The sequence below is a fragment of the Mercenaria mercenaria genome, chromosome 18, assembly GCF_021730395.1.
Source record: "Mercenaria mercenaria strain notata chromosome 18, MADL_Memer_1, whole genome shotgun sequence".
NCBI classification, from domain to species: Eukaryota; Metazoa; Mollusca; class Bivalvia; order Venerida; family Veneridae; genus Mercenaria; species Mercenaria mercenaria.
Window position 1 is genome coordinate 35,531,857 of NC_069378.1, and position 249,610 is coordinate 35,781,466.

Consider the following 249,610-nt stretch of genomic DNA (forward strand, 5'->3'; position numbering starts at 1 on the left):
CACGTGCTAATTACGACTGAGTACGAAGGACGAACAGACCGTATTGACACTTTATTGATTATCTAGCGTGTTTCGAACCATAATTTGCTTGCAGGTTGATAGGTATTTAGATTCAGACGAATTTAACTTTTTCGCCATTTTTACAGGACCGATTTTTCTTTTTTCTTTCACTTCACGAATCGATCGAAAGTAAAAATCGTCCAAAACGACAACCGGCAAATTCCGGAGCCCTGCAACCATTGACTCTGGGCCTGGGCAGAGCATATTTGAACCAGGGGATAAATTGAACAAACTGGAAAAGGACCAAAAAGAATTTGCTAACTACAAATATCAAACCCTAGCCCTGTGGTTTTGAGGTACAAGAGATTTTCAAAGTTTTTACCTATATAAGTTTTATAAAGCATGTGACCCCAGGCAGGCCATATTTAACCTAGGGGGATAATTTGAATTAATCTAGTAAGGACCCTAAGATGTTGTTACATACAAAATCAAAGGCTAAGCCCTGTGTTTGATTTACTATAGAGATTTTCAAAGTTTTTCCTAAATCTATGTAAACCATATGAACCACCAGGGGGCCGATATTTGGCCATAGGGATTATCTTGGAGTGACATAAGGTTTTCATTTAGATCTGATAGTTTTCGCACATACAATATCAAAGCCCTAGTACTGTGTTTTGGACAAAAGATTTCAATTTCTTAGGCAATTTTGAAAGGGGGCACCACAAGGAAATATTGTGAAGCTTAGGTAATCGCCCAGTGGTTTTGAAGAGACATTGATACACAAAGCCTATAGGAAATTTGCAGGCGCCACTTTACTGGTGCACATGTTTTTACATCGAAATCAGAATGGCTTTATGTAATTTTGGTAGAAGTTCACCTGAGTTCATCTCTAAAAATATTTTAGAAATCCAGCACAGTTTTCACGTAAAATTTCAAAGCAGCGTATTTACGTTACCGTTGCCTGGCAACCAGTTCTGATGAATTCATTAATTTGATTTATTTCAAAGCTTATTCCAACCAAGTTCTGCATGGCATTAAATCATAGGCAATTTTGGAACGGGGCCACCAAAGGATTTATTCCTGATGAAGTTTGGTGTAAATCTGCCCAGTGGTTCTGAAGAAGATGTTTTTACAAATTGTTGACACACGACATGACGCACGATGGACATCAAGCGGTCACAAAAGCTCACCTTGAGCCTTTGGCTCTGGTGAGCTAAAAATACATGTTTAAAGAGAACAGGTATACTGACTAGGCTTAGTATGCCGACCATTAATCTACCTGATTTCTTATTATACAACAAAACAACCTCATAACAAAAGGCTCAAATGCACTTAAGTCACTAACCTGAAGACCTTACCTTGCAACTGATAAAATTTTGTTTCAACACATATCAAGCAGTTGATAAGACGCTGTTGTTTCAAGATTTTCTTACTTTAAACTCTAAGCTGAACCATTTGAACAAACATGAGACAGGTTCACACAAGGTGCTACAAACCATTTTATGTAATTCTTCTTCAAAACTGCATTTCACCATTTTAGATTAGTCAGCCAGTATCATAACAAAATTTGGAATTTGGCAGGGGAGTTTATAAAAATTGCCATTTATTCAAAATAATTAAGATATATCAAATATAATATATATGCTAAGAGATTGCTTAAAAATAAATAATTGTAAAACATCTAAATTTGGCCCATTCTTAATTTAAAACTATAATGCTTTAAAATCTTTACTTGTTTTTGTGGTCTTGAAGTATGCTAAAATATAATTCTCAGTGTGATAACAGGGGTGTGTTAAGTGGACCTGGAAAAACAACCAGAGGTATGTTTTGTGGAGCTGGAAGGACCGTTACCAGGGTGTGTTTTGTGGACCTGGGAAGACTATCAGGGGTGTCTTTTGTGGACCTGGAAAGACTACCAGGTGTGTGTTTTGTGGAGCTGGAAGGACCGGTACAGGGTGTGTTTTGTGGAGCTGGAAGGACTGTTACCTCGGGTGTGTTTTGTGGACCTGGGAGGACTACCAGGGGTGTGTTTTGTGGATCTGGAAGAACCGGTACCAGGGTGTGTTTTGTGGACCTTGAAAGACTAACAGGGGTGTGTTTTGTAGACCTGGAAAAACAAACTGGGGTGTGTTTTGTGGAGCTGGAAGGATTGTTACCAGGGGTGTGTTTTGTGAACTTGGAAGGACTGTTGTTTTCTGCAGACCTGGAAGGACCGGTACTAGGGGTGTGTTTTGTGTACCTGGAAGGACCATTACCAGGGTGTGTTTTCTGGACCTGGAAAGACTATCAGAAGTGTGTTTTGTGGACCTGGAAAGACTAAAAGGGGTGAAAGGACCATTACCAGGGGTGTGTTTTGTGAACTTGGAAGGACTGTTACCAGGGGTGTTTTTGTGAACTTGGATGGACTGTTACCAGGGGTGTTTTTGTGAACTTGAAAGGACCATTACCAGGGGTGTGTTTTGTGAACTTTAAAGGACCATTACCACAGGTGTGTTTTGTGAACTTGGAAAGGACCTCGAAGGACTACCAGGGTGTGTTTTGTGTACATGGAAGGACCATTACAAGGGTCTGTTTTGTGGACCTGGAAAGACTATCAGAGGTGTGTTTTGTGGACCTGGAAAGACTAACAGGGGTGAAAGGACCATTACCAGGGGTGTGTTTTGTGAACTTGGAAGGACTGTTACCAGGGGTGTGTTTTGTGGACTTGGAAGGACTGTTACCAGGGGTGTTTTTGTGAACTTGAAAGGACCATTACCAGGGGTGTGTTTTGTGAGCTTGAAAGGACCATTACCAGGGGTGTGTTTTCGTGTCTGTTGTTAGATATCTATCTCTATCCTAACGAATGCAAAAATAAATTGACTAATATTCTACAAAGTATGTGTAAAATTCATTTTCTCACTTTGCCTGAAAACAGTTTTATGTCATTTCAGTATGTAACCATCATCATCTTTTGTTTAAAAACTGATAATGGGCCTCAGTAGTATTCACAGTAATTATGTAGTTAGTTTTCACCACAACTACTATATCCATAACAAACCTATTTAAGACAAATACTTCAACACATTGTAACCCTGAAGGAACATGGTATAAGACATGAATCAAGGAAAAAGACCATTGACATTTTAAACAGCAGATATAGCACAGTGTAAACAAAAACAGTAAATGCATAACAATATACATGAAATCAATACATTGTACACTAAATATTTTACACAAAGTTGCATTGTTTTCTGTGTCAGTGTGTATTATATTCCTTAATTCTCCTTCCAGCATTGCAACATAAATATTGCAACACTTTCATCTCTATCTTTATACTGTAAGTAATATTTCGAAGTCAAAATAGGTAATAGATCAATGTTTCTTTAATCTAAGTTAACTTTATAACTGTAGTCAGAACTATTCTAGCATATAACTTCTGTCATTTTCAAGGGGTGTATCAATAGGAGAGTAAAAATGCATTAACATCAAGATCACATGCTGTTAACTCTTATTTTTATATGTAAAGGTACAAAGGCTCCATAAAATGAAATAAATAGAAGTCTTAAAGGAAATGGATGTATGCTTTCGATTTAGCTTTCTTGTTAGGTTAGTATAAAATCTACAGACTCACTTCAGCTGGTGCACCAACCAATCTTTTAGAATTCTGCAAATGTTATCATTTGAAAAAAACATGTGTTATCTTGCCAATAAACCCCATCTTGTGCCTCAATTAAATCTTGAGATGTGTGGACAGACAGACAGTAAAATAGAAAGACAGACACTTATGGCATCACCTTAATAATTTAGTAAGAAAAAATAGATAACAGAATACTATACTATTTTGAACACAAATAATATCATGGAATGACACATTCTAGGAGTATTACACAGCAAAACAAGATTCACTTCATTCCTGAACACCCAGTCTATGCTCTAAACAACCTCACATGTTACTGTTGACACAGAAATATTCAATTTAGTTTCATTCAAATTCACAGAGCTGCATTCAAAAACATTAAATATTAAGAAGCAGTGTATCCAAAGGTAAAAGCACAAATTCTTGTAGTCGGTTAAAAAGCTCAGTCAGAGCTTATTTTGTATTGTTATATGTCTTGCTGACTTAAAATAAAACTTATCTTATCTTATCTTAAAATGCACAAAATTTATTAATATGGCTTTGGACTTCCAAATGTGAAATAAATGTGATGCCAAAATTACTCGAGCCAAAGTACCTCTAAAAACTGATTTATCATACTACCTGCAAAAACAATTCTTGCTTTGCTCAAGACTTATTATTTGCTTAACAAGAGCTATCCTTCCAAGAGATTAATAGTACATGCAGGGTTCCCACAATTTTCTGCTGGTAAAATTCCAGACTTTTTCCCGACCTTTTCCAGGTTTTCTAGCAAAATTCCAGGTATTTCAGTCGAGGAAAACCAGACATTTTTCAAACCTTTTCCAGGCTATTCAAGGCTTAACACTGCAGGTTTTACAGTATTTGTATACTATTGATTTCATACCCATCTTTGGGATAATATATATACATGATGCATGTTTGTAAAATTGCATTCTGGTAGTAAAAGGCATACTGAAACACTGGTTTGTATTTCTGGCTTCCAAGGTTTAACGCTCCTTTTCAAAAATATTCAGTCATAAACAACTGGGTTGCTTACCTAACCATCGTTCCTGGGTGTAAGCCAGTACTAGACATCAACCTCCTTCAGAAAGGATCAAACTTTGTGCTGTATAATTCTAGACACAAACAGTTTATCTGTATGCCCTTTTCTCGTTATTCCGAGCCCCTTAACCGGTATTTCAGTGCTGGTCAGTAACAGTTTTAAGTTTCAAAAGTGTTTTTGCTATAGTTTGATATTCCAACATCTAAACTTAAAAAATCCCCATGAAGAAAAATTCTAAAGATTGTTGTAAATGAATAATCCAGGCTTTCACATGATGACCCTAACCCTCTGAAACAGCCAGATTCTTTCTCGTTGAACCGAGACTTACGATCATTTGTACTAGCTATGAAAACATAAGGCTTTTTTTTTAAAAAGTTCTTTTTTAAAATTATGAACAGATATATTATTGTGTTGGCGGACAAAAAAGTTTTACAATAAGTGGTTCCTGTTTTCTGTAAGAAAGTTATATATTACCCCTGCGATTTTAAATAAGCAAATTTTTTGCCAAAATTTTCTGTATATTTCTATTTTAATGCAAGTAATACTATTTTCTTCATATTTTTGTTTAACTGTCATATGATTTGCCACAACATACATAAAATTTAGAAACAGGAAATAGCTGCAAGTGCAAATTTTCCAAAGGCTCGGATCAATGAGAAGGCTCTGAATTACGAGAAAGAGGAATTCTATATATTTTAGGTGACGGTAATTTTGACACACTGCTACAACTTTTTGGCTATGATTAACTTTTATTGACCAACACATTATATCAGAACCTTCGTAAGTAGATATAAAAAAGATAAAAACCCTTACTAGGCAGTGCCTTAATTCATATTATCAACGAACTGACGCCAAATGCCGCGCAATAGTGCAGACATCGTGACTATACATGATCAAGTAAACGCTTGCAAAACAGTCCGTTTTATTAACACGTTATGATAACTAGTTTCGTACTCAAACTGGTTCGTACTTTTCCCGAGTTTTTCCCGATTTTTAACAGATATCGTAAAAATCCCGGCATTTTCACGACCGGGAAAAGATTTTTCGAAATTCCCGACTTTTTCCCGTTTTCCCGGTAGCGTGGGAACCCTGTACATGAAGCCGCTTTGGTAAAACTAAAGTAAAATATTGTGATCAGAACTTTTGACCTTCAATTGTGACCTTAACCTTGAACCTAATGACCTGGGCAGTGCACTCTGCATATTGTCTTGATACGGTTAACAATCGATGCTAGTTTTATGGAGATCCTTCCAGTGGTTAAGAAGATATGTAGCAGACAAAAATTTGAGCTATTTGACCTTTGACCTCTAAGTATGATATCAACCTTGGACCTAATGACTTGGGTTGTTTACTTGTAGTCTTGATGAGGTTTACAACAGATGCTAGTCTTATGAAAATCTTTCCAGTGGTTATGAAGATGTAGAGAGGACACAAATTTAAGTTGATTTCTGACAAGTGAGCCCTTAACTTTGACCTAGTGACCAGGGTTGTGCCCTCTGCACCACACCTCGATAAGATAAATACCTGACATTAATTTTATGAGAATCTTCCAGGCATTAAGAAGGTTCTGAGTAGACAGGAAGTTAGGCTATCTAACCTTTGACCTCAAAGTGTGAACTCAACCTTGGAAAAAGTGACCTGGGTTGTGCACTCTACTTCTCATCTTGATGCGGTATATTTTGGTGCTAGTTTTATAAAAAAATTTCTAAGCGGTTAAGAAGATATTGTGCGGACATGAAGTTAGAATTTTTAACCTTTATCCTCCAATTGAGACCTTGACCTTGCTTCTAGGGAGCTCGGTTTTGCATTCTCTGCATCGCCTTGGTGAGGTAAACAACCGATGCCAGTTTTATAAAACTTTCTTTCTCATTTTCCACATAATTTTGACAATATGGAGCAGACATGAATTTAAGCTATTTCACCTTTAACCTCAAAGTATAACCTTGACCTTGGAGCTAGTGACCTGCGTTGTGCAATCTCTGCATCGTCTTTATGAGGTTTGTGACTAACGGAAGTTCTATGAACATTTTCCCAGTAGTTAAGAAGATTCTAGGCAGATACAGATACAGATGGACGAACATACATGCATGACTCCAATACAGCCCTCATATACTTTGTTTCTGGAAAGATACTTTTAATTAAAATGTTGGCATTAATAATAAAACACATTCAAAATGGGTCAGAGATATCATGTTTGGTAGAGATAATAATCCAGACTTAGTACATGCTACCAAGTTTCATTCATTTAACAAATGGACACAGAAACAAGAATGTAGAGGAATGATGTGAATCTTGTATACAATCACTATAGGCCTCCAGCACAGTCAAACAAAGATCTTGGAAGATCTTTCACATGCAGTAACATAGCATAAGATTGCTCTACTTGCATTAATTATAGGGGCTCCCCTCCAGATTACATTCATTTTTAAACCCTTTTATTTCTTACTTATTAGAAACAAAAAAGTAAAACCAGCAAGATTCAGCGAGTTTGTATATCATTGGCCAAACAAAAATACTGTCATAAGTCCTTTGTTATTCAATGTGCTACAACAGTATTACAAGAGCTAAATGCAATACTTTCATAAGTCCTTTGTTATTCAATGTGTTACAACAGTATTACAAGAGCTAAATGCAATACTTTCATAAGTCCTTTGTTATTCAATGTGTTACAACAGTATTACAAGAGCTAAATGCAATACTTTCATAAGTCCTTTGTTATTCAATGTGTTACAACAGTATTACAAGAGCTAAACGCAATACTTTCATAAGTCCTTTGTTATTCAATGTGTTACAATAGTGTTACAAGAGCTAAATGCAATACTTTCATAAGTCCTTCCTTATTCAATGTGTTACAACAGTATTACAAGAGCTGATACAATACTGTCATAAAACATTATGCCCCCACCCCCCAAAGATGGCCTGTGGGAGAAAACTTGGTGTGTAATTTTCAGTTTAAAGTATGCTGTAATCTTGTATTACCTTGGGTCATCAACTGCCCAAAGACAATTGTTTGATTACCATAACTGGAAGATGGCATAAAGACTTTGATACTGTTATATGCATCTGGAGTTGTGCCCCTTTAATGTTTATTATAAAATGACTATGCAGTAACAATTCAATGAAACAACCCTGTGAGCAAACAATTTCAGTACCCTAACTAATGTTGCATTTCCCCTGCTGCTGTGTGAAGTCTTAAGAACTAGACACTATACACATGGCTTGTCTCTAAGATCAGCTGTCAGGTATAGTTTGACTAGGCTTCATTGTATTTGTTAATTCTTCCTTTATTTCTATATCTGAGAAAAACTGAAAATACAAAAAAGAAATATTTTATTATCACATAGCGATATAAAAGCTGTTTAAAACACATATGCCCCCATGATTGCCTGTTTGAAGTAATTTGGTGTGTAACATTCAATCTCAAATATGCCGTAATCTTGATTTTGACCTAATGACCCCCCATAAAAAATAAAATGGTCATCTAGTGACCATAGACAATCATGTAAGTTTGATGGCCAATATACTCGGGCATTTTCCAGCTGCAGATCCTTAACCATTCTAAGTCTCTTTTTGACTGTGACATTGACCTTTGATCCCTAAACAAACTGGAATTACTTACTTACTATCAATAATGATGTTCTATTATCAATGATTCTGAGTAGACATTTTCATCTTCCTATTTCCTTTTACATATTTACATCTCTATAACATGGTGAACATCTCTGTGAAATATAACATGGTGAACATCTCTGTGAGATATAACATGGTTGACATCTCTGTGAGATATAACATGGTTGACATCTCTGTGAGATATAACATGGTGGACATCTCTGTGAGATATACCATGGTGGACATCTCTGTGAGGTATAACATGGTGGACATCTCTGTGAGATATAACATGGTGGACATCTCTGTGAGATATACCATGGTGGACATCTCTGTGAGATATAACATTGTTAACATCTCTGTGAGATATAACATGGTGGACATCTCTGTGAGATATACCATGGTGGAGATCTCTGTGAGATATAACACGGTGGACATCTCTGTGAGATATAACACGGTGGACATCTCTGTGAGATATAACACGGTGAACTTCTCTGTGAGATATAACACGGTGGACATCTCTGTGAGATATAACACGGTGAACATCTCTGTGAGATATAACACGGTTAAGATCTCTGTGAGATATAACACGGTTAACATCTCTGTGAGATAGAACACGGTGAACATCTCTGTGAGATATAACATGGTTGACATCTTAGTAAAATATAACATTGTTAATATCTCTCTGTGAGATATAACATGGTGAACATCTCTGTGAGATATAACATGGTTAACATCTCTGTGAGATATAACATGGTTGACATCTTAGTAAAATATAAAATTGTTAATATCTCTCTGCGAGATATAACATGGTTGACATCTCAGTGAGATATAACATTGTTAACATCTCTGTGAGATATAACATGGTTGACATCTCAGTGAGATATAACATTGTTAACATCTCTGTGAGATATAACATGGTTAACATCTTAGTAAAATATAACATTGTTAATATCTCTCTGTGAGATATAACATGGGCTGACATCTCTGTGAGATATAACATGGTGAACATCTCTGTGAGATATAACATGGTTAACATCTCTGTGAGATATAACATGGTTGACATCTCTGTGAGATATAACATGGTTGACATCTCTGTGAGATATAACATTGTTAATATCTCTCTGTGAGATATAACATGGTTAACATCTTAGTAAAATATAACATTGTTGATATCTCTCTGTGAGATATAACACGGTAAACATCTTTGTGAGATATAACATGGTTAACATCTCTGTGAGATATAACATGGTTGACATCTCTGTGAGATATAACATGGTTAACATCTCTGTGAGATATAACATGGGCTGACATCTCTGTGAGATATAACAAGGTTGACATCTCTGTGAGATATAACATGGTGAACATCTCTGTGAGATATAACATGGTTAACATCTCTGTGAGATACAACATTGTTGACATCTCTGTGAGATATAACATGGTGAACATCTCTGTGAGATATAACATGGTTAACATCTTAGTAAAATATAACATTGTTAATATCTCTCTGTGAGATATAACATGGTTAACATCTCTGTGAGATATAACATGGTTAACATCTCTGTGAGATATAACATGGTTGACATCTCTGTGAGATATAACGCGGTTGACATCTCTGTGAGATATAACGCGGTTGACATCTCTGTGAGATATAACCGGTTGACATCTCTGTGAGATATAACACGGTTGACATCTCTGTGAGATATAACACGGTTGACATCTCTGTGAGATATAACACGGTTAACATCTCTGTGAGATATAACAGGGTTGACATCTCTGTGAGATAACATGGTTAACATCTCTGTGAGATACAACATGATTATCATCTCTGTAAGATATAACATGACTATCATCTCTGTGAGATATAACATGGTCGACATCTCTGTGAGATAACATGGTTATCATCTCTGTGAGATATACAGGTTAACATCTCGTAGATTAACATGATTTACTCTGTGAGATATAACAGTTGACATCCTCTGTGAGATATAACATGGTTGACAACTCTGTGAGATAACATGGTTATCATCTCTGTGAGATATAACATAGTTGACATCTCTGTGAGATAACATGGCTCTGTGAGATATAGCATGGTTGACATCTCTGTGAGATAACATGGTGAACATCTCTGTGAGATACAACATGATTATCATCTCTGTGAGATATAACATGACTATCATCTCTGTGAGATATAACATGGTTGACATCTCTGTGAGATAACATGGTTATCATCTCTGTGAGATATAACATGGTTACATCTTGAGATAAATTGATAACATTCATCTGTGAGATATAACATGATTATCATCTGTGAGATATAACATGTTAATCTAATCATTACATGTGAGATATAACATGGTACATCTATGTACATCTCTGTGAGATATACAGGTTGACATCTCTGTGAGATAACATGGTGAACATCTCTGTGAGATACAACATGATTATCATCTCTGTGAGATAACATGGTTACATCTCTGTGAGATACAAGATGGTTGACATCTCTGTGAGATACAACATGTTTGACATCTCTGTGAGATACAACATGGTTGACATCTCTGTGAGATATAACATGGTTAACATCTCTGTGAGATATAACAAGGTTAACATCTCTAAATATAACATGGTTTGCACCTCTATGAGATATAAGAAGGTTAACACCTCTATGAGATATTATAAGGTTATCACCGTTATGAGAGACAACATGGTTATCACTGTTATGAGATACAACAAGGTTAACACCTCTATGAGATATAACAAGGTTAACACCTCAATGAGATATAACAAGGTTAGCACCTCTATGAGATATAAGGAGGTTAACACCTCTATGAGATATAACATGGTTAACACCTATATAAGAGACAACAAGGTTAACACCTCTATTAGATATAACATGCTTAACACCTATATAAGAGACAAAAAGGTTATCACCTATATGAGATATAATAAGGTTAACACCTCTCTGAGATATAACATGGTTAACACCTCTATGAGATATAACAAGGTTATCACCTCTGTGAGATATAACATGGTTAACACGTATATAAGAGGCAACAAGGTTATCACCTATATGAGATATAACAAGGTTAACACCTCAATGAGATATAACATGGTTATCACCTATATGAGATATAACAAGGTTAACACCTCTATGAGATATAACATGGTTAACGCCTATATGAGATATAACAAGGTTAACACCTCTATGAGATATAACATGGTTAACACCTCTATGAGATATAACATGGTTAACACCTATATGAGAGACAACAAGGTTAACACCTCTATGAGATTTAACAAGGTTAACACCTCTATGAGATATAACAAGGTTAACACCTCTATGAGAGACAACAAGGTTAACACCTCTATGAGATATAACAAGGTTAACACCTCTATGAGATATAACAAGGTTATCACCTCTATGAGATATAACAAGGTTAACACCTCTATGAGATATAACAAGGTTAAAACCTCTATGAGAGACAACAAGGTTAACACCTCTATGAGAGACAAAAAGGTTAACACCTCTATGAGATATAACAAGGTTAACACCTCTATGAGAGACAACAAGGTTAACACCTCTATGAGATATAACATGGTTAACACCTCTATGAGATATAACAAGGTTAACACCTCTATGAGATATAACAAGGTTAACATCTCTTTGAGATATAACAAGGTTATCACCTATATGAGATATAACAAGGTTAACTCCTCTATGAGATATAACATGGTTAACACCTCTATGAGATATAACATGGTTAACACCTCTATGAGATATAACAAGGTTAACACCTCTATGAGATATAACAAGGTTATCACCTATATGCGATATAACAAGGTTAACACCTCTATGAGATATAACATGGTTAACACCTCTATGAGATATAACAAGGTTAACCCCTCTATGAGATATAACAACGTTAACACCTCTATGAGACATAACAAGGTTAACACCTCTATGAGATATAACATGGTTAACACCTCTATGAGAGACAACAAGGCTATCACCTATACGAGAGACAACAAGGCTATCACCTATACGAGAGACAACAAGGTAATCACCTCTATGAGATATAGCAAGGTTAACACCTCTATGAGAGACAACAAGGCTATCACCTATACGAGAGACAACAAGGTAATCACCTCTATGAGATACAACAAGGTAATCACCTCTATGAGATATAACAAGGTAATAACCTCTATGAGATATAACAAGGTTAACACCTATATGAGATATAACATGGTTAACACCTCTATGAGATATAACAAGGTTAACACCTCTATGAGATATAACAAGGTTAACACCTCTATGAGATAAAAGAAGGTTAACACCTCTATGAGATATAACAAGGTTAACACCTCTATGAGATATAACAAAGGTAACACCTCTATGAGATATAACAAGGTTATCACCTCTATGAGATATAACAAGATTAACACCTCTATGAGATATAACAAGGTTAACACCTCTATGAGATATAACAAGGTTAACACCTCTATGAGATATAACAAGGTTAACACCTCTATGAGATATAACAAGGTTAACACCTCTATGAGATATAACAAGGTTAACACCTCTATGAGAGACAACAAGGTTAACACCTCTATGAGATATAACAAGGTTAACACCTCTATGAGATATAACAAGGTTATCACCTCTATGAGATATAACAAGGTTAACACCTCTATGAGATATAACAAGGTTAAAACCTCTATGAGATATAACATGGTTAACACCTCTATGAGATATAACAAGGTTAACACCTCTATGAGATATAACAAGGTTAACACCTCTATGAGATAAAAGAAGGTTAACACCTCTATGAGATATAACAAGGTTAACACCTCTATGAGATATAACAAAGGTAACACCTCTATGAGATATAACAAAGGTAACACCTCTATGAGATATAACAAGGTAATCACCTCTATGAGATATAACAAGGTTAACACCTATATGAGATATAACATGGTTAACACCTCTATGAGATATAACAAGGTTAACACCTCTATGAGATATAACAAGGTTAACACCTCTATGAGATAAAAGAAGGTTAACACCTCTATGAGATATAACAAGGTTAACACCTCTATGAGATATAACAAAGGTAACACCTCTATGAGATATAACAAGGTTAACACCTCTATGAGATATAACAAGGTTAACACCTCTATGAGATATAACAAGGTTAACACCTCTATGAGATATAACAAGGTTAACACCTCTATGAGATATAACAAGGTTAACACCTCTATGAGATATAACAAGGTTAACACCTCTATGAGATATAACAAGGTTAACACCTCTATGAGATATAACAAGGTTAACACCTCTATGAGATATAACAAAGTTAACACCTCTATGAGATATAACAAGGTTAACACCTCTATGAGATATAACATGGTTAACACCTCTATGAGAGACAACAAGGCTATCACCTATACGAGAGACAACAAGGTAATCACCTCTATGAGATATAACAAGGTTAACACCTGTATGAGATATAACATGGTTAACACCTCTATGAAAGAGAACAAGGTAATCACCTCTATGAGATATAACAAGATTAACACCTCTATGAGAGACAACAAGGCTATCACCTATACGAGAGACAACAAGGTAATCACCTCTATGAGATATAACAAGGTTAACACCTCTATGAGAGACAACAAGGCTATCACCTATACGAGAGACAACAAGGTAATCACCTCTATGAGATATAACAAAGTTATCACCTATGAGAGACAACAAGGTTATCACCTCTATGAGATATAACAAGGTTAACACCTGTATGAGATATAACAAGGTTAACACGTCTATGAGATAAAACATGGTTAACACCTCTATGAGATATAACGGGGCTATCTTGTTATGAGAGACAACAAGGTTAACACCTATATAAGATATAACGGAGTTATCTTGTTATGAGAGACAACAAGGTTAACACCTCTATGAGATATAACGGAGTTATCTTGTTATGAGAGACAACATGGTTAACACCTATATGAGATATAACGGAGTTATCTTGTTATGAGAGACAACATGGTTAACACCTATATGAGTATAACGGAGTTATCTTGTTATGAGAGACAACAAGGTTAACACCTATTGAGATATAACGGAGTTATCTTGTTATGAGAGACAACATGGTTAACACCTATATGAGATATAACGGAGTTATCTTGTTATGAGAGACAACATGGTTAACACCTATATGAGATATAACGGAGTTATCTTGTTATGAGAGACAACATGGTTAACACCTATATGAGATATAACGGAGTTATCTTGTTATGAGAGACAACATGGTTAACACCTATATGAGATATAACGGAGTTATCTTGTTATGAGAGACAACAAGGTTAACACCTATATGAGATATAACGGAGTTATCTTGTTATGAGAGACAACATGGTTAACACCTATATGAGATATAACGGAGTTATCTTGTTATGAGAGACAACATGGTTAACACCTATATGAGATATAACGGAGTTATCTTGTTATGAGAGACAACATGGTTTACACCTCTATGAGATATAACGGAGTTATCTTGTTATGACAGACAACATGGTTAACACCTCTATGAGATATAATGGGGTTATCTTGTTATGAGAGACAACAAGGTTAACACCTCTATGAGAGAACACATGGATAAAACACACTGAAAAGCAATGCTGTAATTTGGTACCTACTTGCATTAAGTTATCTAATCCAAATAAGAAGCCATCTTCGTGGTTGCCAAGATGCCATGGTAATCTATGTGTTATTTCACATCCATCTTCAATGAGATTAGTCTTAGAAAAGTCTATGATCCACACTCCACATTTCTCAAACTTATCATGCATTACTAATATAGAACAGCCAATGAGCTGCAAAACAAAAACAGAGACATCAGACTTTGTTTGCCTAGTACTTCATTACATATACTGTATACATATTAAATGTGGTAGGTATGTTATTTGGCTGCTTATAGGCACTAATTAATTTTGGCCCTGAAAACCAAAATATGCCTAAATAAAACTGTTTAACACATCTGAGTGCCATGGAATAATAGTTGGCAAAGCAAACTGAAATGTTTAAGTCAGCATTTACATTAGCTGGCATTTAGCTGGAATTACTCTCTGTCATTGAATATATTTACTAGTTCAATCTGAACATTTAATGAAATGTTGTACATTTAAAAATATACTAGTATGCTTTGATTGTAGTATGTATAATATGTACATAATATAACAATATCAGTTTACTAAATCAAAATTCTTATAGCTCTCATATTTACTTGCACTATGGTGGTACAGATCGGGTATTCTAAAGATCTGTTTTATAACTCAACCAGTTCGCTTTAAAAACAGACATCATTTGAGAAAACCAAAAATAATAGAAATTATTTACCGTTTCATTCGTAATTCATGTACATAATTTTGGTGATTGATTTGATTTGACACTCTTCAAAACAAAACTGCCTATATAGCCAAAATAGAACTACTGCAAAAATTAATATGTATACAGAATAACGTATGTTGTAGGGCATTTAAATTTGGGATTAACCTAAATTTTGTAGTTTCATCTCGGGAATGAATAGCTTGAACTACTGATGGACTGGGATTGTTAGTGTCCCAATACTTGGCTACGATATAAAACAGCAGATATTCTCTGCAACTATCTCAATCTATTCAAACAGATGTATAGTTTGCCTAACAAACATTGTGTTCTGGTGCGTTTGAAATGTTCGTACAACATAAATGGAAATTTTCATATTCATGCCATCAACTAATGCAGTATTATTCTATTAGTAGGACTGAAACAAAAACAAATTTTATACCCAGGGGTTTATAGAACAATCGACTGCAGGTACCATAGATACCCGTGTATAATGCGCACCTGTGTATAATACGCACTCCCATTTTAGTCCAAAATCCAGGAGAAAAATCTTCTTTGGTCAATTTGAGGTAGATTGAAAACGAAAGTAGGATTTACATAGATATCGGTAATAAATTACTTCCACGTCTCAAATGGCCAATAATTATAGGCAATTAGCGTGACGCCTCATATCACTTTTGTTGTTCACTGTTTGATTTCGGTCAAAGATAAAAGCCAATCTTTTCTCTGTGTCATAAAATTACGATCTTTCATATTTCTTTCTTACGATTTTTCATAATTCTTTCTTCAAAATATTATTAAATTTCTATAAAATTAATTTTGTTTAACTATGGAATGTTTGCGTTTGACCGTATTCATATCTAACACTCCAATAAAACTTTCCACCGTTTTTATCTGTATGTGTATTTCTTTTTTTATCAAATTTGAATAACGTGAATATTATGCAAAACTTTAGAACCTGTGTCACTGCTCAGAGTCTGTTTTAAAAAAAGCACTATCAAAAGAAAACAAGAGTGCCAGAATGTCACAATATACGCCCGTCAAAGCAAATTTCTTTACTCTAGCACCTGTATTTGCAAATGGAATTTTAATTTTGTAGTTGTTTAGTAATCATTGTAAGTCTTTTGTTTTTCTAAGTCCACAAAAAAACTCCTTTCCAGGTAGAGATACCTTAAAATACACCTAAAATTTGAAAGTAACATCTATGTTGTACCACAGAAAAGTGGTCTTGGTTTTTCCCTATGGTCAATTATAAAAAAGTTACAATATAAGTTATTTATAGTAACAACTAAGGGAAGGTAGTCTTAAAAAAAAAAAAAAAAAAAAAAATCCAAACAAGAGCTGTCTCCATAGGATGACACATGCCCCCGATGGCACTTTAAATGAATAGTTATGGCCGATGTTTGAGTTTAGGACCTTTGACCTACGGAGCTTGGTCTTGCGCGCGACATGTCATCTTACTGTGTCACACATTTATGCGTAGTTATTCTAAAATCCATGCATGAATGACAAAGATATGGACCGGACACGCCCATCAATGCACTATCATGAAAAAAGACCTTTAACATCTAAGTGTGACCTTGACCTTTGAGCTATGGACCTGGGTCTTGCGCATGACACGTCGTCTTACTGTGGTACACATTCATGCCAAGTTATTTGAAAATCCATCCATCGATGACAAAGATATGGACCGGACACGCCCATCAATGCACTATCCCTTAATGTCTAAGTGTGACCTTGACCTTTGAGGTATGGACCTGGGTCTTGCATGCGACACGTCGTCTTACCATGGTACACATTCATGCCAAGTTATTTGAAAATCCATCCATCGATGACAAAGATATGGACCGGACACGCCCATCAATGCAATAACCTTTAATGTCTAAGTGTGACCTTGACCTTTGAGCTACAGACCTGGGTCTTGCGCGCGACATGTCGTCTTACTGTGGTACACATTCATGCCAAGTTATTTGAAAATCCATCCATTGATGACAAACATATGGCCGGACACGAAAAATGCGGACAGACCGACAGACCGACAGACTGACAGACCGACAGACAGACGGTTCAAAAACTATATGCCTCCCTTCGGGGGGCATAGAAAAATTGTAAGTCTGCACAAAAATCTTTACCAGGTAGAGATTGGTCAAAATACACCTCATAACTGGATGTAGCATGCATGTTGTACTACAGAAAAGTGGTCTCGATTTTTCCCTACGGCTAGTAATGAAAAAGTTACAATATAAGCTATTTATAGTAACAACAAAGGGAAGTAATTCTAAAAAGGGAACTGCGCATGACACTTCTTCTCATGATGGTGTATAATTGTGCCAAGTTACATCAAAATCACTCCATGCATGAAGAAGAAATGCTTTGGACAAAGTCATTCTTGTATCTGACCTTTGGCCTCTAAGTGTGACCTTGACCTTAGACCTAGGGACCTGGTTCTTGCGCATGACACTCCGTCTCGTGGTGGTGAACATTTGTGCCAAGTTATATCAAAATCCCTCTATGCATGAAGAAGAAATGCTCCGGACAAGGTTTTCATTCTTGTATCCTTTGACCTCTAAGTGTGACCTTGACCTTAGACCTAGGGACTTGGTTCTTGCGCATGACACTCCGCCTCGTGGTGGTGAACATTTGTGCCAAGTTATATCAAAATCCCTCCATGCATGAAGAAGATATGCTCTGGACAAAGTTTTCTTTCTTGTGTCCTTTGACCTCTAAGTGTGACCTTGACCTTAGACCTAGGGACCTGGTTCTTGCGCATGACACTCCGTCTCATGATGATGAACAACTGTGCCAACTTTCATCAAAATCCCTCCATGCATGAAGAAGATATGCTCCGGACAAAGTCATTCTTGAATTTGACCTTTGACCTCTAAGTGTGACCTTGACCTTAGACCTAGGGACCTTGTTCTTGCGCATGACACTCCATCTCATATTGGTGAACAACTGTGCCAAGTTTCATCAAAATCCCTCCATGCATGTAGAAGATGTGCTCCGGACAAAGTCTGTGGACGCCGCCCGCCCGCCATAACGCCCGCCCGCCCTCCAGGGGCGTTCCCATAATACGTCCCGTTTTTCAAACGGGCGTATAAAAAGGCAAAAAACGGAAGGCTAGTGATGACAATAAACTTTCGCGTTTAAACAATTACATGTTTACTTCATTTTCTTATTTTAATCATATTTGATTGTTCTTTGTTAAATATATAAAATAATACAAGCATATCGTTTTAACACGGAACAAAACAAAAACAAGAGGGCCATGATGGCCCTATATCGCTCACCTGTTATCATTGCACTTGAGGACAAGAAGGTCCTCAGAAAAAATATCTAATTCCAAAGGACAGGAACAACAAAGGGAAGAAATTAAACCAAAAAGAAAAAAAATTCTTACAAGGTACAGATATGCCAAATTTACACCTAAGAATTGGAGGTACCATCCAAGTTGTACCACAGAAAAGTGGTCTCGTTTTTCCCTACGCCAATAATAAAAAAAGTTACTAAACAAGCTATTTAAAGTAACGTAAAAGGGAAGTAATTAAAAAAAAATGATTGTAAGTTAACAAAGAAGGAAATCTGCCAAATAAATCTGTTGACTAATGAAATTTCAGATCAGTATCTTCATTATTTTACAGAGATATACCCATTTTAATTTGAAATAAAGGGAGGTAATTTGACATAAAATCAGTCCATAGTTATCTACCCTCATTGGCTCAGTCCAACTAATGACAATAATGAAATTTCAAATAAGTCCTATAAGGACTTACTGATATAAATCCATTTTGACTATAATCAGGGGAGGTAATCAGATATAAAATAACTCTGGAACCTACGATTGGATCTGATTTGTCATGGAATCCAAGATTTATTGTTGTTGAAGATATTTTGGAAGTTTGTATAAAAAAAACATAAAAGAAGTCTCTATATGGCTGCAAAAGCCAAAATAGCCAATTTTGGACCTTTCAGGGGCCATAACTCTGGAACCCATAATGGAATCTGGCCAGTTTAAGAAAGGAACCAAGATCTTGTGGTGATACAAGTTGTGTGCAAGTTTGGTTAAAATCAAATCATAAATGAAGTTGCTATTGTGCAGACAAGGTCAAAATAGCTAATTTTGGCCCTTTCAGGGGCCATAACTCTAGAACCCATTATGGGATCTAGCCGGTTCAACAATGGAACTGAGATCTTATGGCAACACAAGTTTTGTGCAAGTTTGATTAAATTCAAATCATAAATGAAGCTGCTATTGTGCAGACAAGGTCAAAATAGCTAATTCTGGCCCTTTCAGGGGCCATTACTCTGGAACCCATAAAGGAATCTAGCCAGTTCAAAAAAGGAACCAAGATCTTATAGTGATACAAGTTGTGTGCAAGTTTGGTTAAAATCAAATCATAAATGAAGCTGCTATTGTGCAGACAAGGTCAAAATTGCTAATTCTGGCCCTTTCAGGGGCCATTACTCTGGAACCCATAATGAGATCTGACCAGTTCAAGAAAGGAACTGAGATCTTATCGTGATACAAGTTGTGTGCCAGTTTGGTAAAAATCAAATCATAAATAAAGCTGCTATTGTGCAGACAAGGTCAAAAAAGCAGATTTTGGCCCTTTCAGGGGCCATAACTCTGGAACCCATAATGGGATCTGGCCAGTTCAAGAAAGGAACCGAGATCTTATGGTGATACAAGTTGTGTGCAAGTTTGGTTCAAATAAAATGTAAATGAAACCACTATCGTGCAGACAAGAAATTGTTGACGCACGCACGGACTGACGACGGATGAAGGGTGACCACAAAAGCTCACCTTGTCATTATGTGACAGGTGAGCTAAAAATCAAATGTAAGTAAGCATTCAAATCTTTTTCCAGTTGTATGAACATGTTTCAAATGTTAAAATGATGCTAAAATATTAAGAAAGTTGGTCACATTTGTGGTCCCTGGAAGTCAGTTTTAAGATCGGTGTGCAAAACTGTACATGTCATCCAAATTTCAAGACTGTATCTTAAAGTAGAAATGTGCCCCAACTACATGATATTAAAATGGCAATTTTTTCCTAGGTCAGGGGCCATAACTCCTACAATACTGAATGAATCTGGATGTGAAACCCCTGATGCACAACTGCACATGCTGACCAACATTCCTGTAAACTTTGGTGACTCTAGGTCAAGTACTTTTGGAGCTACCCACAGCACAACATTAAAATGACCAATTTTTAACTAATCAGGGGCCATAACTCCTACATGACTGAATGAATCCGGACGTGAAACCACAGGTGCACAACTGCACATGCTGACCAACATTCCTGTACACTTTGGTGACTCTAGGTCAAATACTTTTGGAGCTACGCGCGACAGAACATTAAAATGACCAATTTTTTACTAAGTCAGGGGCCATAACTCCTACATGACTGGATGAATCTGGATGCAAAATCCCAGGTACACAACTTCACATGCTGACCATCATTCCTGTAAACTTTGGTGACTCTAGGTCAAATACTTTTGGAGCTACGCGCGGCACAACATTAAAATGACCAATTTTTTACTAAGTCAGGGGCCATAACTCCTACATGACTGGATGAATCCGGACGCGAAACCCCAGGTGCACAACTACACATGCTGACCAACATTCCTGTAAACTTTGGTGACTCTACGTCAAATACTTTTGGAGCTAGGCGCGACACAACACTAAAATGACCAATTTTTACAAAGTCAGGGGCCAAAACTCCTACATGACTGAATGAATCAAGACGCTAAACCCCAGGTGCACAACTACACATGCTGACCAACATTCCTGTAAAGTTTTGTGACTCTACGTCAAATATTTTTGGAGCTAGGCACGACACAACATTCTCGGTAGGACGGACGTTCCTACATATGGATACTTATGTGGCTATTCTTTTGTTCTCTCTGTTGTTCTTTTAGCCACGTAAGAGAAAAATAGCCACATAAAAGCCTTACGGAATGAATGACATCAAAGAACAAGAGCTGTCGGATGACAGCGCGCTCGACTATTCGAAAAATTGATTGAAGAATGGGGTCAAAATATTTCCATAGATTTTCAGACAAAAGAAAAAAATGGATTAAACAAAAGACGTTCCTGTATTTGTGGATTTTGATTAGTCTTGCACTAAATGGCAATGTGTGACCATGATGGCAAATATGTTAAGTTATATGTTAGGCAAAATATGGACTTGTATGACAAATTTAACTAACTTCCAAGTCCAATAAGGGTCATAATTCAGTCAAAATAGTTGACAGAGTTATGTACACTTGCCTACAGATGGAAATCATGTTGATATACTAGTGTTAAAAGTTTCAAAGCCATATGTCAAATAGTCTTGACAAAACATGGACATATATGAAAACAGAACCAATTTCCACGTTCAAAAAGGGCCATAATTCAGCCAAAAAAATGACAGAGTTATGTACTCTTGCCTATTGATAGAGACTATAATACTGAACAAGATATAAAAGTTTCAAAGCCATATGTCAAGCACTTTACACAAAATATAAACTGGTACAAAAAACTTAACCAAGATTTCTAAGTCAAAAGGGGCCATAATTCAGTCAAAATGCTCGAAAGAGTTATGTACTCTTGCCTATAAATGGACATGGTGATAGTTAACAAGATTAGTGTTGAAAGTTTCAAAGCTTTATCTCAAAAGACTTTGTCAAAATGTGGACTGGTATGAAAAACTTAACCAGTGTGTGACGCCGACACCGACGCCATGGTGAGTAGGATAGCTCCACTTATTCTTCGAAAAAGTACAGTTACCTATTGTTCCTATAGCCACCTATGTATGCAAATCTGAGCTCGGACGGACGGACGGACGGAAGGACAAGGGCAAATCTATATGCTCCCCCCAAAGTGGGGGCATAAAAACAAGGAAGTAGGTCAGTAGGTTAAGGTCAGTTAGGTGATGCCTAAGACTGTGACTCAAGCAGACTTGGAGCGCCGGTATAAATTACAGACTCCAGTACATACCAGATTAACTAAATTTGAACGAAAATATCTTAAATGTATATATTTTGTAACCATGGTGATAGTAACCCTAACCTTTAGTCAGTATTTTATGCATATTGTACACTAAATGCATGCGGAATTTTTGCCGTGTGCTACAACTGATAATCACTTTCGGGCATGCGCAGAAGACCGCTCCAAGTCTGCAATGAATTACATCAGATGCCTAATCACTTGGGGTCATCAGATAATTATAATGAAACAGTCTAGGAAATATGATCTGATGAGTTTTGAAGTATTTTTTCCTAATTAATTCATATAAGTGACCCCTGGAGTGGGGCCCCTTTTCACCCCAGGGGCATAATTTGAACAATCTTGTTAGAGGTCCACTACACAATGCTACATACCAAATATCAAAGGCTTAGGCCTTGAACTTTCAGTCAAGAAGATTTTTCCTAAGTCTATGTAAAACTTGGGACCCACAGGGCAGGGCCTCTTTTCACCCCAGGGACATAATTTGAATAATTTCTGTAGAGGACAACTAGACAATGCTACATACCAAATATCAAAAGCCTATGCCTTGCAGTTTCAAGCAAGAAGATTTTTAAAGTTTCTTTCCTATATAAGTCTATGTAAACTTGTGACCAACTGGGTGGGGCCTCTTTTCAACTCAGAGGCACAATTTGAACAATCTTGTTAGAGGTCCACTACACAATGCTACATACTACATACCAAATATCAAATAACCTAGGCCTTGAACTTTCAGTCAAGAAGATTTTTCCTATATAAGTATATGTAAAACTTGGGACCCCCAGGGTAGGGCCTCTTTTCACCCCAGGGGCATAATTTGAACAAATCCTAGGCCTTGCAGTTTCAGACAGAGGATTTTTAAAGTTTTTTCCATTATAAGTCTATGTAAAACTTGGGAACCCCGGGGCGGGGCCTCTTTTCACCCCAGGGGCATAATTTGAGCATTCTTGGTAGAAGACCACAAGCCATGCTGCATACATAATATCAAAGGGGTGATGTTGAGGTTTCAGACAAGAAGATTTTTAAAGTTTTTTCCTTTATAAGTCTGTGTAAAACTTGGGACCCCCGGGTGGGGCCTCTTTTCACCCCAGGGGCATAATTTGAGCAATTTTCATAGAGGACCATAAGATGATGTCACAAGTCAAATATCAAGGCTCTACACCTTGCGGTTTTGGACAAGAAGATTTTTAAAGTTTTTCCTTTCAGTTGCCATGGCAACCAGAGTTCTTCGTGGATTTCAATTCTAAGGGCAATTTTGAAAGGGGACCACACAAGGGTCATTCCTGTGAAGTTTGGTGTAAATCTGCCCTTTGGTTTTCAAGAAGATTTTTTTAGAAATTGTTGAAACACGACGCATGACTGACGACGAACATCAAGCGGTCACAAAAGCTCACCTTGAGCCTTTGGCTCAGGTGAGGTAATAAAACTGAGGGAGAACCTAATATAGATGATAAAATCATTTATCTTGGACAATGGATGACAGACCCAACACCATCACACTAGCTCACCCTGAATTCGGTTTAGATGAGCTAATATCTGACAAAATAGTCATTACCTCATGTGTCATAAAAAATGCTGAGTCCTCTATATGTTGTCTTACTTCTTTTAACCGATGTACGAGTGATTGCTGAACAATTCTTCTGTTGTTTATAAACTTCGATAGTATGCCATGGATTTGCTCTTTAGATTTTACCCGTTTTAAATTGGATGATGGTGTTTCTCCCGACATCTGAAAGAAATCTTTTGTATATTATTATTGTTATTTTACACTGTTTGTTTGTTCCAATAAAAACAAAGCAGAGCCAGCTAATAACAGGGTAGGAAAAAGCTGTGTTGAGCCAGGACAGACCAACAGGATTTGCACATTTGTGTTTACATTTTTTTTTTGTGTTTTATTCCTATTCCAGCTAAACTGGCAGTCCACGATGGCCTAGTTTAATTACTGCTATATTAAACAACTCACAAAAGGAAGAAATCTCTGATATTATGTGGCAGGAACTAGAAACATTACAATATCATGCAGTATTGCAAATTTTCATAACGATAATTTCTTGATTTATTACAAATAAGTAGAAATTAATGCACATTAGTTTCTACATTTATGTATTTATATTTACAGTGATGCTGAGCTGGCACTGACCCTCAAATCCCTTTATCTTTTTGATATGATTATGTTTTTATGGCACACTAAAAGAGTCTAGGTTATATGGTGCCAAACAGGACTAAAAATGTATTTTAAAAGCATCAAATTCATTACAGCATAACAACTGATTTTAAATATGAAAATTTTCAGTAAAAGGGAAAGGATCTGTTAATATAGTATGGCTTTTGTGGTTTTTTTCTGGCAAATTCTCCCCCTCGTGACATAAAATGCTGTCGGCCTAATCTGCACATCTTAATCAAATAATCTTTATTACTTACATCACATATGATTTGTCAGCTAATTCTGCACACTAAGTATTGTCTATGTAGTATTTAACATTCTGATTATTTCTATGTGGCAAAACATGAAAGCGGCGAGCTGCTGAGATTGATTCTCAATATTTTCTTATTACTGCCTTAAATACAAGAGCTGTCACAGGAGACAGCATGCTCGACTACTTCGATGCTGGATAGTGAAACTGGGCACATTTAACGAAGCTGGAGCTGTCACTTGGGTGTTTAATGACTCCAACATGGATGAAATATTGGATAACAGCTTGAGTCTGTGTCAAAAGTACTAAGTAACTAGAGCTATCACTAAAGGTGATGAATGTACCCCCCGCATGCACTGACACAGTACATTGCAATCTGACGCACACAAGATTGCATAATTATGTGGACTTTATGTATATAGACTGTATGTATACAGTATAGTAACAAAAAACAAAGTCCCATAACTATGCAGAATATTTATCTAAAAGAATGTAACATGCACCATGCACAACTAGGGTTGGCACTGATCACTTGTGTGAAGTTTCATTAAGTTGTATGCAAGGGTTTGAAAGATTAGGCGTGCACAAGATTGCATATGCAGACTGTATGTACATAGTATGTTAACAAGAAACAAAGTCCCAAAACTCTGCAATTTTTGTTGTTGAAAGAACGTGACATGCCCGATGCACAACTAATATTGTTACTGATCACTTGTGTGAAGTTTCATTAAACTGTGTCAAGGGGATGAGGAGAGATGGTGCGCACAAAATTGTGTCTATGTATATAGTATAGTAACAAAAAAAACAAAGTCCTGTAACTCTGCAAAAAAAATTCTGAAAGAACCAAACATGCCCCATGCATAACTAATATTGTTACTGATCACTTGTGTGAAGTTTCATTAAATTGTGTCAAGGGGTTCAGGAGAGATGGTGTGCACAACATTGTGTCTATGTATATAGTATAGTAACAAAAAACAAAGTCCCATAACTCTGCAATTATTTTTTTTCGGAAAGAACCTAACATGCCCCATGCACAACTACTGTTGTTACTGATCACTTGTGTGAAGTTTTATTAAATTGTGTCAAGGGGATGAGGACAGATGGTGCGCACAAAATTTTGTCTACGGACAGACAGACAACCTGAAACCAGTATAACCCCCCTTACAACTTTGTTGTCGGGGGGTACAATAAGAGAGATAAGGATCAAGTGTATCAAAACATTAAATATTAAGTATAATTCTTAGCAAAAAGGGGGCATAATTCATGAAATATTGGTGCAACAGTGATGCACCTTGTGTCATGTTGAATCAAATCCATTTTGTAATAACTTGAGATATAGTGAAAATGCATCAAAATTAACTTTAACTCTTAGTAACAAGAGGACCATGATGGTCCTGAATCGCTCACCTCTTCCCACAAGACCCAGTTTTGAGTATGACGTCGTTTTTTCTATTATTTGACATAGTGACCTAGTTTTTGAGCTCATATGACCCAGTTTTGAAATTGACCTAGATATTATCAAGATAAAAATTCTGACCAATTTTCATGAAGATCCATTGAAAATATGGTCTCTAGAGAGGTCACAAGGTTTTCCTATTATTTGACCTATTAACCTAGTTTTCGAAGGTACGTGACCCTGTTTTGAACTTTACCTAGATATCATCAAGGTGAACATTCTCACTAATTTTCACGAAGATCTCATGAAAAATATGGCCTCTAGAGAGGTCACAAGGTTTTTCTATTTTTAGACCTACTGGCCTAGTTTTTGACCGCAGGTGACCCAGTTTCGAAACTGACCTAGATATCATCAAGGTGAACATTCAGATCAATTTTCATGAAGATCCATTGAAAAATATGGCCTCTAGAGAGGTCAAAAGATTTTAATAATTTTACACCTATGACCTAGTTTTTGACCGCAGTTGACCCAGTTTTAAACTTGACCTAGATATCATCAAGATGAACATTCAGACCAACTTTCATACAGATCCCATGAAAAGTATGGCCTCTAGAGAGGTCGCAAGGTTTTTTTATTATTTGACCTACTGACCTAGATTTTTAGGGCAAGTGACCCAGTTTCAAACTTGACCTAGATATCATCAAGATGAACATTCTGACCAATTTTTATGGAGATCCATTCACAAGTATGGCCTCTAGAAAGGTCACAAGGTTTTTCTATTTTTAGACCTACTGACCTAGTTTTTGACCGCACATGACCCTGTTTCAAACTTGATCTCTTCAAGATGAACATTCAGACCAATTTTCATACAGATCCCATGAAAAATATGGCCTTTAGAGAGGTCACAAAGTTTTTCTATTATTTGACATACTGACCTAGTTTTGAAGGCACGTGACCCAGTTTTGAACTTGACCTAGATATCATCAAGATGAACATTCAGACCAACTTTCATACAGATCCCATGAAAAACATGGCCTCTAGAGAGGTCACAAGGTTTTTCTATTATTTGACCTACTGACCTAGTTTTTGATGGCACGTGACCCGCTTTCGAACTTGACCTAGATATCATCAAGGTGAACATTCTGACCAATTTTCATGAAGATCTCATGAAATATATGGCCTCTAGAGAGGTCACAAGGTTTTTCTATTTTTAGACCTACTGACCTAGTTTTTGACCGCACATGACCTAGTTTCGAACTTGACTTAGACATCATCAAGATGAACATTCAGACCAACTTTCATACAGATCCCATGAAAAATACGGCCTTTAGAGAGGTCACAAGGTTTTTCTATTATTTGACCTACTGACCTAGTTTTAGATGGCACGTGACCCAGTTTCGAACTTGACCTAGATATCATCAAGGTGAACATTCTGACCAATTTTCATGAAGATCTTTTGAAATATATGGCCTCTAGAGAGGTCACAAGGTTTTTCTATTTTTAGGCCTACTGACCTAGTTTTTGAAGGCACGTGACCCAGTTTCGAACTTGACCTAGATATCATCAAGGTAAACATTCTGACCAATTTTCATGAAGATCTTTGAAATATATGGCCTCTAGAGAGGTCACAAGGTTTTTCTATTTTTAGACCTACTGACCTAGTTTTTGATGTAACGTGACCCAGTTTGGAACTCGACCTAGATATCATCACGATGAACATTCTGACCAATTTTCATGAAGATCTTGTGAAATATATGTCCTCTAGAGAGGTCACAAGGTTTTTCTATTTTTAGACCTACTGACCTAGTTTTTAAAGGCACGTGACCCAGTTTCAAACTTGACCTAGATATCATCAAGGTGAACATTCTGACCAGTTTTCATGAAGATCTTTTGAAATATATGGCCTCTAGAGAGGTCACAAGGTTTTTCTATTTTTAGATCTACTGACCTAGTTTTTGATGGCATGTGACCCAGTTTCGAACTTGACCTAGATATCATCAAGATGAACATTCAGACCAAATTTCATAAAGATCCCATGAAAAATGTGACCTCTAGAGTGGTCACAAGCAAAGTTTACGGACGCACACACACACGCACGCACGCACGGACTGACGGACGGACGACGGACACCGCGCGATCACAAAAGCTCACCTTGTCACTTTGTGACAGGTGAGCTAAAAAGGGCATAATTCATGAAAAATTGGTGCCAGAGTTAATGGACCTTGTGTCATATGATGTGGGTGATAAGGTGGAACAACTATTTTAAATCTGAATCAATTCCATTCAGTAATCTGAGTTAGAGTGAAAGTGCATCAAAACTTTAACATGAAATTGTAAGTAAAAAGGGGGATAATTCATGAAATAATGGTGCAAAAGTTATGACCCTTGTGTCATATGATGTGAGTGATGATGCTGAACAACTATTTTAAGTTTGAATCAAATCCATAATAATAACTGAGATAGAGTAAAATTGCACCAAAACTTTAACCTGAAATTCTAAGTAAAAAGGGGTATAATTCATTAAATATTGGTGCCAGAGTTATGACCCTTGTGCCATATGATGTGGGTGATGATGTTGAACAACTATTTCAAGTTTGAATCAAATCCATTTATTTATAACTGAGATAAAGTGAAAGTGCACCAAAACTTTAACCTGGAATTCTAAGTAAAAAGGGGGGATAATTCATGAAAAATTGATGCCAGAGTTATGACCTTTGTGCCATATGATGTGGGTGATGATGAGGAACAACTATTTTAAGTCTGAAGTAAATCCATCAAGTAATAACAAAGATAAAAAGAAAGTGCATCAAAACTTTAACCAAAGTGCAGACGCGGAAGGAAGCCGACGCCGAAGCCAGGTTGAGTAGGATAGCTCTCCATACTTCGTATAGTCGAGCTTAAAATATATTCATTATATCTGGACCACTCCTAGCATTTTGAAACCAAAGTACTGACAGAATAGCAAATATATTGCATTATTATGTCCCTCTCAACCTGTCCTTCTTCCATTTTCAGACCTTTAACAAACACAGATTTTTCGCTTAATGAAAACTGAGTCATGAAAGTTTTCAAACAGATATTACTTAGTCAGAAAGGTGGTGGTAATATTGGATTTTGAGGGTAAGTGCATTAATTATTTCCTGATAAACATCAATGAAATTTAGCTATGCTGGATCAGGCATTTAATTTCTTGGTTATCTAAAAATGATATGCATAGTTCTGACATAGCCTATTCTTATTTTATAGTAATTAATTACCATTAAGTCAGTCAAACTTGACGGAACTGGCTCAATTCTGAATGCAAGGTTTTTCAAAGAAAGGAAGAATTTTAATGCATAAATATTAATTACAGCTGAGTAAATATGCTCTCTACTCTGAATGGAAGGGTTAAGGTACTCAACAGTGACTTTTATAGTGTCTGATTGAAAATTTTGTGTACATGAACATGCAAAAAAAGGTGAACAGAATTACGCTATGCCCAGAATAAGCTTGAACGACTGTAATATCTGCTCTCTAATAAATGATCTTATTCAACCATAAGCCCCATGTGGTTCTGGGACAATCTGTGTATGAAAAGAATTGGAACCACTGCCTTATGCTTGCATGATCGTAAGAGGCGACTAATAGGGTCTTAACACTTGGTTTTGCTGTAACTCTGTGATTCCAGCAGGTATGCAAATTTTGATTCCATACCTCATGTTTTTATTTCAATGTAAATGAGATGTGAAACCAAAATTTGTAGTCCTGTTTGGCGCCATATAACCTATACTGTGTTGGTGCGCGGTAAAACCCAAATAAATAAATAAATAAATATTCAACCACAAATAACTATTCTGGATAAATCATTTCTTAATTATGAACTTCAGTAAACCTACCCTTAATGCTTCTATTCGAAACCCAAACTCAGCTGTAGAACTTTCTCTTTCTCTAAACTGAAATAAGAAAGTAACAGTATGAAAGACTTCAACAGTCAGTCTTCCAAAGGGGTATGATACGATTTCAAGTTTTGTTAAATTTACTTATTTCTAGTCATGCATTGATTTTGAAATTATATATTGTGTGTTGACAGGTAAAAACTTGACTGTAAAATCATATCATTTTGTTGGCATTCAAATTTTTCATTTTCAGCCGAAGTGGCATTTTGAAGATGACAGGAAATCATGGATTTCTAAAACTAAGGATTTATTTTTTGTAAGGATTCTACTCCATGGATTAACACAACAAGAAAATACTGAAAAAATAAATTCCCCCAAAAATAACAATGATGTTAAAAATAAACTAGAGCTGTCATAAGAGTGATGAATCATACCCCCGCATTACGGACCTTGACCTTTGACCTCAAAATCAATAGGGGTCATCTGCTGGGCATGACAAACCTTCCAATTAACTTCCATGAAACTAGGCCTAAGCGCTCTCAAGTTATCGTCCGGACACAAACCGGATAAACTGTTCCGGGTCACTGTGACCTTGACCTTTGACCTACTGACCTCAGAATCAATAGGGGTCATCTGCTGGTCATGACCAACCTTCCTATTCTTTCATGATCCTAGGACCAAGCGTTCTCAAGTTATCGTCTGGAAACCGTTTAACTGTTCTGGGTCCTTCTGACCTTGACCTTTGACCTACTGACCTCAAAGTGGAACATGACCTGTATTTTATGATGTTACAACTGTGTACCAAAAATTATGTTCCTAGGCTCAAGCATTCTCAAGTTATCATCTGGAAACCGTTTTAACTGTTTCGGGTCATTGTGACCTTGACCTTTGACCTACTGACCTCAAAGTCGCTCTTAACCTGTATTTTATGATGTTACATCTGTGTAACAAAATCTATGATCCTAGGTCCAAGTGTTCTCAAGTTATCATCCGGGAACCGCTTTACTGTTCTGGGTCATTGTGACCTTGACCTTTGACCTAAAAGTTGAATTTAACCTGTATTTTACGATGTTATACATGTGTACCAATATTTATGATCCTAGGTCCAAGTGTTCTCCAGTTATCATCCGGGAACTGCTTAACTGTTCTGGGTCATTGTGACCTTGACCTTTGACCTACTGACCTCAAAGGTGAACTTGACCTGTATTTTATGATGTTAAATCTGTGTTCCAAAAATTTTTTTTTAATCTGCCAAGCCTTTCAGAGTTATTTTCTGGAAACAATGAAAACCAACGGACCGACCAACAGACAAGCTCACTCCTATATACCTCCCAAACTTCGTTTTGTGGGGGTATAATTAGAACTATAAAAATCTATTGTAAGATTCACTATCCTTAACAATGGCTTGCCTTGATTTGTTTAATATAAGACAATACCATTAATAATATTCATCTGCTAAAGAACCCAAATAGCAGCTATGGGAAATTTTCAAAATACCTTGGTAAGTTTTGAATTAATCATAATAAACAATTTGGGTAGGATTAATTCATTTCATTTCAGTCATTTTGGACAAAAAAAGGTTTAATTTCAATTTTAGCTTTATTTTTGATGGGTTATTACTAAAATTTCGGGACATCTTAGCACGAAAGCAATAATTTTTTAAAAAAATCTTCCTGGGGTGGAATATTGCCATGGGAAATACATGTCTGCCAAAAACATCTTGAATATATATTATATATATGGAGAGAGAGCGTTATAGGACCTGTGCAATGCATGTCAGATTATCACAGTAGAAAAGTTTCAATCCATTCCCATTAGTGGGTTACCAGATAATATACCAAAACTTAAACAAAAAATGCTACGTTAAACTTGGCCTTGGAATCATCAAGATAATCATTCTGACCAAATTTCATGAAGATAGGGTCATAAATGTGGCCTCTACAGTGTTAACAAGTGAATGAAGTATTGCCATGCAATACAAAGTCCCCTACTGGAAGGCACCTAATTTTCTCTACTGCAGTATAACATAATGAACTGATATCTGTCAATGATGTATAAACAATATTGTACTATATATACAATATAATATAACAAAGCACTTGGATTAAAATTTGCATATATAAAAACGTACAGTTGTTTTCATTTGGATTTTTTTTTGGTCGATTATACAAAAAATTATCATAAAAGTTATTTAGAGTAACAACAAAGTGAAATAAACCCTAAAAAAAAAAAAAAAAAAAAATCTATAAAATTTAAGTCCACAAGAAACTCTTTACCAGGTAGAGATAGATCAAAATACACCTAAAATTTGGATGTACCGTGCATGTTGTACCACAGAAAAGTGGTCTCAATTTTTCCCTACGGCCAGTAATAAAAAAGTTACAATATAATCTATTTATAGTAACAACAAAGGGACATAATTCTAAAAAAAGTGTGCCTCATAGGGGTGAACATTTCTACCAAGTTACATCAAAATCCCTCCATGCATGAAGAAGAAATGCTCCAGACAAACTCATTCTTGAATTTGACCTTTAACCTCTAAGTATGACCTTGACCTTAGACCTAGGGACCTGGTTCTGTCGTGTGACAATTCGTCTCATGGTGGTGAACATTTGTGCCAAGTTACATTACAATCCCTCAATGCATAAAGAAGAAATGCTCCAGACAAAGTCATTCTTGAATTTGACCTTTGACCTCTAAGTGTGACCTTGACCTTAGACCTAGAGCCGGGGCTTTGCGCACAACATGTTGTCTCATCCAGGGAAATGTTTGTGCCAACTGATATTTAAATCCTGTTTTGCATGACAAAGTTATAGACCGGACAGGAAAAAAATCTTATTGACCTTTGATCTCGAAGTGTGACCTTGACCTTTAAGCTAGGGTTCTGGGTGTTGCGCATGACACATCGTCTCATAATGGGGAACATTTGTGCCAAGTAATATCAAAATCCCTTCATGGATGACAGAGTTATAGACCGGACAGGAAACAGACCCTGTTCATGCCATGTTAACATTTGACTGCTAAGTGTGACCTTGACCTTTGAGCTAGGGGTCTGAAAGTTGTGCACGACACATCGTCTTATTATGAGGTACAATTATGCCAACTGATATTAAAATCCCTTCATAGATGAGAGAGTTATGGACCGGACAGGAAAAAAGCCCTGTTGACCTTTGACCTCAAATTGTGACCTTGACCTTTGAGCTAGGGGTGCGGGTTTTCCGCACGACACATCGCCTTATCATGGGGAACATTTTTGCCAAGTAATATTAAAATCCCTTCATGGATGAAAGAGTTATGGACCGGACACGAAACAGACCCTGTTCATGCCATGTTAACATTTGACTGCTAAGTGTGACCTTGACCTTTGAGCTAGGGGTCTGAAAGTTGTGCATGACATATCATCTTATTATGAGGTACAATTGTGCCATGTGATATTAAAATCCCTTCGTGGATGGGAGAGTTATGGACCGGACAGGAAAAAAGCCCTGTTTACCTTTGACCTCCAATTGTGACCTTGACCTTCAAGCTAGGGGTCCGGGTTTTGCGCATGACACGTCGTCTCATCATGGGGAACATTTGTGCCAAGTAATATTAAAATCCCTTCATGGATAAAAGAGTTATGGACCGGACACGAAATTGCGGACGGACGGAATGACAGAATGACGGAATGACAGAATGACGGAATGACGGAAAAGCGCATTCCTATAGTCCCCGAAACTGGTTTTCAACCAGTAGGGGACTAACAAGCGTTTCCTTTTATTTGAGTGATGACCTAGTTTTTGACCCCACATGACCCAGTTTCGAATGTAGCCTAGGAATCATCAAGATAAACATTCTTATCAAGTTTCATGAAGATAGGGTCATAGATATGGCCTCTAGAGTTGTAACAAGCTTTTCCTTTGATTTAAGCAGGTGACCTAGTTTCTGATCCCAAATGACCCAGTTTCCAATTTGGCTTAGGAATCATCAAGATTATCATTCTGACCAAGTTTCATTAAGATATCGACATAAATGTGGCCTCTAGTGTGTTAGCAAGCTTTTCCTTTAATTTGACCTGGTGACCTAGTTTTAGACACCACATGACCCAGTTTTGAACTTGGCCTAGAGATCATTAAGATAAACATTCTGTGCAAGATTGTACCAAATCAAAGCATAAATGAAACCTCTATATGGCTGAAAGGGCCAAAACAGAAATTTTGCCACTTTCAGGGGCAGTAACTCTAGAACCCATGATGGAATCCAGCCGATTTTCTAAAGGGACCAAGAACTTATTGTGACTTAAGTTGTGTGTAAGTGTGGTTAAAATCGAATGTAAAAAGTCACTTTGTATCAATCAAACCATAAATGAAGTCTCTATATGGCTGCAAATGCCAAAATAGCAAATTTTGGCCCTTTAAGGGGCCATTACTCTGTAACCCACAAAGAGATCTGGCCAGTTTTCGAAAGGAACCGAGATATTACACCAATACAGTTAAGTTGTGAGCAAGTTTGATTAAAATTGACTGCAAAATGTGGTCTCTATCATGTTTAAAAGCCAAAATAGCAAATTTTGGCCTTTTAAGGGGCCATAACTCTGGAACCCATGATTGGATCTGGCCAGTTTTCGAAAGGAACCAAGATATTATGCCAATACAAGTTGTGTGCAAGTTTGATTAAAATTGATTGCAAAATGTGGTCTCTATCATGTTCACAAGATGGACGAAGGGCGATAACAAAAGCTCACCTTGTCACTAAGTGACAGGTGAGCTAAAAAGGGCATTAATTTGTAGAAATTAAAACAGAGTTATGGAACGCAAGCACAGTCCATCACAGTTAATAAGTGTGTGAAGTTTCAATCCATTCCCATTAATAAGTACAGAGATACCAGCTTACACACAAAAACTTAACCAAATCAGGACACCAACACAGATGCTGACCAATGGGCAAATCAAGTAGTTCTTCCTATTCAGAATAAACCAAACAGACATCTTGATTAAAAAATATCCTTCTTTATTACAAACGGAAGTGCAATCTGAGAATTCTTAGTTCTTAATGGCAACGTTAGTCCCAAAATGCATTATACTTTAATTGTATCCTAAATTGAGAATTTTAAGGACAAGTTATTGCGGCAATAAATTGTGAAAAACTGCCGAAGGTGTACCTAATATTTTGTCCCTATAAATGATTATATATTTTTTTTTTCCTGCAAATGCATTGTATTATCAAGAGTGAGCAGAAAAAAACAGAAAGTTATGATTTTGATCAATTCTGATTTAGAAGTAAAGTAAAGTATCTAACAAGAACTGTCCGTAAGACAGCGTGCTCCACTATTCGGTGATTTGACAGTAAAATGATATATGTCTCAATAAGAGACCTTTTCTTTAAAAGGAAGATACACCAAGGGGCATAATTCTGTCAAGAACACAAAGTAGAGTTATTGGGATTAATACCACACATACAGATAATGATGGTAAAGATATATTTTGAGTTTCAAGTCATTATCTTTTATAGTACCAAAAGTTATGTCCAGAAAACGAAGTTTGTTAAAAAATTTAAGTATGAAAGGGGCATAATTTGGTCAAAATGCAAATCAGAGTTATGGGAATTGTTACCACACATGTAGATAATGATGATAAAGATACATTTTAAGTTTCAAGTCCTTATCTTATATTGCATTAAAGTTATATCCAGAAAGCGAAGATTGCAAAAAACTTTAAGTACAAAAGGGGCATAATTCTGTAAAAAATCCCAATCGAGTTTTTGGGGTTTGTAACCATACTGCAGATGATGATTATAAAGAACATTTTTAATTTCAAGTCATTATCTTTTAAAGTACCAAAGATATGTCTATAAACGAAGCTTTCGAAAAAATTAACATGAAAGTAATTCCAAGTATAACAACTTTGTGACCTTGACCTTGGGTATAATGGGCCCAGCCCCTGCACATATTTTGTTTGTGTGCTGAACAATGTTTATGTGAACTTACAGTAAGATATAAGCAATGGTAACAAAGATATGACAGAAAAACAAAGGTTGCCAAAAAAGTTTAACCTCAAAAATAACCTAAGTATAACGTCTTGGTGACCTTGAACTTGGGTATAATGGGTCCAGCCTCTGTACACACTTTGTTTGTATTCTGGACAATGTTTATGTAAAGTTACAGTAAGATATAAGCAATAGTAACAAAGATATGACAGAAAAACAAAGATTGCCGAAAAATTTTTTAACCCCTTAAAATAACCTAAGTATAACACCTTGGTGACCTTGACCTTGGGTATAATGGGGCTCAGCCCCTAAACATTTTTTGTTTTGTATACTGGACAATGTTTTGTGAATTTATAGTAAGTTTAAAACCAATAGTAACAAAGATATGACAGAAAAACAAAGGTAGCCGAAAAACTTTAACCTTAAAAATAACCTAAGTATAACACCTTCGTGACCTTGACCTTGGGTATCATGGGCTCAGCCCCTACACATACTTTTTTTGTATACTGGACAATGTTTATGTGAAGTTACAGTAAGATATAAGCAATAGTAACAAAGATATGACAGAAAAAACAAAGGTAGCCGAAAAACTTTAACCTAGAAAGGTCACGCCTACGCCGGCACGAGTAGAATAGCCCCCCTATCCCCCGAATAGTGGAGCTAAAAATCTCTTATAATCTGGACACCCCTAATCATTCAACTGAAAGATGTGTTGACTATTTTCAAATGAAAGTAAACTTTCATAATGTCTTTTCTAGGAATAGTTACATTTTCTAAAGTTAAAAAAAAGCTTTTCTCCATACTGCAGTTAAAATCATGATGTATTTATTCATCAGTGATTTTACAACTGCAATTACTCTACAATTTTCACCAATTACATAAAACGTATTGTAAATAAAAGGGACTCTAACCCTTATTTATCCTTTTTAAAGCCCCTACAATTATAAATGACATGCACTTCTGTCCATAGTCAAATAACATTAAACAAATCCAAAAATATAACTTGTAAATGAAAATACAGCCTGATCTAAGAATACTGGACGATCGAAAAATACTAAAAAAAATTGCAGCCAAGATGCTGTTCAGTTTTGTTTGATTACACTGAAATGCGTTCTGATAGGAGAAAATGAAAATGTTATGCCGTCTTGGCCATTATCGCATATAAAACACTCCTAAATATTGAACATGTCACCTTTTACACTCATTTCAATTAAAGACATGTACCTGCATATACCGCAATTTTGTAATGCTCTGCCTTTGTTGTTCCTCTGCTGTTGGAGCTGTGGAATCTAGTGCCACCATTTTATCATATAAATCTTTACGTAATGTTGTGTTTGAAACTTCTGATTCAAGGAATGTTCTGAAACCAATACAAAGGTGTCCTAGTGAAAAAGAGGGCCTTAACTGTTCAGATAAGCAAGTTATTCTGCTAAGCCCTTTTTGCAAATATATAATACAGTTTTACAAAAACAACAAAATAAATCCAACAAATGATACATAACAAAAAGGCCATACAGGTTGTCATCTATGTTGATGCCCTCTATGTTGCTGTCCTCTATGTTGTTGTCATCTATGTTGATGCCCTCTATGATGCTATCCTCTATATTGTTGTCATCTATGTTGATGCCCTCTATGATGCTATCCTCTATATTGTTGTCATCTATATTGTTGTCATCTATGTTGTTGTCCTCTATGATGCTGTCCTCTATATTGCTGTCATCTATGTTGATGCCCTCTATGATGCCACCTCTATGTTATTGTCATCTATGTTGATGCCCTCTTTGTGGCTGTCCTCTATGTTGTTGTCCTCTATGTTGCTGTCCTCTATGTTGTTGTCATCTATGTTGATGCCCTCTATGATGCTGTCCTCTATGTTGTTGTCATCTATGTTGATGCCCTCTATGATGCTATCCTCTATATTGTTGTCCTCTATGATGCTGTCCTCTATGTTGTTGTCATCTATGTTGATGCACTCTATGATGCTATCCTCTATGTTGTTGTCATCTATGCTGATGCCCTCTATGATGCTATCCTCTATGTTGTTGTCATCTATGTTGATGCCCTCTATGTTGCTGTCCTCTATGTTGTTGTCATCTATGTTGATGCCCTCTATGATGCTATCCTCTATATTGTTGTCATCTATATTGTTGTCATCTATGTTGTTGTCCTCTATGATGCTGTCCTCTATACTGCTGTCATCTATGTTGATGCCCTATATGATGCTATCCTCTATGTTATTGTCATCTATGTTGATGCCCTCTATGTGGCTGTCCTCTATGTTGTTGTCATCTATATTGATGTCCTCTATGTTGCTGTCCTCTATGTTGTTGTCATCTATGTTGATGCCCTCTATGATGCTGTCCTCTATGTTGTTGTCATCTATGTTGATGCCCTCTATGATGCTATCCTCTATATTGTTGTCCTCTATGATGCTGTCCTCTATGTTGTTGTCATCTATGTTGATGCACTCTATGATGCTATCCTCTATGTTGTTGTCATCTATGTTGATGCCCTCTATGATGCTATCCTCTATGTCGTTGTCATCTATGTTGATGCCCTCTATGATGCTGTCCTCCTCTATGTTGATGCCCTCTATGATGCTGTCCTCTATGTCGTTGTCATCTATGTTAATGCCCTCTAGGTCAGAGACCACCAATTCAAAAAAGTACAGGGAACTTACTGGGAATGAGGTAAGTGTATACCTGGGAATAAGGTAACGTCTGTGCGTTCTGTTTGGTCAGTCATGAAAACAAACCCAGAAGGATTATTTTTTCAAATTGATATTTTTTCATGCATTTACAGCATTTTATTTTACTTTTTACCCAAATTGCTACATTTTTTTTGTGTATTGAAAAAAAGTTTTATCAAACGAATTTTCCTGCCATGTCAATGATGTAAACAGGGGGTCATCTCATTCACACGAAAATTACTTAAATAAAGTATCACTATTCATATGTTTTTCATCCGATATTTTGGTAGAACTAAGATAGTTCTTGAAAAACTTGCAATTAGATATACATGTTTCGATGTATGGAAGGCCGTACATGCCATAATGTTACAATGTAAGTCTATGGGAAAACAATTGGTGGTCTCTAACCTCTATGTTGATGCCCTCTATGTTGTTGTCATCTGTGTTGTCATCTATATTGCTGTTATCTATGTTGCTATCCTCTATGCTGTTGTCCTTTATGTTGCTTTCATTTGTGTTGTTGTCATCTATGTTGTTGACATCTATGTTGCTGTCATCTATATTGCTATCCTCTATGTTGCTGTCCTCTCTGTTGCTGTTGTCTGTGTTGTTCTCCTATATGATTTTATCAGATACAAGCCTTACAAATGGATACATTCAATGATCAAAAGAAACTTGATATTTTCAATACCATGTTAATGATGAGGATGTAACTTTACAGAGACAAAGAGATTTGAAATGTTATCTTTCTAAGCTTTACATCAGTGACAACCACACCTTCTTATATGACATCAGTTTTTTCACCTTTTTTGTCGATGATATATCTTATGTCCTAGCTTCAAGTGTCTGGGGCTAAAAATAAGAGAAAGTGACAGTTAAACTAAGTAAACACTGACCTTGTACCCATTTTCACATCCATTATACTGGGGTCTGTAAAGTGCTGCAACAAGTCCTCTATTTCTATAAAATCTGAAATATCTGTCAAGGTAGAAAAGTTCAATCTAATGTAATGTATGTATTTTAGGAACCTCAATAACGCTTTCACAAACATATCAAAAATATCTATACAGTCAAGACATGGTACCTAAAACTTGCTTGTCTCAAATTCCCCCCTACTATCAATATTCCTTCTAAAAGTATATAAGTTGTCTCAGTTAAATTAGTATTTCATATATCACTAAAGAATTTCACATTCCATCTCTTGAACTGCTTATGTAAGCATGTAAATACAAAATACCTATCTTTGATTGTATATTGCTTTCTTAATAAATAATAAAAAAAAATCTTATAACTTTGTTTAGAAAAGACGTCAAATCTTCATCATTCTCAAACATTGCAGAGTTGTACGTGAAAGCGGAAAAGCTGATTTGATTTTTTCAATGGTAAAGGATACATTCTGTATTGTATTCTACTTCCCTATAGAACATTGGCACGATATCACGTGCAGTATCTTCCATCAATGTCTCATATGCTTGGGTTTCATTGTTATCTTTTGTGTAGCGTTTCTTCCATATTGTGTTTGGTCCTGCTGGAGCAAAACCACCTGTAACCAACAATATAATTCACACATGACATGGAATCTACTTTCAGGGACAAGAGCCTATAAATATGTATACATATGTATAAATGTGTAAACTGTGTGTTCATTAGTTGATATACAAGAGCTGTCAGTGGACAGCCTGCTCAACTATTCTGTGCTTGATAGTATAATATAAGCAATGAGTAAAACTTTAACATTACTATAAGCATATTCTAAGTCGAAGGGGGCCATAATTCAGTCAAAATGCTTGATAGAGTTGCCTCCTCCTTTTAACAGACTGGGGTCATGATGGTAAACAAGTATGCAAAATATGAAAGCAATCTTTAATGGACTTTGAAAATATTTGGGGGGGTACGCAAATTTAACATTTATTCTAAGTCGAAAAGGGGCCATAATTCAGTCAAAAAGCTTGATAGAGTTGCCTTTCCCCCTTTTACAGACTGGGGTCATGATGGTAAACAAGTATGCAAAAATGAAAGCAATATCTCAATGGACTTTTAAAATTTTGGGTGGTACGCAACTTTAACATTTTTTCTAAGTCGAAAAAGGGGGCCATAATTCAGTCAAATGCTTTATAGGGGTTGCCTCCTCTTTTTACAGACTGGGGTCATGATGGGAAACAAGTACGCAAAATATGAATGCAAAAATCTCAATGGACTTTGAAAATATTTGGGGTGGTACGCAAACTTTAACATTTGTGTGACGTTCACGCTCACACTAACGCTCATGCCGGGGCGAGTAGGATAGCTCCCCTATTCTTCGAATAGTCGAGCTAAAAATGCTAAATCATTGCAACTACTTCTATCAAATAAAGAGAAAAACTGGTGTAAGTGTACAAAGGGCTGTCTCCATGTGTTCAATGGCCTTGGCATCCAGGACGCTGGATCCATTTGTTCAATGACCATACAACTTACCTGGATGTTCAGGAAGCTGGATCCCAGTGCTCAACAGCAAAACAGCCTACATAAACACCCTGATCTGTATCCACATGTTTTATATTCAACAACTTACTTTGAGATATCTAGCAAACTAGATCCATGCATTCAACAGTCTACATAAACACCCTGATCTGTATCCACGTGTTTTATATTAAACAACTTACTTTGAGATCTGGCAAACTAGATCCATGCATTCAACAGCCTACATAAACACCCTGATCTGTATCCACGTGTTTTATATTAAACAACTTACTTTGAGATCTGGCAAACTAGATCCATGCATTCAACAGCCTACATAAACACCCTGATCTGTATCCACGTGTTTTATATTAAACAACTTACCTTGAGATCTTTGTTTGTTTGTTTGTTTTGGGTTTAACGCCATTTTTCAACAGTATTTCAGTCATGTAATGGCGGGCAGTTAACCTAACCAGTGTTCCTGGATTCTGTACCAGTATAAACCTGTCCTCCGCAAGTAACTGCCAACTTCCCCACATGAATCAGAGGTGGAGGACTAACGATTTCAGACACAATGTCGTTTATCAAACAGTCATAGAGAACTAAATCTATGCATTCAACAGCCTACATAAACACCCTGTACCCACATATTTTATATTAAACAACTTACCTTGAGATCTGGCAAACTAGATCCATGCATTCAACAGCCTAAATAAACACCCTGATCTGTATCGAAGAGTTGAATAAACAACTTACCTTGAGATCTACCAAACTGGATCTATTGTGTTAAGCAACAAATAGTTTTCAAAAAGCATTGACTTGTACGAAAACTGAATCAATTTCCAAGTCCAAAAAAGTCCGTAATTCAGCCAAAATAGTTGACAGAGTTATGTACTCTTGCCTACAGATGGGGACATGTTCAAAGTTTCAAAACATCACAGAACTTAATAAATCAAGGGTCATAACTCCATTGAAAATCACCAAACCAGAATATGCCCAAAATATGCACTACTTTGCTTGGCATGATCTTCTGTGTGAAGTCTGGTGTATATTTGCATATGTTTAACAGATATAACTGTGTAACTTACATTGATGTCCTGCCAGCTGTATCCATATGTGTAACAGATATAACTGTGCAACGTACCTGGATGTCCTGCCAGCTGTGTCCATATGTTTAACAGATATAACTGTGTAACTTACATTGATGTCCTGCCAGCTGTATCCATATGTGTAACAGATATAACTGTGCAACTTACCTGGATGTCCTGCCAGCTGAATCCATATGTTAAACAGATACAACTGTGCAACTTACCTGGATGTCCTGCCAGCTGAATCCATATGTTTAACAGATACAACTGTGCAACTTACCTGGATGTCCTGCCAGCTGAATCCATATGTTTAACAGATACAACTGTGCAACTTACCTGGATGTCCTGCCAGCTGTATCCATATGTTTAACAGATACAACTGTGCAACTTACCTGGATGTCCTGCCAGCTGAATCCCTAGTTTAACAATACAACTGTGCAACTACCTGGATGTCCCGCCCCTGAATCCTATGTTTAACAGATACAATTGTGCAACTTACCTGGATTTTCCTGCAGCTGTATCCATATGTTAAACCGATACACTGTGCAACTTTCCTGGATGTCCTGCAGCTGTATCCTATGTTAAACAGATACAACTGTGCAACTTTCCTGGAAGTCCTGCCAGCTGTATCCATATGTTAAACAGATACAACTGTGCAACTTACCTGGATGTCCTGCTAGCTGTATCCATGTGTTTTTCCTGTTTTTCAGTATTGCATCACTTGCCGGAGCAGTGAGATCTAATGCAGTCTAAAATGAAAGTATCCATGTATATTTAACAATTCTGCTTTAATGGTGAAAAGAGGTGATGACCCTAGATAACTAAGCTCAGTTTCACAGCTTTGGCAGAGGTCCATGCAAAAAAATATATGTATGAAATTATTTTGAAGAAAGGGCCAGTTTTTCCTGACTGGAGAACTAGAAGATGCTTTTGTAGAAAAGTGCATGTCTCCCCCAATGCATAGTCTTATAAGCAGGAAGTCAATAGGGGGCAGGATGAAAGTCAAGAGACACTGATGGTTGGCTGCATTGGGATTCAATCATCCCACATGTTTAAATTCTGGTCAGTGGTTCTCAAGGTTTGATTGGAAAGATTTTTCTATGTTCACCCCCAAACCCCTTGACCTTAGCTAAATGACCTCAAAAAAAACAAACCCCGCCCTGCGGGAATCGACGCCATCTGATTTTTTTGTTAATAGAAAATTGTCTACCCCTTATTTTCTAAGTCTAAAAGGGCCATATTTTGCAAAAAGCAGGATAGGTTATGTTTCTTGATGTCAGTGTCCATTTAGATTGTAAAAAACTGTTGCAAGTTTTAAAGTAATGTTTTGGGTATTTATGAGAAAAGTTGCCTTAAACCTAATACTAACCAAGAAAAGTTTTTTTCTAAGCCCAAAAAGGGGCAATAATTATTGCAAAAACGGAGGAGTTATGTTGTTTTGCTGACAGGTCAGCTTATGATGGTGAAAATGTTGCAATTTTAAAAAAAGCAATGCTTTGATGTTTAGAGAAAAGTTGACCAAAAACATAAAACTTAAAAAAATTGATATTTTCAAAGCCCAAAGGGGCATAAATGAAAAAAACGGGATGGGTTTGTTTTTTTCTGTACAGGGTCAGCTTATGTGGTGAACAAGTGTTGCTTTTAAAAGCAAAGCTTTGTTTGTTTGGGTAAAAGCGCCTAAACAAAAAACTTAACCAAGAAAACTGATTTTCTAAGTCCAAAAGGGGTAATAATTCTTGAAAAAAGAAAGATGGGTTATGTTTCTTATGACGGGGTCTGTATAGGTAAACAAGTTTCCAATTTTAAAAGAAATGCTTTGATTTTTTAGGGAAAAGTTGACCTAAACTAAAACTTACCAAAAAATCTGAATTTTCAAAGTACAAAAGGGGCCATAAATCTTGCAAAAAGCAAGATGGATTTTTTCTGCTATACGGGGTCAGTTTATATGGTGAACAAGTTTTTCCAATTTCAAAGAAATAGCTTTGATAGTTTAGAAAAAACTGCCAAAACAAAAAACTTTAACCAGGAAACGCCGACGCAGACGCGACGCCGCGCGAAAAACCCCTCAAGTGATGACAATAATCATCTTTTTTAAAGGGGTAAAACCCTTTTTAAATCCCATCATCCATAATTTTAAAGGGTTCGGGGGCAAATGGTTCCAAGTTTATTGATAAAACCGTTTTCCATTTTGGGGGCCCTTGACCTTTGACTTTTAATCAAGGGCCCCAAAAAAGCAATATGGTTTTACCCTTTTTAAATCATATATGAATTTTTCAACATTCTGGGCCCAAGGGGTTTGAAGTTTTATCAGAAACATTTTCCCATGTTCCGGCCCCCTGAAAACCTTGACCTTTGATTAGAAACCAAAAATAATAGGGATCTCTTCTCCTTTATAGAGTACCCCGAAACAGGGGGGTCCTACTGTACTCTGAAAGCCCTTCACTCATGAAGTTTGAAGGTTCTGGTAAAAGGGTTTCTCAAGTTATTGATGGAAATGGACTTCCAGTTCGTCTTCTGCCCCCTTGCCCTTTTAAATGGTGCCCCAAAATCAATAGGGTCACTACTCTGCATGCCCAATACCTATAAAAGTTTAAACATTCTAGGGAAGTGGTTCGAAGTTACTGACCAAAAATGGTTTTGCATTCCGGCCCCCCTGTGACCTTCCCTTTAAAAAAGTGACCCCAAAATCAGTAGGTAACGTCTGCATGCCCATCTCCTAAAGTTTTAAAAATTTGGGATAAAGGGGTTTCTCAAGTTCTGATAAAATGGTTTTCCTTTTCAGGCCCCTTGCCCTTGCCCTTATAGATAGAGTGCCCCCAAAAATCAAAGGGGTTATCTACCTGCATGCCCAAATCATCCTATAAAGTTTAAACTCGGGGGTCAAATGGTTCTAATTTTGATTGGAAATGTTAGCATGTTTACCCCCTGTGATTTGACCTTTGTGTAGTGCCCCAAAAAACAATAGGGGTCGCGAAAACCACATGAAGTTTAAAGGTTCTGGGTAAAATGTTCCCTAGTTATTGAGGGAATTTTTTTTCCATGTTCACCCCCTTGCCTTTGACCTTTTTGGGTAGTGACCCCAAAACAATAGGGATCGCCCTACTCCATAACCCCTCCCATCACTTTAAGTTTAAAGTTTGGGTCAAATGGCCCATTATATGGAAATAATGTGACGGACGGACGGACGATGGGGGCAAAAAACAATATGTCCCCCCTAAAAATTATGCTGCCCAATTTTTTTGAAATCAGCCAGTTTAAGATAAGTTTTTCAAAATTTTGAAAATTAAAGCCAAAAGGGGAAAACTAGCCCCCCTCTCTAGAGTAGTTTTTTTTAATGAAACAATGTTTTTGAAAAAAATTTGGGCGATAAACCCAAAGGAACTTTGTGTGAAATTAGCAAATTGGCTATTTGAAATTTTTTTTAAATTTTTCCCTTTTTGGTTGAGGGTAACTTGATTCTGATGGATGCCTAGTTTTTAAAGAATCTGAAAGGGGATCACCCAAGGAACATTTCGGGAAATTTTGGTTTGAAATGTATTTAGTGTTTTAGCAGAGGTTTTTTTAAAAAAAAAATTGGGGGAACAGATGGGGAGGGAGGAGGGGAGGACAAAACAGACACTAAAGGGAAAAAAGAAACCTGGACTATGCTCATGTGGGCCCAAAAGAGTCAAAATGTCCTATGCCTGATTTTGACAGATGGGCTAGACAAAATAAATGATTTTACACAAGCATTTGATGATATAAAACAAGATTTAAATTTCAAATTTTTTCCCTTTTTATTTTAAAAAACTCACTATCTAAATAGATAGGGTTAAAAACTGTAAAACTGGAAAATGCAGTTTAATCCCCTTAAAATGATGATTCAAAAATAAATTTACTCAAATTTTCAAAAATTTTTGTTGGTTATTTTTAATAAATAAAGTAAATATTTAATTCTTTGTCTACTAATGTTAATTTTCATGGTGGTACATAATATTTAAGTAAACATGGTTTGGTAAATTTCCTTAAAGCTACTTGCTCATAAATGGGGTAAATTTTGTAGCATGTTCTTTTCCCCACACAAAAATTAGTGTTAAAATTTCTGTGTGTTCACCCCTTAAAACAAATGGAAGAGGAAGATGTATAGATGTGAAACACCCCACAAAAAAAAATAGTCATGACTACATGACCGTCCACACCCGACAACATGAAAATAGTGCAATTATACGGGGGGTTTTTTATCCCTTGACAGTATGAAATAGTTACAAACCCTACATGAAAAGTTTTAAATCTTAAAAAATTTAAATTTTACTAAGTTCTACTTTCTCCGTAAACCCCGTCATATACCTAGAAAATTAGAAATTGACAAAAGATTTTAAAAGACCTGTCGGCACCTTAGGTAAGTAAAGGTTTTCGCGGTTATTTTTAAACCTTTTAAATATAGATAGGGAGGCAAGCACAAAAAATCAGTGAATTTACCAACAAAATCTTTTTGTCACTCGTCTATAAAAAAAATACGATGTGTGTCCTATAAAAATAAAGAAAAAAACAAAAGATAAAGAAGGTATAGGTAAGTAATATTTCCCACAAAAAAAACATGCAAAATATTTTTAAAGGGAAAACTTCACCTGCTGAATTTCCTGTAAGGTTAAATAACCCCTTGTCAAATTTTTTTTTGAATAAAAAGGGACACACATTTTTATGCCCTTAATGAGTAAAGGGTCTAAATTGGTCTTTCAGAGGAAAACCCCGTCACAACTTTCACAGCGAAAATTTCCCATAAAAATTTCATACTGAATCAACATTTATTCAAGTATATGCAACACAAATTTTAGGCCTTTTATGCATATTTTTTACTATGACAAGGGTCATGACTCTGATCTGGCTACATGAAATCCTAACAAACATGGGAAAATAAAAATTATTTTGTTACACAAGAGTGAAGAATGTCACAATTAAAAACCCGTCACCCCAAATTTCTTTACTTAGCACCCGTATTTTCAAAAGGAATTTTAATTTTGTGGGTTTTTTAGTAAACATTGTTACATTTTTTTTTTCTAAGTCCCCAAAAAAAAACTCCCTTCCAGGTAGAGATACCCTTTAAAAAACACCCAAAATTTTAAAGTAAAAATCCCTGTTGTACCACAAAAAGTGGTCTTGTTTTTTCCCTACTCAAATTTTAAAAAAAATTACAATATAAGTTATTTATAGTAACAAAATAAGGGAAGTAAACCTTAAAAAAAAAAAAAAAAAAAAAAAAAAAAAAAAAAAAATCCCCAAAAAATTGTAAATCCAATAAGTGCCAGAATTCCAAAAATTAAACCCCTCACGCAAATTTTTTTACTCTACCCCCTGTATTTGAAAAGGAATTTTAATTTTTTGGTTTTTTAGTAATCATTTTAGCCTTTGTTTTTCTAAGTCCACAAAAAAACTCCCCACCAGGTGAGATACCTTAAAATCACCAAAATTAAAGTAACATCCATGTTGTACCCAGAAAAATGGTCTTGTTTTTTCCCTCGGGTCAATTATAAAAAAGTTACAATATAAATTATTTATGAAAACTAAGGGAAAATAATCTTTAAAAAAAAAAAAAAACAAAAAAAAAAAAAAAAATCCCCCAAAAAAATGTAAAATCCACACAAAAATCTTTACCCGGTAGAGATAAGTCAAAATACACCCATAATTGGAAAAGTAGCTTTTATTTGACTCAGAAAATGGCCCATTTTTCCTTACGATTAATGAAAAAGTTACAATATAAGTATTTAAGTAACACAAAAGGGGGAAACTAAAAAGGGAATTTCCCATACACTTTGTCTCATGTGGTGTATAATTTGCCCAAATAAAACAAAAACCCTCCATGCATGAAGAAGAAATCTTTGGACAAAAACTTTTGTATCTGACCCCTTTGGGCCCCTAAGTTGACCCTTGAACCTTTTACCAGGGGCCTGGTTCTTGCGCATGACACTCCGCCTCGTGGGGTGAACATTTTTTGGGAAAGTTAATCAAAAACCCCCTATGCATAAAAGAAAAACTCCCAATTTTTATTCTTTTTATCTTTTGACCTTAAGTGTGACCCTTTACCTTAGACCCCGTGACCTGGGTTTTCGTGCTGATAACTTTTGGCCAAATTTTCAAAACCCCCCAGCATGAAAAAATATGTCTGGACAAAGTTCTCTTTCTTGTTCCTTTGGCCTCTAAGTGTGACCTGACCTTATGATGATGAGCAAATTTTGAACTTTCATCAAAAAACCCCCATGCATGAAGAAGAAAGCCCGGACAAAATCATTCTTGAAATTTTACTTTTACCTTAAGTGTACCTTGATCTTTGACCTGGGACCTGGTTTTTTTCGCACGCCCCCTTCGTCCATGAGGTGACAATTGTGCCAAATTTTCTCAAAACCCTTCTGCATGAGAAATAGCTCCGGACAAAGTCGTGGACGGCCCCCCCCCGCCAGGGGGGTTCCCTAATCTCCGTTTTTTCAAAAGGGGATAAAAAAAGCAAAAAATAGGATGAAAAGTAAAACCAAAAATAAGGAAAAGAAAAGAATTAAGTTTTCTAATTTTCCAAGTAACCCCAGTACCCAACAATTTCCTTTTGTTTGCTAGCGGGAATACGAATTTCAAACAAAGGGGAAAAACTAAATACCAACACCCCAACCCGCTACCCCTGGACAAATGACGTCAAGCACGCGCAAGGGTTATTGCAGAAAACCCAGATAGATTTTTCTTAATGTATTAATTTTTTGCAGGTCGTGTTAGAATTAAGTATCTATGCATGGATGAAAAGGTTACAGACTTGACAAGGAAAATGACCAAAACTATTAGACCGCCAACAGTGATCTTAACCTTTCAACTAAGTGTGGGTGTGCACATATCAACTCATTATAAAGAAAATTTTTGCTAATTAAGTAATATCAAAATCCCTTGGTGGATTGCACCAGGTCTGTGAGTCACTAATAATACCTCACCCCTTTTTGGGAACATTGTCCAAGTAACTTAAAATCCCTTGATGGAGGCAGCTATCAAGCCAAAAACAAAACAAACAACCCCTTTTACCTCTAAGTGGACCCCCGACTTCTGAGTGAGGTTTTGGGATGACATGGGAAAAAACCAATTTTTTTTTATTACAAAGGAACAATTAAATAGCTTTGAAATATATGCAAATGTCCATATATTTCTCAAAAATATATCTATTTATAATATTTTAACCAAATGCGCATAGTTATGAGTATTTTAAAAAAAAATTTTGTGATCAAGGAAATGTAACTCTTTTTTTTGGACAAAAGAGCAAAACATAAAGGGACCATATATTGGTATTTTTTTGTTTAGGCATATTTTATTACTAGATTCAAACAAAGACCATTATATGTTTGCCCAAAAAAAATTTGAAACATCTTGAACAGTTTGATAGCCTTCAAATTAGCGTTACAAATCAATTAATTTAAAGGGCGACCGGACTCGAACTCGGGACCTTCCACCTAAAACAGACTCTCTACCCCCTTTTGCTATACAGAGGGCATGCTAGGGGTGTAAGCGAACCCTTATTCCTACCCCACTTCATTAGTGAACAGGAACAATTCTTAAATGACATGTTCGAGTACTCCCGGGTTATCATGTATTTACATTTGAATAATTTAAAGTGGCCAAATTTTTTATTGTTTTTTAGGTATGAACTTTTTAAATGGGAGTACCCTTGAAATATAAATTTCTTGAATTATTTTAAAATTTTTCTTTTAGCAGCTGGAGAAGGCTACAACAGCAACTTTTTCCCAAAAATCACAGCAATTTTCAAGTTTCGAAGGATTTCAAAACGAAAGGAAAATTTCAGTTTTTAAAGAAAAACCTCTCGCATCACATAAAGACTTTTCAGCTTGTCAATCAGTATTTCGGCTTAGTCGATTTTCATTCATTATCATCATTCATTCCAAAGATTCCCGACTTAATCCATTGGTTTCATTTTTCTCATACTGGACCGTATACATTTCCAAAACATTACAAAATAGAGCTATCACTAAAGGTGATGAAATGTCCCCCCCGATGCACTGACACGGGGCATCAATTTGAGCACACAAATTGCATAATTTTGTGCTGTATGTTAATAGACTGTTAAAGTAACAGTTGTAACAAAAAAAAAAGTCCCCTAACTATCAAATATTTATCTAAAAGAACGTAAAAGACCCGCACAACCCCCGGGGTTTGGTACTGACACTTGTGTGAAGTTTTATCAAAATTTTGGGGGAAGGGTTCGGAAGATTAGTGCCCAAGACTGCATATGCAGACTGTATGACATATTTTTGTTAAAAAGGAAACAAAGTCCCATAACCTGCAAATTTTTCGTTGAAAGAACCAAAAATTCCCCCTGCCAAAATTTCTGTTGTTATGACATTGTGGAATTTCAAAAATTGTGTCAAAGGGGAAGAGGAAGAGGGGGCCACAAAATTGGTCTATGTATTAATTTTTGTAACAAAAGCAAAGTCCCCTAACCTGCAATTTTTTTCTGAAAGAACCTAACTGTCCCATGCACAACTACTGTTTTACTGATCACTTGTGTGAAGTTTTATTAAATTGGTCAATGGGTGGGAGGAAAGGTGGTCAAATTGTTTTTGTAATAGTACGTACCCCAAAAAAAAATCCATAACTCTGCAATTTTTTTTTTGAAAAAACCCAACAGAACCAGCACACACTGTTTTTTACTGATCACTTGTGCGAAGTTTCATTAAATTGTGACAAGTGGATGAGGAGAGATGGTGCGCACAAAATTGTGTCTATGTATATAGTATAGTAACAAAAAACAAGTCCCATAACTCTGCAGGTTTTTTTTTTCTGAAAGAACCTAACATGCCCCATGCACAACTACTGTTGTTACTGATCACTTGTGTGAAGTTTCATTAAATTGTGTCAAGGGAATGAGGAGAGTTGGTGCGCACAAGATTGTGTCTACGGACCGACGGACAGACAGACAACCTGAAATCAGTATACCCCCCCCCCCCACAACAAATACCCCCCGTACAACTTTGTTGTCGCGGGGGGGGGGGGGGTACAAAGATCAAAGTACTTTAAGAACTCTTGTATGGTCTCTTTGTGATGTATTGTCCTTATATGGGGAACATTGTGCCAAGTAATATCAAACCCCATGGTGGGTGGTTGAGTTATGAGTGTGTGTTGGGGTTTAGCATCTTTTACAACAATTTTTGAGTCATGTAAATGACAGTATCTTCTTTTAGCAGTGAACACACTACTGGACTTCATAGTGCTGCCTTACTGTGAAATCATTAATATTCATGGGGGACTAATTTTCGTGGATTTCGTGGTTGAGTCAATCAACGAAATTTAATCCCAACGAAGAAGTAAAATTCCCATTCATTTTATGTTCAAAAGTTAAAATCCACAAATTCATATCCCCACAACATTGTCGTTTTGACCAAAACCACGAAATTTCATGCCCACAAAATTAAATAATTTTACAGTATTGGATTATCATACTCCACCCTGTCACATTATACTGACATAGAGCCGACCAGTTCTAGCACTATCCTCTTAATGCTGAGGCCAGAGTTTTTTTATCTTTCGTTTTACGGGAGATTTTTGAAAAATGAGCAGGGGGAGGAGGGAATAAAAATAAAAATAAAAAGCTTGAAAGTCAGCATCTCGGAAAAAAATAAAAATAAAATAGAATTTTTTAAGATTTTTTTTATTTTGATGAACTTTCGTTTCAAGTTTTGTTTACTTGTGTTTGTGTCCAGTATTTAATATTGTGATGTATTGTTATGTTTTAAGACTATAAAAGCCATTTATACAGAATGAACATTGAATAAAAGTTTCATGCATACTTGTGAATAAACTGCTTCAGGCACTGTAACTCACACTGGCAAGTCTTTAAAATTCAGAAAGCTTGTTTTACTTAATTTAAGTGGAAGACAAAAATTATTTTATCTGTTACAACAGCCACAGTAAATTTCAGTGACAGCAAGTAGAGACTAAACACGTCTGGTATAAAGTGGCTTAGTAGTATAGTAGTTTTGGTGGTTTGGTTTGCTTGCATCTTCTGCTGTGTAACCTCTGCTTTTTATACATAATATTTACTTATTGTATCTTTCACCAATATCATCTTTAACAAGCTAACTTTACAGTTTATGCCAGCTCATAATATACTGGATTTTATCAGCAAAATAAAGTATTTAATAACTTTGAATAAGAGTCACAGTGCAGAGGGCAAGATTTTTTTTTCAGTGATGAAAAACGAAAGATAATCTAGCAAAAAGTAATCTGAAAATTTACCTCATTGAACTCATTTGCACCTTTTTATAATACACTTAGTTCAAATACTGAAGTTGCTTCTGTAATTTGCACCTTTTTATACTACACTAAGTTCAAGTACTGAAGTTGCATCACTTTTTGTCAAAATATTGTCTCCAATAAAAAGTATTCTTTATTATTCTTTATACACTTATGAATTCTATTGAAGTTACAAAAGAAATGGACCATCTGTCTGAGATTTTGCCAACACTACCAGCTGCTTTATGCCAGACAGTCCCAAGCCTGTGTAAAGTGTGAGGGGTCACCATTGAAACAAAAATGTAAAAAAAAATCTGCTGTTACAAACATTTATTTGTTCTGCAAACAACTAATTAATGTTTTGAATAAAATTTAATGTCAAAGCACCTTTGATATTGTATTACCTTTCTATGGCAAACTTGTAAGTTGAATCTATTGAAAACAAAATGTGAGTAAGACAATCTTTAGACAATTTAATACTTTTAATATTGTCACTTTTATGAAATGAGTATTATGTACAATAGTCAGGCCCATGTGCAGGATTTGTTTGCTGGGGGGGCCCAACCTGGGGTGGGTTCGGGAGGGGTATCCCCTCCCGATTGCGAATTATTTTTAATATGGCACATGAATAGATGCATTTTCCTGCTACCTGAACACCTGAACACCTTTAAGGATGCATGAATGTATCTTATATTTAAGGAAAAGTCTACTTTTTAATCATTTCATCAAGCCTTTTTCAATGTATATATGATTGTACAGTCACAGTGTATGGACTTATTTTTCTGTATGATACCCAGTTGAAAAAAATGTTGAAGTTTTAAGATGATTATTAAGAAGACTAGCTCCTAGACTAGCTCCTATGATATGATTTTTTTTTTCATTTTTATGATTTCATGTAGTGAACTGAGCCAGTCTATATACTATGTCCATTATTACAATTTTAACATCAGTCCTCTTAGAAAATCTCAAGAATAGACTGGCTTTTGTCTCTATGAACATAAAAAAAATCATAGAAATATCGTAATTATCAGTCTAGTGGCTAGTCTAATTATTAAGGTATCCTATTTGCAAAATGGCCAAATGTTTTTAGATTTCCAACAAAACAAACCGTTATTATGACAATTACTATTTACATCATAGATTTCAAATGAGAATGAACTCTTAACTGTACCAAAGATCTATAAAAAAAAATAGATGTGTATTTTATACTTCTTTGACTGTACAAACTATAACATCACAGCACATATTAAATGATATTTTTATGTATAAAACCCCTCATAAGTAACGAGTTTTAGATGCGTTTTGTGAGATTTACTGAGTAAATGTTCTGATCATTTTATAACACTTCCAAAGAGTAAAAAACATAATAGTTTCTCCCCTACCCAATCAAGTACCGATCAATGAAGCATGCACAGATAAACTTTTACCTGTGACATGCCTGGGGCTAATTTCCACTACCTGACACGGTTTTATGGCTCTTTAGCCTGTGTATTGCTGTCAAATCAAGCCAGTTGCGCTGGTGTATAAATTTGTTAATTGAGGGGCCCATAGTAATAAAAATTGTAACTAGGCAGCCAGCTGGGGGCCCGGGCCCCTGGCCCCTCACCTGGACACGTGCCTGATAGTATTATTTCCCGAAAAATATATATTTTGAAAAGTGTCTAAAAAATTTTGGACACAATCATCGTCCATCCACCCGTGTAGAAAGAGAGAGAAAAAAACGTTAAAGATTAATCGGTAATTATTCAGTGATAAACTAAGTAATGTTGACCTTGTTTTCATGATCAATTTACATCCCCTCTAAAAGCTAAAAGAAGTGTGTCAGTATCTTGCCATCTGAAGCGGAGATCAAAGCGGTATTTTTACTCGAGATTGTCATGGCATTACGTCATGTTTTCGCGCCATGTGCATGTATCAATGTCTGATCGTACCACATCGGTTCTTAAAATTGCTGAGAAATAGAAATCAATAAAAAATTTCTTCTTTAATTTGTTATCAAAAGCGAATGTGCTATATCCCGTATAAAAGGTAAATGTCTCAAACGATAGTTACTATAGTGGATATCCTACCTCTGTGACCTATTTGCCCTCGAGGAATTTACATTATTGTTTGACAAGAAAAACTTTTAAATTGTTGGTCAAAAAATACATGTACAAAGATTCATTTAAAACTTATTAAAACCCGCAGTGACATCACATTGCTTTATTTCAAAATCGCATTTCTACTTACGTTCACGAGGTCACGTAACCTATTCTGCTCTGTTTGCCAAAAATCGTCTTACTCCATGTATTGTAATCGCAGCCGCTTTTTCATTATTTAAGATTTTTTTATTCTGTTTTTTGTACTTTCTGGTCAAAAGTCTGAATTTTAAGCCCATAGTATTCATCATTTATTTACCTATAGAAAGAAATAAGTAACTAAGATCGCGCTGTTTGAATTTTTACAAATGATTATATGAAAATTCGACCGTTTTTATAGAATTTTGCCTACATTTCTGTCGATATCTTATTAAAATCATTATAGAAATCAAAAAGTATTATTTCTCAAGGGGTGTTGAAAACTTGAAGCGAAAATATTAAATAATGAATGCACTACGCACGGTTTTTGTGTACGCGTCGATGTAAATTAGATGTTACGATACTAAGGTCACACGTGCTTGTGGAATGGAAAATTACCGGCATGACGTTTTGATATCTTTACGATTCGCGGGTAAATACCAGTCAATCCGGGTAGCGACTGAACCATCTCAAAGTTTGTTGACGTTTTGTAGATGTAATTTCTGAATTTTGGTAAAGTAAGGACGTAAAAAAACCACTCGCCCGATCGTCCGAGTACACAGCGAGGTCCACTCGTCCTACTCAGACTTAACTCGCCAATGCGAGCAGGCGAGTGGAATTTTACAACCTGTTAATGCCGATAAATGTGCGGCAAAACACGATATTTTGCACGCGTTAAACTCCTTTCCTGCGAAATTACGTCCAGGTGAATACACTAATTTTATTTTCTTTGGGGCTGTAAACAGCCGACCGGCGGAAAAAATAAAATAAAACTCGGGAAAATGAATTTTAATTTTATTCCACTTTTGCAATATTTAGGACCGGCGCTCCCGTAAAACGAAAAATAAAAAAACTCTGGCCTGAGCACCAAGTGAAAAGCTACTAGTACTATTTTTATGGCGGTTATTGAGTCATTAAGTACAAAGGGAAAAAACCTGTTGAACTCTGGTCTAAATTTGACCTTGAACTATTCAGTAGGGATCTGGATGTTGCGCGTGACATATTACCTCATTATTGAAAGTATTTGTGCCAAGAAATATAGTAATATAAAAATCCCTTAAAGAACGGCACAGTTATGGACTGGACAAGAAACAGACCAAGTCAATACCATGTTAACTTTTCAAATTAAACTGTGACCTTGACCTTTAAGCTAGAGGTCTGAGTGACATGTTATAATGGGTAACATTTGTGCCAAGTAATGTTTAAATACATTGATGGATGACATTTTTAGACTGTACAAAAGGTGTGGAGGGACAGAATTACAGATGGAATGATGAATGTAAAGTTGCAATCTCATAGACCTCAAAAATTGTTTTCAAGCAAGGGATGCGTTCACAGATTTACTATGAAACTGTATGAGATTTATGTGTAACTGGAGGAGGTTCATATGGAAGTGGAAGAGGTTCATGTGGAACTGGAAGAGAATCATGTGGAACTGGAAGAGATTCATGTTTAACTGGAGGAGATTAATGTGTAACTGAAGTAGATTCATGTGGAACTGGAGGAGGTTCATGTGGAACTAGAGGAGATTCATGTTTAACTGGAGGAGATTAATGTGTAACTGAAGTAGATTCATGTGGAACTGGAGGAGGTTCATGTGTGGAACTGGAGGAGGTTCTTGTGGGACTGGAGGAGGTTCATGTGGAACTGGAGGAGATTCATACTGAACTGGAGGAAGTTTATGTGGAACTGGAAGAGATTCATGTGGAACTGGAGGAGGTTCATGTGGAACTGGAGGAGGTTAATGTGGAACTGGAGGAGGTTCTTGTGGGACTGGAGGAGGTTCTTGTGGGACTAGAGGTTCATGTAAATGTGGAGGAGGAGGTTCTTGTGAAACTTGAGGAGGTTCATGTGGAACTGAAGGAGATTCTTGTGGGACTGGAGGAGGTTCATGTAAATGTGGTGGAGGAGGTTCTTGTGGAACTGGAGGAGGTTCATGTGGAACTGGATGAGGTTCTTGTGGGACTGGAGGAGGTTCATGTAAATGTGGAGGAGGAGGTTCATGTGGAACTGGAGGAGGTTTATTTAAATGTGGAGGAGGAGGTTCATGTGGAACTAGAGGATAATCATGTAGAACTAGAGGAGGTTATGTGGAACTGGAGGAGATTCAGACAAACTGGAATCAAACATTATTTAAGTGACTTTTTCCTATTTTGTATTTAAATGAATCACAAAAATATTGTGCTGTCTCATCGTTTATAAATATTACCTTCTTTCCTTTCCTTTTATGAATACCACGGAAACAATTCCACATTCCTATGCTGTGTCCATTTACACCCATATTGGTGTAAGTCAAACTACATCTCAAGCTAGTCCACTTAAGGCTGATATTTTTGTCTGTTTATATTCTCTGTTTTTAACATTCCCTTTAATAACGATGAAAGTCTATACCAAAGATTTCAAATTTTAATCATACTTAAGTACAAATATAAAAACAAGCTTTTATCAGCTGCACCAAACACTTAGAATGACGTCTGTTTGAATAAGAAAAAATCAGTTATCTATAAGTATTGAACATTATTTAACTTCCTGTAATGTAGAATCACAAATATATCTCTGCAATTTATTACACCTGATTTCCTAAAATGTAAAACTTTATATAGATACTTATGTCACTATAAATTCCATATGGAATACATATTCTCCCATATTCATGTGTTAGGTTTATATTGTCTGTCATTACAGCACAGTTGTACAGATTAACATCAGTAAAGTAACCACTCCTGTCACATAAATGTGGTATATAATTACACATCATTATCATTATCTTTATAGTACTTAACATAATTTATCTCATTATGGGTCATCATGATATCAAAACATTACTCAATTGTTTTATTGACATTATTACTATTATACAATTGTTCTTTCTCCTACCTTTTTATATAGAACTTAGATAAAGAACTTGAGAGATTAATTAATACTTCTCTATATTTACATGTATTTATTACCTGATATAACATTTTTTTTGCATAAAAAGATAGGAAGAAGGCAATGTTTTCTCTTATTACTCTTTTTTTAAAAAGTTAGATTGAATATTTTACATTTTTGAGGAAGGAATGCTAAGCCTTAAATATGGACTTCCAGTTTTGAAGAAATATTTTTTCCTTGTATTTTTGTTTCACAGGTAACCAGGACACATGTATTACAATTTCAAAATTTCCAGTTTCCTTTTTCCCCGAGGTCTCGAATTATATAAGGATATTCCAATGAAATAACAAGAGGCCAAGGGCCAAAGTCACTTGAAGGAGGACCTTGATCTTTTAATCTTCCCTCTGACCAAGTTTGGTGAACATCCACTAAGTAGCCCATAAATACTTTCTCCAAAGCTGTTTCTATTTTTTGCTGTAACGGCCTTAAATGTACAACCAAACTTTTTCCTAACACCCCTAAAAAAGCTAAAAATGTAACCATTTCTTCAAATTCATAGCAATCTATAAAATGTTGCTGCAGGCTAGTCCAAGATGAGTGAAAATCCACCGAGTGATTCATGAGAAAAGTCATTTAAAGGTTTTTCTAATTTTAGATCTACTGGCCCTTTAAAGGGGCTAAAATGAACCATCTGAACAAACAAGACAGAAGATTCTACAGGTCTCTGGGAAGAAATTGTTTAAAGGTTTTTCTAATTTTAGCTTCTGTGGGCCCTGTAAGGGCCAAGCAAAAACTTTGACATCCAAGAGAGGACCATCCAACTGTGTTACAGACAAAATTAGGTGAAGGTCCATCAAGTGGTTCATGGGAAGTAACTCCTTTTCTATTTTTAGCTAAGGCAGTCCTTCACAGGGGCCAAGCTGAACCATCTGAACAAACTTTCAGAGAAAACCATACAATGTTTATACAGACAAAGTTTGGAGAAGATACATCAAGTGGTTCATGAGAAGCTATTTAAAGGTTTTTCTATTTCAGCTCTGACAGACCCTAAAAGGGCCAAGCAGAACCATTTGAACAATACTGAGAGTGGATCATACAAGAATGCTACTGACAAAGTTTGGTGAAAATATATTAGCTTGTTTATGAGAAGGAATTATTTAAAGCTTTTTTCTATTTACTGCTCTGGTGGCTCCTTTAAAGACGCGCCGCAAAATAACTGTAATCTTTTGTATTTCCATGATGGTATTGTGCATTTTATTTGACCTGGCGGGGCAGAGTTAATCTTGGTAGTTTCAAACAAGAGGACCACTGGTCCTTGGTCGCTCACCTGAGAACAGCTTGATTAAATTTAATGAATATCCTGCTTAAAATGCAGCCCCTATTGCATATACAAGGTATTTCTTTGATTTGATCAGGTGACCTAGTTTTTGACCCAACATGACCCATATTTTAACTCTTGAAACCTAGCTTTCATCAAGACAAACATTCTATCAAATTTCATGAAGATCCACTGAAAAATGCAGCCCCTATTGCATACACAAGGTTATTCTTTGATTTGACCAGGTGACCTAATTTTTGACCCAACATGACCCATATTTGAACTTGACCTAGATTTCATCAAAGCAAACATTTTGATCAAATTTCATAAACATCCTGCCTAAAATGTAGCCCCTATTGCATTCACAAAGTTTTTGTTTGATTTTACTGGGTGACCTAGTTTTTGACCCCAGATGACCCCTTTTGTACTACAAGACAAATATTCTGATCAAATTTCATGAATTTCAAGTGTAAAATGTAGCCACTATTGCATACACAAGGTTTTTCTTTGTTTTGACCGGTGACCTTGTTTTTGATCCAAGATGACCCATAAATGAACTTGACCTAGATTTCATCCAGACAAACATTGTGATAAACTTTCATGAAGATCTGATGTAAAATGCAGTCCCTATTGCATACACAAGGTTTTTCTTTGATTTGATCGGGTGACCTAGTTTTTGAACCCAGATGACCCATATTCAAATATGACCTACATTTCATCCAGACAAACATTCTGATCAAATTTCATGAAGATCCAGAGTAAAATGCAGTCCCTATTGCATACAGAAGGTTTTTCATTGATTTGACCTAGTGACCTAGTTTTTGACCCGAGATGACAAATGACGTTATGACGTTATACCCAAAAACACGCGTAAATTGGATAAAATACTGCAAACCGAGTGAAATAAAGGCAAAACAAGAGCACCGCCTTGTGGGTGCTGACGCTCATCTGATTTTTTTGTACAATAGAAATATTGTCCTACCCATGATTTTCTAAGTCTAAAAAGGGCCATCATTCTTGCAAAAAGCAGGATAGAGTTATGTTTCTTGATGTAAAGCGTCCGCTTATGATGGTGAAAAACTGTTGCAAGTTTTAAAGCAATAGCTTTGATAGTTTATGAGAAAATTTGACTTAAACATAATACTCAACCAAGAAAATGATTTTCTAAGTCCAAAAGGGGCAATAATTATTGCAAAAAGCAGGATGGAGTTATGTTGCTTGCTGTACAGGGTCAGCTTATGATGGTGAACAAGTGTTGCAAGTTTCAAAGCAATAGCTTTGATAGTTTAAGAGAAAAAGTTGACCTAAACATAAAACTTAACAAAGAAATCTGATATTTTCTAAGTCCAAAAGGGGCCATAAATCTTGCAAAAAGCAGGATGGAGTTATGTTTCATGCTGTACAGGGTCAGCTTATGTTGGTGAACAAGTGTTGCAAGTTTTAAAGCAATAGCGTTGATAGTTTAGGAAAAAAGCTGATCTAAACATAAAACTTAAACAAGAAAACTGATTTTCTAAGTCCAAAAGGGGCAATAATTCTTGCAAAAAGCAGGATGGAGTTATGTTTCTTGATGTACAGGGTCAGCTTATGATGGTGAACAAGTGTTGCAAGTTTCAAAGCAATAGCTTTGATAGTTTACGAGAAAAGTTGACCTAAACATAAAACTTAACCAAGAAATTTGATATTTTCTAAGTACAAAAGGGGCCATAAATCTTGCAAAAAGCAGGATGGAGTTATGTTTCTTGCAATACAGGGTCAGCTTATGATGGTGAACAAGTGTTCCAAGTTTCAAAGCAATAGCTTTGATAGTTTAGGAGAAAAGCTGACTTAAACATAAAACTTAACCAGGCAACGCCGACGCAGACACCGCTCAAGTGATGACAAAAACTCATCTTTTTTTTTTTCAAAAAATCAGATGAGCTAAAAAGTATGATCAAATGTTGGTGTCAGGTAGAACATCTTATCATCAAAAATTGGTGTCAGTAAGAACTTTCCCTGGGAATCATGTGGTGTCAGACAGAACGTTTTTGGTCTACCCATCCGACTTTAACACCTCGTATTTTTGAAAGTAATCGAGATTTTGATGAGATATTTTGCAGACAAAGAGAGAGAATGTTGGACTTTTTATTGAGGGTAATGCCAAGCTTGTTGCCTCAAAAATGAGAAAAAATCCTCGGTTCAATATCCAAAACAATGAAAAACTGGCCATGGATTAGCCATCTGTATGCTTATTTGGTGGTCTTTTTAATTCAGAAAGCATTCCTTTAGATGCCTCTTTCTATCCTTGAAACATGGTAGGAATCTGGTTTTCATTGATTTACATTGTGTATAGAAACAAGAGCTGTCAGTGGACAGCGCGCTCGACTATTCTCAGTGCTTGATAGTATAATATAAACAATGAGTAAAACTTTAACATTACAACAAGCATATTCTAAGTCAAAAAGGGGCCATAATTCAGTCAAAATGCTTGATAGAGTTGCCTCTTCCTTTTTACAGACTGGGGTCATGATGGTAAACAAGTATGCAAAATATGAAAGCAATATCTCAATGGACTTTGAAAATATTTGGGGTGGTACGCAAACTTTAACATTTATTCTAAGTCGAGAAGGGGCCATAATTCAGTCAAAATGCTTGATAGAGTTACCTCCTCCTTTTTACAGAGTGGGGTCATGATGGTAAACAAGTATGCAAAATATGAAAGCAATATCTCAATGGACTTTGAAAATATTTGGGGTGGTACGCAAACTTTAACATTTATTCTAAGTCGAAAAGGGGCCATAATTCAGTCAAAATGCTTGACAGAGTTGCCTCCTCCTTTTCACAGACTGGGGTCATGATAGTAAACAAGTATGCAAAATATGAAAGCAATATCTCAATGGACTTTGAAAAATATTTGGGGTGGTATGCAAACTTTAACATTTATTCTAAGTCAAAAAGGGGCCATAATTCAGTCAAAATGCTTGATAGAGTTGCCTCTTCCTTTTTACAGACCGGGGTCATGATGGCAAACAATTATGCAAAATATAAAGCAATATCTCAATGGACTTTGAAAATATTTGGGGTGGTTCGCAAACTTCAACATTTGTGTGACGCTTACGCTAATGCTCACACCGACGCCAGGATAGTCGAGCTAAAAACTGAAAATACTTACTTCAAAACGACAACAATCTCCTTAGAGTGTCGCGTTGTCCGATCTGGTGTCATTATCTGGTGGTGTCGCGCTATCACGTAATAGAGTGTGTTACAATGTAAGGTAGATGGCCACTGAATAATAAATCAGGTTGCCGAATATACTACATATCCTGCACAATAATGCAATAGACCGTCGCGAAACCCCGCCCCGCAAAGTTGATTAAAACGCACAATAATTATACATGGTTTGCATTAAAAAACTGAGAAAGAACAAGTATCTAGTTACAAATCTACAGTGTCATAATTATATAAGGCTAAGACAATGTGTTTAATGTCTAAATGTATTATTACATTAATGTAGCAGTATGCACAGTAGTTGATGTATTAAGGTGAGTTAAGACCACAGGTAAGATATTAAATATTCTAAGTTTTTACAACTATACTGAAAAACTGAAGTTGTGAAAACATTAATTCAAGGAGGGCCTGAATTGTCAACTTGTCATCTTGTAGAATAGCTGTATTATACCAGTATTATTGGAATGATTTGCATGAAGTTCATGTGGGAGGAAAAAGTAGTTCATTAGGTCGTGGTGGGTCTTTAAGAGGCAAGCAAATTAACTTACAAACAAAACTGAGAGACAACCATCCAAGCATGCTAATGACCAAGTTTGTTGGAGATCCAGCAAGTGGTATATGAAGAAATAGTTTAAACATAAGGGTTATTTCTAGCTGTAATAGCCCTTAAAAGCACCATTCAAAAATATTTAAGAGTTGACTCGAGTTCATGAGCAGAATCTGTTTAAAAGTTCTATTATTAGTTCTGGTGGCCTGTAAAAGTGGTCCAGCAGAACTTGGAACAAACTTGAGAGAGGTCTATGCAAGGATGTTAGAGACAAAAAACACTGCCAATGAATGCACTTAAAACAAGACATGTTCTTTTAATTAAAACTTATGAAACATGTATGTGAGCACCTTAATGTTCCACCAACGAACTGCTGACAATATTCTTAGAGGAAAAACAAATACAATGAAAAAGTCTCATAGTGGGAAGCACAGAAAGGGTATGTCAAAATGACTGAGGATACATGGAAAAATAACACGACCAGACAACAATCAGTACAACATGAAAACTCACCATTGCCAACAAGTCAGCAAATGTATTAATGTCCACTTTTGAAACAGTTTTCTGCTTCTCCTCACCACTGCCTCTGTTTTTTCGACCTTTTCTCTTATGAACGGAACATTTACGACAAATCTCCCTATCCTCTACTTCAGGAATAACAGATACTGTTTTCAAAACGTCAGGTCCTGCTTCATTACATGAAACACACATTTTATATCCGACCATATTTGGAAACTTGGTATAACGCCTCCCTTCTGCAAAGGAGACAGTCCGAAAACTAGGATTTTTCTTGACCCCTGACCTTTGAAAATGATATGTCAAGGTGGAAGATTCATCGTCACTTGAAAGTGGATCAGCTATTACAGAAATTGATATTTTTAGATTCTGTCCTGCTGTTTTTTTACTGACTTGGCGTTTCAATGTTAAAGTTTCAACATATTCCTCAGAATTACTATTTCTACGTGCACTGTGAACACAACCCATTTTTTTTCCTTCACTTAACTTTTGTTCACTTTGTAAAGGTAATATCAATATTGAATACTGTCAACATCAGCACACGATTTTCACCTAACATTGTCACAATTGACATACACAGTCAAGGAATAAAACTAAAACAAAAGCTGTAGGAAGACAGCAACACCGCACTATCCAAAATCCTTTCCACAGGCACAGTTAAATGACATAAACAAGGACAACTTTAGAGTCATAGAACTTCCTCCTATTTTAATGCTTAATGAACAAGTGCCCGTCCTCTAGATACCAATTTACATACACATATTTTTCAAATAGTCAAGCTAAAATAAACAAGAATAACATCTTAGTAACAGTACAAGATAATACTTGTAACTATAGGAATATGTCCACAACAAAAGTCACCAAATAATATAACTCACTGGGGTAAAAACAGTTCATACTTCCAACAGATTATAGAAATACCAAAGCATGTTTAAATTTCATATGTTATATGACAAACCTCACTCTCATATACATTAAACCACAGTAAAATCTCCTGTAAAAGGAAATGCCAAGAATATTCCAGTTGCCATAGAAACCTGCATCAAATATTTCCCGCAAGACACCTGTGTTCTGGCAAAACAACAACAACACTGCTAAAAAGAGATTATAAATTGCTCACAATAATGTTGCTATGCAATGTTCCTAGTTATATATGGAAAATTGATTTTCCTTTAGAAATCAAAAGTGGAAAATATCAGCGGTAACAATACAAAACAACTCTTTTTTACAAATAAACTCTTATATTGTCGTGCACATGGAAAACACAAATGTCACTATTTTAATAATAATACTACTGAATGCTCTAACTTGCTTATAACAAACTAATGACTTAGAGATGTTACATCAACTGACAATCTGAACACACTGCAAGTCAGATCAACAAAGTGAACACGGGTGCGGTGGTTACATACTCGACCTACCTAAATGTTAGATCTTTCTGTACAATCGGATATCTAAAACTGCTACTTTCATTTCCACAGATCTATTTTTTTAGCTTGACTATTAGAAGAATAAGTAGAGCTTTCCCACTCACCATGGCGTTGGTGTCTGTGTCAGCGTCACACCTTGGTTAAGTTTTTTGTATGGCAGTCCACATTTTGACAAAAACTTTTGAGATAAAGCTTTGAAACTTCCAACACTTGTGTACCATCACCATGTCCGGTTTTCAGCAAGAGTTCATAACTCCATCAAGGATTTTGGCTGAATTATGGCCCCATTTAACTTAAAAATCGTTGTTAAGTTTTTCGTATTAGTTCATATTTTGTGTAAACTGTTTGACATAATGGCTTTGAAACTTTTATCACTTGTTTATTAAAACAGTCTTTATCTGTAGGCAAGAGCACATAACTCTGTCAAGTAAGGACCATAACCGTGGTAAAAATAGTCACAGCAAAAGCTTGTTCATCTGTGAAAAACTGAGGTAAATCAGGCTAATATTGTGGGAGAAGTTGGACACCCAAGATTTTTCTATATTTTCTATATAGCAAAACTATCAAAGAGCCATAACTGCGGTAAAAATAGGCACAGAAAAGTTTCCTTCCTTAATGGTCATCTGCACACTACGCTTTTTTATGTGTGAAAGTTTGAAGAAAATCAGGCTTATAGTGTGAGAGGAGTTGGACCCACAAGATTTCGAGACGTATGGACATACAGACAGCTGCAACACTATATGCCCCCAACATAAATGCATGAGAAGCAGTTGTTTAAAGGTTTTTCTAGTTTAAGCTCTGCAGACCCTTAAAAGGGGCCAAAATGAACCATTTGAACAAACCTGATAGAGGTCCATGCCAGGTTGCTACAGACCAAGTTTGTTGTAAATCTGACAATAGTTTCAGATGAGATGTTTAATAAATTTGTTGACAAAGGACAATGGATGCTGGACCATCCACCTATACTAATAGTTCACCCTGAACAAATTTAAGTGAGCTTAATTAAAGTGATTTCTTCCAAAAATCTTTTGTATTCATTTATCAACTCTATTGTTTGACCCAAAATGTGTAAGTTACAAAATTTAAAAGCTACATATCCTTACTACCTGCTAAAGCTAAACAAGTAATTAAATGCTGATATTAGATCAACTGTCCGTTATATGTAACTAAGTATGATAAACAGTACTGAATATAAAATTTTGCTTTCAAGTGAAACATTGCACTAAATTGCATTTAACATACTTCTGTCACAAATTACGTCTAAAACTTTATATCTGCAGGAAGAATGTCACTGTTAATGTCTCCCTGTTTTAGGCTAGGGTATTGAAAGGACATGTAAATAATGTTTTTACATAGCGTGTTTAGTGTTTAAAAGCGATATATGATCTATAAATAAAACAGCAACCAAAATGAACATAAGTCACTCACCTGAGAAGGAATATAACCTTTAAACCCTGCTTTCAATTTTTAGCTTTTGATGGCCCCATTTGAAATAAAAAAAAATGCTGGAAACCTTATAATGATGTTACAGACCTAGTTTGATGAAGATCCATCAAACAGTTCATGAAAAGAAGTAACTGTTGTTTAAAGGTATTTCTATCTTAGCTCTAATGGCCCCCAACAAAAGACCCCCAAGCCCTCATTTGAACAATACTGAGTGAAGCCCTTATAATGATGTTACAGTCCCTGTTTGATGAAGATCAATCAAGAGGTTCATGAGAATCAGCTGTAACCATGTTTTTCTACTTTTAGCTCTAATGGCCCCTTAAAGTGGTTGAGTGTCAACATTTGAACAATTTTGGGGAGAACTTTATACTGACGATACAGACCAAGTTTGATTAAGCTTGAATCAAATCCATTATGTAACACGACAGACAGTCTCAGTGAAAGTGTATCGAAATTCCAACCACATTTTTAACAACAAAGATGGGCATTTCATGAATTATTGATGCCAAGTTATGGCCCTTGTAACAGTTCAAAAAGTTCACGAAAAGAGGTGGTTTAAAGGTATTTCTATTTTTAGCCCCTTAAAGTGGCTGTCTGCCCTCATTTAACAAAATCTGGAGAGGAACCAGGTTTTTCTACTTTTAGCTCTAATGGCCCCTAAAAGTGGTCAAGTGTCCCCATCTGTTAAATTTGGGTGAGGACTTGATACTGATGCTACAGAGTACAGACCCAGTTTGATGAAGATCAATCTAGCGGTTCATAAGAAGAAGTTATTTTAATGTTGTTTTTTTTTTTATATTTCTAGCTCTGGTGACCTATAATTTAAGGGGCCAAGCAGAAACATTTGATAGAGATCTATGCCTACTGACCAAGTTTGGTGTAATTCTGACCAGTAATTTCAGAGGAAAGACGTTTAAATAAAACCTTTGTCATAGGATGCTGGACCATCCACCTGTACCAATAGCAATAGTTCATCCTGAACAAAGTTAAGGTGAGCTAAAAATCTGATGAAAATTTCACTATTTTGAAACAAGAGGACCATGATGGTCCTGAATCGCTCACCTATCTCCACATGACCCAGTGTTCAACTGAGTATGACATCGTTATTTCTATTATTTGACATAGTGACCTAGTTTTTGAGCACATGTGACCTAGATATCATCAAGATAAAAAATTCTGACCAATTTTCATGAAGATCCATTGAAAAATATGGCCTCTAGAGAGGTCACAAGGTTTTTCTATTATTTGACCTAATGACCTAGTTTTTGAAGGCACGTGACCCACTTTTAAACTTGACCTAGATATCATCAAGGTGAACATTCTCACCAATTTTCATGAAGATCTCGTGAAAAATATGGCCTCTAGAGAGGTCACAAGGTTTTTCTATTTTTCGACCTACTGACCTAGTTTTTGACTGCACATGACCAGTTAGGAACTGACCTAGATATCATCAAGCTGAACATTCTCACCAATTTTCATGAAGATCCATTAAGAAATATGGCCTCTAGAGAGGTCACAAGGTTTTTTCTATTTTTAGACCTCCTGACCTAGTTTTTGACCCCACGTGACCCAGTTTCGAATCTGACTTAGATATCATCAAGATGAACATTCTGACCAATATTCATGAAGATCTCATGAAAAATATGGCCTCTAGAGAGGTCACAAGGTTTTTCTATTTTTAGATCTACTGACCTAGTTTTTAACCCCACGTGACCCAGTTTCGAACTTGACCTAGATATCATCAAGGTGAACATTCTGACCAATTTTCATGAAGATCCATTGAGAAATATGGCCACTAGAGAGGTCACAAGGTTTTTCTATTTTTAGATCTACTGACCTAGTTTTTGACCCCACATGACCCAGTTTCGAACTTGACCTAGATATCATCAAGATGAACATTCTGACCAATATTCATGAATATCTCATGAAAAATATGGCCTCTAGAGAGGTCACAAGGTTTTTCTATTTTTAGATCTACTGACCTAGTTTTTAACCCCACGTGACCCAGTTTCGAACCTGACCTAGATATCATCAAGGTGAACATTCTGACCAATTTTCATGAAGATGCATTGAGAAATATGGCCTCTAGAGAGGTCATAAGGTTTTCTATTTTCTAGAGACCTAATGACCTAGTTTTTGACCCTACGTGACCCAGTTTCAAACTTGACCTAGATATCATCAAGATAAACATTCTGACCAATATTCATGAAGATCTCATGAAAAATATGGCCTCTAGAGAGGTCACAAGGTTTTTCTATTTTTAGACCTACTGACCTAGTTTTTGACCCCACGTGACCCAGTTTCGAATCTGACTTAGATATCATCAAGATGAACATTCTGACCAATATTCATGAAGATCTCATGAAAAATATGGCCTCTAGAGAGGTCACAAGGTTTTTCTATTTTTAGATCTACTGACCTAGTTTTTAACCCCACGTGACCCAGTTTCGAACTTGACCTAGATATCATCAAGGTGAACATTCTGACCAATTTTCATGAAGATCCATTGAGAAATATGGCCACTAGAGAGGTCACAAGGTTTTTCTATTTTTAGATCTACTGACCTAGTTTTTGACCCCACATGACCCAGTTTCGAACCTGACCTAGATATCATCAAGGTGAACATTCTGACCAATATTCATGAAGATCTCATGAAAAATATGGCCTCTAGAGAGGTCACAAGGTTTTTCTATTTTTAGATCTACTGACCTAGTTTTTAACCCCACGTGACCCAGTTTCGAACTTGACCTAGATATCATCAAGATGAACATTCTGACCAATTTTCATGAAGATGCATTGAGAAATATGGCCTCTAGAGAGGTCACAAGGTTTTTCTATTTTTAGACCTAATGACCTAGTTTTTGACCCTACGTGACCAGTTTCGAACTTGACCTAGATATCATCAAGATAAACATTCTGACCAATATTCATGAAGATCTCATGAAAAATATGGCCTCTAGAGAGGTCACAAGGTTTTTCTATTTTTAGACCTACTGACCTAGTTTTTGACCCCACGTGACCCAGTGTCGAACTTGACCTAGATATCATCAAGGTGAACATTCTGACCAATTTTCATGAAGATCTTGTGAAATATATGGCCTCTAGAGAGGTCACAAGGTTTTTCTATTTTTAGACCTACTGACCTAGTTTTTGACGGCACGTGACCCAGTTTCGAACTTGACCTAGATATCATCAAGATGAACATTCTGACCAACTTTCATAAAGATCCCATGAAAAATGTGACCTCTAGAGTGGTCACAAGCAAAAGTTTACGGACGCACGGACGCACGGACGGACGACGGACGACGGACACCGCGCGATCACAAAAGCTCACCTTGTCACTTTGTGACAGGTGAGCTAAAAATGATAAAACGAATATCAAAGTATGTGCAAAACATGTCTACATATTTACTGAAACAAAAATTAAACTGTAATAATTGCTTGCATTTGATATAATTTCATATAAGAAATTTGTTATTTTTTGCATATTTTTTGCATATTTTGAATCTGAAAAAGGAAATTGCAATGACATTCCGGCACATTTCTTCAACCCTTACCTATTTCTGACAGTCATAGAATATTTTTATTGAACAGCACCTCAAACCACAGAAATGTTGTCCTATGTATTATTTCACAACTTCATGGATTTTTTTGTAGGATCAACCAATAACAACTGTTTTATTTGGGTCAATATAGGACAGTTTTGCTATTATGTACTTTTCATGTATATAATGGACTAATGTCCCTTTACTAATTATTAATATACATTCAGCAGTTATCACCTTATTGACAGATTGCATGTGCAAAAAGTAATGAAATACAGGATATTATGGTCTTATAGGAAATGCAACGATACATATCTGCCTTAATTAAGGTTATGCGGAAATAGAACAGAGTAATAAATGCATTTTGTGTATATTTCATAAGACAAAAAAGGTTTGCTAAGCTCAGGGAGCGACTTTAAGCTAATATTTCTACTAGCCGGCAGGGCCGGTTGAAATGGTAAGTTACTGGCCCGACTTCTTTACCACTGGTCCAAACTTTTTAATGAGACAAGGCAACATGATCATAGGAATTCCATGGCTAACCATTTCTTTTGTCCAATCAAATTTTAGTTTACAGTTTCGTGTGCAGAAGACAATACTGCAGGGCCTTCCCTGGCTCTTCCACACTTGTAGACTTTAGCAAATTGCAAAAACTTGGAGCCATTTTATAGCCCAAAGTGCCAGAATTGGTAGCCATTTCTTTTTAAATCTTATTTGATACTTTAACCATGCAATTTGCTCTTGAACCAGTATTAGCTACATCCTAATATCACACTGAATCAAAAATAGTTTTTAATTTTCTCATTAGAATGTTTTAACCATTTTTCAAGAACATTTTCAAAGCAAAAGTAATTGCTCAATCTGTAGTCTATAAAATTACCCCTTTATATAGTTTGCCATTTTAGAATTATCTCCCTTTAATGGGCATTTTTCTCTACCTAGATGTTTTTAAAACATGAAAATTTAGCTCTTTAGTTTTTACCTTTGTATTTCAAAATTTATATAAGGTAATTCATCACAAAACAGAGTTGTTTTACTTTATTTTTTGACTGTTCAAAAGATTTTTAAAAAGCTTAAAGTTACGTCATATATACTTTTAAAAATATCAATTTCATTGCATACATATTAATGTATTGTGAAAATTATCTTGGGTCGAGCTTTAAAAAATTCATCCCATGTATCAATGCTATACATTGGGCACTTAGAATAACTGCTTTAGTTCATTTGTTTCTCAAAGATGCTTCTACTGAAATTTTACGAACTCGTAGATTTAATTAACATGGATATTTTACGATCGCGCATATTTATGTAATATCGATAGTGTTACCATCGCATATCATTTAATTCTTAGCGAGTGCTTTGACTTATCATTATTTCCAGCATTTTTTCAGTTCTTGTGATCGGCCGTTTCTTTGGCAAATCAGCTGGATGTTAAAAATAACTTGTAAATTTATCTCGCGTTTTCAGCATCAAGAAAACAAGTTGAGCTTAGGTGAAGCGCACAGCTAATATTTCATTACATTTGCTATCGTAGAAGTAGGCGGGGCGAAATTTGGCGAATCAGATTGACTAATAAAAATTCTTGCGTGAAGGAACACTCTTGTGACTCGGCGAAGTTTTAAATTATGCCCCGAGGTGTAGATCTAATTCGATATTGACATGTTGGTGTATTGTCTTCGTATATTGCTAAATATTGAATTACTGGGCACACTCGATTGTGAAATATGCTGTTTTGAAAGTTTTCTGACTGAACGGAGAGGTCAGAACGAAACAAAAACATAAATCTGCAAGCCGATATACTCTTCCATAATTTTCAGCAGACCCGACGAGCTACTTATTGGATGTACAGCTGGCCCGAGGCAAAATCAACTGGCCACGGGCTAGCAGGCCAGCGGTTAAATCGACCCCTGTAAGCTTGAATCAAATCCATTATGTAACAACACAGATATAGTGAAAGTGTATCAAAATTCCAATTGTAACTCAAAAAGGTGGGTATTTCATGAATTAATGATGCCAAGTTATTGCCCTTTTGACATATGATGTACATGTTTTTTAGATGATGATGAGAAACTACTGTTTTAAGTTTCAAGCAAATGCATCCAGTACTTACAGAGCACACATGTTGATGTTGATTTATGCAGGAGCCAATGCAACAGTATGGACACCTTTCTATATAGATTGTATAGCCAAGCCAAAATAGAGTATACTTTGCACTTGAGAATATATGACTTGTTATCAGCTGTAAAATCATGCACTGAAGCACTGGAGACTTCAGCTATACTCTGTTTGTGTTAAAACATAATCTGAGGAAGATGATTTTGGAGGGAAATCATAAGTACTTACATAATCTGAGGAAGATGATTTTGGAGGGAAATCTTCAATAAGTACTTACATAACCTGAGGAAGATGATTTTGGAGGGAAATCTTCAATAAGTACTTACATAATCTGAGGAAGATGATTCTGGAGGGAAATCTTTAAGAAGTACTTACATAATCTGAGGAAGATGATTTTGGAGGGAAATCTTCAATAAGTACTTACATAATCTGAGGAAGAGGATTTTGGAGGGAAATCGTAAGTACTTACATAATCTGAGGAAGATGATTTTGGAGGGAAATCTTCAATAAGTACTTACATAACTTGAGGAAGATGATTTTGGAGGGAAATCTTCAATAAGTACTTACATAATCTGAGGAAGATGATTCTGGAGGGAAATCTTCAAGAAGTACTTACATAATCTGAGGAAGATGATTTTGGAGGGAAATCTTCAATAAGTACTTATATAATCTGAGGAAGATGATTCTGGAGGGAAATCTTCAAGAAGTACTTACATAATCTGAGGAAGATGATTTTGGAGGGAAATCTTCAATAAGTACTTACATAATCTGAGGAAGATGATTCTGGAGGGAAATCTTCAAGAAGTACTTACATAATCTGAGGAAGATGATTCTGGAGGGAAATCTTTAAGAAGTACTTACATAATCTGAGGAAGATGATTTTGGAGGGAAATCTTCAATAAGTACTTACATAATCTGAGGAAGATGATTTTGGAGGGAGATCGTAAGTACTTACATAATCTGAGGAAGATGATTTTGGAGGGAAATCTTCAATAAGTACTTACATAACCTGAGGAAGATGATTTTGGAGGGAAATCTTCAATAAGTATTTACATAATCTGAGGAAGATGATTTTGGAGGGAAATCTTCAATAAGTACTTACATAATCTGAGGAAGATAATTCTGGAGGGAAATCTTCAATAAGTACTTACATAATCTGAGGAAGATGATTTTGGAGGGAAATCGTAAGTACTTACATAATCTGAGGAAGATGATTTTGGAGGGAAAACTTCAATAAGCACTTACATAATCTGAGGAAGATGATTTTGGAGGGAAATCTTCGATAAGTACTTACATAATCTGACGAAGATGATTTTGGAGGGAAATCATAAGTACCTACATAATCTGAGGAAGATGATTTTGGAGGGAAATCTTCAATAAGTACTTATGTAGTAGGGTAGAGTATAAGGGTTCACTTATACTTCCTTGCTATTGAGCTAGCTTTTATAGCGACGTGGTAGAGTGTATAGAGAAAGAGTTACCAGAATTGTATGTGGGCTGTGGATCCCATAGATCCGGTAAGTATTTGTATAAGTACTTGAAAGGGTGTAAGTAATTTTTACAAGTCTAAGTATTTGTGTTACTATTGACAAATGTATGCATTCCATACATGTATATCTTTGTATTTACATGTGTATTTATTGCACTTTTGATCTGTAAAGCTTTTGCTTGTTAATGGACCTACTGTACACTTATGATCAAGGATTGTACTGTTTTAAATGTAAAAGAACTGTCGAACCACACGTACGGAACTATTTTATATTTTATCATTTATATGAATGACGACATGTATATTATATATCTTTAGTTACTGCATACCAGCTGACAGGATCATATAGTAAAATGTGTGTAATTGTTAATTTCAGAGCGACGTTTGAGCGTTTCGATGTTAGATCTCTCCAAGTCATATAAAAGACTGGTTTTTACGAGAAGATTACATCTGAACAGAATAAATAACTATGATGAACCTATGACTTCATTTGTTACCCATTACCAAACAAACTATGGGAAGCCAGGGTTTCACTTGCATAATCTGAGGAAGATGATTTTGGAGGGAAATCATAAGTACTTACATAATCTGAGGAAGATGATTTTGGAGGGAAATCTTCAATAAGTACTTACATAATCTGAGGAAGATGATTTTGGAGGGAAATCTTCAATAAGTACTTTGCTCATTTTATCTTTCCAGCCATTACCATGTCTACAGTTACTGTCAGTTAGTCAGTTTATCTGAAAAGAAATGGAACAGTTTTTATATATAAGGCCTAAAAAAAAAAATTCTTTGTTTCCGGTAACATGCTAAAAAAAATTAGGGTAGGTAGGTCGGAAAAAAATTTTTTTTTGGAAATTTTTTTTTATTAAGGGAGACTTTTCGGAAATTATTTTTGTGTCAAAAAATGAATACAAATAAGGGGGTTATGCCTTTAGAGCATCAGTAAGTTGATTTCTAACATTACTGGCCATGTTTAAAGCATAAAAAGTGCAGTTTTGCAACTTTTTGTTAAAAAGTTGGAAAAAAAATTCTCCAAGGCCATAAAAACATTTAGGGTCGGGCCAAAAATTTAGGGTAGGTCGGGATACCGGAAATAAACATTTTTTTTTTTTACCCCTAAGCTTATAAAGACCTCAATCAAGTCTTTCAGTAAAACTGATATATAATGTACTATATAACTAGAGATGCTTGGTAAAGGAACCTTCATTTTTTACAAAGTGTGGTGACTGTACCAGTTATTTGCTGTTATATTTGCTGTTATAGAACAAATTCTGGAAAAGATTTAACCCACTGAAGATTTTGAATTAAATTATCTACCCTGCTCCAAACAATTGAGCATGCCATACTTTGCCTTGGTATGACAAAAAACTGAAGCTCCATAACAGAGTCAGATCCACTTATCATTACATCCATATTACATTAATTAAAGTAATAACATTTGAATGTGATGAATGAGTAAAAAATACGGAGATTTTTACTTGAGATTTTTGTTTCACCAGACAGCGTTCCTCAAATAGATTCTATTCTAAAATTTCTTGTTTATTTTCAAAATGTTTCGTATTTATTTCAAATTATCATTGATTTAATTAAACACAACTGTCATGTTATATGATATAACCTTAGGCTCTTTTGTTACATGTACATGCATTGTCGATTTTTAAGAGAGGGTAGGGTGTAGAAATGACGTGTAACTTAATTGTGTTCAACATGTTTTTTCAGATAAAACTACAGGCTGTTCTATTCTTTTTCTTCTTCTTCTTATTATTACTATTTTATGAAACTCCGGTAACATATTCAGATTATTAAGATATTCGGAATTAATTAAGGGATTTTTTAAAGATATATAATTTTATTATGTTTTGCATTTCATCTTCAAGCCGTAATGATAACATCAGCAGAATGTTTTAGATCTAATTCAGTTTGAAAATGATCCATTAAGTTTATATGCTGAAAGGAATGAACTACCATTAGTACGATATTAACAAGAGCTGTCGAAGGACAGCAACGCTCGACTATTCAACAGCCTTGTCAAAAGTCAAATAAGAGGACCATGATGGTCCTGAATCGCTCACCTCTTCCCACATGACCCAGTTTTGAGTACGATGTCGTTTTTTCTATTATTTGACATAGTGACCTAGTTTTTGAGCTCATGTGACCCAGTTTTGAACTTGACCTAGATATTATCAAGATAAAAACTCTGACTAATTTTTATGAAGATCCATTGAAAAATATGGTCTCTAGAGAGGTCACAAGGTTTTTCTATTACCTGACCTATTGACCTAGCTTTCGAAGGTATGTGACCCTGTTTTGAACTTTACCTAGATATCATCAAGGTGAACATTCTCACTAATTTTCATGAAGATCTCATGAAAAATATGGCCTCTAGAGAGTTCACAAGGTTTTTCTATTTTTATACCTACTGGCCTAGTTTTTGACAACACGTGACCCAGTTTCGAAACCGACCTAGATATCATCAAGGTGAACATTCAGATCAATTTTTAATGAAGATCCATTGAAAAATATGGCCTCTAGAGAGGTCAAAAGATTTTAATAATTTTAGACCTACTGACCTAGTTTTTGACCGCAGTTGACCCAGTTTCGAACTTGACCTAGATATCGTCAAGATGAACATTCAGACCAACTTTCATACAGATCCCATGAAAAGTATGGCCTCTAGAGAGGTCACAAGGTTTTTTTATTATTTGCCCTACTGACCTAGTTTTTTAAGGCACGTGACCCAGTTTCAAACTTGACCTAGATATCATCAAGGTGAACATCCTGACCAATTTTTATGGAGATCCATTCACAATTATGGCCTCTAGAGAGGTCACAAGGTTTTTTCTATTTTTAGACCTACTGACCTAGTTTTTGACCGCACAAGACCCTGTTTCGAACCTGACCTAGATATCATCAAGATGAACATTCAGACCAACTTTCATACAGATCCCATGAAAAATATGGCCTTTAGAGAGGTCACAAGGTTTTTCTATTATTTGACCTACTGACTTAGTTTTTGATGGCACGTGACCCACTTTCGAACTTGACCTAGATATCATCAAGATGAACATTCAGACCAACTTTCATACAGATCCCATGAAAAATATGGCCTCTAGAGAGGTCACAAGGTTTTTCTATTATTTGACCTACTGACCTAGATTTTGAAGGCACGTGACCCAGTTTCGAACTTGACCTAGATATCATCAAGGTGAACGTTCTGACCAATTTTCATGAAGATCTTGTGAAATATATGGCCTCTAGAGAGGTCACAAGGTTTATCTATTTTTAGACCTACTGACCTAGTTTTTGACCGCACGTGACCCAGTTTCGAACTTGATCTAGAAATCATCAAGATGAACATTCAGACCAACTTTCATATAGATCCCATGAAAAATATGGCCTTTAGAGAGGTCACAAGGTTTTTCTATTATTTGACCTACTGACCTAGATTTTGATGGCACGTGACCCACTTTCGAACTCGACCTAGATATCATCAAGGTGAACGTTCTGACCAATTTTCATGAAGATCTTGTGAAATATATGGCCTCTAGAGAGGTCACAAGGTTTTTCTATTTTTAGACCTACTGACCTAGTTTTTGACGGCACATGACCCAGTTTCAAACTTGACCTAGATATCATCAAGATGAACATTCTGACCAACTTTCATAAAGATCCCATGAAAAATGTGACCTCTAGAGTGGTCAAGAGCAAAAGTTTACGGACGGACGGATGCACGGACGGACGACGGACACCGCGCGATCACAAAAGCTCACCTTGTCACTTTGTGACAGGTGAGCTAAAAACAGGCATAATTTTGTAACAAGAGGACCATGATGGTCCTGAATCGCTCACCTATCCCCACATGACCCAGTGTTGAACTGAGTATGACGTCGTTATTTCTATTATTTGACATAGTGACCTAGTTTTTGAGCAAATGTGACCTAGATATCATCAAAATAAAAAATTCTGACCAATTTTCATGAAGAGCCATTGAAAAGTATGACCTCTAGAGAGGTCACAAGGTTTTTCTATTTTTAGACCTATTGACCTAGTTTATGAAGGCACATGACCCGCTTTTGAACTTGATCTAGATATCATCAAGGTGAACATTCTCACCAATTTTCATGAAGATCTCATGAAAAATATGACCTCTAGAGAGGTCACAAGGTTTTTCTATTTTTCAACCTACTGACCTAGTTTTTGACCGCACGTGAACCAGTTATGAACTTGACCTAGACATCATCAAGCTGAACACTCTCACCAATTTTCATGAAGATCAATTGAGAAATATGGCCTCTAGAGAGGTCACAAGGTTTTTTACTATTTTTAGATCTACTGACCTAGTTTTTGACGCACGTGACCCAGTTTCGAACTTGATCTAGATATCATCAAGATGAACATTCTGATCAATTTTTATGAAGATCTCTTGAAAAATATGGCCTCTAGAGGTCACAAGGTTTTCCTATTTTTAGATCTACTGACCTAGTTATTGACCGCACGTGATCCAGTTTCGAACTTGATCTAGATATCATCAAGGTGAACATTCTGACTAATTTTCATAAAGATCCAATGAAAAATATGGCCACTAGAGAGTTCACAAAGTTTTTCTATTTTCAGACCTACTGACCTAGTTTTTGATCGCACGTGACCCAGTTTCGAACTTGCCCTAGATATCATCAAGGTGAACATTCTGACCAATTTTCATGAAGATCCATTGAGAAATATGGCCTCTAGAGAGGTCACAAGGTTTTTCTATTTTTAGACCTACTGACCTAGTTTTTGACCGCACATGACCCAGTTTCTAACTTGACCTAGATATCATCAAGGTGAACATTCTGACCAATTTTCATGAAGATCCATTGAGAAATATGGCCTCTAGAGAGGTCACAAGGTTATTCTATTTTTAGACCTACTGACCTAGTTTTTGACCGCACATGACCCAGTTTCTAACTTGACCTAGATATCATGAAGGTGAACATTCTGACCAATTATCATGAAGATCTCATGAAAAATATGGCCTCTAGAGAGGTCACAAGGTTTTTCTATTTTTAGACCTACTGACCTAGTTTTTGACCGCACATGACCCAGTTTCAAACTTGACTTAGATATCATCAAGATGAACATTCTGACCAACGTCCATAAAGATCCCATGAAAAATGTGACCTCTAGAGTGGTCACAAGCAAAAGTTTACGCAAGGACGCACACACGGACGCTGCGTGATCACAAAAGCTCACCTTGTCACAAAGTGACAGGTGAGCTAAAAATGCAAAACAGGGTTATGGAACCTGCACAGTGCTTATCAGTTCATGGCAGTGGACAAGTGTGTGAAGTTTCAATCCATTCCCATTAGTGGGTACTGAGATACCAGCTTACATATAAGAATTTAACTAAAAACTGCTATTAAAGTTGAAAAAGGGACATAATTTTGTAAAACTGCAATGTAGAGTTATTGAACTTTTGCACTGCAAGTCATATCATAACAGTGAACAAGTGTGTTAAGTTTCAATCCTTTCCCATTAGTGGATACAGAGATACCAGCTTACATACAAAAACTTAACCAAAAACTGCTAAGCTGAAAAAGGGGCATAATTTTGGGGAAAAAAACAAAGCAGAGTTATGGGACCTGCTTAGTGCATGCTGGATCATGACAGTGAACAAGTGTGTGAAGTTTCAATCCATTCCCATCAGGGAGCACTGAGATACCAACTTACATACAAAACCTTAACCAAAAATTTCAAAGTCGAAAAAGGGGCATAATTTTGTAAAAAAGCAAAATAGAGTTATGGAACCTGTGCAACGTAAGTCAGTTTATCACAGTGAATAAGTGTGCGAAGTTTCAATCCATTCCCACAAGTGGTTACTGAGATACCAGCTTACATACAAATCAGGATGCGGATGCCAACGCTGACATAGATGCATCCAATAGCTCTACTATTCTTTGAATAGCCGAGCTAAAAATCACGTGAAAACTTGGAGACATGTTAATTCATAGCAGACATTCAACTAAAATTGTAATTTTATCGTTGGATGAAAAATGGACTTCATGTTTGTTTTCCCGCAGAATTTCATCCGTTTTACCGTGCATGCAGATACTTGAAATGAAACATAGACTAGAAAATGCTTTTGTAAAAAAGCGCATGTCTCCCCCAATGCAAAGTCCTATAGGCAAGAAGTCAATAGGGGTCAGGAGCGAAAGTCAAAGAGACACTGATGGTTGGCTGCAATAGGGATCATCTACTTGGCATGTCCAGTCATCCCGCTAAATTTCAACACTCTTGGCCTAGTGGTTCTCAAGTCACTGTTCAGGCTCCTGTGACCTTGACCTTTGATCAAGTGACCTCAAAATAAATAGGGGTCATCTATTCTGCATGTCCAATCATCCTATTAAGTTTCAACATTGTAGGTCAAGTGGTTCTCAAGTTATTTCCAAAAAATGATTTTACATGAACAGGCCACTGTGACCTTGACCTTTAATAGACTGACCCCAAAATCAATAGGGCTCATCTACTCTGCATGTTCAATCATCCTATGAAGTTTCAACATTCTGGGTCAAGTGGTTCTCAAGTTATTGATCAGAACTGGTTATCAATGTTCAGGCCCCTGTGACCTTGACCTTTAATGGAGTGACCCCAAAAACAATAAGGGTCATTTACTCTGCATTAACAATCATCCTATGAAGTTTCAACATTCTGGGTAAAGAGGTTCTCAAGTTATTGATTGGAAATGGTTTTCCATGTTCAGGCCCCTGTGGCCTTGACCTTTAACAGAGTGACCCTAAAATCGTTAGGGGTCATCTACTCTGCATGACCAATCATCCTATAAAGTTTCATCATTCTGGGTCAAGTGGTTCTCAAGTTACTGACCGGAAATGGTTTTCAATGTTCAGGCCCCTGTGACCTTGACCTTTCACAGAGTGACCCCAAAATCGTTAGGGGTCATCTGCTGTGCATGACCAATCATCCTATTAAGTTTCAACATTCTGGGTCAAGTGGTTCTCGAGTTACTGACCGGAAATGGTTTTCAATGTTCAGGCCCCTGTGACCTTGACCTTTAATGGAGTGACCCCAAAATCGAAAGGGGTCATCTACTTTGCATGTACAATCATCCTATAAGTTTCAACATTCTGGGTCAAGTGGTTCTCTACTTATTGATCAGAAATGGTTTTCAATGTTCAGGCCCCTGAGACCTTGACCTTTGACGGAGTGACCCCAAGATCAATAGGGGTCATCTACTCTTCATGACCAATCATCCTATGAAGTTTCAACATTCTGGGTCAAGTGGTTCTCTAGTTATTGATTGGAAATGGTTTTCAATGTTCAGGCCCCTGTGACCTTGACCTTTGACGGAGTGACCCCAAGATCAATAGGGGTCATCTACTCTTCATGACTAATCATCCTATGATGTTTCAACATTCTGGGTCAAGTGGTTCTCTAGTTATTGATCGGAAATGGTTTTCAATGTTCAGGCCCCTGTGACCTTGACCTTTGACGGAGCGACCCCAAAAACAATAGGGGCCATTTACTCCAGCAGCCCTACAAGCCTGTGAAGTTTGAAGGTTCTAGGTCAAATGGTTCTCCAGTTATTGCTCGGAAATGAAGTGTGACGTACGGACGGACGGACGGGGCAAAAACAATATGTCTCCTAGGGGAGACATAATAATCAATTATATTTCTTTACATTGTAGGACATTAAATTACGAATAGTGATCTTCATTTTATACATGTTACAAAATGTATATATACGACTAAGTATTAATACCATCTACTCGAAATTCGAACATGGGACGTTACGTCGATTTCTTTTCATCCTTTTTACCCATTGTCGCTCCTGAAATATGGCCCAATATAAAAAAAAAATCAAAAATTATAAGTGTATCAACGATGCGGGAAGACTAAGCAATGATATTGATTGTGTTATGGATTTCCAGCCTTAAAACGAATTTGCTTCTTTGTAAATAAAAAAAAAAATGTGAGGTGTTTTTGTGACTCAAGGTTGTACAATGAATAAAAGCATATAATGTCATAGAGAGATTGATTTTATTGAACATCTGAAATGTTATTACTGAGCACAATAATGTTCTGAACCTCAATCAAATTTCAGAAACTTGTGCACTTTTGTACATTAAACACTATTGGTAAATTATTGAGTGTTGTTCTAGAAGATTTATTAAGTGTATAACAAAAGTGTTCCAAAGAAAGGCGATGTATTTACGGCAATATTGGGCGGTTAAAACCAATTTTGCCAACATTGATTTACGTTTCTTCCCTTATTTGCAGCTTAGCAAGAAAAAGCCCAAATTCGTCATTCTCTCTGAAAAGGGTTGTAATGCGTGAAATGTCTGTAATCGCTTTTTGGAACGACTGGTACGTATTAGACCTTCCTGACCCTTTATAGCATGTTCTTGTTTAAAATGAAAAGTATGGAACGGAACTTGTAGAAGAGGCGATATAATTATTTTTTAGCTGATCTATAATTAATGTATTATTCTACAAAAAAAGCAACTTGTGTTAAACAAAATAGGTATTTATGCATTTGCTAAAAGGCTATTTTTTGCATCTATATAATCAAATCAATGCAAATAGTTCTCACTTTGATATGAAACTTATCTGTTGTAATAAGCTTATTATGTTTATTTATCTTTAATTATCCTTGTCTGGTCAAAGTTCGTGGATGCAAGGAACAACCATTCCATATTTGAATAAAATTAGCAAACAGCAACAAATGTAAATATTTAATCCATATCCTTTTAAAAAGCGTGAAAAATACCATAAACCTTCCAGAAATATGCAAAACAAAACATGCATGTCTGTTAGTTATCCTACTTTCACTTTCTTGTAAGTTTGTGGTTAACGTCATCAGTTTATGTGCTCACAATAATTGTCAAAACCAAAAGTTGAAAACCGAGGCTGTCAAGTTAAAATGTAAAGAAAGCAGATGAGTTGATATTTGGGAAATAAAATTGTCATTCTATTGCATTTAAGAGGATTATGAGTAAGGGGCCATTTGGGATTAGTAAATACAAGGTATTTCTGCATGCTTGGGATTTTATTGGTGTTCTTACTTGTTTAAACCTCATATTTTGACTTTTTTTGGTGGTTGTCAAAAGTTTGTGTTTACTTCCGGATTTTCTGATGGCAAATGTGCACGTATGCCAAAGCTGAAGTGTAACATCATATGTGATGGGGAATCCATGAACTTACACTATCTACAAACTTAGGCTAGACAACGATATATTTCACAACATTAACGGCATTATTTTGTCGAAAGTTATGATTAAAGAATAACCGCGAAATATATTTGTAAAAATAGACTACAGTTTCCGTACTTTTCCGCCATTCTCCGTACAAAACTGATTGTTCCCGAATATGGATGTACGGTATGGGGATTAGGAACAACCTCCCTGGGGAAGTCTCCACCTGATTTAGCACAAGTCAGCCCGAGGCAGAAAAAACTGGCATGCGATGTTTTCCTGAAATTCAACAAGCGTAATGAAATGTGAACAAGCAGGCAATGAAAAAAAAAGAAAATAAACATCTATATACTTCAAATATAATGCATTGGCGACTTCAGAACATCTGTTTAACAGGTCCAGACCACAGATGTAAACAAATATTTTGGTTGTCTCCCTTGGATTCGAAACGCGGCACATGTTGTAAAAATAACTTCTTTATTAAAAATCGATTGTTAATTTGATACTTATAGTTACGACATTATTGAAAATTCTTAGCAGTGTTCATATATGTGTTGATCTCAGTATATTGTTTTACTTGGTTTAATTACGACTATCGTATTTTGACAATTTGGCGCCATTTTTGATCTTTTCCTCAAAGAAAAATGCCGGAGAACAGAAACACCTACGATCCTGCAAGCTTGCCTGATCTGTTACCAATTTATTACAAAAAACTTTTCCCATATAGCCCATACTTTCGGTGGTTGAATTATGGTGGAGGTAAGTTTCTGTTGATCACGTTGTACGGTGTAAGGCCCTGTACAGTACGTCCAAGATGAAAAGTCAATTTTTCGCGCGACCTCCGTGACAAAAAACGATTGACTGTGTCATTTTGCGGTGTCCCGAACACGCTAGCACATCAAAACGGACACTGAGTCCGTTATCGGCTGCCTAGCGATCGGCAGAGGCGGTGCGTCGCGCTGTACAATTGCGGTGATTCTCCGTGTTGGACTTTCCTTTTGGCTATCCCTGTACCGTATACAATTCTGGCTATCGGTGGAAGGGTTCGGCTGTGTACCACTAAATTGAAATCTTCATACTATACTAAACTATGAGGCTTAGTTAATCCCCCGTTACGACAGGCTATGGCAGTATGGGGGAGGGAAAGCAATGTTCTCTGTCCATCTGTCCGTACAATGAGTATGGCTAAACACCGAACATCAGTCATGTCCGCGGACATGACTGGTAAATACCGAACATGAGCGATTATTATTTTATTAAAGCAGTGTATTATGTTTTTGTGATTTAAATTGATTATTTATGCTAAAAAACTAGTGCATACCAAAAATATTTGAAATTCAAGCATATTAATAATTTTAATTTATATGAAATAGATGACTGGCGATCTGATTCATGTCCGTGAACAGACTGGTAAATACCAAACATGAGTGATTATTATTCAGTTAAAGCAATATATTATATGTTTTTGGTTTAAAATGATTATAAATATTAAAATAATTGTACATACCAAAAATGTACTACATTCAAGCACATTAAAGATTGTTATTTTTACAGAATACAATACGGACAATCTGTTTTATGCCAGCGAACATGACTGTTAAATACCGAACATGAGCGATTACATTTTATTAAAGCAGTGACTATTATGTTTTTATGATTTAATTTGATTATTTATAATAATATACTAGTGTATACCAGAAGTATTTGAATTCAAAGTGTAATAATGCTTTTAATTAATGTAAAAATGAAAACTTGCGATCTGATTAATGTTCGTGAACAGACTGGTAAATACCAAACATGAGCGATTATTACTCTATTAAAGCAATATATTATGTGTTGGTGGAAAAAAAAAATGATTATAAATTCTAATATACATGTACTTACCAAAAATACATTATTTTAAAGGTTGTTATTTATATAAAATAGAAAACTTGCGATCTGTTTTGTGTTCACGAACTTGACTGTTAAGTACCGAGCGTGCCTGATTAATTATTTTATTAAAGTACACCTCCGCACTTTAAAAACGCACCACCCAGAAAATGGGTCATAAAATTTTATTTTGTATGACAATTCCATTATTTTTATGTGATTACATAAATTCATTATCTGGTGCACAAACAAGGAAAATTTAACAAAAATCAGTTGACAAAAACTGTTCATTTCGTCCTATTAAACAATACCACCCTCCAAGTCAAAATTCACAGACGACCAGTATGTCAGTATCTAGTTCACGAATTTATCAATTTTATATTATTTGACAACTCACATGTACAGTGCACATGCAAAACGTGCTAAATGTCTTACCTGTGCATAATAAGTTACGGATGAGTGGTTTTGAATAAATATAATTTTAATTAAGCGACAAGTGACTAGTGTATTGGAAAAAGACATTTGTTATCATTTAAATTAATATTGGAAGACTTTGTGCGTGAAATAAATAATAAAAAATATCAAATTTTGAAACTGAGGGGTACCAGATATAAACATCTTAAATAAGTAGTTTTTATTTATAGATCTTTTTCATTTTTTCACATCTTATGGAAGAGATATTGAGATTACTGTATAATACAAGAATGAATAAATTGGTCCACTCAGAAAGTGTAATTTGTGTATTTATTAAGTGGTGCGTTTTTAGAGTGCGGACGTGTGTTATTATATTTTTATGATTTAAATCATTACAAATATTAAAATACATTCAAGTATACATTAATATTGCATATTTTTACACTCGATCCGTTTCAGACAGCAACAAACACGACTGTATTGCCTGGGAGATTCGTGTTCGTGAACTAAAATGAAAACACCGAACATGAGTAAGTATGACATCTTTTACAAATTGAAATGAAGGAGTTCTTATTTCAAATATGTTATCGAATTGGGAATTATTATGCGAAGTAGAGATTTCTACCAAACGAAAATAGTACCGACTTAATATTTACATTAGATATTAGAATTTACAGCTTTTGCAACTTTTATATAAAATATTTTTTAAATTCGGTTATCCATTTTATTGTTAGTGCTAATTGGATTATAACGCCTTTTTTAATCAGGCACATGTCGTGCGTGTTTGGGGTCAAATTTGTTATCGGTAATTGAAAGCGCTAATTGGATTATAACATCATTTCTAATACAGTTGATTGAGAAACTAGTGCACTGATGGTTAACTTTGATTAAAAATAATGCCAAGCAGCTCATTTGATGTATGGAATTAAATCTATTAAGAAAAAACAAAAGAAAACAAAAAAAAAACAAAAAAAAACGAAATACATAAGTTTAGATGGACAGATACTTTAGTCACCTAAGGTATATGTAATGCAACATGCGGATATTCAATATGTGTTTTAACAATGTAATGTTTGTTGCGTAAACAGTCGACAGAATATAAAATATAAACCTAATAATTAAGAAGTATGCAATTAAGAAGTGTCAATGGGGAACTCATCGAATCGTACCTCATAATTCATATACATAGGTGCAAATTACTTAAAATCATTCTACGCAAGATTGGCCTGTCATATCTGTTTCATTAAAAAACATATTTGATTAGCCACAGATCTGGCCATCTTACAGAATTAAGGATTTCCTTAATTTTTTAAACCCATTTAAAATTTACATTGTCTTTGCGCAACATGTATTTGTATGATAACAAAGTGATCTCGTTTTCTTTTCCTAGTAATAATCTAAATATGACCTAAGATTGTGTTTGTGCGACGTTAAACCCAACAAAGTAAATAAAGTATATATCAAAGTATATTGAATTCAAGCGCATTAAAGCTTCTAATTTTTAAAATTTCAAAACATGTTCGTAATCAAATAATATAAGTGCATGCATTATACGATTTTTCCTATTAACCACATCTTGTCCAATGATTAATGTATTGAATTTATATTTAATTAATTACTTATTAATAAAGATTTCTGCTGAAAACACATTTTTTCTATAAATTCATTGCAGGTCGCTGTGTGAAGAAGGAGATTTGCGACATATAAATTTTAAAGCCGGACAGGATATATTATGAGGGCGTCCAGTTAAATTACATTTTACATTTATGTATTTCGTTTGTTTTAATAGATTTAATTCGAAACATCAAATGAGCCTCTTGATATTATTTTTAATCAAAGTTAACCGCCAGTACACTAATTTCTCAATCAACTGCGATTAGAAAAGGTGATATAATCCAATTAGCAAGATCAATTAATGATTATCGGTTACAATTTTTACTCCCAACACGCACGGCATATGCCTGATTAAGGAAGGTGTTATAATCCAATCAACACTAACAGTAAAATGGGTAATTGAATTAAACCAAACATTTTATATAAAAGATGAAAAAGCTGTAAATTCTAATATTTAATGTAGATATTAAGTCGGTACTATTTTCGTTTGGTAGAAATCTCTACTTCGCATTATAATTCCCAAACAATAACATATTTGAAATGAGAACTCCTTCATTTCAATTTGTAAAAGATGTCATACTTACTCATGTTCGGTGTTTTCATTTCAGTCCACGAACACGAATCTCCTAGGCAATACAGTCATGTTTGTTGCTGTCTGAAACGGATCGAGTGTAAAAATATGCAATATTAATGTACTTGAATGTATTTTAATATTTGTAATAATTTAAACCACAAAAATATAATAATACTTTAATAAAATAATTAATCAGGCACGCTCGGAATTTAACAATCATGTTCGTGAACATGAAACAGATTGCAAGTTTTGTATTTTATATAAATAACAAGCTTTAAAATAATATATTTTTGATAAATACATATATTTTAATATTTATAATCATTTTTAACCACCAACACTTAATAGAATACTTTAACAGAGTAATAATCGCTCATGTTTGGTATTTACCAGTCTGTTCACGAACATGAATCAGATCGCAAGTTTTCATTTTTACATTAATTAAAAGCATTATTACACTTTGAATTTTGGTATACACTAGAATTTTATGATAAATAATCAAATTAAATCACAAAAACATAATACACTGCTTTAATAAAATGATAATCGCTCATGTTCGGTATTTACCAGTCATGTTCGTTAGCATCAAACAGATTGCCCGTAATGTATTCTATATAAATAACAATCTTTAATGTGCTTGAATGTAGTACATTTTTAGTATGTACATTTATTGTAATATTTATAATTATTTTAAACCCAAAACACATAATATATTGCTTTAATAGAATAATAATCACTCATGTTTGGTATTTACCAGTCTGTTCACAGACATGAATCAGATCGCTAGTCATCTATTTCATATAAATTAAAAGCATTAATATGCTTGAATTTTAAATATTTTTGGAATGCACTAGTTTTTTAGCATAAATAATCAATTTAAATCACAAAAACATAATTTATTGCTTTAATAAAATAATAATCGCTCATGTTCGGTATTTAGACATTTTGTTATTTATTTGTCCGCGGACATGACTCATGTTCGGTGTTTAGACATACCGCCGTACAATCTGTAACACTTTGATACTGATGATATAAAACAAATTCATGTGGCATTTTACCGTTTCTATCCATGGCATGTAAAATATCAAACAAAGCCATATTGCGTTTTACTATGTCTATCTGTGGCCTGTAAATTACTTCGATATTGATGATATCCAAAAAATTCATATTCTATATATGGCCTGTAATATATTACAGATTACTCCCAGCGATTTTCCCGACCGAATATCGGACCCGTTCACAATTGCAGACGGTCTTTCACAATTTTCAATGGGTGTGAAAACCTTTAGAAATAGTAGAAAAATGTTAGAAGAGCGTTCAGTGGACCCGAGGTTCCGGTTTTGACCAGCGAAAATCGATAAAAACTCGTATCTGACCCGCACATAATATGCCGTGGGCGTCTGCTTGTCTCGCGGTAATACTCTTTGATGCGTAACGAGTTCGAAAGCTCTGCCCCTTGTCAATCAAAATCCCAGTGAACTTCATACTGTTTGTCGACACCAGCGTAAGTATGACAGTAGGCAGAGCGTCGTATGTTAATTAGCTACTGACAGATGTCAATCACGCCACGTGCCGACTGACACGTGGTTATCATCAGTATGTAATATAGATGATTGATAAACAATGCAGCGTCAGATTATCATGTTTGTACCTCTTGTTAATTATCCGTAACAGCTTATGCTGTATTGTGTAATATGTGTTGTTAATTTAAAGTAAATATTTTATGTGCTTGATTCGATTAAATAAGCCGGTCGGCTGTTACGCAAATTTATTATCTTTGCCGAGGTATTTTGCTAGAGCAAAATAAAATATATGAATGTTTTAAGTAATCAGATTGTATAAGTATGGAATAGTTCTGGTGAAAAGATGAAATTTAAAACGGGTATTTTATCAAGAATTTTTAATGTTTGCTTTCGTTTTTTCATATTTGTCACACGTTTTCGCGATCGTGATTTTCGGACTTTTTTATCCTTTCTTACAAGATTTTCTAGTACAATTGAAATGAAAAGCCAACAAAAGTATGCATTTAATAATAATATGATGACTCTTGCAAAAGCAACTCTTATTTTAAAGCATTTCTTTTGTGAATAAAAGCATGTGACCTTTAAATATTCAATGATTTGAGCATTTCAACTCTCCCCACCCACCTTGTTACAATGATAAGTGAACATTAGTGCAAGTCCGTCTATTGCTAAGTGACAGTGTGTATAGTTGCTAAAAGTTGCAAGAATATGATTGTAATAAAAATATAGTTTAAAGTGTTTATTATGCATAATTGTAAATTCCCCCCTGAGTGAAAAAATCCCCCAAAACTGCTCGTCGCGCGCTATTTTCTTCCCCCAATGACGGGCTGGGGCCTCTTCCCCCAGTCGTAAAAAAAACCCTGGTATTAAAATTAAATTTTTTTATTGTATTTAAACATGATATGTAAATATACAAAACATGTTTTAGACTTATCTGTCAATTGTTAAAAGGTGTATGTCCCTTTGAATATACATGCATGTCAGTTCGATTATTAATTGCCTTTACTATCTGATAAATAAATTTGAAAAAACGAACACTTCAACAGCTTTCTTCGATATTCATTCACTTTCATCAAAGAACATATCAATGTCCCTACATCTTAAAGATAAGAAAAAGTTATGCCATTTAAAATATAATACGAATCGATTGTAAAAAGCAGTCAAGAAAACGTAATTTCTTCCTAAATAAATTAATATTTATGATGAAAATCCTTGCGGTTTGAAGCAGTGAGAAATGTCATTTTTTGTCACATAGATGTGATATTTTGTTGTATTATACAGGGGTTTCATTTGACCCGGGACCCCGGGTCTGGACCCGGGAGATTTTCAAAAGACGCTCAAAGGACCCGGCATGATACTTGCCTGTGCGTCCTTCGGGACCCGGAGGCATTTTCCTTTGATAATCCTTTCTTTTATCATTCATTTCCTTCAGTAAAACTATTTCCACGATAGACACATGTATTCCAAAATAAACACTCGCGGTCATGCCCTCCTGCCTTTCATCTTCTGCTAAATCCCGCCCTTTCTCCTGTAGACATGCCTCGCTGATTTTTTTATCAGCAAGCTACGTCACGGTGAGTGCGCATAGGTAAGAAGAATCAGTGAAGTGTTGAAATTAATTGATAAAGAGTATTGATCCTGTGTACTGTCAAAAAAGGCGCCAATTATTAAATTATCGTAAGCAGCTGCGATTACCGAGCATGTGAAAAGTGCCCTGCAAGATTTTTTCATGCCAACTTTAAATTAGACCATTGTTTAGTGATCATACCGTAATTTCAACAAGAAACTTCACAAATTTTGATGAATTTTGAAAGCAAAAATAAGTTTAGAATGTCCGTTCACGAGTCTTATTACACCCGGTGTCATATGCATATTTCCAAAATTCCTTAAAAAAACTGACTTTCAATGCAGTTTTTGAGTCGGCTAAACGATGTAATCGTTTTGACGAGTCCTTGCTATCCAGCGATTCTCTAAGTCTAAATGGACCAAATAACACAGTGAAGCGATGTAGTTCCATTAGATTTCTCAAACTTCAAACAGTTCACTGCAAGAATGAAATTAAGTTGCGTGAATTCCCTTTGCTATGACCAATATACGATGTAATCTGTCATATTTATGACTTGTAATTGTGCAATACACGAATGTAACTCATTAAGCATAAATGTGCATTTTATGAATTGCGCAGGCTTACAAAGCTTGCGTAACATCCAGCGAAAGACAAAAAATAGTTCCACAGGGCTCCAGATAAGATGCGTATTAGCGTAAATTACGTATAGAAATAATGCAAATACGCATGTCTAATAATTTCTAAACGTATATAAAATTACAGAAATGCACACAATGCTTTTTTAAAAACAAAATCTGAATCATCTGGATGCGTTAGGTAACATAGCCGATCCCGATCAGCCTTAATTCTCCCACATTGAACGTATACACGCATCGTATGATTTCTATAAACTTTGCGTGGGTTTCTACACACACACACACATGAATTTTGCAGTCAGTAAACGGATAAATTATCGGAAGAAGAAGCTCTTACTGGTTTGTTTAGTTACTACAGATATTAAAAATGACTTTAATTCTTATTTTTCGAGAAATAAACAAATCGGCGAAACATTAAATTGTATTTTCTTGTAGTTTTTGAAATCGAAAGTAGATCGTCTATGTTTGGCGAAATGAAACAACTTTTTTATGAAAAGATTTAAATAAGAGGTAATTTAACCGTAAACTTCAATGTCAGATACTGCCAATTGCTGCTAAATGTCTTCGTATCATCACAATTTGTAAAATATATTGTTCAAACTGGAGAAAAGTGTAATCGTATCCGGATATAATATTTTGGGTAAATATCGAGCTGTGTTATGAAATTTTAAGAAAAAAAACTAAAAACAAACTGAAACTGGTAGACTATACTGTCAGTACATCAATCATTAGCCGACTCAGGCCATTCAGGCCTTTGATTAATGATAAGTAGCATCATTATTTGAGGAACTGTCTCTGATTTAGCTTAGTTGGCCAAGTAAACTGAGCAAAAACTACTTTCCGATGACATTCCAAAAGTGTACCAGTATCCGGATAGTACATTTTGGATACATTTTTATAAAGTGTTATAGCACTGTTCTGTTATTAAAAATTAAATGAAATATAGAAGAAAAACCTAATCAAAATAACATGAATTTTGATAAATATTAGTTTACAATATGAGACTATATGACCTGAAACTGACATTTTTATTATGCTGTAACATGATCTTGGGTTTATTGTTTTCTTAGGTAAAGATCTACGTATTACTAAATAAAAAAAATATAGTCAATTATATGGACGTGTTGGGACAGGACTCCTGTATTTTGGAAAAGGACCCTTCAAAATTTGGGCCCAAGGGTCCTGGGACCCTTGGGTTTTCAGGTCTAGTGGAACCCCTGATTATCCCTTGTGGTTTGCAACAGCGAAACCGTCATTCCTTACCCGATATATTAGCTTTTCACTTATTACATAAATGTCCCGAAGTTTGAGCCAGTGGAAACCATTAATTATGATAAAAAAATGCTTTTACTTTATACATTTCCTTGAAGTTTGAGCAAGTTGAACTAATGATTTTATTTCATATCAATGGGGAATTTTGTCGAATTCTACATTGGGCTTTCCGCCATTGAACTTGAATATTCATTTATATTATTCCTTGTGGTTTGCGCCAGAACCCGTCATTTACTATCAGATAGATTTGTTTTTGGTAATACATTTCCTTGAGGTTTGAGCCATGCATGTATTTAAATTGCTGCCGCTTTTTTAGCTCACCTGTCACAAAGTGACAAGGTGAGCTTTTGTGATCGCGCGGTGTCCGTCATCCGTCGTCCGTCCGTCCGTGCGTGCGTGCGTCCGTAAACTTTTGCTTTGTGACCACTCTAGAGGTCACATTTTTCATGGGATCTTTATGAAAGTTGGTCAGAATGTTCATCTTGATGATATCTAGGTCAAGTTCGAAACTGGGTCACGTGCCTTCAAAAACTAGGTCAGTAGGTCTAAAAATAGAAAAACTTTGTGACCTCTCTAGAGGCCATATATTTCACAAGATCTTCATGAAAATTGGTCAGAATGTTCACCTTGATGATATCTAGGTCAAGTTTGAAACTGGGTCACGTGCCATCAAAAACTAGGTCAGTAGGTCTAAAAATAGAAAAACCTTGTGACCTCTCTAGAGGCCATATATTTCACAAGATCTTCATGAAAATTGGTCAGAACGTTCATCTTGATGATATCTAGGTCAAGTTCGAAACTGGATCACGTGCCATCAAAAACTAGGTCAGTAGGTCAAACAATAGAAAAACCTTGTGACCTCTCTAAAGGCCACATTTTTCATGGGATCTGTATGAAAGTTGGTCTGAATGTTCATCTTGATGATATCTAGGTCAAGTTCGAAACTGGGTCACGTGCGGTCAAAAACTAGGTCAGTAGGTCTAAAAATAGAAAAACCTTGTGACCTCCCTAGAGGCCATATATTTCATGAGATCTTCATGAAAATTGGTCAGAATGTTCACCTTGATGATATCTAGGTCAAGTTCGAAAGTGGGTCACGTGCCATGAAAAACTAGGTCAGTAGGTCAAATAATAGAAAAACCTTGTGACCTCTCTAGAGGCCATATTTTTCATGGGATCTGTATGAAAGTTGGTCTGAATGTTCATCTTGATGATATCTAGGTCAGTTTCGAAAGTGGGTCACGTGCCTTCAAAAACTAGGTCAGTAGGTCAAATAATAGAAAAACCTTGTGACCTCTCTAAAGGCCATATTTTTCATGGGATCTGTATGAAAGTTGGTCTGAATGTTCATCTTGATGATATCTAGATCAAGTTCGAAACTGGGTCAAGTGCGGTCAAAAACTAGGTCAGTAGGTCTAAAAATAGAAAAACCTTGTGACCTCTCTAGAGGCCATACTTGTGAATGGATCTCCATTAAAATTGGTCAGAATGTTCACCTTGATAATATCTAGGTCAAGTTTGAAACTGGGTCACGTACCTTAAACAACTAGGTCAGTAGGTCAAATAATAAAAAAACCTTTTGACCTCTCTAGAGGCCATACTTTTCATGGGATCTGTATGAAAGTTGGTCTGAATGTTCATCTTGATAATATCTAGGTCAAGTTTGAAACTGGGTCAACTGCGGTCAAAAACTAGGCCAGTAGGTCTAAAATTATTAAAATCTTTTGACCTCTCTAGAGGCCATATTTTTCAATGGATCTTCATGAAAATTGATCTGAATGTTCACCTTGATGATATCTAGGTCAGGTTTCGAAACTGGGTCACATGCGGTCAAAAACTAGGCCAGTAGGTGTAAAAATAGAAAAACCTTGTGACCTCAAAACCTTGTGACCTCTCTAGAGGCCATATTTTTCATGAGATCTTCATGAAAATTAGTGAGAATGTTCACCTTGATGATATCTAGGTAAGATTCAAAACAGGGTCACGTACCTTCGAAAAACTAGGTCAATAGGTCAAATAATAGAAAACCTTGTGACCTCTCTAGAGACCATATTTTTCAATGGATCTTCTTAAAAATTGGTCAGAGTTTTTATCTTGATAATATCTAGGTCAAGTTCAAAACTGGGTCACATGAGCTCAAAAACTAGGTCACTATGTCAAATAATAGAAAGAACGACGTCATACACAAAACTTGGTCATGTTGGAAGAGGTGAGCGATTCAGGACCATCATGGTCCTCTTGTCATTATTTAAGAGTTTTTAATTGTGTTTTTTGTACATTCTGGTCAAGAGTCTGAATTTTATTACCATAGTATGTACCGTTTATTTACTTTAAGAAAGAAGTAAATAATCAAGATCGCGCTGTTAGAAATTTTACAAAACATTATATGAAAATTTGATCGTTTTTAAAGAATTTTGCCTACATTCCTGTGGATATCTTATTAAAATTGTTATAGAACTCAAACTATATTAGTTCTCAAGCGGTGTTGAAAATTTGAAGCGATTATATTAAAAAATGAATGCACTATGCGCGTTTTTTGTGTCAAAAGTAACCGCAATGTAAATTAGATATTACGATAGGGTGCACGTGCTTGTTGAATGGAAAATTACCAGCACGACGTTTTGATATTTTTACGATTCGCGGGTAAATTCCAGTCAATCCAGGTAATTTTGCCTGATGTAATTTCTCAATTTGGTAAAGTTACCACGAAAAAACCACTCGCCCGATCAGTGGAGTAGTCCATTCGTGCAAAGAGCTATAAAAATAATAATATACTTATTTGCAAAAATATGCGGCCCGATTTTACCGCTAAAAAAGTTTAGGGTCGGCGGTAAAAAAATAGGGTAGGTCGGGTCACCGGAAACAAACAACTTTTTTTTTTACACCTGAATTTGTTTTATATCATCAGTATCAAAGTGTTACAGAATGTAAGGACAGATAGACAGAGAACATTAATTTCCCTCCCCCATAGCCTATCGTAGCGGGAGATTAATTTAGTGGTACACAACCGAACCCGTTCACCGATAGCCAGAATTGTATACTGTACAGCGATAGCCAAAAGGCGTGTCCTCCGTGTTCAGATCGTCTCAATTAATCCCGTTTTTTGATTGTAGAAAGATAATTTTTGCTCCTATATTTTGTTTTAACAATATTGTTTTCTGTTTTCAGGTAAACACTAAGCTTACAAGATGTGTAATTATAAACTGTTTTGTTTCTTTTGTTTATGTTCACAGTTGTATGTAAAAAGGCAGTGGCTAGGTTCCGGCTACCTAGACCAAAGGTCTACGTAGCCGGTTCTATTATATATGTACATATCATATATGAACACAGAAGTCAAGGTAGCCGGCTTTAATAAACTTTGTTATAAAGGATCATTATATAAGTTAAATAAATTACAATTTTGTGACTTATTATTTACTAAAAATATGTGATTTACCTGTTTATTTCGCCGAATTTACGCACTCGTATGATATCGGCCGATATTATGTTATGTTATCATTAAATGATCAAAGTGTCGTTATCGTCGTCGGCGTGTTTAAATGGCATGTTTATTAATTAAAAGTAAACTTTTTAATAAATTTTTGTTGTTCGTTGTAAATTGAAAAAAATAGATACTAAAAATTGATAGATGATTATACCCCCACCAAACATGTTTGAGGGGGGTATATAGGAGTCAGTTTTGTCGCGTCCCGTCCCGTCCCGTCGCGTCCCGAAATCTATTATCTCAGTTATTACCAAATGGATTTGATTCAAACTTAAAATACATGTTCCACCTTATCACCCACATCATGTGACACAAGGTGCATAACTCTTGACACCAAGTTTTCATGAATTATGTCCCCTTTTACTTAGAATTTAAGGTTAATTTTGTTGTATTTTCACTATATCTCAGTTATTACTAAATGGATTTGATTCAAACTTAAAATAGATGTTCCACCTCATCACCCACATCATGTGCCCACATCATGTGACACAAGGTGCATAACTCTGACACCAAGTTTTCATGAATTATGTCCCCTTTTACTTAGAATTTAAGGTTAATTTTGTTGTATTTTCACTATATCTCAGTTATTACTAAATGGATTTGATTAAAACTTAAAATAGTTGTTCCACCTCATCACCCAGATTATGTGACGTAAGGTGCTTAACTCTGACATAAATTTTTTATGAATTATGTCCCCTTTTACTTTAAATTTTAGGTTGATTTTGATGTATTTTCACTATATCTCAATTATTACAAAATGGATTTGATTCAAACTTAAAATAGATGTTCCACCTCATCACCCACATCATGTGACACAAGGTGCATAACTCTGACACCAATTTTTCATGAATTATGCCCTTTTTACTTAGAATTTATGGTGTATTTTGATGTATTTTCACTATATCTCAGTTACTACTGAATGGATTTGATTCAGACTTAAAATAGATGTTCCACCTCATCACCCACATCATGTGACACAAGGTGCATAACTCTGACACTAATTTTTCTTGAATTGTGTCCCCTTTTACCTAGAATTTAAGGTTAAATTTGATGTATTTTCACTATATCTCATTCTGATTGGCTTAGAGTCAAAGGGAAGTAACCTTTTTTTAACTTCTGTACTGAGTTTCTTCCCCTTAAATTCCAGGAATAAGGCTATTTTTAGAAATTCTATTTTTAGATTTTCAATATTTTAGGTATTTTTCTAACTTTTTTATTATAAGTCCTATGTAAAAAGTAAAAACATTTTTCTGTGGTAACATGGGTCGGTAAGACACTTTTTTGTACTCACTTTTAGTGTATCTCTAATATTAGAGATTTAATATATTTACTAGTATTACTATACTAGTATTATACTAGTATTACTTATATGTGGAAGCCCAGGATGAAGTACTCCAAAGTATTTTTAGGATTTCTTATGGTTGCCATTCTTCTGTGACAAGACCGTATGGTGGGGGTATGAGTCACTCCTGTGACAGTTCTAGTTTCAATTGCCGGCGATCCTTTAGAATTTAGTCTTTTGATATGTACATGTAATTATACATTTCACATTTATCGCACTACCTTAGAATAAATGTTCAAACAAACAATTAGAACCAATCAAGATCATTGACTTATAGACAAATCGGCGAAGAAATTAATAAGTAATTAGTTAATTAATTAAAGACGCACATAGAAGTGTGAAAGAGATGATTACTTAAAATTTTCACTTAAAAAAGGCATAGGAAATGATCAAACGCCATTATGTTCAATAGAGCTGCATCATTTTATGTAAGATGATACTCTTTGTTTTATCTTTTCTTAACTGTTTGTTTTGTTTTCTTTAAAGATTGAATCATTGTATCTTGAATATGTATTGAGTACATTCTAACATAACAAAATTTACGCCGATATGATATAAGTGAGTAAATACGGCAAATTAACAGGTATTTAACACAAATAATAAACAATAAGTCACAAGAAATGTATTTTATTAAACTAATATAATGATCCTTATAATCCTTTATAGATACAGTTTATTAAAGCTGGCTACCTTTACTTACATGTTTCATATACGATATGTATATAGAGCCAGCTACGTAGACTAAAGGTAGCCGGAACCGGCTACCTCCCTTACAGAAGCAAGCCTCTGTGGCGTACATGCTGCGTATTTGCTGTGTATATGCCGTGAACACAGAAGTACGCCAGAGGAGTACATTTTACATACACCGCATGCCGCGTACATGCCGCGTACTATTTCGACGAGTACACAGCATGTACGCAGGAGGTCACTAGTACACTTCAAGTACGCAGCACAGACTCTGAAAATTTAAGGAGTACACTGCATGTACGCAGGAGGGACTTGTACAAGAAAATAGTACACTGCATGTACACCGCAGATACTTTGAAATTTGTGCAGTACACTTCATATACGCGGGAAAGACTTGTACAATTTCTTTTGGCATTTATACTTAGTTTTTTTTTTATAAGTTAAAGTCTGAAATAAACTTCATATATGCGGGAGGGACTTGGTCATTTTCTTTTGGTGTTTATACTTTGAATTTTTTTAGGTAAAAGTCTGAAGTACACTTCATGCAGGAGGGATTTGTACATTTTTTTTTTTTTTGGAAGCAAGAACTTGATTTCCGAGTAACTTTTATCTTAATAGCATAGAATAGTTCAGATTACCGGTATTCTGAACAATGAAAATTTGCCAAACTATTTGCAATGTTCATTTGTGAAGCTTACATCTTAGTGATTTCTGAGCTGCACCTTGCATGCAGTGTAAAAATATATTCTTTTTCATTTTGAATTAATCCTGGAGCTTTCTAACTTGGATAATTGAAAAGCCTTATTTGAACTTCGTTGCATTACATTTTGTAATACATGAAATAATTACCAAGATAATGCCTCAACAGCGCCTGAATGAGAAGAATTAATAGCTCTCACTGTTATTTGAATACTCTTAAGCAAAACACCATTCTATCATGTTTTATAAAGGCTTTAATGTGTACTCATTAAGGCCTCACCAAATTTAAAAGTTGTTCATCAGATTTGCCGCTCATATATTTTCAGAACGTTTTTGGTTAATTGCGCTCGCCCCATTGGAAAAAATCAATCCAAAATTTTTTGGTGCGCTACTTTCTACGGACGTAAAAGTGTATAAATGCTTATATAATTCCAGTCCTAGATTGTTCTCAGATGGATTTTAATCAAAATAAATACATACTACGCACACATCGTCTATAATAAATCATAACGGATGGATGGACGGATAGCTCAGTGGTTTGCACACTGGCCTTCCAATCCTGAGGTCAGGGGTTCGATCCCCGGCAGCTACTCGGGAATTTTCAGAAACGCTTTTCAGTGTTTCCCACCCAACTAGTGGTGTACTGGTCAGGAACCCAGGCAATCCTTGCGTGCATCAGTGCTATACACTGGGCACGTTAAAGAACCAGGTTGTCTATTCGAAACGAGCTAGGCTAAGTTAGCCGGACAAGCCTGTATCTGATTTCTGATCTCTCTGTCGTGGGGGCTTTGTCTCGCTCTGTCCCTCTGGTCAGATCGCTCTGTGTCTGTACTAGTAGAGGATGAATTGTGCGCCCTGTGTGGCTGCATTTGAACTATGTAAAGCGCCTTTGAATGTGAAATTGATCATGAAAAGGGCGCTATATAAATCTGGTATAATAATAATAACACTTATATTTAGTTGCATTAAAGTTGTTTCCCCTTGATGCAGTTACGCCATTTTCTTCAAATGTTTACCAAATTACATGCTACAAAAATTGATTTATTTCATTGAAAAGTGGATGAAGAAAAGCATACTCATTTATTTGATAACATCAATCTACATTATTTTGGTAAGGGTAAATACTTATTGATGCATGTCACTTATCTTTTTTCGTTTTTTTTTCTGTCCAAATGATCAGCGTTTGCATACGAAAGTTGGTTGGGTAAGGAATTTACATTATCACAGCAGTTTCGCCACAAGAGTACACAGCATGTATGCAGCAGGAGTACACAGCATGTACGCCGCAGGAGTACACAGAATAGTAACGCCGCAGCAGGGGTACTACAGCATGTAAGCACAGATACACACATGTACGCCGCAGGGGTATACACCGCAGGCTCATTTGCATGTGAAAAGTGTATGTGCCGCGTACATGCTGCGTACTATTTCCCGCATACTAAATTCCTCCAGCGTACATCCTGTGTACTATGTAGTCCACAGCATGTACGCAGCAAGTAGTACGCGGCAGAGCTCATTTGCATGTCAAAAGTGTACTACAAACGTACTATCGGTGTATGTGCAGTGTATATCCTGCGTACTATTTAAAGCCCTTGATTTCAGTACACATCATGTATGCATCATATACGCTGTATGTACACAGCAAGAGTATGCAGCAGGCTTTTTTCTTCTGTAAGGGCTAGCCACTGCCATGTAAAAAATGTTAAAACGTCCACTAACAATTACTACTAACATGTTGGAATAAATGTTTTACTCACCTCTGTTGCAATTAAACTGCCTAAGTCTTTCTTTCGTTTAGCATGTTTGCCAATTCTCACATGTTGCGAAATTATTTGGTAAGTTACTTATGATTAATAAGTTCATGTTGGTATAACAAGTGCTAATTAGGTAATTGTCGACATCAGTAAAGAGTATTTAAATATTATAGTTTTCGAGTAAAACTTCTTTCTATAAAATGCAGTTTCAAACAGTTAATTTTAACTTCAAGTCATGAAAATTGTTCGATGTTTAAATCAATATCATTTTCACTTGTACATGTAGTCTAGTTTATTTTCAATTTGCAATGATTTATTATCGTAAAATTTACAATGAAACAAGGGATAAATCAAAAGTTATGAAGCAATTGTTTTATTTTTCAGGTACACACCAACTACTAGTATATAAAAAATAGAAGAAGAAAAACAGAAGTGAAGTTTCGGAGCAAGACGCGGTTGTGGCTAGTAATACGGTCCCGCACAGTCCTAAAGCTAGTCATATGTGAGGCACGTTCAGCTAGACAGTCTTGCTTGGACTACAAGAGTAGTGATAATCACATACGACTAGATTTTTGTCGGTCGTGCGGGACTGTTCACTACAGGATGTTTTAAAGCCACTAATAAATATGTATCATTTCCATATGGTTTATAATAAATAATGAAAGCGTAAAGTAGTTGTTATCTATACTTACGGGTACTGTTAGAAACTTTCAACAAGAGTGAAAATTACAGCACAACACCAGAGGAGGGAAGAAGCAGAAAACGAAAATTGGGTTTCTATATCTTTTATTAATTCACTTTTTTTTCTATACGAAATTTTACGGAATATAATATTTATTAGGAAGCACAAACAATTCAAACAAATAAAGCCAAGAATGATTTACACTAGAAAGAAAAAAATATTTTGCTATGTTGCGTTCTCATATAACGCTTCCATTTGATTTTATTTCTTATTCATAACATGTACATAGATACAAAGATACCAACAATCGAAGATTATTTACACAAAATACAGACAGACAGACAGACATACATATTCTTTAAATCATCATGTAATAATCACACACATAACGTGACAAATACACGTGCAGTTGTTAAAACTAAACAGTATAATTCTATATCATATTTTGTTTCTGTTCCCTTTAGTCTATTACACAGACAAAATTTTATGAAAAAGATCATATACGTTATTACGAATATGCAAATATTACGAATATGAAAGTATCTTAATCTTGCCGAAAATAATACAGAATGGATAATAAACAATTTTTGTCAGTAGTGAATACATAATATGAATTATATAATAAACACAAAATAATTTCTGTAAGCATTACTGATACACAGGTTTTTGTTTTATATGAGGCTATAAACATAAAATATATGACATTTAATGCTATTAAAATTATGTTTACAAAAAAAAATTTAAAAAAATATTAAATTGTAAGTTGTTGCTTCCAAGGCTCTTACTCAGCACTATTTTTTGTAATCTTGCCCTGAAAAAAAAAAAAGCAGATAAAACATAATTTTTAACAGCTGTATACATGTTACACATTAATAGTTTCCTGAAATTTGAAATGTCATGTGATATAATTCGATTAATTTGTTGTTTCAGACATGTAGGTAAGCATCTAAATGTTTAAATGGATAATTACTTTGTTTACTTTAAGTGAATACCACTGTTTTCTTTCCCGAGCGAAAACTTTAATGCCGATATTCTATATTGTATTAAAATTAAATTTCAAATTTTTTTTTTGATATTTACAAAAGCAAATAAATTCGTTACAAATTAACAAGTTATCAAAAACTATTAATTTTAACTGGTAACTTACCTCTTAAATAATTATCTAACTCCATGCCAAACTGTGAACGAAGATTAATCGTTAGGGTTTTAAATAACGTAATCGTATTAAAGTAATTGTTAGTATAACAACAGAAGTTTGCAACAAACATACAAAACTGCAAAAGTGAACTCTAAATAAAACAACTGAATTTACAAGTTTTATTGTTTATTAAGCACTGTCTCGTCGTATACGCTTCGTGTCAAGTGCTGTACCTGCAAAATACGAGAAGTTTCCAAAATTACCTTGCAGACGAACATTGAAACTGAAAAATTACGATGATATTTTGTGTTAACATACACATCAATATATCTTTTAATTTTTGGTTAAAATAAAATGAAAAATAGCATATTTTAAAACAATATCATGAACACCGCAATCCGCCGCGATTTCACCGCGAAACATCGTGTTCAGCGAGCACTGTGTCCGGACACGCTGTTCACCGCGATTTGCGGTGAAATCACCCAGCTGGGTGGTCAAATTTCTTTGAACACGCTAGTCTGGTGTCACTTTTCATTTTGGACGAACTGTATCCACATACTTTAGTAAATGTGGGAACATGATAAAAAAAGTTGGGTACAAACCATACAAATTGAAAAAAAGTTCAAACAAACAAAATTATGAAGAAGTATGGGAAGTGACACTTTTATTCAGCCTGTGTTAATGACAGTGGTTTGTTTTACACATGCCCCACAGGAATACAGCTAGAAGTCACTTCTCCTTAAAGAAAAGTGGAGAGACTTCTAGGTGAAAAATAAGTGTTTCCTTCAAATTTATCATTTCTGACTCAATATAACCCCCACCCCCCAGCAAGCTTGTGAAGCAGTTTGAAAAGATGGCTATAATTTTCTTGTTTATGGATAAAAACTATTGATGTGACATCATTTTCCATGCCATGAGTTTTACTTCGTTCCATAATTCTGAAAAAAAAGCTGTTTTCAAAAATTCAAGCAGACACTGGTAAGTATTACCCGCAGAGTTTTTATAACATTTTTTGCTGCTATATCTTGCTGCAACATATAGCAACAACAAAAAAATGTTATAAAAGCTCAGCGGATAATACTTACTTAGCATGAACAGTATCGGACTCAAATGAAAATGTAAAGTAATTTGTAGAAAATTGCCCGATGAAAGTCTGCAACCGGTCATTTTGTAAATATTTATAACAAGCAGCTTTTGAGTCTTTCTTTTACAGTGGAGACCAAATAATTGTGTAGTAGATGCCAGCTGACCGCTTAATTATTCTACAACTTGTTGAAAAAACGTTGTTTTGCACTTGCACAGATTGACAATTATTGGAAAGTATCAAAGATGTAACCGCGATGTTGATTGGCTGAATACTGTTGCTTCTAGTTTAACATATAATTTGATTGGCTGTCACAGTTCTCGCGAAAATCCCACAAGTACCTGAAGTAGGCGGAGCCGGCATGTAAATTCTACTCGTCTTGACACGTAGCAAATTGTAGCCAATTGTCAACGGTGAAAATTGCGGTAATTTGCTTGTGCGGATCAAACATAAAGTCTTGTTGCTTGAATTTTGGCTCTTTATGGACAAACAATGTATTTTTGTCAGATTTTTTACGCATGCATTGTACCCGTGTAATTTTAAAACTTGCGTGAATGGAATACTGAATTGACCCAGAACAGTAGAACTTTTTTGCCAAATAAAGTAGAGAATGCTTTGGTCTAAGATCACATTTGATACATAGTTTACTTATGACTGATAAATGACCCATATTATTGATTTGAGGTCAGTATGTCAAATGTCCAGTGCACAGTGACCAAATAATTCCTGTTCCTTGTGCAATTACTGAATGCATCAAGCTCTTGTTTCACTAACAGTATCTTTCTTTTTCTCTTTCAGTACCAAAGACATACTTAAGTCAGAGGGAGTTTTCTTTTACTTTAAAGGATGATATATACATTCGTTACCTGTCATTTTCAAGTGAAAAAGAGCTGTCTGAAGAGATTCAGAAGAGATGTCCATACAAGATTGACATAGGAGCAGTGTTTTCTCATAGGGTAGGTTATTACTGCCTTCATAACTGATTGTCTTTGGTTTAAAGTTGAGCTTTACAACTGACTTGTAGAATTATCCTATTTATTTTCATGTTTAACAAAAGGAATGAAAACGCCATTATTGGGTAATGAAATCATTGTATGTTATAACAAAGCAGGTATTTTTGACTCACATAACATAATACGCTCTCTTCGGGCGTATGAAAATAGAAATACCATTAAATGAATTCTTCTTATAAAGAACTATTTAATGGATGTTCACCAATTCCATCTCTAGCATCTTTTATAAGTTCCTCACCAACATTTATTGAAAGAGGCAACATGGATCCTCTAGACATTTGATTTACACTTGATTAGACGAGTCGTGGGTTTGTTCAGAGACAGGTAAAAAGGGACGTGATGAAACACACTGCCACTCTCAGGGATTTATATGAACAAAGACTTTACTCCCCTTAAAACAGTGCTTGCTTCGGTATGACGCAAGGCTCGTGATCAAGTCATTAAAAGTTGGTCCTTCAAGGGAAAACTGTTTGCATGTTTCAAAGGGGAGACAACCAATGGTTCAAATGATTAAAATTACAAATAAAATACAAAGATTACATGCGCTGCTGGTTGAATCTTCCGTGGCCAGAAAGTAACACCAGAAAGTAACACCGATGTGAAACAAAGCTACAGTGACAAAGTAAAAGGCAATTAACAGGTGAAAAATCAGAATCTGAAAAAGTGACTATAAAACAGATAGAATGAACAAATATAGTGAATATGTTGGGAAAATACCTGTTTTTACTCACCTGAGCCAAAGGCTGAGGGTGAGCTATTGTGATCGCTCACTGCCCGGCCAGCTGGCTAGCGTCCAGCCATCCGTCCACACTTTCCTTCAAACAACAACATCTTAACCACCAGGCCAATTTTGATGAAACTTCACAGGGATGTTCCTTGGATGGTCTTCTTTAAAAATTGTTCAAAGAATTGAATTCCATACAGAACTCTGGTTACCATGGCAACTGAAAGGAAAAACTTTAAAAATATTCTTGTCCAAAACCACAGGTCATAGGGCTTTAATATTTGGCATGTAGCTTCATCTAGTGATCCTCTATCAAGATTGTTCAAATTATCCTCCTGTGGTCCCGCCCTGGGGGTCACATGGTTTACATTGACCTATCCGTGTGTCCGTCCGTCCGTCAGAAGTTCGTGACGCACCTAGCTCAAAAAGTATTTGATATAAATTGATGAAACCTTGCATGAGTCTTTATCATGATATGAACTTGCGCACCTCCTATTTTTCGTCTGGCTCCGCCCCCTATTTTCAGAGTTATGGCCCCTGAAATAGTCAAAAATGCACATTTTCACCTTGTGACGCGCCTAGCTCAAAAAGTATTTGATATAAATTGATGAAACCTTGCATGAGTCTTTATCATGATATGAACTTGCGCACCTCCTATTTTTCATCTGGCTCCGCCCTCTATTTTCTGAGTTATGGCCCCTGAAATAGTCAAAAATGCTCATTTTCACCTTGTGACACGCCTAGCTCAAAAAGTATTTGATATAGATTCATGAAACCTTGCCTGAGTCTTAATCGTGATATGAACTTGGGCAGTAGGTCTAAAAATAGAAAAACCTTGTGACCTCTCTAGAGGCCTGATTTTTCAATGGATCTTCATGAAAGTTGGTCAGAATGTTAACCTTGATGATATCTAGGTCAAGTTCGAAACTGGGTCATGTGCCTTCAAAAACTAGGTCAAATAATAAAAAAACCTTGTGACCTCTCTAGAGGCCATATTTTTCATAGGATCTGTATGAAAGTTGGTCTGAATGTTCATCTTGATGATATCTAGGTCAAGTTCGAAACTGGGTCAACTGCCTTCAAAAACTAGGTCAGTAGGTCTTTCGCCCAATAACTGGAGAACCACTGGACCCAGAACTTGCAGACTTGATAGCGTGATTGGGCTTATGAAGTAGATGCACTTACGTTTTTTGAGGTCAGTAGGACAAAGGTCAAGGTCGCAGCTCTGGGTGGGAACCTTCAAAACGTTTCCATGCAATAACATGATAATCACTTTACCCACTATCTTCAAACTTGATAGCATGATTGGCCTAAGAAGTTGATGAACCCTATTGGGAGGTTAGTAGGTCAAAGGTCATGGTCATAATGATCACGGGACTGAAAATGGAACAAGCCCGTCATGAGGTGCATATATTTTTTTACATACAGCTCTTATTTGTAACCAGGTTTTCAAAAAAACAAAAACAAAACGGTTACTAGTTTGTCGTTGGTCAGGCGTCAGTGAGGATGGGCATGCAGAATCAACTTGGTTTCTCCTCAGTTACTTTATTAGGAGTGACTGATTCAAATGAAACTTTGTTTATAGGTAGGTTGCATAGAGACAGAGTTTGGGATTGCGTATTAGGTCAGTAGGGTCAAGGTCACTGTTTCTAAGAAATAAAAAAAATGTTTTCTGCTCAATAACTTTAGTTTACATTGATGTATTGAAATTCAACTTTGGCATTAGTGCATTGTGATTTACAAGTTACAAGTGATGATTAAATATATAAACAGACAATTTTTAGCATTAAGCATATCAAACGATTTTTAGCATGTAGTAAGTGTTGACATGTTATTTGTAAGTGTATATGTATTGACATGTTATGTGTAAGTGCTGTGTGTATATGTATACTGATGTGTATTACAGCCAAAGGAACACAAGACTGTGAAGGCAGCAGCATTCCAAGCTCTGGAGAAGGAACTTGTGTTTGACATTGATATGACAGATTATGATGATGTTAGAAGTTGCTGCAGGTATATTTTTCCGTATTTAGCTTACCTGACTCAAAGGACCTCTGTGTGAAATATTATGCTCAGTCTTTGTATGTTGTATGTCATGTATGATAATGTTATCATTTTGTCTCGTGTAAACAGTTGCTGAAGAAACAGCCTCTCCATATTTAGCTAGACATATAGAGCTTTGTTTTTTACTAAAATTGGGAAAGTGCCTGTGCCTGTTCATTTTGGGAAAATTAAGCGCAACTTTTTTCAAAAACGGGGAATAAAAAGTGCGCTATTTCTGAAATTTGAGAAAATTGTAAGGAGTAATGCTAAAATTTGAAAACAAGGTTTGCAAATCTTAATGAAACAGCAAACAAACATCAAATACCTTTCAAAAGCTTTGATAGCTGTAACTTGCCAGCTTAGTTCTCTACAATGACATTTCTCTGACTTCTGCGTATTTTAACATTTCAGTGTCCAATATTCTCATGACTGCTGTTTGTGCATTCTGTCATCAGATTGAGTCTTGTTGGAGCATCAGGATAGCTCGTCCCAATGACTTTTAGCTTGACAATGGCTCTCATTTATGTATGCCCACTTACTTTGAAGAGGATGTTGTATTAGCTGGCAATATAGTTTGTGAAATATGTTCTTAGTTGTGGGATGTTGGTAATTATGTCTCCTACCACAAAGTGGTGTGGGAGACATACTGATTTACTCCTGTCTGTCTGTCACAAAGTTTGTCCACACTCTTAAGTCGAACATTTTTCATCTGATCTTCACCAAACTTGAACAAAATGTGTTTGACCATAAGTCCTTGGCCAAGTTTGATAACTAGCCAAATCAGCCCAGGCACTTTTGAATTATGGCCCTTGAATTACTGATTGGAATCATTCATCTAAACCATCCAGACCTCCCAGACATTACTGATTGATCAGAACCATTCACCCAAACCATTTTGAATCACTAAATGATTAGGCAGTTGTGGGAGACATGCGCTTTTCTCAAAAGCAGCTCTAGTTTATAACAATTTCTTGTTTATTAGTCCCCTACTGGTTGAAAACCAGTTTCGGGGACTATAGGAATGCGCTTTTCCGTCAGTCCATCCGTCTGTCCGTCTGTCTGCAATTTCATGTCCGGTCCATAACTCTGTCATCCATGAAGGGATTTTAATATTACGTGGCACTTAATGTTCCCCATGATAGACAACGTGTTGTGCGCAAAACCCGGACCCCTAGCTCAAAGGTCAAGGTCACTATTGGAGGTCAAAGGTCAACAGGGCTTTTTTCCTGTCCGGTCCATAACTCTCCCATCTATGAAGGGATTTTAATATTTCTTGGCACAAATGTACCTCATAATAAGACAATGTTTCATGCACAACTTTCAGACCCCTAGCTCAAAAGTTGAGGTCACACTTGGCAGTCATATGTTAACATGGCATGAACAGGGTCTGTTACATGTCGGGATTTTAATATCACTTGGTACAGGTGTTCCCCATGATTAGACAACGTGTCATGCGCAAATCCCGGACCCCTAGCTCAAAGGTCAAGGTCACAATTCGGGGTCAAAGGTCAACAGAGCTTTTTTCCTGTCCGGTCCCTAACTCTGCCATCCATGAAGGGATTTTAATATTACTTGGCACAAATGTTCCCCATGTTGAGACAACATGTCATATGCAAAACCCGGACCCTTAACTCAAAGGTCAAGGTCACAATTGGAGGTCAAAGGTCAGTAAGGTTTTTTTCCTGTCCGGTCCAGAACTCTTGTCATCCACCAAGGGATTACAATATTACTTGGCATAAATATTACCAATGATGAGACGACCTGTCATGCGCAACACCCAGAACCCTAGCTTAAAGGTCAAGGTCACACTTTGAGATCAAAGGTCAATAGGATTGTTTTCCTGTCCGGTCTATAACTTTGTCATGCAAAACAGGATTTAAATATCAGTTGGCACAAATATTCCCCTGGATGAGACAACATGTCATGCGCAAAACCCGGGCCCTAGGTCTAATGTCAAGGTCACACTTAAAGACCAAAGGTCAGATACAAGAATGACATTGTCTGGAGCATTTCTTCTTGCATGGAGGGATTTTGATGTAATTTGGCACAAATGTTCGACAACATGAGACGGGTTGTCGTGCACAAGAACCAGGTCTTAGGTCAAGGTCATATTTAGAGGTCAAAGGTCAAATTCAAGAATGACTTTGTCCGGAGCATTTCTTCTTCATGCATGGAGGGATTTTGATGTAACTTGGCACAAATGTTCACCACCATGAGGCACCCTTGTTTTTAGAATTACGTCCCTTTGTTCTTACTATAAATAGATTATATTGCAACTTTTTTATTACAGGCCGTAGAGAAAAATCGAGACCACTTTTCACCATGCATGTTACATCCAATTTTTAGGTGTATTTTGACCTATCTCTACCTGGTAAAGAGTTTCTTGTGGACTTACATAGAATTTTTTTTTTCTTTTTTAGGATTAATTTCCCTTTGTTGTTACTATAAATAACTTATATGATAACTTTTTTATAATCGACCAAAAATATTCAATATGAAAACAACTATGGGTTTTTGTATATGCAAATTTTAATACACGCGTTTTGCTATAACATATTGTATATATAGTACAATATTTTTTATACATCATTGACAGATATCAGTTCATTAATTATACTGCAGTAGAAAAAATTAGGTGCTTTCCAGTAAGGGACTTTGTATTGCATGGCAATACTTCATTCTCTTGTTATTCCTTGAAGTATTTCCATGGGGCATGTGTCGTACAATGTTGACATCATTTTTGTTCAATTTTACAATGTAATGATGCGGATGTTGTGTATTACAGTGGAGCAGATATATGTGATAGATGCTGGCCTTTAATGCAGATAGCCATAAAGATAATAGACCGAGCTCTAAGAGGTAACTATTATATTTTGCTTTTATACATATCAGTTGTTAGCTCATATGATTTTTGGAAAAAAATGATGAGTTATTGTCATCACTTGATTAGCGTTAGCGTTGGCATTTGCGTTGCCTGGTTAAGTTTTATGTATAGGTCAGCTTTTCTCCTAAACTACCAAAACTATTGCTTTAAAACTTGCAACACTTGTTCACCATCAATAGCTGACTGTACAGTAACACAAATAACTCCATCCTGCTTTTTGCAAGAATTATGGCCCCTTTTGGACTTAGAAAATATCAGATTTCTTGGTTAAGTTTTATGTTTAGGTCAACTTTTCTCCTAAACTATCAAAGCTATTGCTTTAAAACTTGCAACACTTGTTTACCATCTATAGCTGACTCTGTACAGCAAAAAACATAACTCCATCATGCTTTTTGCAAGAATTATGGGCCCTTTTGGACTTAGAAAATCAGATTTTTTTGTTAAGTTTTGTGTTTAGGTCGGCTTTTTTCCCTAAACATTCAAAGCTATTGCTTTAAAACTTGCAACACTTGTTCACCATCAAAAGCTGACTCTGTAGAGCAAGAAACATAACTACATCCTGCTTTTTGCAAGGATTATGGCCTCTTTAGGATTTAGAAAATCAGATTTCTTGGTTAAGCTTCGCGTTTAGGTCAATTTTTCTTTTTAACGGTCAAAGCTATTGCTTTAAAACTTGGAGCAGTTATTCGCCATTAAATGCTGACTCTGCACAGCAAGTACCGTAACTTTACATTGCTTTTTAGCTCACCTGAGCCAAAGGCTCATGGTGAGCTTTTGTGACCAGTCAATGTCCGTCGTTCGGTGTCAGTCGTCCGTCGTGTGTCCGTCAACATTTTCTAAAAAAATCTTCTTCTTGAAAACCACTTGGCAGAATTACACTAAACTTCACAGGAATGATCCTTGGGTGGTCCCCTTTCAAAATTGTTCAAAGAATTTCATTCCATGCTGAACTCTCATTGCCATGGCAACCAAAAGGAAAATCTTTAAAAATCTTCTTGTCCAAAACTGCAAGGCATAGAGCCTTGATATTTGGCATGTGACATCATCTAATGGTCCTCTATGAAGATTGTTCAAATTGTGCCCCTGGGATGAAAAGAGGCCCCGCCCTGGGGCCCCAAGTTTTACATAGAGTCATAAAGGAAAAAACTTTAAAAATCTTTTTGTCTGAAATTACAAGACCTAGGCCTTTGATAATTTTTATGTAGCATTGCCTTGTGCTCCTCTATGAAGATTGTTCAGTGCCCCAGGGGTGAAAAGAGGCCCCACCCCGGGGGTCCCAAGTTTTACATAGACTTATATTGGAGAAATTTTAAAAATCTTCTTGTCTGAAACTGAAAGGCCAAGGCTTTTGATATTTTGTATGTAGCATTGCCTAGTGGACCTCTAACAGAATTGTTCAAATTATGCCCCTGGGGTAAAAAGAGGCCCCACCCTGGGGGTCACTTGTTATATGAGTTATATAGGAAAAAATACTTCAAAAATTATCAGATTATATTTCCTAGACTGTTTAATTATATTTACCTGATGTACCCAAGTGATTACGGGTCACTTTACTGTGACCTTGACCTACTGACATATTCTACTGTTTTTTAAGATACAGCCTTGAAATTTGGATGACATGTACAGTTTTGCCACCGATCTTAAAACTGACTTTCAGTGACCATGAATTTGACCTACTGACCTACTTTCTAATATTTTAGCATCAGTTTGCCATTTGACCCTCTTGTTGCAAGAATTATGGCCACTTTTGGACTTAGAAAATCTTGGGTAAGACAATATTTCTATTATACAGAGACAAAAAAATCAGATGAGTGTCTGCACCCGTAAGGTGGTGCTCGTATGTAATCTTAACGCAACTCAATAAAATATAGGAAATGTGAATGGGGACATAGTCATCAAAACTGCTCTTTGGTTTATGTGCAAGCATATTAAGTGCTTGTGTCCGATTTTGTCTGGAAGATAACTTTGATATGCATAGAGGATTCTTTTTCTGCTAATTTAGAAGTTTTGTGTGTGTCAGCAGGTTGGTCCATAGACCATTTGGTTCTGATCAATAGAGAATAACAGGCTACTGTCTTTTGATATCAGTGTTACCAGGTTGAGATTGATATGGGCTGGAAGGGGTGAGGGAACTGAACCCCTTCAACCCATATCTGCATGGGTGAAAGTTTTCCGGCATACGCCGGAAATTACGGTTTTATGGAGTCCCCAGGGGTCAATTTCCCAGATCGTGTAAATCCGTTGAGATTTTCGAGGTGGGGGTGTAGACAGGCTGATAATTTTCTGTCTCCGTTACAATAACACCACTTTGGGATTCCATAGTCTAATTTTAGCATTGGCGGAGATAGTTGATAATACACGTTTTACTTCTGCCTAATGAACTGTGTAGGATTGGCTTTTTATGCGGTTGACCGGATACCGCCCGAGATCGGACGATCCAGATCAGCTTTTGGCGAAATTAACCAAATAAGGTAATTTAACCTGATTTTTTCCCAGGCTTCACGGTTTGCAGAGCCTTGAAAAGTACTTGAATTTAGAACTATTGCATGAAAAGTACTTAAAAATTTAAAAAAGTCCTTGAAAGTACTTGAATTTCCACAGGAAAATGAAAAGTACTTAAAAAGTGCTTATAAATATATGCTGGAAAAGTCCTTATTTTTCTTTAATCTCGAATCTTTCTAGCAGAATAATCTCCTTTTGATAAAAAAGTAGTGAAAAATGCGCATCTCGCTTTAAAAAAAGCACATCGTGTATGACGTACGACTTGTATTGAGTACAAAACGTTTGTTACGGTTTTCACGATGTGTACGGGAAATGGCGATGAAAAACAGCTGTGTTTTCAATAAAAAAATGGCTTTTAAGATATCCAGGGTTGATGGACCACAAAAACCGGAGCCAAGCGATGTGCAAATATTGCAACAATATAATAGACATTGACTATGGGTGAATCCGCCCTAAAATCACATGCACAGTCGAAGAAAACAACACCAAGCCCAGCGGGAACTTTTTTGTTGAATTTGTTTACAGTGCCACCCCCGATGCCCATTCCAATGTTAAGCTGAATTACTATGAAAAGCTAATAGATCCATTTTCAAATAATTTGATTAGAATATGTCTACTTGGTTAACTATGCTTATTTCAAGGCATAATGGTGTTCTATTATAAGAATAAGTCCATAATTATGTAGTTGTAATTCCCAGCTATATATTGACTTTTCTTTCGTCACCGTCGGATAGTCCTTGAAAATCTAGGCTAAGTCCTTGAGAAGTCCTTGAAAATTTTGTCAGCTTGGCTGTATGAACCCTGTGCTTAAGGAAGGTCGGTGGTTCTACCCAGGCGCCTGCCCGTGATGAAATAATGCATGGAACAAGCACCTTGGGTCTTCCTCCACAATCAAAGCAGGAAAGTTGCCATATGACCTGTACAGTAGATTCTCTCTATTAAGGGCTCTCAGTGGTCTGACCAAAAGTGGCCTTAACCCTTTACCACACAGAACAGAAGCCAAAGTAACCTCCTTTACATAACACTGATAAGTGATAATCAATAATCGGTATATGGCTGATAAGCGTGACTGTCTTATCTGAACAGAGGTGTTGGCATTATTTTGTGATTACACACACTTATGTTAAAAATATCATTATTTTGATATTTTCTGTAAGTTTGACACTATTTTTGTCAGTATAAAATTCATAGCAATTTAAATTCTCTTTCCGATGATACAAAATTCATTGTACTTTCTCTTTGAGTTTCGAAGATATAAAGTGTTAATGTAAGGGAAATACATTTTTAGGCATAAAATTCTGTTATGGATTACTTTCACATTGAAAGTTTGATTTATAGTTAATAGACTCATCTTCTGAATTTGAATCGGTAAGTATTTATATAAAAAAACAACCATCATACTGAATAACACTACATAAATAACAGACCGTGAAATTTCTGAAAGTGCAAAAAGATCGCTGACATCGAGACTCGTAACCGACTACAGTATTCTTGTGCTAAAAATTAAAATATTTTTAGATAATATTACGTAATATTTTGCTGATCAAACGTCGGTACATCACTGGTGACTTCCGCTGCAATTAACTCTTGGGGTGTCATAAAATATTTGGAAGTCGCGGTCCTTCTGTTTTGATTAATACTTCCCATTATGTAAGGCCATTAATTCCAAGCCATCATATACACAAATTGTTGTTTAGGGGAAATCCGTATATATTACGTGTGACCTTCATGACCTAACACATTTAAAAATACTTAGATGTTAAATGGTTGTTATTTTTAGGAGGAAAGTCCCGCAAACTGGCCAGTTGCAGGTAGTTTTCACAGTAATTTTCCATGACGTAGCGTCGTGCACATGTAGGAAAAAACCCAGGTGTCTTTTTTTGCAAAGTACTCGATAAATTTAAATAGTAACCACATGATCTTTTATGCAAATATTGATGACGAAATCCCATATTTTGCGTTAGTAAACATCCGGAATTCTTTTCTTTAGCAAAAGAATGAAAATAAAGCGATTGATTATGAGATACGGGGTTAGATGTTTTTGTTCAAATGGCCGATACTCAATAATATACGTTTTATCGGGTAATCGATAGACACGGGTCAATACGTACAATACAGAACAAATTTATTTTGTACTTCGAAAAATTGGCCGCAATTTCCGTGTGCCTGTTAGGTGGAAATCTACTGTAATTGTGTAGGTGTGACGTCAAACCCAACAAAAAGAATTTTGGGGATCAGCGGGTCAAAGATTAAGGCCATAGTGACATTGAGACTGAAATTGGTGTCAGCGCAAAAACTAAAAAATGTTATGACCTACAGTCATCGAACTTTTATAGCACAATTGCTTGTAGTCAGTAGAATACATACCTTATTTTGGGTTAGTAGGTCAAAGTAACAGTGACCTTGAAATTGCACAATAAGTGAAAAATGCTTTTGCCTTCAGTTCTCCAGCTTTATAGGATGTCTTTGAATTTGAACACCTTCTTTGGATGTACACTGGTCACTTTGCCCAGGGAAAAATCACTGATTTTAATTGTTGTCTTATAGATGATTTTGGATTTGAGCATCTTTTGTGGGTGTACTCTGGTAGAAGAGGTGTTCACTGTTGGGTTTGTGATGAGACAGCTAGAAAGTTATCACAGAATGGAAGAACAGCGATAGCTGAGTATCTCAGTGTTGTCAAGGTAACTGTCTCACTATATTCTAACAAAAAGCAATAGAAAAGTTGTAATGTTGTCAAGGTAACTGTCTAACTATAGTTTGATTTAAAACAATAGCAGAATTTTGTTGTTGAGGTAACTGTCTTACTATGGCAGAGCTGACAAATCCACTCTTCCGCTCGTAAAGACGAGTAGAAATCAGCTCAGGGCGAGTAGAACTCACTGTAGTACTGGTCATACAGGAGTACAAGTTTTTCCCACAAATACTATAAATCTTATTAAAATGGAGCTGAATAGAAAGTTAATGTGTTTGCAACTCAAAAATCTGCCAAAATGTTACAGCACAATTGCATAAGCTTGATGCTCAGTTTTCAAGAACAAGATTCTGGTATGTACCATTTTTAATGGACTTCAAGATAAACGCTGTCTTAGCGAATTGCAGGATGAGTACAAATTGTAGAAGGACTAATGAGCCGTCCGTCCGTCTGATTTTGTCCGGACCATAACTTTGACATGCATGGACCAATCTTGTTTATATTTGGCATGAATGTTAACCTCATTGAGAAGGAGTGTTGAGCGCAAGCCCCATGTTCCTATCTCAAAGGTTAAGGTCACAATTGAAGTTTGTCCAGAGCATTTCTTCTTAATGCATCATGGGACTTTGATGTAACTTGTCATGAATGCTCACCATGAATGAGACGGAGTGCCATGCGCAAGAACCAGGTCCCTAGGTCTAAAGTCAAGGTCACACTTAGACAGCGGGCGGGTTCAACATTCTGCCCTTGGGCATACTTGTTTTAAATTTGTATGGTTTGAACCTATTCTTATGCCCCCGAAGGGAGGCATATAGTTTTTGAACCGTCTGTCAGTCTGTCCGCAAAGGTCAAGGTCACACTTAGACGTTAAAAGATAGTGCATTGATGGGCGTGTCCGGTCCATATCTTTGTCATCCATGGATGGATTTTCAAATAACTTGGCATGAATGTGTACCACAGTAAGACGACGTGTCGCACGCAAGATCCAGGTCCGTAGCTCAAAGGTCAAGGTCACAGACGTTAAAGGTCATTTTTCATGATAGTGCATTGATGGGCGTGTCCGGTCCATATCTTTGTCATTCATGCATGGATTTTAAAATAACTATGCGTGAATGTGTGACACAGTAAGACGACGTGTCGTGCGCAAGACCGAGCTCCGTAGGTCAAAGGTCCTAAACTCTAACATCGGCCATAACTATTCATTCAAAGTGCCATCGGGGGCATGTGTCATCCTATGGAGACAGCTCTTGTTATCTCTACTATTTGAAGAATAGTCCGAGCTATTGTATTGGCCTTGCATCTGCGTTGGCATCACACCTTGGTTAAAGTTTAGCATTCAGGTAGGCATAGTTATCATTTAAAAGCAGTTTTGAAACTTCTTTTCTGTTTATTAGGTCAATTATCAACCTCACTTTGTCAAGTCTATAACTCTGACATGAAACTTCACATGTGCATTTTGGCCAAACTATGCCCCCTTTTGGTTAAAGTTTTGCATGCAAGTCAATCATATAGGTATTATTTAAAGGCAGATAGCTTTGAAACTTACTTTTCTTTTTCGAGGCCAATAACCAACTTCACAGGATTAAGTCTCATAACTCAGACATGTATTTTGGACAAATTATGCCCCCTTAAGGCTTAGAAAATCCTGGTTTAAAGTTTTGCGTGCAAGTTACTATCTCCAAAACTAGTGCAAATACTGGATTGAAACTCTATAGATCTTTAACATTTAAAGGTTAATATTTCAGCTTCTGGGAAAACAATTTGAATAGTCGAGCATTGGCTGTCTTATGGACAGCTCTAGTTTTTATCCTGTATCCAGTGGGAATGCTTTTGTACAGAAAATAACCTTGTTTGTTGCATTGTGTCTGAAATCATTAGTCCTCCACCTCTGATTCATGTGGGGAAGTTGGCAGTTACTTGCGGAGAACAGGTTTGTACTGGTACAGAATCCAGGAACACTGGTTAGGTTACTGATTCATGTGGTGAAGTTGGCAGTTACTTGCGGAGAACAGGTTTGTACTGGTACAGAATCCAGGAACACTGGTTAGGTTAACTGCCCGCCGTTACATGACTGAAATACTGTTGAAAAACGGCGTTAAACCCAAAACAAACAAACAAACAAACTGGTTAGGTTAACTGCCAGCCGTTACATGACTGAAATACTGTTGAAAAATGGTGTTAAACCCAAAACAAACGAACAAAAGAAAAAAGCTAAAACAAAACTTGCAACATTGGTTTATATTTTGCCCCCCTTCCAAAAAGGAGGGTATATTGTTTTGCAGATGTCGGTATGTCAGTCGCTATGTAGACCAATCGGTTTCCGGATGATAACTCAAAAACGCTTGGGCATAGGATCCTGAAAATTGATAGGGAGGTTGTTCATCACCAGCAGATGACCCTCATTGATTTTGAAGCCAGTAGGTCAAAGGTCAAGGTCACAATGACCCGGAACAGTTAAACGATTTCCGGATAATTACTGAAGAACGCTAGGGCCTAGGCTCATGAAAGTTGATAGGGAGGTTGGTCACGACCAACAGATGACCCCGATTGATTTTGAGATCAGCAGGTCAAAGGTCAAGGTCACAGTGACACGGAACAGTAGCACGGTTTCCGGATGATAACTTAAGAACGCTTGGGCCTAGCATCACGAAGCTTAAGGGAGATTGATCATGACCAGCAAATGACCCCTTTTTTTGGTCAGTATGTCAAAGGTCAAGTTCACAATGACCTGAAAATTTCTGTTCCTTGTGCAGTTACTGAATGCATCAAGGGAGGCATTTCTTGTTCTAAGAGCTCTTCCTAGTTGAGTTAGATGTGTTTACTGGATGTATTTCAGGGTGGTGAAAATCAAACAAAGAAAGTTGTACTGGAAGACAGACCTCATCCTTCTATAAGGTATATGGCATTTTATATTGTTATACATTATCAATGATTTACATCCATAATGGGTATGAAACTGTACAAGACTACATTGCTATACACTAGTTTCAGACTTAACCAAAAGTTACAATTTTATTGACTATAGTAAAAGCAGAACGTCACTTGTGGCTTTTCTTAGAAATTTTGTGTATTTGTAAAGTATTAGGTGCAATCCAAAGTTCATGGTCAGCTATTAAAGTGTAAATGAATGGTCTGGCATCATGCATCCATCATCCACCATTTCATTTATGCCAGTTTTCATGCATGCTGATCAAACTCTGAATCTCTATACCTTTATGTAGAGCTGACATGGCACTCAGATTGATTTAAGGTTTGTTCTTTCTAGGGCTGCAGTGGAAATAATCAAAGATAGATTCAAAGATTATGCCGTGAAAAAACAAGATTTTCTTAGTGAAGAAGAGCAGATAAAAAAAGTTCTCCAGCTGGTTCCAGATGAAGATATCCTTTTTGTTGATGTTTGATTATGTGACCCAGATATTGTTTTAAATTGTACTGCTGTCACAAAAAAGAAAAAGAAAAAACTTGCAAAAAATGAATAAAAAAATGGTTGGTGGTAATTTTTTTGGGACATGTGATGTTTTTTTTGTTTTTTTTTGTAAGAATGGGTGTTGCTGAAAGGGGTAAGTTTATGCATAAAAATATCATTACCATCTATATATTCATTTGTTTCACAAGGCTTTCGAATAGTCGAGGGCTGCTGTGCTCCGGAGGCTCTTCTTCATGAAAAACTCTGTAGTTATGTCTCTCACATGTAGTGGGGGAGACGTATTGATTTGGTCTGTTTGCCCTAAAATTTGTACACAAATCCACCTTCGACACTGCAGGACAGAATTTCACCAAACATCACAAAGGGGATCATTGCTTAGCCTAGTTGTATCATCAGCATTTTCAGGTTTGTTGATTTTAATTGGAGTTATGGCACTTGATTCTTCATATTTTATGATGTTTTGGCAACTTATCTCATATAAGTGGATTTCCACCAAATATCACAGGAGTGATCAGTGCTAAGCCTAGTTATACATTTCATCTACATGTTCAGGTTCAGTGATTTTCAGTGGAGTTATGGCCCTTTACTTGTATTTTACCTTGTCTGGGCAACTGCTCCAATAACAGCGGAAGAATTACACCAGACTTCACCAAAGTGATCATTGCCAAGCCTAGTTGTGCATATCATGGGCAATTTCCGATTTGATGTTTTTAAGCTCCTGTGCATATAGCATTTGTCCCTCCCTACGAACCAGATTGCCTACATCCCACATTAATGACCTAATTTAGTTCATACGCATACTCTACAAACCTTGTGGCAAGACGTACAAACCAACCTTTATATAATGACCTTTACCTTCAAACTTAAAACCTTAGTTAACAATGTTTTTGGTCCAACAATTCATATATACAGTGCAACCTCTGGAGAGGTAAATTTGATGGTATATTTCAGCTTAGGGAAATTTTGATGATGTTGTCATAGAGAGGTTTTTGCTTAAGAGAGGGCTGCTCTGGAGAGGTTGTACTGTAAATGACACAGTTTAGTTCATACTTGTACTCCACAAACTTTGTGGCAAGAGTTGTGACCTTTGATTTGTTTTAGCCACTACTCTTATATAATAGGGTGGATTTCTAAATAGCCTTACTGGAGTTATCACTGCCAAGTCTTATACATTATTATTGTCGGCATCTTCTTGTTCTGTAATTTTCAGGGAAGTTAAGGCCCTTAATTTGTCAATTTTTATGATATTTTGGCAACTTCTTTACGCTACTGGGCAGATTTCAACCAAAACTACAGATGTTAGTGTCAAGCGTAGTTATACATATCATTGGTATGTTCCAGTTCATTGATACTCAACAGGGTTATTGCCCTTGATTTGTCATATATTACAGTGTTTACACTACTTCCTGAATACAATTAAGCTAAATTTCATCAAACCTCACAAATAGTGTTAAGTGCACTTGAAGTCATGACCCTTCATTTATCAAAATCTATGATCTGTGCTACTTCTGTATCACTTACTTGGAATTCCACCAAAATTTATTAGGAGGTACCACTGCCCAATGTGGTTCAGTGATTTTTATGCCCCCGCCATAAAATGGGGGGTGGGGGCATATAGTGTTACCCCTGTCTGTGTGTGTGTTTGTTTGTGCGTTCGGGAAAGGGTGGTGTTCATGTCCGGGCCATAACTTTGATAAGCATGGATAGATGATGTGTCATGCGCAAAACCATTTGACTAGCTCAAAGGTCAAGGTCACAGTCCTTGGTTGAACTTAGCCAGTTTTCGCTACATATACAGATTACTAAATTTTCTGTTTTCCTACAATTTTTTTTTTGTAAATAAATAGGGCCAAGGGTCCTTCTTTTAGTTTGTGAGCAGTACCATGCCTGTGACCTTTCTCATGTTGCAGGGGCATCCGTGTCTGTTACACATTTCTAGTCTCTGGACTTGTAGTCCTTTAAATTTGCGGCATTTTACAAATTCTGCATAGTTAAGTGGTGGGACACATGGATTTTCGTGAAAAAACAAAACAAAAAAACTAAATTGTTGAATGCTACATCAGGCAGATAGTTCACTTTTGTTGATCTGTGATTCTTAACTAGTTTTCCTTAACAGAAAACACATTTCAAGGAAAATATAGAGAAAAACATGGAGAAGTTTCAAAAAACAAAAGACAGATGGCTTTTAATGGAAACGTTTTGTAATGAGATTAGACAGAAAGTAAAAAACTTGTATGATTATTATACCCCCCGACAACAAAGTTGTAAGGGGGGATATACTGGTTTCAGGTTGTCTGTCTGGCCGTCTGTCCGTAGACGCAATCTTGTGCGCACCATCTCTCCTTATCCCCGTGATCAGTACCAACAGTAGTTGTGCATGGGGCATGTTAGGTTCTTTTAGAAAAAAAATTTGCAGAGTTATGGGACTTTGTTTTTTTGTTACTATACTATATACATAGACACAATCTTGTGCGCACCATCTCTCCTCATCCCCTTGACACAATTTAATGAAACTTCACACAAGTGATCAGTACCAACAGTAGTTGTGCATGGGGCATGTTAGGTTCTTTTAGAAAAAAAAATTGCAGAGTTATGGGAGTTTGTTTTTTTGTTACTATACTATATACATAGACACAATCTTGTGCGCACCATCTCTCTTCATCCCCTTGACACAATTTAATGAAACTTCACACAAGTGATCAGTAACAACAGTAGTTATGCATGGGGCATGTTAGGTTCTTTCAGCGACAAAAATTGCATAGTTATGGGACTTTGTTTCTTGTTAACATACTATGTACATACAGTCTACATATGCAATCTTGTGCGTGCCTAATCTACCAAACCCTTACACACAATTTAATGAAACTTCACACAAGTGATCAGTACCAACCCTAGTTGTGCATGGGGCATGTTACATTCTTTTAGATAAAAATTCTGCATAGTTATGGGACTTTGTTTTTTGTTACTATACTGTATACATACAGTCTATATACATACAGTCCACATAATTATGCAATCTTGTGTGCGTCAAATTGCAAAGTACTGTGTCAGTGCATGTGGGGGGTACATTCATCACCTTTAGTGATAGCTCTAGTTTTATTTTGAATTTTTATTAAGCTGGTCGAGGATAGGTCTTGAGATTCACAAAGTTTATGAGGGAGGAGGAGTTGGGGGAGGGGCAGATGCCATGATTGATGTATCACCAGGCTAGTAAACAATTTGAAGTTGGCTGCGTACTCTATACAATTGGCCCCATGTGGTTCTGGGACGATCTGTGTATGAAAAGAATTGGAACCACTGCCTTACCCTTGCATGATCGTAAGAGGCGACTAATAGGGTCTTAACACTTGTTGTTGCAGTAACTCTGTGATTCCAGCAGGTATGCAAATTTTGATTCCATACCTCATGTTTTTATTTCGATGTAAATGAGATGTGGAACCAAAATTTGTAGTCCTGTTTGGCGCCATATATAACCTTTACTGTGTTGGTGCACCGTAAAATACAAATAAATAAATAAATAAACTATACAATTGATGTTACAATACACTTAGATGGCTTTGGACACAGAAATACAAACAGTACAAATGGAGAGCACTACTGCTAAGTTCTGCATGGGATTTGAACATATTTGTGGCTCATCTGATTTTTGGGGGGAAAAATGATTAGATATTGTCATCACTTGATCGGCGTCAGCATTGCCTGGTTAAGTTTTATGTTTAGGTCAGCTTTTCTCCTAAACTATCAAAGCTATTGCTTTAAAACTTGAAGCAGTTATTCGCCATTAAAAGCTGACTCTGCACAGCAAGAACCCTAACACTACATTGCTTTTTGCAAGAATTATGGCCCCTTTTGGACTTAAAAAATCAGATTTCTTGGTTAAGTTTTGTGTTTAGGTCAGCTTTTCTCCTAAACTATCAAAGCTATTGCTTTAAAACTTGCATCACTTGTTCACCATCAATAGCTGACTATACAGCAAGAAGCATAACTCCATCCTGCTTTTTGCAAGAATTATAGTTAGAAAATATGAAGATTTTTTGGTTAAGTTTTGCGTTTAGGTCAACTTTTCTCCTTAAAGGTCAATGCTATTGCTTTAAAAGCTTGGAGCATTTATTCGCCATTAAAAACTGACTCTGCACAGCAAGTAACTCTACATTGCTTTTTGTAAAAATTATGATCCCTTTTGGACTTAGAAAATCATTGGTAGGACAATATTCCTATTATACATAGACACAAAAATCAGATGAGCGTCTGCACCCGCAAGGCGGTGACCTTGTTTTGTAATGAGGTCAGACAGAAGGTAGATCAATGAGAGGGTCATTTTGTAACGAGGTCAGACAGATGATAGATCAATGAGAGGGTCATTTTGTAACGAGGTCAGACAGAAGGTAGATCAATGAGAGGTTCATTTTGTAACGAGGTCAGACAGAAGGTAGATCAATGAAGGGGTCATTTTGTAACGAGGTCAGACAGAAGGTAGATCAATGAAAGGGTCATTTTGTAACGAGGTCAGACAGAAGGTAGATCAATGAAAGGATCATTTTGTAACGAGGTCAGACAGAAGGTAGATCAATGAAAGGATCATTTTGTAACAAGGTCAGACAGAAGGTAGATCAATGAAAGGTCATTTTGTAACGAGGTCAGGTCAGACAGAAGGTAGATCAATGAAAGGGTCATTTTGTAACGAGGTCAGGTCAGACAGAAGGCAGATCAATGAAAGGATCATTTTGTAACGAGGTCAGACAGAAGGCAGATCAATGAAAGGGTCATTTTGTAACGAGGTCAGACAGAAGGTAGATCAATGATTGGGTCATTTTGTAACGAGGTCAGACAGAAGGTAGATCAGTGAGAGGGTCATTTTGTAACGAGGTCAGACAGAAGGTAGATCAGTGAGAGGGTCATTTTGTAACGAGGTCAGACAGAAGGTAGATCAGTGAGAGGGTCATTTTGTAAGAGGTCAGACAGAAGGTAGATCAATGAGAGGGTCATTTTGTAACGAGGTCAGACAGAAGGTAGATCAATGAGAGGGTCATTTTGTAACGAGGTCAGACAGAAGGTAGATCAATGAGAGGGTCATTTTGTAACGAGGTCAGACAGAAGGTAGATCAATGAAAGGATCATTTTGTAACGAGGTCAGACAGAAGGTAGATCAATGAAAGGGTCATTTTATAACGAGGTCAGACAGAAGGTAGATCAATGAAAGGGTCATTTTGTAACGAGGTCAGGTCAGACAGAAGGTAGACCAATGAAAGGATCATTTTGTAACGAGGTCAGACAGAAGGTAGACCAATGAAAGGATCATTTTGTAACGAGGTCAGACAGAAGGTCGACCAATGAAACTTCCTCGCTTGGCACTCAGCTTTAAGGGGATAGTGCTAGAACATGTCAGCCCGGTGTCAGTATAATGTGACTGGGTGGGGTATCATGCAACGTGTCTACAGCATGATAGTCCAGTGAGGCAGCACTATAAAGTTGGGCATTGTGCTTACTGCTACAAGTAGACACCATCGTTTATATGACTGAAAATTTGTTGAAAAAGACATTAAACCCGTTCACATACACACATACACACGACCAATGAAAGGATCATTTTGTAAAGAGGTCAGACAGAAGGTCGACCAATGAAAGGATCATTTTGTAATGAGGTCATACAGAAGGTAGACCAATGAAAGGATCATTTTGTAATGAGGTCAGACAGAAGGTAGACCAATGAAAGGATCATTTTGTAACGAGGTCAGACAGAAGGTCGACCAATGAAAGGATCATTTTGTAAAGAGGTCATACAGAAGGTCGACCAATGAAAGGATCATTTTGTAATGAGGTCAGACAGAAGTTTTACTATTAAAATCATGATTTTAGTACAACTTCGAATGCTGATACTTGTGAAGACTTGACTGTATACAATTTTGTGAAGTTCTTCTCTTACATAACTTAAGTACTGTCAGCTAATACTTTTTAATACTACCATCAAGGAAGAACTTCTAATTCAATTTGTAACTGTTCTGTTACTTTAAATGCAATGCAGTGGTCTGTTTCATATCTTTGTTCTACAGACATATGTACCTCATTTTTTTCACAGAATGAGTTCAAGAAGTCTCATAATATTACAGAAGAGATAATGCTGCAGTACTGCTACCCGAGACTTGATGTTAATGTCAGTAAGGGAGTGAACCATTTACTCAAAAGTCCATTTTGTATACATCCTAAAACAGGTAAATAGTTTCTTGTATTCACCATTACTGTATCCTCCATTTAACAGCATTCAGTTGAGATATGACTAAACCAAGACAGATAATGTTATAACAAATGCTGACACTTTGTTCTACAGAGACATAAGAAGGGAGTAATTATTTGGTGAAATTGTGTGTTTGTGTAAGTCATTGAAGTAGCTAGTTGTGTTACAGGATGATGTGCCTAGTATGCTGCTTGATAGGTTATTTCAGTGTTTAAAGTGTATGCTGCAGGTCTGTGGTAACATTGTTATGTCAGTGTTTAAAGTGTATGCTGCAGGTCTGTGGTAACATTGTTATTTCAGTGTTTAAAGTGTATGCTGCAGGTCTGTGGTAACATTGTTATGTCAGTGTTTAAAGTGTATGCTGCAGGTCTGTGGAAACATTGTTATTTCAGTGTTTAAAGTGTATGCTGCTAGGTCTGTGGTAACATTGTTATATTTTACATATTTACAGGGAGGGTATGTGTTCCTATAGACCCGGAGAACATAGATGACTTTGATCCTTTCACAGTACCAACTATCAGGTAATATGTACAATGATAACTTTGCCTTAATAAGGAGTATTATTTACTTAAAGGCATTTACACGCTAGAATTCCAGTTTATGAGATGGGCAAAATGTTTCCCCAATAACAAAATTATTCAAACTTTGGATATTGAAGGACAATCATCTAAGAAACAAGAATATGCAGTAACAGTCATAGGTCACCAGTATTGAAAAAGTTATCTGCCCTTGAAATTCTATTATTATGAAAAATTTTGCCCACCTCGTATACAGGAATTCTAGCGTGCGCCTTTAAAAGAAAAAATTTATCCCAAAAATGATATTTTGTGTAATAAAACCTTTTGCAATGGAATTATATCACAAGGGTAAAGCCTAAGTGATATAATAATGACACATTTGAACAGCAGTGAGTTTATACAAGAGATAGTCTCTGTTTGTATTACTATTATTCTAACACAATACCAAATAGTCAAAAATGCTCGTTTTCACCTTGTGACACGCCTAGCTCAAAAAGTATTTGGTATAGATCCATGAAACCTTGCATGAGTCTTAATCATGATATGAACTTGCGCACCTCCTATTTTTATGCCCCCGAAGGGAGGCATATTAGTTTTCAACTGTCCATCCGTTCGTTTGTTAGTTTGTCACAACGTTAACTTTTTGCATGAAGGCACTTTACTCGCGAACCACTGCACCCAGGACCTTCAAACACTTCACATGCTGATAGTACTTATTGAGTACACGACCCCTACTGACTTTGGGGTCACAAGGTCAAGGTCACAGGGGCCAATGTTAACTTTTTGCATGAAGGCACTTGCGAACCATTGCACCCAGGACCTTCAAACTTCACATGCTGATAGTACTTATTGAGTACACGACCCCTACTGACTTTGGGGTCACCAGTCAAATGTCAAGGTCACTAGGTCAAAGGTCAATTTGCTGCGGGGGCATTTGTCACCATTAGTGACAGCTCTTGTTAGCTCGACTATTCGAAGAATAGTCTAGCTATTCTACTCACCCTGGCGTCGGCGTCGGCGTCACACCTTGGTTAAGTTTTTGCATGCAAATACATACAGCTATCATTTAAAGGCATATAGCTTTGAAACTTATTTATTCTTTTTCTAGGTCAATTACCAACCTCACTGGGTCAAGTTCCATAACTCTAACATGTATTTTGAGCAAATTATGCCCCCTTTTGGACTTAGAAAATTCTGGTTAAAGTTTTACATGCAAGTTACTATCTCCAAAACTAATGCAGATATTGAATTGAAACTTCACATGTGTCTTCGGGGTTATAAAACTAGTTGATAGCACCAAGTCCCATAACTCTGACCTTCATTTTGGCCAAATTATGCCCCCTTTTGGACTTAGAAAATTCTGGTTAAAGTTTTGCGTGCAAGTACATACAGCTATTACTAAAAGGCATATAGATTTGAAACTTATTTTTTCTTTTTCTAGATCAATTACCTACCTCACTGGGTCAAGTCCCATAACTCTGGCATGTATTTTGGCCAAATTATGCCCCCTTTTGGACTTAGAAAATTCTGGTTAAAGTTTTGCGTGCAAGTACATACAGCTATTACTAAAAGGCATATAGATTTGAAACTTATTTTTTCTTTTTCTAGATCAATTACCTACCTCACTGGGTCAAGTCCCATAACTCTGGCATGTATTTTGGCCAAATTATGCCCCCTTTTGGACTTAGAAAATTCTGGTTAAAGTTTTGCGTGCAAGTACATACAGCTATTACTAAAAGGCATATAGATTTGGAACTTATTTATTCTTTTTCTAGATCAATTACCTACCTCACTGGGTCAAGTTCCATAACTCTTAACATGTATTTTGAGCAAATTATGCCCCCTTTTGGACTTAGAAAATTCTGGTTAAAGTTTTACATGCAAGTTACTATCCCCAAAACTAATGCAGATATTGAATTGAAACTTAACATGTTTCTTCGGGGTTATAAAACTAGTTGATAGCATCAAGTCCCATAACTCTGATATGTCCCCTTTTGAACTTAAAACTCTTTTGATATTTAACATTTTGGGTAATAATTTCCAGCTTCTGTGACAATATTTCGAATAGTCGAGCTTGGCTGTCTTATGGACAGCTCTTGTTTTATCTGGGTCTGCCCCCTATTTCTAGAGTTACGGCTCCTGAAATAGTCAAAAATGCAGATTTTCACCTTGTGACATGCATAGCTCAAAAAGTATTTGATATTAATTGATGGAACCTTGCACGAGTCTTTATCATGGTATGAACTTGCGCACCTCCTATTTTTCGTCTGGCTCCGCCCCCCTATTTTTAGAGTTATGGCCCCTGAAATAGTCAAAAATGCACATTTTCACCTTGTGACATGCCTAGCTCAAAAAGTATTTGATATAGATTCATGAAACATTGCATGAGTCTAAATCATGATATGAACTTGCGCACCTCCTATTTTTCTTCTGGGTCCGCCCCTATTTCTAGAGTTATGGCTCCTGAAATAGTCAAAAATGCATATTTTCACCTTGTGACACGCCTAGCTCAAAAAGTATTTGATATAAATTGATGAAACCTTGCATGAGTCTTTATCATGATATGAACTTGCGCACCTCCTATTTTTCACCTGGGTCCACCCCCTATTTCCAGAGTTATGGCCCCTGAAAAAGTAAAAAAATGTACATTTTTACCTAATTATTTGCCTCACTAAAAAAGTATTTAATGTAAATTCATGAAACCTTGCTTGAGTCTTTATCATAATGTGACCTTGCACACTTGGCATTCTTCTTGAGAATTTTGGCATTTATTACAGAGTTATGGCCCTTGAAATACCGGTAGCCAAAATAGCAAAAAAAAATTATGAAAAGGATTCATTATTCTATACCATATACTTTTTGAGCTATGAGCATCACAAACAAAAAATCCACTATACTTGCTGTTTCAAGCTTCTTTTGCTTCAGTCCTGTAAATCAAATTCCAACAAATAAATCTTTACAATTTGAAATCTAGAAATAGGAATTTATGCCAAAACCACAGATTTCAATGCCAACGAAATTAAAGGATACAAGAATACATATTTACTTTAACATACACTCTTATGACAGCACATCAGAAAACTCAATTTGAAAAAAAGTAAAGGGGGAAAGTTGATTGTGAGTCTTTTTTATGGTCAGTCATTTGGTCATGTAAGTGGTTAGTTGCAAACAATTTATAGAGCAAACTACTTCTATGAAACTTCATACATTTGACCACCATGAAGTGTAGATGTGCCAAACACATATTATCTGGGATGGAAAAAAGTTTGGATGTCCCCCCTCTATTTCCCTCTGCAGAAAGTTTGTGGAGCAAACTAGTTTTACATTTTTGAAAAGATTCCAGTAAGACTCTTGAATATCATGAAGACAAGTTATAGTCACAAATTGAGTTCATAAAATCAAATCTGTCCATCATATTTTGTGTTTAGAGTATAACTTAAAAACCAGTCAAAAACTTTGCATACAGTTAGGTGACGATGAGACAAGCTCATGAACCGGGTAAGTAGGTCAAAAGGTTAATGTTAAAAATTGAGCTCGGAGCTTGGAAACCAGTTTCAGGGACTATAGGATTGCGCTTTTCAGTCTGTCAGTCCACAATCATTCGAGGGATTTTGATATTACACTCGAAACCCGTTATAACGCTACTCGATATACCGCGGTATGCGTTATAACGCGGTAGGCTGATGGCGCCGGAATTTTTGAGATTAAAAAAAAAAAATGAGTCCGCGGATGTTACTTAATTTGATCATAACCAGCGTTAAAACTGTTAAAGTTTGATTACTTGTAGACATGTGACAATTAGGCAATCAGTACCGTGTCAAAATTAGATTGTTTGCATAACAAGCGTGTAACATTGGTTAGTAAACTATCAAACCGTTTAAGTTTGCACCAATTAAGCGGATGACATGATCACTTGAGTGATTAAAAAATCGAACAACAGGCCGAGTTTTGTAATAAACTGCAGCCGTTTTTCGTAATCATCACACTCAGTTCATTGGAATTAACGAAGATTCGACGCACTGAAAGCCATACTGAGAATGTGCTCCCTTTTTAATATCAACGACGGTGATTTAAAGAATTTCTATCTTATTTATCGATTTTATTCATGTATTCAGAATTAAATTTTTTAAGACTGTCCGGGTTTTTAGCTCACCTGTCACATAGTGACACAGTGAGCTTTTGTGATCACCCTTCGTCCGTCGTCAGTCCGTCCGTGCGTGCATGCGTCCATCCGTCCGTCAACAATTTCTTGTCTGCACGATAGTGGTTTCATTTATGATTTTATTTTAACCAAACTTGCACACAACTTGTATCACCATAAGATCTCAGTTCCTTTCTTGAACTGGCCAGATCCCATTAGGGGTTCCAGAGTTATGGCCCCTGAAAAGGTCAAAATTGGCTATTTTGACCTTGTCTGCACAATAGCAGCTTTATTTAGGATTTGATTTTTACCAAACTGGCACACAACTTGTATCACCATAAGGTCTTGATTCCTTTCTTGAACTGGCCAGATTCCCTTATGGGTTCCAGAGTTATGGCCCCTGAAGGGGCCAGAATTAGCTATTTTGACCTTGTCTGCACAATAGCAGCTTCATTTATGATTTGATTTTAACCAGACTTGCACAAAACTTCTATCATCAATAAGATCTTGGTTCCTTTCTTGAACTGGCCAGATTCCATTGTGGGTTCCAGAGTTATGGCCCCTAAAAGGTCAAGAATTAGCTATTTTGACCTTGTCTGCACAATAGCAGCTTCATTTATGATTTGAATTTAATTAAACTTGCACAACTTGAGTCACCATAAGATCTTGATTCCTTAGTTGAACCGGCCAGATCCCATAATGGGTTCCAGAGTTATGGCCCCTGAAAGGGCCAAAATGAGCTATTTTGACCTTGTCTGCACAATAGCAGCTTCATTTATGATTCGATTTTAACCAAACTTGCACACAACTTGTATCACCACAAGATCTTGGTTCCTTTATTGAACTGGCCAGATTTTATTATGGGTTCTAGAGTTATGGCCCCTTTAAGGACCAAAATTGGCTATTTTGGCTTTTGCAGCCATATAGGGACTTCATTTATGGTTTTATTTGATACAAACTTCCAAAATAACTTCAACAACAATAATTCTTGGATTCCATGACAAATCAGATCCAAGCGTAGGTTCAGAGTTATTTTATATCTGATTACCTCCCCTGATTGTAATCAAAATGGATTTATATCAGTAAGTACATATAGGACTTATTTGAAATTTCATTATTGTCATTAGTTGTACTGAGCCAATCAGGGTAGATAACTATGGACTGATTTTATGTCAAATTACCTCCCTTTATTTCAAATTAGAATGTGTATATCTCCGTAACTAATGAAGATACTGTTATGTCAACAGATTTATTTGGCAGATCTTTCTTTTGTTCACTTACAATATATTTTTTTTAAATTACTTCCCTTTTACGTTACTATAAATAGCTTATTTTTTAGTAACTTTTTTATTATTGGCCGTAGGGAAAAACTGAGACCACTTTTCTGTGGTACAGCATGGATGGTACCTCCAATTTTTAGGTGTATTTTGACATATCTGTACCTTGTAAGAATTTTTTTTTTCTTTTTGGTTAAATTTCTTCCCTTTGTTGTTACTGTCTTTTGGACTTAGATATTTTTTCTGAGGACCTTCTTGTCCCTAAGTGCAATGATAACAGGTGAGCGATATAGGGCCATCATGGCCCTCTTGTTTCTTTTAGTTACATAAACCCCCAGTGTTTACATGCATTGCATGTAATTCTCACGACCGCGCACTCCTCACACAGCGTTATATATGTTTATATACTTCCGGGATACACAATTCCAACTTTCTTTCAGAATCACGACAAAATGAGAAGATGACACAGCGTTATAATTCTTTTAATGTATTTTTCAGTAGCATTTAAGGTAAATAAATGTTCCGTTTATATGAATCTTATTTCTTTTTAACATAAAACAGCGTCCAAAATACGTTACCGGTGGGTGGGGTATTGCATATACCGTTGATACGATCAACCCGCGTTATAAATTTAACCCTGCTAGATCCGCGGGTGTCGAACCTTGGACCCAGACGACAGCGTTATAGCGGGGTCACAGTGTATTTGGCACAAATGTAACCCATAATCACACAACTATGTGTCTTGTGCAAAACCCAGATCCCTATCTCAAAGGTCAAGGTCACACTAAGATCAAAGGTCAACAGGGCGTTTTTCCTGTCCAGTCTAACTTTATAATCCATGAAGAGATTTTAATATTACTTGACACAAATGTACCCCATAATAAGAGGATGTGTCATGCAAAACTTTCAGATCCCTAGCTCATAGGTCAAGGTCACACTTGGCATTCAAATATTAACATGGTATGAACAGGATCTGTTTCGTATTCAGTCCATAACTCTCATTCATCTAGGGATTTTAATATTGCTTGGCACAAATGTTCCCCAGATGACATTTCATGCGTAACACCCAGAACCCTAGTTTAAAGGTCAAGTCGCACTTGAAGATCAAAGGTCAATAGGTTTTTTTTTCCTTTCAGGTCCGTAACTTTGTCATGCAAAAACAGAATTTAAACATTACTTGGCACAAATATTTCCCAGGATGAGACGACCTGTCCTGTGGGAATTTCAGACTCTAGCTGAAAGGTCAAGGTTACATTTGGAGGTGAAAGGCTGTTTTCCTGTCCAGTCTATAACTCAACAACTCTTAAAGGGATTAAATATTACTTGGCACAAATGTACCCCATAATAAGACAACATGCAATATGCAACACCCAGACCCTTAGCTCAAAGGTCAAGGTCACACTTGGAGGTCAAACATCAATAGGGATTTTTCCTGTATGGTCAATATGTCATCCAAGAAGGGATTTTAATATTACTTGGCACAAATGTTTTCCATAATGGGGCAACATGTCTTACACAGTACCCTCATCCCTAACTCAAAGGTCAAGGTCACAGTTTGAGGTTGAAGGTCAGTAGGTTTTTGTACCCCCCGACAACAAAGTTGTAAGAGGGGGTATACTGGTTTCAGGTTGTCTGTCTGTCCGTAGACGCAATCTTGTGCGCACCATCTCTCCTTATCCCCTTGACAGAATTTAATGAAACTTCACACAAGTGATCAGTACCAACAGTAGTTGTGCATGGGGCATGTTAGGTTCTTTTAGAAAAAAAATTTGCAGGTTATGGGACTTTGTTTTTTTGTTACTATACTATATACATAGACACAATCTTGTGCGCACCATCTCCCCTCATCTCCTTGACACAATTTAATGAAACTTCACACAAGTGATCAGTAACAACAGTAGTTGTGCATGGGGCATGGCAGGTTCTTTCAGAAAAAAAATTTGCAGAGTTATGGGACTTTGTTTTTTTGTTACTATACTATATACATAGACACATAGACACAATCTTGTGCGCACCATCTCTCCTCATCCCCTTCACACAGTTTAATGAAACTTCACACAAGTGATCAGTAACAACAGTAGTTGTGCATGGGCTTGTTAGGTTCTTTCAACATACTATGTACATACAGTCTGCATATGCAATCTTGTGCGTGCCTAATCTACCAAACCCTTGCACACAATTTAATAAAACTTCACACAAGTGATCAGTACCAACCCTAGTTGTGCATGGTGCATGTTACATTCTTTTAGATAAAAATTCTGCATAGTTATGGGACTTTGTTTTTTGTTACTATACTGTATACATACAGTCTATATACATACAGTCCACATAATTATGCAATCTTGTGTGCGTCAAATTGCAATGTACTGTGTCAGTGCATGCAGGGGGTACATTCATCACCTTTAGTGATAGCTCTAGTTCCTTTCTGATCCATAATGCTGTCATCCATTAAGGGATTCTAATATTACTTGACACAATGTTCCCCATAATGAGACAGTGTGTCATACATGATACCCGGACCCATAGCTCAAAGGTCAAGGTCACATTTGAAGGTCAAAATTCAACATTGCTCTTTTCCTGTCCAGTCTGTAAAACATTTTAATATAAGCTTGTGTCATATGAACCCAATTAAAAACAATTGGTGTTGTATTTTCTTCAGAATTACTTCCCCTTAATATGATGATTTCTAACCTTTTTTCTCATATTTATGTCTCCCACCACACAGTGGTGTGGGAGACATATTGATTTACTCCAGTCTGTGTGTGTGTGTGTGTCTGTCACAAAGCTTGTCCGCACTCTAAGTCGAACATTTCTCATCCGATTTTCACCAAACTTAAACAAAATGTGTTTGACCATAAGACCTCGGCCAAGTTCGATAACTAGCCAAATCGGTCCAGGCGGCTTAGAGTTATGGCCCTTGAATTATCAAAAATCGGTCTTTTTACTCTTGTCCGCACTCTAATTCGAATATTTCTCATCCAATCTTCACCAAACTTTAACAAAATGTGTTTGACCATGAGACCTCGGCCAAATTCGATAACTAGCCAAATCGGTCCAGGCATTTTGGAGTTACGGCCCTTGAATTATCGAAAAATTGGCCTTTTTACTCATGTCAGCACTCTTAGTCAAACATTTCTCATCCGATCTTCACCAAACTTGAACAAAATGTGTTTGACCATGAGACCTCGGCCAAGTTCGATAACTAGCCAAATCGGTCTAGGCATTTTGGAGTTACGGCCCTTGAATTATCGAAAAATTGGCAGTTTTACTCTTGTCCGCACTCTAAGTCGAAGATTTCTCATCCGATCTTCACCAAACTTGAACAAAATGTGTTTGACCATGAGACCTCGGCCAGGTTCGATAACTAGCCAAATCGGTCCAGGCATTTTAGAGTTATGACCCTTGAATTACCGAAAAAATCCGTCTGTTTACTCTTGTCCGCTCTCTAAGTCGAACATTTCTCATCCGATCTTCACCAAACTTTAACAAAATGTGTTTGGCTATAAGACCTTACCCAGGTTCGATAACTAGCCAAATCCGCCCAGGCACTTATGATTTATGGCCCTTGAATTACTGATTGGATCCACTCATCCAGACCATCTAATTGGATCCACTCGTCTAAAACATCTAGAGAAACTAACATTTTTCATAGGGGCAGTTGTGGGAGACATGCGCTTTTCTCAAAAGCATCTCTAGTTTCCCACCAGTTTAAGAATAAAATGTTCATTGAAATTAAATATATTTTTTATATTTATGGATGTTATAAGCAGTCAATAACTAGATTTTTGTTTATGCAAATTTTGATCAAAATGTTGTGTTATAATATACTGTAAAATCATTTAATTTTGTGGGCATGAAATTTTGATGTTTTGGTCCAAACGGCAATTTCATGGGGATATGAATTTGTGGATTTCAACTTTTAAACATTAAATGAATGGGAATTTTACTTGTTTGTTGGGATTAAATTTCGTGGATTGACTCAACTACGAAATCCATGAAAACTAGTCCCACACTAATATTAATGATTTCACAGTATTGTATATATAGTACAATTATCAATATTGTTTATAATACATCTTTGACAGATATCAGATCATTATGTAATGCTGTAGAAGAGAAAATTAGTTGCCTTACAGTAGGGGACTTTGTATTGCAAGGCAATACTTCATTCACTTGTTACAATCTGGGATGAATTTGTAACTTGGTCACTTGGAAAAATATAGGTAATTAGGTCAAATCATAGAAAGACTTTGTTGACACTTTAGAGGCAACTTTTTCAACTTGATCATCAAAAACTTTGCCAGAATAGTGTGTATGAAATCTTGGTAAAGTTCAAAAGCGGGGTACCACTGGTAAAAAACTATGTCACTTGAAGAATTTTTAGTCTTAACACTGTTGCCAACAACTACAAGGGATGAACACTAACAAAGTTCTATACTGGTAGGGGACTTCTGTATTGCCACTGGAATACTTGGTCACTTGTGCTGAATTTTTTATAAGGCGTTATTGCTTGATTTTGACAGGAAAATACATGGGGGAGACATATTGTTTTTGCCCCGTCCATCCGTCACACTTCATTTCTGATCAATATCTGGAGAACCATTTGACCCAAAACCTTCAAACTTCATAGGGTGGCAGGGCTTATGGAGTAGGCTCACGGTTTTTGGGGTCACTCCATCAAAGGTCAAGGTCACAAACCATTTCCGATCAATAGCTTGAGAACTACTTGACACAGAATGTTAAAACTTTATAGGATGATTGGTCATGCAAAGTAGATGACCCCTATTGATTTTTGGGTCACTGTTAAAGGTCAAGGTCACGGGCCTGAACATGGAAAACCGTTTCCGATCAATAACTTAGAACCACTTGACCCAGAATGTTGAAACTTCATAGGATGATTGGAGATGCAGAGTAGATGACCCCTATTGATTTTGGGATCACTCTTTAAAGGTCAAGGTTGCAGCGGACAGAACATGGAAATCCATTTCTGGTCAATAATTTGAGAACCATTTGACCTAGAACCTTCAAACTTCATAGGGTGATAGGACTTACAGGGTAGATGCTCCCTATTGTTTTTGGAGTCACTCCATCAATGGTCAAGGTCACAGGGGGCTGAACACAGAAAACGCTTTCCATAAATAACTTGAGAACCACTTGACCCAGAATGTTGAAACTTAATAGGATGATTGGACATGCAGAGTAGATGACCCCTACTGATTTTGGGGTCACTTGATCAAAGGTCAAGGTCACAGGGGCCTGAACATGGAAAACCGTTACCAATTCATAACTTGAGAACCACTAGGCCAAGAATGTTGAAACTAAATGGGATGGTTGGACATGCCAAGTAGATGATCCCTATTGCAGCCAACCATCAGTGTCTCTTTGACTTTCACTCATGTCCCTTATTGACTTCTTGCCAATACGACTAAGCATTGGGGGAGACATGCGCTTTTCTACAAAAGCATCTTCTAGTTTATTTTAGCAGTTTATACTATATTATTTTAACATGGGTGAAAGTTTTCCGTATTATGACAGAATTCCGTATTTTGGACCTTCCCAAAGGTCATTTTTCCAAATCGTGTAAATCCGATGAGATTTTCGGTGGGGGGGGGGGGGGGATATCAAGTCAACTCTTTCCCTAGTTGATGTGCCAGTGCTGTCGTCTATCAGTGGCAAAATAATGACATTCAAATTTTCCAGGATGCTAAAAATAGCGCTGATTGCAACACTTGCATCGTCCTTTTCCGTTGGGAATACCGTATGTAACATTATTCGATAGCCGAAAATAACCGAACGCTGGCGATTATTCATCCAAAAATAGACTGTAGATCGGTTATTTCCGCGGATAAGACTGAAGATTCTGTTTGAAATTTCCGTGTGTAACCGTTTGTAGCCGATGGTTAACGAATCATTTCAGCACGCGTGATACTTTATGACCTCCTTTTACGACAACCAAAAACTTGTTCATTACTGCTAATCGGAAGCAGAAATTTCGAATGTTCACAATATTCAAGAAATTGACCGATCTTACCATCATGAAGTTTTTACAAACGGGTTAAAACACCAAGGAGATTGAGAAACAAGCCAAGAACAAAATTTAACGACGATGGCAGATGTCCGAGTTAGATTCTGAGGGGTTGAAATGGTCTGGTAGTGACAGATAGATATTTGCTGTGTTGCATATTGCACAAACGATTAATAACAAATCCAATGGAAAGAAAGGCATCAGACTTCACTACGAGGACGCCAAACACCAGATAAAACACTCGAGTTGTGAAAATGGGGAATGAGGTGAGATGATTTTTTTATTATCTGTTTATAAATGCTTAATCTATATGGAAGAGGTACTAACTCACAAGCATCCATGACAAGTTTGCCTCAGATTCAGGTAAAAATAAGGGTATTAAACATACCCAAAAAGACTGAAACACAGCCTTTGTTTTTTTGATAGTGTTACCTGAACTTCATACATGTACATTGTTGTATCTTTACTTTGGCAGTTTTGGCATGGATGTGACCCTACCCTCTTCCTTTCTTCTGTCTTCTCCTTGCTTTACTGGCCATATACACTGTTGCTTGCTGGGACTGGTCTGTTAATTCTGAGTAAATATTAGTTTAACTTGCCCTGAACTTATGAGCCCAGCAGCAAAGTGTCAGTTTAAACCAAAGAAGCCAATTTATAAGGGGAACCCATGCCCAATTTTTAAAAAATATATATGGTGGTCATAAATTTGGGACGTCTTTTTTGGCTGTACTGTATAGTTTTGTATGTCATTTAATAATGGGTCCATTTGTTTACTTTCAGGTTCTGCTGGGTTCTTCTAATGGTACTAAGAACACTGAATCTATGCAAGATAGGGTGGATAAACAACACGCCATAACCAGTGACACATACGTAAACACACACAGCATTGCTAAAAGTTAGAAGGATGACCTAAAGAAAAATCTTGAAGGACAGATCTTAGCACTGTATAACAATGAGGCAACAAACAATAACAATGATAAGAATTTGAATGTAGTCACATTGTATATTGTGAAATAGTGTAGAAATAATAAAATTACAAAATTTTTGAAAAAATAAGGTCTTGAATTGTTTGCAGAAGTCTCCAAAACTGAAATACAGAGGACTCTACTTATCAGGAAAAGCTTTGTACAGTTCTTAAAAAATTCAGGAGCTTCCGGGGACCCCTAGCCAGGGCTTTGCTCTGGACCCACCGGGGGCCCTATTGGCCCCCAGATATTTTTTTCAGTATTTTCAGTTTTTCCAACTTTCACCCATGTTTTAATTCTATTGTGATGAAAGCTTAAAGCTTATTTGAACCACTCTCGAGTCCGCTTCTTGGAAAAAACTACTGGTGTCATATGTGAAGTGACCCCAGTTGGGCTGGAACACACGACCCCGGGTTGATTGGCCAACACCTTAACCACTAGACCACCGCTCTTCTTAAGTGCTTTACTTGTTCTCTGTTGATTTGAATATTTATGTTTCAGCACGATTGTTGATGAACTTAACAAATCAGAAAGTGGATCAGAGGAAGGGAAAAGGATTAAAGGTTTGCTTCCATTGACATATTTAATATCATTATATACATTTCTTGCTACCAAGAAGGGAAAGTGTTTGTCTTTGCCAGTACTTCACATTTTTCTGTCCCTATACTCTTACTCTGATAAATGAAGCCGTGTGTACCACACAATTCAAACATTTACCACATACATTGACCAAAACAGCTTTAGAGAAAGTGAAATGGTACATACAGTGAAATTCTGCCTGCTCAAGCACCAGGTTAATCAGGAACTACTGTACTGAATGTAATCAAGGTGTTATAAATCTCAGCATTACAAGTGACAATTCTGAATCAGGTTCCATATTTACTTATATATACTTACAATTTACAGAGTTATGTCTTTTCTTCAGCTTAGATAATTTTGGTAAAGCTTTTGTATGTAAGCTAGTATTATGTGGAAGTACCAAAAATAATCAAGCGTGCTTTCATAAGACAGTTCTTGTTATTGTATATAACGGGATCTGTTTCAGGTCACAGTTGTGTAATTTATGTTGTATGTTAAAGAAACCAGCAAATTATGGAGGGCAACCTTTAGATACATTTACTGTTCGAAGACATACACATATTTTTAGCTCACCAGTGCGTAAGGTGAACTATTGTGATCATGCACTGTAAGTCAGTCCATCTCATCGGTCAATATTTTCTTAACATCTTTTAAACTGTTTCTAGGAAAGGAGGAATCTTGGCCTGAATATTCCTTGGGTGGTCCTCTTCAAAGTTGTTCACACTGTTTCACTTGGTTTATATTAGAAATCTTCTTGTCAGAAATTGCTGGCCCAATCACAAAAATGATCTTTTGGGTGACCTTTACCAAGACTGTTCATATTATTCTGATTCATCAAAAAACAAGGCCACTTGACGTTGTGGACAGTTTCTCTAAAATCTTGTCAGAAACAGATCCAACTTTAGAACAGATTAAAATTATTTTGATTCGTAAAAAAAAAGCATGGCCATCAGAGCTTAAAACAGAAGTATCTTCAATGATATCTAAATTGTTAGTCCAATTTAAATGTAATTTTATGTATTAACATATTACCAGTAAATGTTTCTTTCTCTGTCTCGAGAATATTTTGATTTTTCCAATTTGTGAGAAAGTCGTGGTCACTAGGGGACATGTTATATTTTCCCGTAATGTTTTTAGTGGGAAATTAAAAAATATTCTGAGAAACTTCTAGCCCAAATTTTGTAATGTGCACAGGAATTTTTTTTGGTGACCCTGTATCAAGATTTTTCAAATTATTCTGATTTGTTAAAAACATGGCCACCAGTTTTACTATATGTAACTAGTGGGAAATTAAAAAAATCTTGTTGTCAAAAACTGTTCCGCCTGATTTGGAAAGAACTTCACAGAAATGTTCATTGGATGAACATTGATGAAGTGTTCATAAATTCCCAGTCAGTCAAAAATCATCAATGCTAGACCTCAAAGTACAAAATCTTCAGATGCAATCTTTTCATAAATCGTTGGTCAGACACAAATCTACTCAGCTGCAAGGAGTTGGTCCAGTTTTCTATATATGGTTTTATGGACAACTTTGAAAATTTCATCTTTGTCTGCAGGCCAGTTTTCAAAGTAATATTGTAGACATGTTTTTGGTTTGAGGTGTGAAACTCATGAGCAACATAGGGCCATCCTGGCTCTCTCGTCTTGATTTAAAGTAGTCACTGAAGATAAGTTACACATCAGGTATATATTTATTTTCAGACTACAGACAAACATCATTAAAATCCTGTATAGAAGTGTTTGACAAATTCTTGACACATCTAGAGAAGACCTGGAAGGGCAAATTGATAGAACAAAGTGGTAGGACTGTTTTACTCTATTTTTGGTAGCACCATTTAAAAAAGATTGTTTTTGAACCCACAAGATTCACAAGCTCACCACTAATTTACAATATCACTATATAACCTTGTGTACATCTATAAATATTGATGAATCTCTATTTATCAGGGTTGTTCAGTAAATACGTAGACTGATTAAATAACTTCAAAACTAGCGAACAAAGACTTCTTAAGTTTATATCATTTTGAAACAGGATCTCTGCTACATATGTACTAATTCTGAAATTGTTATCATGCAGTTTGTGCTATGATCATTTGTTTAAGTAAGGGGCATTCTGTGTGTTAAACGTCAGTGACAGTGACGTCTTCATAACATCAGCTTTGTTTACAAATCTTTCAATGTAATGTCTACTGGGGGAAACTATAAGGATCTTACATGCCTGCCTGTGTAAGACTGGTTTTTCCAAACTGTTGATGAATCTCTATTAACACTTGGTAACCTTGTGTACAACTTTAAACATTAATGAATGTCCATTATTATTTGGTAACCTTCAAAAATCCCAATCTTCTTAGCTCACCTGAGCACAATGTGCTCAGAAGATCTTTGAATCTCTGTCATCCACATTTTATGTTAAGAACCTCTTTGCAGTTAAGCAGTCACTGGCAGTCATGGACCTCTTTGTTTCATAAGTTGCTGTGTTTGCTTTATCTAGGTAGTGTAAGCTGTAGTGCAGACTTCTTTATCTTTACATAATTATAAAGACGATTCAAATTATCAGTGGTTTTTATGGATGATTTGTTCTTAAATTTCAGATATGAAAATGGAATTTTAGTCCTCTGTATTCAGCTCTAACTGGCATAAACGAAGGATAACCGAATATACAGTAGATGGAGAACAAGTCATTTTTCAGCCAGATTCCTCCACTGCAAACTTTTGAAATAAAACAGTAGAGATAGCTTTCCTTTTGCTCAAAGAATATGGACTGATTTTTGTAAAACAAATCTCTTGTCTTTGTCTGAACACTATAATTCTTAAGCAAGATTTTTTTTTTCTTTACCTTCGAGTAAGATGTGAGCAGTGTATTGTTATATATTTCTGACATGTTATAATATGGGATGACCTTCAATTCATAGACATATATGGAGAAATGAGGAAAGTGCAAACTTACAATCACTTTGCAGGATGTTGAATATGTTCATTAGTTTTATACAGGCATGTAAGAACATTTTAATTCCAGCCATTCCTGCAATTTTAGGTCATGTTGCTTGGTCCCCATGTTTGGAGACATATTGATTTTGTCTTGTTCATCCATCAATCTGTCACAGGTTTGTCCAGACTTCTCAGAAACTACTGGTGGGATTTCAGCCAATCTTAGTAAGGATGCTCAGTACCAGTGCTAGTTTTTTGCCTATCGTTGGCATGCATTTTAATAAAATAGCCTGTTAAAGGTCAGATCTATTTTTAGATTAGCAAATCATTTCTGGTTTTTAGCTCACTGGAGCAGAAGTGTTCAAGGTGAGCTATTGTGACCGGTCATTGGCGTTCGTCGGCCGTCAACATTTGCCTTATGAACATTAGTTTAAACTAATAGCATGATATTATTTAGAATCTTAAAAATTTGATAATGGGAGGTTATAAAATTTCAAAATATTAGAATTACTATCAAGTACAATGTATATTTAGGGTAAAGAGTAATCTGGTATAATCATTAATTTTTTGTTTGTCAAAGGAAACATAGTTTCTTTTTCTCTTGTAGGATAGTTTTCAGTTATAAAGGTCAAAGTTGCGGTGACGGCATTCCCAATATCCATTGAAAAGTCACCATGTTGAGTATATAACAGCTCTTATTTAAATTTTGTTGATTATTTACAGCTACAGACAAATTCTTAAAACAGGTTAGGTCATTTCTCATCTGACTTTAAAAACCAACACAAAAACAGCTAGTGTCACAGAATGTCTTCACGATATGGCTGGATTTTGTATGTGAGATCACCTTTCTGATTAAATGCTATGGTATGAGGAGATGCGTGCTTTTACTCAAAGCAACCTCTATTTTTTTTCAAAGTTCCTGAAATTTTTTGGAACATTCTATGTCAATATCATATTTCTGTATTTGAAATAAAAAATTATTTATCAGACTATATGTTGTTGCTGTAAAATATTAAGACGAAAGTGCTAGGCTTTGAATATACCTTAGATACCCATTTATGATTCGCACCTATGTTTAAACCACGGCCCTGATTAATGCCAAACATCACTCGCTTGACTTTGACTATATATGTATTTGACAAACAATCAGGACTGGTAAAACCAAACGTGAAGTGCTCCTGTTAATGAATTGGAGAGAGGACCCAATATAGCTTTGCAGAGGAAGTCTAATGAAGAAGCAACAAGTGGTTCATTTAAAAGATTTTTATGTGGCCCAACCCCTTTGGGCGGCATGCAAAGTCCGAACGTTGTTAGTCCAGGTTTCATATCTGTAACCCCATCCATCAAGGGATTTTAATATCACTTGGCACAAATTTTCCCCATTATCTTACAATATGTCGTGCACAAAACCTAGCTCAAAGAAAATGGTCACGCAGGTCAAACATCAGTAGGGATTTTTTCCTGTATGGTCAATAACTCGTCAATGAAGGGATTTTAATATTACTTGGCACAAATGTTTTCCATAATAGGACAATGTCTTGCGCAGTTACAGAACCCTCATCCCTAACTCAAAGGTCAGTAGTGATTTTTTGTTTGATCCACAACACCAACGACATCCTTTAAAGGATTTTAATATTTGTTTTTTCCCGTTTGTTCCATTACTCTGTCATCCTTAGAGATTCTAATATTACCTGGCACAAATGTTTGCCATAATACAATGTGTCGTGCACAACACCCAGGCCCCTAGCTCAAAGGTCAAGGTCACATTTGGTCAATAGTTTTGTTTTCTGGTCTGGCTCTGTCATTCTCCAAGGGATTAAGGTCTAGAATCAGATTCTAGAGGTTTTTATCTTCACCCCTAGACAATTCCTTTTATGAAAGGATAATAGATTTTTGTTTTTGTTGGGTTAAACGTAGCACCGACACAATTATAGATCATATGGCGACTTTCCAGCTTTGATGGTAGAGGAAGACACCAGGTGCCTCTCCGGGCATTATTTCATCACGAGCGGGCACTTTGGTAGAACCAGCTGGATTGCTTCCTCACATGAAGATTTCAACGCCCCGAGTGAGGCTCGAACCCACATTGGTGAGGGGCAAGTGATTTGAAGTCAGCGACCTTAACCACTCGGCCATGGAGGCCCCAAAAGGATTATAGAATCCAGGGGGGTTTGAGGGACAATGGGGATAAGATCTATCATCTTTATGCTCCCGGAAGGGCGAGCATGTAGTTGCCACTTTGTCCGGAGTATAATTTGAAACTTCACATAATCAGGCATTTGAGAGAAGTGCAGTGTCAAAGAATCATAAGTCTACCTTAGCTAGATTTTGAATTATCTCCCTTTATTATACAAAATAAGGCTTGTCCGGAGCATTAATTGAAAAGTATTAATGGCATTTCATTGAAACTTCACAAAATGATAGAGGCAAAAATTACACTTGATGATATGTCCCTTGCTTAATTATCTCCCTTTATTCAGTTTTATTATCTTCATTTTTTAGTTCCACTATCGGAGAATAGGGGGGCTATTCTACTCGCCCCTGCGTCGGCATGACCTTTCTTGGTTAAAGTTTTTCGGCAACCTTTATTTTTCTGTCATATCTTTGTTACTATTGCTTATATCTTACTGTAACTTTACATAAACATTGTCAAGTATACAAAGTATGTGTAGGGGTTGAGCCCATTATACCCAAGGTCAAGGTCACCAAGGTGTTATACTTAGGTTATTTTTAAGGTTAAAGTTATTCGGTAACCTTTGTTTTTCCGTCATATCTTTGTTAATATTGATTATATCTTGCTGTAACTTCACATAAACATTGTCCAGTATACAAACAAAATATGTATAGGAGCTGAGCCCATTATACCCAAGGTCAAGGTCACCAATGTGTTATACTTCAGTTATTTTTAACGTAAAATTTTTTCGGCAACCTTTGTTTTTCTGTCATATCTTTGTTAATATTGCTTAGATCTTACTGTAACTTTAAATAAACATTTTCCAGCATACAAACAAAGTATGTACAGGGGCTGGGCCCATTATATCCAAGGTCAAGGTCACCAAGGTGTTATACTTCAGTTATTTTTAAGTTTAAAGTTTTTCGGCAACCTTTGTTTATCTGTCGTATCTTTGTTATTATTGCTTATATCTTACTGTAAGTTCACATAAACATTGTCCAGCATACAAAGTATGTGCAGGGGCTGGGCCCATTATACCCATGGTCAAGGTCACAAAGTTGTTATACTTGGAATTATTTTCATGTTAATTTTTTTCGAAAGCTTTGTTTATAGACATATCTTTGGTACTTCGAAAGATAATGACATGAAATTAAAAATATTTCTTTATAATCATCATCTGCATGTGTGGTTACAAATCCCATAACTCTAATTGTATTTTTGACAGAATTATGCCCCTTTTGTACTTAATTTTTTTTTGCAATCTTCGCTTTCTGGATATAACTTTAATGCAATAGAAGATTTAATAAAAGATTTGAAACTTAAAATGTATCTTTATCCTCATCATCTGCATGTGTGGTAACAATCCCTATAACTCTGATTTATATTTTTGACCAAATTATGCCCCAATTTCATTCTTAGTTTTTAACAAACTTCGTTTTCTGGACATAACTGGTACTACATGTATATTAGATGACTTGAAACTCAAAATATATCTTTACCATCATCATCTGCATGTGTGGTAACAATCCCAATAACTCTAATTTGTGTTCTTGACAGAATTATGGCCCTTGGTGTATCTTCCTTTTAAAGTAGAGGTCTCTTATTGAGACATGTATTCATTTTACTGTCAAATCCCCGAATAGCGGAGCATGCTGTCTTACAGACAGCTCTTGTTTGGTTTCTAATAAGTTATTCCCCATATTGGGACAAGCACATGCATCTGGGAGCATCATTTGGTTTTACTGATTCGTTTTTTAGCTCACCTGTCACATAGTGCCAAGGTGAGCTTTTGTGATCACCCTTCGTCCGTCGTCAGTCCGTCCGTCAACAATTTCTTGTCTGCACAATAGTGGTTTCATTTATAATTTTATTTTAACCAAACTTGCACACAACTTGTATCACCGTAAGATCTCGGTTCCTTTCTTGAACTGGCCAGATCCCATTATGGGTTCCAGAGTTATGGCCCCTGAAAGGGCCAAAATTAGTTATTTTGACCTTGTCTGCACAATAGCAGCTTCATTTATGATTTGATTTTTACCAAACTGGCACACAACTTGTATCACCATAAGATCTTGGTTCCTTTCTTGAACTGGCCAGATTCCATAATGGGTTCCAGAGTTATGGCCCCTGAAAGGTCCAGAATTAGCTATTTTGACCTTGTCTGCACAATAGCAGCTTCATTTATGATTTTATTTTAACCAAACTTGCACACAACTTGTATCACAATAAGATCTTGGTTCCCTTTTTGGACTGGCGAGATTCCATTATGGGTTCCAGAGTTATGGCCCTGAAAGGGCCAGAATTAGCTATTTATACCCCCACCAAACATGTTTGAGGGGGGTATATAGGAGTCAGTTTTGTCGCGTCCCGTCCCGTCGCGTCCCGAAATCTATTATCTCAGTTATTACCAAATGGATTTGATTCAAACTTAAAATACATGTTCCACCTTATCACCCACATCATGTGACACAAGGTGCATAACTCTTGACACCAAGTTTTCATGAATTATGTCCCCTTTTACTTAGAATTTAGGGTTAATTTTGCTGTATTTTCACTCTATCTCAGTTATTACTAAATGGATTTGATTCAAACTTAAAATAGATGTTCCACCTCATCACCCACATCATGTGACATAAGGTGCATAACTCTGACACCAATTTTTTTTATGAATTATGCCCCTTTTTACTTAGAATTTAAGGTTGATTTTGATGTATTTTTACTATATATCAGTTACTACTGAATGGATTTGATTCAAACTTAAAATAGATGTTCCACCTCATCACCCACATCATGTGCCAACATCATGTGACACAAGGTGCATAACTCTGACACCAAGTTTTCATGAATTATGTCCCCTTTTACTTAGAATTTAAGGTTAATTTTATTGTATTTTCACTATATCTCAGTTATTACTAAATGGATTTGATTCAAACTTAAAATAGTTGTTCCACCACACCACCTACATCATGTGACATAAGGTGCTTAACTCTGACATAAATTTTTTATGAATTATGTCCCCTTTTACTTTAAATTTAAGGTTGATTTTGATGTATTTTCACTATATCACAGTTATTACAAAATGGATTTGATTCAAACTTAAAATAGATGTTCCACCTCATCACCCACATCATGTGACACAAGGTGCATAACTCTGACACCAATTTTTCATGAATTATGCCCCTTTTTACTTAGAATTTAGGGTTAATTTTTATGTATTTTCACTATATCTCAGTTACTACTGAATGGATTTGATTCAGACTTAAAATAGATGTTCCACCTCATCACCAACATCATGTGACACAAGGTGCATAACTCTGACACTATTTTTCTTGAATTGTGTCCCCTTTTACCTAGAATTTAAGGTTAATTTTGATGTATTTTCACTATATCTCATTCTGATTGGCTTAGAGCCAAAGGGAAGTAACCTTTTTTTAACTTTTGTATGGAGTTTCTTCACCTTAAATTCCAGGAATTAGTCTATTTTTAGAAATCCTATTTTTAGATTTTCAATATTTTAGGTATTTTTCTAACTTTTTTTTTATTGTAAGTCCTATGTAAAAAGTAAATACATTTTTCTGTGGTAACATGGGTCGGTAAGACACTTTTTTGTATTCACTTTTAGTGTATCTCTAATATTAGAGATTTAATATATTTACTAGTATTACTATACTAGTATTATACTAGTATTACTTACATGTGGAAGCCCAGGATGAAGTACTCCAAAGACTAAGTATTTTTAAGATTTCTTATGGTTGCCATTCTTCTGTGACAAGACCGTATGGTGGGGGTATGAGTCACTCCTGTGACAGTTCTAGTTTGACCTTGTTTGCACAATAGCAGCTTTATTTATGACTTGAATTTAACAAAACTTGTGTCACCATAAGATCTTGATTCCTTAGTTGAACCGGCCAGATCCCATAATGGGTTCCAGAGTTATGGCCCCTGAAAGGGCCAAAATTAGCTATTTTGATCTTGTCTGCACAATAGCAGCTTCATTTATGATTCGATTTTAACCAAACTTGCACACAACTTGTATCACCACAGCATCTTGGTTCCTTTCTTGAACTGGCCAGATTTCTTTATGGGTTCCAGAGTTATGGCCCCTTAAAGGTCCAAAATTTGCTATTTTGGCTTTTGCAGCCATTTAGAGACTTCATTTATGGTTTTATTTGATACAAACTTCCAAAATAACTTCAACAACAATAATTCTTGGATTCCATGACAAATCAGATCCAAGCGTAGGTTCAGAGTTATTTTTATATCTGATTACCTCCCCTGATTGTTATCAAAATGGATTTATATCGGTAAGTACTTATAGGACTTATTTGAAGTTTCATTATTGTCATTAGTTGGACTGAGCCAATCAGGGTAGATAAGTATGGACTGATTTTTATGTGACATTACCTCCCTTTATTTCAAATTAAAATGGGTATATCTCCATAACTAATGAAGATACTGATCTAAAATTTCATTTATGTCAACAGATTTATTTGGCAGATCCTTCTTTTGTTCACTTACAATAAATTTTTTTAATTACTTTCCTTTTACATTACTATAAACAGCTTGTATTTAGTAACTTTTTTATTATTGGCCGTAGGGAAAAAACCCCCAAGACCACTTTTCTGTGGTATAACATGGATGGTACCTCCAATTTTTAGGTGTATTTTGACATATCTGTACCTTGCCTTGTAAGAATTTTTTTTTCTTTTTGATGAAATTTCTTCCCTTTGTTGTTACTGTCTTTTGGACTTAGATATTTTTTCTGAGGACCTTCTTGTTCTCAAGTGCAATGATAACAGGTGAGCGATATAGGGCCATCATGGCCCTCTTGTTTGAAGTTTCCATCATTTTTTGTCAAGCCCGCTTGCGGTGTACTCGACAAGTCACCACTTTTGGCAGTTTAGTGTATATGCGTGCGTCCGTCCGATATTCTCCGGACCATAACTTTGACATGCATGGAGCAATCTTGTTTATATTTGGCATGAATGTTAACCTCAATGAGAAGGAGTGTCATGGGCAAACCCCATGTTTCTATCTCAAAGGTCAAATTGAAGTTTGTCCGGAGCATTTCTTAATGCATGGTTGGATTTTGATGTAACTTGGCATGTATGTTCACAATTATAAGACGGAGTGTCATGCACAAGAACCAGGGCTAAGGTCAAGGTCACACTTAGAGGTCAAAGGTCAGATACAAGAATGACTGTCCAGAGCATTTCTTTTTCATGCACTGAGGGATTTTGATGTAACTTGGCACAGTTGTTCACCATCATGAGACAGTTTCATGCACAAGAACCTAGAATTACTTCACTTTGTTGTTACTATAAATAGCTTATACAGTAACTTTTTTATTACTGGTCGTAGGGAAAAATCAAGACCACTTTTCTGTAGTACAACATGCATGTTGCATCCAATTTTGAGGTGTATTATGACCTATCTCTACTGGTAAGGATTTTTGAGTGCACTTAGTGTCCTGTGCAACTCCGTCCTCATGACAGCTGGCAGGCTAGACATGTTGCCTGTGGGCATATTGTCTTTGTGTAAATCCCAATTCTGTATCCCTTTCAGGTGATAATGTTTTTATAACAAGAAAACAGAAAATCCATTTTTGAACACAATGATCGAGATTTCCATTGCTTTTAAGTTATACCCCATAGCTTCAATAATTCCTTATTGTATTTTTTACAATTGAACATTGTTTCTGCAGCTTGAATCATCAAATGAAGTAAAGCAGAATATGGTCTGGAGAAGCTGCCTTCATGTTGGGTGACATACTTGTAGGTAAATCATCAAAAGAAGTAAATTGGACCTTGTTTTAACATTACCCTTTTTTGTGACAGCAAGACACCCCAGTCTCATATTAGGTGGATTTCTACAAATATTACACAAGTGATCATTGACAAGCTTCATTATGCATATTATAGGCATTTTCAGTTTTACTATTTCCGCATGGTCATGTGGTGGGAGATATATATTTTTTGGAAAAACGATCTCCAGTTATTTTGTGTATTTCTGTAGCAGCAATACCACAAGCTGAACGAAGTCCTGCAAACAACTGGATCTTTTCCTCGTTTCCTTTCTGCAAACATTTCCTTGAACTGATCCTTACGCAAACTAGTTCTTTCAGAATCGGACACTGAATGTTTCCCTGAACTGATCCTTACGCAAACTAGTTCTTTCAGAATCGGACACTGAATGTTTCCCTGAACTGATCCTTACGCAAACTAGTTCTTTCAGAATCGGACACTGAATGTTTCCCTGAACTGATCCTTACGCAAACTAGTTCTTTCAGAATCGGACACTGAATGTTTCCCTGAACTGATCCTTACGCAAACTAGTTCTTTCAGAATCGGACACTGAATGTTTCCCTGAACTGATCCTTACGCAAACTAGTTCTTTCAGAATCGGACACTGAATGTTTCCCTGAACTGATCCTTACGCAAACTAGTTCTTTCAGAATCGGACACTGAATGTTTCCCTGAACTGATCCTTATGCAAACTAGTTCTTTCAGAATCGGACACTGAATGTTTCCCTGAACTGATCCTTATGCAAACTAGTTCTTTCAGAATCGGACACTGAATGTTTCCCTGAACTGATCCTTATGCAAACTAGTTCTTTCAGAATCAGAGACTGAATGTTTCCCTGAACTGATCCTTATGCAAACTAGTTCTTTCAGAATCAGAGACTGAATGTTTCCCTGAACTGATCCTTAAGCAAACTAGTTCTTTCAGAATCAGAGACTGAATGTTTCCCTGAACTGATCCTTAAGCAAACTAGTTCTTTCAGAATCAGAGACTGAATGTTTCCCTGAACTGATCCTTATGCAAACTAGTTCTTTCAGAATCAGAGACTGATCCTTATGCAAACTAGTTCTTTCAGTTCTTTCAGAATCAGAGACTGAATGTTTCCCTGAACTGATCCTTATGCAAACTAGTTCTTTCAGAATCAGAGACTGAATGTTTCCCTGAACTGATCCTTATGCAAACTAGTTCTTTCAGAATCGGACACTGAATGTTTCCCTGAACTGATCCTTATGCAAACTAGTTCTTTCAGAATCAGAGACCTTATGCAAACTAGTTCTTTCAGAATCGGAGACTGAATGTTTCCCTGAACTGATCCTTATGCAAACTAGTTCTTTCAGAATCAGAGACTGAATGTTTCCCTGAACTGATCCTTATGCAAACTAGTTCTTTCAGAATCAGAGACTGAATGTTTCCCTGAACTGATCCTTATGCAAACTAGTTCTTTCAGAATCAGAGACTGAATGTTTCCCTGAACTGATCCTTATGCAAACTAGTTCTTTCAGAATCGGACCCTCCCAAGACTGAATACTTCCCTGAACTGTTCTCTTGCATACTGGGTACTTATAAACCCATAAACTTATAAAGCAGAAACTAGTTTACTTAAGGCAGATCTGCACATTTGATAAACGGAAGTGATGGTGTTGGTGTAACGTCATTTATCCAGAAAATGTAGAATATAGCCGGGATTCGGTTTATGGAAATTAATGGCAACCTGTTAGTACATTTATTCCAATGGCACTCTTAAAATATGATACACGTTACATAATACAAAATAATGTCTTAAAACTAGCGTGAATGTGCAATTTAATTTTATTTAACCACATTATAGGTCATATTTACAACTGAGAAGTTTGTAGAAAAATTTCTATTCGCAAAAATGTTATGAAAGTTATAATTTTCCCATAGACTTCCATTATGAAAAATTGCCTGCTGTCCAAATTTTTCAATGAAGTTTTCAATACTTAATCAGTGTAATCAAATTCTACATTATAGCAAAAATTTCAATCCCAACATGCAGAACCTTATATAGGACAAAGAAATGGATTTCAATGACATTTTGTAGTATAATTGTTTCTATAAAAAAATTGATTCCAATAAACATTTTTGTTATTTGTATTGTATACAACTCTCATTACCTGTATGGCATTTTCATGTATATGTAACATTGCAGAATAACACATGCATTGACCCTGGGGTTAGGGTTTGTGTGTTATTACTGAATTAACACCAGAAGGAAGTAATTCCATCTTTTTATATGTCTCAATGAAGCAGTTTTCATTTCTTCAAAATTTTGTTAAATAAGTGATACATGCTTCCCTCAAAAGTAAGAAATTTATCTCCATTTTATGAATATCACTGCTAATGGACTCTGCATTGACACAACACTTTGTTCTCCTTAACAATTTGATAAATAAGTGATACATGCTTCACTCAAAAGTAAGAAATTTATCGCTATTTTATGAATATCACTGCTAACGGACTCTGCATTGACACAACACTCTGTTCTCCTTAACAATTTGACAAATCAGTGATACATGCTTCCCTCAAAAGTAAGAAATTTATCTCCATTTTATGAATATCACTGCTAATGGACTCTGCATTGACACAACACTTTGTTCTCCTTAACAATTATGTCTCCCACCACACAGTGGTGTGGGAGACATATTAATTTACTCCTGTCTGTGTGTGTGTGTGTTGGTCACAAAGCTTGTCTGCACTCTAAGTCAAACATTTCTCACCTGATCTTCACCAAACTTGAACAAAATGTGTCTGACCATAAGACCTCGGCCAAGTTCGATAACTAGCCAAATCGGCCCAGGCACTTGAATTACCGAAAAATCCTCTGAGCGCATGCACTTTCGTGGACCCAAAACGTACCCTATACTACTTTTATTAGTAGTATAGGGTGCGTTTTTGGTGTAAGAAAGCACATGCGAAAGTAGTATAGGGTACGTTTTGGGTCCAAGAAAGCGCATGCGCATGTGCTCTAAGTAAACAGTATATAAAGACTGACTTACTATTTAGATGATTAGGCAATTGTGGGAGACATGCACTTTTCTCAAAAGCATCTCTAGTTTGATGAATAAAAGTGACACATGCTTCCCTCAAAAGTAAGAAATTTATCACCATTTTATGAATATCACTGCTAATGGACTCTGCATTGACACAACACTTTGTTCTTAACAATTTGATAAATAAGTGTGATACATGCTTCCCTCAAAAGTAAGAAATTTATCGCCATTTTATGAATATCACTGCTAATGGACTCTGCATTGACACAACAGTGAAATATACACATGAATACAAAAATGATACAGGATTCAACAGTGTGTGAATGTCTCAGCTAAACCAATCAACTGCTTCAATTAAGAGACTGAAATTACCAGCAAGTAGATTGATATGTGCTTGGAGTTTACTCAGGGCTTGGGGACATAATCAAACAAGAGCATCTCATACGGGTGCCATATCGCTCGTCTGCAAGTGCTGGACAACATGTAAGAAAATAGTTATAGTTCAGTTATAAGTACAAAAAGGGCCATAATTTTGACCAAAATGCATATCAGAGTTATGGTTAATGGCCTATGATGATAAACAAGTGTGCAAAGTTTTAAAGCTGTAGCTTTTGAAATAAGGTGAGTTTAAACAAAAATTTTAACCAAGAAACTCAAATATTCTAAGTACAAAAAGAGCCATAATTCTATAAAATGCAAATCAGAGTTATGGTTCTTGGTTTACACAGTCAACTAATGATGATAAACAAGTGTGCAAAGTTTCAAAGCTGTACCTCTTGTACCTTTTGAAAAAAGGGGGGCCTAAACAAAAAAATTACCCAAGAAATTCAATTTTTTTAAGTACAAAAAGGGCTATAATTTTTGGTCCGAGAGCTCACGGACTTTTATTGCAACAATTGAGGCCAAAAGAAGTTTATACATTTTTGGAAACAATATTTCATATCCTCCATGAAAACCCATTTCTTAAGTGTCAAAGCCGTGCCTATCTATATTTTGTTCACTTATGTTTGTGATATGGGAGGTTAAACGCACTTGTAAAAATTTAGGGGGCAGGGTAAAGTTTACGTCTACCAGTTTTTCACTGTTTAATTACAGTAGCTATTTGATTGTCAGTAAATGTATATATGTCAACCGATGTCAGCAAACAGAAATTCATCAAAAAGGAATGAAGGGCAAACTTGATATTTAAGGTCAAAGGTCAAATTTATGTACAAATCACAAAAATTGGCATATTTCAAATTTATTTTCTTCTTAAAAATTAGTTTGTTATCATAGGTTACTCAGCTTTATATATATAATGTGCATATATCAGTCAAAGTCAGAAATGCAAATCTTGTTGCAAAACGTCAAAGTCAACCCTGATAATTGAAGGTCAAAGTTCATTTTCATGCAAAAATATGAAAAATGTTACAGTTACTTTTTCTAACATTTTTGATATGTATTCACATTGTTAGTCACCGAAGTTAATTTGTTTTAATGTCTGTATGTCAGGCAAAGTCAGCAGTGCAAAGGTAATCACAAAACTGCCAAGGGTAAAGCTTATATCAAAGGTCAAAGGTCAAATTTTTGTGAAAAATTGCATAAATAGCTTTCTGTTTGAAATATAAATGCTATTTCATATCATTATTTGTAATTGCACATAATTTATTTTAATGTATATATGTCCCACAATGTCAGTTATAAAGATATCGACTAAAATAAGACAAGTTCAAATGTGATATTAAAGGTTAAAGGTCACTTTCAAGTAAAAGAATGAAAAAATAGCTATTTAACATTTCTTCTTGTTAATGGTATTTTGTCGATATTAATCAACAATATCAGTTCATTTTAATGTATAAAAAGTAGGTGATGTCTGGTATGCACATGTTATACCAAAACATTCAAGGTCAACCATAATTTCAAAGGTCAAAGGTCAAAAAAAGTGAATAAAATGTTGCAATAATATCACCTGTTTGTAATATTTTTCATTGTTTAAAAGTATTTGTTTTGCCATTTTAGTAACTGATCGTTTTTCGTTTTACTGTATATATGTCAGACGATGTCATGGAAGAGAAAATAAGTCAAGGTCGAACCTGGTATTAAAGGTCAGAGGTCATTTTTATGTAAAAGATCAATTTGTAGCATACTTACTCATTACTTTCTTCAAAAATATTAGCTCTTGTTAGAATTTTCTGTTGGCAATTAATTTTAATCTATACATGTCAAGCAAGGTCAGGAATGTAGGTCTTATCCAAATAAGGCAAAGCAAAACCTATTTTCAAAGGCCAAAGGTCAAATTTGCGTGAAAATTAGCCAAAAAAAAAAAAAAAAACAGTATTTCTGCAACGATTTTTCATTATTTTTTAGGGTATTTAAAAACTATTAACTAATTATTATTCTTTTTAAAGTATTTATAACAGATGATATCATTCTTGAAATAATAATGAAAAATTAGTCAAGGTAAAATCTGACATTAAAGGTCAAAGAAGAGGGCCTTCAAAAAACTCGCCACTATAAAAAAACTGGCTGGAACAAGTTGGGGAGTAAATGCAAAGATCCCCTGCAAGTCTACACAGGCAACGTACGGTACATAGGAGAGTACGCATCAACCTCATTGGTACCTGCTTCCAAAACCAGTAAAGATAAACTAGACACGGTTAAATTTAAGGTCTGAGGATAATCCCAGGGAAATGAAAACAACTCAAATAAAATGAATCGGAAAGCCAACCCTGAACAATTAGAGACACGACAAGAGTATAACGCTTTTGTCCATGCAGAGAAGGCAAAGAGACTACCATCCTACCTACTCCACTCAAAATTCGAGAGCAGAACCAAGAACAAATTGAAAAGACAGAGTATTATCCACATCGTCAAAAAACTGCAAAAATAGAAAGCAGCAGCACTGGACACAGAGGCAGAGCCGCTCGAGCCCAATAAATTGTTTCCCAGACAATGCGCTCCCAAGATCAGATTTGAGGTACCAGGAGTAGAAGAAAAGGGAAAGCAACATCAGACTTACCAACAATCTCTTACGCTAGAAATGATCAATATTCGCTATCCAGCACACTCTTGCATCCAAGAATATACCAATGGATCAGTGGAAAAGGCAGTTCAGAAAGCTTGGGGTTGTGCCTACATCAAATTTTCAGACAGCGCCTCCTTCATACTCTCTCATACAGTCGGCAAGAGATGCTACAGATCCAGATGCAAGCCCTCACATCGGCAACACTCGAACAGTATGAGCGAGGAGAAAAGGGACAATATATTCCTAACAGACCCCAAGTCAGCTCTTCAGGCTGTCTCAGCAGGTCCATCAGACAACTTAATCAGACATCAATCTCCTGCCTGAGAACAACAATGTAGCATTTCGATAGATTGCTGCACATGTGGGCATAACTGGAAAGCACAAACTTGCAAAAACAGCAACCAGACAAATACAGCCCAAACCTCCAACTTCATACAGAGAAGCTCAGACTCTGTCGAAGAACAGCTTTGCGTCAGACTGGAAGAACATAAATGGAGGTTACCCGCCAAATCAGGACTGTCTACACAAGCTAAACAGCCAATTAACTGTCTTCCGTCTGCGCACTGAAGACTGTGGCCTGGGAAAACATATGAAGAAGCTAGGAGTTGCAGAGAAAGCTAAATGTCAGTGCGGATCAGAGGAACAAACACCGTTTCACATTTTTCAGAGCTGTTCCTATCTGGAAGAAGCCACGCCAGAAAGTTTGGCCAACAGACATCCCATTTGAGACCAAGCCGTGGAGAGATATCAGCGACCTGCAGAATACGGTGCAGTTCGTTGCCGCATCTAATCATAAAATATAAAACGGCCATAAAAAGATGGAAGGCAGTAAGGAAGTAAGGAAGTAAAGGCTAACTTTAAAACGAATTAACATCAAGCTGTAACAATATATGTTTGAACAAAGAAATAAAATTATTACCCGAAAATGAATTTTAAACTTTAACATCTGGGCTGATCTAGACTCATGTCTTATGATATCTCCATTGTAGACATTGACCCATATATAGATATATACATGTATGAGACTTCAAGGATTAACCAGAAGATATTAATAATGACAAAATACTTTTAAACAATGAAAAGTATTGCAAAAATGCTACTTTTTGCGATCTTTCACGCAAATTTCACCTTTTACCTTTGATATAAGCTTTAACAATCACTGTATTTGAAATTAGATCTGCATTGCTGACATTGATTTACAAATAAACATAACACAAAATTGCTTTCAATGAACAAAATGACAATATAATTTGTAACGAAGAAGGAATTAAAAATGCTGTATTTTGAATTTTTACATGAAAATGACATTTGACCTTTAATGTCAGGTTTGATCTTGACTTACTTTTCATTATCATTTCAACAGTGATATTGTCAGTTGTATATATTTTAAAATGAATACTGATCAGTTTTACTAGTAGTGACAGAAATAACCTACACAATAAAGAATCAAAGCCTTGAAATGTCTGATGGTTGTGGGTTTTGGCAAATTTATTTTCTGTTTAAAATGCCAGTCTATGAATATACATGAAAGAGAAACAAATACAAATTTAATGTGCCTCATATCTAAGATGAACTCTGCCTGACCCAGCTTGTGATGTAACCATGGGCTGGAATACCTTATCATTTATAGATCTTATATAATCTAAATGGTTAGTGTTAGTGGATACAGGTTGAATAAGAATTGCTTGTTCATTGATTATTCATCCGCACTGTGCATGAATGGGACTAATTTGTGTAGCACATGAACATCTTTTGGATGTGATTCGGAATAAAATAAAGATGCTATGATAGTCAGAAAAACCCGCAACCAAAAATCATTGCAAAATTCTTGTTATTTTGTGAATTATTACAAAAATTTGACCTTTGACCTTTGATAATAGGTTTGCCTTTGACTTATTTGGATAAGACCTACATTGCTAACCTTGCTTGACATGTATACATTAAAGTAAATTGCTAACAGTGAATTATAACAACAAGCTATTTTTGATCAAAGTAATGAGTAAATATGGTAAAGGTTGTGATTTTTTATTCAAAAGTGACCCCTAGCCTCCAATACCAGGTTTAACCTTGACTTATTTTCTCTTCTATGACATTGTCTGACATATATACAGTACAATGAACAACTATCAGTTACTAAAATGACAAAACGAATACTTTTAAACAATAAAAATTATTACAAATAGGTGATATTTTTGCAACATTTTACTCACTTCTTTGACCTTTGATATTATGGTTGACCTTGAATGTTTTGAAATTGTATGTGCATACTAGACATCGTCTAACATTTATACATTAAATGAACTGATATCGTTGACTAATATCGACAAAATATTATCACCAAGAAGAAAAGTTAAAGAGCCATTGTTTTCTTCCTTTTACATGAAAATGACCTTTGACCCTTAATATCACATTTGAACTTTTCTGATTTCAGACGATATCTTTATTACTGACATTGGGGGACATATATACATTAAAATAAATCACGAGCAATTACTAATAATGATTAGGAATAGCATTTATATTTCAAACAGGAAGCTATTCGTGCAGTTTTTCACTCAAATTTGACCTTTGACCTTTGATATAAGCTTTACCCTTGGCAGTTTTGGGGTTACATCTGCACTGCTGACTTTGCCTGACATACAAACATTAAAACAAATTAACTTCGGTGACTAATAATGTGAATACATATCAAACAGATTAAAAAAATAAAGGTAACATTTTTCACATTTTTGCATGAAAATGAACTTTGACCTTCAATTATCAGGGTCGACTTTGACGTTTTGCAACAAGATTTGCATTTCTGACTTTGGCTGATATAAACACATTACATAAGTAAAACTGAGTGACTTATGATAACAAACTAATTTTTAAGAAGAAAATAAATTTCAAATATGCCAATTTTTGTGATTTGTACATAAATTTGACATTTGACCTTAAATATCAAGTTTGCCCTACATTCCTTTTTGATAAATTTCTTTTTGCTGACATTGGTTGACATATATACATTTACTGGCAATCAAATAGCTACTGTAATTAAACAGTGAAAAAACTGGTAGGCGTAAACTTTACCCTACCCCCTAAATTTTTACGAGTGAGTTTAACCTCCCATATCACAAACATAAGTGAACAAAATGTAGATAGGCACGGCTTTGACACTTAAGAAATGGGTTTTCATGGAGGATATGAAATAATGTTTCCAAAAATGTATAAACTTCTTTTGGCCTCAATTGTTGCAATAAAAGTCCGTGAGCTCTCGGACCATTTTACCTAATGCTTATCAGAGTTATGTTTCTTGGCTTACACAGTCAACTTATGATGATAAACAAGTTTGCAAAGTTTCAAAGCTGCAGCTGTTATAGTATTTGAGAAAAGGTTGACCTTAACAAAAAATTTAACCAATGCCGATAATCAAGTGATGACAATACCTTGTAGATTTTCTTTTTTAAATCAGACGAGCTAAAACTGGAAACAAGATACTTTATATTACTTTGGACTGCAAAAGAATTTCTCACAGTTATGTAAACTGTGCCCTGTAACTGCCTCCTGGACTTCTGACCAGTACTCTCAGTCTATTGACTGGCCTGCAGTCCTACTCCACTCTCATCAAGCTAGGAGTGAAGCATACACTAATGTACCTCCCTTAAGGGCTTTATAGGGGCAACAAATACTGTAGTGCCTCATAAGAAATCATTAAATGTGAAATAACTTGGTAGTAGAGATAATTGTTTTGCTTTCTTGTTGACTTGTTGATTACAAACTACAGATACGGACTGCCAGCTGACTTGAACAGCTCTTTTATTTCTGGAATGTTATCTGTCACCAAAACTAGCTTCTTACATGTGTAACATATGACTGTTTATGTTTGTAAAGTCTTCCATCTAAGGTCACAGACTTGGGCTATATGGTCTGATGGAAACACAATACTGGGCAATGCAGTGTGAAACTCCACTTCTTTATGCTCCGGTGGTGGAATAATTTGAGCCACATCAAAACTGTCTTTATCATAGTAAATATAGTCTAGGTGTCCATTAAATCCTGAGGTATAGTTAGTATAGGCAACCAGCCCACATCCACTGTCTATGTTGAGACTGTGGGAGAAATTCATCTCTGGAACAAACTGATCATCTCCACCTGAAAAACAAATACTTCGAACTATATGATAAATCTGGCACTGCTTTTAAGGCTTAAAATGGAAACCATATCAGAAGTATTTATCACTTTAGAGGACCCCATTGGAAATAAGTGCTCTTCAAGCTACTTTCATGGGTTATCCTTGGTATAAGATCAGCAGAGAATAATTTAGGAAGCATGACTAAACTTGAAATAACTTTTTTATGATTTTTATTAGTATTAAATCATTGTCTTTTTATAACTTTTATCAAACTATCTATTTGTATTCTTTATCTATGTTTAAGCAATATTATGTGAATGTAAGTCACATGTTAGTTTTGGAATTTGTTCACTACGGTAGTTTTAAATATCTTACAAAACTTGTCTTACTTAATGCGATATTTGTAATTTTAGATTGTATATATGATCTTATACCTGAATAAATCTATCTATCTGACTAGTTCTCTCTTATGACTATAAATATGTCAGGTGACATTCTTACCAGTTTGTTTATAGAATATACTGCAACATACTTCATTAAGCAAAAGAGAGACTATGGGTAGAGCCCTACTAGGAGAAGAGGAAATGAAATAGTATCTACTTTCCATTAATTAAATAACACAAGTAATGCCATGAAAAGTAGATACAAACCTGTCTCGCACCAGTGACAAGAAATGATTTTTAGTTTCAAGGCTACTATAACTTTAACCTACTGACCAATTAACCAATGTGGTTTGAAAAGTCGTCACATGGTATCATGAAATGGTGTTTTTATGTGTTGGCTCACGTTATTAATAGGAAACTATACTAAACTTAGGTATTAAAATTTCATGCTTGTAGGCCAAAGGAACTAGAACTGGAGGTCAATTTCACACCATCATTTATCTTGACAACATAGAATAACACCTTGACATTGCATTTGGGACACAAACTTGTTTTTTGACTAAGTAAAGGATCTGCAAAGTGAAATAAAAAAACTAGGGTGCACAAAATCACATGCTGGATAATTTTCCTGCATGGTTCAATGATGACTCTAAGTGAACAAGAGCTCATAGAACACGAAATGCCCCCCTTGATGCATTCACTTATTGCACAACGAACAGAAATTATTTGGTCACTGTGCACAAGACGTTTGACCTGATACTGACCTCAAATCAATAATTATGGGTCATTAACCAGTCATAAGTAAACTGCATATCAAACGTGATCTTAGGCCAAAGCATTCTCTAGTTATTTAGCAAAAAATGTTCTACTGTTCTGGGTCAAAGTGACCTTGACCTTTGACCTACTGACCTCAAAATCAATAGGGGTCATCTGCTGGTCATTACCAACCACCCTATCAACTTTCAGGATCTTAGGCCCAACTTAAGTTATCATCTGGAAACGGATAGGTCTACAGACAGACTGACTGACCAACTGACATCTGCAAAACAATATGCCCCACCTTCTTCGAAGACATAAATCGAGACATAAATATTTGTTGAGATATGCAACGCAAACTTTAAAGACCATTATGTGTATTTTTCATGAAGTCAAGGAAGATTTCTCTGGTCTGGTTAAGAGAGATCCCAAACAGAACACCCAGTGCGCAATTTCACATGCTATGTGACAATCCCCTAATGTTTTATGACTCTAAGCCAAATACTTTGTGAGATACATGCATAAAACAAGCGATCGAGTACTGCAGTGGCAGAACAGAAGTCCCCTACCAGTATAAAACTTTGTGTTTGTCCCTTGTCAATGCGGCTGTTGGCAACAGTGTTAAGACTAAAAATGCTTCAAGGTCTATAGCTAAGAAACAAAAACTATTTTTACTTAAATTTCAATAGTGACCCTGACCTACAAGCATCGATCATGTACATGACACATTGTCTCATCATAGGGAACATTTGTGTGCAGTATTAAGATAACCCATAAATGCACAGAAATGTTACTGTGCAGAATTTTAACTTGACCTTCAATAGTGACCTTGACCTCTGATGGACAACCATGGGTCGTGTGTGCTACAAATAGTCTAATCATAGAAACATTTATGTGTAGTAATAACAAGAGGACCAAATGGTCCTAGGTCACTCACCTGAGGAACATCTGGAATAATTGTGCTGAAAGTGTGACTGAAGAAACTGTTCTCTAATTTTTTCTGTAATTTATAGAGAGAGAAACAGAGAGGGATCATTCAGGCTGCTGCATCCTTAACCTTAAACCTATTGATCTTAAAAGCAACAGATGACCCAAATTCAAACTTGACCTAGATTTCACATATTGATGGAAAATAAAAATGAAAAAAAAACTTGTGGGATGGGTGGGGGGTGATGCTAGAGTACAATAACCTTAGATGCAACAGCTATTAAGCTATTATCAAATCCTTTGATACAGAAGAAATCTAAAAATTACCATCTTTCCAGTCTATATTGTCTTCTTTCACTGACTTTGTTGTCATAAATTCATATATTGCTCTATGAGGAGTGCTGTTGAAATCTCCACAAAATATCAAACTAGGTTTCTGAAAACAGAAAATATAAATAATAATATTCCCGAGTCACATCTCATCTACGCTTGAAAAGTGACAAGTTTGCAAAGTATTAGAGGTGATCCTTGTTCTGAAACAACTACAGCTATTACTAAAGGTGACTCAATACATTCTTAAATATATGATAAAAAGAAACAGAAGAAGTAATGCAAAGATGCTTTCATATAAATCCTATCAGTATACATGTACAAGATGTGTGTCCTTAGAACACTGGAGCCCGCATCCTGTCGCTGTACACAGTTTCTAGACAAAATATTTTTGAAGATATATGCAGCACAAATTAAAAGCATTTTATGTGTATTTTTTCACTATATTAACAACCATAATTCTGGTCAGGTTGAGTGAAATCCAAAACAGAACATAAGGTGCACAACTTCACATGCTACATAACAATCCTCTAATGTTTAAGACTCTAAGTCAGGTCATTTTTGAGATACATGGGACACAGACTTTTAAGCCCTTTGTGTCTATTTTTAACTAAGTCAAGGGGCATAACTCTGGTCTTGCAAAGTAAAATCCAAAACAAAACTCAGGAGCACAAATTCACATACTATTCATGTATAACAATCTTCTAATGTTTTATGACACAAATACTTTTTGAGATACATGTGATACAAACTTGTATGCCCTTTATGCATATTTTTTAATAAATCAAGGGCTATAACTCTAGTCTGATTGACAGAAATCCCAAACAAATCCCAAGGTACAATACTTCATATGCTGAATACTCCTGCAATGTTTCATGACCCTTCTTCAACAAAGCATGCCTCTCTAACACATATCTATACACATCAACATTTTTCTTCAACAAAGCATGCCTCTCCCTAAAGCACATCTATACACATCAACCTTTTTCTTCAACAAAGCATGCCTCTCCCTAAAGCACATCTATACACATCAACATTTTTCTTCAACAAAGCATGCCTCTCCCTAACACACATCTATACACATCAACATTTTTCTTCAACAAAACATGCCTCTCCCTAAAGCACATCTATACACATAAACCTTTTTCTTCAAGAAAACATGCCTCTCCCTAACGCACATCTATATACATCAACCTTTTTCTTCAACAAAACATGACTCTCCCTAACGCACATCTATACACATCAACCTTTTTCTTCAAGAAAACATGCCTCTCTAACACACATCTATACACATCAACATTTTTCTTCAACAAAGCATGCCTCTCCCTAAAGCACATCTATACACATAAACCTTTTTCTTCAACAAAGCATGCCTCTCCCTAAAGCACATCTATAAACATAAACCTTTTTCTTCAACAAAGCATGCCTCTCCCTAAAGCACATCTATACACATCAACATTTTTCTTCAACAAAGCATGCCTCTCCCTAACACACATCTATACACATCAACATTTTTCTTCAACAAAGCATGCCTCTCCCTAAAGCACATCTATACACATCAACCCTTTTCTTCAACAAAGCATGCCTCTCCCTAAAGCACATCTATACACATCAACCTTTTTCTTCAACAAAGCATGCCTCTCTCTAAAGCACATCTATACACATCAACATTTTTCTTCAACAAAGCATGCCTCTCCCTAACACACATCTATACACATCAACATTTTTCTTCAACAAAACATGCCTCTCCCTAAAGCACATCTATACACATAAACCTTTTTCTTCAAGAAAACATGCCTCTCCCTAATGCACATCTATATACATCAACCTTTTTCTTCAACAAAGCATGCCTCTCCCTAAAGCACATCTATACACATCAACCTTTTTCTTCAAGAAAACATGCCTCTCTAACACACATCTATACACATCAACATTTTTCTTCAACAAAGCATGCCCCTCCCTAAAGCACATCTATACACATCAACATTTTTCTTCAACAAAGCATGCCTCTCCCTAAAGCACATCTATACACATCAACATTTTTCTTCAACAAAGCATGCCTCTCCCTAAAGCACATCTATACAAATCAACCTTTTTCTTCAACAAAACATGCCTCTCCCTAACACACATCTATACACAATCAACCTTTTTCTTCAACAAATTATGCCTCTCCCTAACACATCACCATGTATAAACAATCAACATTTTTCCTCAACAAAACATGCCTCTCTCTAACACATCTACATGTATAACCAATCAACATTTTTCCTCAACAAAACATACAGTCAACCACATAAGTTTAGGTCTAACTCTGTGAACTTGTCAAAGCTTCAGTATTCAAGGTCACAATACAAACACTGTAACATAAACCTTGTTTAATCCTGCTTGGTCAGACCTTGTTTAATCCTGCTTGGTCAGACCTTGTTTAATCCTGCTTGGTCAAAACTGAAACAGTTATGTTGAAAGGCAAACCAATGAACCCTTTACATATATGATATATAACCAATGTAAACATACCTGCTTTTTGTAATGTTGAAGCAGTGACTCTATATATCTCATAGAAACAAGAATTTGAATCATTCTTATATGACCTGCGTCAGGGTGGAAGTACAAGTGTGTGTTTGCAACTAACAATATCTTCCCTGGATCATCTACTGGCTCTACAGCTACTATCTAAAAATACAATGTCAGATTTCAATCAATACACCAATACACACAACCATGTCATTTTCTTATTTTGGGGGCAAACTCGTCAGAAAGGAAACATGACCATCTGCTGTTGCCAAAACAAATAACAGCCAATGCTCCACTATTCGAATTGTTGTCCCAGAAGCAGGAATATTACCCTTTATGTTAAAATATCTACATATCCTCATTAGTTTTGGAGATAGTAACTTGCATGCAAAACTTTAACCAGAATTTTCCAATTCCAAAAGGGGGCATAATTTGGTCAAATACAATGTCAAAGTTATGGAACTTGATGCCATCACCTAGTTTTATATTAAACCCTGAAGACACGTTAAGTTTCAATTAAATATCTGCATTAGTTTTGGAGATAGTAATATCATATGCATGCAAAACTTTAACCAGGATTTTTTAAGTCAAATAGGGGGCATAATTTGGCCAAAATACATGTCAGAGTTATGGGTCTGGACCCAGTGAGGTTGGTTATTGACCTAGAAAAAGAAAAAAGATAAGGGAGCGGGGGTATAATTTGGCCAAAATGCATGACAGAGTTATGGGACTTGGTGCTATCACCTAGTTTTATAACCCCGGAGACATATGTGGTTTCAATTCAATATCTGCATAGTTTTGGAGATAGTAACATGCATGCAAAACTTAAAGTTTCCTAAGTCAAAAGGGGGCATAATTTGGCCAAAATACATTTCAGAGATATGGGACTTGACTCAGTGAGGTTGGTAACTGACCTTGAAAAAGAAAACAATAAGTTTCAAAGCTATAAGCCTTTCAATGATGCATGAAAACCTGTAAGCAAAGTGTGACACCGACGTCAGAGTTAGTACAGTAGCTTGGACTATTCTTTGAATAGTTGAGTCAAAATCTGAGCATTTACTCATAAAAGCCGAGTACTACACCCCAGTTCAAAGGTGAAGAAGGGCTTAAATATGTACGCACATGTAATACAGTTGTCCTTGTTTGAAACACTTCTTTTAAAGCTGGAACTGCATATGTTTTCTTGATAATGTCTGCACATAATGAGTTGGTCTCTAAAATATCTTTTATCTGTTCACCATATTCGGCCACCAATCTGAAAACAATGAAGCTACCTGTAACCAAACTACTTCTCAAGATAACGTCTGCCGAGTTACCGCCTAAACAGTTACCAGATAGCCAGATATTTCCATCTGCACCTATAACCAGTGACAGAATCTTTTTCTTGCATACCGATTTCAAATAATAATAATAAAAAATAAAATAGTCGAACGGCTTTCTTTTTAAACTATTTTTTATAGCAGCGTATTTAAACAAAGCGTGGGAAACAAACGTCCGTAAACAGGAAAGACGTCATGACATTTCAAAGACAAATAACAATGTTTAGTTCTGGTTTTGTTTTATCAGTTGCAGCGTAACATTATGCATTTTTGATAAAATAACGTGTTTTGAATCGAGAAATATACTATCAGGAACAAAGAGGAATTGTCAAGGTATTGGATTTTTATTTCGTTTTTTGAAATAAAATATGAATTACTACATAAGTCTTCTACATACATGTAGTTCGTAATATGTCATTTACTGCACGAGAGTCATCTTACACCCCGTGGTGTAAGATGGATTTTTCCAGCACCGCTAAAATACCGGAAATCCCCGTCTGGTATGCAAGAAACAACAATATAAAGCAGAAACTCTCAGTGCTGATTATGAATAAGTAGACTATTGATCATGGACTATCATGGTTAGTCAATATTCAGTCAGCAAGACCTAGAAGTTGTTTGTTCTTACAGGTAAATGAATACATTTTGTAACTTAAATCCTACCCTCCTTATAATCCATAAACCCCTATGTTATTCTCAGCTGTTAGTTAACAAAAGCCGCTTCAAAGAGAACAGGAGCACCGCCTACAGGTGCCATCGTTCGTCTCACTCTGCAAGTGCTGGACAATATGTAAGAAAAGAGTTATAGTTCAGATTTTCTAAGTACAAAAAGGGCCATAATTCTGACAAAATGCAGGTTATAACTTAAAGTTATGGTTCTGCATAGTCCCCTTATGATGATAAACAAGCGTGCAAAGTTTCAAAGCTGTAACTTTTATAATTTTTGAGAAAAGGTGACCTGAACAAAAGTTTTAACCAAGAAACTCAAATTTTCTAAGAACAAAAAGGGCCATAATTCTGACAAAATGCATATAAGTTATGGGCCCTGGCCTACATAGTCCCCTAAAGATGATAAACAAGTGTGCAAAGTTTCAAAGCTGTAGGTGTTACAGTTTTTGAGAAAAGGTGGACCTAAAAAATTTTAACCAAGAAACTCAAATTTTCTATGTACAAAAAGGGCCATAATTCTGACAAAATGCATATCAGTTATTGGCCCCTGGCCTACATAGTCCCCTAATGATGATAAACAAGCGTGCTAAGTTTTAAAACTGTAGCTTTTACAGTGTTTGAGAGAAGGTGGACTTAAAAATTCTAACCAATGCCGACGCCAACGATCAACTGACCACAATACCTCGCAGATGTTTTTAAAAAATCAGATGAGCTAATAAGAGAATAATCATATTTAAACAGTCATTTAGCTTAACTGCTTAAAATCAACCTTGTAGTATGTAACACACCTTACTAGAGTTCAAAACTTACGAGCTGTATCAGTAAAATTGGATGTGAAACAGGGTAGAGTAAAACTGACTACCATGTAGCCATCCATCTCGTCAAGACAGTCCTGTCCATTATGTCCCTTTAATTGCCACACTATATCATATGTAGAAATTCTGTTAAGTAAACTGTTTGTGAAAACATAAACTACAATAAAAATAAAAATTACCTAAATTTAGACTTCCTAAAGAAAACTGCGGAGCCTTCTCTAACTTCCCCTCCTTTTTCTTTGAAAACCCCCTCAAACCCCATTATCTCCATTGCTGTCAGCAGGTCTCCTTGGTATACTTTTGAATCCACCTCCTGCAGACAAATAATATCACCATTGTAGCCTAAAATTATAAAATAAAACACATTGAATAACTGGAAGTTTTGTAGTTATAACTTCATATAATGTATGTAAGAATTAAATCTATTATCTCATATTTAGGCATTTTGAACAAACCCTTCATCAAACTAGATAATTATGTGTCCAAACTGGTGCCCCCACTTCCTGTCACTATATGGTTATATATTTCTAGTTGACAATACAAAAATAAGTAAACTCTCATATTACCTTGGATGGGGGTGTAGTCCTCAGGAAGAAGGGAAGGGTGGGGTATGGTATTTCAAAATATCATCAAATAACACAAGATAAAAGAAACTGGAACAATTTGGGGTTTTTCATTTTTTTTTAAAAAAATTGTGGAGGTGGGGAAGAAAGTGGTAGGGAGTTTTAATGGGAAGCTGGGATGGTTAAATCACAAAGAAAATCCAAAGTGCACATCTTCACATGCTAAACAACATTTCTATAAGGTTCCATGACTCTGGATCACTGCATACTTTTGACTAAGTCAAGGGTCATAACTCTGGTCTTGCAGACTGAAATCCAAAACAAAATCATTAGTGCACAATTTAACATGCTGAATATTCCTATGAAGTTTCACAACTCTGAAGTCATATATTTTTCAAGATACTAGCTGTTATGCAGTCAAGGGCCATAACTGTGGTTTGGCTCAGTGAATAAAATTCCAAACAAAACCCCAGGTCACAACTTCACATCCTGATTCTAATGTCTCATGACTAGGTCAAATTCTCTTTGAGAAATATGCGACACAAGTTTTTACACTCTTTTATGTGAAAGTCAAGGGCCATAACTCTTGTCTTGCTAAGTGAAATCCCAATTAATACCACAGATGCATAACTTCACATGCTGAATTACATTCCCATTTCATGACCCCAGGAAAAATATACTTTAAAAGATACATGCAACAGAAACTTTGAGGCCCTTTTATGCATAAATCAAAGACCGAATTAGATTATTTCAGGCAATGACAAGATCATTGTGTAGATGATTTTAAATTTTGTTTGTTTTGTGTTTAAGGCCGTTTTTCAACAGTATTTCAATTATGTAACGACGGGCAGTTAACCTAACCAGTGTTCCTGCATTCTGTACCAGTACAAACCTGTTCTCCGCAAGTAACTGCCAACTGTTCAGGGTTTTTTTGACCGTTTTTATAGCCGTTATAGGGCTATATTCCCAATGCAAAAAAGTATATATTTATCCCAAAATGAGTGCAAAAATTCCCAATCTACATTCTGAAAAAAAAAATCATCAAAATTGCACAAACTTTGACCAAATTATGGACAATTTTGTAATGGCAGTATGTTAAAAAAAGGTTGTAAAATGTGAAAGAAGTGTATGAGAATGTGCTTAAACACATCCTTACTATATCCTATGGGACTAAATGTTTCCCAATTCAGAACATTTACGTGTCAAAATTCCCAATTTTTGGGGTATAGGCTATGTTCCCAAATTAGCAAGAAAAAAACCCCTGCTGTTTACTTTTTCTAACATGACAATATTAATATTCAAGTTTGGTCTAAAGTTGCGGGTCAGTTGGCAAACAAAACTTTTATTCAGTTCAAATCCTTTATCTAAGATTAAAAAACGCGAAGACATTCATTTCTTTTCAAACATCCCTCGAAAGAAGAAAAACAATTCTACACTATTCTCAACTTTGATGTAATACCTTTTAATTCCTTGATGATAAGATGTTTTCTGTAGTCTATGTTGAGAGCATACGCAGGACAATATGGATATAACACATCTCTGGAGTAATCCTGATCTGCATAAATATCTGCTAAAATATTATACGATATCACGCGAATTCTGAAAGAAAAATATATGATAAAATTACATACACAAAAAAGTTTACACCATCACAAATATTAGCAGTACAAAGGTATCATCAAAAATGGGAATATCAATTCAATAAATCAATTTAACGTAGTTGTTGTTGTTGTGTTTTTTGGCTTCATTGAGTAACATTTAAATGAAGAAGCATAGGGTGGACGGTAAAACCATTATTAATGTAAAATAAACAACATAAAAAGAAATTAAGTTGTAAATATTGATTATCTTCTGTCCATGACTTTCAACTGAAATCATTTTTATAAGTGTACATTTGAAACCTAGCTAGTAAAAGATGTCAATTTTGTTTCATTCTTTAATCATGAATAAAGTCATACTCCTCTGGCTGTGTTGTCTTCTGTGTGTAGAGATGTCTCGTTTCAAATGGGCACAAACCAGGTCCTGCTGTGACTTCATATCTAGATTCTACTGTAACAGATTTCCCTGATCTTTCACCCGATCTGGGAATACACGTGACAGACAGGCAGTATCCAATGTCATCATTTGTAGGCGTATATAACAAATTTTGACAAATCTCCCTTCTCTCTATAACCATTGCAGGATCACGTTTTCTTGAGTTGCATTCTTGAGCAGAATTTCCTTCTCTTTCAGCGTATTTTACCTTTTCCCATAGAAATGAGGAATCCTCTAGACTACAGAATTCTATGTCCACTTGAGGAAACAAAGGAAATCCAACCATAATTGACTGGGGAATAAAGATACCAAGACAACTTGGTGGATTAACATCTACCGTATATTTTGTGTCTGCTATATGAATAACATTACCCTGACTAAAACCACATTGTGCAGTAACAGTGTCAGCAATTTTAGTTACTCCATCATTCTGAAACAATTCTAAAACCACCTGATTAACTTCATTATCGGTCTTCTTTTTCTTCTTATTTACTCGTTTATTTATATTCTGTGCTAAACGTGTCAAAGAATTTTCAACGTTTTCTTTCTTTGGTCTACAGGCATTATAAATCCTACTCGCTCCACCGTTGAACGCGTATTCTACCGAAATCTGTATACTTTCCTCATTGTCAACACACCTAACACAAAACTTGTACATGGTTCTTGAAAAATTAATAAAATAATTTGGTTTCAAGCTCCTTATACGTCTTAAATACAGCATTTATTATCTAATTTCACAACTCCGCTGTAATGTCATCCCTGGTTCCCTGTAATGGTTCCCAATGGCAAAGTAGGCAGGGGACCAGTCTAGATCCTTCTACATATACTGGTTCCCGGCATTTATATTCAGTTCATCCCGATCCAACTCGTACCATTGTCAACAACTCGGCCCATTTTCACTAAAATTATTAACACTAAGAATAAATCCTTGTTACATTGGTCTATCATAAAAAATTGTGTGTCTGTAGTGCTCTGAATCAGATTTTTGGGAGTGGTAGGAAGGTAGAGATTTTTGTATATTTTTAGCCATGTTATTTATTTATTTATTTGGGTTTTACGGCGCACCAACACAGTATAGGTTTTATCGCGCCAAACAGGACCATGTAGGTAGATGGTGATGAGACAATGAGTAGCGCACATGAACTTGTTGGTTTAAGGTCAAGGTCACAAATTGAGCTCAAAGGTCAAATTTTTCCATCATAATAGTGTATAACTTGATAACCTTTCAAGGTATGGGATGTAGGTAGGCGGTGATAAGACGAAGTGCAGAGTGCATGAACCTGGGTGGCAGGTAAATGGTCAAGGTCACAGCAAGGTCAAATCTGCCAATCATATTCTTGTCCAGAGCATAACTAAAACAAGAGCACCGCCTTGCGGGTGCTGACGCTCATCTGATTTTTTTTGTATAATAGAAATATTGTCCTACCCATGATTTTCTAAGTCTAAAAAGGGCCATCATTCTTGCAAAAAGCAGGATAGAGTTATGTTTCTTGATGTACAGTGTCCACTTATGATGGTGAAAAACTGTTGCAAGTTTTAAAGCAATAGCTTTGATAGTTTATGAGAAAAGTTGACTTAAACATAATATTCAACCAAGAAAATGATTTTTCTAAGTCCAAAAGGGGCAATAATTTTTGCAAAAAGCAGATGGAGTTATGTTGCTTGCTGTACAGGTCAGCTTATGATGGTGAACAAGTGTTACCAAGTTTCAAAGCAATAGCTTTGATAGTTTAAGAGAAAAGTTTACCTAAACATAAAACTTAACCAAGAAATCTGATATTTTCTAAGTCCAAAAGGGGCCATAAATCTTGCAAAAAGCAGGATGGAGTTATGTTTCTTGCTGTACAGGGTCAGCCTATGATGGTGACCAAGTGTTGCAAGTTTTAAAGCAATAGCTTTGATAGTTTAGGATTAAAGCTGACCTAAACATAAAACTTAACCAAGAAAACTGATTTTCTAAGTCCAAAAGCATACATGTGATCTCCCGCGCGGGAGGGTCAAAATCCCGATTTTTACACCTTGCCTCCCGTCTCCCGACTAAAACCATAATTCTCCCGCTTTTCAACAAAAAAAAATCAATAAATTATGACTTGGTTGATATTACGAGGAGTGCCAATCATGTTTACACAGTAAATCAAAGTGTCACCGACTGTTGTGTATTATACATGTTTGACACGTACTGGAGGAAAGAGTTGTTTTTCCACAGGTGAATTTTGATAACATGATTAATTGTTTTGATAAGGATTAGACAACAGGGCCTTTTCCACCTGTCTCATGGGGCCGAATATCAACCCATTCTCAATGCCAATTAGGCTCCATTTTTTTACCAATGTGAAGCAAAAAAACTCCAAGTCACAAGAATAATTCCCAGCTGAGATGAATTTTTGATTATTCAAAGAAAATAAAATCACATAAATAATTGTTGGAAAAACCAACCCAGTACTATTTTTAGAACATGAATGTTATTTCCCCTTATGCAGTTACGCCATTTTCTTGCAATGTTTACCAAATTAATTTGCTAATAAATCGGACTTATTTCATTGAAAATTGGATGAAAACATACACTCATTTGTATGATTACATCAATCTACAATATTTTTGTAAGGTAAATACATTTGATGCATTTCTGTTTTCTGTTTTTCATGTCAAAATCATTATCAGTATTTCATACGAAAGTGGGTGGGGTAAGGATTTACATAATTTATGGGTTTGTTCAGAACCAATTTAGGGCTTCGTTTTTTTCTTCAGTCCTCGAGTAGAATAATGTTAATGCATGTTCACCACCATTCCAGACCTAAATTGAGACTTTGTTTCAACAAATTTAATCTGTTTAACTCTGTAAACAGCATGCTCGACTTTTCTCGTGATTGACTCTGAATTAAAGCTTTGCCGGTAAAAGGGGCATGTAAAGCTTTGCTAGTAAAAGGGGCATAATAGTCAATAGCTTTGAATGTAACAGATATATTGGACATTATATAAAACTTTAACCAAAAAATGTAAGTTAAAAAGTGGCATAACTCTGTCAAAATTCAAATCAAGAATTATGAGGATCAGTTGTTTCTTCTGGTGTAGACTTATGTGTTATTTTGTGGCCTAAAATTTTGGATTTTATCACCAAGTTTTGTGTCCGTGTGCTTAATTTATGTCGATAAAAAACCTCCAGTTTTGAGACCCCAACTCCAGCTGAAAAATGGCAAACCTCCAGTTTTGGGATTCTGAACTTATCACATGTATGCCAAAAGGGGCAATAATTCTTGCAAAAAGCAAGATGGAGTTATGTTTCTTGATGTACAGGGTCTGCTTATGATGGTGAACAAGTATTCCAAGTTTCAAAGCAATAGCTTTGATAGTTTAGGAGAAAAATTGACCTAAACATAAAACTTAACCAAGAAATCTGATATTTTCTAAGTACAAAAGGGGCCATAAATCTTGCAAAAAGCAAGTTGGAGTTATGTTTCTTGCTATACAGGGTCAGCTTATGATGGTGAACAAGTATTCCAAGTTTCAAAGCAATAGCTTTGATAGTTTAGGAGAAAAGCTGACCTAAACATAAAACTTAACCAGGCAACGCCGACGCAGACGCCGACGCCGACGCCGACGCCCGCTCAAGTGATGACAATAACTCATCATTTTTTTTCAAAAAATCAGATGAGCTAAAAACAATTAAAGGTATTGACTTGAAACTTGGAATATATAGGCAGGTAGTGATGAAACGATGTGCAGATGCCAACAATCTTCATTACATTCTCTCTCCCACCCATTAACCCCCCCCCCCCCCCCCCACCCAATTTTTTTTTTCGTTTAGATTCTTGCTCTATTGTATCCTATCATAGCAACAATCTACATTACACCCCCACCGCCATTCTCCCCCCCCCACCCCCCCATTTTTTTTAGCTCACCTGAGCACAAGGTGCTCAAAAGTGAGCTTTTGTGATCGCCCTGTGTCCGTTGTCGTCCGTCCGTCATCGTTGTCAACAATTTGACTGTTAACACTTTAGAGGTCACAATTTTGGCCCAATCTTTATGAAACTTGTTCAGAATGTTACTCTCAATAAAGTCTTGGATGAGTTCGATATTGGGTCATCTGGGACCAAAAACTAGGTCACCAGGTCAGATCAAAGGAAAAGCTTGTTAACATGCTAGAGGTCACAATTTTGGCCCAATCTTAATGAAACTTGGTCAGAATGTTACACTCAATAAGATCTTGGAGGAGTTCAACATTGGGTCATCTAGGGTCAAAAACTAGGTCACCAGGTCAAATCAGAGGAAAAGCTTGTTAACATACTAGAGGTCAAAATTTTGGCCCAATCTTAATGAAACTTGGTCAGAATGTTACCCTCAATAATTACCCTCAATAAGATCTTGGACGAGTTCGATATTGGGTCATCTTGGGTCAAAAACAAGGTCACCAGGTCAAATCAAAGGAAATGCTTGTTAACACTCTAGAGGTCACAATTTTGGCCCAATCTTAATGAAACTTGGTCAGAATGTTACCCTCAATAAAATCTTGGACAAGTTTGATATTGGGTTATCTGGGGTCAAAAACTAGGTCAACAGGTCAAATCAAAGGAAAAGCTTGTTAACACTCTAGAGGTCACAATTTTGGCCTAATCTTAATGAAACTTGGTCAGAATTTACCCTCAATAAAATCTTGGGCAGGTTTGATATTGGGTCATCTGGGGTCAAAAACTAGGTCACCAGGTCAAATCAAAGGAAAAGCTTCTTAACACTGTAGAGGCCACATTTATGATGTATCTTCATGAAACTTGGTCAGAATGTTAATCTTGATGATCTCAAGGTCCAGTTTGAATCTGAGTCATGTAGAATCAAAAACTAGGTCATCAGGTCAAATCAAAGGAAAAGCTAGTTAACACTGTAGAGGACACATTTATGATCATTTCTTAATGAAACTTGGTCAGAATGTTAATCTTGATGATCTGTAGGTAACGTTCCAATCTGGGTCAGGTGGGGCCAAAAACTAGGTCAAATCAAAGGAAAAGCTTCTTAACGCTCTAGAGGCCACATTTATGACTACATCTTCATGAAACTTAGTCAGAATGTTAATCTTGATGATCTTTAGGTCAAGTTCGAATGGCGACTTTCCAGCTTTAATGGTGGAGGAAGCCCCTCCGTGCACAATTTCATCACGAGCGGGCACCTGGGTAGAACCACCGACCTTCCGTAAGCCAGCTGGATGGCTTCCTCACGTGAAGAATTCTATGCCCCAAATGAGGTTTCGAACCCACATCGATGAGGGGCAAATGGTTTGAAGTCAACGATTCTAACCACTCGGCCACGGAGGCCCCCAAATTTTGTAGAGGTCCCCTAGGCAATGCTACATGTGAAATATCTAAGCTCTAGGCCTTTTGATTTATTTTTAGAAAATTTTGAAGATTTTTCTATGTATAGTCAAGTAACCCCATGGGGCGGGGTCAATTTGACCCCAGGGTACATAATTTTAATTTTTTTTGTAGAAGTCTACTAGGCAATGCTACATGTGAAATATCTAAGCTCTAGGCCTTTTGGTTTATTTTTAGAAAATTTTGAAGATTTTTCTATGTATAGTCAAGTAACCCCATGGGGCGGGGTCAATTTGACCCCAGGGTACATGATTTGAAATTTTTTTGTAGAAGTCTACTAGGCAATGCTACATGTCAAATATCTAAGATCTAGGCCTTCTGGTTTATTTTTAGAAAATTTTTGAAGATTTTCCTATGTAAAATCAAGTGACCCCTGGGGCGGGGTCAATTTTGACCCCAGGGGTCATGATTTGAACAAATTTTGTAGAGGTCCACTATGCGATGCTACATGTGAAATATCTAAGCTCTAGGCCGTCTGGTTTATTTTTAGAACATTTTGAAGATTTTTCTATGTAAAATCAAGTAACCCCATGGGCGGGGTCAATTTTATCTCGGGGATCATGACTTGAACAAATTTTGTAGAAATCTACTAGGCAATGCTACATGTCAAATATCTAAGATCTAGGCCTTCTGGTTTATTTTTAGAAATTTTTTGAAGATTTTCCTATGTAAAATCAAGTGACCCCTGGGGCGGGGTCAATTTTGACCCCGGGGGTCATGATTTGAACAAATTTTGTACAGGTCCACTAGGCAATGCTACATGTGAAATATCTAAGCTCTATCCTTCTGGTTTATTTTTAGAAAAATTTTGAAGATTTTCCTATGTAAGATCAAGTGGCCCCTGGGGCGGGGTCAATTTTGACCCCAGGGGTCATGATTTGAACAAATTTTGTAGAGGTCCACTAGGCAATGCTACATGTGAAATATCTAAGCTCTAGGCCTTCTGGTTGATTTTTAGAAAAATTTTGAAGATTTTCCTAAGTAAAATCAAGTGACCCCTGGGGCGGGGTCAATTTTGACCCCGGGGTCATGATTTGAATAATTTTAGTAAAGGTCCACTAGGCAATGCTACATGTCAAATATCTAAGCTCTAGGGCTTCTGGTTTTTGAGAAGAAGATTTTTTAAGATTTTCCTATGTAAAATCAAGTGACCCCTGGGGCGAGGTCAGTTTGACTCCAGGGTCATGATTTGAAAAAAACTTGGTAGAGGTCCATTAGGTAATGCTTCACACCAAATATCTAAGCTCTAGGGCTTCTGGTTTTTGAGAAGAAGATTTTTAAAGTTTTTCATTTCGGCTGCCATGGCAACCAGAGTTCTGCATGGAATTCAATTCTTTGAACATTTTTTGTAGAGCTTCACCCAAGGAACATTCCTGTGAAGTTTGGATGAAATTGGCCTAGCGGTTTACGAGGAGATGTCGTTTAAAAGTAAAAGTTTATGGACAACGGACGCCGGACGGTGAGTGATCAGAATAGCTGACCCTGAGCCTTTGGCTCTGGTGAGCTAAAAAGGAAGGACCAATAGCTGTATATAAATCAGAATGAAAGATTTTTGTCTTTTTCTGAAATATATGATTTATTTATATTGTTTTAATTTAGCATTCCTATAAAGATAAATTATATAACAATTTTGTCAGGTTTCATTAAAAAATATAACTACTATGAGCGTTTTTGTTAAAAAAATGGAAGTCGTTGTGCATGAATAAACTTGAAAGCAAAGATGCATTTATTACTATAAATAGAAAGATATTAACACAAAACACTTCAATCCAAAAAATCCTTAATTTTTATTTAAAACTGAGCGAAATATATGACGATTTAAAATGAAATTTGCTGAAAATATCCATAATATGAGTTGTCTGCCCCTGACAAGAGGAAGTGCGAAAATGTTCCATATCCAGATTTCTATTTGACATAACCTTCAATAATTTTATGTTCATAGCTTGTCTCTACTAAAAAGTGCAAGATTGAGTAACTTACAAGCGTAGCTAAATAAAATATACCAAAATATGACTTATTATCACACTGCTTTCAAACAATATAGTCAGTTAGTTCCTAATGAAGTCAGCTGCAGGAAGTACCTTGATACGGTCGTCAGGAAAGAAAACAGCATTTTCAATATGGTGGCTGATTAACCGGTTCGATTCGATTTCATACAAACGATTAACCGGTTTCGAAGTTTTGAAATCATCCCAGCCCTACAATAAAACATCAATCATCAATGTACAGTATTTGTCACAATGCAGCCTTTTGCACTGCTTATTGTATACTTGTCTCATCTATAGGCTTATCAACTTGTTTTGCCTTTGCTGAGCGTGCAAACTGAATCACAATTGGTTTATTATTCAGAATAAAACCATTGCATTCCTTCACAATTTCTTTTGCTTCTTTTTCATTTGGTAGAGTGATAAATGCTTGCCCTTTCATTCTCCCCTCCTTCATCAGTCTTATATCGAATGTATCGCATGCCAAGTCTTGTGACCAATCAACAAACAAACCAAAAACATTTAGTAAGTCTTGCTCTGTTGTGTGCTTTGTCAAATTCTTTATGTATAACCTGCTTGTAGGTTCACCTGCTGAGTAATTTTTAAACACTGAGAAATCTTTAATTTGATCTTTCTTTAATCTCCCTTCTTCTATTTGCCTCTTGGTTAGGAATGCATTGTGGTCTATCTTGTAATTTACATCAGGTTTTTTTACTTCAACTTCAGCTTTTGATTTCTGTGGCTCCACCTTTCCAAATCCACCTTCTGATACATTAAAATTCTCCTGGGTCTCTTGTCCTGTGTCTCTACTTGCTGTATGTAATTGTTTCATAATGTCTGTCTCTGATATATTAAACTGGATCTGTGCAGTCTTCAGACTTGTTGCTTCAAACAGTTCACTAGGATTTTGAACAGAAGCTGGTTTTACAATCATTGACATATCTGGCTGGACAAGTTTCATTTTCTTCCTTGGTCTCTTCATAACCTTCCGTATGCCAGTTTCTTGATCAGACTGTAGGTTTTTAACTTTCTTGCTTTCAGTGTCAGATTCAATTTCTGACTCTTCTGTACTTGAGTATTCCATCTGTACCTCTTCAATGTCTCCGTCAGAAGCAGAATAACTTGTACCTTTTCCCACTGTCTTCTCATGTGCCATATATCTAGCTCTATCTAAAGCCAAAGGTGGAGATGCGGTTACTGGTCCAAATGGACAGGGCAAATTCATTTTGTTCATCAAATGAAGAACTTGGGTGTAGAACTTCGGATGTGAAGCTAAAGCATTGGCAATGTTTGTTAAGGTAGACACTGTTGGTGGAGGGTACATGTAGTACAATGTTGGCTTCTTTGGGTATGGTATATTATGTTTCCTAAAGGCATCTTCAACCGTCTTTGTAACAGACTGTTCTGACATACATAAAACGTCACCTTCTGAAATAGATTCATCTTTTTCTTTTGATTTTGATTTGGTTCCTGCACTTTCAGACGGAAAATATTTTTCATGTTGAGACTGAGCAAACTGTACAACCAGTTTGTGGCCTAATACCTCTAACTGATGCAGTCTTTTAAGGCACTTTTCTGCTGACTCATGGTTTGAAAATCTAGCAAAAGCTGCATGTTTCATTGGACCCTTTGTACCCATAGGTCTAACAGCTTGGGCTCCAAAGTGACATAGCAGATCTATTTTCTCTTGATCCTCAAGTTCACTTGGCAAATGGCGTACTAGGAGGGTGGCTGCTTGTTCCTCCATATCTCAAAGTCAGCAAAATACGAGTCTGAAAAAATAAAAAGACCACTTTATAATACTATTACGAAAAGAGAAATATCTACATGACCTCTACTTTTAAAATGCGGAATTAAGTTAACATATCAAGAAATATGGCTGCCTGGAACTCTTGTGCATGATATGTACTACAGTACAAGAAGTAGTTTTATTCCTACAATTCAAAAATTTACAAAAAGAATTATGAAGTTAGCATTACCACTGAAGTTAACCACAGGTGAAAGTCTAATTTGAAAACTTATTATGTCAGTATTAAATGCTTAAAAGAAAGATAACATTTAATGCACATAAATATTATGACATATTTCATTATATTGTAAATCTAAGAGGTGTTTGCTGCTCTTGGTTGAGTTTTAACCAAATCTACAACAAGATCTTTTGGAAGCAAAATCAAACTAGAATGTGTCTGTAGGACACAGGGTGTGCCCCCCACTGGTTCATTTGTCAAAGATATGGGGCAATAATTCAAATGTTTGCAGTCTTAATGGGATATAGCCTCAACAAACATTTTATGAAAAGGATTCATTATTCTAGGCCATATCCTTTTTGAGCTATGAGCATCACAAACAAAAAATCCACTATTTTGGCTATTTCAAGGGCCATAACTCTGTAATAAGAACTAAGATTCATAAAAAAGAATGCCAATTGTGCAAGGTAACATAACGATAAAGACTCCAGCAAGGTTTCCTGAATTTACATCTAATACTTTTTGAGCTAGGCACATAATTAGGTGAAAAAGTGCATATTTTTACTATTTCAGGGGCCATAACTTTAAAAATAGGGGGTGGAGCCTGCCAAAATATTAGAGGTGTGCAAGTTTATATCATGATAAAGACTTATGCAAGATTTTAACCATTTATATTAAATACTTTTTGAGCTAGGTGCGTCACAAGGTGAAAATGTACATTTTTGACTATTTCAGGGGCCATAACTCTAAAAATAGGGGGCGGACCCAAATGAAAAATAGAAGGTGCTCAAGTTCATATCATGATTAAAACTCATGCAAGGTTTCATGAATCTATATCAAATATTTTTTGAGCTAGGCGTGTCACAAGGTGAAAATGTGCATTCTTGACAATTTCAGGGGCCATAACTCTGAAAATAGGGGGCAGACTCAAATGAAAAATAGGAGGTGCGCAAGTTCATATCATGATTAAAACTCATGCAAGGTTTCATGAATCTATATCAAATACTTTTTGAGCTAGGCGTGTCACAAGGTGAAAATGTACATTTTTGACTATTTCAGGGGCCATAACTCTGAAAATAGGGGGCGGAGCCAGATGAAAAATAGGAGGGGCGCAAGTTCATATCATGATTAAGACTCATGCAAGGTTTCATGAATCTATATCAAATACTTTTTGAGCTAGGCATGTCACAAGGTGAAAATGTGCATTTTTGACTATTTCAGGGGCCATAACTCTGAAAATAGGGGGCGGAGCCAGATGAAAAATAGGAGGTGCGCAAGTTCATATCATGGTTAAGACTCATGCAAGGTTTCATGAATCTATATCAAATACTTTTTGAGCTAGGCATGTCGCAAGGTGAAAATGTGCATTTTTTACTATTTCAGGGGCCATAACTCTGAAAATAGGGGGCGGACCCAATGAAAAATAGGAGGTGCGCAAGTTCATATCATGATAAAAACTCATGCAAGGTTTCTTGAATCTATATCAAATACTTTTTGAGCTAGGCGTGTTGTCAGGATACTGGTTATATGACCCAGGGAAGTGCCTACGCCTTTAGTATCTTGAACAAGGGTTTGGGTCCATCGCTAAGGTGACTATGTCTTAGACTAGCTGACAACGATGTAGAATGTCCTTTGTTAAAACGTAAAGTGGTGAGACCAAATATCTAGATATAGAATTTTCCTCTGGCTACCTTGCCTAAATGATTCGTGTACCAATGATTCGTAAATGATTTTAATTATGAGCTAGACATTTCAGGGATCAGGCAAATCACTAAATGTTTTAAACTAACAATTTTCAATTAGCTCAAACTCTATAGGCTGGAGACTCTATACTTGACTGGTCTTTTTGTTGAAGTTCCGTCAGACAATGTCTTTGAATCAACAACATACGAGTCCTATCGCATAGATGCTCGGCCTCTGTCCTCTCAAATCTATATGAATGCCCTGATTCTGGATGCTCAGGCCTATATGCTATCATATATAGCATTCACTACCATATAGGTATATCCCGATGCCTTGGCTGTACTTCGCCAATAATGCTGAATCGTCTATAAGCTGGAACCCTCCTACTATCTCAGTAGATTACCAAACTCTGGGTCTCTGTCTCAGCTTCCGATGCTCAGCCTATATATTGCTATCGTCTATAGCATTCAATTACCTTTAAGGTAAAGCTCCTATGCGCTGGCCCTATAGCTCGAAAACCTTATCGAAATTCTGCTACTCTTCTTTAGTCTAGACTTCCAAAGTTTCTTTTTAATAATTTATCCGCCCTGACAGGGTGACTGCAATAGTCTCCTTCTTAGGTACTGGGATAAATTATTAGTTGAATCCTCGATGTGTCTTCTTCAACCGCTGGATACGAATGAATTCTTCTGTCATCCATCTACCTATTTATAACCTAGCAGACGTGCTATTTTAGAACTTGTTTCTGATTGGTCCAAATTTAAACACAACGTCTTACAACGAGTACCTGCTCTATTAAACTATCTGGTTCCCTTTTAACTTTTGTATATGACATAATGTGCGAAGCAGGGACCCAGCCATCCATATAATAACCCAAATCAGCCATAAATGACCCAAATTCTATTTATTAACAGCAATTCAACAATAATTATAGCAATGATAGCATGAAAAGGGAGTCAAGCACTATCTGTGCTTATGTGTTACGTTATCAATATATTAAATATACAAATTATTCTGACAATAGCCCCTTCTCAAGAAAATACTTTAGTTTTTCAAACACTTAGGCATAATTTGTGTACAAAACAAAATCTCCTTTTCTTTTTACTATTTCTCGATTTTTACAAATCAGGTATCACTGCTATTATTAACATACATTCACTATTATACTGATAAAATCAGTATCAAAGATCAAACATCTCTAAAAGACTCAACAAATAGTATATGATCTCAAGAATATCATACAACGTTAATCTCCTGACCTTTTAATTTCCTATCATCATTCTTCATGAATGATGTTCATTTGTTTCTCTGATTGTGAGAGTACTTGTCATCTTTTCTGTTGACATAATAATTGTTTTCACCAAAACCTCCTTTTACATGATAACTCCCGTCAGACCTACGTATAAACCCTTTTCTGAGATCATTTCTCATGTCATTTTGTCTCCATGACTTCTTATGGTCAGATTTATTTGGGCAATGGCCTTCATAAACCCTAACATCTCGTCTGTTAATACCTCTATCATATATACCCTTTCTGTTATGCCAACGTGATCCTGGTCTGTCATCTGATTGTCTCCAGTTTCTTTCTGTTCTATCATAATGCCTATGTTCTTGCAAACCATACCTATCATCACTACTCTTTGATGACATGTCAGTCTTTACTTTTTGGCATACATCGCATGACCGGCAAAACCTTGTTACTTCATTTGTGATGCCTGGCCAGTGAAAACTCGTTCGTATTTTATCAAGTGTCTCTTTAGCTGATATGTGTCCCCTGGCTATTGACTTATGAGCTAATATCATAACACTTCTCCTAAACTGGGTTGGGACTACTATCTGTTTAACAACTCTGCCCTTCTTCTTCTCGAAAATTCTATATAAAACGTTTTTCCTCACTTCATAATGAAACCTGAAACCTCTCTTTGTTTTCAGTTTCGCTTTATCCTTAGCATAAGTCCAAAGTTTCTTTAACGTCTCATCATCTTTCTGAGCAATCTTCATTTGCTCAATATTAAACGTTTGCTCTTTGACTTCGCAAACCTCAGAGGGTTCCGTAATTTCTACATTTATTGCATGCTGGGTTTCCGTCATCCCAGTGGCAGCAATATTTTCGCCGGATGAAGGCTGTCTTTCATCTCGGATTCTCCAGTTTATGTCTGGTTTATCTGAAACTCCTTTTATATTTCCGATTATCAAATCGCATATCATATTTGGCACAACCATTGCCTCAATTTCACCTTTAAAATATGGTGTATCAACCTGTATCATTGCTGCTGGAACTGTCCTTGAACGTCCATCAATCGCAACCATAAGATACGTCTTATCCAACATTTGATTCTCTGATACGTGATCTTTCTGACAGCTGCAATTCACACCTGTATCTTCAAAACTTGAACTTCTTTATCACCAATATATCCTTTCTTCAATATCAAGTTCCTTTCACCGTTTGTTGAATCAATGGTACAGGTGCTTGCTATAACCGAAATGGATTTTCCATGTGCTAACATAAGTCTTCCATCTTCTATGCAGTCTTTTAACCGTTCGTCATCTAATGATATTGCTACAACTGAGGCTGCAACTTTCCTTTCATCCGACTGTCTGTCTTTCTGCGCTTGGCCTTCCTTTCTCCAATCTTTAGGTGTAGACTCTTGTGTTCCATGCCTATTTCTCTGTCTTTCCTCACAGGATCCCCTACTAGCTAAAGCTGCACCGCTTACTTTCCTCTTGGATAGGTCTCTGCATTCTCGTGCTATATGACCTTCCTTATTACATATGAAACATATGGGCTTCTTAAAAGCTGGCTTTTCTCTTTGTGTAGGCTGAGACACTGGCTGAACCTTGGTCGAAGGCTGTAGCTCCTTGCTGCATGACAAATTACTTCTATTCATCCTGTTAGATGTGATAGAGCCGCCATGAGCTTCAATATATTGTTCTGCCAACTGTGTAATCTCAGCTCTCGACTTTGCAACTCTTTCCTTTAAGAATAAAGCAAGGTCCTTGGAACAGGTTTGGATGAACTGTTCTCTGATCATAAGGTCTTTGAGCATTTCAAACGTATTGTCAACTTCTGCCATCTCTGTCCATCGACTGAAATACCTGTCCAGCCTTGCCATAAACTGAAAAAACAGTTTCACCACGCTCTGGCTTGCATTCCCTGAACTTCATCTAAAAACCTTCTTCTGTTAACTGGTATCGCTTCAGAACTGCTTTCTTCAATGCCGTATAGTCATTGGCTTGGTCTGGAGGCATGCTTGTATATACGTCCAGGCCTTTTCCTGTAAGTAATGAGCTGAGGCTCACAGCCCATGTTTCTTCTTTCCATCCCTGACTTTTTGCAAAACGCTCAAATCGTTCGAGGTATGCATCCATATCATCTTTACTTTCTTCGAATTTCGGTAGCCTTGGCCGCAATGTTTTACTGCTTAAATGCTCAGCACCTTTATCAGCTCCCAAAGCTCCGGCTTCAGCCTTTATTTTAAGCAATTCCAGCTCATGCTCTTTCAAAGCTAAGTCTTGCTCCTTTAAAGTTCTTTCCTTTTCCAAACGTTCCAACTCAATAACCTTTTCTTTCTCAGATGTTCTTCTTCATAATGCCGTAACTTCTCGGCCTGTTCAAGCTCAAACAGTCGTTTCTTCTCAGTTCTTGAGCCTCAAATCTACGCTTGTCTTCATCTCGTCTCTGTCTCTCGTCTTCCGTCTCAACATACGCTCCTCACGTTCAGTATACTCCTTCTCTTTCCTATCACAAACTCAATGAGCTCTGAACCTGAGAGACCCATACGTTCACCATCTCAACCCATTTATCGTAGTTCATCTTTAAGCTTTAGGCTGGAACTAAACTCTAAAATTCAACTATATGTGACTCAGACTACCTTCAGTCACAGCGCCTTCTGGTACACCAACAGAACGTTAAAACCACTAGTCTCTGTACCTCCTTGGATATAGATCCCGGACGAGCCCCAAATTGTCAGGATACTGGTTTATGACCAGGGAAGTGCCTACGCCTTTAGTATCTTGAACAATGGTTTGGGTCCAATCGCTAAGGTGATATGTCTTAGACTAGCTGACAAACGATGTAGAATGTCCTTTGTTAAAACGTAAGTGGTGAGACCAAATATCTCAGATATAGAATTTTCCTCTGGCTACCTTGCCTAAATGATTCGTGTACCATGATTCGTAAATGATTTTAATTATGAGCTAGACAATTTCAGGGATCAGGCAAATCACTAAATGTTTTAAACTAACAATTTTCAATTAGCTCAAACTCCTATAGGCTGGGAGACTCTATACTTGACTGGTCTTTTTGTTGAAGTTCCGTCAGACAATGTCTTTGAATCAACAACATACGAGTCCTATCGCATAGATGCTCGGCCTCTGTCCTCTCAAATCTATATGAATGCCCTGATTCCTGGATGCTCAGCGCCTATATGCTATCATATATAGCATTCAACTACCATATAGGTATATCCCCGATGCCTTGGCTGTACTTCGCAATAATGCTGAATCGTCTATAAGCTGGAACCTCCTACTATTCAGTAGATTACCAAACTCTGGGTCTCTGTCTCAGCTTCCCGATGCTCAGCCTATATATGCTATCGTCTATAGCATTCAATTACCTTTAAGGTAAAGCTCCTATGCGCTGGCCTATAGCTCGAAACCTTATCGAAATTCTGCTACTCTTCTTTAGTCTAAGAACTTCCAAAGTTTCTTTTTAATAATTTATCGCCCTGACAGGGTGACTGCATAGTCTCCTTCTCAAGGTACTGGGATAAATTATTAGTTGAATCCTCGATGTGTCTTCTTCAACCGCTGGATACCGAATGAATTCTCTGTCATCCATCTACCTATTTATACCCTAGCAGACGTGCTATTTTTAGAACTTGTTTCTGATTGGTCCAAATTTAAACACAACGTCTTACAACGAGTACCTGCTCTATTAACTATCTGGTTCCCTTTTAACTTTTGTATATGACATAATGTGCGAAGCAGGGACCCAGCCATCCATATAATAAACCCAAATCAGCCATAAATGACCCAAATTCTATTATTAACAGCAATTCAACAATAATTATAGCAATGATAGCATGAAAAGGGAGTCAAGCACTATCTGTGCTTATGTGTTACGTTATCAATATATTAAATATACAAATTATTCTGACACGTGTCACAAGGTGAAAATGTACATTTTTGACTATTATAGGGACCATAACTCTGAAAATAGGGGGCGGAGCCAGATGAAAAATAGGAGGTGCGCAAGTTCATATCATGATTAAGACTCATGCAAGGTTTCATGAATCTATATCAAATACTTTTTTAGCCAGGCGTGTCACAAGGTGAAAATGTTCATTTTTGACTATTTCAGGGGCCATAACTCTGAAAATAGGGGGCGGACCAAAATGAAAAATAGGAGGGGCGCAAGTTCATATCATGATTAAGACTCATGCAAGGTTTCATGAATCTATATCAAATACTTTTTGAGCTAGGCGTGTCACAAGGTGAAAATGTGCATTTTTGACTATTTCAGGGGCCATAACTCTGAAAATAGGGGGCGGAGCCAGACGAAAAATAGGAGGTGCGCAAGTTCATATCATGATAAAGACTCATGCATGGATTCATCAATTTATATCAAATACTTTTCGAGCTAGGCTTGTCACCAACTTCGGACGGATGGAAGGACGGACAGATGCACGGACAAGACCAAATCTATATGCCCCCATGTCTCATTTGGTGGGGGTGGGGGGGGGGGGGGGGGGGCACAAAAATATGCAGGTGGTCCAAATTTGAAGCCTGTAGCCTAGAAATGTGAAAGCAGGTCACTAGGTCAATCTCAAGATCAAAGTTCATTTCAGTACACAAAACTATGCATGTGGTCCAAATTTGAAGGCTATAGCTTAAGAAATGTGAAAGTAGGTCACTAGGTAAAAATCAATGTCAAATTTTATTTCGGAACACAAAACTATACAGGTGGTCCAAATTTGAAGCCTGTACCTTCAAAAATGTGAAAGTAGGTCACTAGGTCAATGTCAAGGTCAAAGTTTTTTTTCAGTACACAAAACGATGCATGTGGTCCAAATTTGAAGGCTGTAGCTTGAGAAATGTGAAAGTAGGTCACTAGGTCAAAATCAAGGTCAAATTTCATTTCGGAACACAAAACTATGCATGTGGTCCAAATTTGAAGCCTGTACCTTCAAAAATGTGAAAGTAGGTCACTAGGTCAATGTCAAGGTCAAAGTTTTTTCCAGTGCACAAAACTATGCATGTGGTCCAAATTTGAAGGCTGTAGCTACAGAAATGTGAAAGTAGGTCACTAGGTCAAAATCAAGGTCAGCTCATGTCAAGGTTCATCTTGCCACTCAAAACTATACATGTGGTCCAAACTTGAATGTTGTAGGTTATTGACAAGAAGAGTTTAAAAGCTTTTCCCTATACAAGTCTATATGAATCATGTGACCCCCGGAGCGGGGCCATATTTGACCCTAGAGGGATAATTTGAACAAACTTGGTAGAGAACCACTAGATGATGCTACATTACAAATATCAAAGCTCTAGGCTTTGGGGTTTGGACAAGAAGATTTTCAAAGTTTTTCCCTATATAAGTCTATGTAAACCATGTGACCCCCAGGGTGGGGCCATATTTGACCTTAGGGGGATAATTTGAACAATCTTAGTAGGAGACCACTAGATTATGTCACATACAAAATATCAAAGCCCTAGGCCCTGTGGTTTTGGACAAGAGGTTTTTCAAAGTTTTTCCCTATATAAGTCTATATAAACCATGTAACCCTCTGGGCGGGGGCCATATTTGACACCAGGGAAATAATTTGAATCATCTTGGTAGAGGACCACTAGATGATGCTTCATACCAAATATCAAAGCCTCTGTGGTTTTGGACAAGAAGATTTTCAAAGTTTTTCCCTATATAAATCTATGTAAATCATAAAAATAAACTAAGGGCCATAACTCACTCAAAAATTGTTCAACCAGTCTAATTTTCAGGGGGACACAACTAGGGTAGCAATACATCATTCTGACAAAGTTTGGTCAAATCCCCCCAGTAGTTTCTGAGGAGATGCGATAACGAGAAATTGTTAACGGACGGACGGACGGAATGACGGACCACGGACGCAGTGATTTTAATTCAGATGGTGGGCTAAAAACATCGTCAGAAAATAATAAATATAATTTCTCCCTCACTATATAATATATATCCTCCTGCTTCCGTTCTCGGGGACTGTTCCAGGAGGATATATAGAGAGCGATTCCTCTGGTTTTATGAAACATTTTCATGTTACGAAAACATTATTGTTTTATTGAAAGTAAATGTACCAAAGATCGACGGAATGAATGATAAATAGTGTCTAAAATAATGATTCTCGCCCTATATATATCCTCCTGGATCAGTCCCCAGGGACTATTCCAGGAGGATATATAGGGAGCGACGCCTCTGGTTTTATGAAGTATTTTAATGCTGCCAAAACATCATTGTTTTAATGAAAGTAAATGAAATTACTTCTATATGAAAGATCCATGGAATGAATGAAAATTATGGTCATAAATAATGAATCTCGTCCCCTATAATATATATCCTCCTGGATCAGTCCCTGGGGACTGTTCCAGGAGGATATATATAGGGCATAAATAAAACTTATTCTGTTCAAAAGATGGTCGAAACAAATAAAAAATGTGATAAATATGTACTAATAACAATCTAAATTACCTCCTTTTCATTTTTACAAACCCACTGTATTGTATTACATTATTTCCTATAAATATGATAAACATTACATGGGATGACAGCGAAATGATTATACATTCGTAAAAAAAATCCTGACTATTCGGTGATCTTCGAGTAGCGAAAGGAATATACAGTCCCCCCCAGGGACTGATCTGAGAGATTGCCTACACATTTACGTACTGAACTTTGTCATTTTTCAGTGAACGCAGTCTAAGAACGAATTAGTGACCTTGACCCATGCCACGGGACTGATCGATGAAGTTTGCAAATCAGTCTAGATCTAATAAATAATGTATTTAAAACAAGGAGAAAAATATGAGAGCAAACATTTGAAATCATCTCCCAGATTTAAAGACAAGAGGACCATGATGGTCCTGAATCGCTCACCTATCCCCACATGACCCCGTGTTGAACTGAGTATGACGTCGTTATTTCTATTATTTGACAAAGTGACCTAGTTTTTCAGCACATGTGACATAGATATCATCAAGATAAAAAATTCTGACCAATTTTCATGAAGATCCATTGAAAAATATGGCCTCTAGAGAGGTCACAAGGTTTTTCTATTATTTGACCTAATGACCTAGTTTTTGAAGGCACGTGACCCACTTTTAAACTTGACCTAGATATCATCAAGGTGAACATTCTCATCAATTTTCATGAAGATCTCGTGAAAAATATGGCCTCTAGAGAGGTCACAAGGTTTTTCTATTTTTCGACCTACTGACCTAGTTTTTGACGGCACATGACCCAGTTACGAACCTGACCTAGATATCATCAAGCTGAACAGTCTCACCAATTTTCATGAAGATCCATAGAGAAATATGGCCTCTAGAGAGGTCACAAGGTTTTTCTATTTTTAGCTCACCTGTCACAAAGTGACAAGGTGAGCTTTTGTGATCGTGCGGTGTCCGTCGTCCGTGCGTGCGTGCGTGCGTGCGTGCGTGCGTCCGTCCGTAAACTTTTGCTTGTGACCACTCTAGAGGTCACATTTTTCATGGGATCTTTTTGAAAGTTGGTCAGAATGTTCATCTTGATGATATCTAGGTCAAGTTCGAAACTGGGTCACGTGCCTTCAAAAACTAGGTCAGTAGGTCTAAAAATAGAAAAACCTTGTGACCTCTCTAGAGGCCATATATTTCAAAAGATCTTCATGAAAATTGGTCAGAATGTTCACCTTGATATAATCTAGGTCAAGTTCGAAACTGGGTCACGTGCCGTCAAAAACTAGGTCAGTAGGTCTAAAAATAGAAAAACCTTGTGACCTCTCTAGAGGCCATATATTTCACAAGATCTTCATAAAAATTGGTCAGAACGTTCACCTTGATGATATCTAGGTCAAGTTCGAAACTGGGTCACATGTCATCAAAAACTAGGTCAGTAGGTCAAATAATAGAAAAACCTTGTGACCTCTCTAAACGCCACATTTTTCGTTGGATCTTTATGAAAGTTGGTCAGAATGTTCATCTTGATGATATCTAGGTCAAGTTCGAAACTGGGTCACGTGCGGTCAAAAACTAGGTCAGTAGGTCTAAAAATAGAAAAACCTTGTGACCTCTCTAGAGGCCATATATTTCACAAGATCTTCATGAAAATTGGTCAGAACGTTCACCTTGATGATATCTAGGTCAAGTTCGAAACTGGGTCACGTGTCGTCAAAAACTAGGTCAGTAGGTCAAATAATAGAAAAACCTTGTGACCTCTCTAGAGGCCATATTTTTCATGGGATCTATATGAAAGTTGGTCTGAATGTTCATCTTGATGATATCTAGGTCATGTTCGAAACAGGGTCATGTGCCTCAAAAACTAGGTCAGTAGGTCTAAAAATAGAAAAACCTTGTGACCTCTCTAGAGGCTATACTTGTGAATGGATCTCCATAAAAATTGGTCAGAATGTTCATCTTGTTGATATCTAGGTCAAGTCCGAAAGTGGGTCACGTGCCGTCAAAAAGTAGGTCAGTAGGTCAAATAATAAAAAAACGTTGTGACCTCTCTAGAGGCCATATTTTTCATGGGATCTGTATGAAAGTTGGTCTGAATGTTTATCTTGATGATATATAGGTCAAGTTTGAAACTGGGTCAACTGCGATCAAAAACTAGGTCATTAGGTCTTGAAATAGAAAAACCTTGTGACCTCTCTAGTGGCCATACCCTTTAATGGATCTTCATGAAAATTGGTCAGAATGTTTACCTTGATGATATCTAGGTCAAGTTTGAAACTGGGTCACTGCCTTAAAAAACTAGGTCAGTAGGTCAAATAATAAAAAAACCTTGTGACCTCTCTAGAGGCCATATTTTTCATGGGATCTGTATGGAAGTTGGTCTGAATGTTCATCTTGATGATATCTAGGTCAGGTTTGAAACTGGGTCAACTGCGGTCAAAAACTAGGTCAGTAGGTCTAAAATTGGAAAATTTTTTTGACCTCTCTAGAGGCCATATTTTTCAATGGATCTTTATGAAAGTTGATCTGAATGTTCACCTTGATGATATCTAGGTCAGTTTCGAAATCGGGTCACGTGCGGTCAAAAACTAGGTCAGTAGGTATAAAAATTGAAAAACCTTGTGACCTCTCTAGAGGCCATATTTTTCATGAGATTTTCATGAAAATTAGTGAGAATGTTCACCTTGATATCTAGGTGAAGTTGAAAACAGGGTCACGTACCTTTGGAAACTAGGTCAATAGGTCAAATAATAGAAAAACCTTGTGACCTCTCTAGAGACCAAAATTTTTCAATGGATTTTCATGAAAATTGGTCAAATTTTTATCTTGATAATATCTAGGTCAAGTTCAAACTGGGTCACATGAGCTCAAAACTAGGTCACTATGTCAAATAATGAAAAAAACGACGTCATAACTCAAAAACTGGGTCATGTGGGAAGAGGTGAGCGATTCAGGACCATTATGGTCCTCTTGTTAGACCTACTGACCTAGTTTTTGACCCCAAGTAACCCAGTTTCAAACCTGACCTAGATATCATCAAGATGAACCTTCTGACCAATATTCATGAAAAATCTCATGAAAAATATGGCCTCTAGAGAGGTCAAAAGGGTTTTTCTTTTTTTTAGATCTACTGACCTAGTTTTTAACCCCACGTGACCCAGTTTCGAACTTGATCTAGATATCATCAAGGTTAACATTCTAAACCAATTTTCATGAAGACCCATTGAAAAATAGGGGCCTCTAGAGAGGTCACAAGGTTTTTCTATTTTTAGACCTACTGACCTAGTTTTTGACCGCACGTAACCCAGCTTCGAACTTGACCTAGATATCATCAAGGTGAACATTCTGACCAATTTTCATGAAGATCTATTGAGAAATATGGCCTCTAGAGAGGTCACAAGGTTTTTCTATTTTTAGACCTACTGACCTAGTTTTTGATCCCACATGACCCAGTATCGAACTTGACCTACATATCATCAAGGTGAACATTCTGACCAATATTCATGAAGATCTCATGAAAAATATGGCCTCTAGAGAGGTCACAAGGTTTTTCTATTTTTAGATCTACTGACCTAGTTTTTACCCCCACGTGACCCAGTTTCGAACTTGACCTAGATATCATCAAGCTGAACAGTCTCACCAATTTTCATGAAGATCCATAGAGAAATATGGCCTCTAGAGAGGTCACAAGGTTTTTCTATTTTTAGACCTACTGACCTAGTTTTTGATCCCACATGACCCAGTATCGAACTTGACCTACATATCATCAAGGTTAACATTCTGACCAATTTTCATGAAGATCCATTGAAAAATATGGCCTCTAGAGAGGTCACAAGGTTTTTCTATTTTTAGACCTACTGACCTAGTTTTTGACCGCACGTAACCCAGCTTCGAACTTGACCTAGATATCATCAAGGTGAACATTCTGACCAATTTTCATGAAGATCTATTGAGAAATATGGCCTCTAGAGAGGTCACAAGGTTTTTCTATTTTAAGACCTACTGACCTAGTTTTTGATCCCACATGACCCAGTATCGAACTTGACCTACATATCATCAAGGTGAACATTCTGACCAATATTCATGAAGATCTCATGAAAAATATGGCCTCTAGAGAGGTCACAAGGTTTTTCTATTTTTAGATCTACTGACCTAGTTTTTACCCCCATGTGACCCAGTTTCGAACTTGACCTAGATATCATCAAGCTGAACAGTCTCACCAATTTTCATGAAGATCCATAGAGAAATATGGCCTCTAGAGAGGTCACAAGGTTTTTCTATTTTTAGACCTACTGACCTAGTTTTTGATCCCACATGACGCAGTATCGAACTTGACCTAGATATCATCAAGGTGAACATTCTGACCAATTTTCATGAAGATCTATTGAGAAATATGGCCTCTAGAGAGGTCACAAGGTTTTTCTATTTTATTTTGTTTGTTTTGGGTTTAACGCCATTTTTCAACAGTATTTCAGTCATGTAACGGCGGGCAGTTAACCTAACCAGTGTTCCTGGATTCTGTACCAGTACAAACCTGTTCTCCGCAAGTAACTGCCAACTTCCCCACATGAATTATCAGAGGTGGAGGACGAATGATTTCAGACACAATGTCTTTCATCAAATCGTCACGGAGAACATACGCCCCGCCCGAGGATCGAACTCGCGACCCCGCGATCCGTAGACCAACGCTCTCCCTACTGAGCTAAGCGGGCGGGTCTTTTTTCTATTTTAAGACCTACTGACCTAGTTTTGATCCCACATGACCCAGTATCGAACTTGACCTACATATCATCAAGGTGAACATTCTGACCAATATTCATGAAGATCTCATGAAAATATGGCTCTAGAGAGGTCACAAGGTTTTTCTATTTTTAGATCTAAATGACCTAGTTTTTAACCCCCCGTGACCCAGTTTCGAACTTGACCTAGATATCTCAAGCTGAATAGTCTCACCAATTTTCATGAAGATCCATAGAGAAATATGGCCTCTAGAGAGGTCACAAGGTTTTTCTATTTTTAGACCTACTGACCTAGTTTTTGACCCCAAGTGACCCAGTTTCAAACCTGACCTAGATATCATCAAGATGAACCTTCTGACCAATATTCATGAAGATCTCATGAAAAATATGGCCTCTAGAGAGGTCACAAGGTTTTTATATTTTAGATCTACTGACCTGTTTTTAACCCCATGTGACCCCGTTTCGAACTTGATCTAGATATCATCAAGGTTAACATTCTGACCAATTTTCATGAAGATCCATTGAAAAATATGGCCTCTAGAGAGGTCACAAGGTTTTTCTATTTTTAGACCTACTGACCTAGTTTTTGACCACACATAACCCAGCTTCGAACTTGACCTAGATATCATCAAGGTGAACATTCTGACCAATTTTCATGAAGATCTATTGAGAAATATGGCCTCTAGAGAGGTCACAAGGTTTTTCTATTTTTAGACCTACTGACCTAGTTTTTGATCCCACATGACCCAGTATCGAACTTGACCTACATATCATCAAGGTGAACATTCTGACCAATATTCATGAAGATCTCATGAAAAATATGGCCTCTAGAGAGGTCACAAGGTTTTTCTATTTTTAGATCTACTGACCTAGTTTTTTTCCCCACGTGACCCAGTTTCGAACTTGACCTAGATATCATCAAGCTGAACATTCTGACCAATTTTCATGAAGATCCATTGAGAAATATGGCCTCTAGAGAGGTAACAAGGTTTTTCTATTTTTAGACCTAATGACCTAGTTTTTGACCCCACGTGACCAAGTTTCAAACTTGACCTAGATATCATCAAGGTGAACATTCTGACCAATATTCATGAAGATCTCATGAAAAATATGGCCTCTAGAGAGGTCACAAGGTTTTTCTATTTTTAGACCTACTGACCTAGTTTTTGACCCCACGTGACCCAGTTTCGAACTTGACCTAGATATCATCAAGTTGAACATTCTGACCAATATTCATGAAGATCTCATGAAAAATACGGCCTCTAGAGAGGTCACAAGGTTTTTCTAATTTTAGACCTACTGACAGAGCGATTTTTGCACCCCAACGTGACCCAGTTTCGAACTTGACCTAGAGTATGCATCAAGGTTAACATTCTGACCAATTTCATGCAGCACTGTGAAATATATGGCCTCTAGAGAGGTCACAATGTTTTTCTATTTTTAGACCTACTGACCTAGTTTTTTGATGGCACTGACCCCAGTTTCGAACTTGACCAAGATATCAACAAGAAGACCATTCTGACCAATATTCATGAAGATCTCCATGAAAATATGGCCTCTAGAGAGCTCACAAGGTTTTTTCTATTTTTAGACCTACTGCCCTAGTTTTGCCCCCACGTTGACCCAGTATTCGAACTTGACCTAGATATCATCAAGGTGAACATTCAGACCAATTTTCCTAAAATCCCTTGAAAACATGAACCTCTAGAGTGTTCACAAGCAAAATTTAGCGCAGCACGGACGGACTGGACGATTCGACGCCGCGCGATCACAAAAGCTCACCTTGTCACTTTGTGACAGGTGAGCTAATAAAATATAGCCTTCTCTTTGTAAATACTCCTGCCTCTCAGTATTCATACTGATTACCGGACCTCTAGCCACTAGCCAGCCCTGTAGCCTAGGCTAGGGGTTGTTTAGAGGTTTAGAGGACCCCTAGCCACTGCCATTATAAAATTTGTTAAGTTTTATTGTTCTGGCACATGTACTATTTGCTATATGTAAAAACAAAATAAAATTTTATTCAGCGCCTACACACGATATTCAAAGTTACAAAATGTATGAAGGAGTGTAGTATACTCCTTTCTCATGGTACCGGGGCTTCCATGATACCGGTGTAAACAGTTTTTCTCACAGGACTTTTATGCTAGCCCCGCCGACCCGGAATGCTGACATAATTAGTGGTGTAACCGGAAGCCCTTTTCCCGTACGCACAATTGTTTTTCTAAAATGTCGGGTTACTGGTGATTTATTTACCTTTTAATACGAAACCATTTAAAACATGGTTTTCAACCTTTGGTCCCCACCCTATGTGTCAAAAAAACACTATATTTCCTGTAAACAGTGTTTATCATCTGGAATTTTTAGCCAAAATATTGTCTGACAGATTGCTGATGACGTCACCAAACCGGAAGCCATGTCGTTTCTATATTTAGGACATTTCTTAGTAATGAAAGTTTGACAAGCCGTTAAGGCAAAATTAATGGAATTACAGCAATATGCAAAATATAATGACAGCTCCAGTACAACCTATACATTTGATGTATGGGTCTGTCATTTAAAAAAAAGATTTCAATGTATATTCTCACAAGATAACTTTGCTGCTCTTTAATATGGTAGCTGGTGAAATTCTTGCCAAAATTTTAGACCTAGATAGATCTAGATCTAGATATCACTTGTAAAAAGTATATCTTTGGTAATATGCAGTCTAAAGTATGATTGTTCAGTGTTTTTTTGGTTTTTTTTGTGGTGAAAAAAAAACTTTGAAATTTGTAAAAAGTATATCTTTGGTAATATGCAGTCTAAATGTATGACTGTTCAGTGTGTTTTTTTTTTGTGTTGAAAAAAAACTTTTTCAATTTGGTCTGAATTCATAGACTGTAAACTTACCCTGAAGTATTGGGAAATATTTAATAAATTTGTGTTATCAGGCTTTCATAGTTGACACTTTTTTATGATTACAACCGTATCATGGGAAACAACTTTGAGGCCCTAACTAAACTAAAGGAACACAGCGGGAAGCCAATCCAGGTCTAGTCAGTAATGGCAGCTAGGTATTTGAACACTAAATTTTCACTTGGCAATGTTATTTATATTGACTCCGTTCCTTCTTCCTAGCTTAAGTGGTGATGTACTACGCCTCTGGTTACTAATGTAAATAAAACGTCCTGTCAATCCATCTGTAGCTGAACAATATGCTCGAATCCCCGATGTCCCGGCGTCGTACATGTCTACATATCCTGCGTCGACCATCCAGCTGAGGGTTAAAACAACTTAAAAAACCGGTCTTAGTTGGGAAAAAGCGCTCAGAGATGGAGATCCGGGTCGAGTTCTGGAGGTGTCATGGAACCCCCGACCACCATTTTCAGCACGGAGCTATAGCGTTGTTCATCTCCCCTCTCCCCGAGAAACTGCTTTGCCCGAAGCAATTGACATCTAGAGTCTTCATCCCATCGTTGACAAGTCCGTTGGTGATACAAAGTGAACTCCGTTGTCAATCAGGGGAGTGTCCACACGTCTCAACACCCCGGTTCCCGGCGAAAGGTCTAACACCACCCAAGAGATTCACCGCACATGGATTGATTATTGTTTCCCTTTCGAAGCCACCGACCGCCGATGTCAGTCATAGTGTCGCTAACTAGGTTTATGACACTATACGTACAATATAACAGGTTGGGACCTAGTTAGCGACATATGTTCCCTCTCCACGATGGAACATCTCGGCTGTCCAGGAGAAGAAAAAGGCAAAGGCATTCAGCATTTTAATTTAAAATATGTGTGACACATCGATCTAGATCCTCCAATAATTACAATACCTTTGAAAATATTATCGTTTAATTGACCGTTTTCAATAATCTTATTCCATATGAAGGCTACATCTACCCATTACGCCTGCCAACGTTCCTAAAAACAAAAGAGATTACGACTAGTTCTAATTTAAACTATCATAAAACAGTTAATGATTGCATAATCCTGTCAGTTTCTTTATCAGGGTATCATAATAACTGACTGTAACTTAATCAGTGTCATCAAAGATCGTCGCGTGATCAAAGCAGGCTTAATCAACATGTGTCCCGCTCGCTCCGCTCGAGGCATGAAAGTGATTAGGAATAAACAATGTGACAACGGGGACAAGTTTATTGTGTAAAATTTAACAAATTATAGACAACAACAGTTTTTTGGGGGATTGTTTTTTATTGTTCCTGTATTTTTTAATTTTCCGACATTTTAAGAACTGTCGGGACAACCGGGACGAGTATTAATTTCCGGGACAATCGCCCGGACAATCCGGGACGTATCACATGTATGGTTAGTGTGTAATTTGCATGCAAATCATAGGAAAATTATGAATAGGGCAAAAAACCACTCTGCTAGAAGAAACTGGTTAAAAAATGTTGCGACAATCAATTTTGAAGGAAAATTGGTGCAGGGACCTGCGTTACGGAAAATGCATAAAAGCCTTGAAAACTATTCTAATCTAGCTGAAACTTGGTAATTTTTCATGCAAATATGTACTGGTATTATACAAAAGAATTGAGACTATAACAGAAAAACATTTTTTCTTATAGGCCTAACTAACTATAGGAACCAGCGGGGACCATCCTGGTCTAGTTCGCGTAATGGCTGCCAGGTATTTGAAACACTATTTTTTCACTTTGGCAGGCAACAGAGGTCCTAAATTAAAGCTAGTTTTCTGTTTAAATTCATTGTGGATGTATTTGGACATTTTGGTAGGAAAATGTTGAGAGCAGGTTGTATTTGTTTGAAGTGAATCTCATTTAGTTCCACTTCAGTGTACTTTTTTTGCATAAGTGTTTCATGAAAAATGTAGCTAACATTTCTGTGATTTTAATGGATTTATCATTCTATAGTGGACACAAAAACTCCTTGTACTGGCGTGGAGGTGGGTTTGGTCCTCATTATAGATCGGTGATTGATGTAAAAGTAGTAAAAATACTTTCAGGTCACAGCAGTGTGATTTTGATGTCAGTTTACAGTAAGCAAATGTGACCAGAGAAATCTATCTTAGAAATACAGACCTCTATTATCTCTTCATATTTATAACAGTTTTATCATACAACTCTTTAAAATGAGGTAAGGATTTGTTCTCTGAAATGGGTCTACTATGTTTGGTAGCTCTTTAAACCAGAGCTGTCCGATGACAGCGCGCATCCGACATTCGAAGATTGATTTAAGAATGTGGGTCAAAATTATTTTCCACATATAATCAGACAAAGAAATAAATAGATTAGACAAACAATATTCCTGTATTACTTTGATTTCGATAAGTCTAGCACTAAAATGGCAATATATAGCCAATTTCAAAGTCCAAAAAGGTCATAATTCAGCCAACATAGTTTTATTGTACCTTGCCTACAGATGGAAATAATAATGATAAACAAGCTGTTCAAAAGTTTAAAAGCCATAAAAGTCAAATAGTTTGACAAACATGGACTTGTAATGAAAACAGAACCAATATCAAAGTCCAAAAAGGGCCATAAATTCAGCCCGAAAATAGAAGACAGAGTTATGGTCTCTTTCCTACAGATAGAGACTATTATTCACTAAACAATGATAAAAGTTTAAAGCCTTAGTCCAAACACTTTCCAAAAAATATGAACTGGTACAAAACTTAACCAAGAATTCTAAGTCAAAAGGGGCCATAATTCAGCTCAAAATCTTTAATGGAGTTATGTACTTCTTGCTTATAACGTGTACATGGGTGATGGTAAAAAGGTGTTGGAAGTTTCAAAGCTTTTAATCTGCAAAAGACTTTGGTCAAAAATATGAACAGGTACGAAATATTAACACCCCAGATTTCCTAAGTCAAAAAGGGCCATAATTCATAGCCAAAAATCTTTGATGGAGTTATGTTCTCCTTGCCTATAACGACATGGTGATGGTAAACAAGTGTTGAACGTTTCAAAGCATTATCTCAAAAGACTTTGTCTAAATATTAACTGAACGAAAACGTAACCAAGATTTCTTAGTGAAAGGGGCCATAATTCACCAAAATCCCTGCATGGGAGTTACATACTCTTGCCTATTACTGGCCAAGGTAATGGTAAACAAGTTTTGAAAGTTTTCGAAGCTTTATCTTAAAAGACTTGTCTAAAATATTAACGTACGGGAAAAACTTAACCAAGATTTCTAATTCGAAAGGGGCCATAATTCAGCCAAATCCCTGATGGCGTTATGTACTCTTGCCGATAACTGTCCCCATGGTGATGGTAAACAAGTTTGAAAGTTTCAAAGCTTTATCTAAAAGACTTTGTCAAAATATGAACTGTAAGAAAAACTTAAACCATGATTTCTAAGTCAAAAGGGGGCCCAGAATTCAGCCAAAATCCTTGATGGAGTTATGTGCTCTTGCCTATAACTGGCCATGATGATGGTAAACAATTGTTGAAGTTTCAAAGCTTTATCTCAAAAGACTTTGTCAAAATGTGACTGGTAAGAAAAACTTTACCAAGGTGTGTCCCGACAACCGACGCCGTGGTGAGTAGGATAGCTCTACTTATTCTTCGAATAGTCAAGCTAAAAATGTCAGTTTTATATAGAATATATAGGGAAAACTATTTAACTGGTTGTGACCTATAACTAGTCAGATTTCAACATGGCCTCATACTCAGCAGGAATTAATAAATAATAACCAGATAATTAAAGTTTTCAATTCATTATAATAACGAGGAAGGATGTAGGAAGCAGCAAAGAAATAAACAAGAGCTGTCTGATGACAGCGCGCTCAACTATTCGAAGAATTGATTGAAGAATGGGGTCAAAATATTTCCACAGTCATTCAGACAAAAGAAATAAAAAATAACAATGTTTCCTGTATTTCTTGATTTCGATAAGTCTTGCACAAAATGGCAATTGTATGAACCAATTTCAAGAGACCAAAAAAGGGCCATAATTCATTCAAAATAGTTATGTACTCTTGCCTACAAATGGAAATCATAATGATAAACAAGTGTTCAGTTCAAAAAAGCCATAATCAAATAGTTTTTACAAAACGTGGACTTGTATGAAACCAGAACCAATTTCCAAAGTCCAAAACGGGCCATAATTCCAGCCCAAATAGATGACAGAGTTATGTACTCTTTTCAACAGATAGAAGACTATTATACTAAACAATGAATAAAAGTTTCAAGCCATAGTCAAACCACTTTACAAAAAATATGAACTGGTACGAAAACTTAACCAAGATTTTCTAAGTCAAAAGGGCCATAATTCGCCAAAATCCCTTGATGGAGTTATGTACTCTTTCTTCCTATAACTGGAGATGGTGATGGTAAACAGGTGTTGAAAGTTTTCAAAGCTTAAATCTTAAAAGACTTGTCCCAAAATAAAACTGGTACAATTTGACCAAGATTTCTAATCCAAAAAGGGCCATAATTTAGTCCAAAATCCTGATGGAGTTTATGTGCTCTTGCCTATAACTGGACATGGGTTGATGTAAACAAGAGTTGAATGTTTCAAAGCTTTATCTCAAAAGACTTTGTCCAAAATACAACTGGTACGAAAAACCTTAACCAAGATTTCTAAGTCGAAAGGGGCCACAATTCAGCCAAAATCCTTGACGGAGTTATGTACTCATTGCCTATAACTGGCCATGGTGATGGTATACAAGTGTTAAAAAGTTTCAAAGCTTTTTCTCTTAAAAGACTTTGTCAAAATATGAACTGGTAACGAAAAACTTAACCATGATTTCTAAGTCAAAAGGGGCCATAATTAAGCCAAAATCCTTGATGGAGTTATGTGCTCTTGCCTATAACTGGCCATGGTGATGGTAAACAAGTGTTGAAAGTTTCAAAGCTTTATCTCAAAAGACTTTGTCAAAATGTGGACTGGTACGAAAAACTTATCGTAACCAAGGTGTGACGCCGAATAGTCGAGCTAAAAATGAGATGAATTGTTTTCTTTAGTTTCGTTCGTTTTGCGCACGTTAAGTACACCGGTATCATGAGAAACCAGGCTGGGGTTTGATATTATGGGAAGATAGATTGGTGACCATTTCATCGACATATACCTTCGACTAAAGTGTAAGCTATGTAGGCTACTTACTAAGGGCGTCCTACATATAGGGACAAAATACAAGTACAAATTCGTAGAAGAAAGTCATAAAAATAGCAGCGCAATCGCTTTGGACGGCAAATGGAGGATTCTACTTCAAGGGAAGTAATACATGTATCTGAAATCGACTGCTTATATTCTGCGGCAAATTGTTGTCAATTTGCGGTTCTCCAATATAAGATAAGTCGGCCAGATAGCAAACAAGTACATTAATACTTCTTGATCTACATCTACATCTGTACGTCAAACTTGACCAATTATAATCATGGTGCGCAAGAATAAAAGAGAAAAGAGAAATGGAAAGTAAAGTATGAAAAGACTCGGACAAGCGTAATATAGTAAAAGTAAGGAAATAAAAGTAAAAGACATATATAGCATTAGTATAATTATGAACTGAATCTAGCTTGTTAAGAAAGCAGTATGCAAATAAACTCTAGTTTTTAACACATTTACTGTTGTTGCGCCAAGCGTAGGCAGCAGAAATTTGTGCTCTTGATATTTTGAATGTTCTGTGAAAACCAGTGACTATAGAACCAAGATTTTTTTGCATAGTGGTTTTAATGAATATATGTAGATAACATTTCTGTGATTTTGAATTTGAATTTATTCATTCGATAGTGGATTTAAAATTCAATAAAAGCAATTGGATTACAATAAAATAGATTGCTTTTTACCTGTAAAATAGTATATATATTTTTAGTGAACACAATCTCCGACAACATAATCTGCTTTAATAAAGTATAATAGAGCCCAATTATTTGAAACCTGGAAAACCTTACCCAGAATGTTTTCACGACCTAGACAAAAAAACATTGAAAATTCTAAAGGATTATGAAATTTTGAGATTTACAGACTTGCCAGAGGTGTACTAATCAACTTACACATAATTGGGATATCAAACCAAGGGATTAAACTGGACAATATTACCTGAGGCAAACCGTTAAATCAACAAATAGGACAAAGCAAAGAAAAAGAATCAACAAAGAAGTGCTGATTCGAAAAGAACAATGAATTTATCCCACATAAAATATAAACTCCAAACATAATTAAAAGCCAGAAAATATAAAAAATTGTTGCAATTAACCCTAAATTCCTTGAAAAGCTAAACGACAGCCTTCTGTGACTTAAATTATCTCGATTGATCAGATCTTAATGCTGTGACTGAGACAGGGTTAGTGAACTGTTACCTGATGGGTACAAAATCAACATGGTGTCACGCCCGGTACTGGCGTGGAGGTGGGAGGCCCTCATTTATAGATAGGGATAGATGTAAAAGTATCTCTTCAACTAGGGACAATACATTTCAACATTTGAACATAACTGAGTGTAATGTAAGTATCAACAACTACAACCTTGCTCTGGCCGTTTATTTACCGACCTCCTCCATCAAAGAAAAAGGTTTGAATACAAAGGATTTTCTGATATACCGAGGCAGATTTCTGTCAAAATCCCGCAGTTGACACGAATATCAACATTATGGCGATCTGAATTTGCATTTAGACATTCCTTCTGATCGTGACACCAATCACTTTATCAGTGTTGTTACAATCTTGTGCATGTATCAACATGGAAAGGGCCCACCCCACGTCCACGGTCATACCCTAGTCGTGGCCAACACACCAGAGACACAGATAAAACAGTATCGGCGTAGTAGTGACTGATCCGGGTTATCAGATAACTCTGGAAAAATAGTCAAGGACCATTTCGCTGTAATGTTTAATGCACTTGCCGCGAAACCTCCCCTCCGGTTAAAGAGAACTGTGACATACAGGAAACTCCGTTTGATTGACATCGACACTTCAAAGCTGATATTCTATCAATCCGATCTTTTGAATTTGTCACAGAGAATACATCGATGCAGAAACTCTTGTCTCATTATACCAACAGTGAACTTTCATCTTTTAATGGACAATCATGCGCCTTGTGTGTTCAAAAACCATCACATTAAGACCATGCTTGTCCCTGGTTTCTCTGAGGAGCTCCACGACGCCAAACATTTGAAACGTAAACAAGAACGTAAATGGCAGACCTTCAGACTCACCGTTGACCACTTAATGTTTACAGAACATAAACCAAGGCGCAATCGTTAACAAAATGTCAAAAAAGGCAAGAATTGATTATTACTCAGAGAAAGTAAAATCAAGGAACGAACAAAAAAGTTGTTCAAACTAACGAAACAATTTTATTGAACGTCCAAGTGAAGCTGCACTTCCATCAGCAAGAACCCCAGAAGCCCTAGCACATGAGTTTCGGCGATTTCTTCATAGATAAAATAGAAAACTGGGGGGGGCAAACAAACAGAACTAATATTGCATTCCAGTATCAGAGTGAATCAGTAACTCCAAAGACGGACGCATAGCACTATGTATACCGCGCGTTTGGCTATTTCAGTCCAGCAACAGAGGAGGAGATGATAAAGCTTGTTCAAGCAGTCAGCTAATAAGTCTTGAGTGAATTAGACCTTCCCTTCCTACATGGCTCTTGAAATCTTGTAAAAACGAACTTCTCCCATATTGACCAAAATGTTAAACATCTCTCTAGAAAAGTGCAATCATGCCAAACTTTTAAAACGATCACGGATAAGACCATTGTTAAAAAAGCCAAGTCTTGACCAAAACACACTCAAGAATTACAGTCCCTGTTTCCAATCTGCCATTTCTCTCAAAAATTTCATTGAAAAAGTGGTAAACAGAAGAATTGAGGAAGCATTTGACAAACATTCAAATTAATGAAAAAACCATCAGCTTACAGAAAATTCATTCAATTGGAAATCGCATTGTCAAAAGTTCAAACGACATTCCGAATCCCTAGACAATGGTGACGTTCCACAGTACTGTGATGTTGGACCTGTCGCTGCATTCTAACCATTTGACCATAACACCCTTCTTCATAGACTCGAATTTTACTTTGATTCCGCCTATAAAACCCCTTAATGGGTGGCCATCAATCTAACAGACCGCTACCAAACCAGTTATGCATCGAAGGCAAACTCTTTGAACCAGTCCTTAAGTAAAGGCGGGGGGGGTAGAGTTCCTCAAGATTCTGTTCTAGTCCCACAAATTCTACACGTCATGTACATAAAGCCGGTCGGGTCCATCTGTAGAATCCACGGTCTAAACCGCCACCTTTCACCAGATGACTCCCAACTCTATCTATCGTTTAAACCAGTTGTCCAAGCATCAAGGCAGCCACAATACTCGAGTTTGACAATGCTTAAAAGAAATCATCTCATGGATGAATTCACATGGTTAAAATTGAAATGCAGACAAAACTGAAGTAATATCTTTTGTTCCGGGGGGGGGGATGCAAAACACTCCAAACCATGTTGAAAATCTAGAACTGAAAGTTGCGAATCCGAGCATAAGACCATCAAAAACTGTTCGAAAATGTTGGTGCACGCTTGATTCGAACATGCACAATGGACCTTCATGTTTAATTCTGTGACTTGAACATGCTACGGCAAAATACGACAACAATTGGTCATTTCGACCAATTTGACAACTGAAAAAAACCCTTTATAAACTCGCTGGTGACCTCACGAAAAGATTACTGCAATGCTCTTTTGTACGACGTGCCAAAAATTAACAACGACAAACTGCAAAAGTCCCCAAAACACAGAGCTGCACGTCTTATTACGAAAACAACCCATTTTGAACATATAACACCAATCCTTAAAGATCCATCATTGGCTTCGAATACCAAATGGAATCAAATACAAAATCCTCATTCAAACATCAAGGCCTTGCATGGACAGTCGCCGGTGTATTTGAGAGACTTACTGGAGGACGTGCCAACTAGAAATCTAAGGTCCAGCAAGTGCAGCAACAACCTTGTGCCACAAAAAATGTCGACTGGTTACCTACGGGGAATAGAAGTTTCAGAGTTGCCGCCGCAAAACTATGGAATCCTCTCCCCTCCAATCGCAGAAAAGATCCATCACTTAATCTTCAAAAGAGGCTCTCAAAACACACCTTTTCAAATTTTCTGCAAACACATAGTACCAACTGTGACTGTTCTAACCCAAAATAAATATGCCATTGTTTATTTTATTGTGTGATTCAGAACTACGGGCAAATCATTCGTTGCTGACAAAGATCTTTAACTTACAATTCATCATGTAATTGACTAAATTTGGACATTCCTCTTTATTTCATCATGTCCCACATTTTTAAGGGTTATGACTTCGATGTGTGTGTTTTTTTTGGCAAGACTCGAGTTTCCACTTGAAGTGTGTTGGTATTCTATCTTAATACAGTAAATGATATATGATGGCAACCATTAACCGGGGTGGGTGTGGGGGGGTGGGGGGAAAGGGGGTTTGAACCTCTATATGCAGTCCGTCTGGGCGTACCAGGTGCTAGGGGTAAACCGACCTCAAGGGGAGGGGTGCGGTCATGGCTGTTTGTTACAATAAGGCTGTAAATATTATCATTGTTCATTGATGATATCGTTGTAATATCTACATTTTTTATTATTATGTACAACGCATGAAATATATCATTGGATAAAAAGGCGTTTAAAATCAAACTTTTCAGTTTCAGTTTTGTGATTGCATATGTCATGTTTTGTTATTTTCCTACATATCTGCGATATGTCACATGTTTGTAAAGCGCCTTTGAACGTATATTCCATATGAAAAGGGCGCTGAACAAATCTGGTATAATAATATATAATAATGATAACATTTAAAAACAAAAAGTATTTAAAAACTATGACAAGTGCCTAGATATCACTTAAAGGAGGAGAAAAAGTCCCTGAAAACTTTGCAACATATCATAGTTTGCAAAGCAAAATACAAAAACAAACAAACACATAAGCAGGTTAACAAAGCAAAACAAGAAGAAAATCCATTGACTGCAAGTAAAAATGAAGGAATTTTACAATGTTGTAAATAGCATCAACAATGCTGTATTGTAACACAAGCACATAGTACAAATGTACAAAAAGTTACAAATAATTGAGTATTAAACAAAGCAAGACCAACACAATCTACAGTCAATACAAAAACAAATGGCAGATACAAATATGGCAACCTGAATATTTGTGACAGTACAAAGCTGCATACCAGCAGGCTTTAATGTAAAAAAGCTTTGCATAGATAGGAAATAGCAACATGCAAGAAAAAAAACAACTCACACACACGCGCGCGCACGCGCGCATACACACACATACACACACAAAAACAACTCATACATACATACATACGTACATACCTAAACTCTGCGTAGGCACCACCAGTGATGTAGGAGCTCACTAGCCTGGTTTACAAGTAATGTACTTGCAGTCCCTGCCACTCCAAGTAAATATGAGGCTTCTGAATTGGTTGAATCTGGAGCAGGTCCTGAAGTGTTCTGGAAGCGAATTCCGCAGCACTGGCGGAGCATACTTGAAGGAGTTCTTAGCATAAGTTGTTGTTTTAACAGCTTGCACCTTTTCTTTAGTTGAATATCTAAAAACAATACATGCAGATCATTTTAACAACTAGATCAGACAAATCAGGTGTTGCAATATTATTACCGCGGTAACTATCTTGAAAGTTTCTAAGGCCATGATTCGCATCCTGAGTAAATGCAATGGAGGTAAATCTGCTTTTTCAGTAACCAGTGTGCCCATACCACGTGACTTTGACGTCATTTTATGGCTAAGACGGCAAGCCAAATTCCGTCGATTCGATTCTTCGAAGTGGCGTAAGTTCTTTATTTCTTGATCAAATATGACCAAATAAAGTGCAGGCTAAGGAAAAAAGTGAGTACTTCACTCACAAGTAAACGGTTTATCAACAGATGAATAGTTTTGGCCCTGGAAAACGGGAAAAAACTGTTTTGTTTAGAGAAAATGGCATGGTTAAGACGGCAAGCAAGAGCCCTTTTTGACAGAAAAAACGGATGATTGTACACATCAAAGAAGTCGCACGTATTACCGATTCGCAGGAATTTAATGCTGGCTCTGTGGGAGGCCTTAATTGACAAAAATGTAGCCGAATTATTTAAAAACTTTTTAAAAATACCAAAATATGCTAAGACGGCAAGTCCGCTAAGACGGCAAGTCATTTTTATTAGATATACCTGGTGCACCAACTTACGTAATTCAACACTTCCGTGGTTACAGGCCGTCCATCCTTCTATCAATCCGTCCGCCAATAACATTTTGAACTATGTTTTTATCAATGCTTGTGAAATAAAATAGAGAAAAGTGGAAACTTTACAGATCGCCCAACACGACAAAAACGAAAATGTTGCAGGCTCGGTTTGACTGAGCCTGTTCATGGACGGCAGTGGAAATGCATGCTACCGTCCACGCCCTCTAGCCCGGGTTGAGCAGAACTCAACATTTACACATGCTAAAAGTACAAAAAGCAATTTAGAGACATCCGCAGATGTATTCAAACGGCGGTGAACATGAAACCTTCAATGAACACTTACATAAAAGTTCAGTGACATTCATTGATCATCTTTCATCTTCTCCTTAAATCACTAGTGCTGGGCAAAAGAGATATGAACGGTTTATCCTCACTGTTTTCTCATTAAAGTAAAACAATTATTTTAATTAACTTTGGACCATACGCCGTTTTGGTGGAATTACACACTATCATTGAAATTACCATCTGCATCGCCGGATGAATACATCATCGGATGTTGCTAAATTGATTTTAGGTTGAACCACGAAGTGGTTGAGACCTATAATATTACCGTATTCCAGAACTTGCAAAAATATCAGCCTAACCATTTTCACTGAAAGACAGATTAATCCGCAGTAAGGTTTTTGCCCGTTTTTTTCGGGCTAATCGCAGTAAGGTTTTTGCCCGCTTTTTTCGGGCTAATCGACAGATATTCTTATTGATGTTTTCTGAACATTGTTCTACAGTCGGTTGATATTTTCATACATATGTAAATACAAGAAGGTTAAAGGTCCAATACTAAGGAAAGTGAACATTTTAATTTCTTTTAAAAAGCACAGAAACTATTTCATTTTATTGGAAAATGAAAGTTGGTATGTAGAAATTCGAAATAAATCGCAGTATATGTACAATTATTTTTCTATGAAGTATGAAGAAAGTTAAAAAGACCTGGGGGGGGGGGGGGGGGGGGTCATTCTGTCGATTCATTGAAATTTCAACATGATACACATACATTTCTTTGAGTTCTTTGAGTTCCAAAGACCTTCTGTAAATTTTGACCTGCCAATCTTCATTATTTAGTGTCTTGCAGAAGTCTATGCACTGGCTATGAAAAAAATTGCCAACTCACTTTCCCTTAGTAATGGACCTTTAAAGAATGCGTCATTTCGTATTAAAATTATGTTTTTAAGTCTGTTGATCCATCGAGCACGACTAAGTTGAAAAGCGAAGGTGTATTCCTTTAAAACAATTCAGAAAAACCTCAGACGTGACCGAAGCGCATAAAAATATGCCATGAAAAAAATAGTTCAAAACGTATAAGAAAGATTTCTCTAGTTTATCCTTAATACATAATGCACTCGTCAGTAATAAAACAGCATAATTTTGATCTGAATCATTTTTTCTAGTTGTATAGGATATAGATCTGTATGCGATTTTTTCTACCTGTCCTGATTCGAATGACAAGGGAGATCACTGTGTATGAGTAAGTTAAATGATAAACTGCTTTATTTAATTTAAAAATAGATTTTCTTTCTGAATTACTTCCCTTTATTCTTATTTTACCCTTATTTTTGTACAGCTTTTATAACGACGATTCATACTATGTTATTATTTAACATTTTGCTTTATCGTTTTAAAATCTCTGTAAGGCTGAGTCAAAATATTTGTTTAAGATTTCTTTTTATTAAATAATTATATATGTAGTATATTAATTGCTACAGTGCTCCACTGTTACATGGAAAGCTACACGTTACAGGTAAAAGCCCTGCTCCGCGGCTATTCACATTCTTTTGTGTGTATGCAACCCATGATTACAATAGGTAACAGTTAACGGCCACGTGCCAACCTTTAGCACGCAAAACCACAGGTATTTCATATAGAATTTCATATACAATAGACTCTATTTGACAGACGTCACTGTTCATAGTCAGGATTTTCATGCTTTTTCAGTGACAATTCAAGTTAAAAGGTAGGACGGGAGCAGGGCTTTAAGGAAAATGGTCGTGATGCAAGTACACGTTTGGTTAACTTACCTATTTGTCTCGATATTTAATGTAATAACCTATATTAATACTTACAAGATAAACAATTGACATTCCTTGCTTATACTGAATACATTTAGATGTTAGGGGTACTTTACTATGACTTTTAACAACATTACATCAGTCCCGGATTATTATAATTGTTACTGAATTGAAAAATTTACATGAATGTTGTCATTTTGATAAACGTTAATAAAACAGAGTAAAAAGCTACAGAGTTTTAAAATAGATTATGAAGCAAAATAGAATCATAACAGTACATAACGAGAATTCCTAGTCGGTTAAAAATCTCATCAGAGCTAATAAATGGTACTTGTAATTTGACTTTCCGACTCAATTAATAAATCTTATCTTAGTATATCAAATGTTGATGTTTGCCTGGTGTGAAGTTTCTAAGTATGTGTGCCCGATAAATGAAACTGTCTGATTTCTTTTAAGCAAAATTGAATCAAAGCATATCAACGGGGCATTTGCGTCTTCTCCCGATGATTTTCATGTGTATGGTTCTTTTTCTTATCTTAAAACTGCACGGAAGTCGAAACAGCAGGATCTTGGGGTAGTTTCCAGTTTGGCGGACCCCACTGACTTCTACTGTTGTTGAAGCAGGGTCGGTCGTTTGTACAAACATTTTAACAAGGTAATGGAGTTTAAAGACAACAACCCATGAATTAAAGAAGTAGGGTTGCAACATTTTTAATGTTTTGGTGTCAAGATTACTTAAAATAGAAACAAGAGCTGTCCGTAAGACAGCCAAGCTCGACTTTTCGAAATATTGCCCCAGAAGCAGGAAAATATTACCCAAAAAGGTTAAATATCAAAAGATTTTTAAGTTCAAAAGGGGGAATAATTTGACCAAAATGCATATCAGTTATGGGACTTGCTGCTATCAACTAGTTTTATAACCCCGAAGGCACATGTGAAGTTTCAATTCAATATCTGCATGAGTTTTGGAGATAGAAACTTGCATGTAAAACTTTAACCAGAATTTTCAAAGTCCAAAAGGGGGCATAATTTGCCCAAAATACATGCCAGAGTTAAGGGACTTGATCCAGTGAGGTTAGTAATTGATCTAGAAAAAGAAAAAATAAGTTTCAAATCTATATGCCTTTTAGTAATAGCTGTATGTACTTGCACGCAAAACTTTAACCAGAATTTTCTAAGTCCAAAAGGGGGCATAATTTGGCCAAAATGAAAGTCAGAGTTATGGGACTTGCTGCTATCAACTAGTTTTATAACCCCGAAGACACATGTGAAGTTTCAAATCAATATCTGCATTAGTTTTGGAGATAGTAACTTGCATGTAAAACTTTAACCAAAATTTTCTAAGTCCAAAAGGGGGCATAATTTGCTCAAAATACATGTCAGAGTTATGGGACTTGACCCAGAGAGGTTGGTAATTGACCTAGAAAAAGAAAAAATAAGTTTCAAAGCTATATGCCTTTAATTGATGGCTGTATGTACTTGCATGCAAAAACTTAACCAAGGTGTGACGCCGACGCCGATGCCAGGGTGAGTAGAATAGCTAAACTATTCTTCCAATAGTCGAGCTAAAAAGTGGAAACTTCACAGGTCGTTAAGTCGTGACATCAGTACATTTTATTTTATTAGGCTCGGCTAAACAAGTAGTTGATTTTGCAGAAATGTGTAGAATTATTACAACCCTTTCTCCAAGAATTGTGAAAGTTGGTGTATTTGTGGGTGGTTCCAATACTCCCGCTTTCATAGCCTTGGGTATTGTTTAATCACCCCTTGGATATGGTGTCTGCTTTTTAATTTTGCCTTTTGACTGTTCCTGTGAAACGCAGGTTCCATAACCTCAGATCCCTTCCTAAATTCTAGTTTGTTTAGTTCTGCCCATTGTTTTCTCGTTGGGGCAAACCCTTATTTTATCTGGGGACCAAACGCCGCTCTTCATGGAATTACACGCCTCAACACGTGTATCACGTGAAGGTTCCATGTTCATCATCGTTTGAATACATCTGCGGATGTCTCTAAATTGCTTTTTGTACTTTTAGCATGTGTTAATGTTGAGCTCTGGTCAAGCCGGGGCTAGAGGGCGTGTACGGTAGCATGCATTTCCACTACCATCCACGAACAGGCTCAATCAAACCTTGCCTGCAACATTTTCGTTTTTGTTGTGTTGAGCGACCTGTGGAGTTTCCATTTCTATTTTAATATGTGATATCGTGTTAAATTTTGGGGAAAAAATAAGATTTTTCTATTCTACTCGATACTTTGAACACAGCTACATAGAAATACTTTTTAAAGCATGTCTTCTAGCTTATAGACTGAGTTAAGCATAAGATTCTTATTTGTCAAAACATTATTCTATATATCTGAAAATTGTGTTTTTGATTTGTGGAAGTCGACAGAATGGCTGTTCTAATAAGTAGCCTTATTTTTAATACGTAACGATTTGTCAAGAAAACATTACCTCAAACATTATATGTACAACAGACTTGTGAACATATAAAGTAGTACTGAATTAGGTCAAAAATGTGTATTATTTGTGTTGCCTGCTGCATACTGTATATTGTTCTTTAGTTTTCGAACCGCTTTAACATACTTTAATCTTAAGACCGACACGCAGAGGTACATCCAAGATGGTATACATGTGTTAGCTTTTGAATTCTTAACCTTTCTAGAACAGTTCTCACTTATATGCCAATCCTGCTAGAGCAAAATCATAATTCTCGTTTAATTTATCTATTAAGCCTCACAATTTAGAAACTGTACAAAAAAAAAAAAAAAAAAAAAAAAAAGGCATATTTATATAAGGTCGTTCAAAACATCATATGGCTTCACTTATATACGGTTCTTGTTCTTTGATGTTTACCTATAGTTTTGACAAGAAGTAGAATGATCTACTATTGGTAAACATCCAGTGACCGCTTATAGAGAAGTGCGACTCCATAGACGATATTACATAAAAAATGACTTGCCGTCTTAGCGGACTGCCGTCTTAGCATATTTGGATTTTTAAAAAGTTTTTAAATAATTCGGCTACATTTTTGTCAATTAAGGCCTCCAACAGAGCCGGCATTAAATTCCTGCGAATCGGTAATACGTGCGACACCTCTGATGTGTACAATCATCCGTTTTTCTGTCAAAAAGGGCTCTTGCTTGCCGTCTTACCATGCTCATTTTCTCTAAACAAAACAGTTTTCCCGTTTTCAGGCCAAAACTGTTCATCTGTTGATAAAACCGTTTACTTGTGAGTGAAGTACTCACTTTTTTCCTTAGCCTGCGCTTGATTTGGTCATATTTGATCAAGAAATAAAGAACTTACGCCACATTGAAGAATCGAATCGACGGAATTTGGCTTGCCGTCTTAGCCATAAAATGACGTCAAAGTCACGTGATATGGGCACACTGGTAACACTGGCAATGTAGAAAAAAATATCGTCGTACACAAATCTTAGAGGTCTCTCTTGAAATCTTTTCCAATTTCTTAGTATTAGTTTCAGAGCAGAAATGCAGTGCTAGTGAACGAAAGTTTAAGTTTGACAATATAAAAGTGTAGAATATGGTACATTTAGTTATTCTTTTAAAACATTTACCTGCTGTGCAGCCTTTTTACAAGAATTACTAATATGAAAATCAAATTTCAGCTTGCAGTCAATGTCCACCCCAAAAGTTTGGCTACTTCCTCACAAGAAATGTATGTGTTTCATAGATTAAAAAAGGAGATTTGCTGATAGTTTTCTTGCCAACAGGGATGGTCTGAAACCTGTAAGGGTTGGCTTGTATGCAATCAAAATGAAACAAGTCAATGATAATTTCGCTTCATCTTGGAGGACTTTAAAGAGAGCGTGGTATCATCTGTATAGTTGTATCAGGTGCCTCTTTGAATACAATAGAGTATCAAACAGCATGTGTGTGTGTGGTGGGGGGGTGGAGTCGAAGATTCAGCCTAACACCCTTGAGCAAATCTGCCCAAAAACTTAAAATTTGACCCATTTCAATTTGTTGCTTTCTGTTTAATAGCTATTATTGTAACGGTTTTACAGATTTATCAGATACTCCATAACACAACAATTCATATAGCAAAATATCATCATGTTATCAAAATAAAAAGACCTTTGGTCACTGAGTACCAAGTTTTGATGGAATGAGAAGTATGTTCACTGGTCTGTAATTAGAGACTTGCCTGAGGTGTCCTTTTTCTTTAAAATGGGAGTTACTTGGGCTTTTTTAATTGATCAGGAAAAACACCTGTTTCTATTGATTTAGCAAACCAGCAAACAAAACACTGTTTCTACTGTAAGCAGAACACTTGGCACTTATTGTATTTTGAATGTCTAGGGTGTCCAAAAAAAATCCAGTTGACAACAAACTAAGTGGCATCTTTATTGCAATAAGAAAAAATACATATACGCATACAATGTCTGGCCTAAAAGCAGGCATATACATAAAACATCGAAAAAGTGACAGCAAAAGAGCATTGCAAATGAAATCATACAGCGCAAGATGTTAAAGTCAGGTGCAAAGAAACGATGCTTCTAAAATTTACAATTTGGATCCTGTCCAAGCACAGATTAGCCTGGGCAAAATCTTTGTACTAATGGCCGTGTTGAAAACTATTCCCCACACGAGGAATTCTTGTCATGCCTTGTGGGGCTTCCAGGATGTTTGAATATCTGACCTTACTTTTATCCGTAAGACCAAAGATATTGTTTGGATAAATTGTATATACATTTAAGATGTTCAGCTGCTATCTTACGTAACCTGTTAAAGTTTGATTCATAATTAATTCATACCACCCTCAAGACCATTACATTGTGTTACAAATCAGTTGAATGTACATCAAAAATACCAAGTATGAGGGCAGAAATTGAAGTTTGATCTGATAAAAGATTTGAAAATTAATAATTAGTTTCTTGCATTCAATCATTTGAAAATGTACTAAGTTTTTGAAGGACATTTAGTTGTATGGCTTTTTTTCTTGAACAAGTTTGTAAACTGTAGATCAAAATTGATCAGAATGTAAATTTCCACGCATAGTAGTTTAACCTCAATTTGATAGATATTTTCATTTTGACCCTCGGAGAAGGAATGGACCGCTCTATTGTTTTGTTACGTTTGTAGATTGACTGTAACGTTTCATGGTTGATTAAGAATGAATGAACCAGTGTATGAGGAATTTACTTTCTGATGCAATATGAATAGTGTTCCTGCTTGAGTTTTGAAAAATGTTTTGATAAGACACAGTATTCAAGACGTCTGCATAAATTCGACTACTATAGTAAAAATGGCCCGCCTCGTCACCAAAAATATCGGGTGATGTATGTTCTATTTCACTTTATCGCATAGTGCGGCAATTTTCCTTTGATCTTTGCAGCATGTTATACATAGTAACACACATTATTACTACAAAACTGTGCTGATATCTTACAAAACTGTTGCGATATATATCAACACGGAAATCTCTATGGAGTTTCATAAGAAAAAAAGTGTTCCGATATATATCAGCACAGTAAAACTGTTCCGATATATATCGGAACACTTTTTCTCTATTGAGGTCCTATCAAGGGAGTATAATTTTTTCCTTTCAAAGAAAAGATGATTTTAGCCCCAATTTACAGTTCACAGAGAAAGAATTGTCACAAACACCTACATTTATAAAGTAAAAGAATAAATAAACTAGAATATTTCAAAAACTTGATAGTTATTGCCAAATTCGGAAATACATGAAATATATGAAATTCTGAGATTTCTCAAATGTTTCTTTTTCTTTGATTTTTTTTTACAAACAAAACAACAAGTTTTACAATATGTCTGGCCAATGAAATGCAAAGATTTAAAACCAATGCAGAAATTTGTTGGGTACTTTTATCTGGGGAACACATTTTCTAAAACAGAAGTTTTAGTGTTTCAGTCAGCGAGGCGCAGAAAGGGAATCAAAATAGTAAAAATAATAATAAACAAATTTAAATGAAAATGATATATAAATTTTAATGATAAACTATGCGATAAAACAGTTATAATATGTAGTGCTCGTGTGTTACCAGGATATATCAGAGCTAGGGGTACATCTCGTTATTTTTCTCTTCACATATCTGTCTCGGCCTACCGGCCTCGACGATATGTGCAGAGAAAAATACCCTCGATGTACCCCTAGCTCTGATATATCCTGGTAACACACTCTCACACATACTATAACTATTACTTGTACATGTTTTTCGCAGAGCTTCAGTACGATCGGTATCCCAGCTCTTTTCTTAATTCGGAAGAAGAAAAAGAAGAAGAATCGGACTTCTAGACCTTTATGTATTACAGCTTGTTATTCTAGCTGGAATAGCTTTATTTAGTGGTATATATATGGAACTGGAATCTCTGCATCACCCGTGATTGAAAGTAATATTTATTTTAATAAAAACATTCTTCTAGTATCACGACTACGAGAGAAAATATTAATACTAGATCAAACAAACTAAATAGCCTCAGATTACAACAAACAACCCAGCCAGCATGACTATATCGGCCCGATATAGGTATAATGTCGGAATGTCGGCAAAATGTGCCGATGTAGGCCGACGTCGGGCCGTTGTGAGCGAGTGAGTTAGGTTTTACGGCGAAACGACACAAAATGATCATATATCGCCGAGATCGGGCCGTTGAACTGCCGCAAAATATTGAAATCGGTAGATCGACATCAATCAGCGTAACTATTTCGTACGTTGGATTGACATCGGGCCGATATTGGATTCTCTAATATAGCTATATTTTTCAAAATATTATTGATAAACGTGAAAAAGTAATCTAATTGTGTATGTGTGCTAATTTATTAAGCAAATGTGATGTATGCCAGATTTAATCAAACTAAGTTCCAAACAAAATTTGTAGACGGTATTTATCAAAATGTTATATGTAATAAAGGGAGGTTATAATTAAGATGCATTTTTATGTTATGTAGAATGCCGCCGTAGAAATATTTATCTTTACAAAAAAATGAAAATATAAATATGTTTAAAATTCAAATTGAACAATTTTAATAGTGTTAAGAATATACAGAAAACTTACGTAACTGTATAAAACATGTAGTATATAGTTGTGAAAAATATTATATCAGTAAAATCAAATAACCATCATACACATGATGCGAGACACATCTCAAGTAAGTTACTCTGAGAATCTCTGTGTATATTTGAAGAAAACTTTGACGAAGCACTGCGTGTCACACTATTTCGCGACAACGATATGATCTGCCAATATCGGGCCGATGTCATTTTGATGTTGGCCAAATATCGTTTGCCAATGTCGGACCGATGTCATTATGATGTTGGCCCGATATCGTCTGCCGACGTCAGGCCGACATCATTCCTATTTGCAGCCGATATTGAAGCCGATATCGGGCCGTTATAGACAACGACGTCGGTTTGATATCGGGCCGATATAGAATGCTGGCTGGGAATAAGGCTAGCCAGTGCAATTTATAGCAGAACATGACAAAGGAACTAAAGTTGTTCGCCTTGCTAGGGAACTCGTGTGTTATTAAAAAAAAACATGCGCAGTGTAAGAGGCTAACACAAGAAGTGGTATTCCCCATATCATATTTTTCCTTAGCAAATTATGAAAAAAGTATAACTGAACGTCAGCTCGGCGTTGTTCAATTTGCGCATGTTTTTAGCATTTTATTTTCAAGAGGAAATTATACGACCTCAATAAAGCCACGGTAGAGTGTCCGCTTTCAGTGCAGGATGTGGGGCAGTCCTTAATAGGAGTTCCCTTGCATCTAAAGGTATTTTACAATGAAAGAAGAGGGAAATATAGATATTTAACTATTTTAAGTTTATTCAGGTTTAATCTTACCCTTAGAAGACTGCGTAGTTGATTGTTTTATAAGTATATCTATGCGTTGAATTTTTGATATACACTCAACAAATTTCCTAATCGGTCAGTTTATATTTGTATTACTATTTTCTTAATTATGCATATATTTACACGAAATTTCACATGCCGACATTTGAATAGGTACTGCAGCTAATTGTTAATTTATTTTTGGCGACTCACAGCCAAAGTAACCGCATTAGACGTTCTGACTAATATTGCATATTTTGCACGTGCAGGGCCTGTGCACCAACATGCACGTGTTCGTTTACACTTTTGGTATTACTGACGAAAATCCGACTAGAAAAACACATATCATGGTGAAATTGACACAAGTGCAACGCGATCGAGCTGTCGAAATGTTGCTAGCTGGGACACATCTACGACACGTGTGTAATTATTTTTGCAGTTTCAAAAGAATTTTGATATAATTTGTGTGTAGCTGTAACTTTGATCGATATTTCCATTTTTACCCTTATTTCCGCTTACAAGAACCTCCAATCGTTAGTTATCTACTATCCGCGCTCTTTTGGCGAAATTTAACCAAGTACAATTCATTGAAGTGACCGATTTTGAATTTTGTTGTATAATTCCAACATCCCGGGCGCGTTGCTCTTGTGTCAATTTCACGATGATCTGTGTTTTTCTAGTAGGACTTTCGTCAATAATGCCAAAAGAGATCATTAACACGCGCATATTAGTGCACATGCCCTGTACATGCAAACTATGCTATATTGGTCAAAACACCTAATCCGGTTACTTTGGCCGTGAGTCGGTCAAAAATAAATCAATAATTAGCTGCAGTACCTATTCAAATGTCGGTGTGTGAAATTTCGTGTAAATACATGCATTATTAACAAAATAGTAATACAATATAAACTGACCGATTAGGAATTTTGCTGAGTGTAAGCTTTAATGTCCAGTAGAACTTAAACTGGAACTTGCAATGGAGTACATGTATATATAAGGAATGATTGTAGTTTCATGTAAAGTAGAATTTATATGATATAATGGACTATATTGCTCAATTAAGACCAGACTTGATTTAATGTGTTTTGAGAATTAAGGTGCAAATCTTAAACTATTTAGTTTTAAGTTTATTTTTGGCATACCACGGTTAAAGTAGAAAAATAACATTGTTTACCTATTCATTTTTTTTGTTTGTTTTGGTACTATCATTTGATGTCTAAACTTACTGGAAGGGCACCGTATGAAGTCATTTGTGTTGCACTGATAATTTAAAACTTACATCTCATCAGTATTTATTAGATTTGACGAAAGAAGAATTCCATTCAATTCATTTCTCATGCTCAGAAGAAGAAACTTGTCGACATTAACTGTTTTTCGCTTTTCGCGAGGCCACAGAACAGGAACTCTTTACCATAAAAATAATTGCACCTTAGCATTGTACATTTATACTTCTGTAGAAATTATATATGGCGACTTTCCAGCTTTTGATTTTGGAGGAAGATCCCTGGTGCCCCTCCGAACATTGTTCCATGCATGGACAGGCGCCCGATTAAAACATTCCGACAGGCGCCCGATTAAAACATTCCGAAAGGCGCCCGATTAAAACATTCCGACAGTCCATATGCCATCTGGATGGCTACTTCACATGAAGAATACTGCACCAAAATCGATGTTTCGAACCAACATCGCTAAAGGGTAAGTGAGTCTAAGTCAGTGAACCACTTGCTCACAGACCTTCTCCCCAAGCATCTCCAAATACCATTTTCAGATTTAAAGTTCAAGAAAATGCACCGGTTGTCAAGAAAACAGAAAGCCAAGATATCTCTCAATAAATGAAATGACGAAAATAAAATCAGTTAGAAATATAATAAAATACTAAATACCATCAGAAATATTGAAAAACATTTAGTCACTGATGGTGTTATACTAAGAAGAAAAATGTGCATTAATATGTAGTATTGCTTGATATTACACTGATATATCCTGAATACTGTTCAGAACATTCATGAAGAGGTTGATAATATCTTTTATACTTACTGAAAGCACTTTGAAATTATATATTAATATGTTAGTTAAAACGTATTGAATATTTACGCTTTCCTGTAATGTGTGTTTAGCAGGTATGTTCATACATTGGTATATTTTCATGAATTATATGTATTTATAACATCGAAATTGCTAAAATTCACGCGAAAACTGACAAGATGCTTATGCTATGTAAGTTTGTTTAAATGCAATTATAAACCTTTAGTTTGAGACAAAACAAACACATGACTCGTGTTTATAAGTTATTTGCTAATGCAAAATTAAAGAATGAGCCGAACAGAACTTCAAACTGGTCTGACAATGAAAGAATGTTGCTCCAAATACTACTTTTATTGAATATGAAAATTGTACAAATTATCAGTCCATTTTGTAAGCATAGCAGGAAACCTAGTAATAATAGCAGACGGTTTGATTGTGTCTGTTCATGAGATGTAAGAAAATTAACAACTCTTACAGTTTTAAGATTCAAGTGGCAGAGAACGGAAATGTGCTTTACAAACAATTCCCCATAGAGGTGGGGCTTCGTCACTCTGGCTCTTAGTATTACTAAAGAGTCTTTAAAGCACTTTACAATTAATGTTTTAACTGCTATATAAAAATGAGCTTTTCCCGATATCCCAACCAAAGTCTTCCTATTACGATATTCTATATAATATACATGTGCTTAAGGAATGTGTTTTCTTTACAGAAAAATACAAACATAAATGAAATAATTTAAACTATGCTTGTCAAACTTTTTTCTCATTTAGCAAGTATACCTATGAAAAGTATGCGCCTAGACTTCCTTATGGGTCTCAGCATCTGATGAAATAACGATTTAGTACAAGTCAGATGGAAAGTGTTCAGAAAAAGTGTTTACAAAAATGAATGTCATTTTATCATCTGTCTGATATTGAAACAAAAGTCTGCCAAATCAGAATTTCTCCCTTTTTTACTTAGTTAGGTTCAACTGCTAAAATATAACACACTAATTTTGATTTAAATCACGGCGTACTCAATATCCTCTGCTTTTCTTTATCTAATTTTTGTTTTATTTGTACACAAGTTGTGACTGACCTGAAACCTTTAAAAGCACTAGAATGTATACGAAGACCAGGCCTACGGAGTAAAATAGGGAATGTATTATCACGTTTTCTAAGAAAAAATCTTAGCATAGATTATATAAAGCCTTTCTACTGAGCGAATCTTCTCTTTCTCGGAATTTATCGACTCTATTTCCACATGTAATCATTTGACCAAAATTTACACAGACTTGATCACTGTTTTCTTATTCAATGTAATCAATCACCAGAGCCAGAATCATCTCTGGGGTGATTGAATCTGTCAAAAGAAGTTCGACAAACATTTATTTCTCTCCCAATTTGTTCCAATCAATTTAGTCTGAGCGTAGAGATACAAGAAATTCGAGAAAAGGCGTTATAGCGCCTGCACTTCGTCATCCGTATTGATGTGCTTTGTTGATTTACAACTTTCAGTTTATCCGTCTTTGGCATAAATACAGAACTTAATATGTTTATCATTTAACAATTCATATGGGAAGACTTTCAAGTTTTTAAGCTGCATACTGCTCGAGCTAACAACCCCTAGAAAAGTCAAAACGATGTTTTCTTTATTTATTCTATATGTTAAATTCTAACAGTCAATAATGGTGGCAAATTGCTGGTTTTTTTTTTAATTCTTACCTAATTAATATAAAATTGTACAAGACCAGTTACAGTTTACATCTACATTAAAACAATACAATCACTGAATCATGAAAAATGATGGTTTTCTATAAATATGAATGAGCCAAATCATTGATACAAGATGTTTGCTGACTGAATCAATGTTACTTAAATATAGAAGGAAGTTTTGCGTGTTAAATTCAAATTCTACAGTATTAAGTTTTGCATTTTTCATGAAGATTGACAAATTAAAAAAAGTTTTGACACACTTAAGATAACAAAGTAATTAACTTTTTAATTATATATCAAGATGGAAATAAATCATTAGTGCAGTGCTAAACACATTGGACAGGTCAGTGAAATTGTTTTGTTACTGTCAAAAGAATAGAATCTCATGGGGGCAGGAAAAAATAAAATGTGTCCAGTGCATTCTTGTGTTTCTGTGCAATCTCACAAACAGACGGGGCAGGACCGTACATGGCTGAGGAGGGAATTCCAGATGTTTCTTGCATACCAGACGGGGATTTCCGGTATCTTTACCGTGGTGTAAGATGACTCTCGTGCTGTAAATGATGTATAACGTCATTTACACCCCGGGGTGTAAGATGGATTTTTCCAGCACCGGTAAAAATACCGGAAATCCCCGTCTGGTATGCAAGAAATTCCTATCTGCACCTACAACCAGTGAAAGAATCTTATAATATTGTCCTTTGAAAGAAGAATTTGAGAAGAATTGGGCGCTTTAAATTTGATTTAGGTAATTAACATTCTTGGTATAGTCTACATATATTATATTGCATTTGATTTTGTAAAGTATAATAAGAGAGGTGTTTTAATAGTGAATGTATCATTTGGGAAACACAACTACTCGTTACAGACATATCGTGTCGCTGACATGCTTATCTGTTTATTTTTCCTAGATAATGGACTTAAATCTCCAGGCCAGTGCAATGTACGTAGATAAAGTGGAAACAAGTGTATACATATATACATTTCTATACAATTTTGATTCCCTGAATACTAAGCTTGTTTGTCAGCTTTCTGTTCCCAGTTATGTTTATGTGGTGTATGTTGTTGTTGATGATGCTGTCATACTTACCTGTTTGCGATGTTTTAACTGGAAACATAAAAAAATCAATTCAAGTTCCTTACTATTCCTTTCGAAGAAAACCCACATTGAACTTTGGCATTAGCAGCCTTTTGTATTCTACCTGAATACTAAAGAACCGGAAACTACAAAAAGGCATGGTATATTCTTCATTGCGGGGTTCAGGTCAAGTTCTAAAGAACCGGAAACTACAAAAAGGCATGGTATATTCTTCATTGCGGGGTTCAGTTCAAGTTCTAAAGAACCGGAAACTACAAAAAGGCATGGTATATTTTTCATTGCGGGGTTCAGTTCAAGTTCTACCTGAATACTAAAGAACCGGAAACTACAAAAAGGCATGGTATATTCTTCATTGCGGGGTTCAGTTCAGGTTCTACCTGAACACTAAAGAACCGGAAACTACAAAAAGGCATGGTATATTCTTCATTGCGGGGTTCAGTTCAGGTTCTACCTGAACACTAAAGAACCGGAAACTACAAAAAGGCATGGTATATTCTTCATTGCGGGGTTCAGTTCAGGTTCTACCTGAACACCAAAGAACCGGAAACTACAAAAAGGCATGGTATATTCTTCATTGCAGAGTTCAATTCAAGTTCTACCGTACTATGAATGATACTGAATCAAACAAATATCTTTATCGTTTTTTATTTTATTAAACATCACAACAGCATTCTAGTCCTTGGGATCATAAAGTCTATACAATACCTGTGAAAAGAGTTCTGCTCAAGCAGGTGGCGCGGGGTATGAGGGGTGTTGCACTTTCCATTACCTCTCATGAACAGCATCACTCAAACCGAGTCTGCTATTACTTTGCTCGGATGCATTCTATGCGTCCTAAGGATCTACTTATATAGAGCTATTCTTAAAATTAAGTGTTACTGTAACTTATTACAAAATATAGTTAGATCCCTTATGTCTGTTTACTTGGTTATAAAGTTGCCAGGTAAAGTACACGTTTACAGACTTTGTTTAAATTATATACCCTAGAGGCTATTTGAATGAACTGTTGTATATATAAAATTCAGCTAATATCATCTAAAAGCTAATATCACTTACGATTTAAAATGGACAATGACAAATGGCATTGAAGCGTAGTCTAAAAAGAGATGTTGATGCACAATCTAAAATGTATTGACGGCAAGATGCCCTCTTCCGTTAGTACTATCTGTTTCCATTCTATTACACAATTTTCCAGTAGTTTACTAGCCACAATGTATATACGCATAGGTTTTGCAACAGGATCTAACTTTTATGTCAGCAAAATTTGCTAGATTGTTTCTTAACCACAAAAAACTGGATTTAAAGATTCTATTTGATACAGTGCTATGTGTTTGTTTAATCCCAAAGAAGAGGTATTCTAATATGCTTGTCTCTGTTAAAACACTCTTACGCTAGAATGACGTCACGTTAACGAGCCGGTACCGTCAAAGTTTTGTTGCGACAAAGAAAGGGCGCTTCTATATTCTATCTACTATTTTAGATCAACTTCTGAGCCCTCGTGAAATTATTACGCCCGCCGTATAACCGCCCATCGTGCATAAATAGTGTTTAAACACTCTTTTGCTATAAATTATTTCTTAACTACAAAGACGAGCCCAAAAGTTACAAAACCTTTTCCATTGAAATACTAAAGGTGGTTTTCAGGCCATTTCCCCCATCAGTGCGCCATTTGTTGTGTATTTTGCAACACCTGGAAAAAGGCCAATCGCATGTGTGTACTAATCGCATAGTTTTGTAATAATCTAGTTTTGTACTAATCGCATGGTTTTGTACTGCACTGATACAGAACAAATATACTTGTTACCCGTATGATGTATGTCATGATGAATTATTTCATTTAAACATACAAACTCTATATAACGAGACAATAGAAGAATTTTTAAATCGCCCCTGTGGATTTAGATACCCATACAATAACTGTAATCAGTTGTGTATCGTATACTAATATATCAAAGCCAAATTACACTATCGTAGAAATGTCAGATTTTATGACAGAATGACTTTTGTATACAGTCTTAATGTCCCTGTGGAGACAGGGAAATAATGAGAAGAAAATGACATGCAAATTACTTTCACGGCTTTACAGACCTCTGTGAAGTTTGATGAAATGTTATTATGGGGTTTTGTGATTTTTTTCACGTTATAATTTTTTTTAAAACAAAATGTCATTGTAAAAATGTACATAGGATAACGACTATAACGTATCGAATGTCCTACAGCAGTGAGGAACTCTACCATGGCGGAATGCAGCTATATATACTGTACATTATAAGATTCTTTCTGGCTGTACATCCGAAGTGGTGGAACTTAGGTAGTTGGAACAAATGTGATAAGATACACAGTTTTCGATTTATGGACGGCCGTACACGTCATAATGTTATAATGGAAACCTATGGGAAAATAATTTTGGTCCCTAACCTGCTGGTTTAAATATCCGGCTTTCGGGTAATCGTTTAGGCGGTAACTTGACGCGGCTCTGTCCAGTTACCGCAAAAACATTTACCTGAAAGCCGCATATTTCCGTATGCGCCTACTTCCAGTGATAGGTTCTTTTTCTTGCATGACGTATTATACAAATAATAGACGAAATAAAATAAAACGAAAATCTTTCTTTATAGCATTATTTTCTCATAGACGCGTATTTAATCGCAGCTCGGTAAATGTACATCCGTAAAGAGAATATTGATTATCGGTCACTAGTTGCAGATGGGCATATCCGGTTCTGGAGCAACTGTTTTTGGCGGTAACAAGGCTGCCGAGTTACCGCTGAAACAGTTACCCGAGAGCCGGATATTTCCATTTACATCTACATCCAGTGGTAGATTTTGTTTTCTTGCATACAATATTTTACAAATTATAGACTAAATAAAGCGAAACGAAATACTTTCTTTGTAGCACTCTTTCTAATTGTAGCGTCTTTAAACAAAGCGCTGGAAATTAACCTCCGTAAACAGAAGGGAGTCTTGACGTTTGAAAGACGCAAAACAACAAAGTCAAGTTCAGGTTTATTTTGTCATTTGCAGCGTAACGTTATGTTTTTCTGTAAAGTAATTATTTTGAATCGGGAAATATACTAAATGGAATGAAGAGCAACTACATGTATCAATGTATTTGATTTTTATCACACTTTACATAAAGATACATAATCATTGCATGAATCGTTAGTTGTCATTAACAACGCGAAAGTCATCAGGCATACATCGGGAAAAAAACACATGACAATTCCTGCGTACTTTTGAAACTTTGGTTTAACATTATGATTTTCTCGTATAAATAATTTCCGAATGATTTATCGAGAGAAAAAGGTGCAAAGCGGTTTTTGATTTTTATCCTGTTTTACATAAAAAAAATTAATAAATACATGAATCTACTTCATAAATGTAGTTTGTTTTCATCCGGTTGGAGTTTTCCAAAACACTGTGAAAACACTGGGAACTCAAGTAGTAAAATGAATTGGATATTTGTTGCTTTTTCAATTACACACGGAACCAACCAATATTTCCTAGATTTGATGAAGAAAACTGGCAGTTCTATTTAAGACCTCATATACCACAGAGAAAACACCAAAACATGAATATGACATATATTTAGTGTGAAAGGTATCGGTTCTGACCAATGAATATTAGTTTAGTTAAGAGTCAAATGCTATTTTGGTGTAAATCACATTGGGATTTCTTGCAAATCCATGAATCACACGACCTTCTTCATTGTATAATTTTCTCTATTTTTATTATTTTTTCTTCTTATTCATTTTTGAACTTCATTATTAAATCTTTATTTTTATGTATCCAAATACCACGAAAATAAAAAGAAAATAATGCTCATTTTGTTACTAGCAGTATGACAACCGGGAAGGGCCAACCCGCTAATGTTGTTAAAACTTGTGGCCCAACCCTTTTGCTTTTATATAAAATCTGTATACCCATGCCTTATGAAATTCTTAAATTTAGTTCGCCTTTTATAGGCACATCTTGTAAATGTGTATTGCCATGAGAAGAAAGCAATAAAATATGATTAAACTAATCACGCTAGCGGTTCTTGGATGATTCCCAAGAAGTTCCTGTGTGGTTTATACCCGTATAAACTCATAAAAAATAGCATTCTTCTGTTTACATTTTAACGGTAGCTTGCTATAAGAATAAGTGGCTTGCTTTCCACAAGTAACAGAAAATCAAAATAAATGCCTTTTCAACATGTAAGTAAAGCAGCCAAAAAGACCCGTCCAACTTCAATTGTAATTCTCCTTTGTAATTCTCCTTCCGATAAAAATACATTTCCTGGCTTTTATTTGAAATATTGATCAAGTGAAAATTCATACAGTCGTGTCGATTTAATTTTTATCTTTACCGTAAGAAAATTAGTTAAAGCCTTAATATAATGTTCTTTCTGAAATTTTGGCGTCCAATTTTGGAAGAATTTTTCGGACGACGCCATTTTGTTCGTGTTTTTGCGAATGACGTCAGATTACGCGCGCTATCTCGCGGAAAGGGTCGTATTTGATATTATTACACCAATGCTGTTTTTACGAAAATACACGCTTTTTGTCTTTCCATTCAAAATGCAAAGAGAATGTAATTATTCATAGATCATATACACTGTAATAAGAATGACAACTAGTATGACAAAAACTTATTGGATAAATCAAGTGACTTTAGGTTTATATAAAAAATCAGTCACTTCAAAGTTCGTTTTGACAAAAACACACACACACACACACACACACACACACACGAGAAAAGCACGGCATGAGTTAGAAAATGATCATTTATTTATGCCAAATATTAGTACCTAAGTCTCACAAACTGAGCCATACATACAAATCTGGAGTTTTTTCGCCACAATCTACTGTTTGAAAATGTGCATTTGTCTAAGACGTATGTTTTGAAAATCAGGTATTTAATAAATTGTGCATGTTAATTTAGGTCAAATAAGATTTTGGATGAAAACTTTGCAAAAGATGTAAAAAAAATTAAGGGATCAATGACAAAAAATCAAAGACCTGAAGGGCCTGAGAGTCGGCTAATGATTGATGTACTGGTAGTATAGTCTACCAGTTTCAGTTTGGTTTTAGTTTTTTTCCCCAACTGAACAGAGATTTTGTTACAATAGATGAAATGGACATTCAATCGATGCCTAGTAAAACTTTGATTGACATTATACAAGTATTTGAACCCAATATATTTCTCTAAAATTGAAGAGTGGTTAGCAAAAATAAAAATGTTGAAAGTACAAACTACAATTTGACAGGTGACACTAAGATACTGCCCATGACTATAAATATTTTTCCAGTAAACATTTGCCGCCGGCATTACCAAAACAGGCAATTATCGGCTAATATATATTCGCACATGATAAAATTTGAATATGAAAATTTATATATTGAAATTTTATAGCGCGGATTGCCACATACAATTTGTAACGGATGGACGAAAGAACTGTTCAGATATTTTACAAATAAGGGGCCTGGCAATAACCGTGTCACACGCTAGGTATTGTTCAATCATATTATAAGGGGTGTGAATTTAAAGAATACTTACTTTTGCGTTTAAAGATATATAAATGTTGCTGAGTGTCAATATATAGTGTCATGAATGTTTACACTGACAGGAAAATTGCGCATTCGAAACTAAGAGAAGTTACTCGGACTAGCTACCAATTTTGGAAAAGATAACCAATATTAATAAATGCAGTTCTTTTTTTAGTTAAAACCATCATTTATTTTTTTTCAGACCTGTTAACCCCTTCAAAACCATGTCAGTAGTCCCCAAGTCTATGTACTTTCAATTATCCGTTTTGATTCATGTAGACAGACAGGCCCAGACTGGGCTGAAAAAATGTTTGAGCCATTTTTACGTGGTCGGTAGCAAGGTGGGTTTGGGGAGGGATGTTCCTTCCCGCTTTGAACTGCAGTCAGATTTTGAAATGGGCATTGTGGCAGGTGGTAAAAGGGCAAATGTATCAAACTGTAAAGTGGCAATATGGGGGGAGGGTGCGGGAGGATACCCCCTCCTGCAATTAGGGTTTGGGGTATCACCACAAGGAAATTTTGAAAATGTAGACCCTTGATACAGCCTTTGGTGCGATTTCTAACTGAAAATTTTATGTTTCAGTTTCTAAATATTACCTCTAGATTCTTTTTAGTATTACAATATTCAAAGTATGAATGACTGTCACTTCATATTTTTACTTTCAGGTCATGCCTCAGCACTAGAATATAAGTCTGATATTGATGCTATGTATGTATTATAAAAATAAATTCTAGAATCATTTCTGTTACAATAATATCTATCATGTATGTTACATGAATGTTTAAATTTCATAACACAGCTCGATATTTACCCAAAATATTATATCCGGATATGATTACACTTTCTTTTATACCGCCAAAATCTCCAGTTTCAACAATATGTTTTACAAATTGTGATGATATGAAGACAGTTTAGTAGCAATTGGCAGTATCTGACATTGAAGTTTACGGTGAAATCATTTAAATCATTTCATAAAAAAAATTGTTTCGTTTCCTCAAAGCACTCTAACATAGACGATCTACTTTCGATTTCAAAAACTACAAGAAAATACAATTTAATGTTTCGCCGATTTGTTTATTTCTCGAAAAATAAGAAATAAAATCATCTTTAAAATCAGTAGTAATTAAACAAATCAGTAAGAGGTCTTTCTCGGAATAATTTATCCGCTTACTGACTGCAAAAACAAGCCATGTGTCATCATGAAAAGCAGAATGGGTGACGGTTTCATTTTTTTGCGAACCTGAATCGTAAGCAAATTATCCAAACCAGTCAAAATTCCAGAAAGGTTACGATCTAGATTCTTTCTAGTATTACAATATCCAAAGTATGACTGTCACTTCATCTTTTTACTTTCAGATCATGCCTCAGGACTATAATACCAGTCTGACATAGATTATATGTAGGTGTAATAAAAATAAATTCTAGAATCATTTCTGTTACAATAATATCTATCATGTATGTTACATGAATGTTAAAATTTCATAACACAGCTCGATATTTACCCAAAATATTATATCCGGATACGATTACACTTTTCCTCATTTTCAACAATATATTTTACAAATTGTGATGATACGAAGACATTTAGCAGCAATTGGCAGTATCTGACATTGAAATTTACGGTTAAATTACCTCTTATTTAAATCTTTTCATAAAAAAGTTGTTTCGTTTCGTGAAAGCAGCAAAACATAGACGATCTACTTTCGATTTCAAAAACTACAAGACAATACAATTTAATGTTTCGCCGATTTGTTTATTTCTCGAAAAATAAGAATTAAAATCATTTTTAATATCTGTAGTAACTAAACAAACCAGTAAGAGCTTCTTCTTCCGATAATTTATCCGTTTACTGACTGCAAAATTCATGTGTGTGTGTGAAACCCACGCAAAGTTTATAGAAATCATACGATGCGTGTATACGTTCAATGTGGGAGAATTAAGGCTGATCGGGATCGGCTATGTTACCTAACGCATCCAGATGATTCAGATTTTGTTTTTAAAAAAGCATTGTGTGCATTTCTTGTAATTTTATATACGTTTTTATACGCTTAGAAATTATTAGATATGCGTATTTGCATTATTTCTATACGTAATTTACGCTAATACGCATCTTACCTGGAGCCCTGTGGAACTATTTTTTGTCTTTCGCTGGATGTTACGCAAGCTTTGTAAGCCTGCGCAATTCATAAAATGCACATTTATGCTTAATGAGTTACATTCGAGTATTGCACAATTACAAGTCATAAATATGACAGATTACATCGTATATTGGTCATAGCAAAGGGAATTCACACAACTTAACTTCATTCATGTAGTGGACTGTTTGAAGTTTGAGAAATCTAAGGAACTACATCCCTTCACTGTGTTATTTGGTCCATTTAGACTTAGAGAATCGCTGGATAGCAAGGACTCGTCAAAACGATTTTATCGTTTAGCCGACTCAAAAACTTTTAAGAAATTATTGATCGCTGCAAGGTGGGAACAATACGAATGTTTGTAAAACAAAAGGCAGATTTTTGGCAGAAACTGTGTATGGAACTATTTTAGTAACTTTTAAAGGATTAAAAACATACTGAATAACATCCTCTGAAATAAGAAGGTTTTAAAGAATTAATTTATGCATGCAAATTTTTTCGGGTTCGCAATTTTGAAAAATGTTCGTTCGAATATTTCTTTCTAACAAACTTTATGCCAACAACTAATGCTAAATAATTAAAATATGACTATCAATGTACCATTTGACCAAACAGATTCTACTTGTTGCGATTTTTTCACCCTTATTTTTGACTGCCATTTGCCTAAAATTGATGTAAGATGTACAATGGGATAGGGGTCGGTAATTTCAAATATCTATTAAAGTAGATCAGGTTTGGTTCTGATATTTTTCTGACTGATATATATATATATATATATAATGATAAGCTACAATTGAAATAAAAGTTTTCAACATGGCACTTTATCTTATCTAAGAAATACAAACTAAAACAAAAGAACTAAAAATATCAAAATTCATATATAATACTGATATCACCTTGTATTCATAGTAATCTTACCCTAAGACCTGAAATCCCTATAGCATTAAGTGGGACATTACATCATATGTTTTATAAAGTCCCACCATTTTACAAAATTTCAGAAATGCTTCAAGAGTGGGTGAAGAATTAAAACGAGTTCGTAGACCTGTGCTTTTTCATCTCTTGTTTGTCTTAGAAACTAATGTTCTTCAAGCTCACAGAATATGAAAAAAAAATCTTAACGGTTGAAAAAAAAAACACACACACACAAATAACGATCCTACATCCTCAACGTGGCTCGCTACTTTCCTCACGAATTTCGGCACCATCTCAGATTGTGATGATTTTCGGTATAGATGAACGGAAATACATCCCCTTTCAAATTATGCATTTTATTAAAATAGATATCTGATATACTTTTGATATCGAAGCGCTCCCTAGCGGCGACAGTAATTTTGCTCCTTTTTAGACGGTTAAACGCTCATTATTTTGACAAGTTTTATCCGATTTTGCCGGTAAAACGTTAATTTTACTCTACAGACATTCTTTCCTATTTTGACGTCGAAATTTTTTGCCAATTAAAATAAGCAAAAAACCATGATTTTAAACGATGATTTTTTTTTCATATTTCCACATTTTGTGCACCATTTATAAACAAAATGATAAACGGAAAAAATGGGTGTCAGAGCATATAAGATTTTCACTATTACATTTCCCAACATAACTTACCGTCGTAATTTTACGACGTCAACGTCAAAGCCAAATGTATGTATAGAGTATATTTGTTTGTTTTAGTGTAAGATCGAAATATATTTCACCGAGTGAAAACTCTAATGCACGTGCAGCCACGAGTGAAAATGTAAATTATGGTGTTCACGAGTGAAATATATTTCGATCTTACACTGAAACAAACAAATTTTCTATTTATTTGATGTATTTTAATGGTATTAAGGATATCTTTGTAGAAAAAACTGTAAATAGTTCTATTAGGTTTCCTGATTTCTTTTACATTTTATTATGATAGAATGTATATATTTATGTTCCTGTTAGTATTTCTATATATTTTGCAAGGAATTTTCTATTCTTTATAATTCATATTCTTTCGCATTCATGTGTAGATCAGTACCAGTGAAAAATAAAAATGACATTTTCACTGTTCGAAACATGTTTATTCCAAGTTTCATGAAATTTTACCTGCTAGTTACTGAGAAATGACTGCGGACGGACGCACGGACGGACAACGCCATTTCAATGCTCCCCTCCCGATTTCATCGGCGGGGGATAATAATAATAACAATAAAATCATTCACCGATTACTGTTTCTTGGCAATATAGAAATACAACTAGAATAGGTAAACTGCAATATTACAACTACCCAGAATGTTTCGAGTTCTACATGAGGATGTAGGAACAAATATTTTCTAACGTTAAGAATTTTTTCATACTCTGTGAGCTTGAAGAAAATTAATTTCCAAGACAAACAAGAGAAGAAAAACACACGTCACCGAACTCGTTTAAATTTTATAGAGCACTGTTTAAGCATTTCTGAAATTTTGTAAAATTGAAAAAATGGTGGTACTTTATAAAACATATAATATCCCACTTAATATTATAGGGATTTCAGGTTAACAAGTTAATATGAATACAAGGTGATGTCAGTATTATATAAGCATAAATTTCACTAACAAATCTCTTTCATTTTTACATGTTGACATAATTACCCCACCCACTTTATTTTCAATGGAAAACACGTATTTAGATCTACAAACAAAAATCTGACGTTAAGATTTTCGAAATATTTTGCGGCTTTAATAACACACAAAACTGCTTCAAAATGGAAAGAAAAAAAAGTTGGGGTCACCGTGCATCTAAGGGGTTTATTCAGAAAAAAACGGTTAAAAACTGATAAATTTTGATATTTTTTGCTATTTTTGTTTTAATATATATTTTTTTAGATAATATATAGTGCTATCTTGAAAACATTTATTTCAGTTATAGCTTATCATTATATGTATCTGTCACCAAATTTGATCTACTTTAATAGACAATTGAAATTACCTACCCCTAACCCATTGTAAGTCTTACGTTAATTTTAGGCAAATGCCAGCCAAAAAGTAGAATCTATTTGGTTAAATTGTACATTATTAGCCATATTTTAATTATTTAGCATTAATTTTGGGCAAAACTTGTGTTAGAAGCAATATTCGAAGAAACATTTCAAGTTCAAAATGGCGTATATCCTGAAAAAAAAAAACGCTCGTACATCCTTAAGTGAAATTCGATAATAAGACCCATATTGAGAAAGAAATGTAAGTGGTCTATAACGAAAAGAAACAAATATTATGATTTTGAGGTGTTTAATTTGATTTGTTTTTAAAATTGCATTTGTTCATGCATGTAGCACAGGTACTTGGCAATGCTTACAATAAATAGTTATCTTTTTTTTAAAAAAAATATTTCCTCAATCATCAGTTTATAAACTGCGTTAATGTATAAATTCAATCACTATTATAAAATGTGTGTTTGTATAAGTATAACCGTTACCAATTTTTAACACTAGTAAAAAGAAGAAATTGCAAAATGAAGTTGATAATCCTCTTTTGACCTTTTATAATTTCAAATGTTCTAAAAGAAATTACACACTAAGTGCTAAACTGCAATGTACTATAACGCACGATACGAAGAAAATATTAGATGCAAAAAAAAAAAAAAAAAAAAAAAAAAAAAAATAGGAAGATCACAAAATGTTGATAAAACTCAACAAGAGAACAACATCATTATTTCAATAAAGAGTCTCAGAACACCTCTCAGGTACCTCTCTACACCAATGTTCAAAGTTTATTTTAAAGATAAACTTATAAGTTTGAAAGACATTTCAGCCATAAATAATAAGATATCTGAATTCGAAAAGAATTGGTCTCAAGTTATCGAAACGATAGATAACTAAGCTAAAATTAACAACAGAATTTAAGAAATAAAGCAAAGTAAAATATTTCCTAACCTGCCAAAATATCTTCTTTAATAATACCAAAATATTGAAAAATAAATACTTGTTAATTCCGATCTTTTATTAACAGAGCTAACCATAACTGTCTACTAAGAGTTATTAAAGGGATTTTTCATTTTATTAAATCAGTTTCCCCCATTTTCCACTTTTTTCTTCCTCTTTTCTTTTTTTCTTTCTTAAATAACTTGCACATATTTCTGTTAAATATGTGCTCTTTTTTTCCTGTCTATATTTTTGATTTTTTTTTTCATACACACTTCTTCACATTTTTGAAAAATATTACCCCAATTTGTAAATTGCCTGATAACAAATGTCAATGACAATATACGACTTTAACTAGTATATGAAGTAGTTACAGAAATATGTATACATAATAGATCACTAAGATTACATGTTGAACAATATGTCTTGATATTTACATTATTAATTCATGTAATTGTACGTTTGCATCATGTGTTTATATGTATCTATATATGTATACAAATTGAAATAAACGGGGTTAATAATTAAAAAAAAAAATGAGTCTCAGAACATTACAATTTTTCTCACAGTTCAGCTGTAAATGTTCAAAATCACGTGTAAAACAAAAGTAAGCGAAGCGAGCAACTCGAGCACGAACACGTACATGTTAACATATTGGTATCACAACATTTCTGTCGAATATTGTTTAGAAGACAGAAGCTATATTACTAATTTACTTTTCAAAAAGCAATGATGATCTAAATGGTGGCACTGTGGTGACACTGACATATAAAACACGTATCACAATTGGAAGTATTACATTCATTTATTCACTTTTATTCATTATTTAATACAATAATAAAAATAGATCAATGTAATACTGGCCTTATAAAATTCAGATATATAAGTGAATAGTATTTTTGATTTGTTCAACATATTCAGTTACATGCTGAAACATCTAAAACCAATGAAGAAATTAATTAAATGAAAAAATACATGTATGTAAAACATCCTCTCGGGCAATAGCTTTGATTATTGGCTGGTAGGTCAATAAGTGTTTTATAACATGATATCAGAAATAATGTTCATATTTGTTTCAAGTTTTGACTTTAACCCAATTCAGTCGAGTCTTGGACTACTGACCGGTCAAAAGCACAAACTATGGACTGGCGATTCATGTAAGGAGTCATGTTATTCTTCAAAATAATTGGGTTGGGCTTTAATTAAATAAGAAAACTAAAATGAGCATGACTTTTAAAGTAGAATGTAAAATATTTTTTGATAAAACATTGTTGTTTTTAGGTGCCACTAAATTATTAATTGACCGGCGATTTTGAAATATATTTTATACTATGTTTCCTGTCGACCACACAGAATTAAATCAATTTCTCATTTACCTTCATTGTGAAGTATGGAGGACATTACGAAGCTTCTAAGAATGTATTTATATTGTTATTAAGTGTGATCACTCTACAGCACACGAACACAATTTGAAGGAGCCCACATGAACTACAGATTAAATTGATCAGTACATAGAAAAAATAGTAGTGCCTGTAGATTTACACGTGCTTGACACAATCTTAAAAATACCAATTCAAAGTCATTACTATGTTGTTACTGTGTAAAGGCGCAGCAAAACCCCTGGTGCATAACTAATATTCCTGAAAAGTTTCATGTATCTAGGTTATTTTATATAACACAAGTTGAAAACACGAATTCAAGGAAAATAGCTCTGTTGTTTCTGGATGATATCACAAACAAAATCCCGCAGGTGCACATCTTCAAATGCTGAATAACATTTCTGTATTGTTTCATGTCTTTAAAGTTCATATACATTTTAGCAGTGTACGGCACAAGTTAAAGATACTAATTCAAGGGTCATTACTCTGCTCTTTTGTACGCAATCACAAGCAAAACCTCAGATGCACAGCTTCGCATGCTGATTAGTATTTCTGTAAAGTTTCATGTCTCTAATAATTTTAGCAGCATACGACGAAAAAGAGTGACGCACAGAAGAACGGGCGAACGGACAAAGCAAACGTTTTACAATTACAGTAACAAATACAAGAATTCCTTGTCAGACTTTTATTGTATTTGGGTGTTTAAAGAGAAGTAAAGATATGTTGATTACTTTTTGATTTACAAAATAATTGTTGTATTTCAAGTATACTCGACTGATCTGAATTATCCCGTTTTGAACAAAATATATTGAAACAGTTTTGTCCGTGGCCATAATCGCATTTTACTGTTTTCTCAGGCAATATTTGACCAATTAAAGCTTAACAATTTCAGCCCCATTCCTTTTGTCAATCATCTTAGAACTGACATGAAAACAGTAAATGTCATGCAAAATATGACAAATGCTTACTTTAGAATATGACACTTTAAACCTCGGATCCCTTATCTTAAATATTGACCCTATTAAGAATATCTGGAACATTATTACTAGCATGTTTGTCAGAAGGAAAAGTAAGGCTGCCTGTCCGACTTTTCAATAATATTTAACCACATATTACAAAAAAACGTTATGACATTTTCGTGAACTGTTTCAACTCTGGAAAACAATAAAAAAAGTGATGAATCTCAAAGTTTTCTCAACAAGCAAAGAGATAACACAATGGTAATAAAAATGATCTATCAAAACACACTGGCTTCAGTACTCTGGTTTCACATTGAAACACTGTCGATACGAACTTTTCAAAAATGTATAAATAAAATACAGAACAATACTTGATTACATAAAGTCTAGAACGACCGCCTCTTTGAATATATATACCGGTAAATGTAAGACAACGTTACATGGCAATTTATGACATATTGTGTAAAGAAAATTAAATGGTAGACAGCTTTGAAAATTAACAAAAAATCTATCGAATCTGAATCATATACTTTACCACCAATGCGTTATTCTTAGAATCAAGTTAAGAAACATACTCCATAAAACATACTCCATGTTGCTTTTCTCCTTTTATTCTATAAAATGTGTCCGTATATACACCATGACTACGAGTCTCGTCAATCTGACATACGTGCCTACGTTGACGTAGGGACAGACGTCGGCAATACCTCGGAACTAGGATTAATACTGAAAGGTATACAGTGTTTACCATCTCTGTCTGCTTTATGAAGCATAGCGTTAAAATGGTCAGCATTCTTTTCCAGTTCTTGTGGGAGACTTGTTGGAAACCGCCCATATGTCGCAAATGGTTCGAAACATCCGCTTGTTGGCGCTGCAGTAGGCGTAACATTCATATACCCGACGACCCTCCTCATTTCTTCCAGCGCGTTTGCTTGCATCAGAATGTAATTCTTGGCTAAAAGAAGTGTAGCGATTTTGGACAATTTTCTGACCGATGGACTATGTGCATATGGAATAACTGACCTCAGTTCATCTAGGGCATCGTTCAGATCATGCATTCGTCGCCTTTCCCTTGCATTGATATTTAGTCGAACAACTTTTTCTCCTTTCCCCTTCCTACAGTTTTTTATTTTCCCGGCTAGTCCATCTTCAGAATATCCTTGTCCGAAAGTGTCTAAATTATCAAGACTCTGCGACGGTGTTTCGTCATCACTACTACCACTACTCGCGTTTCTATCGTGTCTTAGAATTTCCATCATATTAAGGTCATACTGTCCCATTCTGTTTGAAAACGTCTTTTTTTCCTGCAGCTCATTTCCTTTCTTGCCTATGTCACACACAACAACGTTGTCATTATATCTATGTTCATCCGTTAGAGAATTTCCTTCCGTTCTATCACTAACAATCTTGTTTTCATCGTCAAAACGCGGTTCCGTATGTACTCCATTTGGTACGACATCACTGCCGTCCGAAAACTTTTGAATGTTTTCAAAGAAACGTTGACTTTGAGAAAACGTGCGTCGATCAAATTGGGAAAATCCTTGAAGTGTTTCCATCGTGTCCATCATTCGAAATTTCTTTATTAAAACAATAAATGGCGGAATTACAGGATTTAATTTCCGTTTTAGTTATTTTGTATATCTTAGTCTATGCTGAAAAAGCAACTTTAAAAAATAAAATCAGTTGACAATAGCACATTCGGCTCAAACGCATCCAGTCACGCCATAAATTGAATTCGCCAGTAACCATTGATACTCCCACTTGATTAAATGACGATCCCGGGATATTTTGACAAGTTGCCGTTCAATTTTCGTCTCCATCAATATTATCCAGCTACAGTCTCGTATTATCTCGTCACGCGCTATGCGATTGTTATCGGAACAGCGCCGCGGCAAATTATATTAGGGAATTAATTGGACAATTTGTAATTCAGAGTTAAAGAAGCAGTTTGATTGGCTGTCATCGATTGCTTGCGGAACAACAATGGGTTTCAGAATATGTGTATTTAGTGATGATCGAAGAGTATTTACATAGTCTGCAAGGATCCAACTCTTTAATGATGGCATAACTAGCTGCCCGATATTTGCTTGAAATACATGTATTATATCAATTTATTCGTTTTCTTAGGTATATTTTATCAAGTGATATCTTGTGATTTCTTTTTATTTCATGAAATGGGAATGTGCGTAGTAAAATAGATTTAGCAGTAAAATATGATTAAATCAAATGTGAGAATTCTACTTGTTTTGATATCAGTATTACAGATTATCTCGTAAAAAATATTACTATATACAAGCTAACTCTGACGTTATAAACATAGCTTTTACACTACATATTCAAACAAAAAGAAGATTAATTCTAAACCTCCAAAAGACATTTCTACTGAAACGTAAAGGGTCAAGTGATAAAATGGCCTTTGTTGTATTGACTGAAACAAGAATCACTTGATTATAGAAAAGTTTAAAAGAAAATTTGCATACCGCCATATGTGGGCCACACGTCAATTTTGACTACCCTATTATTAAAATTCGCTGCCGTATGGTAATGTATTGGACAAAGTGCAGAATTAGAGAGAATATTCATTTGACTTCAAGGTACTAAATAAAGTTTTCTGACTTCATTTTTTTTTTCTTTCACCTTTAGAAACGACTGAAAAATATTACAGCATTTTAAGCCTTAAATCAAATGTCTCTATTCATAGACTCCTAAGAAACGTAAAAAAAGCGAAAAAAAAGAGCGAAATTCAAAGTTTTACATTTTAATAAAGTTAACAAAAACACGTAGGAAGGGAAACGACGCTCAATGTAAGTTCACATATAACGCACATTTTAAGTGTTTTTTTTATTCTTCAAAAACAATGCTAAAACCATCTTTAATTAGTCACGATATTGCAACAAAGGATGCTTAAAGGTGAAAGTAGCATAACTTAGTCAGTGCTGTAATAGTTTGTCTGTATGTAATACAATATATTTGTTCCCGGATTGGGAAATTTTATCAGAAATTTGGACGAGAGAAGATACATTTTCCCATTGGATAATAGCTAATTATCTCGACAAAATCACTGTCGTTACAGCTGGATTAATCCAATTTCAGTGAACACTCCTAGGAAATATCTAAATACTTTCGCATAAACCCTCGCATTTTGATGGTTTAGAATATAATAACAACCGCTTGTCAAACTATATGTCCACACTCAAAAGAAAAGATATTACTTTATAATAAAACTGAACCAGACTTCAGGCTGTGGACATATCTTTTAAAAGTTTTCAGCTGGATAATTAATATGTTATTGCTATTTAGAAAACAAGATACATATTTTTTGGATTTATAGAATACACGAAAACTGAATTATTTACAGGAGAAGGATATGTAATTTACACTGCCTCAACAAAAACGGAAAGTTGGAAAACAAACTAATACAATCAGTGTCGCAAAATTTTCATAAGTTCTAAATACATTATGCACTAGTAGGACCGGAATAAATGGTAAAATATGCCTGTAAATCGTTCACAATGGATATGTGGGTGAATGTTGGCACTGATGATTTTATGTTGTAACTTTTATTATCAATACCGCTATATCGTTGTATAATGACATTAAATATTAAAATGTTAGAGAAAAATCCTTAATATTCTAGATCAGAAAACTTTTTAACTTTCAATATAAAAAAATTAAGAAGTGTCTTCATTATTGCCCTCAGCGTTGATTCTTCTGCCCGACTTCACATTAATCATAAATTAATTTCCTATTAACATTTTGGTCTTGTGTTCGCCATTCAGATTTATAATTCTTTCTGTTCCCAGCCATCTGGCCCACCATTTGTCAGCTTTAATGCTTCTTTTAGGTTCTTTTGTGGGGTTTAGTTGTGGAACAAAACGTGACCAAAGTTGCACAGTCCGTTGCACTCACGACTCTTTCACTGCTGTTACTTGAAAGAAGCTCGGAGACGCCTTTAATTCACCGTGTAAATTTCCGTAATTAAGATATTATTTTATAAATATTAGTGTACTTAATTATTCTTGGTAAAGACCTATGTGGTTTCTTTAACTCAATAAAATGGCTTGCTGTGAGAAGGAAAACACGCTCATTTTAAGTAAAATATGAAAACCGCTCATTTTCATACAAAGGCTTGAAAATTGTGTAATTCACCAGTCAACTCTCATACAGTACATTAAATCATGGTAAAATATAACTTCCTTCAGTCAGATATGATAAAATTTGATCTTAATTAAAATATCAAAACACATTTAGATTTATTCCCAAGGTACAACAGTTTAACGAAATTATTTTGTTTTGTCAAAATTTACTTACCTTAAAAAATCGCTCGTTTGTAATTTATGTGTATTAATAAAACGATGTCATAGCATCACATGATTTTGCAAGTTGAAACTTTCGTGTATCTCAATATAATTTGCTAAGTGTGTGAGAAATTTATAACAAAAATACTATAAGTAATATGAAAGAAGTTGATAAAGATATCGGGTTGGGGATTGCTTGAGGTGGGTTGGTTGAGTTTCGTAACTATTATCATGTTCTAATTGTACTGTAATATACCGCAGCTGACTATGATATGTTATGATAAGTTTTACCATGTTTTACTGTGTTGTAATATACCACAACTGACTATGATATGTTATGATATGTTTTACCATCACTTACAATGCAAACTGTAATATACCACAACCGGCTGATGAATTATGATATGTTTTGCTATGAGTTGACTATACTGTTATATACCACATATGTTGCCAAAGTTTAACCAATATGTTTTCTATGGTTTAACTAACATGTAATATACTACAGCTGACTGATGAATAATGATATGTGTTTGTCATGGTTTATCTAGAAAATAATGTACAGTAGCTGCCTGATTAGTTGTAATATGCTATACCGTGGTTTAATAGGGATGTGATATACCACGGCTGACAGTTTAATTATGAAATGATTTGCTGTGGTTTACCTAGGATGTAATGTATGCCGATGAATGATTCTGTAATGAATTTACGGTGTGGTAATATACCACAGCCGACGTTTTTCGAAGACATTGACGCCAACGAAAGGATGACAACATTAATTCTTGTATTTGAAAATAATCAAATAGTGAACTATAATTTCTGAGGCAGACTTTGGGCGATTGCCTGAAAATTGTAATCGATTAAGTTGCTTATAGTTTCACTAATACTGTCTTTGCATGACCATCTATCAAAAATAGTTCAAGTAAACTGTGAAACTCACGTGAGTTTGTTTGTTTTGGGTTTAAACGCCGTTTTTCAACAGTATTTCAGTTATGTAACGGCGGGCTGGATTCTGTACCAGTACAAACCTGTTCTCCGCAAGTAACTGCCAACTTCTCCGCATGAATCAGAGATGGAGGACGAATGATTTCAGACACAATGTCTTTTATCAAATCGTCACAGGAAAAACATACGCCTCGCCCAGGTCTCGAACTCACGACCACGTAGATCTGCGCTCTCCCTATTGTCGGTAAATAGCTATACATAGCTAATGTTTTCCTGTTTACATATATGCACCGACTTTAAATAAAATTTGTATTGTATTGTATTGTATTGTATTGTATTGTATTGTATTGTATTGTATTGTATTGTATTGTATTGAGCTAAGCTGGCGAGAGATCTAGGACCGTCATAACCATCTTGTTGGATTTAAACTTGGCAAAGGGTCGCCAAATGAACATTTCTGTCAAATTGTTAAAATACGTAGAATTCCTTAACGATGGATTTTAGTACAAGATCACAATACTTGTACTGCTGGGAGTCCATCCACTGGCATGATGGATTAAGTCATTCTTAAAGGACCGCTGTGAAAGAGCTGCTGTATTAGATAGTCGCAGTTCAAATACTTTACCTGTCCTATCTGGCATTATTAGATAGTCGCAGTTCAGATTTACCTGTCCTATCTGGCGTTATTAGATAGTCGCAGTTCAGATTTACCTGTCCTATCTGGCGTTATTAGATAGTCGCAGTTCTGATACTTTACCTGTCCTATCTGGCGTTATTAGATAGTCGCAGTTCAGATACTTTACCTGTCCTATCTGGCGTTATTAAATAGTCGCAGTTCAGATACTTTACCTGTCCTATCTGGCGTTATTTAGATAGTCGCAGTTCAGATACTTTACCTGTCCTATCTGGCGTTATTAGATAGTCGCAGTTCAGATACTTTACCTGTCCTATCTGGCATTATTAGATAGTCGCAGTTCAGATTTACCTGTCCTATCTGGCGTTATTAGATAGTCGCAGTTCAGATACTTTACCTGTCCTATCTGGCATTATTAGATAGTCGCAGTTCAGATTTACCTGTCCTATCTGGCGTTATTAGATAGTCGCAGTTCAGATTTACCTGTCCTATCTGGCATTATTAGATAGTCGCAGTTCAGATTTACCTGTCCTATCTGGCGTTATTAGATAGTCGCAGTTCAGATACCTTACCTGTCCTATCTGGCATTATTAGATAGTCGCAGTTCAGATACTTTACCTGTCCTATCTGGCGTTATTAGATAGTCGCAGTTCAGATACTTTACCTGTCCTATCTGTCGTTATTAGATATTCGCAGTTCAGATACTTTACCTGTCCTATCTGGCGTTATTAGATAGTCGCAGTTCAGATTTACCTGTCCTATCTGGCATTATTAGATAGTCGCAGTTCAGATTTACCTGTCCTATCTGGCATTATTAGATAGTCGCAGTTCAAATACTTTACCTGTCCTATCTGGCGTTATTAGATAGTCGCAGTTCAGATACTTTACCTGTCCTATCTGGCGTTATTAGATAGTCGCAGTTAAGATTTACCTGTCCTATCTGGCATTATTAGATAAACGCAGTTCAGATACATTACCTGTCCTATCTGGCGTTATTAGATAGTCAAGTTCAGATACTTTACCTGTCCTATCTGCCGTTATTAGATAGTCGCAGTTCAGATACTTTACCTGTCCTATCTGGCGTTATTAGATAGTCGCAGTTCAGATTTACCTGTCCTATCTGGCATTATTAAATAGTCGCAGTTCAGATACTTTACCTGTCCTATCTGGCGTTTTTAGATAGTCGCAGTTCAGATACTTTACCTGTCCTATCTGGCGTTATTAGATAGTCGCAGTTCAGATTTACCTATCCTATCCGGCGTTATTAGATAGTCGCAGTTCAGATTTACCTGTCCTATCTGGCATTATTAGATAGTCGCAGTTCAGATACTTTACCTGTCCTATCTGGCGTTTTTAGATAGTCGCAGTTCAGATACTTTACCTGTCCTATCTGGCGTTATTAGATAGTCGCAGTTCAGATACTTTACCTGTCCTATCTGCCGTTATTACATAGTCGCAGTTCAGATACTTTACCTGTCCTATCTGCCGTTATTAGATAGTCGCAGTTCAGATACTTTACCTGTCCTATCTGGCGTTATTAGATAGTCGCAGTTTAGATAGTCGCAGTTCAGATACTTTACCTGTCCAATCTGCCGTTATTAGTTTGTTTGTTTTGGGTTAAACGCCGTTTTTCAACAGTATTTCAGTCATGTAACGGCGGGCAGTTAACCTAACCAGTGTTCCTGGATTCTGTACCAGTACCAACCTGTTCTCCGCAAGTAACTGCCAACTTCCCCACATGAATCAGAGGTGGAGGACTAATGATATCAGACACAATGTCGTTTATCAAATAGTCACGGAGAACATCCGCCCCGCCCGAGGATCGAACTCGCGACCCCGAGATCCGTAGACCAACGCTCTTACCTATTGAGCTAAGCGGGCGGGCTCTGCCGTTATTAGATAGTCGCAGTTCAGATACTTTACCTCTCCTATCTGGCGTTATTAGATAGTCGCAGTTCAGATTTACCTCTCCTATCTGGCGTTATTAGATAGTCGCAGTTCAGATTTACCTGTCCTATCTGGCATTATTAGATAGTCGCAGTTCAGATTTATCTGTCCTATCTGGCGTTATTAGGTAGTCGCAGTTCAGAAACTTTACCTGTCCTATCTGGCGTTATTAGATAGTCGCAGTTCAGATACTTTACCTGTCCTATCTGGCGTTATTAGATAGTCGCAGTTCAGATACTTTACCTGTCCTATCTGGCGTTATTAGATAGTCGCAGTTCAGATACTTTACCTGTCCTATCTGGCGTTACCTCAATACTTTAGCCATATTATATCTTTCCTTTCTGCATTAATCTCATTTCTGAATGGTTTAAACAGTATTTATTTCGAAAGCAATGCGTACATACATGCATACATACCAGTGAACTACATATGAGCAAACTATACATAGGATTTTAAAAAAAGACTAATATGAATTAATTTCCTTGGGTGTCAAATATTGTAATTCAGTTCATCGTCAGATTTGCAAACAATTTAAAATAATACATCTTGAACGGCGGGAACAAGGCTGGGGAAGATAAAAGAAGTCTTATACCACTGTTCCCTTCTTTCTAGATTCTAGATTGTACTGAGGCTGAGAACGAAACACCTGGAAAATAGAGATGATATTTCCATCATATGATATACTAACTGCGTGTACTTTCATATATAATCTGTAATTGGTTGCAGGCATTTGATATCATACATATTCATATTCCGGTTTAAAATTTAAATAACATATGCTTCATCTTCTTTGTGAAAGTATGAAGTAGAACAATCATTACATACACACATACAATAAATGTTTAACATGTCTGGTGATCTTGTTTGTCTGATTGCTCTTTTGATTTCAGGTTGCAACTCGGGCTTTAATCAAACTGTAACATATTAAGATACATCTTGTTAAAGATAGTGCAAAAACTGTAATAGTTATTCTTGACAACACTTATTTAAACCTTCTCTCCTTTATAGGTGGAAATGGAGGAAAACTGTATTTCATTCTAATAATAAGTTACCCTTTATTAGTTTACATATGATAAGACCCGCTAACATATTGTCCTAATTGCTCAAACACAGAAGTGAACATGATACGTCTTCCGAGGTGACAAATATTCGAAAATACTATGTAGGCAGAAACGACACGGTCTCACTGATTACTGCAGATTATGATCGGGCACATACAGGCAGTTTGAACGTGATGTTCACATTTCTATACAAATCTAATCTTTAAATGCATTGTATAATTGTATACACTGTCGATAGGCATAACGGGGAAAGTGTTTGTTGTTGTTGTTGTTGTTTTTAATGAGATGTATGGCGCTATATTGTATAAATACTTCCTAACATTATTCTTGAGGTGAGTAACATGTAAAAAACTGCGTTTCTGTTTGTGGTTTAGGCAGTTTTAAAGGTATTGGGAAAATACATACTGAGAGATAAAATTTTGACTTGAACTGAAAAGTTTGCATCTGTGCGTACAGTTCGATTACTAGGTCATTCAAACCAAAATTTCTCTACTTACAAAATGACCTTTCAACTTGATTTCTTTTGTGAAACTGAGACTGTAAGCTATATACAATTCTAACACGACCCTGTTTGTTTTCCCATCAAACAAAGAAGACCGAGACCAAATCATATCACCGTTTGAACATCATAATTACTGCGTCAAACGTAACAGCGTCAAACATCATTAGCGACGCGCTGAAAAAGAAAAGGATTTGCCCTCTTGAAATAAGTCCTTCGCATCTGAACTCCAATAAATGATTTTATTCAATGACAAATCACTGCCTGGAATATATTATTTCGTTAATAAGAACCCCTGAAGCTCATAATGTTATGTATAGTCAGTTGTTAAGTTGCCAAGTGCAGATAAGGAACATTCAGTACCTCCGAAAATGAAATGTTACCAGATCTTAATTATTCTCAGAAATCCATACAATGAGTTAGTTGTTTCCCCAAATATTTTGAGCGGGTAGCTCCGGTCCACTGCGAAAAAATGTCTTTTGAAAGTTTAAACGTTGACACCAGTGACAATAGTCTCTATAGTAGCTTGTTTCAAACTTACATATAGCCGCGATTCTAATCTGCTTTACACCTACAATATAAATCACAGTTAGTTTTGCTTAAAATGCACCAGTTGACTTTCAGAATTTTAAAAATGTTCATGGTATCTCCCAAACACAACAATCTCCAATACTTACCCCGACCTGTGCTGTGAAAAATAACTATTACTTCTAATATGGAGTGAACTTGTATACAAATTGGTATAAGTGAATCAAATACACTGTTTCGGAGTAGATGTACAATTGAAATAAAGCCTTACACCAGAATTTGCGGCTACAAACTAAAATCTATATGTCAATAAGAACATATAGATACGTAAAAATCTTACCAAATAATTTATTCTTCGGTTTTCTGTAGATAAACAATTGTAATGTTACAGTGAAATACCTTAGGCTTCATCTACTTTCTGCCAGAATATTCACGTTTCTTAAATGACTTTAATAATTTAAACATTTTTGAAAACAAAATAATTACATTTTGTCGTCAAGAGAAACTTGCTTTACTCGCAAACAGCGAAACTGGAATCATTTGCATGGATATTGAAGGAAGTGGCTCTTCCCGGAGAAAATTATGAATTTTGAAAAGTTCAAAGCAACAGTTTTAAACGCCATTCATTACAAAATGCTGCGAAAACGCAAAAACCAAATGTGATCTTAAATGGCTACTTTAATGCCAGAGTTTCACAGGTAAGTGATATTAAAATTTCAGACCCGCCGTGCCTAATTTTTTTTCCATATTGTAGGCATAGGAAATAGAAATCAATATAATTGCACCTTTACTAATCCTACCAGGTGTTCTGTATTACAAAAGTGGATCTATTGTGACATTTTGGAACAAGCAAAACTGTATTATCTGCAGTATTAGTTACTTACTGGTACTTCATTTTATTATTGGCTTGTTAAAAGTTTATTTTTTACCATGAGTAAGTTGACAGAATCATAGGAACCATGTTTTGAGGGGTAAATCAAACACAAATGAATAAATCCTAAATGTTTTTGTTGTGCAAAAAAGTATGATATTGTGTCTAAAACCGTTTTCATTTTCCATTCAATTGTGTAATTGCAAGGGAAGTAAGCTTATAGATACCTCTGCTTATAAGTACTAGCCCAAGGCAAGAGTTGTCATTCTTTGTGGATCACAACTTTAAATTAAAAATTAAAACTTCTGTTATTGATATTAACAAAACTATCATAAACTTCACATTAGTGAAATCATTTTTGGTTATTTCAAGGACTTGGAAATCAACTTCTAGACTTTATTTAATGTATTACTATCATTGAAAATTTTAGGGTCTATCTCTACATATTGATGATGATTTGTAAACGCATTTTTATAAGTTTACTGCTTTAGAAAAGTTAGTAATTCCTTTGTCATGTAAATATTAAGACAAGAAAACGAATGCTCATAGACTTACGTTAATTGAAATATGCACAAGTAATAACTTTATTGTTAATGGTAAATTTGAAAAAAAAAAGATTCAAACCGGCTACACTTTTATAGATAAATCCATTACTGATATGTGATTAAATGATGAAGGCAAAGAATTTTAGATAAATGAAACTGATCCATTTTTTTCTGATGGTCATAATGCATTAATATGTTCACTAAGAATGAACGTGCATTTTATTAAAAGATCTATTTTGAAGGTAAACAGTGAAGAGTTGTAATATAGAACACATAACATTATATTCAAATTTAATCATTATTCAAATTTAAGCTTAAACAGTGGATCTGAATTTATTTTATTAGACTTAAAACATTTCCTGATCTCACACAATATGCATGTATTTGACAGCTATTTCACAGTCAGATAGAGTCTTCCCGCAATAATCCAATCATAATTGGAGATTACACATTTATCAATGACTTGATAGTTTTACAAGAGGTACACATGGAAACAAAAATTATATTTTTATAGCTCTTTGATGGAAATTAGGGAATAAGAAGTTTCAGAAAATCTTAAATAACATTCGTTCTTCAAAACAATCAGATCTAGATATTAGTATCTGTATCTGTACGGTGTAGGGCCTGTTACGGCATGGACACCGGGAGGGGGTGGGGTGAGGGGGGGGGGGGGGGGCGCTTAGTCAAAATGAAGAAAGAGTTCCTTAGTTGAGCAGTTCTACAGTTTTTTATTTTAAAGCCTCTGTCATGATACACTGTATAATTTTCAATTAGATTAGATGACACATAGTCCTTAAATTCCCTAGGTTTAATTTGCCTCTTTACATGAACAGGTTGAAGAAAATCCGATGTTGGAACGGCAGGGACCAAACCTTCGGCCACTTTAAACAGGAAATTCAGTCTGCTTGCTGTGCGGCGATCCTGAAGTGTTGGTAATTCCAGGGATTTTAGCATATTAGTAACACAACCGTCTTCTCTAGATCTATAATCTCCACTAATGAAACGAGCTGCTTGACGCTGAATTTTTTCTAGTTTTGGAATATCACGTTTTAAGTAAGGATCCCAAATGATCGCGCCATAATCCAAACATGACCTAATCAGTGCTAGATATGATGTCTTTCTACACTGCATCTGACAGTTTTTAAAATTTCGTCTAAGTAGAGCCAAAGTAGAATTTGCTTTCTTAGTTATTTTGTTAATATGAGTTGACCAAGTTAGGTCCTCCGATAATGTTAACCCAAGGTACGGATTTTCAGGTACTTGTTTCAGTATATGTTTACACAAAGAATAGAAATGAGGAGATTAGTGTTAATACTCATAACGTAACATCTTTTTTTGCGTTGAAACGCATGCCCCATTTATCTGCCCATGTTTCCAGTTCCAGGAGATCGTTTTGTAGAATTTCATAGTCCTTTTGATTTCTGATCTTTCGATACAACAAACAATCATCTGCGAATAATCGCACTTGTGATTTGACTGACAGTGGCAAGTCATTAATGTGGCACAAAAATAGAAGAGGGCCCAACACAGTGCCCTGTGGAACACCGGAGTCAACAGATGCTTGGTTTGATGTCTCACCTTCTACTACCACTTGCATTAACCTATTTGTAAGAAAGTTCCTCAGCCAAGTGTGAATTGATCCTGTTATACCATAACTTTCTAATTTTAACAGTAGTTCTTCATGGGGAACAGTGTCAATTGCTTTTGAAAAGTCTAATATAATGATATCTGTTTGAAAGCCTTCTTCATTGAAGTTAAGCAAATCGTTGGTGGTTACCAAAAGTTGGGTTTCACATGAATATCCTGAACGAAAACAATGGTTCAAATTTGTAAGAATGTCATTTCTTTCAAGATGATTTAAAATATGTTTACAGATGATGTGCTCCAAGTTTTTCGGCGACGCCGTCTAAATTCGTTTTCGTTCCCTATGCCACGTGGCTTCAGTTTGCAAATCAAACTACTTGATAACGCATTATAGATAATTTATCAAAATGGAAGATTTATGCAACACTCTTCCTGATTGGACGAGAGTGTTATTTCTTTCACTCTGTTGATTGTGCTACGCTGAGTGAAATATAGACAAAGCGTTTATCCTAAACGACGCTGTTCACAGTTTTAAAGCTAAGTTTGGCTCAGTATAGATCTATTTAGCAAGAATATTGATATATCTCAAAATGATAAGTAAGTTTAATAAATATGATAAAAACCAGTTCAAATACCAACATATATCAAATTAAAGAAAGAGCTGAATACGGTCTGCGTATCACATGAATAAGGGTGTGATAAGAGTCTTTTATGTAGAGAAGTGCTTTTTAAAAGATTTTCCTTGTTGCAATTGTCGTCTGTATATGAAAAGGTTTCTTGCTTTTGTGACTTATTCAGATTGCATATTAAAATGAGTACTTGTTTGCTTTGATATATTAGTTATAAATTATTTAACTGATTTATTATATATGAATATTTTTCTTTAGCATGGTATGCAAATACTGAACTCAATTGAAATCTGTTTCATTATATATATGCTATATAATGACTGAATCTCATTACACTGAAATGAAGGTACGCTGCATACAGTTTATCTATGTGATATGACTACGGTCAAACTTTGTTTATGAAACAGAAATATTGAAATAATTACAATTGTGTGTTTTGCTTGACCTTCACTTTTTTATAGGTGTGACGTCATTATCCAAACATTCATGAATTATAGCGAATATGCATTTGTTAAGCGGGATCAGTTGGCCTAT

The 249,610-nt window shown here is 35.9% G+C and overlaps 4 protein-coding genes across 8 annotated transcripts; 1 reads left to right on the plus strand and 3 right to left on the minus strand.

Moving 5' to 3' along the window:
* Nucleotides 1–1,090: 1,090 nt before the first annotated feature.
* LOC123537798 (inositol-trisphosphate 3-kinase homolog) lies at nt 1,091–83,175 on the minus strand. 3 transcript variants are annotated; one of them, XR_008368308.1, is made up of 10 exons: nt 57,243–57,739; nt 43,168–43,252; nt 40,373–40,522; nt 39,876–39,948; nt 37,515–37,650; nt 30,327–30,383; nt 24,197–24,370; nt 14,964–15,140; nt 2,308–7,964; nt 1,091–2,274 (listed from the first exon to the last, which is right to left on the minus strand). XR_008368308.1 is itself a non-coding variant. In XM_053529582.1 (10 exons), exons 2-10 carry the CDS (start codon nt 74,201–74,203, stop codon nt 7,890–7,892), a joined length of 981 nt encoding a protein of 326 aa, XP_053385557.1. In that variant the 5' UTR covers nt 74,204–74,257; nt 83,061–83,175; the 3' UTR covers nt 1,091–7,889. The 3 variants fall into 3 exon arrangements, 2 of the variants coding, with proteins under 2 accessions (XP_053385557.1, XP_045177562.2); XM_053529582.1 differs by lacking the exon at nt 57,243–57,739 and adding exons at nt 74,150–74,257; nt 83,061–83,175 and having other exon boundaries at nt 1,091–7,964; XM_045321627.2 differs by having other exon boundaries at nt 1,091–7,964.
* A 143-nt stretch (nt 83,176–83,318) lies between these two features.
* Nucleotides 83,319–141,991, plus strand: LOC128550462 (DNA primase small subunit-like). 2 transcript variants are annotated; one of them, XM_053529581.1, is made up of 14 exons: nt 83,338–83,467; nt 95,345–95,368; nt 103,845–104,002; nt 106,690–106,796; nt 109,612–109,685; nt 114,760–114,896; nt 117,744–117,802; nt 118,173–118,285; nt 120,458–120,555; nt 124,411–124,543; nt 125,018–125,087; nt 137,994–138,055; nt 139,773–139,871; nt 140,663–141,991. In XM_053529581.1, the coding sequence occupies exons 2-14, from the start codon at nt 95,365–95,367 to the stop codon at nt 140,680–140,682; spliced, it is 1,134 nt and encodes a 377-aa protein (XP_053385556.1). In that variant the 5' UTR covers nt 83,338–83,467; nt 95,345–95,364; the 3' UTR covers nt 140,683–141,991. The 2 variants fall into 2 exon arrangements, with proteins under 2 accessions (XP_053385555.1, XP_053385556.1); XM_053529580.1 differs by lacking the exon at nt 95,345–95,368 and having other exon boundaries at nt 83,319–83,467.
* Nucleotides 141,992–158,702: 16,711 nt separating this feature from the next.
* Nucleotides 158,703–201,039, minus strand: LOC128550621 (RNA-binding region-containing protein 3-like). 2 transcript variants are annotated; one of them, XM_053529948.1, is made up of 8 exons: nt 200,883–201,020; nt 169,335–170,309; nt 168,836–168,975; nt 166,993–167,155; nt 165,133–165,265; nt 164,014–164,169; nt 161,494–161,602; nt 158,703–159,120 (listed from the first exon to the last, which is right to left on the minus strand). In XM_053529948.1, exons 2-8 carry the CDS (start codon nt 170,129–170,131, stop codon nt 158,846–158,848), a joined length of 1,773 nt encoding a protein of 590 aa, XP_053385923.1. In that variant the 5' UTR covers nt 170,132–170,309; nt 200,883–201,020; the 3' UTR covers nt 158,703–158,845. The 2 variants fall into 2 exon arrangements, with proteins under 2 accessions (XP_053385923.1, XP_053385924.1); XM_053529949.1 differs by lacking the exons at nt 158,703–159,120; nt 161,494–161,602; nt 164,014–164,169; ... (2 more) ...; nt 168,836–168,975; nt 169,335–170,309 and adding an exon at nt 176,307–178,527 and having other exon boundaries at nt 200,883–201,039.
* A 32,697-nt stretch (nt 201,040–233,736) lies between these two features.
* On the minus strand, nt 233,737–237,383 carry LOC128550694 (class E basic helix-loop-helix protein 23-like). Its single transcript, XM_053530251.1, has one exon. The coding sequence runs from the start codon at nt 237,104–237,106 to the stop codon at nt 236,213–236,215; it is 894 nt and encodes a 297-aa protein (XP_053386226.1). The 5' UTR covers nt 237,107–237,383; the 3' UTR covers nt 233,737–236,212.
* Nucleotides 237,384–249,610: the final 12,227 nt, after the last annotated feature.

What these genes read in the sequence shown, in the direction of transcription:
- LOC123537798 (XM_045321627.2), bottom strand. Translation starts at nt 57,314, where the DNA reads ATGGGTGTAAATGGACACAGCATAGGAATGTGGAATTGTTTCCGTGGT. An exon ending in ATAAAAGGAAAGGAAAGAAG is followed by an intron (nt 43,253 to 57,242) that starts GTAATATTTATA and finishes CTTTCATTTTAG; the next exon opens with ACTGCATTAGATCTCACTGC. An exon ending in GATGTGAAAATGGGTACAAG is followed by an intron (nt 37,651 to 39,875) that starts GTCAGTGTTTAC and finishes TATTGGTTTCAG; the next exon opens with AACATTCCTTGAATCAGAAG.
- LOC128550462 (XM_053529580.1), top strand. Translation starts at nt 83,353, where the DNA reads ATGCCGGAGAACAGAAACACCTACGATCCTGCAAGCTTGCCTGATCTG. An exon ending in GTGGTTGAATTATGGTGGAG is followed by an intron (nt 83,468 to 103,844) that starts GTAAGTTTCTGT and finishes TTTCTCTTTCAG; the next exon opens with TACCAAAGACATACTTAAGT. An exon ending in TTGTATACATCCTAAAACAG is followed by an intron (nt 124,544 to 125,017) that starts GTAAATAGTTTC and finishes ACATATTTACAG; the next exon opens with GGAGGGTATGTGTTCCTATA.
- LOC128550621 (XM_053529948.1), bottom strand. Translation starts at nt 170,131, where the DNA reads ATGCTGTATTTAAGACGTATAAGGAGCTTGAAACCAAATTATTTTATT. An exon ending in TATCATCAAGGAATTAAAAG is followed by an intron (nt 167,156 to 168,835) that starts GTATTACATCAA and finishes TTATAATTTTAG; the next exon opens with GCTACAATGGTGATATTATT. An exon ending in TTTAGGAAGTCTAAATTTAG is followed by an intron (nt 165,266 to 166,992) that starts GTAATTTTTATT and finishes CATTGTTTTCAG; the next exon opens with ATTGGTGGCCGAATATGGTG.
- LOC128550694 (XM_053530251.1), bottom strand. Translation starts at nt 237,106, where the DNA reads ATGATGGACACGATGGAAACACTTCAAGGATTTTCCCAATTTGATCGA.